The sequence below is a fragment of the Periplaneta americana genome, chromosome 1 (genome assembly GCF_040183065.1).
Source record: "Periplaneta americana isolate PAMFEO1 chromosome 1, P.americana_PAMFEO1_priV1, whole genome shotgun sequence".
Lineage (NCBI taxonomy): Eukaryota > Metazoa > Arthropoda > Insecta > Blattodea > Blattidae > Periplaneta > Periplaneta americana.
Genome location: NC_091117.1, coordinates 27,567,087 through 27,855,444, shown reverse-complemented (window position 1 = coordinate 27,855,444; position 288,358 = coordinate 27,567,087). Strand labels below are relative to the sequence as shown.

General features: G+C 35.7%; 3 protein-coding genes and 3 non-coding genes across 6 annotated transcripts; 4 read left to right on the top strand and 2 right to left on the bottom strand.

Moving 5' to 3' along the window:
• Positions 1–15,154: 15,154 nt before the first annotated feature.
• On the top strand, positions 15,155–38,033 carry LOC138693345 (D-3-phosphoglycerate dehydrogenase). The gene is made up of 9 exons (XM_069817295.1): positions 15,155–15,531; positions 27,840–27,991; positions 28,108–28,173; positions 28,562–28,715; positions 29,428–29,560; positions 31,036–31,142; positions 31,986–32,352; positions 35,083–35,295; positions 36,793–38,033. The coding sequence occupies exons 1-9, from the start codon at positions 15,397–15,399 to the stop codon at positions 37,059–37,061; spliced, it is 1,596 nt and encodes a 531-aa protein (XP_069673396.1). The 5' UTR covers positions 15,155–15,396; the 3' UTR covers positions 37,062–38,033.
• Positions 38,034–46,033: 8,000 nt separating this feature from the next.
• LOC138693279 (uncharacterized) lies at positions 46,034–65,726 on the bottom strand. The gene is made up of 7 exons (XM_069817174.1): positions 65,392–65,726; positions 60,756–60,858; positions 60,545–60,663; positions 58,400–58,484; positions 52,960–53,199; positions 51,347–51,428; positions 46,034–47,315 (listed from the first exon to the last, which is right to left on the bottom strand). Exons 1-6 carry the CDS (start codon positions 65,556–65,558, stop codon positions 51,369–51,371), a joined length of 774 nt encoding a protein of 257 aa, XP_069673275.1. The 5' UTR covers positions 65,559–65,726; the 3' UTR covers positions 46,034–47,315; positions 51,347–51,368.
• TRNAY-AUA (transfer RNA tyrosine (anticodon AUA)) lies at positions 53,685–53,756 on the top strand. The gene has a single exon. It is a non-coding gene; the product is annotated as a tRNA-Tyr (tRNA).
• Positions 65,727–116,419: 50,693 nt separating the features above from the next.
• TRNAY-AUA (transfer RNA tyrosine (anticodon AUA)) lies at positions 116,420–116,491 on the bottom strand. Its single transcript has one exon. It is a non-coding gene; the product is annotated as a tRNA-Tyr (tRNA).
• Positions 116,492–139,490: 22,999 nt separating this feature from the next.
• Positions 139,491–287,427, top strand: LOC138693215 (uncharacterized). The gene is made up of 4 exons (XM_069817049.1): positions 139,491–139,644; positions 255,912–256,161; positions 275,554–275,718; positions 282,111–287,427. Exons 1-4 carry the CDS (start codon positions 139,625–139,627, stop codon positions 282,453–282,455), a joined length of 780 nt encoding a protein of 259 aa, XP_069673150.1. The 5' UTR covers positions 139,491–139,624; the 3' UTR covers positions 282,456–287,427.
• TRNAT-CGU (transfer RNA threonine (anticodon CGU)) lies at positions 244,793–244,865 on the top strand. Its single transcript has one exon. It is a non-coding gene; the product is annotated as a tRNA-Thr (tRNA).
• Positions 287,428–288,358: the final 931 nt, after the last annotated feature.

Below are 288,358 nucleotides of genomic sequence, written 5' to 3'. Positions count from 1 at the left end.
CGAGTTTAAATTTAAGATATTTTAACCTGGAAGGACTTTAAAATATAAAATGTTTGTTATTATCAGCTGAAAATCCAAATATCTACTGGAATGAACTCAATGGCGCCACAGATACGATGTCGCAGATCTTGAAGATTCTTAGGTGATGGAAGTATCTAGAACATAATCTTTTATGTAATCACACAAGAAGAAGTCAGAGACATTCAAGTCGGGGGACCTCGGTGGCCACCGTGCAGAAAATGTCTTTGTCTCCAAAGCGCCCAATCCACCGTCCTACCAGTTGTTTGTTGAGATAATCAATAACATTATTGCTACAATGCAATAACGCAAAAATAACAAAAGACTGGAAAACCTAAACAAACTAAACCCATATTAACAGCTTCTATTCGCAGCTGCTGCCATCTATTGTTTTTCCGCCAATTATACATGCCACAATATTCAAAACATAAATTATTTGAATCGTCCTTTCTTATCACATTAGTATAAAGTTCTTAATGTAGGATAAACCGTTACGAAATTATAGCCGTTTGTAATCACGGAGGATTTCTGTGGACATACCATACTGTATACAGTATATTACATTTGTAATTTTGAACCAAATTAATTAGTATCAGAAAATATAAAGAAGTTCTTGCCTGTCAGCATCAGATTCACGGATGCCATAAAACGAAAAACTTTTTACAGTTTTTAATCTCATATAGCGCTTAACACTCATTATTGAGAGGTTGATAGAAATTTTCCAAAGGTATGCGTTTACAGATCGGAGCCTTGGTGTTTGTGTGCTTTCGGGGATATCAGGACGAGATCGGTCTGGAATCGGGGGGAAAAAATGTATAAAAAAAAAAAAAAAAAAAAAAATGCTAACGTACATAGATTTGTCGCAACTGTTTTATTACTTATCATGTAAAGGTAAAGTTATCTCCTGAAAAAAGGTGCATGGGGGCATTATATATATATATATATATATATATATATATAGAGCAATTCCACATGTAACTGACTGACAATCACAGTACACTTTGACAGCAAAATGTCTGCCTAAATTGTGTAATGGGTTGAAATTCGACTGTGCCACCGCAGGATTTTATAGAGGAAAGTGTACACTTAAGATATAGATAAAAATAAACGTCTTTAATGTAAATATTATACTATTTATTTACGTCCAAAGTGTGTGTAACTGACTGACATAAATGTCAACTCTCTCTTCGGGTTAACATGGTTCTCCACAGATTTCTCTGAAATGTCATTCCTGATACAATTTTGCAAAATATAGTTCGGAGAGGAAATTGTAATCTTCAGTTTAAGTTAAAAACTACCTCCAAACCACGATTAGTACTGGAGTTATGGCCGAAAAAGTGATGTGTTACAGACTGACCTCATTCTGTAACTGACTGACATGTCTGAATTTTAAAATAAAGTTACACTTACGGAACCGTAAATAGTACGAAATAATATGAAACTTGATAAGTAATTTAAACAAATAATATGTTTTCCAGAATACAAAAATTAGTTTGCTTAACCATGCATCTTAAATAACACAAAATAATGCAGATACAACTATTACATAGGATTACTTAATAACATATAGGCTATAGTTCTTTCTCTGTGATTAAATACGGTATATGCCAGCCATAGGCATTGGTGTTTAATTTTAGGACTATAAGAGTGTCACAGCAACCTTGACAGCGCTTATCACTCTATATGGCACCAACTCCCCAGCGTAAGACAGTATGTTACGTTATCCAAGCGCGTTCCTAACAGTCTCGCACTGACCTCCTTATCGATTACGATAAGGTGACGCAAATCACAGTTATATTTCCCATGCCTATAGCTGTTATATGTTATGTTCATAATAATAGATTAGAATGTTGAGTTCTACTTTTAGATTGAATTTGAACCATTGGAATTAAACACGTAGAAGCACTCCACGGCACTCGTTGACTCACTCATTTAGTCTAACAAGTATGCACTGCAGGAACACTGTCAATATGTCACTTATCTGAACAAACTTCAGTTTCTTTTCACACACGGTACCTGTGTATCTTTCGCACTGATTGTTCACAAGACAGTTATGCATATACTAAGACATAGGGATTTAACACTTTCACGTAATGAACTCCATGAGTTGCAGGAATAGGTGCAAGATGTTCAAATTATTTTTCGAGATACTTCTTTCCTTCGTCTATCTCAATCTGTGCTACCCCCTGAACAATAATTTGAATTTTTTTATTGCTCACAATGTTACAAAATTCTGTAACGCTTTGTATCTTCTTCCTCGATTTCGCAGCCATCCATGTCATCCTTTTTACTTGGCCTCCAATCACATCACGGCCCCTTTGCCATGATATGACTGAAAGAAGTTCCATTCTATGTTCAATCCAAATAATGCGAGCAAGCAATGTCACATTTCTCAATGTGTAGGCATACGTTTATTAAAATGACTCGCTGCTCCATCTGAAAATATTTTTACCAGCTCAATGTTCGGAAGGATCGCCAAAATTTCCGAAAACACTTTTCGTAGACACACATCCACTGCATATTTGTCTGTGCTACATAATCTGACACTAATGCAAAGGATTTCTTCTGAACTTCCCTGTCACCTTCCTGTCTAAACTAGGCAACAGCAGTAAATATTAAGACCTGCTTATTGCTCCAATGAGCTGCCTGAATCTCATTTTGCTATTTGCAGGTGTAATTACTGCACACTTAACACCAGTTCACGTGTAACTTCACCAAGGCCTTCCAAGTAACTAAGTACGCTGTGAGAATGAACAGGATAACAGCTGAGAGCGCGACATGTCAGTCACTCACAATGCCGCTGCGGAAAACGAAATCACTTTAGAAGAAAATGTTCTAATGCTTTTTTATTGGTCATGTAGTAATAACGCAGAATACCAAAGGAAATTTTAATCTGTCAATTATTGTGTTGTGTGGAAGAGTTTTTGTATGTTTCTTGTGACGGACTGACCATAACATACAGTACAAATTATTATAATGATTTTAAGTTATTTAGGATCTTAGGATACTTCAACTAATTTCATATTTACTTCAAGGAAAGACCAAAATATAGTATACAAAAAAAGACGGCTCGAAATAAAACAAATGTACATATTCAAATTGTAACACGAAACATAAGTAGCTTTACGTCTTTTTTTAAGTGTTTGGAATATGACAAGATCTACAGCAAGTTATAGACTAAAAGAAAGAGTTTATGAAACATTATCTTACGAAATAACGCAATTTAAAGTATAAAGAAACATATTCCATCTACAAAAACAGTCCTACATCAATTTCAAGAAGTTCACCTCAGTATGACATTTTCATGGAATTGCTCTATATATATATATATATATATATATATATATATATATATATATATATATAAACGCTTTCATAACCTCAGTTCTAGTATAAGATGGTCAACACCACGCTCCGATCAACTTTTACCTACGAGGAAAATCCGATACTCAATTTGACAGAGGGTGTGTGGACCCCTGGCCGTTTTGGAAATTTTGGGAACGACAATAATACAGCCCTCATTAGAACTTGAACCCTGGACCTTGTAGACCGAGCTACCAGGTTGCCTATTTAACTTCTGAAATATAGGTATAAGAAGAAATAGCATACCATTTAGAGAGTGTTGTTTAATTGTTGGCACTGTTATTATTCCATAGCTTTGATTATATTTCCCCCAAATAAATAACGGGCTATACCAGTCAGTCAGTCATCTGTGTGGGGAGAACACATTATTCAAGCTGATTTGTACGTAACAGTATCTGGCTAACAAACACGTTGGCATCGAGCCACAGCAAGTTGTGCTACTAACCGCTGTAATCTAAGATTGCGATCGTCATGGATGAGCGACTTATCTGCATGACGGTGTTCAAACTACGTCATGTAAGAAAAGGTTTGCAACATTTCAATGCACGCTAATAAGCAGCTGAAAAATAACTGGTCATAAGAGAAAACAAGTTTTGTCCTACGGAAAATAGTTCGGAATGGAAAGAAATTTAATTTTCGGGAGGGGGCACTATGACCCAGTACTGCGACCTTTTACGATCTATTGCGCTAACCCTCAACCTAGGCGCAGTCCCACACTCAACACCGGCTGACTATACTAAGGTTCGCTTCGTACCCAGATTTCGTCCCTATGCCAGCGTTCAGGGAATGCTATGGAATGGTGACGGAATGGAGAAATGTTGACGAATGATGTAGATGTCTAATATGGGGAAACGGGAGAACCCCGAGAAAAACCCTCAACTGCGATCTTGTCAGCCACAAGTGTCACTAGCCTATGGATTTTTCAATGAAAAATCCCGGGCCTACCGGGACTCGAACCTGGACCGCCTGCATGACAGGCTGAGGGTCTGATCACTTAGCCACCGCAGGTGACTTGAAAATATTTTACATCTTTTAGCTACAAGATAAATTATTTACAAGATTAAAGCCAAATTTTTATTTTAGTAAATTACACAGAGGAATATTTTGAGTTTCTTATATAATTTTTACTTTTGTATTGTTGTTGTTTAGTCAACTGTCCGAAGACAGGCCTGAACCTCATAAGTGATCGAAGAAGGCATCATTTATGAGGCAACTAGGGCAGGAGGTAATGGGGTAGGGTGGCCAGTTCCTTTCCCCCTCCATTGCATACATCGCCAACTAGAGTCGACGGCAATTCGGAAGGCGGTAGCCTGCTAGCGTTTGCGTCGAGAGAGACAGATAGAGAGAGCAAGGCAGCGTACAACATTGCCACATCGTACTTCACGAGCACGTGCAATACAAATAGCGCAGGAGAGAACTTAAATTATCAAAGGACAATAATGACCTTAGCCGTTAATTACTGTAAGCATGACACCAAACAAATCCTATTTTCTTCATTAACAATATTCTTTGCACGATTCTCAATCCCACACCACATGCTTCTGCAGTCGTTTCTTGTGCGTTGGCAACGCTGCAGCCAGCATCAAGATGGCCGGCAGCGTTCTGCTCATCAACGTTTTTAAAATAATTATTCGCCTTAAACACTATTTTCCGCGCCTGCCTGTGCAGTATTTGTCTTTTTACAGTCTCTTCTTTCATTTATTTATCTCACACGCACGCGCACACGCACACACAGAGTAAATGTTAGTAGTTCTTATTCAATGTATTCAAACACTCACACATGAACAAACGAACTCGAGAAGTAGCCTACTTGTTACTGACTGATTCCGATTGGTTCTACTGTAGAAGCTTGTGACGTCACATACCAGAAATGCTACGGCGCATATAGCAGCCGACCGCCTTCCGAAATGCCATCTAGTCTAGCTACATATTACACTAGTCAGACTTCAGATGCATACAAACAATTGTTCTTTCTCTGACACACAACGTCGAGTGAGCTGTACTGCCTGATAATAGATGCACATATCAGCCAGAACCAACAATTAGAGGATAAATTTTGCATTTTATAAATCGAATCTATCTATCTATCTATCTATCTATCTATCTATCTATCTATCTATCTATCTATCTATCTATCTATCTATCTATCTATCTATCTATCTATCTATCTATCTATCTATCTATCTATCTATCTATCTATCTATCCATCCATCCATCCATCCATCCATCCATCCATCCATCCATCCATCCATCCATCCATCCATCCATCCATCCATCCATCCATCCATCCATCCATCCATCCATCCATCCATCCATCCATCCATCCATCCATCCATCCATCCATCCATCCATCCATCCATCCATCCATCCATCCATCCATCCATCCATCCATCCATCCATCCATCCATCCATCCATCCATCCATCCATCCATCCATCCATCCATCCATCCATCCATCCATCTATCTATCTATCTATCTATCTATCTATCTATCTATCTATCTATCTATATATCTACCTATCTATCTACCTACCTACCTACCTACCTACCTACCTACCTACCTACCTATCTATCTATCTATCTATCTATCTATCTATCTATCTATCTATCTATCTATCTATCTATCTATCTATCTATCTATCTATCTATCTATCTATCTATCTATCTATCTATCTATCTATCTATCTATCTAACACTGTGATGCTGCAGCGATAGATTTCGAAATTTTCTGTTACAGAAAAATTTGCGAGTTCTCAAGCCTTTCACAGGAACAAAAGAGCTAACGTTGTTTATGAAAGAATCACAGGTATATAAGATCTGTAAGGAACTTCAATAAAAATAGAAACTCAAGTTCTTGTCGACTGGAATATAGACTTCGGCAATTAAAATAATAACAGTTTTTCTCACAGCTGTTCCTGGAACCACTAGGCAGAAATCTATATATGAACATACAGACACGAATTCCCCTTATTTTTGCATAATGTAAACATTTTTATTCTAAACATTTGATTTTGACGTGAATAATGATTGATTACATGATGAATTTTGTTGTTCAAGAGATGCATTAAAATGCACAGTCTTTGTAGAACGTAGCTAATGCTTGCCAGAAATGAGTTTTAGTGCTCACCCGTCTAAAATCAAATCAAATTTGGAAAAACTGGCTAGTTTTGTTCCAAACATACCAAGTAGTAATGCTCATACAAAGAGGGTGTTTTATCTCATGAACAGTAATGGGACATGTTCGAAACATGAGGACGACACATTTAATCAAATCAGAGCTGTGAACTGCAGTCGACTTCAACTATTACGCGAGAAAAAATCTGTCTGAAAATACATTTAGTTTAAGCTTAGCTGCCGAGAAGTGTAAAATAAAGATGTTTTTCAGTAATTGAACCGAATAATTTATCTATTTTATATGTGAAATTTTGTCGATTCCTTAGTCTCCCGCATTTTCTTAAAAAAAAAAAAAAAGTTGGCAACTCTAGATATAGCTAAAATACTTATAGGTCTACTTCTTTTGTCTACGAACTATTAAGAACCTTGGCCTCCTTAAACAACTATCTCTTCTTTGGAGTTTGTTGCTTTCCGCCTCCATCTTTCTACTCCAATATTTCGGAGGTCATTCTTGATGGCCTCTAGTCTCCTTAATTTTGGCCTTCCTACTTCTCTTTTCTTCAGATGTCAGGCTAAAAAGTTTCTTTACAGCTTTTCGTAGGTAAATTTTTACCATATATTCTACTTATTACGATCTTTTCCATTTTAATTTTGTTCAGCATGTTCATATTTTGACGTATAATCTCTATAATCGACCTACACTGATAGAAAAAATTAAATAATTTTGTGGAACGGAAATTCGATTTCGGTTGCCATGGAAATGCTTACGTCATATCCGATAAATGACAATTGAATGAGTCCATTCCTATATACGAAGAAAGTCCGCATTCATACATAACCTATTTGGAAGAGTTTTATTACGCTAAACTGGAGAATTCCCACGGTATCTTTGAACCGTGCCGTTACGTTTAGCACCAAATTTAAGTAAATACACAATCTCGCCAACATAAGAACACGATGTTGGTGTGTGGCGTCGTTGGAGGGAGAAATTTATTTCTTTTCTCTCTCTCTCTCTCTCTCTCTCTCTCTCTCTGCCTCCTTCGTTCTGAACATTACTGAGAGATAGCACCACTGTTAGCTACAAGGTATATTTGCGCAAATATATTGAAGTAGATTACGTGACTTAGATGAGAGTCTCGAGACAAAACAGTTTTGCTATATTTCTTTTTTTTATTAAATGTTAAGCACAGGAACGCCATTTCGTAATCTTATTTAAGAAACAAGCCAAACAAATTATCTTTGCATCAAAAACGGATGCTCCCTGGACCAAATTATCGTACTTTACAATTGTTTGAATGCAACAGAAGCCAGAAGTCTTGCACTTGACTAATGTAGTGAATTATTTAAGAATATAGTTGCGAATTTTACTACCACCATTTCGATTGTGTTTTGTTTGGCACGGCTCGGTACGGCCTGGTGACTAGTGGCCAAGGAGTAACGTCGACTATCGACATTGCTCTGCCGTGGGTATTATCCAGTTGTTCCTCTGCACGAGGGATTTCGAAATATTAAAAAAAAAATGTATATATAAAATGTTATTCAGTTGTGCTTTCAAATAGACGCGTGCACAATATATGTGTAACTATAGAAAGTTAAAACTAGCACTGCAATACTCACATATTTGTGTTTTTTTGTTGTTAATGGCGGGCACTTGCCTTTCCTCATTCAATCCTACGAAACCAGTTGTGCAGACCAATTTACCGACAGAGTCGTTGCCCAGAGTGTATTATATAGGAGGCTGATCTACGCTACACCCGTGATGAGATGAGATGACGATGAAGAATTGTTGGGATACGATATTCCAATTAACTGTTAATTCTCTGTGGCTGAAAAACAATTCTTTACTTGTCCTCTTAACAGTACATTCTGTTTTAATGCATTATTATTATTATTATTATTATTATTATTATTATTATTATTATTATTGTAGAATTTAATGTTATTTATGGCTTATTTCATTCCGTTCATTGGACACAAATTGTTATAGGAAATTGTATTTATTTATCCTAATTCCATTACCGTAAAGCAGAAGAGTTCATACTAAGGGATATGCTACTGGAGCTAAATGACAGTTGTGAGCAGTATGGAATGAAGATAAATGTAAATAAGACGAAGAGCATGGTCATAGGAAGAAAAGTAAAGAAGATAAACTTGCGAATTCTAAATGAGGCAGTAGAGCGAGTGGACAGCTTCAAATACTTGGGGTATACTACAAGCAGTGACATGAGCTGCAGCCAGGAAGTCAAAAAGAGGATAACAATAGCAAAGGAAGCTTTTAATAGAAAAAGGAGCATCTTCTGTGAATCTCTGGAAAAAGAACTAGGAAAAAGACTAGTGAAGTGCTTTGTGTAGAGTGTGGTATTGTCTGGGGTAGATATTATGACGAAGTGAAGGGAAGCGACTAGAAGCATTTGAAATGTGGATATGGAGAAGGATCATTAGAGTCCGGATGTTTGGTAAAATGTCTTTTTTACTGGGTGGACATAATTCATTATTTGCATAAATATAAATGTGATTTGGAGTAAATCAAAGTGATAGGGCCAATTTTTATTTTGCTTATTTTGCCTTTTTAAGGTGTTTCTTTCTTTTTTGTCATTTTAAAGCAATATTTCTTGTTTATTTGCAAATTTCTAATGAATTGTAATGTGTATGAAATTTAAATATTTCAAACAATGACTAACTTTACTAACAATAGCAAATAATAGTAATATGCGTTACAAGAGCGGTATGTTGAAGTTTTCATGTTCGAGGAAAAGTTTGAAAAAGCGAAACGTAGTTGAGCTTTTTTAATTTCCGAGAATTGAAAGAAAACATACCCCTCGTGTATCGTACATTATTTTGTGCGAAGATCGTTTATTACATACCTGAAAGAGGAATTTCTAATTAGTTGCAATGAAATCTCCATCTTGGTTTCTGTTCAATGACGACAAATTTGCAAAACAAAAATATCTATCTTCAGCATTGTTGCTTTAAAATGTTTTCTGTGTTTACTATACTCCAGCAGGCCGTGATATACGTCTGTATTTTTTTTTCCTCCAGTCTATAACTGCGAACTTAAAACAAACGGCTTACTTAATGTTACATGCATCACGAATGCAGTAACTTTAGTGGAGTTGTAGAGTTTACTTAATTTTTGCAAATATTTAAAAACAATAATTAACAGTGCAATTTAGGTGAAATTCCAGTGGTAAGTTTCCAATTTATAATTATTACTATATTGAACGCCTCTAAAAATAATATGTTAAAAGCCTAAAGCAATAAAATCAATATGTCACTTAAGCGGTAAGAAGAGGGAAATTGTTATGTGTGTTAGGTTGGGAATACTGAATGTGGAATTTTAGACTTACCGCGAATTGGTTTTGTGCGGAAACCAAGCAAATACGCACGATCTCGCACAAAAGTAATTTATTTCGGTGCTTAATCTGCTAATAAGCATGCTTTAATACTATTGGTGTAATATGAATAATGATCGACAGTCCACAGTCATGTCATGTCTTCACGGTACCAACTATCAGCTTTATACTTTTAAATATTAAGCCCGTTCTCATAGAAGTTATCACGTAGAATTTTCAATTGTTTGCATTTTCAAATCTTACTGTTACAATTGTGTGCTACGTGACAATTTATTATTGTAGGAGACAGAAATTTGAGTGAGGAATAGTCGGTTATTGTCGGGTGACAGAAGCTATAAGATCGGTTAGCTAGAATGCCTAAATTCAGTAAACCATTGCAAAGTAAACTTAAAGGCTGGTTCATAATAAACCGGGAACGAGAACCAGAATGAAAACGAGAAGCAGAGGACGTGAATATGAAAATTTTTTATTCACAATAAACCCAGAACGTAGACGACTATGCATATCGATATGCATGTCAATAACGATATGTAAAGTCGATATTACGCATTCTGATGTTATTTGTGTATAATAATTGACCAATGGCGTTCTCTCATGAGTACAAGGCAGCCAACATAAAAACAGGTTAACAAACTCCGAAATTTCAACTGAAACATTTCATTAGGTACGGTACTATAAATATGCCCATGCATCTTTATTATCACAACCTATTTTAAGTCTACCATAATGTAAAATAATTAGAGAAGAAACATTTGTAATAGAACAAAAATGAACACAACAGTAGTTATTGAATTGAAGCATGAATATGTAGTGTGTAATAGAACCAATAGAGTAATAAATTATGATTCACTCACGATCGGTGTTCAAAGATGTAGCTATTGAAAGCCACGTATTCTCCTTATTTTCTCATCTTTATACGAATCGCGTCGCTTTATCGTAAACGTGAGGATTTTCCTCAACACTCAATATTAGAATCTCATCAAATAAAACTTGCTCCATGATGCACAGCACAGAACAAAATAATGCATAGGTTATGTCACGGTCTTCTTGCTACAAAATATATGACGACAAAATAGCTTTTAGATGGCAATAGAATGAATGTAGTGGGCTGTGATCGGAAACGTGAACGCCAAAGTTGAAACTTGGCCAACTCTCCGTTCCCGATCCTGGGCTCCGACAAGCTTTTCGTTAATTGTGAATGCTTACATTTAAATGTACACATTTTAACAATTTTACCGTTTTCGTTTTCGTTCCGATTCTCGTTTCCGGTTTATTGTGAACCAGCCTTTATGCTTACGATAGTGAATTTGGTGCCCATGTGTTTTCAATCGATGGAACAGTTTTGTTATGTAAGGTTTGTGAAAAGACAGTTAATCACGAAGAAAAAGTATTTTATAAATCAACATGTGCCACCTACTAGTAAATATGTGTTATGTTGATATAATTTAAATTTATTGCTAAAATATATTATGCCTTTTTAAAATTTATAATGCCTTTTTCAAAGATTATTGTGCCTTATTTTACGTTTTTATTGCCCTTTCTGCCTGCCTATTTTAATTGTTATAAATGCCTAAACACCCGGGCTCTAATGATGATATTGTAATAAGAAGGCTGTGGGTAGTCCGTATATAGAAATGTGGTGGTGAACCATAGTCAGCAAGCATGATGTAGAAATAAAGTTATGAATATGAATTGGAGAAAACATCGGAAAATCCAACAGGTAATGGGCCTAAGCGGGACTCGAACCCCGCTCGAACGCAGTCTCGCATCACTAGTTCTGCCCGTTATCCCGAGACTATGCTGATGGCCTTCTACACTATCTTTCAGTTTAAAGAAAAAAAAAAGAAATACGCATTGCATGAAGATTCTTCTACTCGTATTTTTCCACCAGCCAGCATCAAGAAAGAAGAAAACAAGAAACTTAACAGATAAGTAATTAACAGATGCTAGACCGCCGTTATCTTGAAAATAGTCCGACTTTTACACTGTAGACATATACACATTGAGTAACAGATGGGACACATGTGACGTAAACAATGATTCTATACAGATTACGAGCGCTTCAAGTTCAAATCTTTCTTACGAGTCAATAAAAAATGACTGGGGATTTAAGAAAATCTCAGTTAATGTGTGAAGCGTCAATACTGAAAATAGAGTAATAAAATACAATATCTACTGTCTTTAACACAGTAGTGTGCATAGGGGTCGACTTTTAATTTTTTCAATGGGTGTTCACACTTTAACACTGATATAAATGAATGAAAGTAAATTCTTGACGTCTGCATAGCTTACTACTGGATATACAGCGTGTCCGACAAGTCCCACATCTTAGGCGATATCATAAAATTTGTGGTGTGCGGAGTTGTCTCGACGAAAACTTTTGTAATCGATGAATAAGACGCAGAGGACTTTGCCTTATGGAGTTATCTGAAGGCAAAGGTGTACGAAGTAAAGGTCCAGTCGATCAGTCCTAGGGAAAGGAGGAGTACACGAGACGGAATAAGCAGACCTGATTTTCGAATACGGATGAGCCAATGGGAACAGTAGACAAGCTCACAGATTGTATCGGGACAAGTACCCACGTAGGACATATCCGGCCATACCATTTTCCACGACTGTTCCAAAAGTTAAGGGAAGGTGGGCACGTGGTGCCAAATTACAATTTCATTTCCACACAACTATTTTTGCTTATAATTTTCGAATCAGTCATTTCCGGACCATGGTTCCTGATCTCAAATTGATACATGTGCCCTTCGCCATCATCCCTGAAAGTTTGTAACACCACCTCGGAAACACCCTGTATATACCTAACCCATATAGTCATTATTTCAATGATAATTGTGTGAAAAACCTTCTGGCACATTAAACAGAGAATGACGAAAGACGGACCGAGTGGAAAACCACTTATAAGTTACGTCTGTTTCCATGGTACCTTTGGTGACGTCAGAGTGAACTTTTCTCATGCCAAAATGTTACAATTTTTCTCTTTTTTACCTCGAACATAGACGTGTCACGAAAAAAAAAATCACAGACGTCGACTGTGTTGAAATCATCTGTGTATTAAATTAACAATATAAATTGAAAATAATTGAAAAATTACTTTCCAGTCTTTCTAAATGCACACTCATTTGACGAAATTAGTCAATAACTTTCTCAATAACTACTGTATAGTGAATTTACCTTTTTAATTGATTGCATTTATATTTTCATAACTTTCGCATACCTTAACAACCAATAGTTTTTTTTAACATTTTCTGTTTGTGAAGGTACTTTAGGTTTATCTACTTTAGTTTCTATAATCCGTAGTTATGGTAATGATTATTTTCAATCATATGCTATATTGCAATGTTAAAGTTTCTGATATATTTAATTTTTTTAATCCCTTTATGCTTGTTAGGTAACTCTTGATAAATAATTCAGTCATTAATATTTCTTTTATGTTTTTTATTTATATTTTCTATACCTGGTTTATTTTATTGGGGTAATTTGGGTTATTTATTTGGTGGAGATTTAATTTCCTTTGGTTTAATTTTATTAAACAACAACAATAACAATACCTAATTTTGACAAAAAAAAATTTTTTTTTCGTTTTTCGGTAGTTTAATATGTGTAAAATAATAATATGATTTTATTTCTTCTAATTGTCAGCTTTTAGTCCTATCTTCAGCAAAAATATTATAGTAATTCTTAATGCAAAAAATGTTATCAATGAAAATTTTTTTCTTGCCAACCATTCAGTAGAATTTTAAATTTATTTAGCCGGTTCTATACATAAAATGCCCTATTTTTTCTACATTTGTATCTTTTATCACTTCTGAGAAAATTGCACTCAAAACTGAGGAATTTAAATTGCAAGATATGGAAACTTTGACACCATTTTTCTGCACTTTCTTATTTTTTGTGACATTGGTTCACTTTTCTCAGAAAATATTGTACACAGAAGGCTGAAATTATTATACAATACCAATGTGATGGCATTTTACACAGTAGGTTAAAAAAAATTAAGTTTATTTCTATCTTCAGCAAAAATAAAAAAAATAATTTGCAGTCATTTTTAATGCAAAAAATGTTATCAATAATTTTTTTTTGCCAACCGCTCAGTGGAATTTTAAATTTATTTTTTTAGTAGATTATTTTACGACGCTTTGTCAACATCTCAGGTTATTTAGCGTCTGAATGAGATGAAGGTGATAATGCCGGTGAAATGAGTCCGGGGTCCAACATCTAAAGTTACCCAGCATTTGCTCATATTGGGTTGAGGAAAAACCCCGGAAAAAACCTCAACGAGGTAACTTGCCCCGACCGGGAATCGAACCCGAGCCACCTAGTTTCACGGCCAGACGCGCTAGCCTTTACTCCACAGATGTGGACTTTTAAATTTATTTAACCGGTTGTATGCATGAAGGTATGTTATTATATGCCCTATTTGTATCTTTTATAACTTATGAGAAAAGTGTACATAAAATTGAGGAATTTAACATTGTAAGATACGGAAGTAAAGACTCCCTTTAAGTACTGAAAAGGTCTTGGTAGCTCACTTGGAGTCCACACCTGTGGAGTAACGGTTAGCGCGTCTACCCGCGAAACCAGGTGGCCCGGGTTCGATTCATGGTCGGGACAAGTTACCTGGTTGAGGTTTTTTCCGGGGTTTTCCCTCAACCCAATATGAGCGAATGCTGGGTAACTTTCGGTGTTGGACCCCGGACTCATTTCACCGGCATTATCACCTTCATCTCATTCAGACGCTAAATAACCTTAGATGTTGATACAGGTCGTAAAATAACCTACTAAAAAAATAGCTCACTTGGCAGAGCAGTGATTTACGATAACAGTTGTGGACCCGATTTCGAATCCCGGTGATGGCGGGCTCGTACTTGCGGTGGACAAAGCCAAGGTTTCTGAGAGATTTTCACAGGTTCTCCCGTTTCGATTAAAACTTTTGAGAAAAAGTATAAGCCCAATTGATTAAAATTATAAGTTGATTTAAATTGAGCAATTTGAAAACAGTATGAGTATGGCGAAAGAAAGAAAAAGAAGACGAAATTATATTTGCTTCGAATAGCTGTTAGGAAATTCAATAATTTAATGGGTTAAATTATATCTGACTTCCTGACTTCGAGGCACATTTCGAAGTTGTTAACGAAGTTGTTTAGCACCAGTAAGTAGGGACCAGGGGCCATGACCTTATGGCCCTGCTTAAACCTGACAAAAGTTACGAGACTTGTGATGAGAAGCTGGATTGTTATCAGTTATTAGCAATGAGGGAGAGTACTGACATCAGACTTCCCCCGCGTGATTGGGAGGGAACCGTCATCGAAGGAAGGGGCACGTATTTCGCTGCTCAACATAAAAGGGGAAGCAGCGGTCTGCTCTGCCACACAACCGACTGTGAGAGAACCGAGTCAAGATCAAGGCAACAAAGCTAGTCTCAAGACACTTCTGTTTGTTGCAACCAACTCAAGGTTTTACAGACGCTTACGTTTCTGAAGTTGCCAGGATCGCTCTCTACTTCTAGTTCTTTCTTGGAATTGTGATATATAATACTCAAGATGTCCGTGTCGATAAGGAACGTTCTCATCAGCGACGCCGTGGACTCTGCTTGCGTGGAGCTGTTGCAAAGCCATGGCATCAATGTCACCTGCAAATATAAGATGCCGAAGGAACAGCTACTCCAGGAGATCAAGGTTAGTTACAGCGGAAACCAGCACTGGCGCCACTGTATATAGCCTCGCGTCTCGGAAGAAAATCACTTCATTCTTGTGTCTAGTACAAAGACCTAACCAAACTAAAAAGTAGACATTTTAATGTTTCCAAATGAGAAAAAAAATGTAAGAATATTATGTACAGTACATGTTACTGTAAGAACTTATTTATTCGAAGCAAATAATTTAAATTTATTCCGTTACTAACTAAAATATTGCAATACAACATATTGTGAAAAACCGTGGTCTGTTGCTCAGCATGCTGGCTAGCAGATTCGGAGGTCCCGGGTTCGATACAAAGACCTAACCAAACTAAAAAGTAGATATTTTAATGTTTCCAAATGAGAAAAAAAATGTAAGAATATTATGTACAGTACATGTTACTGTAAGAACTTATTTATTCGAAGCAAATAATTTAAATTTATTCCGTTACTAACTAAAATAATGCAATACAACATATTGTGAAAAGCCGTGGTCTGTTGCTCAGCATGCTGGCTAGCAGATTCGGAGGTCCCGGGTTCGATACAAAGACCTAACCAAACTAAAAAGTAGACATTTTAATGTTTCCAAATGAGAAAAAAATTGTAAGAATATTATGTACAGTACATGTTACTGTAAGAACTTATTTATTCGAAGCAAATAATTTAAATTTATTCCGTTACCAACTAAAATAATGCAATACAACCTATTGTGAAAAACCGTGGTCTGTTGATCTGCATGCTGGCTAGCAGATTCGGAGGTCCCGGGTTCGATACAAAGACCTAACCAAACTAAAAAGTAGACATTTTAATGTTTCCAAATGAGAAAAAAATTGGAAGAATATTATGTACAGTACATGTTACTGTAAGAACTTATTTGTTCGAAGCAAATAATTTAAATTTATTCAGTTACTAACTAAAATATTGCAACACATTGTGAAAAACCGTGGTCTTTTGGTCAGCATGCTGGCTAGCAGATTCGGAGGTCCCGGGTTCGATTCCCAGGCTCTACTCCCGGTGAATTTTTCTTGAAGAAGAAAAATTACCTGGGTGTCTAGAGTTTGGAAATTTGTATGAATGTGAGTGTGCCGGATTAATATTAATTAACCAATCATCAAAATATAAAATACATCAGGACTGTCGCTGTTCAGTAACCTGAACACACGTTTCAGCGTCACATTGTTGACAAGTAACTCAATCTGTTAGCACAACCATAAAGCATCTAATAGAGATGCTAGGCCTATAGATTTACCAACAACGAAATATATAAAGGCATTGTGAAAAGGCATTTTCATGTACTGAAGTAACACATTTTTATTACAAAAATTTCTTTGATTTTTCGTTGCAAATAATTGAATATTTATTTTGTACTTATAAACTATAGGTATGCTAACTGTATCAGTTAATATACTACGTAAATTTATAAATTCATTTTGGAGAATCAGATAAGTCAATTCTAATATTATTACTAAAAATGTTGAATGATAAGTCATAAAAATATAAAAATGATAAGACACATGATTGAATTCAATATTTTTTTAGTTATAATATTAATATACTACATGTTAATGAAAAGAAATTTTCGTGTATTCATGTAACAAAAGACATTCACGACATAAGCGCTGGCCTTCTGAGCTCGAGGTTGCGGGTTCGATCCCGACCCAAGTCGATGGCATTTAAGGGTGCTTAAATGTGACAGGCTTATGTCAGTAGATTTACTGGCATGTAAAAGAACTCCTGCGGGACGAAATTCCGGCACACCGGCGACGCTGATATAATCTCGGCAGTTGCGAGCGTCGTTAAATAAACCATATTTTTTCACGACATAATATAACATTTATTCCGTTACTAACTAAATGACGCAATAGAACAGATTTCTGAAGTGTAAATACATTTTCATTTATCAAAGATACAAAAGCTATTCTATTCTACACTTTTTATTGTTAATAATTTTTTGTTGCAAATAACTAAATATTTATTTCGTACGTATAAACGACCAGTATACTATCAAAATAATACATTAGAAGAAGTTTACCAAAGTTAAAAATAAAATTGGAGATACATTTTCATGTATATCGTGTAAGAAAAGACAATCACAGATTTACGATATATCTACCAGTACTTATGTTTACTGTTGAAAATTTCTTATATTTTTCGTTGTATATAATTTAATATTTATGCTTATTCCATTACTAAAATATATAAAATATACTCACTGTATTGAACAATACACTAAAATGAGTTACTAAACTTGAAATATATTTTCATATATCCAAGTGACAAAATTATATTCTTCACACTCTATTTTAAGTAGGTTATTTTTACGACGCTTTATCAACATCTTAAGTTATTTAGCGTCTGAATGAGATGAAGGTGATAATGCCGGTGAAATGAGTTCGGGATCCAGCACCGAAAGTTATCCAGCATTTGCTCATATTGGGTTGAGGGAAAACCCCGGGAAAAAACCTCAACCAGGTAACTTGTCCCGACCGGGAATCGAGCCCGGGCCACTGGTTTCGCGGCCAAACGCGTGCACACTCTATTGTATGGTATTGTAAAAAAAAATAGTATTTCATGCACATAATATATGACTAATAAATTTTAATGCATTTCTATACATTCTTACTGTTAGATGGTAAAATAGCGTAAGTTAGTTACTAAAATATGAATACAATTTTGTATATCTATGTGAGAAAAAAACATTTTGAACATATTTTTACATTTCTACAGCTAAATACAGTATGTCATAGACAAAAACGAAAATAACATTAATTTGATATGATGCAGTAGCTTTTTCTTTGTCCTGCATAATTTAATTAATGCATTGCCAAATTTTATATACAATACATTATACCTACTGTATGTTGCAACTAATTATTACGTTATTTAACATCCAAAACGAGGGGATTTCCTGGCGAAATAATGTTTACTAGGGCAAAACTTATTTTGTGCGAGATCGTGCGTATTTGCTTGGTTTCCGCACAAAACCAATCCGCGGTAAGTCTAAAATTCCACATTCAGTATTCCCAACCTAACACACATAACAATTTCCCTCTTCTTACCGCTTAAGTGACATATTGATTTTACTGCTTTAGGCTTCTAACATATTATTTTTAGAGACTTTCAATATAGTAATAATTATAAATTGGAAACTTACCACTTCAATTTCACCTAAATTGCAATGTTAATTATTGTTTTTAAATATTTGCAAAAATTAAGTAAACTCTACAACTCCACTAAAGTTGCTGGATTCGTGATGCAAGTAACATTAAGGAAGCCGTGAAAAAATCAACAAGATTCCAGAGCCGATGTTATTACTGCAATATGTTATATAAATAATATTGTTAAAATATTAAAATGAAAAAATAAATCATTACATAACCTTACCGTTTGTTTTAAGTTCGCATTTATGGACTAGGGGGGAAAAAAAGACAGACGTATATCACGGCTTGCTGGAGTATAGTAAACACAGAAAACATTTTAAAGCAACAATGTTAAAGATAGATATTTTTGTTTTACAAATTTGCCATCATTGAACAGAAACCAAGATGGAGATTTCATTGCAACTAATTAGAAATTCCTCTTTCAGGTATGTAATAAACGATCTTCGCACAAAATAATGTACGATACACGAGCGGTATGTTTTCTTTCAATTTCCGGAAATTAAAAAAACTCAACTACGTTTCGCTTTTTCAAACTTTTCCTCGAACATGAAAACTTCAACATAGCGCTCTTGTAACGCATATTACTATTGTGAAGTGCTTTTCTGAATTTAAGCATTCGCGCCAAATCCATAAGCGTTCACTGGCTACTACTTCTGCGAAAGGTATTTCACAAGAATCCCTTATGATAGTGTCCTTGACAGAAGGTGTGATCAGCGATTCTAGAACAAGTAAGCAACGAAATTTATAAAATACCAGCCATGGTACCTAGAGAATAAATAAGAAACGCGCTTTTATTTCATTTACGAGGGATAAGAATGACTGCACGACAGGATCATTTTCAGTATAGACTAACCCAAGTAAATGCAAGAGATGTGGACAATGGTACGGGCCCACTTTCTAGTTTCATGAACGTTTTAACCTACTTAAAAGGAAAAAATGATTCCTCCTTCCACAGCAGACACAGAGCTTTCTAAAGTGAGCAATTCTCGTACTTAACATTAGTCAAGATAATGATGGGTTATCTGAATTGCTTCAATTGCTTGTAACATGGAAGTTCAGCCAGTAGCGATTCGTAGATAGAAAAACGCATATCAGCAGGCTTCTTCTTCGATTTTTAACTAAGCGAAAGCAATACTGAATCGAAAGAGCTAGTAGCTACGCGTTGCAGTGTTTCGTATTCGAATGGCCGAGCTTCTATTCTCGAGGCCGCCTGTTACGAGAATTTTCATGCTTTTTTTCTCGAATATTCTGTCAGATGCATCAAATATTCATTATATGAGGTCTCGCCATCCTCATTGAATATTAACACGACTACTATGAAGTAGTCAATGTCTATTACCCATTAAATCGAGAAAAATTCGTTCCGGCACCGGGAATCGAACCCGGGACCTCTCAGCTCTGCGCGCTGAGGGCTCTTTCCAACTGAGCTATACCGGGACACGAACAGTATAATGAGAGGAGTTCGACCGGCACCGTGGATCGTGTCCCGGCATAACTCAGTTGGAAAGAGCCCTCAGCGCGCAGAGCTGAGAAGTCCCGGGTTCGATTCCCGGTGCCGGAACGAATTTTTCTCGATTTAATGGTGATAATTCTGTAAGATACTTGAATAGTACTTAAAATAATAAAAGTCGAAACTCTATCTTAATCATATCATCAACAATCATCATTATTCTAAATAAACGTTAGGGCCGACTACTCTTTTTTTTTTATAGTTTTCTGCCCAAAGGCAGGTCTTTCACTGCAAACCCAGCATTTTTCAATCTTTACTATTTTCCGCCTTCCTCTTAGTCTCCGCATATGATCTATATATCTTAATGTCTATCATCTGATATCTTCTTCTGCCCCGAAATCTTCTCCCGTTCACCGTTCCTTCCAGTGCATCCTTCACTAGGCAGTTTCTTCTCAGCGAGTGACCCAGCCAATTCCTTTCCCTCTTCCTGATCAGTTTCAGCATTATTCTTTCTTCATCCACTCTTTCTAGCACAGCTTTGTTTCTTATTCTGTCTGTCCACTTCACACACTCTATTCTTCTCCAGTCCACACCTGTGGAGTAACGGTTAGCGCGTCTAGCCGCGAAACCAGGTGGCCCGGGTTCGATTCCCGGTTGGGGAAAGTTACCTGGTTGAGGTTTTTTCCGGGGTTCCTCAACCCAATATGAGCAAATGCTGGGTAACTTTCGGTGTTGGACCCCGGACTCATTTCACCGGCATTACCACCTTCATCTCATTCAGAAGCTAAATAACCTAAGCTGTTGATAAAGCGTCGTAAAATAACCTACAACATTTCTTCTCTATATCCACATTTCAAATGCTTCTAAGCGTTTCTTTTTACTTCGTCGTAATGCTCTTGTTTCTGCTCTATACGATACTACACTCCACACAAAGCACTTCATTATTTTCTTCGTTAATTCCTTTTGCTACTGAAAGTTTCCTTCGTCTTGCTATCCTCCTTTTGACTACTTCCTGGTTGCAGCCGTAAAAGGATGCTGGCTAATGAAGTGTAAATTTATGAAAGTGAAATACCAAATGTACCATTTAGATGTACAGTAGTAACAAAAAAAACCGGACCGACCCTTGTAGCTGATTTCAGAGCCTTGTTCACTCCAGAGCACGATAGACTGATAACTAAGACTTTCGTGGTTCGAATCCTACCTGTGAAGGAAACTGGTTTTTGTTCCTTATTCAAATTTATTCCCAAACTTTTCGATTGCAGTGACATTTTACTGCTTAATTCACTTATTATTCCCAGAACATGAGTTTTACCAGCAATCGAGAAGTATTGGGAATAAATCTGAACAGGGAACAAAAAAAAAGTTTCCTTCCCAGGCAGGATTCGAACCACGAAAATCTTAGTTACCAATCTATCGTGCTCTGGAGTGAACAAGGCTCTGAAATCAGCTAAAAGGGTCGGTCCGGTTTTTCTTTGCCACTGCTGTACATTACTTCGCTGTCATTTCTGTCTGAAATATTACAACGCTGTGTAAAATACTCCTAATACCATTTTTCTGTCAAATTTTACATCACATAGATGAAACAGGTAGGCTAAATGCAACAAAATAGAACGTAACAAGCCATTCTGCCTAATACCTGTCAGGATGATGATGATGATGATGATGATGATGATGATGCAACAAAAGAAACCTTATTCTTTTGGGCACTCAAACTTCGCAAGTAGTGTAATCTTTTACGTCTTGTAAATGCTTTCACTATTTTTGTATACCTTACAGTATCTCAACTGACTGAATTGTTTATGCTTTTAAATTGAATTAATTTACTTACTATGTATTATATTTTATAGCTCAACCGATGAAAAATTGTTTAGGTTTGTAAATTGAATTATTTGCTTGCTATGCATTGTATATTGTTTGTAGAGCCACCAACGTAGCTCAGTCGGCAGACTCGCTAGCCTGCTGATCTGGAGCTGCGCTCGGGCTTGGGTTAGATTCCCGTTTGGGCTGATTACCTGATTAGTTTTTTTTTCCGAGGTTTTCCCCAATAAGACAAATGTCAGGTAATCTATGGCGAATCCTCGGCCTCACTTGATCTCGCTAAAATATTGTAATCTTGTAAAATTTAAACTTGTTGCACAATTTAAAGCTTCAATACTAATGTAAGATCTATGGAATACAGTAAATGAAATGAAATAATAAAAATCACCGCGGGTAACTACACTTCTCAAATTTTGTTAATATCTCATTTTCCTTTGAAATTTCAGTATGAAAAAGGGTAGAAACACAAGTAAGTTTAAAAATTATAGACTTCAACTTGCGATCGCAAGACGTGCTACGTTAACAAATAAGCGCAATTATAATTTTGACGTTGTCTTAGCTGATATTTTTGGAATCCTTTATTTAACGCCGCAGTATAAACGACGAGGTTATTACCGTCGGTGAAATTGGTGATAGCGAAATGGTATTTGGCGAAGTGAATCCGAGTATTTGTTTTGGGATTGTCCGATATTCGCCATAGTTAGGGACAACTCGGAAAAAACCAAATCGACCCAGTTGGATTCGAACCCACAACTTTGGTTCACGAGCCAAGCTTCTTATTCAGAGACTATTCCTATGGCAATTTAGTATTAAATGCAATGTATAAAAGTATCATTAAATTTTCTTATGTGTAGCATTTCTAATTTGGTTAATCTTAAATGTCTTCTTGTTTGAGATAACTGGTAGTCTGTTATGCGTTTTCAATTGATGAAATTTAATTTATTCAGCCTTTCTTCACAATGCACGCTAAGTACTTTAACTATGTAATAAGTTACGTAATGACGCTATGGATTTCGTTCCGTGTTGCACTTCTAACTCTTACAATGAATTTCAAGCAGATACAAAGGAACAAAAACTTCAAGGTTTCGCAAGCTGAAATGTTTGCAATATAGAAATTACATTTGCTTTTTTTATGTGTACAATTGCATACGCTACTTTACAGGTTTGTCTGAAGATTAATAGCTTTGTTTGTACTTACATTCTGTACATAAGATTTTCTCTCCTCACACTAGGACTAACACGTTTCACAGTAGCTTTTCTTGCGCAATGGAAAGATTAATGGAATGTTCCGTTGTGTGCAGAGCTTTGACGTCTGTATGTATTTACAAATCCGAACATAACCATCATTCCGATTGGTAAAGGTAAACAGAAGCTTTTTCTTTGGCGAATTTTGCGAAAGCCCACAACTTTCCTAATATAGTGAGAAACATGGTTTAAAGAAGGATATGTGTGAAATTTTTATCATTTTTGGAGAAAAGCCCCCCCCTTTTTTTTTTGCAAAAAATAATCAGTGACTTTTAACTTATACGTTGGTCAAATTTTATCAATATAATCGTCCTCAAAATTCATGCTTTAGTTATATTTCACAATTACAAATAGATTCAATCATCTTTAGTCATTTTTTCATACTTTTATTTTTACTGCATTTACGCACATTCAAATAGGATACTATAGGTTCAAACAAATTTCATGCTAAGAAGTTACTATCCAAACACTAGAACAAGATTTTTTTAACTGACTGGATTCATTTTTTAGATCACTCATACATTCAAAATTCAAAATTAAATTTATATTCATACCAAAGAAGTTGTAAAATTTGTTTCAGGACTGCAACTTAGGCTACATTTTGTGAAAGAAGATACATTTTGAAAAAACCCATTTTTTTATAAACTCAAAAACTATTAAACTGATATTAATTAAACTTGGGAGCATTAATAGCTGTATACAAAATATTAAAGTCTCTAGCTTAAAAATGTATGGAATAGAAATTCCACCTTTTTCGTCCCCTAACACAGGCGTTTCCAAGAAATCTTATATACTCTCATCTAATCCCACCCGAACTCAATTCTGGCTGTCATGTTCATGACCCTGAACAAAGCTCGGTAGCTGTCAAACCCTCATTAGTGGAAAAATTCGAGGTTATAACCGTCCCAATAGTCAACCAACCAGTATGACTGTCTTCACAGTCACGCAGCATGACTTTTTTTCATTTCTCAGTTGTTACTATGTGGTTGTAAGTTTGTGAAATGTAGTGTGCACTTTCAATTCGTAAAATTACTAGCACGTCTTTCTTTTTTCGGCCTTGGTTAGGTGGTAACGAATTTTGTGAACAAAGTGCTGAAGAGGATAGTTCAAATCCTGGTCCTTCGTCTCAAAGAACCTCGGACTACAGTATAACAATATAATGCATAAAGTTGCATTTTACCTATTGTTATCAGTGCGTAAAATGAGCCTTTAAAACAAAGGTGCGTAAAAAAGTAATAAATTTACGCACTGATATTTATTTTATGCAGAGCCAAAGAAATTAATGCAATATTCAGTGTACAAACTTCATTCAGTAAGAAATTAATGCCTTACCTCGATCTTTCATGACATAAATATTGCACGTAACACAAATAAGTAACAAATTTAACATTCGTATTTAATACATTTTAGCCCTTGTTATTCTGAAGTTACATGATATAGTACTCATTGCAACAATATGTAGCATTCAATTTTTTCTAACCGCTTTGTTAATTATGGCAGTTTTAGACGGCGATGACATCACGATCTTAAAATAACCTCTCCAACTTGAAATATTAATTTAGTATCAATATTGACTACAGTAGAAAAAACACAGTAAACTACACATTCGTAAATATTTTTTTCTACCCGCCTGTGTTAGCGAAACCCCTGATCACATATACAACAGATTGGTCATCCCCATGTTAAAAACAGTAGCATGTGGAAGAGAACAACCACGAGGATCGCCACTGTCGATTGATAACGACCGCTAGATGGAAATACAGTTGATACGCAATTCAAATTAAAATTATAAAGTGGTTTCTTCTGCAGTCGCTAGATGGCAGCATAGTGAAATTGATCAAAATTTTGCCTCGGCTTCACCTCGTTTCACAAACTTTACACTCCTGCAAAAAAGAGAATTTTTACGAACTTGTATAATAAATAACTATTCTATACACAATAGGTCGTCATTAACCATCCTCTTCATCTACACTACGTTTCAAAAACAGAACTTTTATGCCCATCTCGTTCTCTTTTTTATTAGGAATTTGAACCAACATCAGATAACAAGAGACACTTATTAGTCACGTGATCAGCAAGAGAAGGGATATATTATATTGAGTTTTTACGAAATAGAAAACTTTCCACTTCCTTGCTGGGAATCGAACCCGTGCCCACCGGATACGCTATAGAGGAGAATGTACAAAACAAGTCTTAAAAATAAATAATTGGTACGTCTCAGTAAAATCAGTTTTAATTCACCTTCATTCTTTTGTTCTTTGTCAATTCTCTGTAGGTCAATCGAAGATGCATTACTCTTGTTCACTTCTGTATATCAACCTGCTGTCTGTAGTTATAATGATTATGGGAGACATAAAAAACACTTAATCACACTCCTCGTTCTATCCACTTGGTAACCGGTTTTAACCAGATTCGTGTTGCATGTAGCAGCTGTAGTGACTGCAAAAGGATAAGAAACTATCTCGGCTAATGGTGCAGCCTACTCAATTGAACAGAATGATCTGTCATTGAGAAGGTTTCGTTATGTAACATCTCCGATATAACATTCTTCCGCACATACTACTCGTGCTGCAGACATTATTCAAGCCAGACTTTAACCGGGACATCCAGATTATGTATCCTCAACTATCATGAAAACACAATTGCACTGTCATTTTGTCTGTTGTCTGAATACGTTTTCCGTGAGCGTTATTATAAATGACCTTGTTCCTAAACAAAGAATATTCCAGTAAGTTGTACAGAGTGTCTGATTTATTCATTTTTGTTTAAGCAGCCCAAATATCAGTGCAATCGTGTGGGAGGTATTTTATGGTTTTGCAGGCGGAATCAGGGTTATATATTAGCGTCCATGCGAATGTCTTCGTATGATAATTTTATGTTAAACATGTGCAGTCAATCTGTTAATTATTTTTGTAGGCTTTCCAATGTTTCTTATAGTCGCGTTATCATTGGATAATGTTTTACTGAGTCATTTGCTCTTTTTATAGTCCCGATATTATATATTTTTTAATGCGTTAGTTATCTTCAGTTCCTCAGAATAATTTGTTTCGTTTCATTCAGAATAACTAACGGCCATAATAAAAAGTACCTTTAAAGAACAGACAGCGTAGAGTTTTAACACAATTTATTAATTTATTTAAAGAAATTTTGAGAAATTTAGCGACACTGCCATAACGTTAAAACCTGGATAGACCAAGAAAAACGTTAAGACAGACCATTATGGTCTTCGACATACCACATCGACGACAACCCGCATGGAATTGGACCATACTGACATATTCTGCTTATTGGAACATGCTAGATTCATCATAGCGAGAGAATAATTATTATCTCGCGGTCTTTCACGTTGCTGTCACGAGTTTCAGAGATTCGAAATATTATTACCGAAGGCAGGATTCGAGCTTTTATAGATATTTCTGTGGAACATTTTCGTTTATGTGATGTTTCGATCGATTACGTATTTCCGCTTTAAAGTAGTTTTAACTAGAACGTTCTGGAATCGGAGTTCGAAATTAAAGAGTACGAAAAGAAGAACCGGGGATCGAACCCTCGCAGGCAGTTCAAGTACTCATAGAACCCATTACTCTAGCTGAGAGCCATGAACTATCTTGAGAGATCCGCGTATTAGAAATTAACGTTTCTTTCCTCAAATGCATCGTATGAATCGATATATTAATCAGTCCACCCGTCTATGTTTATTTAATATTTTAACTGTTTTCCAATCGTTACTAAAACTAAAATACAAGCGCTGCGAATTAGAGAATTTCAACGACGAAAAGTGTCCACCCCTATCGTGTTGTGCGTGATGCCTAAAACAATTTATGAACAGCCTGAGTCAGACACCTTGTATTTATACAATTTTCCAAATTGTTATGTGTTGTACTTTTTTAAACACGTCTTTCTAAACTGTATAATGATGAAAGTATTAAACAGGAAATTAAATTTTATTTTAAACACGTGTTTATAGAAAATGCAAAGACTCTACCGAAATTATAGTCCTATGACTGATATTATAGTATGATCACCTACTGCATATGAGAAAAGCAAACACTGATCATTCAGATTTCACTCCCCCCCCCCAAAAAAAAAAAAAAGATATATACTTTTGTACTCGTCCTTAATACAGTAGTCAGTTAATAACCTTCGAATTTCTCTTTCAATTGTTTCTTATTTTAAAACTGTTTTCTTGTAACTTAAAATTTGTTAAATTAACGGTAACGTCATAACAATGATAAAATTGTTTAATAAAATTCCGCTCTTAAAAATATGGCGGTTCTGCGCTTTTGACATGTACACAATCTTGTTTATACAGATGTATTGTTACATTTAATACATGTGAAAATGATAATAAAATCCCGCTTTCTTTATGTTTTCAATTTACTTTTGGCACATATTAATTATTAGGCCTTTATGTTGCAAAAATGTACAATTTATTTCGAGTAAAGGAAAACGTTATGAAACCCTTAACCATTTCTTAAATATTTGCAGCCTTATATCACAATAACGCCTTTGTATGGCTCCAAATCTCTAATGCAATATTATTTTACATTTCTGCGTCTTGAATATACAACAAGCACTAAAAACTTAAGTTTACGATACGTACTTCAATGAGTGAATTCATTTATTTTATTACAGAACTACGATGGACTGATCGTTCGCTCTGACACGAAGGTGACAGCTGAAGTGTTCGCAGCGGCAACTTCCCTGCGTGTGGTTGGGCGTGCGGGGACAGGAGTTGATAATATTGACATTGATGCGGCCACGAGGAAGGGAGTCATTGTCCTCAAGTATGTACCAGTCATTTCCCCTTGATTTATTTCAACTTATAAATTAATGAAATGTAGACTATATATTACGTATTACATAGTAAAAATCTAATAAAAATGTAATTGTTATTTTACAGTACACCTGGAGGAAACTCTGTTAGTGCCTGCGAACTGACATGTGCTCTCATTTCTACGTTGGCAAGGTCAGTATAACCTACAGAAACATCATCATCATCATCATCATCATCATCATCATCAGCTGAAGGTGTAAAGATCGAAAAAGCGACATATCTAAACGTGTTTAATAAATAACTATAAATGTCATTGAATTCGAATTTGTAGAGGGAGTATATATAAATATGATAAATTAAAATGTATTTAAATACGATACGGTAATGCCGTGAATACATTTTAAAATTTGTATACAGAGGTTCATTAAAATAACGTTAACGATAATCACACCTGATTGGGGGACAGTTATTAAAGCTTCGTGAATTTTAAACATGCTAAAATATAAAATGACCCTTAATTTTCCCTACATTTTATAATCAACCTGCTACAAAACTTATGGTTTTAACTTTTTTTCTACAGGAATGTGGCGCAAGCTTGTCAGTCACTGAAAGAAGGTCGTTGGGACAGGAAACTCTACACTGGATCCGAACTGTCAGGAAAAACTCTGGCTGTTTTGGGTCTTGGCAGGATTGGACGTGAAGTGGCTACGAGAATGCAGTCATATGGCATGAAGGTGAGTTTTTTTGGCAACTGAATCCGAAAAATGAATTAAATATCTTACATCTAGTACAGAATAACGGTTTTGCGTACACGTAATCGTTTTTGAAATAATCATAATGCGTTTTCATACAGAATTTACTTACAGTAACTTTTTTTAAAAAGGAAAACTAGAAAATTCTGTGCAAAGAACAGAGCAAGATATGTATGATATTTGTCTTTAGCAGTATTGCCAACAAAAGTCTACATAGCAAAACATTAATTAAAACTTGTATAGCCTATTATTTCTCTGACACCAAGCGAGATGGCTCAGTGGTAAAACAGTTGCCTTAAATTTGGGAGGTCTCAGGTTCACACCCAGGGCCGACCAATATGATCATGAAATAACTATGAATATAGTTATTTGTAAGGTAGGAAACGAAGCGACAGATTTATTCCCATTTCTACTATAAAGATGAATTGTATCATTTTGCAAGACCTGAATTCGTAAGTATTGCATAAGGTAGACAATCTGCAAATATGGGCACTATATGGCAAAATCTGTGGAGGTTCACGCACTGTTCAATGTACTATTTCAAACAGATGGTCGACTATTGAAAACTATACAGTATATTGTCCAACAGAGATGATTTAATTGAATTTAATGATTTGATTTCCTTATGCATTATGACATGTCTTTTTTGTAAAGATTTTAGTTTTAATATGGCGTAACATATTCTCTTTTTCAGACAATTGGCTTCGATCCAATGGTCTCTGCTGAGGGTGCTAAGCAATTCAATGTGGAGAAGATGGAGCTTGACGAGATATGGCCTCTAGCCGATTACATCACCGTTCATACTCCACTGATCCCTCAGACAAGAAGTGAGTTACAATTTCAGCTTTCACGTTGAAATTATGTTAAAATAAAACGTGATAGTATGGAACTAAGTGACTTTCTAAAAATTCTATAGAAATGTTTAAATATTGAATTATATAAAATCATTCTGTCATAGTTTTCTCCCCAATGGCAGGTATTTCACTGCAAATCCAGCATTCTCCAATTTTTCATCTTTTCCGCCTTCCTCTTAGTCTGTGAATACAATCCATGTACGGTATCTTAATGTTGCCTATTATCAGATATCTTCTTCTGCCACAAAATTTTCTCTCGTTCACCATTCCTTCCAGTCCATCCTTCAGTAGGCAGTTTCTTCTCAGAGAGTGATCCAGCCAATTAATTTTTTCTCTTTCTGATCAGTTACAGCATCATTCTTTCTTCTCTCACTATTTTTAGCACAGCTTCGTTTCTTATTCTTTTTATTTTTATTTATTTATTTATTTTGCTAATAATTGTAACATAAAATATAATATATACAGAAAAAACTTTAGCTCGCCCCTGAAAGAGTAGAACTCGTGCTCAGGGGCGGATTCCTGAATTGAAATTAATAATTATACAATACAATTTGTCTTATGTCTACTATGCAATTATAATATATAAATTTAAATTTACAATTTTTCAATTTTTATAAAATCCATACATAACTTTTTTAATTTAATACTAGAACTATTAGAATTGACAAGATTAGGATATTTAAATATAAATTTGTTATATATTCTTGGGCCTAAATTACTGCTGTGATTAAATACTGTAACAGTGTTGTATTTTAGTTCAGACAATCTTAAAGAATTAATACCTTTTGTTTCATAACTATGAGAATACAATTCAATTATTTCGATTTTTATGTATGAATTTTATTAATACAATATAATAAATTGTCTTATGTTAAGTACATTAAAGTCGAAAAACAATTTTTGAGATGGAAAATCAATAGGTTTATGAAGACATATTTTAATGAATTTAAATACCATTATAGTCACAATCATGCCATGGTATGAAGGAAAAATTTCACAACCTCGAGCGGGATTCGAACCTCCGACTTCCTGTACTCCGGTCAGGCGCTCTACCACTGAGCTATCGAGTTCGTCTCACGCCAAAGGCTTGGAATTATCCTTTCATACTGGCGACTCTGTTATAGAGTACTGTCCATAGCGTCTTTAAATTCATTAATATGTCACATCAATGGACGTATATACGTCATCCAACATCGTAAGATGAAGATTACATATTTTTATAATTCTGTCAGTCCTTTTTCCATTCTTCTCCACATCTACATTTCAGATGCTTCTAATCGTATTTCTTCACTTCATCATAATGCCCATATTTCTGCCCCATACAATGCCACAATCTACGCAAAGCACTTCACTAGTTTCTTCCTTAGTTCTAAAATCACTGCTTTTAAATTCAGCATAATTTTTGCATACATTACCATGAGTTCACTTTTATGTTTCATCTGTTTCAGATCTAATAAATGAGACTACACTCAACAAATGCAAACGTGGAGTGAAGGTGATTAATGTTGCAAGGGGCGGCATTGTGGATGAAGCTGCACTGTTGGATGCCATCAAGGTAAAATATTTTAAGCATCCTAAATAATAACAATTTTACAAGTTAGCTTACCACTAGCCTGAGAGTAAAAGGAATGAATAACAATTTGTTTACGATTACCTACGTTTCTTTAATATAAATGCTTTTATTCACTGAACATGGCTTACTTCCTATTTATTTTATTTAATTTATTGGTCTGACCCAATATTTTGGGTTTGCCCTGCGACACAGAATAGCTCACAATAAAATTTAAAATGAAAAATTATATAAACAGGCTTCAGACAAAAGTGATTAAGACATAAGAAAAAAATAGAACCAAGTATAATTTAAATTGAATGTACGCCATAAATATGCTGATGAAATATCGCTACAGAAAATTTTATAATGGTGGTGACGATGGCATCTTGAAGATCTCTCGTCAGCTTGTATTTTTCCCTCCACTTTACAAAGACTTTCGGGATGGTGCCTCTCGCTCCGAAGAAGAGACCGGTAACTGTGATTTTTTCAATGTTGTATTTCGCTGATAGGACTGAATCGTGGGCTCGTAGATGTTCTTTTTCTCTTCGTTCACTTCAGATGGTTGAGTGGCTGAGATTTCAAATCTGATCGTAGGATCAATTAATTCGGTTGTCTGTTTATTCCTATTTATAGCTATGATATCGATCCTACGATTGCTCTCACCACCAGCAATACAATGAACTTCCTCGTGAACGTCTAGATTTTTGGATCGAAGTGCATCTGCGATCATAGAACGTATGATGTTGTGATGTTTTATACTGAGTACTTCTCCCTGTGGGCAACTCCCAAGCACATTTTAAGGGTTTCTATGTGAAATAAAGACGAAATTCTTACCTTCTGAATCAGGATGGTCGCTGTGGTGGAGCCGCTCTCGACGTGTTCGTGGAGGAGCCCCCAAAATCCGCCGTCACACTAGAACTTATCCGCCACCCCGCAGTGGTGGCCACGCCCCACTTGGGCGCCAGCACCAACGAAGCCCAGCAGAGAGTCGCTGTGGAGATCGCAGAGGAATTCGTCGCTCTTGCCGCCAATTGCCCAGCTGAAGCAAGAGCTCGCTACGCAGTCACAGGAGTGGTCAACGCCCCTGTCCTGGCCGCTGCCATGATCCAAGTCAATACACCCTGGATTGCACTGGCCAAGGAACTGGGAAAAGTGGCTGCCAAGATGATCCAGGGAGCGGTGCCTGGAACGAACATCTGCATCAAAACTTCAGGTGAGCACATTATTAAACGTGTCTATAGTTTCAACTTCTAGTGCCTTCTTCTAGACCTGAGTATTACTTTTCAAACATGGCCGATTTTTCTGATGATAACAACAGAAGTACAGTTTCAGTCTATAGGGAAGTAAAGCTGAGAATTCTCCATCCACTAAGTTTGTGACATGTAAGCTTAGGTTTGATTGTTGATGAACATTTAACATGGGATAAGCATATTTTGGCTGTCTGTGAGAAAATTGTTCCAATGTCTGGTATTTTGAAAAGGCTTAAAAGATCTTTGCCTGTATCTTGTCTCTTGAATGTATATTATGCTTTTATCCATTCTCATTTAATGTATATGTCATTTATTTGGGGACATAATAAGAAAACTGCTTTGAGACCTTTGCAAATTATTCAAAATAGAGCTTTAAGAAATTTATTGGGTTTTCATTATTTGACTCCAGTTAAATATCTATATCAATTTTCTTTCGTTCTACCAGTTGAATCAATTATCAAATTAGGTGCTGCCATTTCCATGTACAAAGTTATTAACAATTTAATACATAGTAATATTACATTTCAGTTTCATGAACATATACATACTTATTTAACAAGACAAAAAGACAATATATTTTTTTCTCAGCATAGCTCCGTAACTTATGGAACGAAAGGACTTAACCATTTTTTAACAACAACTTTTAACCAACTTCCTTTAGAATATAGAATTTTACCAAATTTCCGGTGTTTTAAGAATTGTTTAAAAATACATTTTTGGAAAGATTATTTATTTTAATCCTCAGTTGATTTATTTATTTCATGGTTTCAAACTTTTTCTTCTTTCTGCCCAAAACTTTATATTATCTTACTATTTGTTCTTATTTTGCTTCCTTTCTTTCATAAATTCTTGTGTTATTCCGGTTGTTTGTTTTTCACAGACTGTAGTTTCATGACGTTTTCAATTACATTGTAAAACATATGTATGTGTTTTTGTATAGCCCCTACATATGAGCTATACTCGTTGGGGCATACTCAATAACAAAAAAAAAAAAATCTTATAATTCATGGCGCAACAGCCCATGACGAACAAAATCCGACTAGCTGATTGATGCCCTCTGATTAGGGTTGCCAGATGTACGGTTTTACCCGGAACAATACGGTTTTAGCTCTTTATATTCCGCTTATGGTGCGAGTCTTGGACCGTATGCCAAATGTTCCGTTTTCAAATTCTAAATCCAGCGTGCAGTACGTACATCACATTTGCAGTGTGGTTGGTGGCGGTACAGTAGTATGTATGACAGTACCAGAAAAATTGGTGTATTTCATAGATTAAACTGGTGCATTGTGGCGTCGTGGTCTAAGGCATCCTGCCTATGACTCGCATTACGAAATGCGCGCTGGTTGGAGTCCTCATGGGAGAAGAAATTTTCTCATGAAATTTCGGCCAACGTATGGGACCGGTGTCCATCCAGCATTGTGATGCACTTGGGGAGCTACGACAGGTAGCGAAATCCGGTTGAGAATGCCAGCTATAACGGCTGGGGGGATCATCGTGCTAACCACACGATACCTCCATTCTGGTTGGATGATCGTCCACCTCTGCTTCGGCATGTGGGCGTGAGGCCAGCAGCCGGCTGGTCGGTCTAAGCCCTTCACGGGCTGTAGCGCCATTTAAAAAAAAATTGGTGCATAACACCCGAAAAATATTGTATTTGTAATAAAGTTTGTCGTATGCTCTTCTCCATTTACGGCGATTATCTTCAGTAATGGCTACAAACTGGAAGGATGAAAAGAATAGAATACTGTAAATGTTATAAAAAATTAACTTTTTGTATAATTCAACAATGATGAAAACTGTAGTGAATTTACAAGCAGATTTTGTTATATAAATAAATAGTTAAATACGGCATATTCAAGTGAGAAATACAGGCTAAATATAGGAATATATAAAATGAAAGAGTAAGTTCACAATATAATTATATGACGTAATAAATAATTAAAATATGTAATGCATAAATCATAATAAGATTAACTGTATTAATTAATATGTAATACATTGGCTGGATCACGGACTGAAACGAAACTGCCTACTGGAGGATGCACTGGAAGAAATGGTGAAAGGAGGGAAAGTTCAGGGCAGAAGAAAATATCAGATGATAGACGACATTAAGATATATGGATCATATGCGGAGACTAGAGGAAGGCAGAAAATAGGAAAGACTGGAGAATGCTGGGTTTGCAGTGAAAGACCTGCATTTGGGCAAAAAACTATGAATGAATTAATTCTCTTCTTATACACCCAATGTTTTTTTTCTAAGAAACCGAAGGTAGATGAAAGGTGTTCCTTATTTCTCATCTCAAAATCTGGCAACCCTACCTCCAATCCCAATGCCTCAGCAGAAGTGAATGATCATCGAAATTGTATGGGGGTAACGTGTGTTCAGCACCATGATCCCCCAGCTATTATAACTGGAGTAAGAAACTGGATTAAGCTATATATACATCCCGGAGAAACTGAGTAAAGTAGTAAAAGTTTGCTATGTTGAAACAGCAATTGATAAATAAATATTCTTTCACTGATTAACTTTAGAACACTTATTTACTGTGTCCTAGGCTTTGAACAATGAAGGATAACACTTCGAAACTAGTCAGCCAGGTAAAGAAGTTGTAAAGTTAATCGGTGATAATAAAAATGTATTAAAAGTGTATATAGAACAACGAAGAATCAAGACGCAATATTCTTTGTTTTAGGTGCTGGTATGGAAAGCAGGAAATTCCTGAGCACTTCAGTCCTGGTTGGGATGCTGACCGGACATACTAAAAATGGTCTGAATCTCATCAATGCGCCAGCTCTGGCTAAGGAAGCTGGTATTACAGTGTCACAGATCCACGACGGTCACAGTGATATACCCTCAGTCACTGTGACTGTCTCTCAAGGCAAAAGTGTGTCACACTCAGTGCAAGGTAAGAAACTATATTAAAAATACAACTTACAAAGTCAGCTATATAATAGTGACAATTATTATAATCGTTTTCACAAAAACTGAACTAACCTACTTTTGTACATAAACACGCCCCTTTCCTATAATGCATGTCTCTTAAAAATATCTTCTAGTGAAGCATGCTGGGAATATTACTTCATTGAAACAAGAAACCAGCCTATAAAATGCACTTCCCAATTCCCTAAATATTCACTAGGCGTGCATATTACATAGGTACTGAAAAAATAAATTTTACTAAGTATTGTTGCTAGAATTATATTTTTGCAATAAAAGTATCTATGAAAAAATGCCCATGAGTCTTACAGATCAGCATACTGTATTCTTTTATTTTTTCTTCAAGTCCTATGTTTTTCGCCAATACTATAGTAATATTTGTTATCCTATATTGGCATCGATTTAAAGAAATACCATACTTCACTGCATCTTAGTCAATCAAACAGAGATAAACTCTCAATCTCTCGTCAATATTACGCACAATTCATTTACTTATTCTTAAACTTACGAGACACTCTTTGAACTACATTTCAACTAGAATCCTTACTTCTTGAAACCAGAATTAAAGTGATTATTTGGCATCAGTTGAATACACAGTCTCATCTTATTGGCCACTAATTGCCAGCTTCCGAATATTCATACTGAATGGAAAGAACAATAACTACAAAAGAAAACCTGATTATATGGAGATATTTGTTAACTGTGAAAATAATTCCTGTTTATATACTAACATTTCTTAACTATGAATACAATTCTTGTTTACAAGCTGACATTCGATAACTATGAAAAGAGTTCCTCTTTATATGCTCACTTTTGATAATTATGAATACAGTTTCTGTTCATATGATAATATTCGATAACTATGAAAAGAGTTCCTCTTTATATGCTCATTTTCGATAATTGTGAACACAGTTCCTGTTCATATGATAATTAATATTCGATAACTATGAAAAGAGTTTCTCTTTATATGCCCACTTTCGATAAATATGAACATATTTCCTGTTCATATGATAATATTCAATACCGGTAACTATGAAAAGAGTTCCTCTTTATATGCTCACTTTCGATAATTATGAACACAGTTCCTGTTCACATGATAATATTCGATAACTATGAAAAGAGTTCCTCTTCATATGCCCACTTTCGATAAATATGAACATATTTCCTGTTCATATGATAATATTCAATAACTATGAAAAGAGTTCCTCTTTTATATGCTCACTTTTGATAATTATGAACACAGTTCCTGTTCATATAATATTCGATAACTATGAAAAGAGTTCCTCTTTTATATGCTCACTTTTGATAATTATGAACACAGTTCCTGTTCATATAATATTCGATAACTATGAAAAGAGTTACTCTTTATATGCTAATATTCGGTAACTATTAACACACTTTTGTTTACATCATAATCTTGTGTTTTGGTGCATGATTATATTAATTTTCAATTTTAACTTTACAGGAACTGTTAAAGCAGACGAGCTACCATACATGCTGAAAATTGATGATGCAAACTTCGGACCGGCTGGTCTGCTCTTAGGTAACAACATTCAGCTGTTCCAGTGCCAAGATTGTACAGCAAACCTCACGGCTATCATCACGCAGCTAGCCACTAGGGGAGCTAACATTGTAAACGTTGCAACAGCAACTGGCAAAAATGTGTGGGTGGCTGTCAGAACTGCTGACGAATTCACCGACAATATCTCTGTGCCAGGGGTCGTTGCATTTTAAATATTCCCAAAAAAATACGAGATGTTCTCTAAATGATAGTTCCATTGTTTTCAGACTGAATAAGACTTCGATAACATTCTTTATATACAATATAACCCAATACACGTCCAACTGCTCGGATTTATAATGAAAATCCTGATCTTATAAATTTTACCACTCTTAATTTACACTTTTAATACTATCAGTTACGACAGAGGGGAAAACAGTATTTTCTAGACTTTATACGCTCTTAAATGTATTAAATATGTAATACATAACTTTTGAGCAATTGTGCAGAGATTCAGTTCACACATTTTTCATTTCCCTTAAAAAATGTTCAAGAGTAAAATAAAATTTTAATTTGGAAGTTTTATCACATTAAAAATATATACAATTTTGAAACAATTTCGTAAAAAACAAAAAACCAAAAAAAATTTTGAAGATCATAGAACATTCTGTAAAATAAACATAATAGTATATTTTATATGGACAAAAGACAAAAACCAACCTCTGTCCCCTATTTAATATTTTTAAGTATAAGTTATTTTTTTAATGCATCTTACATGAGTAATAACATTAGAATAGTTGTAAGAAAACTTTCCATTATTTAACATGGAAGAATTTTGAAACGCTTGTAAGAAATATTATAAAATTATACATTTTTAGCTATACAGTATTGCTGCTACTTTGATAAACAGGATAAATGTTAAAGATTAGTGTCAATTGAAAAAAAAAAAAGGTGAAGCATTCACGCTTAAGAACCAGTGACCTCGACTGGTCTGAACAGACAACATGTCTAGTATTTTTATGTTTTATTTGTGCTGTCCTATTTATCATATTTTTTTTAGAATAGATATTTTGTTCTCATGGTAGTGTTAGATGTAATCAATAATATTAACATTAATTATTGTGTAGTTTTTCTACAAAATGTAATTGTATATTGATGTATTTTGTTTATAAAATAAATATACAGTAATAAATATATTAATTAAATACTGATTGCTTCATTCTTCAAGAGAGCAGACCTATAGCTTCCTTACTGGTACTACAACAATTACTGTATCATACACATTCTTTCGTCGTCTTCATCATCATCATTATCTTATAAGAATTAAGCCTTCAAGCCTTGTTCCAGTCTCATGAATTTGAATCCTTCCATTTCCTGACTTCCTTATTAAACAGACACCTCTAAATGCAGAATGTCCTATTTGACTCCCAGCTGGAAATGTGTGCATGAGATACACATGTGTGGGTGACCTAGGTTGCGCCAGAGTCTGTGAATATCCAGAGTACCACAATCCTTGGCGCTGAAAAATGTCGACAAATTAGCCATTGTTATTTCAGCGTCAGGAAATGTAATGTCATTGTGAAAAAAATGCAGCGCTGTTGTGTTCCAAACTGTTCACAGAGAAGTGAAAAAGGTGTCTGTTTTCTCTGTCACAGGGTGAATGATGAAATAAAGAAAATTGTGGATTACAAATAAAGGGCTCGGAAAGAAGTACAAGTGACAACATCTGAAAAATTGATTTTATACGATATAAGTACTCTATGTTATAAATATAAAAAAGAAGGATTCACTATCTAAGTGAGCATATATTTGTGAGATTTGTTTCTTGGTTAGGTAGGAAAAATGAACTATTACAATGTTTTCACACATCTGATGCCTATTATTGTAAACTAGCCATATCAATGTGCTTGGACCCCAGCCTCATTTCACTGGCATTATCACCTTTGTATTGTATTGTATTTATTAACGTTCCATGATATTCATACATGCTTACAGCTAGAATATGAAACAAGTCAAAAAACTTAATACTATTATAAAATCTTAATTTATAGTCACAGTCTAGATGAAATATATACAGACGAGATTTACAATATAGTCTACTAGTACAACATAAAGTTTTAGTATCAATTTCATGAAGCGTTATTGAATGTCATGAATTCACCTACAGAATAGATGGCGTGAGAAATTAGGTACTTCTTTAATTTGGCCCTAAATAATTTTATGTTTTGAGGTTCATTTTTTATATCGATAGGGAGACTATTAAAAATTTTTACTGCCATATAATGCACTCCTTTTTGATAGCACGATAGAGTTGCCGATGGAATATGAAAGTCATTTTTTTGACAAGTATTTATACTGTTGAATTAGTTACAAAGTTTTCACGATTACATAGGAGGAAGATTATTAATGAAAAGATATACTGACAAGCCATGGGCATTATTTGTAGTTTTTTTAAAATAGCCCTACACGATTCCCTAGATTTGGCACCTACTATTATCCTAATTACTCTTTTTTGTAATAGAAATATATTGTTATTATCTGTGGAATTTCCCCAGAATATTGTTCCAAAACTCATTACTGAGTGGAAGTATGCAAAGTATATTGTTTTTAAGGTATTGATATTTACTATCTTTTGCATAGATCTAATAGCAAAACAAGCACCTCATTCAGATGCTAAATAGCTTAAGATGTTGATAAAGCGTCGTAAAATAACCTACTAAAATAAAAAATCTACATCTATCACTAAACTGTTAGGAGGATTGTCAGACAACTCCACTAACCATATTCCATCTTCATCACTTAGGGGACACTTATGCATGCCATGGCAGGTCAGCATGCTGAAATGGCATTTCCTCCATTTTTGGTGGAACAGTTATACTGCTGTGACCCAGTCCCAAGAGCCTCGTTTGTTAAAAACAGATTGTACTACAGGAAGGTGAGGATGGGATTTGAGTAGGAGAGGTTATGAAATGCACTTCACTACCTGCAACCCATATCTTGATATGTAAATCAACTTTAATATCAATATTGTCTCTGTACATTGTATACAATGAGTTACAGTTCATAATTAAATTCAAAATTACTTTTCGAGACAAGTTCCATCACCACAAGCTAGGTAGAAATACAAACAGTAGTAAAGTAAAAATATACTTCTCAAATGACTAAAAGAATATACAAAGGATTTTGACAAGCTTGAACACACACAATGTTACACGTTGATGATGCCATGAATTTCGTTACACAAATATGAATGTTTCTTTGAACATTTCTATTTCGTAGTTCAAAGCTTTAATAGAATTTCTTAAGTCCGAAGAGCACTTTTATGTAACTTAACATGACATCATCAAGAAAGGCAGATCATACCTATATATTTAATAGTGTACATATATTTTTAATAGTATTAAAATTACCTTATGACTGACTACTGAGTGACAATATTATGAAAGAAGTCATCATACTCTTGCTATGGTTACATTTAAATTGGACAATCACAGTAGCTTTTGAATGATCTTGTTAACCCTTAAGTACTATGGACTGTCTGCTAGATGACTCCCTATTTTCCCCCCTTCTCTATTTATCTTCAAACAAATTCCTCCCTGCTTTGTTTACCTTTCAGTTCGGACGAGACCTGCATCACAAGAAGGTCACACGGGTTATCTAAATTTTTTCTCAAGTGATATTCAGTTCAGTTTGTTTGAAGCGGTCTCACGGATGTACTCTAGTAGTTGCGTGAATGAATTTCATATACATGTTTTTTATATTTTTTTTAATTTTTCGGATTGTTGTGTTGTATAACCAAATACCTTACTATAATAATACCGGGACAGCTATATACTAGCAGCATTGGTGTGAGTGCGAAATATCGCGGACCTGACATCTAGTGGAGAGGGATGGAATTACGTCCACATATACAAATATTAACATAGCGAGATTCGGACTATTGTTTAAAACGTGAGTTACTAATGTGGAATTATATATGAAACACTTAAGAAATGTTGAATAATATTTAATGTAAAATTATTATCTTATATCAAAGCTGCATATTACGAGAAATATTGCATTACTTTCCGTAATTAATTGTTACATAATTTTTCTTTGGTTTACCGAGACAAAATCAATCTGATATTAGAAATGAATTTACAGTAATGTTTTATATACGCATTGCTGACAACTGCAAAGATAAAATTGATAGTAATCTGATGCTTGTAATAATTAGTAAAGGCATGTGGAGAACAATAAAACTTAATTTGATAAAACCTTAAAATCCAATACATTTTAACTTCTATTTATTTATAGGTCTAAATAAAAAAAACTAATTTGTATTTTTCTATCAATACAAAGACGAAGGAATTAGGCCTACTAAAGAATGTTGTTGACTCACATTTTATGAACTGTCGGAAATCGAAACTACGATTTGGAGCAATTTGTAATGCTGCAATTGTCACAATTATAAACAGCACACATACACCCTGACATTTTAACACAGCACTAATTAATAAAACTATTAACTAGCCCAGCAACAATATACATTGTAGTTTATTACAGCTTGTTTCGCGAGTATCTCCACACCGGCAGGTAGGTAGCAGCACCAGCGTCATTCGCACGCAAAACTGCTAGCTGTCCAGTATTATTATAGTAAGGTATTTGGTATAACTGTCATCTCTACATGTAAACAAGACGGAAAAAGTAGGGCCTTCTAGACAATGTGGTTTCCAAGTTTGAGGAGAAAAACAAATATCCATGCTCTCAATGTGGAATTTCTATTTGCTTGGAATGCTCCAGAAAAATATGTGAGGTGTTTGCACGAAGCTTGAGTGGTCCTATGAAGTGTTATAAAAAGTGTTGTGCTATGTAATTAAAAAAAACTGGAGAGTGAAAAGTATGTTTTTCATACAGTAAACATTTTATATTTCAGCAAATTGAACAATAATTGAAAAAAATATTTCAGTGACATGTCGAAATGTAGTAAATATTAGCATTATATTGTGAATTCTTATTATTTTGACGATATAAAACATGAAATTCGTTTAATAAGTTTACAAATGAGAATGTTGGTAAAAGCAGCAAATCATTACTGCATTTTTTTATTTGTATTGTTTGTAACTGTTTCAAACTATTTCAATTTTCCAAACGGCTTGAATTTACATATTATAATATTCTGTAGTCATCTATCAATGTTCGGTATACTGCAGATGTTGTACATAATAAATTCTCATTTTATAAATATATAAAATAAACAGAGGTCTCACAGACCCCTCCATAGTAATTATGTGACAATAACTGTCCAAAGTATTTAAGGGTTAATATGTTAAATTCTCACATTTTCCTTCATTACTACCATCTACCTTTCACTCACAATATACGGAAATGACAGGAATTTAGCTAACCCATCTCCATTTCTAAAGGTCGAAATAAATGGCAACCATTTTGTTACAACTACATTACTCACAAACTTAACTTTACACCATCCAACACAGCAATACAGTTTAGTCTGTTTTTTTTTTAACAAAAGGGAAGCTCCAGCTACGTTTCCTCTAAATGAAGATGGAAAAACAATATAGGATATTTAAAAATACAGTAGAACTTCTATTATCCGTGGTAATGAAGAGGGTGAACTATTTTCATAAATTAAGTGAATAATATTTGTACTTTCGATATTTTCTCATTCAAGTTTGGTTGTCAACGAATGGTTTTTAAGGGGCAAGGAAACTTTGTAATGGCCGTCAGCAGAAAGATAGGAATAATAGAGGTCTCATATTGTAGATTTACATGCTTTATACACTTCAACCTTGATTTTTTATTAAATCGCGCATAACTGTAACACCAATCTCGTATTCTGATGCGAGATGAGTCACAGTTTCTCTTTTCCCAAGCTCCTCAATTATTTGCACTTTTTCCGATACTTAGCACAACACATTTTCTTTGATATTTTGGAGTACATTTTATACAGAAGTTGAGTAGACCATATTGTGTAAGTGAAAAAACATGTAATAACATGCTCTAGAAAAAATACGTACTAATATAACGTAAAGTAGTATTTCATTTGTTTCTGTAGAAAAAAAAACCCCGAGGGACAGCCGGATAATCTGTCAATCGGTTAATAGAGTGACGAATAACGAATAATTGGGGTTCTACTGTATCTTTTTCTGTTTAAAAAATGTTATGTTTTAAATTTTCACCCACAAAATGTGAAATATGTGACTGAATCTAATTCATTTTTCAATCTATTAAACATCCTGAAAGAATCAAACACACAAACACCATTATTAAATCCATCTTTGCAACTCAGCATCAATTAGGTCACATAAGTAACCTCACAAACTTTGATGAGACTAAATTAACATTTTTCACGAAAGAAAGGTAGTTACAGATGCTCATACACCCTAGTGAGAAGGTAAAATACCTTGGATCATCCTACTTAGCCAGGTCCAAGAATATCAACAGTATATTGTACGAAAGCTTGGAAACTGATGGAAAATTTCCTTCTGTATAAAAAAAACAGACTAATCAACGAAATATCAAGTATAAAGTAATTTTAACTCTATTACAGGAACATCTGTTAACTAAATACAAGGCTTTTATACAATCACAGACATGTCAAGGCACAATCTTGTGTTTTATCAGTCTGTTTTTTTTTTCTGTCTTGCTTTCATAAGCAAAAGGTGACACAGAGACACATGTGAGTAACCTCTTTATCATAAGGCAAGACAGAGGAAGAGATAAAGATATTGTTAGAGGGAAAATTATTCTTGCAATGAAAATTTAATGCAAGTTTTGAAAATGCCTGTTATAGTAAATCTCAAGATATAAACTTAAATAACTGTCAATAAAAAGTATTTACATCCAGGTACAAAAATCAGATCAGTCATAAATGAGACACGAATCTACTACAGTTTCAATAAATTTACAGCCACTATTGTCAATAACGCTAAATTAGAAAATCACACTGAAGTCAAAGTTCAAAAAGTTACCGAATTGTTACAGATTTAACTTAAGGTTTCAATTAATGTTTCTTCGCATAATTAAGTTTAAATTCAAAACACTGTCCACTCATGCTGAATATTTATTTTAACTTATGTGAATTTAAATTGAAGTCAATATTTCTCAGGCAATTATACTCGGAATATGAGAATTATTTACTGCATTGTCTATACCGAATGTATACAAAACAAACTGGTGTCAATTATTTTGGGGATGTATTCCTAACAAAACAATGAAAAACTTTCATAAAAAATATGGCTTTGAAAATGCTAAGTTTCAGAGTTAATAAAGAGTTTATCCTTACATTGAGTCTTGAAGAGTAGTCAACTCAAATTTGTTTCATGTTACAACTTTTTCTTTGGAAGAGGTCATCAGATCTGTTTTCCTTTGTGTGACTGTCATATTATTGGTCCTCATTTCTTACATCTAACAGGAGCCAAATATTAGCAGTTTCTCAAAAACGAATTGCACCATTTAATGGATGATGAACTTCTAGACTTATTTGCCGAATGTGGTACAATGTCATTAATCTGACCTACAGTTTTCTGATCATGTAAGCAAACTTTCTAATTCACAGGACAAATCAGAACCGAAGATATAACAAATTGACAAACTTTGAACTATTTCTTCTACTATTATTGAGGTGGGTAAAAAAAGTGTTGGAAAATATGATAATGTAGGTATTAATTACTGTCATAATTGACATTATCAGAGTTTCCCGTTAAACCTTATGTGCTTTTTACAATCATTACAGGGGGATGAAATTTTTAATTTTATAATACAGGTACAGCATATTTATGTCATGTCATGTTCACCATCTGTTTATATAAGTAACAACTAAAGAAGCCACACTTACACAAATAAATTATCGATCACTCTCGATTAGCAGTGGCATAGCGTCAATGTAAGCTAAAAAGCTTAGCTTCCCCAGTTAATAATAATTTCGTAATTAACCTGCAGTTTATGAACAAAATTATTTATTAATTTTAATAGAGTTTATATTTATGCGTTAAATATTGTGATGCGGCAGCTCAAGATGATTTGTGATGCAGCAGTAAACAAGAAGCCTGCACACACCAGCTTCCAAGCAGACTGGTTTCTTACACTCATTCTTCTATGTAACTCACCCCGCAGATTTTCCATCCCTTTCTAACTAAACTATCCTGGTCGCAAGGCTCGCAAGAAGCTAGCTTTTACATTGAAAATAATTTAGTTTCCGGGTTATCCCTTTCGTGAGTTGTGTTCAGTTGATGTGTTGGTGTGCATTGTGGGTGATATAATAAATAATGAGTGAAATAACAGTTCCTGACAGTTCTATTATCAAGACTGACTTACGAACAAAAGTGTGATTTAGAAAACAAATGACCGACTCCCTTGCTGTCAATGAAGGACACAACCAAAACACAGACGCATACTTACGTACTGTATCTATTGGCCATTAATATTGTGATTTCTCTAAATATGACAGGGAGTGAGCTAATGTTATACGTATACGTGTCTATTTGTTAGAGATATGTGTAAACCGTGAAATCATATTTTACTACGTACCATTTGAAGTGATGCCTTATTGGTTTTACTTACGAGGTTCCAACCAATCTTCGGACTGCTGACTTGACATTGACTACTATTTATTTTAAGACTATATTTTTGTAATACGTTTTTTCATATGTACATGAAAGACAACTTGAGTCAGCTTCCCCTGACCAAAATTTCATGCTACGCCACTGTTGATTAGCAGGGGTGAGGTATCTTTGAACAGCAGTGTACCTGTATGATGGTGCTCCAGCTCACTTTAGTCTGACAGTTATCCAAGAAGATGGATTAGTCGAGGAGGATCCATTCAATGGCCTGCCTGATCGCCAGATTTAAATAGATTTTTATCTCTTGGGACATTTGAAGTTCATAGTTTATGCAACTCCTGTACCTATTATTGTCATTCGTAAATGGATTTGGGCAAATATGAAACATTTTAGGTGTTTTCAACAGACTACACCAAAGCATGGAACACACAGGCTCAGGGAATGCATTAATGCAGGAGGAGGCCACTTTGAGCAAGTTTTGTAATAAGTTGCTTAGTACCACTTGTAGTATAAGCCTATCTGTTACCAACATAGTAGAGTAATTGAAACTAAGCACTTTAAGACAATATTTATATGAAAAATTTTCAATGTTTTGTTGTTAGTAATACCTCCCCAAAATATATTATGCAAATTTGTATGTTCTCTGTATTATACTTGGTTATAATCTTCTAACATTTATCTATGTGAAAAGAGTACAAATACAGATATGGTCCCTTTATAAAATTAATTTTTCTCTTGCAACCACAAGATATGAAATCCAAAAGTATAAAATTTATCATTATGATAATGAGTGCCTAACACTAAGAACATTTTAATTTCGGAGTAAGCACACAGGAAATGGTTGGATGTTGTTATGAAAATACAGACCTCATTCGCGAATTTACTATGAACAGTAAATGATGAATTAAAAATGTAACTAAAACAATATATTGTTTTAATTCTTCGAAATAATATCATATGGTGTATTTATTTGCATACACAATAAACTCATTATGTGTAATGATTTGGAAATGACACAACTGGCAACTGAGATTCTGATATTACTAATATTTGTGAATTACTTTCTTGCCCTGAAGTTCATCCATTATTAGTATTTAGAGTAGGCCTAATTATTATTTAATAATGAGACACTTTTTGTCTTCCTGCAAGTTCAATACACAATGTTAAAACTGTACATTATATTGTCAATCAGTCTTTCAATTTTACAAAATACAGCCAAATTATTATTTGATTATATAAAATATATAGTTAAAATAGTACCCAGATGAGCAAAATTTTCGTTACATATTTCAACACTTCCTGTAGACGATAAAAATAATATGTCTTTACTTTGAAGAGCATTTCAATTTAATTTATTCTTTGATCTATAGAAATATGAAAACTCATATTTTAGATTAAACTAGTTTGGCACTCGAAGTATGGTGGATTTTATTTATGTAGCAGAGACAGAAAATTTCTATACTGTTTAATCTGAAGAAGGTGGTCGCAACCACAGTAATACAAATTAAAATATTCAAGTAAATTGATTTCCATTAAAGTAACATAACCATTATTGAAAGATTACACATCACTGAGTTACGTATGACTTTTCTCTAAAAATATGTGTTCCAGGAAAATAGCAAGTTTTTCATTGCGAAAATATGGTGTGGAACTTTTACAGACAAAATGAATTTTTATGCATACAAATTCGTAACACGAAATTGCTTATGATTAACTAACACAATGGCTAAACCTCAATGTACATGAAACTAGCAAAGCAGTGAATGAACTATAAAGGAATATAATTACGAGGAATTAATTTTTTACACCCACAAAGTAACTGCTCCTCTTTTCTCCGTGTTAAAAACAATTTGCATAGGACCTGAGTTTTCTAGTCTTTCAAAGCAGGGTTGCTCCTCTTTGGGTTAACAAAAACAAGGTTGCATCCTGCAACAGAAGATAAATACAATAATTGTGACACTTGAAATGAGTACATGATTTTCCAAAGAAGCCCTATATTTATAAAAATGACGTAATTACAGATGCATTAAGGAGAGGTCCCTGTTATCGCATGCAAAATAATGGTAAAAATAGTCTATCTTCAAGTAGTCATAAATACTATTTATCAGAGCTCTTTCATTCTTTTAGTGATGTTGTTGTTGTTTTCTAATGCCAAGCGTTTGACAATAAAGTCATTTGACCTCTTGCACTCCAATATTTTTCAAAGATATTATCATGACCAGCCACTGAAGCACAGATTTTGAGGTGTTCCGAATCCATTTCTTGGTTTGAGTTGCACAATGGACAGTTAGGAGACTGATATATTCCAATTCTATGCAGGTGTTTGGCCAAACAATCATGGCCTGTTGCCAATCTAAATGCAGCTACAGACGATTTTCGTGGTAAATCGGGAATTAACTGTGGATTCTGATGCAGAGAGTTCCATTTTTTTCCCTTGGGATTGTGTTATCAAATTTTGTTTGTTGAAGTCTATGTATGTAGATTTAATAAATCTTTTCACAGAGTAATATGTAGATTTAGTAACAGGTCTGTAAGTAGCAGTGCTGCCCTTTTTTGCTAAAGCATCTGCATTCTCATTTCCCAGGATTCCACAATGGGGTGGTATCCATTGGAATACAATTCTTTTATTGAGTGATATTAATTGAGAGAGCATTTTATTTATTTCTGCTGTTTGAGATGAAGGTGTGTGTTTAGAGACTATTGATAGAATAGCTGCTTTGGAGTCTGACAATATAACTACATTCTTAAATTTATTGATGTGGCATAGAAGATTCAGACTTTCACTTATTGCAATGATTTCTCCATCAAAACTTGTTGTTCCATATCCAAGAGATCTATAAAGTGAGAAGAGACAGCACGTAACACCTGCACTGGCACCTTGTTCTCTGGAGATCAAGGATCCGTCGGTGTATAAATGAAGCTGAATGAATGTGTATAATGAATACTGAAATTGATCTGAATCCTATACATACAACCCAAGAACCAAAAACTCAACACACTAGAACAATACGAAATATACAAACACACTAAAACACACACACTACTTGACTCCATTTTTCAAGAATCAAACGCACCCACACAACAGGCAGAGAAGTTCGAGATGACGCTGAGATCTAGTAGGCTCTGAGTATGGTGTGATGAAGCACCGAAACAGCTGTAAGCCGCACAGGCTTACATAATTAACACGAGTAAGTCTGCTAGTTAATCAATTACTTAAATCTTTCCCTTAAAATAATTTTTGAATTGGGTTGTTAGTCCCTCTCTAATGTACTTTGCCCTGAAGGTTGACTATGTAAAACTTCATCTTCTAACAAGAATTTTTCCCACCACACCTGTTCTGAGGCTAATCTTCGAACTGTTCTCTCCACCTGCTACAGTGTCGTCCAATGCTTCTCCATCCCAAAGGTTCGTATAATATTGTTAGCTTGGGGAATCTCAAAGGCTCTATCCTTCATAGCTGCTCTTTCCACTTTCGTTGATATCTCCGTGTTTCTTCTATTATATACAGTCAACTCTGGATATAGTGAACATTCGGCTATAGTGAACCTAAATCGTTGGTCCCAACCCGCATACATTAAAAAGTACATTAATATTTCCGTTTATAGTGAACCCTCACTTCAGTTGTAGTGAACCCTAAAAATTGAAGTTACAAGAGTTGTATCCTGATAAATTCTTACTTGAAGTCAAACTTCTTGTATAAAATTGAAAGAATGTGTTGAAAACAACATTCTAAGTTTCTTACTCCTTTAGTCAAAGGACAAACGTAGGATTAGTATTCCTAGACAATGAGCTGTACTGTAGACCCAGGCAACACGTGACGAGCTTGACTCGCTCCACTGTCGAAGGGTTGCAATTCTGTCCTCAGGTACTCTACTGTTATTTCTAATTCTCCACCGTCAAAGGGTTGCATTTTGTTCTCAGAAACATTTCCATTATGACGGATAACATCGAAACAATGGAAAATGAAATTGCCTTCTTTTATTATGAGGGGACTGACATGTCTACAGCATAAATGGAGATAAGATTCCGATGGCTTTCAAACTCCATCAACCCCCTACCAGTTTCCATTAAGTAACCCGGGAAATTCTAAGGCTGAGTACACAATCACACCATAACAGCATTTGTTATTTCTACCTGATCAGTCTGTTTCTAGTGTTCGAACAGTGAATGTACTGTATAAAAATGTCGAAGCGTAAAGTGTTTTCTTTGGAAGATAAGGCGAATATTATAAGTGATATTGAACATGTTCTATCTGAAGCGGATGAGGATCGACAGCATAGTTTAAGTAAATCAACTGTGAGTAACAGTAGACAGTGTAATCCATTCCATAAAAATGAAATATTTTAATTACTGTATAGTATTTTATTTTTCATAGTTTCATTCATTCCTGTCATTTAAGGTTAGGGGAGAGATACTTCTGATTTAATGAACCTTGGATACAGTGAACGAAATAAGCAAGTCCGCAGAAGTTCACTATATCCGGAGTTGACTGTATTCTTCTTCCAGTTGTTCCCTTATGTCTACATTCCGGATTCAATCTTTTCTTGTTACACCCAATAGAGATCTTAAAAATATAATTTAGGATGGTTCTAGTCTTTATTTTTCTTCATTTCTTATTACCAAAGTCTCACAGGCATATTTCAAGGCCAGTTTGGCCACTATTTTGTGAATCATTGTTTGATATCTATTCCCACATTCCTGCCGAAATGTCTTTTAATGCGTCCATTGATTTTATTATAATATGCTCTTAAGTTTTCTTCCATTTCTCCACTTTTCCAGATATTTTTTAGCCTAAATATTTAAAGCCAGACACCGGTCAATTATTTGTCTTGCTATAACTATTTCGACTCGAAACTGTTTTTAATCCACAACATAGCCATTATTTTTGTTTTATCTCTAGAAATTCCATTTTGTATTCTTTTAATATTCCATGTAACTCAAACACTGATTTCTTCATTTTCCGCCAAAAATATCTGGTCATCTGCGAATATAATAGTAAGTATGCTGCTTTTATTTATGATAATTCCTTTTGGACTCCATTTTTTCCTCCATTCTTCTATTATTTTATTCAAATACAAATCAAATAATTTTGGTGAAAACCACAACCTGTGCTGACCTCCACAATCATCTCAGTATTACTGTACAATGAGTTAATTGAATTGATCAAATTTTATACTCTTCCAATATCTGCCATAACTTCTTGTGATCCACTCTGTCATATGCTTTAATGTAGTCTAAAAACACTAAACATGTTTTTAATTTGTACACAGCCTTTTTTTTTTCTTCTCTAAAATCTGCTTAACAGTAAAAATTACATAAATATACGATTTACTGTTTCTGAAACCATTTTGCTCTTCACCCAATATTGCTTCAGGTATGGGTTGGGGAAAATTCCTCTGTAGTTTCCACACTAATTTATTTTTTTCTTTCTTGCATATATTTATTACTTTTGCTATTCCTCATTTCTCTGGAACTTTCCCCTCACTCCAAACTGTGTTGAAAAGTTGCACTAATTATATTTTTAATCTCCTTCCTTCATACTTCCAAAGTTACATATTGATGTTGCCAACTCCTGGGGCTTTCCTATTTAGGCCTGTTCGAGTTGTATTAATGTTATTTGATTGTGTTCGTTGATACAGTCTGTGGATGTAATTGTTTCAACATTTCTGTCCACTAATAACTATGCATGATTTCTATTCATTTTTGTTCTGTAATTACTTGTATCCTTGCTTTGTCATTTTCTTTTTCTTCTTCTCTCAGTCCTCTAAAAACTCCAAATCCAAAGTGTTTGGTATCTGTTACATTTCTCTCTATTTGGTTTACAAACTGATCCTACCTAATATAATTTTCGTTACTTCTGTTTAACCAGATATTACGTAACTTGATTTCCCTATTTAGTTATTCATTCTTTTCTTTTCGCCCTGTTCTGTAAAGCTAGATATTAAATATAAACTTACCTTCACTATTTGCAACTTAAATTCAGATTCGATCGTAACTTGGCGAGCTGTGACATCCAGATAACACAAACATTACTCCATCCTGAAAGAATATGACACTTATATAAAGGGCAGAAAAGTAAATTAAATTATGATCAAGAAACTACACATTATATACTGTACATGAAACATACTACAGTATGCGTCAAAACAGATGTTATTCAAAATGGATACTACACTTTTATGTAAACATACACACTGCAGTTAAGTGAAGAGCTTTATAAATCGGAACATCAACCTACTTTTGTAAAACAAAATTCCATGTCCATCCATTCATTCATTGCCCTCCTGCCCATCTAACCACCCACCCATCTATATATGGGCTATTCCATATGAAATCGATCAGTAAAAAACTTCGCATTTTTTTTTATACTCTAATTTTTTCCCTATTTATACAAGGTGCTGAGGAGAGTGCATTAAAAAAAATATACTATCGAAAGTCAAACGGTTTTCGTATTGTTGAACGACAAATTTAGCGTATTTTATAAAAACAAGCCTCTTTCAGCACTCAGAACTCTGGAACCATTTACTGCAGAACATTGAACGAGAGCTCATTTTGAAGCTGACATTTGGTAGGTTATGTTAAGAAGTAATCCTTATTTTTATTGTATATAGAGAGACAGATAATCTGATTTTACTTACTTTTAGGCTTTTTGTTTATTTGTAAAAATGTAAAAATAATATTGAGAAAAAATCTTGCATTATTAAGAGGGATTCGCCATTGTTTGCTTAGTGGTATGGCAATAAGTTTCGAGGGTATTAAATAGATTATTTTCACACGCCTGGACTTGAATGACGCAGTACCACATGCACTGGCCGAGAGCTGAAGATAAGCAAGCGTTGGGCGTCATTTTACTCCTGTGTTTATGAAAACTTGTGATAAAGCTAGCCCAGCTATGCGCTACTAGACGAAACATCACGTGTTTGTCTCCTGGCCTTGCTTATCTTGGCTAGCTCCCGTCTCACAGTCAGCTGGTTAGTTCACGCGTGTACTATTTATTTTCTTTATTTGATATTTTCAATACTTTCTTATCAACCTGCCATCAGTAAAAAATATGTGTTTATTTGTACTATCAATGTGGAATCTAACTATATATTTTTAAAATATTTTTTCCTAAGCAAAGGTGTCTTAATGAGGAAAAAAATCTAAATTTCTCCATTTCCATAAAAAGTAAGAAAATCTGTTTATATGTCAATATAAACTTTAATTTCTCAACATCAAAATAAACCATGATTTTCATCATTGAGCAAAAGGTTTTCAGAGCTATAACAGTTTAAAGTTGCTAATTTTTAGGAAAATACGATAAATTTAAATATTTTTAATTTAAACACTATGAAGTTCTGATGCCTCAAACTTCGCACAAAGCATTGTATCATAGTTGTCTACGTACAAAAAAAAGTTTCATTGTATTTAGAAATTGTAAGGTCAATTTTCTCTATATTTTGGTCGATTTGAGATGGAATAGCTCATATGCATGATCCAACAAATCTGAAATGCTAATTTTAAATTGTTTGGTTACCTATTTAACAATTTTATAAAGAGATTTCTTCAAATCTAATGAAAAAACAATTACCTTAACTAGATTTGGCAAGTCCACCCAGAAATCGTAATTAGGAATCATTTCTCTTCCTTCAGCACCCCGAAGTAACTTTAAGGCAATAGCTCCACAAACGAAGTAGAGAAGTGTGAACGTAATGAAAATAATGACCAGCACGGAGCCTGTAGACAGTCCTCTGGTTGTGCTATCATACACGGTTTTAATTTTTTGTGGTATTACTGCAGGACATGCCCAGTAACTTTCAAGCTTCAATTGCTGCAAAAGAAAAAAAAAGTACATATAAAAAGAAATGTTACAACACTAATGATTTCAGTTCGTAGGCCATAAAACTGACCGCATCTGTGGCTAAAGAGCTTGCTGGTCTTCCATCTAGGTGGGTCCGATTCGATCTCAGGTCAGGTTATGATGGAATTTGTGGTGGACAAAGCGAAGTTACAGAGGGTTTTTTTTTAGGGTAAATTAATTTCTCAATTATTCTTCCAACACTTTCCACCTTCACTTCATTTCACTGATCATCTAAAATAGTTAAAATGAAGTCCTTGGGTCAGTAGAGGTTTCAGAAGCTGATTCCGCCGGATCCCGGCCAACTAGTCACTCATAACGAGTGCACCTCAGCACATGTGTGGACTTCAGTCCTACATTCATAGACATTTATGACGTAGTGCAGAGGGCGGCCACTAGAGGGAACCCAAGAGTTGGAACTTAAATTGAGACGATTCTGTCCGACACCGAGGTGGGTATCCGGTGTGGCTTAGTGGATAAAGCATCAGCCCATAGAGCTGAAAACCCGGGTTCAAATCCCGGCGCCGGAGAGAATTTTTCTCCATTCCATTACTCTTTCATCGTATGATGACGCAGAATATCTGCATGGAAATATCATATGTACTTTGGTACAGTAAAATAATATATATGGTATGCGTAAATCACTTCATGATTTAAGGCGGCGCTTATTCAGTCGGATCCTGGCCACTCATAATGAGTGCACCTCAGCACATGTGTGGACTTCAGTCCTACGTTCATAGACATTTATGACGTAGTGCAGAGGGCGGCCACTAGAGGGAACTCAAGACTTGGAACTTAAATTGAGACGATTCTGTCCGATGCCGAGGTGGGTATCCGGTGTGGCTTAGTGGATAAAGCATCAGCACATAGAGCTGAAAACCTGGGTTCAAATCCCGGAGCCGGACAGAATTTTTCTCCGTTCCATTACTCTTTCATCGTATGATGACGCAGAATATCTGCATGGAAATATCATATGTACTTCGGTACATTAAAATAAAATAATATACATGATATAGGAAGGCTTGGGGCTCTGAGGCTTTACCTGGTACCCGTTCAAAGATGGGACCTGGATTCATGAATGCCATCTAAGCCATCTGTCGAATTAGGACAAATCATCATATAGGATGTACAATGAGCTAAAGCAAGATTAAGTGAAAGGATCTGCCCTAGTTCCTTGAAAAGAAAAGCTTTAAAATTTAGAGGAAGAGATGGCTCTACAGTTGTATAAGTTGGGAGACATTGATGGAGTAGGAAAAAAAAAACACTGGAGTGTGAGGGGACAGGCAAAGTGCAAGGTTGGGAGACAGAATTTTACATTTTAATTTTTACATTTATCTGGGAGCAACAATAACAAATATAAATGATACTCAGGAGGAAATTAAACACAGAATAAATATGGGAAATGCCTTCGGTTGAGAAGTCATTTATTTTTTTTATTTTATTGGGTTATTTTACGACGCTGTATCAACATCTAGGTTATTTAGCGTCTGGATGATATGAAGGTGATAATGGCGGTGAAATGAGTCCGAGGTCCAGCACCGAAAGTTACCCAGCATTTGCTCGTATTGGGTTGAGGGAAAACCCCGGGAAAAACCTCAACCAGATAACTTGCCCCGACCAGGATTCGAACCCGGGCCACCTGGTTTCGCAGCCAGATGCGCTGACCGTTATTCCACGGGTGTGGACTTGAGAAGTTAGAATTTATAAAACAGTTATATTACTGGTTGTTCTTTATGGTTGTGAAACTTGGACTCTCACTTTGAGAGAGGAACATAGGTTAAGGGTGTTTGAGGATAAGGTGCTTAGGAAAATATTTGGGGCTAAGAGGGATGAAGTTCCAGGAGAATGGAGAAAGTTACACAACACAGAACTGCACGCATTGTATTCTTCACCTGACATAATTAGGAACATTAAATCCAGATGTTTGAGATGGGCAGGGCATGTAGCACGAATGGACGAATCCAGAAATGCATATAGTGTGTTTGTTGGGAGGCCGGAGGGAAAAAGACCTTTGGGGAGGCTGAGACGTAGATGGGAAGATAACATTAAAATGGATTTGAGAGAAGTGGGATATAATGGTAGAGATTGGATAAATCTTGCTCAGGATAGAGACCAATTCCAGACTTATGTGAGGGCAGCAATGAACGTCCGGGTTCCTTAAAAGCCAATAAGTAAGTAAGTAAATAAGTATTAGAGATTGGAATTTTTTGTTGAGTTCGAAGTGCAGAAAATGGTATTTTCAAGTGGAAAAATAGGTGTTTTTAAGTTTAATTATTCAGCATTTTAAAATACACAGCTTCAATAGCACAATGAATAACCTATATTTTAAAATACATTTCAGAAAAAAGATTGATATTTTCTGTTGATCGTTTGTCAGAAAAAATATTATTGTACGATATGGTAAGAAGTGTTCACAGTTGTATCTGCAAACATTTCAACGAAAACTGATTCAATATTATCGAATGTGCAGACCATAGACTTCGACTTTATATATGCTATGACTACAAATCATAGTACAAAAAAAAAAACTGAAAATTTGCACACAAATTTGCTTAAAATATCGCGTTTTTTCGCTAAAACATGGGAAATACGTGGCACTACATGGATTTCACGGATGCAAATCGGACATGAAAGGATTGAAACATGTATATTTATTGCAATTACATGTTGGGAGATATTTTTCTTAAAAATTGCGAAATTCGTGGTCGTAAAATATTCCATTCTCTAATTACAATATTTAAGTCTTCATATAATATTGCCAATATCTTAATTATTATCAGTTGAAGAAGAAAGAAATCTTTTTCCTTGAAATCTTACGGTTAATTCGTCTCTAAATAATATAATGGGAAGAAAAAAATCGTAAACTGACAGCTTATTAACTACTAAATTGTAATCATTTTTAACTACATAGATTCTGAGACATGATGATAAACAGCAATGGACGAATGATCAGTAGCGAAGAGTGACAAAAATTTTGGGTAAGCTTAGCTGAAGGCATGGTGATCTAAGCAGTGCTTTACGTTGCTAAAAGGTAAACGAAACGCGGAAACACTCCTGCTTTTAATTAACTAAATTCTAAATTGATCTTGTCCCTGCTTCGAAAATGTCTGGGAAAGCTCAGCTTACCTTGCCTACCCTAACGCTTCGCCACTGCAAATGATCAAAACTTAAGAAACTGAAGCAGTTACAGAAACCCTGTTTCACAGTCATTCTGCTCACAAATTTAATAATTTTACAGTGTTTGCTGTGCACAGGCTGGACAAAGACTAGTATATAGACGAGGTTGAGCATTACTCTCAATTTTTCTTTTTACTATTACACTTTTACTACGTCACACTACTTTCGACCAATAAAACGGTACGAAATGACGTCTTTCAACCAATCATAGCTGCTTATCGCACAATTTTATCGCGTCCCTAGCATTTGTTTAATTTTATCGTGTCCCTAGCATTTGTTTATTTCTATCACTACCTTAGCATTTGTTTCTTTGTTTGCCAACATTTCAAACTGCACTGGTCTGGACGTCAAAAAACAGAAAATTACAAACCACTCCAGTCGATGCACAGCACTTTCAAATATGACTCGCATTGGCATTCAAGAACAAAAATTAATAAAGATCACTGGTCATATATAAAGAGCACCATTCGGAAATCCTGATTAAGTTGAGGGATACACCATGTACATCAATGAGTTCACTTCTTTTACGCACACGTCCAATATAACATCAACTGAACCACCAACCACTAAAACATTCAAATTTGAAAATTGTACTTTCAATAATTGTTTCTTTTAAAATTATTCATGTTTATTTTTTATTTAATCATCGTTAATTAAAACGTTTGTTTATTTCATCATCCCTAATTAAAACTTTTCTAACACTTGTTTATATTATTTAGGTTATGTTTGTTACAGTTTCTGCTATATGATATTATGGATAGTCACGTATCAGAGATTGTTTAATACCAAGATTTATTGAAAATCATCTGTAAAATGACGTTGATTACTGGGATCCGGATGATTGAAGTGAAATGCAAATGTTTTAATAAAAATGAAACTGAATCAACAAAGCCTTCTCGACTAGTAACAGTCCACAGAGTTCAATGATGATTCCATAGTTGGCACAACTGATACCGGTAACAAGAAAACATAATCATAAAACACTACTGCCATCTAGCGTAATGTTGAGATGGTACAATAATATATTTGAAGACAGTTGTATTTTCGTAAGCCAATTAATATTTTATTGTATTGGAGTACTTTGTTACTTCTAATCTTTATATACTTTCTTCAAATCGTGTAATAGTCAATTAAATCCCACTCGAGTTTTGATTTTCTCTAGATAAATCAAAACCTCTAGTGAGATTACTGTTGATAATCTTTAGTTCAATCTTACAACCTTACAGTTAATATTGGATAGTTCATTTTATGATATTCGTCTGCTGTGGGGATCTAAGAATGTTCACAGTTTGAGGAGAAATTTCGACATGAGCTCATTAACAGTTTCCCTGTTGGAGCCGTATTTAACAGTGCGTAAGAATTTTATGACTCTAGGAAAGGAGTGGTAGGGAAAATAATTCACAAAACTTATGAAGACGAAATTGTGACTAATTACTGTATTTGTACAGCCTGTATTATCAGCAAAACGTAAAACTTTCTGAATTATTATTCCAAACTACATTCTTACAAGGCTTAGGACTAGCCTACCTGGGCACATGGTTAGTGTAGCAAAGTCTACAGCATGAAATAATACAGGACAGTTACAAGACACAGAGCCACACAATCATATCCTGTCAAAGGGACTTCCTTTTCCTTCTTAAGAACTGAACCTAGATCCAATGTTATAACCAGAAATGCTACAACTTGAATCACAACAAAAGCAGTTTCAAATTTATTGTTTATATTTTAGTACATTTTTATACATATTTGAGCATCAGTTTTTTATGCTGTTGTTGTTGTTTTCTAACGCCAGGTGTTAGACAATAAAGTCATTTGACCTCTTGCACTCCAATATTTTTCAAAGATATGGTCATGGTTAGCCACTGACGCACAGATTTTGAGGTATTCTGAATCCATTTCTTAATTTGAATTGCACAATGGGCAGTTAGGGGACTGATAAATTCAAAAGCCGTAATTATTAGGAAGCAGAAATTGATGTAAATGAACTGTAACTTACATGATCAACTCCAGTTGAATGTGCTTCGATTATACTCAGCGAACTTTGTTTTCTGTATACACAACTCAATTGAATGGCAGTAGTGCTGAAATTAATAAACAAAGATTCAATTATAAAAAAAATACCTAACTGGAGAATAAGTACCGTAGCTTTCAACTGTGTCATTACGATGATAACCTAATGCAACCAAATACACAATGTCGCCAACATATGAGGCGTTCAGAGCTAAAGTGGATCAAGTCACAAATTTTCATAACTAGAGTTTAATTCATTTTCTGATTATCTGAAGTTGGATCTTTTCCGAGCAGTAATGGATCAAGTCTTAATTCCAAGCATTCGCCGGTAGGTGACACCAGTCTCTTTTGACTCAAATTATTTGTTGACAACGTTCTGAGCCGTAGTGGATCAAGTCACCAAAGCGTTGCATCAATTAACATCACAATGGTTTATATTTTATAAATCTAGAATTTGAGAATGGAGCAATAAAATTATTGCTAGTGAAATTAGATAATCCACTACAGCGAGTTAACTTTAAGTCCTATTATCTCAAAACTACGTCTCATGGACTTGAGCCACTTAAGCTCTGAACGCCTCATATGAGTATGACTTTTCCTATGATGTTGTTACTAGGAGAAATTTGATTTTTTCTCTCTGCTGCTTTCGTTCTGAACATTACTGAGAGATAGTGCCACTGTTATCGACAAAGTTAGTTAGGGTTTGTTGAGGATACATATTAATCTAAACTAGACGCACTGGCACTGATAAGGTTTACTAATATTTTGAAATATGATCTTGTTAGCATTATACTGTCCTTTATTAATATTTTGAAATATAATTACATTAGCACTGCATACTGTTGTTTTTTTTATTAAAAATGAACATCGTGTTTGACTACGTTTTACTGTCTTCCAGCATGTAGGCTACTTGCATAAAGACTGCGAGTTAAAGGTTACATTGTTTAGTTAACGGAAGAATTAAGTAACATGAGGCCAAGAAATGTGTGAAGGTTGGAGTGGGTTTTATGACGGTATAGATGAGTGACATGAAGCCAAGGAATATGATAAGGTTAGGTTAGTTGAAGGGATAGTCAAGTGAAAGGAGGCCGAGGAATGTGTCAAGGTTAGGTTAGGTTAGGTTAGGTTAGGTTAGATTAGGTTAGTTGAGGGGATAGTCAAGTGACAGCAGACCAAGGAATGTGGTAAGGTTAGAGCGGGTATAATGAGGGGATAGACACGTGACAGAAAATCAAGGACTGCACAGTAATTTTAAGACAAAGACAATTTAGGTGAAATCTTATGGGAGCGTGGTTGCTCTGTCAGCTTTTTTAAATAATTTATGGTTTATTTAACGACGCTTGCCGGTGTACCGGAAGTTCGTCCCGCGGGAGTTCTTTTACATGCCAGTAAATCTACTGACATGAGCCTGTCGCATTTAAGGCACTTAAATGCCACCGACCTGGGCTGGGATCGAACCCACAACCTCGAGCATGCAAGGCCAGTACGATACCAACTGCACTACCCAAGTCGACGTTCCTATAGTGTAGTGATGTTGTGGAGATGGAGCAAAAAACCGAAATAAGCGCTTCTTCTAGTGCGGTGGAATACAATAGTCATGGGTTTTATTTAGGTGATAATGATACTATTACAGACAAGTCTTAGATGAAATTGGAAAATATTGCAACATATTGTATGTTGCCTTTCACTGATTTCAAATTAAGGTAAGTTAAAGTACCGGTAATAATTGTGTTAATTATTTCACTATATCTTATTATCCAAAATGTCCAACAAAATTATATATATAATAATGTTGCATTATATCCGCTGGATAATGATACTAATGTATAGAAATATATAATATAATTGGCGAGTTTTATATTTATATAATGTGTTTAAACTTATTTTCGCATTCAAGCGAATTTGGTAGAGGAAATGTGGTAGGTTATTACACGATGACAGACATATTTTATTCCGACATTATCGCGAAGATTTATTACTTTATTCAACACCAAAAGAAAATGACATTTAAAAAATGACACGCGAAATTTTAATAAAATAATCACCATAAAAACGTGGTTCTATATATCGGTAATGATCCCACTTCTGCACCCTTTCTTTTTTTTTTTCTAGGAATAAGGCTACTACTTACACATTTGCATGTATGTATCTGATTATTGGAGCTTCAGATACATCAGAGAAAAGGAAATTGGCCTCTTCAGATGTTCCAAGATTTTCATATTTTTTTGTTGTTTCATTATACAAGCAAATCTAAAAATAAAAGAAAAAAGAATTCAGTACTACGGATTTTTAAAAAGTTTAGTCATATAGCCTATTAATTTCTTGTTACATAATTCACTTACTGAGGATCCTGTTGAGCAATCAGCATCATTATTGTGGTCACCAAATGGAATAGTGGAACAAGGATGGAAATAGAACATTACATTTTTCCCTGTAGCATTCAACCTGAAAACATAAATCACACATTGTTTGTTGTTTAACCAACTGTCCGAAGACAGGTCTGAACCTCACAAGTGATACCAAAATCGCATCACTTATAAGCAAGCTTCGAGACTTTGGACCCGATACAATAAATTTACTGTGCATGCACTATAGGTTGTTGACTCGCTGCAGGTAGATAGAGATGTGTTGAGGTAACAACGTTGCTATTTAGAGTAGAGTATAGTAGTATGGGGAAACACACATATGTACATTCTGAAAGTAAATATACATTACACAATGATAATGTCAAAAGAATGTGAAAAGCATTTATTCTCCTGTCTTTTATAAACATTTGTGTTTAATTATACACAGTGTTAATGGTGGAAATAAGAATATAGCAATTTTAATTTTTTTCATTTATCCTATTGGTCGTCTTTAGGAAGTGCAGTTACAGTACCGAATTGCAATGTACCTACTACAAGATACATTCTCAGTGTCTCAAACGTAAATCTTTTTCGGTTATCTGCCAAAGTTTGTACTGTAGAAAGCTGCGCTCTAAGTCTCATGACGCGATAGGAGCAAAACGAAAGAACCTAACATCATTGCAGTCTCTAAGAGACAGTCCTTTATTCTCGGGTGACTCTCTGTCCACTAATTTGCTGTTTATATTACACAATGTTCCATATCCGTTATTTTTACATAAAATTGATTTCCACTTCTGTTTTACACGTTCAGTAATCGGTGTACTTGATGTCTCATTAATTCTGTATGTCATTTCCTCAGTTAATCTGAGGGCTTCCGGCATCTCTTGCTCTGACTTTTCTAACCGTGTAATAGTTTCAGACACAGTTTGAAAATAGGTTTGTATGAAAACCAAATTATTCATCAGAACCTTCAAATCCAGAGCGTTTTCCTTTGCGTATTTGTTGTCATTCATTCCAGTACCCCCACCCACTATACGCTTTACCACTATACTCAGTATGCCGTTATGCGGATTTCCCACTGAACTGCTCTATTGGGTCCGAAGTCTCGAAGCCTGCTTATAAGGCAACTAGGCCAGAGATAATGGGGTAGGGTGGCCAGTTCCTTTTCCCCTAATCATACATTATAAACATATGAGAAAATGTTACGACTGCCAAACTTTAAATGGACAGAAAAGAACCTCCCTTCTTCAATCCTTAAAACTCATAGTAGTTTCGTAGAAAAGGTAACACAGATTAAATCTAAATTGAGCATTCCTAACACAAGAGAAAATTTACTCATAAGAGAAAATCCATTGGAATTATTGCAACCTACCTTCAGTTTGGAATTAACAGAGGAAATAAGTAAATCAGACACACCAAAAGAAATGCAAAAACTTCTAGCACTGGAAACGGTCAATACTAGATACCCTACAGAAGAATGGCTACACATATATACTGATGGATCAACCACAGAAAACCTTACTGGAGCTGGAGTTACATGTACACATTTTTCCTTTTATCATTCTGTTGGCAGAGGCACAACAAATTATGATGGTGAAATAGAGGCTATACACATTGCTCTCCGACAATTATTAAATCTTCCCTTAAATAAATATAACAAGACAGTAATTCTTTCAGATTCTAAAGCTGCAATTCAGGGAATATGTTCAAATGCTACAAAGAAGTCAACAAAAATAAGGGAATGCTACAAAATGTTGACACAACTCCAAAAAGTTAATAAGATTGTCCGTCTCCAATGGATTCCAGCACACTGTGGAGTCATGGGGAATGAAACCGCAGACACACTTGCCAAGAAAGGCACAACAATAAAACAAAAATCTAAATTTAATTTCTCATATTCCTCAATAAAACGCTTGATCACTACAAAATTTTCTCATTCATACCTACAAGAAATAGAATCAAATGCTAAAGACAAAAAATGGACTACACTACTTTCCAACCCAGATATAATCCCCCAGAGACCAAGGAAAACAGCAGTTGCAGCCTTCAGACTATTGACAAATCATGACTGTCTAGCAAGTCATCTCTACAGAATAGGTATCTCAGCTTCACCCATATGTGTCCTGTGTAACGATCCAGCAGAAATGAATGAAGGCCACTTGAAGACCTGTGAAGCATTAAGATCAGAAGAAACTACAGTTCAAAAGTATTGGAAAGCACGACTGTTAATGGCTTCATTGCCAAATGCAAGGCACTAGACAACAACAACATTCTAAACCTTTATTTGAGAAGAAGGTAATTAATTCGTCCCAGAGAACTGCTATGGTTAGTAAAACAATGACACTCGAATTGCTTACAACCATGTTATAGCCACAAACATATATAAACATATTTCTTTTATGTTACGTTGCATCTTAGAACACAGGTCTAGTAGTAGTCATATAATTTATCATTCCTTAGCACTACCGTACCACATTGATTCAATTTAATAAAAAGAAAATGATTAAAATCCAATACATAAGTTACAAGATTTCACAAAATGCTAATAAATGCTATAAAAACAAAGAACACAGTATTGTCAATGGAACTCCATGTTTGTTAACCAACTCTCGCTGAAATTCAAAGGTAACAGTCTTAAACACTTATGGCACAAGGACAACAGGCCTATGAAACGAAAAAAACTGGCATGCTCGTGATTGTGTGAATGTTACTCAGACAGGAGAAATGTACTGGTACATGATGTGGCAAAAACGTAGGCCTCTAGGCCTAATAGAATTTGGATGATAGTCATATATAAATGTTGTCATTATTAACTAATGCTAAAATCTTGGCAAAAAAGCCATTAACTCTTTCTCTCCAGTATAGGAGAGTGATGTAGCAAAAAAAGTATAACCGTTGTAATGAAGGCATCATATTTTTATATTATGGCGGTTCTATTATATATATATATATATATATATATATATATACACAACCCGCCAGTTGTTTGGAGGACCATATAACGGGTCCATATAACCTTGCTGGGAGAAATGTCAGACAACTCCACCAACCAAATCCCCTCTTCACCACTTAGGAGACACTTATAGATGCCTGATGAAGCAGTTATATCATTGTGACTCGGTCCCCATTATATGTTTAACACATAAGACGTATTTGTATAATAATACACATAATTAAAAATAATTCAGTGATTATTATTTTAAAATATTTGAATTAAATCAATGATTTACTGTATATTATAAAAAGCAACGAATAAAATCATGATTTAAATCTAGATTTATTTAGTTGGGCCTACTGTTTCTACAGTCATGTAAAATACGATATATTTTAGTCACATATTAAAAATTTTAATAAAACCTGTTTTATTCTTTATCTGAAACAATTTAAGTGCCTAGTTGCCGTAATTCAACACTCTTTTAAATTAAGTAATTTGTGCCGAAAGATGAATTTTGATACCATGGTGCAAAGTATACTAACCTAATGTAATACTTTGCACCATTTAACTGAAAACAAATATAAAAAAAAATAAAAAATCTACAAATCTTTAACTTCACAGAGACTTTTCTTGAAAGGTATTTATGTATAAAATTAAGAAGCTGTAAAACAACAGACCTACTTAAACATTTCTTTTTACAAAACCTAAAATTGATGCAAAGTAATTCCGTGTGAAAATATCTAAGATATTTAAGAAAGAGAGCAGCCATTAAACAAAATATTGCAATAGGCTTAGCCAAACATAACACTAAAGACTTCACAATTATTTTAAAATATAAGATCTAATTTATCAGCCATTTCAAACTCATTAAATGCTTTGGTCATAAGCCAGTTTTTCAATAGGCCTACTTTCTAAAATCATAACTTTTTCCGTAGACCTATCTGAACATAAAGAAGGTATTCCAATTATATTCATGAAGTTTCATACATTCATACACCACTGTCAACAGATTAAATTGCACTTAAATTTGGGATAAATTCAGAACAGGAATACCTTTCCTTCCCTCTTACTTCAAAATTCCAACCTTGTGCACACAAAATAAATTATTGGCACTGAAAAGTGGCTTTCCGTAGGCATGATGATGAGCATTCGACAAACATAGACAAATCTGCTCTTTTTAGTATTTTAAGATACTTGCTGCCAGTGAGGTATCCGTATACTGAAATTTGTTATGCCTGTCTTCGTCTTCAGATGAAATGAATAAGCCGGCAGAAAGATGTTGGAGCAGAGAGCTTAGGGCTACACTTAAAATTAGGCCTATGTTTAAAAAAAATGTTTCGCTTTCTTAGCATGACGATTTATTCAGTAGCATTTAGTACCATAATTATATTGAAGAAGTGTCGATAGAAATCATAAGTTACCACAGAAACTAAAATATTTTTCATGTACTAGCTTGTACAATGAAGCCGACCAATGGTTGTATTTGTTAACCATTTGGTTTGGTAATTGTGAAATAGGTTATAATATTACGCACAAAAATCAGATTTTCGATTACAACTACTGGGGAATTTTGCTCCTACTTCTAAATACATTTTCATATTGCATGCCTCAATCAACATGCATAATTTCAGACTCACCACTGAATTTCTTTAGAGGCATTAACATAACCTCAATCAACATGCATAATTTCAGACTCACCACTGAATTTCTTCAAACAGAGGTGTCAAACGAATGCCTATGCCGTCGGGGAGGACACATTTACAACCATCTAGCTTTTTACATATAATGTTCTGAGCAGAGGAACCATATGACCAATAAGTAAAAATACAAAAGGAAATGAACACAAATTTCAAACTAGACGTCATTGCACAATTCTTCTCATTATCGCATGACTAACTGAACTGACCAATGTCACCACAAAACAAGACGAACTATGTTATGCACTTGTTTCCCATACTTGAGAAAGAAATTTCCCTTTCGATGTTTAATTTAAATGATACAAAATTATAAGTGATTTATTATTCCAAGTTTTATGAAAACAATCGAAAACGAAGCCCCAATTTTGCACACTGGCGACAGAATTCAAATTCCAGTAAATAAAGGGAATAGCACAAAAAGAAAGAAAGCATATGAAATGAAAATGAACTTCGAGCAAGGATACCACGATTATCTGATAGAATATAGGGCACGGTCGTCTAGGATAAGGTAATCTGTGGTCGGTAGCCCACTTGTCTGGAGCTAAGGGAAGTTCATGAATCACACGACAGATAGTGTAAGAGTTCTTATTCATCTCACGAACACATGAATTTCTCCTTCGAACATAAATTTCTCTTTGGCATTTCTTAAACGAAACTGGTTTTAATATGTAATATTTATATTTCAAAGTGATATATATTTTGACCTACATTAATGAATAAAAATGAAAGGATTTTGTGGAACGGAAATTACACAGGCCTCCGTGGAAATGCTTACGTAATATCCGATGAACTCAACAATGTGAACGAGTCCATTCTAGTACGCAAGGGAGGTCTGGACACGCCCACACTATTATATAAATATACTGTATTATACAGGGCTTTCATTTCAAAACTTCCCGGTCTAAATAACTAATTATTTAAATTGAATTCAATTTAACAAAAAAACACGTCAATTTAGATATTAAGGAGGAAGTCTGAAACCGGGCTTAATTGCATTTTAGATTTCACCCTACACCCAGCTACTCCCTTTAGAAATTTCAAATGGCAGTCCTATATTTTTATACTTATGAAAGAGCATTCAATTGTTTATACACCTCATTAATTTATTTCACATCTTTTGTTTTATATCGTTGCCTGACAATCTCGATTGTTGTTATTGTTGCGGTTTATTTTCCGACGATTTATGAACTGCTATGGTTGTCTAGCGTCTCGTGACAACGTTTTTTAGTCCTTTTAAGCATTCTGATTATTGTATTATGTCACTGTTCTATAAACAATTTTAGATAAGGGCGCAAATAGCCATAGTTGCTGACGCGCCCTTTTTAAACCCCACTAACTAACTGTCTAGCGTCTGAATGATATGAAGGTGATAATGCCGATGAAATGAATCCAGGGTCCAGCACCGAAAGTTACCCAGCATTTGCTACTAATGGATTGAAAGAAAGCCCGAAAAAAAACCTCAACCAGATAACTTGTCCCAACTAGGATTTGAACCCGGGCCTCCTTGTTTTACGGTCGGGCATGCTAACCGTTACTTCACAGCGGTGAACCCCTCTATACCTAAATCAATTTACTTTAAATGGATAGTTCTGTTATTGGAACTGCCTAGTTTTGAAATGAAAGGCTTGTGTAAATAGACAGACATATATATAGACAAATAAATAAATAAATAAATAAATAAATAAATAAATAAATAAATAAATAAATAAATAAATAAATAAATAAATAAATAAGTAAATAAATAAATAAATAAATAAATAAATAAATAAATAAATAATAGCTTAATTAAAAAGGAAAAACTACACAAATAAAAAAAGAAATGAGTACACAAATAAAAAGGAAATAAGTATATAAATAAATAAAATAACGACATAAATAAATAATAAAAATAAATAATAAATAAATAAATAAATAAGTAAATAAATAGCTTAATTAAAAAGGAAATAAGTACACAAATAAAAAAAAAGAAGTGAGTACACAAATAAAAATGGAAATAAGTACATAACTAAATAAGAAAATATCGACATAAATAAATAAATAAATAAATAAATAAATAAATAAATAGCTTAATTAAAAAGGAAATAAGTACACAAATAAAAAAAAGAAATGAGTACACAAATAAAAAAAAAGAAATGAGTACACAAATAAAAATGGAAATAAGTACATAACTAAATAAGAAAATAGCGACATAAATAAATAAATAAATAAATAAATAAATAAATAAATAAATAAATAGCTTAATTAAAAAGGAAATAAGTACACAAATAAAAACGGAAATAAGTACATAACTAAATAAGAAAATAGCGACATAAATAAATAAATAAATAAATAAATAAATAAATAGCTTAATTAAAAAGGAAATAAGTACACAAATAAAAAAAAAAGAAGTGAGTACACAAATAAAAATGGAAATAAGTACATAACTAAATAAGAAAATATCGACATAAATAAATAAATAAATAAATAAATAAATAAATAGCTTAATTAAAAAGGAAATAAGTACACAAATGAAAAAAAGAAATGAGTACACAAATAAAAATGGAAATAAGTACATAACTAAATAAGAAAATAGCGACATAAATAAATAAATAAATAAATAAATAAATAAATAAATAAATAAATAAATAGCTTAATTAAAAAGGAAATAAGTACACAAATAAAAAAAAGAAATGAGTACACAAATAAAAAAAAGAAATGAGTACACAAATAAAAATGGAAATAAGTACATAACTAAATAAGAAAATAGCGACATAAATAAATAAATAAATAAATAAATAAATAAATAAATAAATAAATAGCTTAATTAAAAAGGAAATAAGTACACAAATAAAAAAAATGAGTACACAAATAAAAATGGAAATAAGTACATAACTAAATAAGAAAATAGCGACATAAATAAATAAATAAATAAATAAATAAATAAATAAATAGCTTAATTAAAAAGGAAATAACTACACAAATAAAAAAAATGAGTACACAAATAAAAATGGAAATAAGTACATAAATAAATAAGAAAATATCGACATAAATAAATAAATAAATAAATAGCTTAATTAAAAAGAAAATAAGTACACAAATAAAAAAAAAGAAATGAGTACACAAATAAAAATGGAAATAAGTACATAAATAAATAAGAAAATATCGACATAAATAAATAAATAAATACATTTATATGCATAAATATATATTAGGAAGAAAGCTAGATATAACTCAACTGCTATATTACATTAATTGTAGATAGATTTTTGATATGTAGATCAGTGGTATTCAACCGGGGGTACGAGATTTCTTAAGGGGTACGTAAAATTTAAAATTAGCATATAGGCCTACGTTTCATGAATGATCAGAACTAATGAAAACCATTTCTGCCAGAGCGAATATCATTCTATTATTCTACTCAACAATGAAATTTTGCAATTCCGCTTGTTATGCTATAAAACTGGGTGATTTAATAATTGATAAATTGTTGAGTTTAATTATTAGTTTAGACAGAGTTATGTATAATTTGGATTAAGCATAACAACTTTGGGGGTACAAATTTGAGTGGAAAAGTATCTCCAGGAGTAGGCTACGAGGAGAAAAAAGATTGAATATCACTGAGGTAGTAGGTAGGGTTGCCAACTTTTTTTTTTTTTTTAAGGAAATACGGGAGACTATGGAATCGACAGAATTTTACATAGCAAATTGACAAATTGTTCGGTTCAGTTACTAAAACGAAACTTTATTCTACACTTTGGTAGCGAGGCCAAATTTAAGAGTACCTAGCCTATTTTGGGACATTTTATTTCGCTTAATATTTGAAGTCGACTGCAGTTTGCAGATCTGATTTAATTAGATGTGTCGTGCTTCTGTTTCGTCTGTCCAATTAATGTTCATGAGGTGAAATATCCTCTTTGTATGAGCTTCAATACCTGGAATGCTTAGAAAGAACTAGCCAATTTTTCTAAATTTATAGTTCGAATTTAAACAGGTGTGCACTGAAACCCCGCCTCAAGCATTACCGCCTGAAAAGACAGCATATTCCAATGCACTCCTTGAATAATGAAATACATAATATAAGTCATCATTCACGGCAAAATCAAATGTTTAGAATAAACATTTTTACGTTATGCAAATATAAGGGAGAAAAATTCTCGAAGAGAAGAATAATACGGGAACCGGGATACTGTTAAGAATTAGAGGCAAATACGAGAGATCCCGGGAAGTAAGGAAGGGTTGGCAACCCTAGTAGGAGGTAATGTATATCGCCGCGCTCTCATGGCTAACATGTCGGCATCATACAGTAAGTGCGGTGTGCTTTTAAAACATAATTTTGCCGACCGATTGTTGCTCTGTAGGTTTCACTCTAAGCGTCACGTTGTCACGTCTACTTCCACGATAAGAATAAGCACTAGTTTGTTATATTGTTAAATGGCTATTATTATTATTATTATTATTATTATTATTATTATTATTATTATTATTATTATTATTATTATTATTTCATATACGAGTACGTTGACATTCTTAACTCTTAATAATAATTTTTAATCACATATCTTAATGTTCGTCCTCAGCACAAGACATTGCAACCTCGGTTTTAGTCCACGTGGATTAGACAAGTAGGTGTCATTTAATAATGGAAGCAGCTTATTGGTTGCAATATTGAAACTGAGGCGGGTGATTGGAGCGGCGACATAAGAAACTGAAAACAATAATGCAATTAAATTTCAAAGACCTGCCGAATGTTATGCTCGAGGCCGCTCAAAGACCTGCCGAATGTTAACCATGAGAGCGCGGCGATAGATCAGATGGATAAGTAGATGGAAAAATAGAGAAGTATACAATTTAGGCCTATACATAGTAGAGAAATGGGCAAATATGTAGATATTTTAAATGGTTATTTTACGACGCTTTATCAACTGGTACGGTTATCTAGCGTCTGAGTAAGATGAAGGTGATAATGGTAGCGAAATGAGTCCAGAGTCAATTATCCAGCGTTTTCTCTTAATGATTTGAGGGAAAACCCTGGAAAAACCTCAACCACGTCACTTACCACAACCAGGATTTGAATCCGGGCCCGTTCGTCTCACGGTCAGGCAGGCTAACCGTTACTAAACAGCGGCGGACGATAGATAGATAGATAGATAGATAGATAGATAGATAGATAGATAGATAGATAGATAGATAGATTAATAGATAGATAGATAGATAGATAGATAGATAGATAGATTAATAGATAGATAGATAGATAGATAGATAGATAGATAGATAGATAGATTAATAGATAGATAGATAGATAGATAGATAGATAGATAGATAGATAGATAGATAGATAGATAGATAGATAGATAGATAGATAGATAGATAGATAGATAGATAGATTAATAGATAGATAGATAGATAGATAGATAGATAGATAGATAGATAGATAGATAGATAGATAGATTAATAGATAGATAGATAGATAGATAGATAGATAGATAGATAGATAGATAGATTAATAGATAGATAGATAGATAGATAGATAGATAGATAGATAGATAGATAGGTCTTTTTATAAATTCAAGGAAAAGTTTGAAAAACGAGCAGAGCGATTTTTTTAATTTCCGAGATTTTATAATGCACTTCACAAACATATTGTATTGTACAACATTTTTTGGACGGTCATATTTTTTTAAATTGCAAATAAAACATAGCCTATTTTGCATTGAAAATTTAGAGCAATATTATTCCAAAGCCTTCTCAAAACTGCACTGTAATGGTAACTAAGTAACAATAAGTGCACTGTAATGGATCTATTTCAGTATAGTTTTATGTTATGAAGAGTGGTTTCCCTAGCAACAAGTTTCTGTGTGGGAATTCTAATTTTCAAGGCCTAATAATAGCTGTAAATACAACAAAAACGATCGTGCAAAAAATATAAAACAATTCTTTCCCACTGATCATTTAAGGGGAGATGATGGTATTTTTTGGTGAAAAATGAGTAAATTTAAAAAAAAAAAATTTTTTTCTTTAAAATACTCTGTGATATGTGTCGAATGCATAGCATAACATTTTGTGGGTATTTGTGCCCTTATCGGATCTTGAGACGTCATTTTTAAACTTCCTGCGCTATGAATTGTTAAATCACACGCCCACTTTTATTGTTGTTTCCGGTAAATTAAATTAAAAAAAATATATATTTTTCTTTAAAATACTCTTAGATATGTATGGAATGCATTGCATAACATTTCGTGGATATTTGTGCCCTTATCGGATGTTGAGACGTCATTTTTAAACTTCCTGCGCTATGGATTGTTAAATCACACGCCCCCTTTTATCGGTTTCCAGTAACTTAATTTTTTTTTTTGCTACATTGCCAGACAAAACTGGATATAATTTTTGAACTATTAAAGATACATGCATGCAATTTAGAACACACATTCTTTAGACTATTAGGAAACCTTTCTCTGTAACAGAATTTTGTTAATTGATTTCATTTTAAAAATACGTCCGTTTGTTAGCAAAAAAGGAAATCAGAAAATTGTTATTACACTTTAATTGTTTATTTTACAAACGTAGGTACTAATATCAAAATTCTGTTACAGACAGTTTGTAGATTATGCTTTTGCAAATACATTACAAAAAACTGTTTGGATCTATATTTAAAAACTGTTTAGATATATCGTTTTCAGTAGAATTCTGCATTGGGTATATTTTTTTCAAATCTGAGCCCCCAAATAATTTTTTTTTCCAAAATATTTATATTTGGTTGAGTTGCTACAGCTATGAGCTCTCTACATACAAAAAATTAATATTTTACAACAAATAGGAAAAAAGTTAAAAAAAATACCATCCTTTCCCCTTAATTAGGGATCAATAATATTATAATTCTCGATGTTCCAGTCAACCCCAAGGTGCAAGGAGTCACAGCATCATCATCACTGTGTGAGGCAGAGTCGTGTTGCAATGTTCATCACAATTTTTGTACAATGCAATTGGCACGCTGAAGGACGAGCGAAAGGAAATGCTAGCTTAGCTTCTCTCACTCACTTTCATGTACAGTTAGAGAGTTTAAATGCACTTTCTGTCGCCGCTCGGTAATGCACGTTCGGAGCGCGTCGCACCGAACAAAATAGCACACTTGGAAAGGTCATAAGGATTTCACTCCAGAGAGTGGATCCGGCGGGGCGATTTGAGTGCGGAGCACGTAGCTTGCCCCTGAAAATTTCGCTCAATGCCTCCGTGCGAATACTAAGTTCTGCATTTCACAAGACATTTGAATAAAGGCAAACAGTTCTTTTTCAAGACCGTGTTTTATGACGTTCTCAAACTGTAAATGTAAAGAGTGCACTTTGAATGTCCTCTGCAGTTCATTCAAAGGCCCTTCGCCTTCTATTCTAGTTCAATAACACAAAGACAGCGCAATCACTTGCGATCATCATCATTAAGCTGCGGATTTATGCCTATATGCCTATTTTAGGTTACATATCCATTTTACGACATTGTGATATTATATGTGAATTTTATAGTGCCTATAATTGCCTATTTCACTAGTAAATGCCTATTTGCTTATAAATGCCTAAAAGTTGCCTAAATATCCGTATTATATATTATCAGTGGCGGCTCGTGGATATTGAATTCAGGGGGCTGCATACAAAAATAAACCATGCAAATTACCTTATTTAAAGACTAGTTCCATGCGCCTTGTCTTGTAGGTTGCAAACTTTTGAATCATCTTATTAAAATCCGATATGTCGTTTAACATAGTCTTTACAATGGAAAAAACAGCTAATGCGGTCAGTCTCCCTTCTCTCATCGTATTCCTAAGATAGGATTGCACTCTTTTCAAACACGAAAAGCAACGTTCTGGTTCGGAAATTGTCATTGGTATGGTGATGTCTATTGATATGCAGAGTCGGCCTCGGTAGCATAGTCGGTTGCGGGTTCGATCCCGGCCCAGGTCGATAGCATTTAAGTGTGTTTAAATGAGACAGGCTCATGTCAATAAAAGAATCCTGCGAGACAAAATTCCGGCACACCGGCGTCGCTGATATAACCCCTGCATTTACGAATGTCGTTAAATAAACCATAATTTAATTTTTTATATGCAGATTTGGAACTTAGAAATATCTAACTGGCGATGTTGTAGTTGGTTGTATAATATATCTACATGATACATCAATAAATGAAAAAAAACTGAGACAGAAATTGAATTCAGGATCTTCAAGAGCACGCACCAGGGCGCTTGCCTCATTTATTGTGACGTTAGATGTTTCAGATTTCATTATGGTTTGAAAACATTCTAGCAATGGCTCCTTCTTCTCATGAACAACATTTACTGTTCTTATTTTAAATCCATCTTGTTGTCCCAGCTGATGGAATTGTCTTTGAAACACATTAATCTAATACAGACTGAGTGGAGATCGAGAGAAGACAGCAGGGATACTGGATAAATCAGCGAGTCTTTGTATTTTGTTTAGCGGTTCTTTCCATTATGAGATTCAACTGATGGGCACTTAATTTCACATTTCTCCTGAATTGTTAAGGTTCTGAACTGAATAGACTGTAAATATTGTACAGAATTAAACATTGTTGCACTTGTCATACTCACAACATTAAAGAAAATGTATTTAAAACTGCGCGCTACTGACAAACTGCTGCAAATTTTGCAGCGCCTGGAAACTCTGGATTCACGGCGAGGGGCAGGAGGGGGAGGGGTAAAACTAACGCGCAAAGCATCCGAGACGAGACTGGCAGCTCCAGGGGAGGAAGTGGCTTCACCTATAGTCCTTGTCTCTGGCTTCACTCCGGCAGCACCAGGGGAGGAAGTGACTTCACTAACGATTGCGTGCATGTCAATGAGAGAGAGATTTAAAAAAATTCGAGCCGCTAAATAGAGACTGTATATTAAATGTATTTCACAACCTAAAACGAGACAAGAGTCACAAATGTCTGGGGATGCTGCAGCTCCGCAGCCCCTCTTCGAAAGCCGCCCCTGTATATTATATTTGAATTTACTGGCCATTCTATCGATTTTTTTGAATCTGTAATTTGTTTCCTTTTTATCCAGCAGAGGGAAGTGATATAGAACTATAGATAATTCTGTGTGTTACTGCCACCAGAGTGCGGAGAAATAGAATCATTTAAAATCAAACAATAAGAAAAAAAAATGTATTTCGAAAGCCGCATGATTCATTGTGGTAGCTGACTTGGGTAGCTGTTTTAAATTGTGTATCCGTTTTGTGAGTTTGTGAATTGAGTATGGAGTTGAGTATTCTGCTGTAATACTTGAAGTGTACAGTGGAGACATGTCAAAGCAAAAGTCATCAGAAGCACTGATTGGAAAATACATTACTGCGTTCCCACTGGTTTGGTCCCCAGCTGAGATTGGATCCCTGAAATATTGCCCCATCACTTCATGTGAAGTGGAAGGGAGTTTCTCCCAATTTAAGAACATTCTTATAGACAATAAACATCAGTTCTCATTACAACATTTGGACGAATATTTAGTTATTCACTGCCATAATCACATTCCTATAGAAACTGATGTATAATGCTATGCTATGGTCGTCTTAGCCATTAAGAATTATAAATTGCTAGCGCCTTTTTAAATGCCTATTTTAGAATTTTGAGTGCCTATTTTGCCTGCCTATTTCAACTGATTTTAGTGCCTAAAAATCCGCAGCTTCATCATCATCATCATCATCATCATCATCTCTTTTATCTTCTAGCAGGAGCATAGAGCATTCAGAAAGTATTTCCATCGGATCCTATTCTAAGCCAATTTGTTTACCTCCTTCAATGTTTTTCCTCTCTTCGTCATGTCCTTAATAACTGTTCATCTCCATGGCTCCTCTTTCTCTATTCCCTTTGAGATTCCAGTCTAAGGCGTATTTTCAATAGATTAATTATGCATGCACTATCCAATAATTCCATTTTCGTTTATTTCTAATTTATTAATAATTGTTTTAGTCTCAAATGATATTTGGGAAGTAGTTGGTGACTGTTAACGGTGTAAACAATGATCTTATACAGAAAGAACCGTAAGTAATGTCATTAATTTCAAGGGGTTGAGATATTTCAAGTAAAAAAGTTAAATAGTACAATTTTGCACTCTTTGCTTCCTTTTCGAGATAAAAACTGTTTTACACGAAATATTTCATAGCGTGTTTTGGGGAAGCCATTGACTGAATTCCCAATATCAAATCAATCAATCAATCAATCAATCAATCAATCAATCAATCAATCAATCAATCAATCAATCAATCAATCAATCAATCAATCAATCAATCAATCAATCAATCAAACTCCTGTATCTCCTCATGAGGAGCATAGGGCATTCACAAAGTGCCTCCATCGGACCCTATTTGTAGCCAACTTCTTCACTTCGCTCCATGTTTTCCCCTCCCTAGCAATTTCCTCCAAAACTGTTCTCTTCCACGTATTTTTTGGCCTTCCTCTTGTTCTACTACCCTGGGGGTTCCAATCCAAAGCCATTCTTTCTACTGCTCCATCTTCTTTCCTGATTGTGTTCCCTATCCAATTCCACTTTCGTCTTTTGATTTCTATTGTGATTTCTTTCTGATTTGTTATCTTCCATAGTTCTGAGTTTGTGATTATATCTGGCCATTTAATTTTTAAGGGTGCTATTCATAGACTTTTCGCAGCACACGCTACGAGCGTACTAAGCTAGCCCCGGCTATCCACTGGTTACTTGTACAGAATTCAAATCATATCCTATCGCTAACACTGGTTTATGAACACGAAAAACGCTGATCATCCACCGAAAGCCCGCGCTAAAAATGTCTATGAATACGGCCCTAAGATTCTTCGTAAACATCTATTAACAAATATTTGCAGTTTATTTTGTATAATTTTATTTGTTTTCCATGTCTCACAGCCATATAATAAGACTGATTTCACGTTACTGTTAAAGATTTTAATTTTTGTAGATCTAGATATAATATAAGATTTCCATATTGGGTACAACTGGACAAATGCACTATTTGCATTTTTTATTCGGAATTCCCAATATGCTCAGTCAATTTAAAAGACCAGGGTATTATGTTAATAAATGATATAAAGAATTTTAATGTTGTCCTTTAAATGTGCAGAAATTTGATCGGAACAAATGCCACTTTTCGTTCAAAAAAGGAATTTTAAAATGTTACATTCTTCGGATGAAATTTCAGCACATTTAAAGCACAAAACTAAAATTATTTCAATAATTTATTATCATAATACACTGCTCTCTTAAATGGAGTGAGAATATTGGGCATTAAATCAATGGCTTTCCCAAAACACGCTATGAAATGTTTAATGTAAAATAATTTTTATTTTGAAAAGGAAGCAAAAACGAGCAAAATTATATTAAACTTTTTGGTTTGAAATATCTCAAAGAATTACCCCCTGAAATTAATGACATTACTTACAGTTCATCTCTGTAAATAGCCTACTTACCTAGACGCACAACTAGCGCTGCTGTGCTGTACAAAATTGAATCCATTCACACATCGCCATTTTTGTGGGGAGTTGTGGTATTTAACAGGTGGCTGTGATAGTGATTGCGAGTATCCACCGTGTATGTGAAGAAACTATCATAATGATGCATTCTTGTAAGATTTATAACCGCACAGATCACTTTAGGAAAGGCTCCAGCATCACCGTTCAAGCGTAAATACCGATAATTAAATGCTTCTAATAGTTTAACGTTCAATTAATGTAGGCAACAAATAGGACTTCCATATTAAATGTTGAAAAATGTAAAATAAACAAACTCCGGATATTCAGTAGAGAAGTTTGAGTACACGTATTTAAAAATGGCGCAAAAGTAATTATTTTCTTCCTAACGACCTTGAAATTTCTCTCAAATGAGCCAATACTATGAAGTAAAAATAAATATTTTGACATATATTTGGTCATTCTTGTAGGTCCTACTCCTTAATTTCTCTTGTCACACGCTGATACATGGCTTTTCAGACGTTTCCACGTACTTTTATTTTAGTTCCTATAACAACTGATACGGCACTGCTAGATATATCACGGCTTTACGGACGCTTCCACGTACTTTTAATGTAGTTTCTGTAACAACCGTTGCCGCACTGCTAGATATAATATCACGGTTTTTTGGGCGCTTCCACGTACTTTTATTGTAGTTCCTATAACAACCGTTACGGCACTGCTAGATATAATATCATGGCTTTTCGGACGCTTCCACGTACTTTTATTTTAGTTCCTATAACAACCGATACGGCATTGCTAGATATAATATACGGCTTTTCGGACGCTTCCGCGTAATTTTAATGTAGTTCCTATAACAACCGATACGGCATTGCTAGATATAATATACGGCTTTTCGGACGCTTCCGCGTAATTTTAATGTAGTTCCTATAACAACCGTTACGGCACTGCTAGATATAATATCACGGCTTTTCGGACGCTTCAATGTACTTTTATTGTAGTTCCTATAACAACCGATACGGCACTGATAGATATAATATCACGGCTTTTCGGACGCTTCAATGTACTTTTATTGTAGTTCCTATAACAACCGATACGGCACTGATAGATATAATATCACGGCTTTTCGGACGCTTCAACGTACTTTTAATGTAGTTCCTATAACAATCGTTACGGCACTGCTAGATATATCAAGGCTTTTCGGACGCTTCAACGTACTTTTATTGTAGTTCCTATAACAACCGATACGGCACTGATAGATATAATATCATGGCTTTTCGGACGCTTCCACGTACTTTTAATGTAGTTCCTGTAACAACCGTTACCGCACTGCTAGATATAATATCACGGCTTTTCGGACGCTTCCACGTACTTTTATTGTAGCTCCTGTAGCAACCGTTACGGCAGTGCTAGATTTAATACCATGGCTTTTCGGACGATTCCACGTACTTTTATTTTATTTCCTATAACAACTGATATGGCACTGCTAGATATAATATCACGGCTTTTCCGACGCTTCCACGTACTTTTAATGTAGTTCCTGTAACAACCGTTACCGCACTGCTAGATATATCATGGCTTTTCGGACGCTTCCAAGTACCGGTACTTTCAAACGAGTTTGTCAACATACGCAATTGTAGGTAGTTTACTGGGACACTGAAAATCCTCGTGTGTTTCGTGAAGATAATACCTAGTTTCCTCAGAAGATCAATATGTGGGCTGGAATTTTTGGGGATGATATCGTTGGACCGATTTCATTGAAGAAAATCATTTTACAATAATTTAATACATGAACACAACTATTCCAAGAAAAAAAATATTCAATGGTATTTGTAGCTTTATAGAGCATTCCAAATTAAGAAAAAAGCATTGGTTTTATGGACCTTGCCCAGTACATTGTAGAATCTAATAAATTAAATAAATGACTCTTCTGAATACTTCATTATTTATTTGTAATATTCTTTTACCCTTAAAACTCGAGAATAATGATATTTTACAAACAAATTCAAATTAGTATAATTCTGAAAATATTGAGATTAGGACAAATGTTTATATGACATTTTTTGCTCAGAATGTCTGCGGAAATAAGCTCCGTAAGGGACGGTAAATTCTCGTGAATCACCCTGTATATATAACATATTATAATGCAAATGTAAATATGTTAACGTCTTTCCTTGTTATCTCCGATTTATTATCTAATTTCAAAATTGGTCTCTGATGAAAAATAAGAATTATTTCTACTGTTGAGGTCATGAAATTGCTGCGACGACACTGCTGCTAGTGCGCTCTGATTTCATAGAGACAAAACTGAATGTATTTAAACACCTGTGACAATGAAGTCACGTGGTGTGTAAATTTTCATTTCAACAAGTTTTACTGCACAACCAAGCTTAGCAAGATGCACCAGTCACATCATGTGATGTCGAGAGATTGTTTTGGGCATTTAAACTAATTTTGACGGATCAGAGGAGACGTTTCACAGTAGAGAACCTGGAGAAATCGTTGGTTGTTTACTGTCACAATAATTACGTGAATGGCAAAGAGAGTTAAAAGAAAGCTGGAAAGTTAAAAATGTACCAATTCAAATACTATATATGTGTAAAATGAGTACTTAATACATTTATAGAAAATATATTCAATACAAATGATGATGCCTTAGTGACAATTATAGCTTTAAATTATTCTTTCATTTATATAATTATTATTAAATAAAATAAACCTCTAAAGTGTAGACTATGTTTTTACTGCATATAGGGTAAAGGTTGCTAATATTGTGATACTAATAATATTATGATAATTCTTTTTGAGAATTTTTTACAATTTTGCTGAGCGAGAGGAAGATCGGTTTTTTGCGTCAGCGTTTTAAGGGAATGTTTGTGGACAAGTTTTTGCACAAAACCGGCCCTTCTCTCGCTCAGTAAAGCTGTAAAATATTCTCAAAAAGTACTACCATAATATTATTAGTATCACAATATTACCAACCTTTATCCTATTCGAATTTTTAGCACATATTTGAAAATTTTTTCTGTGCATAGTTGCATGCATATTTTCAGATTTTTACTGCATGAAGTTCCGTGGACTAGTGATAAATGTGAAAAAAAAGTTAAATATCCAGGACAGTATGAATCAGGAAATAAAAATTGAAAATTAACAAACTGAACTGAACACTAAATTAACCTACATTAAGAATCAATTAAAGTGAACCTAACTTAACGTAAATTATTAATAAGTTAAGGAAAATAAATAGCTTTGATTTCACTCACGAAAGATTGCTCCTGCATTATGGAAGATAAGGACCTCCTTTTCAAGTACACTGCTATCATAAAAGCCCCTCTTCTAACATCTGTTGGTCGATTTTTGAACGACTGAATACTTCTAGTTCTTCAGACAGGATGTAGATAGCGCTTGCTGTCAAGAAACAGAAAATGTAAAAATTAAACCCTCATGTCGAAAATTGGTCTTCCTGTAAAATGTACTCCGGGAAACCCAGGTCCCTTTTCCTGTGGAACAGTACTTATTATCTTTCCGAAAATGAGCACAGTTTCTCATTTCACATTCCTTTAGTGTTGTCAAGGTTCCGAGAAAAAGTGCGTACTGAATAGTGAATTACCTTAGGCCTATATCACCTTCAGAGGATGAGTCATATTTTCGGTGTCCTATAAATGTGAGACTGGACCTTGAAGAAAACAATCAGATTCAACGTTGAAACAATGACATCTTGTAAAATTATGCATGATAGAGGTCTAAATAGATTGATCTCTTTGGGTCTTCTTGTTATTTTTAGTCAACTGTCCAAAGACAGGTCTCAACCTCACAAGGGATACCAACAAGGCACCACTTATAAGGCAACTAGGCCAGGAGATAATGGGGTAGGGTGGCCAGTTCCTTTCCCTCTCTTTGGGTGTAACTAATATAATACAAACAAATATTATTTTCTTGCTTACACTTTATTTTATGTTGAAGGTAGGGTTACCAGATTTTGAGATGGAAAATAAGGAACACCTTTCATCCACATTCGGTTTCTTAGAAACAAAAAACATTGAGTGTGTAAGAAAATTAATTCATTCATAGTATTTGGCCAAAATGCAGGTCTTCCACTGAAATCCCAGCATTCTTCAATCTTTCCTATTTTCTGGCTTCCTTTTAGTCTCCGCATATGATCCATGTATCTTAATGTCGTCTATCATCTGATATTTTCTTCTGCCCCGAACATTTCTCCCTTTCATCATTTCTTCCTGCGCATCCTACAGTAGATACTTTCTTCTCAGTCAGTGACCCAGCCAATGTATTACATATTAATTAATGCAATTAATCTTATTATGATTTGTGCATTATATTAGGCCTATATTATAATTATTTATTACGTCATATAATTATACCGGAATCATAGCCGTTAGGTCTACTCTTTTAAGTAAATAACTAATAAAAAATGAAAAGTACGATAATTTTGAAGGAAGTGAGAGATCCAGTCAAGGCGCAGAGTTGACAATGCTGGTTGGTCTACACAACTGGCTTCATATGAGTGAACGACGAAAAGTTAAGTATCCACCATTAGTAATACGTTGCACATATCAATATGACATCACTGAGTTGTTTGACATAATATAATGAGTAATATGTTATTAACTTATTACAGGCGCCGGCTGGCGTCTAGGGGAGAGGGGGGGGGTTGCCTGCTCGACATCTGGGTACGCAGCGAACCTTAGTGTAGTCAGCCGGTGTGGGTTTGGGAATGCACCTAGCGTGAGGGTTAGCGCAATAGATCTTAACAGGTCGCAGTGCTGGGCCATAGTGCCCCCTCCCGTAAATTAAATTAAATTAAATTCAATCCAATTCAATCCAATTCAACTTATTACAGAGAGCTGGATTCATTAGAAATTTAATACCACAATTCGATACTTTAGAATCAGATTATGCTAAATTAACTATTTTTGTCTTATACTCTCTGCAATTATTAATCACCCCATTTATGTACCAATAATAATAATAATAATAATAATAATAATAATAATAATAATAATAATAATAATAATAATAATTTTTATTACATTAAAATCCATTCCTATCATCCATAGTGTTCTGCCCAAGGTTAGATCTTTCACTGCAAACCCAGCATTCTCCAATCTTTCCTATTTTCCTCCTTCCTCTTAGTCTCGGCATACGATCTATTTATCTCAATGTTGTCTATCAGCTGATATCTTCTACACCGAACTTTTATCCCGTTGACCATTCCTTCCAGTGCATCCTTCAGTAGGCACTTTCTTCTTAGCCAGTGACCCAACCAATTTCTTTTTCTCTTTATGCTCAGTTTCAGCATTGTTCTTTCTTCACCCACTCATTCCAACACAGCTTCATTTTTCAATCTGTCTGTACATTTCACACGCTCCATTCTTCTCCATATCCACGTTTCAAATGATTCTAATCGTTTCTCCTCACTTTGCCGTAATGTCCATTTTCTGTCCCCACACATTGTCACACTTCACATAAAGCACCTTACTATTCTCTTTTTCTTTTTCCAAAGATCCGCAGAATATGTTTTGACTTTCTGGCAGCAGCTCATGTTACTACTTACAGTACACCTAAGTACTCGTATTTGAAGTTGTTCACTTGTTCTACTGCCTCATTTCGAATTCGTATGTTTACCTTCATTATTTTTCTTGCGATAACCATGTTCTTCGTCTTGTTAGCAATTATTTTCATCCCATTACTGTTCACAGCTGTCATTTAGGTTCTGTAGCATCTTTTAACCCTTAGTATCATCTCAGTTTCTGTTAACAAGATAATATATTGTTTTAATTCGTTCGCCTTTCGAAAAAAGTCTAGCGGCGCGGCGTGAACTCCGGTTAACGTGTCAAGTTGCTAGGACGGCGTGGTTGCTCATCTGCATATGAATTATTTTTTCCCTACGTACAACAAGGGAGAAACAATACACGGAAACTACCTGGCCGAGTGCACGAAATACACGAGTGAAAGTGTCCAACTTTAAATGTGGAATGTGGTTCTAACACGACTACAGTATTTTGATACTCCACCCTCAATGTTTTGTCTCTCTCTCTCAAGGTAGGATTCAATTATGTAGGGAATGCAGCGGTCAGAGGGACAAAATGACGTAACGGAGACTGTGACTGGACATATGTGAAGGTCACTTTATTGATTTTATCCTGAAGCAATAATCAAGTAACTGTAGGTTCTAAATAAGAATTTGTCACGCGTTTATACAGATCGTATATAAAATTGGCCAATTAGTTCCTAATGCTGAAAAAGGAACCTTCCACAACATCAGACTGACACCACATTTGGATGTGAAAGGTAAAGGTATCTCTTTAGACGCCATCTTGTTTCTAGTACTGATTTAGAACGACTATAATCTCAAACTTTGTCACCATTTTATGTATATATTTTTTTAGTGTTGTGGGATTAAAAGATTAATCTAATCGATTAAGCGACCAATTTCTGTTGTAAGATTAATCGATCGAAAATATTTAATCGAATAATCGAGTAGATTAAAATTAATCGGTTGTAGTTGATATTAATAATTATTTTGTTAATACAAACTGATACTAAAAATTCCGACAATATTAATTTCTCTCTCTTTTTGTTTTTTTAAGATGTGCAATCAGATTTCTCGCCAAAGTCTTATCGTTCAATTGTCCACTACAGAATTGAAGAAATAAAGGTTGTATTGGGTAGTGTATAATACTAAGGGTTTGTTCGATCTTCAATTACGTCAACATTATGAATTAGACACAAAGAAGCCTGTGTGAGATATTGTTTATGTTTACTCTTACCGGTGACATTTTTTTTTCTATATCCGGTCAGAGGCCATTTTCCGAAAGATTTCTGTTGTTTCAGGTTTTCAGTTTTTCTGTTTACTAAACTAACACAAAACACAACACCCATGCCCGAGTCGGGACTCGAACCCACAACCCTTCGGACCAAGCCGTAAAGCCATTGCGTGCCTCTACGGCTTGCGCCATAAGGGTCGGCAGCTCTCTCGGAAATAGCTTACTTAAAAGCCCAAGAGTATTGTTATTTTCTAACTGTAAACCAGGTAGAGTAGGGAAAATCTTTGCACAAACACTTCACAAAAAGATGGAAATATGAGGACAGTGACCTAGTCTACCTTTTTTAAAAGCTGAAACACAATGCGAAACCCTTTATTAAGTTTTATGGTTTTCCAAGAAAACTTCCATCTTGTTGTCAGATCATCTTCCTAGCATAAGAAATACATACTTTTCTGGGATTCGTCCCCCTCATCTCTTATAAAATAGCCAAGTCTACACTGTGTGCAAGTGAGAGCGTAACTACCTTCTTCTCTTTTTAAAATCTGGTAATTCGATTATAATAGGGGCCAGTCTTCTGTTTCGACCGCTGTAGTTTGCAGTTACAGTTTCTGTACTGAGTTTGTATATGAAGATTGTGTGTTTAGTCTGGTAAAGAAAAAAAAATCAGTTTTCTGTGGTTTGTGAAAAGTGTAAACTCCATTATGTCATATGAGAATTTGAGAGGTAAACTCGGTGAAACGTTTGGATTTAAATTGAACGATCGCGGAGAAGTGCTTGACAGAAAAAAAGCTTTTTCGTGTTTAGTGATGCAGGAAACATTGTTACTAAACGTAGAGCGGCTCTTAATTCGGAGCATGTGAATGCACTCACATGTTTAAAATCATGGATGAAGCAGTATTAACTAGGTGAGTCTTCATACTTTTTATTATTTATGTTTGTCTCAAAAATTCCCGGAGAAATTGACACAATAAATTATAAGCCTCATAATAAATATGTTAGTAAGTAATTAAAATAGTTGTTCTGTAATATAACGATACAATATATACAGATATACAACATTTAATATTTATACTTATCACCGAACACAAGTTAAATTTAACAATAATTGTATATTACAGTTTATTAAAACATTTTTTTTCAACTCGATCAAAACTCGATTAATCGATTGAATTCAAATAGTTAATCGATTAAATATTTTGATCGATGGACAGCACTAATTTTTTTTATTAACAATTGACGGCTGTCACATGCTCTCGATGCGTAATAATAACCACAGCATCTTGTAAATTTCATTGCCCGACTAAAAAAATTAATTTAAATCTTACAAAACGCGAAACTTATAAGAAACGATATTACTTACTACCAGACGACCTAATAATTTTATAGGCATATAGGCCCTATGTGTATAATTGTTTTAACGTTTTCGTTTGCTCCCTGCGAAGCTGACTTGAGTATTTTAAAGAGAAAAACCACAGTTCAAGTCACACAGAGTTTGTGTGCACTCAGTGTTAGGTTCTGGCGTCTTGTCAGCCCATTTGAGATATGTGAATATAAAGAGAAATTGAGCAGGTGTCAGTTACAGCTCCTGGGTAGCTCAGCCGGTAGAGCGTTGGTGCTTTCAGCCAAAGGTCCCGGGTTCGATACCTGGCCTCGGAACAATTTTTCCCTTGAAATTATTCGAGTCAGCATACCTGAAAGCCAGATTTGCGTAATGTATTGTGTTCTGTTGTCCCGCGCCGTGGCGTCGCGGTCTAAGGCATCCTGCCTAGGACTCGCGTTACAGAATGCGCGCTGGTTCGAGTCCTCTTGGGGGAAGAAATTTGCTCATGAAATTTCGGCCAGTGTATGGGACCGGTGCCCACCCAGCATCGTGATGCACTTGGGGAGCTACGATAGGTAGCGAAATCCGGTTGCGAATGACAGCTATAACGGCTGGGGGGGATCACCATGCTAACCACACGATACATCCATTCTGGTTGGATGATCGTCTACCTCTGCTTCGACATGTGGGCGTGAGGCCAGCAGCCGGCTGGTCGGTCAAGGCCCTTCACGGGCTGTAACGCCAAGGATTATTATTATTATTATTATTATTATTGTGTTCTGTTACGCGGAGACTCGATGTAGTGCTGACCCCCACATCCCGGCGGTCTCTTCACGCGTCTAAGAAGATTAAAATTGCTGAAAAGGGGAAAGGTCATACTCTGACAACAAAGATTGCATCCCCCCCCCCCAAAAAAAAAACGTATGTTTTATAACATAGGATAACTCGTGACGCTTTTTCGTGCACCTGATGCTAATAGACGAAGCTATGAGGAACTGCCAGATGCTAATAGACAGACTGTTTGTTGAAGGCCTATCCAAAGATCATCCATCCTTTCTAAAGTTACAGTCAAATCGTCACGAGGAATCGATTGCTGAACCGAGTGACTCTAAAGGTGAAGGATATTTGCAGCTGTTATGTAACTTATTGCCAATGTGTGTTGCGACTGCAAATCTGCGGTTGTAAACAAACAAGAAGACGAAGACGCCCGCTCCGCAAGCTGCTTCTCTTAGCATCCGTTATGTAGGCCTATTATTACTCTTATGACGTTCTAAGGAGACAATCTACGATGTCATTAATTAATCAGATTCTATATTTTAAGATCGTATATGTACAGCGTATGAAGTCTCGCTGTGGGTCAATAACATTGTCTCTCCCTACAAATAGAAAGAACTAGGGTTCGATTCTCGGAAGTAAACTAGAAATTTTTCTCTTTACCATTTAGACCAAATGTGGTCCAGGGCTTTCAATAGGAGCGTAAGTTCCGAAAAACTAAGCAAGAAACCAATCCAATCGTGTCTCCGGATACAAGTGCCCCTAGAATCGACGTTGACTTCCTTTTAAAACCAGGATAACAGAGAGGGTTTGGAATTGAATGGGTTACGTCAGCTGCTTGTCTATGCGGATGACGTGAATATGTTAGGAGAAAATCCAGAAACGATTAGGGAAAACACGGGAATTTTAATGGAAGCAAGTAAAGATATAGGTTTGGAAATAAATCCCGAAAAGACAAAGTATATGATTATGTCTCGTGACGAGAATATTGTACGAAATGGAAATATAAAAATTGGAAATTTATCTTTTGAAGAGGTGGAGAAGTTCAAGTATCTTGGAGCAACAGTAACAAATATAAATGATACTCGGGAGGAAATTAAACACAGAATAAATATGGGAAATGCCTGTTATTATTCGGTTGAGAAACTTTTATCATCCAGCCTGCTGTCGAAAGATCTGAAAGTTAGAATTTATAAAACAGTTATATTACCCGTTGTTCTGTATGGTTGTGAAACTTGGACTCTCACTTTGAGATAGGAACAGAGATTAAGGGTGTTTGAGAATAAAGTGCTTAGGAAAATATTTGGGGCTAAGAGGGATGAAGTTACAGGAGAATGGAGAAAGTTACACAATACAGAACTGCACGCATTGTATTCTTCACCTGACGTAATTAGGAACATTAAATCCAGACGTTTGAGATGGGCAGGGCATGTAGCACGTATGGGCGAATCCAGAAATGCATATAGAGTGTTAGTTGGGAGGCCGGAGGGAAAAAGATATTTAAGGAGGCCGAGGCGTAGATGGAAAGATAATATTAAAATGGATTTGAGGGAGGTGGGCTATGATGATAGAGAATGGATTAATCTTGCTCAGGATAGGGACCAATGGCGGGCTTATGTGAGGGCGGCAATGAACGTCCGGGTTCCTTAAAAGCCAGTAAGTAAGTAAGTAAGTAAGTAAGTAAGTAAGTAAGTAAGTAAGTAAGTAAGTAAGTAAGTGGAGCTACTATCTTAACCGTGTCTTGAGCTGCGTCCACCACTAGGACTTCGACGTTTGTGTGTGTTTTTTTTCATGTTTTAAGGGTTATAACTACAGGGGGTTATAGGGTAAGGTTGCCTAATTCCGTGACATATTTAATAAAGTCTATATTTATGCCAAAATTATAATAAAAATTTTCAAATAACACCTAAATGACGTTATTTGAACCCTTAGTTACTGTTTTTACAACATTCAGTGTCAACAGTTTCTCAAGTTTGGTATATAATATATGATTCTTCATTGTTATACAGTGGCTCCTAAATCCGTGACAGGGATCCAAATTCCGTGATAGTGGTTTCCTAATTCCGTGATACTAAAAATCCTCATTAACTGCTCAAAAACAAACGTGTATTTGGAAAAACACATTAAAGCCATGGTATATTGTTTTAATATGGATTAAGCAAGAAATTACAACATAGAAAAACGGCTTAAGTGACAAATTTCATATAAAATACTTGTGTAACTAAAGGAATACATATTACATATTAATATATTATAAACAAAATAAACTGAATGTTAATAATAACAAAGTATGCAAGAGATCATGGTAATTGGTATGCCGATAGAAAGAAAAACTCTGCAAGTTTTTTAATAAGAAAAGTGCGCTCTTAGTTGTCATGATTTATCGCTAAGTGGCAATAGTTATGAATAGTGGCAAAATAGCGTTTACTAAACACGAGCAATCATGCAAGGGTGTCATCCGTTGTGACTGTGCAGCGACGATTTCGAGCGCAATTTCAACAGTATGAAAAATTTGTATGTGTAATTCCGTGATGAAGGGTGTCTGAGCACCGCTCCTTGGCAAGAACGTCCGAGACCCAATGAAGAAACAGTGAATAGTAACATTTGCCACAGAGATGGATCGGCTGCACAGGACGAGATGACGCGTTAATGAAGTGGCCTCCACGATCACCGGATTTAACTCCGCATGATTTTTTCTTGTTGGGGTTTGTGAATGATACTGTCTATGTGCTTCCGCTCCCTGCTGATCTCCAGGAATTTCGCCATCGGATTACGGCTGCCGTGGCTCTGGTCAACCGTGACATGCTGGAGTGTGTATGGGGTGAGATGGATTACCGCATGAATGTCTGCCGTATCAGCAAAGGTGGACAAATTGAACATCTGTGAGGTATGTAACAAAACTTGGAGAGTTTTTCTTTATTTTAGCGTAAAATACTTTGTTATCGGTTGTGTAGTTTAGCAGTTATGAAATTTTAAAGTGTTTCACGGACTTATGAATAACCCTGTATATTTAGTGGCCTATTGTTTTTAGTTTATTTGAAATTATCTCAGTATGTTTAATTATTGTTTATCCCTTTTATTGGCACAGTCAATCACGATCCCTAAATAAACATGAGGATCTGCATATACCTTAATAATTTTCTATGTTCTTTGCACGTAAACATTCACTATTATTGTGACATTTATTACAATTCTGTGCCGGGAGGGAAAAGGTCTTAAGTAAAAATTTTATACTTTTCAGGAGAGCAGTAGAAAGATTGAAATTGGTGTCAATTACAGAGTTTTTCAAATTAAGAGGTTTTCCTGGATATTATTTGTTGCTCATTTAACAATTTTCTTGATTATTTCCCTTTCAAGACTAGAACCCAAACTGAGAAGAAAGGACTATTTAAACATAAGACCTTTTTCATGTCAAAATAAATGAGAAATGTAAATTATTAGGAATGCAAAATAGGTCTTAAACAATATAGGACTGTTTACCTGGTGCTTAAAGTTTTGAAAGGAAAGTGCATCAGTATGTGATAAAATAGCTAAAATACAAGTTAGACCTTTTTAATAGGGAAGCAGGGAAACTAAACATGTGATTTTTGTAAGGAATAAAATATTAAATATTCTTAAGTCCTTTATTCTGTGTGTGCTCGATTCAAAAAATACTTAGGACGTTTGGTAACACTCTATAAATTCAGTCAGGAGTCATAATAATAATAATAATAATAATAATAATAATAATAATAATAATAATAATAATACTTACTTACAAATGGCTTTTAAGGAACCCGAAGATTCATTGCCGCCCTCACATAAGCCCGCCATCGGTCCCTATCCTGTGCAAGATTAATCCAGTCTCTATCATCATATCCCACGTCCCTCAAATCCATTTTAATATTATCCTCCCATCTACGTCTCGGCCTCCCTAAAGGTCTTTTTCCCTCCGGTCTCCTAACTAACACTCTATATGCATTTCTGGATTCGCCCATACGTGCTACAGGCCCTGCCCATCTCAAACGTCTGGATTTTAAGTTCCTAATTATGTCAGGTGAAGAATACAATGCGTGCAGTTCTGTGTTGTGTAACTTTCTCCATTCTTTATTTATATTGGCAGAGTTAAGGCCATAGGGCCTTCTCTTACACTCTACCAGGTCACAAAGTATACAAGCAGTTAAAATTTAACTAAAGGTTAAAGAACAGAATACTAACATATTAAAAAAAATAATAATAATAATAGCATAATAAAATCGACACTAAACAACATGAAAATAATACAATAATAGAAAAAATAAAGTAAAATACATTGGAATATAGTAAAAGCAACTCATTTAGTGTAAATGGTTAATATGGTAAACGCAAGGTAGAATATAACAAAATGGAATGTAATAAAATAATAATAAAAAGAAAAGAAATACGAATATTAAATAAAATTCACAATAAAATGGCTATGCTAATAAATTCATCGGCTGATAAAGAGAACAGAAAGGGGAAAAAGAAGGAAAGAAATATATAGCATATATTTTTACAAAACTGTCGCAGAGAAAAGGGCTTATAACTGAAAGAAATCTGAATTGAAAAAGTGCAATTTTAATTTATTTTTGAAACTAGACAATGCCCGACAGTCTCTGACATGTTGTGGTAGAGAGTTCCAGAGATGAGCTGCAGAGACGGTGAAAGATGAAGAGTAGAAGGATGTTCTGTGTTTAGGAATGGAGAGTGTGATAATGATGTTGTGAGCGAGTATCTATTTCGTGATATGAGGACAAATGTTGAAAACGAGAAGCTAAATAGCTAGGGTTAGAGGCTTGAAGAATATTGAAGAGTAAAGTGAGAGAGTGAATAGTTCTTCGCCCTTTGAGACGGGCCCAGGACAGCATATTTAGTGAAGGTGTGATACGGTCAGATCTACGGACGTTGCAAATAAATCGAACACATGCATTATGAACACTCTGTAGTCTGTCTGTCAGTCTCATGTTAAGGTCATTGTAGAGAATGTCACAGTCTTATTTGACTTCAACAGTTTTACCAGATTGTAGAGAATTGTTTCCGCTTTCAGAATATATAAAAATCTCATTTTCACAAAAAATTGACTTAAGACCTTTTTCCTCCCGGCCACAGAATTATTCCTCCCTTAATATTGTTATACAGGGACATCATTTTATTTTTACTTCAATTTTTATTGGACCTGAGTTTTTTAATGTACTTCACTCCCACCCCTTCTACTAATGGAGTTCAGCCGTCCTCCATACAGATCCAAGACCGCATATACAGTCATAGTACTCTTACGGTCATAGTAAACAGTACGTTCCAAAAATATATTTGCATTTTCCAGTGACGAAAGAGCTTTCAATATTGCATCATTTTCCATTTGCCTACGTCGCATCCCGGTTTCCCCCACCTGCTTCTATTCGCCTCTCTGTAAATGCTAGTGGCTGGGCTGTCTTAGCTCTTTTCTGAGAACATTAATTTCTGTTAGGAATTGGACGTCTATGTAATATTATACTCATACAATTGTTTAAAATAATTTAAATAAAAGGGCCTCGTTAAGTAATTAGCTGTCACGTGATTTCCTCCCTTTCTCCGTAACCACTTGGATGGACAGTAGATAGCATGTCTGAGTAATTTTATCTTTTCGGATCGGGCAGAAGTGAAGATTGAATTTACAGTACGTAAGGTCTCTTTTATAGAGTAGGTACAGAATTATTTCAACATGAGTTACTGATACGAAGTACGAAACTGGTAATTGGAATTACGTACAATAGTCTGTAGTGCGATAATATATATTAGAACTGAAGCCTGTATCGAAATGAATGGCCACCATTTTCAAAAATGTGTTTAAATATCCATATCATGATTATTTTTCAATTTAACTTCATTCTCTATATTGTACGCTAATGTGCTGTAGACAGTATAATATACACTGCATAATGAATACGTCCGCATGGAGAGCTCAGTTCGTGAGTAAAAACACTTATTGTTAATACGGTACTGTATTTTGATTAAACAAAAACCCAATGAAAATTATCAAAGTCAAAAGCGCGATATTCCCTACTTTAAGTAAATGGATGAACTACTTTTCTTCCCTCCTGTACCTAGTAAAGTGATATGTTTGTATTTTACATCAGTATCATCGAACTCCAGTCGTGGAAGGGGTTAGCAAACGGTGTTTACGGTTCTCAATCTTGATCCAAAGGTATAGCGAGGTTAATATTAAAAATGTTAGTAAAAATAAAATGATGTCCCTGTATAAGGAAATCTTAAGTGCATTACAAAGGTTTTTTGTTATTAATTACAAGTCCGTGGTCATATTCTCTATTAATTCTAGCTAGCAATCCCCTAACGGACGACACAAAGACATAATAAAACTTAATATTCATGTCAGGAGGCAATTCGATGTTAATAAACATGTGCATTATACGACTTTCAGACTCAACTGTGGTTGAAGGAAACAGTGTCACAGTGTTTCGCCATGAAATATTCATATTCCTCGAATTGATTACATATACCCCATATAGTTGCGGTTGCAGGTATTCAGCCCGGGGCAACATTACGGTACTTTAATATGCCTAGCGTTTCCCCAGAGTGACCTTGGTTACGGATGCAATTCCATAGTACGGGTTTCACTGTATAACCTTTCATCGAATGCATTGTCTGAACTTTATTTAGTCTCTACTGTAGTATGAACATTAAAACATATCTCAAGTGTAAAAATTCGATGTCATGAAGCTGACACATACTTTCTCATACATGCTTCATCTTACGCATTTCTGAATAAATTATGTTTTTATATAGAGTGTTTCAAAAGTGATGATACAAATTTAGGGATGAGAAATGAAAACTAAGAGGTTCCAGTAAACATGGGTCCGCAAATTAGTCTAACTGTTTACGTCATAATCAGTGTCGGTTCCTCGGGGGAGGGAAGGGAGGAACATCCTCCTCACATTTTCTTCTTTTGCAAGTAAATACCAAATAAAATATGTGCCTTGAAATTCGAGGAAGATTCGATAATTTTTAAGTTCACAGCTATAAGAAAAACTCGGTTGATCGAGTTTTAAACGACACGCGCTCATGTGCTGTAGAAAACTGTGAGAAAGATGCGAGATTGTCTGTGTAGAGGAAAGGCACACACACATAGACAACAGCGCACTAGCGGCCAGAGAAAGACGCAGAGTTTTAAAGCAAGTAAATGAACGGAGAGGGAGGAGATCCTCCTCTGAATCAGTCATGGGCGGGAAATAGAAACCGACTGGTCGTGCAGCAAGCTCGCTACCGCTGCCACCTAACGATGTTGCATTCAACCGGACTATAACACATCTAGGAGGAGACAACAAAAACAGTTTTAACGCAACGCTATGAAAGACACCATATAAACTGCTATTATAAATAAAAAATATTATTCATTGCACTTTATATAGGCTACTATTCATGGTTTGAAATTTCGTGGATATTTCAAAGTTAAAGTCGGGTTTATGTAAAACAAAGAGGAAGTAGTTTTACGTAGTTGGCCCCTGAAATTCACTTCTATTCATTGTTTACTAGACAGGGCAACAGCCAAGTTGTCAGTTTTGTACAAATATATTTGGAACTGAAAGTAGGTACTCCAAACTACATCATTTTTAACATAAAAAATTAATCGGCCACCGGCAGCTTTGAACAATAATGATAGTATGACTTTACAAGAACTGACATTCTTCAAAAGCATGTGATAGACTACTGAACTTATAAAATGTACATGTGGCAACACAGACCACGTGGGTGGGTGCAGTGTTCTCGCTTTCCTCAGATTATTTCCCATTCCCATTACCGTAAAACGGTTCCGGTTACGAGTTAGTAGCTAGTCTCTTCCAACACGTGTGATGCTGTAGTGTGCTCGAAAAATGCTACGAGGTTGTGAATTTCCTTGTAATTGTTAATTTGTGCAATTATTCAACAATTAATGGAAGTGAAATCATAATATATTTTGGATAATTTAGGAAACTCAGTTTGCAAGAACAGATTATTGCTATACAGAATGGAAGGCCAACCCCAACACTATGTGGTCTTACATGTATGCGTGTAGGCTAATTTGTAGCATGTTTCATTCAAGAAGGTGTCATTTAGTGCTGTTAATTTCTTTCCTCCTCTTAAGAAATATGTAGGAGCCGCCACTGGTCATAATACTTTTTTATGCTAGTTGGGCCTCCAGTGAACCGAGTGCCTGGATATTGTATTGCGGCAACATTCATGCTTCGTACGTATGCCGCACTATCTCCATCCCGTTTCTTTCTAAGTCTTTCCCGTATGAAGAGGTGGATACCAAAACCAACTAAGTCAAAAAAACTACTTTTTTCAGGAAAGCAATAAAATTGAAATAATTATTTTGGAGCTGATTATCTGAGTAATTTATGTTGTACCACATCCGTCATAACATAGATATGACATTACGAAATATTTTTGGCATTTACGTTTATATCTTACAATTTATAGGCGCGTGTTTTTTCAAAATTGCACTAAGTCATGACTTAGTCTGATTTGGAAAAAAAAAAGAATATTTCCCTATACTGGTTAATTCAAGTATGCAGTGTTAACTCAAGAAAATGTTGCACATATTTATTACTAAATACTGTAAAACGTTTTACGTGTTAGTTTTAACATGGAATATTAAATTTTCCATTTACAGAAATAAAGAAGTGAATTGCAAATGCTGTGTTAAGTAAAAAAAAAAATATTACACTGTAAATATTATGACAAATACTTTAACTTATTACATACCATTAGTTGCAACATAGATTATACACTTTACATTTACAGAAATTGAAAATGGTTGAATTGAATATTTCAATGTTCTATTTAAACTGAAATTTAAATCTAATTTATTTATTACTACACTAATTGAACTTAATATGTACATGTTAGTTTCAATACGAAATTTTACAATTTTTTTAATTTTTGTTTAAACAAATGGCTTTTCTTCGTCATACATACGAACTGTATTATCACTATCCCCTTCAGGTTCCTTCAGTGCTTGTTCATAAAACTGTTTGGCTTTACTATTTTCCTCGGGTATGTATTTCATCAGCTTAAGAACGTCATTCCTTTTTTCAAAGCTAATGGTATTTTTTAATGTTACATCAGGAATATTAGTAGCGAACTGCAACGTGCAAATACAATAGGAGGACTGAAATAAAACGCGCCAAATACTGCTAAGTCAGCTGTATCGATAGCCAGTGCGCAAGCGTAGGCCTACCGACTTAGTTGGGTTTGGAATAAAACAACAGTTGACTTAGTTGGATTTGGAAAACACCGTCAATTTTGACATTTAAAATCGACATGTCTTAATTGTATTTGACTTGTATTCTGTTATTAGAATTGTGTAACATGTATAGGAGAACACACTAAGCAGCATAGATAAAAATCACCAAAAATTGACTTACTTGGTTTTGGAATCCACCTCTTCATACCTAAACAGACGATATGGTGAACAGGGACAGGTAGAGGAGGACCTATACCTAGATCAACGGATTTAAATCCTTTGGATTTTTGTATATACGCAAAAAGTCTGGCTTACACAACAGATATCACCACAACTGAAGTATTGCAGCATCAGATTGTAGATGCCTTCCAGCAAATGAAGAATTACCCATGATTGCTCGAGTGCATTCGCGGTTCTTTGCGGAGAAGACTAAGCAGATGCATTCAAGTACATGGCCAGCATTTTGAACAACAAACTTCACTGTCTTTCAAGCAAAAAAGTTTCTTTTCTGTATGTTCAATCACATTTCTGTGGTGGTGAACCCAAAATTATGAATTTTCTGTTTCGTGATTCATAAATTAAATAAAATTGTCATTGTTTTTGTTGGAATTACTGTAGTGCTTAGTATCCAGAGGGCCTCAACCAGCACAAAATGGCATCTCGTGAACGGTTAATTTGTTTACTGGAACTTTACTGCTTCTCTTCGTTTCTACTTCTCATCCCTAAATTTTTACCACTACGTTTTAAACACCCTGTATAATTAATATTTGAGGAGAAAAATTCGCTCCGGCGCCGGGGATCGAAACCGGGTCCTTGGTTCTACGTACCAAGCGCTCTGACCACTGAGCTACTCCGAATTCAATCCACAGCACCGGATCGAACCATCCTTCTTCAATGTTTCCCTTTGTGGCCTGACTCCAAGTTAGGCATATACTTTGACGTTTTATATTCAAGTCAACTGCCATTATACAAGGGGCGCACTCAACTGAGTGAATGTTTGGCCGGGATTCCGCAGTTAAGTGCACAGTGATCTGTACAGAAATATGCACTGCTAGCTACGAGAATATTAAAGATGTTATTAATTTGTCCTACAGAATAATATTTGTAATATTGACAATTAATATTTGAGGAGTCCACACCTGTGGAATAACGGTCAGCGCGTCTGACTGCGAAACCAGGTGGCCCGGGTTCGAATCCCGGTCGGGACAAGTTACCTGGTTGAGGTTTTCCCTCAACCCAATACGAGCAAATGCTGGGTAACTTTCGGTGCTGGACCCCGGACTCATTTCACCGGCATTATCATCTTCATATCATTCAGACGCTAAATAACCTAGATGTTGATAGAGCGTCGTAAAATAACCCAATAAAAAAATAAAAAAAAAATATTGAGGAGAAAAATTCGCTCCAAACCAAGCGCTCTGACCACTGAGCTAAGCCTAACTCAATCCACAGGACCGGATCGAACCATCCTCCTTCAATGTTTCAATGTAGGGGCGAATTTTTCTCCTCAAATATTAATTGTCAATATTACAGATATTATTCTGTAGGACAAATTAATAACATCTTTAACACCCTGTATAATGTTACAGGTGCCATTGCAGTTTATATATATTTTTTTAATTGTCATTTACTTGCACACAACTTCTTATTCATTTCTTATAATTTTTATTAGGTTATTTCATGACGCTGCATCAACTACCAGACTATACAGTGTCAATGGAATTGGTGATATTTAGTCGGCTATTTAACAATCCTACATCAACTACCAAATTGTTTTGCGTCAATGGAATAATTAGTGATAGATAGAATGCCTATTTGTCGAGATGAGGACGAGGATTCGCTATGGAATTACTTGACATTCGCTTTACAGTTTGGATAAACTTTGGAAAATCGACAGGTTATTATGCTGCATATCTTTACGTAGAACTACGTGTGGATGCAATCATCTGTCGGAAGGTGAATAGCTTTACTATGCTCCATATCTTTACGTAGCACTACGTGTGGTTGCGATCACCTGTCGACAGATGCATGGTTTTACTTTGCTGCATATCTTTACGTAGAACTACGTGTGGATGCAATCATCTGTCGGAAGGTGAATAGCTTTACTATGCTGCATATCTTTACGTAGAACTACGTGTGGATGCAATCATCTGTCGGAAGGTGAATAGCTTTACTATGCTGCGTATCTTTACGTAGAACTACGTGTGGATGCAATCATCTGTCGGAAGGTGAATAGCTTTACTATGCTGCATATCTTTACGTAGAACTACGTGTGGATGCGTATTAACTATAGACTATACTTTTGACCTTATTTACAGACATTGAACCAGTCAGTTGTAAATGAATATGCAGAGAGAAGGATGTCAAACGATCCGGTTGTATTTATTTCCAGGAAATATTTTGGAGTGTCTTGAAGGATCTATGGAAATTACTATAAAATAAATAATATGCTCGGATTTGAACTTTGTAGCTCCTGAAATGATGAATTTGAGCAGTGACCTAGCCTGCAAGCGAAGCAAAGTATTTCAACAAGTGTAGAATTTTGGAGTTAGGAGAAAATCCACAAACGATTAGGAAAAACGCGGAAATTCTAGTTGAAGAAGTAAAGCGATAAGGTTGGAAGTAAATCCCGAAAAGTATAAGTAACTTATATGATTATATCTCGTGACCAGAATATTGTACGAAATGGAACTATAAAAATTGGAGATTTATCCTTGGAAGAGGTAGAAAAATTCAAATATCCTGGAGCAACAGTAACAAATATAAATGACACTCGGGAGGAAATTAAACGCAGAATAAATATGGGAAATGCGTGTTATTATTCGGTTAAGAAGCTTTTGCCATCCAGTCTTCTGTCAAAAAATCTGAAAGTTAGAATTTATAAAACAGTTATATTACCGGTTGTTCTGTATGGTTGTGAAACTTGGACTCTCACTTTGAGAGAAGAACAGAGGTTAGGAAAATATTTGGGACTAAGAGGGATGAAGTTACAGGAGAATGGAGAAAGTTACACAACGCAGAGCTGCACGCATTGTATACTTAACCTGACATAATTAGGAACATAAAATCCAGACGTTTGAGATGGGCAGGACATGTAGCACGTTTGGGCGAATCCAGAAAGGCATATAGAGTGTTAGTTGGGAGGCCGGAGGGAAAAAGACCTTTGGGGAGGCCGAGACGTAGGTGGGAAGATAATATTAAAATGGATTTGAGGGAGGTGGGATATGATGGTAGAGACTGGATTAATCTTGATCAAGATAGGGACCAATGGCGGGCTTATGTGGGGGCGGCAATGAACCTCCGGGTTCCTTAAAAGCCAGTAAGAAAGTAAGTAAGTTAAGTAAGTAAGTAAGTACATAGAATTTTGGATATAGTCTACAAAAAAGTCGAAATGAAATGGTTTGGCAATTTGATTTGTGAGCCACAGTGAACATTACACCACCGCCTTGTAAATGAACCTGTCTTGAACTTGAACATTTCGTCTCAGCATGTCAAGTGAAGCAACGAGTAATTAGGCCTACTAGAACAGCCAGTTTACTCTTTTTGCCGTCCTCAGCCTCAGTGATCTAGTTAACATTGAAAACCTGCACAGCGCGCCAAGTGAAGGTAGACCACTGCCACAACAGCGTAACGGTGTTCAAACTTGTCAGATACGTTGTAATGTAACAGCAGCCTGGAAAATTTATTTATATGTTATCCTCTGTTTTTCTGTGCAGAAGATCCACGTTCGAATCTCGGCGAGTCTAAGTCGAATTTTTGTTACACAAATACTAGGTTTCGTCTGGTTGCTCTTTGAATTTATTCATCTTACTTAGCCTACTTACAAATGGCTTTTAGAGAACCCGGAGGTTCATTGCCGCCCTCACATAAGCCCATCGGTCCCTATCCTGAGCAAGATTAATACAATCTCTATCATCATATTCACCTCCCTCAAATCCATTTTAATGTTATCTTCCCATCTACGTCTTGGCCTCCACAAAGGTCTTTTTCCCCTCAGGGCTCTCAACTAACACTCTATACGCATTTCTGGGTTCACCCATACGTTCTACATGCCCTGCCCATCTCAAACGTCTGGATTTAATGTTTGTAATTATGTCAGGTGAAGAATATAATGCGTGCAGTTCTGCATTGTGTAACTTTCTCCATTCTCCCGTAACTTCATCCCTCTTAGCCCCAAATATTTTCCTAAGCACATTATTCTCGAATACCCTTAACCTCTATTTCTCTCTCAAAGTGAGAGTACAACCATACAGAACAACCGGTAACATAACTGTTTTATAGATTCTAACTTTTAACCTTTTTGAGAGCAGACTGGATGGCAAAAGCTTCTCAACCGAATAATAACAGGCATTGCCTATATTTATTCTGCGTTTAATTTCCTCCCGAGTGTCATTTATATTTGTTACTGTTGCTCCAAAGTATTCGAATTCTTTCACCTTTTCAAAGGATAAATTTTCAATTTTTATATTTTCATTTTGTACTATGTTCTGGCTACGAGACATTATTATAAATACTTTGTCCTTTCGGGATTTACTTCCAAACCTATCTCTTTACTTCCTTCAAGTAAAATTCCCGTGTTTTCCTTAATAGTTTGTGGATTTTCTCCTAACATATTCACGTCATCCGCATACACAAGCAGCTGATGTAACCCGTTCAATCCAAACCTTCTCTGTTTTCCCAGACTTTTCTAATGGCATATTCTAAAGCAAAGTTAAAAAGTAAAGGTGATAGTGCATCGCCTTGCTTTAGCCCGTAGTGAATTCGAAAAGCATCAGACAGCAACTGATCGATATGGACTCTGCTGTAAGAATTTATTCATCACTGTTATTAACAGAAGAACCTTTCTTATTCTTTTTCTTATTCACCTCCACTTTACAGTTTCGACATTGTGGTTGTTTCAGCTTTATAAGTAACTGGATTGTTACTTAGTTCTAGCCTCATATTAACTATCCATTGGGTTGTAATAGGCATATTAGGCTACAGATCGGATAATCTTCACGAATTGCTTTCTTCAGTTGTTCAATGTTTTGCGGTTTTTTTGCGTATACCTTACCTTTTAGATACCCGCACAGTAAGAAATCACACGCACTTAAATCGGGGGATCGTGTAGGCCAGGAAATGTCTCCGTTTCTCGATATGACATGATTTCCAAACAAGTTTCGCATTTCCGTCATAGAGATGTGCAGTATGTGCTGTTGCACCGTATTCCTGAAACCAAGTTGATCTGTTCATACGAAAATTTCTTCTTCTCAATTAATCTCTTAAAAATTTTGAATCATTATCACATAAAGAGCTGCATTAACAGTTTGCGCATGACTATTGGCAGTTTTTTCTTTACCTGGATGTTTCTTCTTCAGTGCTTCTAAATAGCAAACCCAGGTTTTAATCGCATGTGAAGAGGACACAGGATCATGATGACGCAGCTGAAAGTGACGGAGAAATTCCGTACGAGCAGCTTCTGCGCATTGACCATTTACATCAGTAGTCATCAGCACAGTGCACTCTCGGGCTAGCGTCTCTTACCCGCAGGTTTCTTATAGCACCAGCGTGCACCCGTGGCTGCTGGCGTGTATGCTTTCTCCCGTACGATGGTGCATATTGCGATGCACTGCTTACCCGTAACCCATTTCAGCGAGTGCTGATGACCATTGGTTTAGATAATACGAGTACGTTTTTACAGCAAATCCTCGTTCCTCATCAGTCCAATGCTCCATGTTTAATAAATTGCAAAAATCGGGCTAAACAATGACAATGAAGCTAAGCCTACTAACATAATCCATGTATAGACTATTACCAACAACAAAATTAAAATCTCCCGTTTCTTTGACCCTCCTTGTATTATCCTAAAGGGAAGGGTGAATTTTTTTATTTTAGTAGGTTATTTTACGACGCTTTATCAGCATCTCAGGTTATTTAGCGTCTGACTGAAATAAAGGTGACATTGCCGGTGAAATGAATCCGGGGTCCAGCACCGAAAGTTACCCAGCATTTGCTCATACTGGGTTGAGGGAAAACCCCGGAAAAAACTTCAACCAGGTAACTTGCCCCGAGCTGGAATCGAACCCGGGGCACCTGATTTCGCGGCTAGACGCGCTAACCATTACTCCACACGTGTGGACGGGAAGGGTGAATCTTAAAGGCTGGTTCACAATAAACCGGAAACGGAAACAACAAAAACGAGAACGGAAATAATGTTAAAATGAATGTATTTAAATGTGGGCATTCACAATAGTTAATTGTGAAAATACATTTATTTTAACATTATTTCCGTTCTCGTTCTCGTTGTCGTTTTTGTTCCCGGTTTATTGTGAACCAGCCTTAACTCTACGCCCGTTTCTAACCTCCCGTTAAGCTCATTCTCACCCACATCTCTTGACTGTGCTAAGGTTCGCTGTGTTTCCAGGTTTCAAAGAGGAAACCCCACATGTCTGTAGATCTAGACCAACTCCCTTCGAACGTCGCAACCAGTGATCTCATATTGGGTTGAGGGAAAACCCAGGTAACTTGCCTCCACCGGGAATCGAACCCGGGCCACCTGGTTTCGCGGCTAGACTCGCTAACCGTTACTCCACAGGTGTGGACGGGAAGGGTGAATCCTAAAGGCTGGTTCACAATAAACCGGCAACAGAAACGACAACGAGAACGAGAACGAGAACGGAAATAATGTTAAAATAAATGTATTTAAATGTGAGCATTCACAATAGTTAATTGTGAATGCTTCCGTTCTCGTTCTCGTTGTCCTTTTTGTTCCCTGTTTATTGTGAACCAGCCTTAACTCTACGCCCGTTTCTAACCTCCCGTTAAGCGCATTCTCACCCACACCAGTTGACTGTGCTAAGGTTCGTTGAGTTTCCAGGCTTCAAGGAGGAAACCCCACATGTCTCTAGATCTAGACCAACTCCCTTCGAACGTCGCAATCAGTGATCTGCCATGACTGTCTACTCCTATTATATGTAAAAAAAAGTCTTTCGGACTTGAACAGCATTCTTATTAAAAGGAATGATGATACACAATAAGCCCGCTTGAGGTTGCTTGCTAGGCTTCCTGTTCCTACTCTGTATATGTAAAAAAATCTTTAGTGAGATTCTTTAATTCCCAAAATGATCAGGCATACGGTGTTTATACACAAGATCCAAAGCAACTCTTGTTTTTAATACTTTAACCATGTTACAGACGTGAAATGAGTAATGTAGTCATGTTATTAAATGTGTCTCATATATTGATTATCATTATTTACAAAACCAGACTAAAAGACAGCACAGAACAAGACCTCGACCTTTCGCAACACAATTTATAGTTTCAGAATATGTCAAAGTTCCTGAATTTGTGAGCAAAAACTATGAAGTGCTTATACTTATATGTATACGAGTCGTACATCATGTGGCCTTGTTCCGCAGGTTTCCAGACTTCGATACGCGATACCCACAGTATCGTCAGGCCGGAAGTGTCATTAAGGCAGTGCTAGGAAGGTCGTAGGCAAGAACTCCGTCCCGTCTCTCTCAAAGCGGTTGTTTTGTAGATCATTCCTTGCCGAAGAGAGGGCGGAAGGACATTCAGACACGTCACGTAATTAAGGTGCAGAGGAAGGGCACCTGCTATAACCTTGGCGTAACAGCGACTCAGTGACACATCCGGATCACTCTCGTTCAATGACACCTCGCTTTAAAATAATGTATTCGTATACTCACTCGTAACAGTTGAAATCGGATCCTCCGTTATTAATCTCTAAGGAAACCAGATTCATGCTTAATTTAATTATTATGATTTTATGAGTATAATTCTATTTTTAAGAATTTTTTATAACAATAATAATAATAATAATAATAATAATAATAATAATAATAATATTATTATTATTATTATTATTATTATTACTTACTTACTTATTTATGGCTTTTAAGGAACCCGGAAGTTCATTGCCGCCCTCACATAAGGCCGCCATTGGTCCCTATCCTGAGAAAGATTAATCCAGTACCTACCATCATATCCCACCTTCCTCAAAACCATTTTAATATTATCCTCCCATCTATGTCTCGAACTCCTCAAAGGTCTTATTCCCTCCGGCCTCCCAACTAATAATAATAATAATAATAATAATAATAATAATAATAATAATAATAACAATAATAATAATAATAATAATCATTTTGGCCTCAACAAACATTACCTCACTTCATTTGCTATGAACATTACTGCTGTTTCCATTGAAATTTTAAATCATCACATAATATAATAATATAATATATTTTATGCTCGACCATGCCGAAATGTAGTAATTATACACCTGGTAGCAGACCTTTAATGCATGTCATTAAAGTACACCTACTCATTAGAGGTCAGGTCTTTCAGCCAATGACGACTCAGGTTACAAATGTTCAGCCAATGACAGGTCAGCTTTCTACCGTTATAAAACCGCAAGTATCGATTATTATCGGATATGCAATCGGAAGAGAATTAGCGAAAAGTCACGGAGGCTGGAAATCCAATACTGTCGCAGAAGGTTATGTTCTGTTACTATAATAATTAGCGTTAATTGTAAATAATATTCAAATAAATTGAACTTGTCATCTCGTTTTTCAATGTCTAATTTAATTTCAATGTTATCTCTGTAGGTTCTTATGGCCTAGCAAGGTCAATGTGGACATCTGTTCCTCGGAAAAAATCAATACTTTCGCGTCTGCGCACATCTCACAACATACGGGACATTGCTCCAGGTCAGATACAATAAAATTAATAATATCAAGTTAGAAATATGGTCGAGCATAAAAAGTCGTATGAAACTCGCCTATAATGGCAATTAAGAAGCTCGTATGAAAATTATGAAACTCACTTGCGCTCGTTTCATAAATATCCATACTCACTTCTTAATTACTATCATTATAGGCTCGTTGCATAATGTACTAATATAGGCCTAATAGTACATTATGCAGCGAGCCTATAATGATAGTAATTAAGACGCAAGTATGTTTGTTTATGAAACGAGCGCAAGCGAGTTTCATAATTTTCATACGAGCGTCTTAATTACCGTTATAGGCAAGTTTCATACGACTTTTTATGCTCGACCATATTTCTAACTTTAAATTATTCAGAAGTATACATTTTATTTGTATCTGACAGAAGATCTGAAGTGACCTTGTTCATAGCTCTTGAATTGTGAGATGTGCGCAAACGCGAAAGTATTGATTTTTCCCGAGTAACAATAATGTCATTGACCTTGATGTAATGCAGAGAATGTATAACCTGGAAATTGATTTAGAATTGAAAAACGAGATAACAAATCGAATTTGTTTGAATACTATTTACAATTAACGCTAATTATTATAGTAAGAGAACATAACCTTCCGCGACAGTATTGGATTTCCAGCCTCCGCGATGTTTCCTTCGTCTTTCGATTGCATATCCGAGAATAATCGAAAACCTGAACTTTAATGAATAGGAGTACTTTAATGACATGCATTAAAGGACTGCTACCAGGTGTATAATTACTACATTTCGGCATGGTCGAGCATAAAAACATTTAAATAAAACAACAGCCTAAACACTACACGACTATATATTTCTTTTTTGAAGGAGGAAAAATTCGTCGGGAAGAGTACCTAAAAACGCTCATTGCATTTCCGCGTTGAATGGCTATACTTAAGCATTGACGCAAATGATATTGCAACGGCGATCACCAGTAATGGAGATCAAAATTTGGCCGATATGAGATACCAAATCTTTAGCGTCATGACTCCAAGGACCGAAGATCTCCACAGCAAAGGGGATAAAGATATAATTGTCTAAAAGATGTGGATATATTATTATATTATATTATACTGTATTTATTATATTTCAATTATGGTATTTATTGTCTTAAATGATTGACTATCTCAACTGTGTTTTAAGGCAACTTGCTAAACTCACTCACTCACTCACTCACTCACTCACTCACTCACTCACTCACTCACTCACTCACATTCATTAATTCATTCAGTGTTCTGCCCAAGGGCAGGTCTTTCACTTCAAACCCAGCTTTCTTCAATCTTTCTTATTTTCTGTCTTCCTCTTTGTCTCTGCATATGAACCATATATCTTAAAGTCGTCTATCATCTGATATCTTTTTCTATCCCGAACTCTTCTCCTGTTCACCATTCCTTTCAGTGCATCCTTCAGTAGGCAGTTTCTTCTCAGTCAATGACCAAAGCAATTACTTTTCCTCTTCCTGATCAGTTTCAGCATTATTCTTTCTTCACCCACTCTTTCCAACACAACTTCATTTATTATTCTCTCTGTCCACTTCACGAGCTCCATTATTCTCCATATCCACATTTCAAATGCTTGTATTCACTTCTCTTCACTTCGTCGTAACGTCCATGTTTCTGCCCCATACAATACCACACTCCATACAAAGCACTTCACTAATCTCTTTCTTAGTTCTTTTTCCAGAGGTCCGCAGAAGATGCTTCTTTTCCTATTAAAAACTTCGTTGGCCATTGCTATCCTCCTTTTGACTTCCTGGCAGCAGCTCATGTCATGTTACTGCTTATAGTACACCCCAAGTATTTGAAGCTGTCCACTTGCTGTACTGCCTCATTTAGAATTCACAAGTTTATTATTATTATTATTATTATTATTATTATTATTATTATTATTAATATTATTATTTCATTACATGGCATAATGACTTTACCCTCTTTGGTGATATCCGGATTTGGTGGCAACTCTGAAAAGACGGCCAAATTAGTCTTTTAGGAACAACTTTTACTTGATCTTCACTATATTCGTGAATCCGATGCTGACAGGTGGGCCATGCTGTCTCAGACCTGATAGAGCCCGGTCTCATTTTCAGACGAGTACCTGTGAAGCCTCAGGGATTGGATATCAGCATCGGAAACCCGCACTATCCCCAAGCCTTCACCACACCTATTTTTAACTGCTGCAGATGATAGATGAAATGAGGGGGAAGGTGGAGAGTGTTAGTGGAACGAGGGAGGGAAACGGGAGTAGCCCCTCTGTAACGTCTGCTTCATCCACCACAAATTCCATTGACGACCTGGTCGGGAATCGAGTCCGGATCGCCTGGATAGAGCTACAGACACAGTTGATCTAGTGTTTATTTTCTGGTCTCATATAAAAACATAGACTTTGCTCTGAAGTGTCTTCACGCTGGCTAAGAAACATGCGTTATTTATTAAATGCTAGTTACATTAAGAGACTGGGCTGAATGACCTTTTCCTTGGAACACACACAGATGTAACCTCAGAAAGGTTAAAGGTGGTACAGATGATGACACATTTATAAACTTATCGGCAGAATTTTAGCCTGCTCGAACGTTATAGCGACAGATGTTAATAAACATGTAATTTACGTCACTGGTTTAAGAGATTTTAACATAATTTCTGTCGTAGTTTGGACAGGAGTTTTATGCCACCCGGTAGGTTACCAGCAGATAGAACGAAAGTGAAAGTGAGTCTGGGACCACGAGGTAAGGCGCTTCGTGCAAGAGTGGCGTAGCTTGTCTTAATTAGACTTCGCGTTGCAGTCTGGTTTCTCCGCGTTGTGATTTCTGTGCAAAGGAATGCGCGGATGAGAACTGTAGAAATACGCACACACTTACATAACGTGACCTTGACAGAGAATTACTTTTTGTGGTACCATTGTAAACCTCTAATTGCAGAACTCTGTTCTATGCGACCGTGGATAGCCTATGTATAAAGGAGGTAGCTCTTGAAATATTCTTTCATGTTTCAAGTGTTTACTTTTGTCAAACCATTTTAACCTTAAGAGTAAACTTACCAAAATCAACAAGACGAAAGTCACTTCGGAAAATCATACTCGGTTGGTACTGCAAAGACGGTATAAAAAGTTGTCCCATTAGAGGCACCAAAATTCCCTTAGGGTGGCGGGACGTTAGGGGTCTCAATTCAAGGGCAGATCAGCACTGAGAGGTAAGCTTATTAAGAATGTCAGTCCTGCATTTTAGCCCTGATCACATATATAACAGACTGATAAGCATAAAGGACTTCAAAGGCAACAACTTTTGTCAATTTCACTGTGCTGCCATCTAGCAACTGCAAAAGAAGTTACGTTATGCAAATCAAGCTTTCAGGAGGTATAACTCCCTGTAAAGCTGATTTGAATAATTTCGAGGGAAAAATTGTTCTGATGCCGGGTATCGAACCCGGGACCTTGGGTTAAACGAAATTATTGAAGTCACGTTATAATCCTTATGGAATTGCATGGACCAAATGTACTGTACTTCCATCTAGCTGTTTTTACCAAAAATGCCTTTTCGACGGTTGGAGGTTCTAGTGGTTCTTATTTTATATTGCCATTTCATAAAGTGGGAATGGCCAATCTGATATATATATATATATATATATATATATATAAACCGTATTTATCCGTAAAATTCCCCCCTCCCCTCCAGATTTGTCATACATCTTTTTTAAAAAATATTTTTCTCGCACAATTTCCCCCTCTGATACAATGTGGATTACCTACGCCTACAATTTTTTTGTTAAAACTTTGGAAACTCTTATGCAGATTTCAAGTACAGCACAGCGGAATTCGTGGAAATCCCAAGATCGAATCCATCCCCTTCTACAAAGACCTAACGGTACCAGCAATCTCCGTCACCCGCGCATCTGTTGATTTTCAGTCAGTCAGTCAGTCAGTCAGTCAGTCAGTCAGTCAGTCAGTCAGTCAGTCAGTCAGTCAGTCAGTCAGTCAGAAAACGGTTAGGTATCATTGTGCGTAGGCTACAGTGTTATTCTGTCACAGCGTCAGTGTCTTTAATACTCAACTATGGGGAGAAAGTTGGCAGGGATGAGTTCGAAGTAGGTCACAAAGTCCCGGCAATGTAACCAAGACAGAGCATACAGGACGAAAAAAAAAAATCTCAAAACTTTAATAATTCGCTTAATTAATTATCAAAATTGTCACTGATTATAGTTATTTAGTACTAAAATTATTTAAGCTTATTACATTGAATTTTCAACAGTACATTATTTGTTTGATGTTATTTATGACCAGTTTACCCCTGTTAATTTTATAGCATCGCATAACTTCTCCCCCCCCCCTCGAATTTTCACTCCTAAATCTTGAAAAAAGGGGGGGGGTGCAAATTATGCGAGTAAATATGGTATATATGATCAGAGGTTTTGGTAGTCTTTTTCCTCAAGGAAATAGTCCTGGCTTGCAGCACGAAATTTTAATCGCGGGGCTATCTTGTAAAATAATTTTTGCCAACATAAATCGAAAGATAAAAATGGCAGGGGAATCTTAGAATCCCTATTTGCGTGGAACGTTTAAGTGGTTGGTAGTTGTGTGATCTCAAATAATAGTAGGTCACCGCTTCATAAGAAATATCTTAGCATAATCATGAAACAAAGAACTTAAACTTTTAATGGATATCGTAACTAGTGTACGAAAATAAATGCAACGTTATGTAGGTACTTAAACAGTAATTCGATGATATTTAAATTTAATTTATTTTTCCAATAATGATATCGGAGGTATTTAGGTAAAAGGGTGAAAAGACTTAATACTCATTATTTTAAATTTTATTTTTTACTATAATTGGTGTATTTAGTTAAAATTTACTTACGAAATATGAAATATTTGTTTTTAAAAATTATGTCCACATTCGTTCATATTAGGTGGTAATAATAATAATAATAATAATAATAATAATAATAATAATAATAATAATAATGTGTTAAATTTTAATATATGTTCTTTCTTTTGTGGCTTAAGTCCTTTTACCTAAACATCACCGATATATTGCTGGTTACATCGGTCCGCTGCCGCTAAGAGGCATTTATGTATTGCGGGTTACATCGGCTCCCGCTAAGAAGCAAGATGCGCTTGGAGTATTAAGTTATTTCATATAAAATTTAAAGTTTTGAAAACACAAATTCCGAATATTTTCATTATTATAATGTAAACATAGTACAGTAAATTGTTATATTAAATCAATATCATCATTGGTTTAACTGCAGTGATGGGTGAAATATTCGGTGATAAACATGTAGGTTATTGAATAATTTCGAGGGAAAAATTGTTCCGGGGCCGGGTATCGAACCCGGGATCTTTGGTTTAACGTACCAACGCTCTACCAACTGAGCTACCCGGGAATTCTACCAGACACCGATCCAATTTTTCCCTCTATATCCACAGACCTCAAAGTGGGCTGACATCCGTCAAGCAACCAACATTGAGTGCACACTAACTCTGTGCGACTTAAATTGTGGTTTTCTGTTAACGAACAGTGACGTGTATTATCCAAATCAAGCTTTCAATTTTTCCCTCGAAATTATTCAAATCAACTTTACAGGGAGTTATACCTGTAAGCTTGATTTGCATGTAGGTTATTGTTAAAAATATTCTGAAAATTGTGTATTTTGTGGTATAAATCATCGTAAAAACTAATGAATATACATATTTCAAGGTTTTGTTAAGTTATTAAATATTTTCGTTTAGAGTTTGTATTAAAACTGACTATGAAATAAACAAATATCGGTATTTTTAAATCTATGTTTTCTTAGGTTATATTTCCCAATTATTGCATCTGGCGCACCTTCCTTCCAAGCTTTTCCTTCCGCCCACAATAAAATAAAAAATAGTATTATAAATAATGTAGTTACAGTACATGCAAATACGGTAAAACCTGTTCAAGACGGAAGTGACATGGTCGCGATTTTTTTTCCGTTATGGACAGGTTTCCGTATTATTCAGGTGTGAAGTTAAAATGCAATATTTTATCATTTGTATAACTGAAAAACAAAATGGCATGCCTCAAACTGCAAGAAGTACAAAACATTTCGTTTATCACTACTGACATTAAATCAGCTTTCTGTCGCTTATTCCAGTAGTGCATCATATTGAAGAAAAATCTCATTTTCCGTTTAATGTTATCGTAACTCACTCATTAAATCATACTAAATTTAATATCTAACGCTATATTGTAATAGTGTACTGTATATCACTGCACATTATGTAATTTATTGGTCTAGGAGCCATCCATTAAAAGTCTTGAATTCTGACTTATCTATTTTTTTTTGGCAGTTCAAGGGTTTGTTTTGCAGAATAGGTCTAGAAATTGGCACGGTCTTTGAAAAGGCATGAAAAACTCACTCTCACAACAGTTCATTTATTTCCATATAACCAGCGGTTTTCTGTTTCCTTCTTATGGCACCATTAATGTCCGCAAGCCACTCACTCATGAGACGGTCTTTATTTTTCACTCACTCATAAGATGGTCTTTATTTTTCAAAGGGTTACACCTGAATTTTCCACAACTGAAATTCCACCCTCGCACTCTCTCAATTTTGCAAAGAAAACTTGTTTTTAATCTTAGTGACCTACATATTTCGTACATTTCTTGAAATTACATACTGCTTCAAAATATTGTTTACATTATAATAGTGTATCCAAAATATTATTTCCGTTTTGAACAGTATCAGATAGTTTGTTTCTGCGTTGGACAGTTTCCGTTTTATTCAGTATGAATTATACATAATACATATAAATTTCGTCAGGACCAATAAATTGTTCCGAAATAGACAGGATTCCGGATTATTCAGGTTCCGATTTGAACAGGTTTCACTGTATTTTAATAGGGGAAATAAATATACAGATAGCTCACAGGGCAAACAACTCCAAAGCTGGTAACTAGTTCTAATCAAGAGCATTAATATAATAATTAACATGGAGGCATGAGACAATTACTCTGCCTGCCATTATTAATTTCACTTTAACTTCAATCTCCCAATTAAAAAATTAAATTAATCGAAAATTCTTCCTACTATGTTTTCCTTTACGGTGAGACAAATATATTCTTATCTTACCACTTAAAATTCCATGACGTAAACTCGAAAAATGTGGAAATTATTAAAGAAACAAGTGTAAATGTTGAATCTAAGGCTGAAAGTCGTGTGCGATGTGTTGCGTCACGCGTTAATAGCAGTCCACCCACTCACCAAGTGTTTATTAAGAAACTTCCCAGCAGCGACAGACAGTAGGGATGGCGGCATATACCGCGTCTCCTTTTATGAATTGGATTGTTTTAATTTATAAGTACAGTAGAGCATCGATTATCCGAATACCGATCAACCGAAAGTGTTCTAGTCGGAAAATTTGAATTTGCGCGCGCGCCATATAGAAGTTTCGCTAGCGCTGCTTGCGAGATTTAGCGGCAAAAAGAAAAAAGTCTCAGCTCTGAAGCAAAAAAATAGGAAATAAATAAATAAGTTTGGGCTTCTTTTCCTAAACTGTAGGGTACTTTAATGGCCGTTTTGAACTTGTCAAACTAGGCTAGTCAGTTCTCTGTGTTATTTGTAAGACGTGTGATAGAAAATATATACGCTATGTACAGTTTTGTGTTTAATATCAGTGTTTCTTTGTTTCATACTGCTCCTAAATCTCTGGCACAATTTGTTTTCGTAAATGATCGGTTATCGGAAAAATCAATTATCCGAACAATACCCGTCCCCAATTGTTTCGGATAATCGATGCTCTACTGTATCTTATTTTTAAAGGTTTCATTAAAACTTTTACAGCATAAAGAAACTAATAATTATTTTGTTATTTAATATTTTGATATCAATCAAAATATTCCATTTTTTGTTGCTATGAAATTAAAAAACTAATTTCTTTAGATAAAACTTCCGCAGCTGTAAGAAACGCTTTAATAAGCTTCTCCAAGCGCTCTGTAATGATACCTCAGACATTTACTTGGATTAACTTTGAGTAGAATAATTATAAATAAGTAAGTTTGCTCAAAACAAAGAATTGAGGTGATCTCTGGAACAAGAACTTAAATATAAAATTTTGAATTTGAAATACAGAGCATCAGACATCTTAGATCAGGAACAACAGCTCTGCGTAGAACATTCAAATGTTTCTAGAGGGCGCTGTGTTTGAGGGAAATAATATTTTATAATGATAATAATAATAATAATAATAATAATAATAATAATTTATTTATTTAATCTGGCAGAGCAGGCCAGTAGGCCTTCTCTTCCGCCCAGCCAGACTCTAATTCTAATTGAATACAATTGCTTACATAGTTATTACATTAATATCTAGACCATAAAACATCATGAAAGTAAATAATGAAAGTTGGATAAGTAATGTTAGCGTGACAATAATAAACATTGGTAAGAAATAGTTATAATAATAATAATAATAATAATAATAATAATAATAATAATAATAATGAGATAATTTAGATATTTATCTGTGATATATATAAACATTAAACATTGAGAAACCTGAAACAGCTATTATTGTTAACAAGAATTGTTAGAAAAATATTTCGTTAGTCTATTCTTAAATTGGTTTGATGTCTGACAGTCCCTGACATTACTCGGTAGGGAATTCCAAAGTCGAGGAACAGCCACAGTGAAAGAAGATGAATATGAGGATGTTCGGTGGGAGGGAATGGATAATATTGAGGAGTGTTGTGATCGTGTGTCTAGGTTATGATGGGTGGATAAATTTTGAAAACGAGACGCAAGATAGACGGGAGTGGAGAAATGCAATATGTGAAAGAGAAGAGAAAGACAGTGGATTTTCCTACGATCTACTAGACGGAGCCAGGACAACATTTCGAGGGATGGTGTTACGTGATCAGCCCGGCGAATATTGCAGACGAAACGGATGCACATATTATGAACACGTTGTAGTCTCTGCGCCGAAGTAACGCTTAGGTCAGGAGGGAGATGTGTTATTAAGGATTGAACACAATATGATGGAAACGGAAAACGACGTAACGTACGTATCCTTCCAGAAATATCTCGTTGGAGATCCGAGTTCGAGTTCCTACGTGCAGACAGTATAAATGATTTAGACTATTTTTTTAACTCGACGATTAATACACTTGATAATTTATTGACTAATCATTATAAAAACCTCAAACGCTCTACTCGAGGACGAAATTCTCACCGCTTGTGTGGAAATCTGTCAGCTAATTTACAACTACAGCGAGATTAATATAAATTGAAAGCTTACACAAATGCAATGACTGAATGAGGCTTATTACAATTCCCTTTAAGTCTGTTTTGCTGCAAAGTGCTCAGAGCTCGCATCACGTTCTTCATCCTCGAGGCGAACACGAAAAATATGTGCAATACTCTCTGTGGTTGTAATAAAAGTGCTACATCAGATTGCACCCAAGTTGTGGCACCTGTGCCTTCTTTCAGACTGTATCTGTTTGAACATTTAACAATGTGTAAACACTTGTCGGGGCTACCACGGGTCTAGGGCGCGGTAAATAGATGATATTAGTTTTATGACTTGTAAATCTGTTGTAAGTTGTGCCAGAATGACCTTTTATTCGGATGATTACTTAAGGATTATTTTATGTATTTAACATTCGGTTACTGTTGTCTTTACTATTTATCTTTAAGGTGAGATCGGAGGCCCTATATTACCAATATTAAATTAATAATTTATTCATTCATTTAAATTTAAATATACAGAATAAAGAATATAATTACAAACAAGAGACATAGAAATAAAATAATACAATCACTATAAAAAAAGGAGATACAGTAGTATTAACAAAATTTGAGACCGAATGAGCAGCGCTCGTGTTCGGTCGCAGTTCAGATATATTATTAATAGGCCTAAAAGAGAATATAAAATAAAATAAAATAGGAAATAAAATTAAAATTACAGTTACAGAAATTATATAATACAATATTAATATAAGAGAAATATAGAAAAAAAAATAAAAAGAAATAGGAACTAAAATTTAAATTACAGTGGCAATGGAATTATATAATATAATATTAACACTAGAGAAGAATAATATCGCACGTGAAAAGTAGGACAATTTATATAGTTATAGTTATCTTTATGAAAGTGTTATTGCTGATTGTTTATTATCTTAAGAAAAATAAATAAATTATTTCGGAATATGTATAATAAGACTTTCCTGTGTTCAATTTTAACTTACCTTGTTAACATGTTTCGACCTATTTTGGGTCATCTTCAGAACTGGTCGTTATTGGTCTTGGCGCCTCTTGTTTACTGTGAGGGTGCGTTCGTAGTGTAGAGTCAAAGAGTGTATGTGTTTTGAAATTGAGTTGTGTGTTAAGAATATCGTTGGGGTGTGTTTTCGGGTGTCTGTATATTTCATATTGTTCTAGTGAGTTGAGTTTCTGGCTTTTTGGTTGGTTGTGCAGTATTTCCATGTCTGTGTTGATGTCTCTGTAGGTGTTTTTGGCATTTGTGATGTGTTCTGCATATGTGGAGGTGTTTTGTAATTTTGTTATGGCTGTGATGTGTTCTTTGAAACGTATTTGAAATGATCTGCCTGTCTGTCCTATGTAGAAGTTGTTGCAGGTGTTACAGGCATATCATTTCAAATACGTTACAAAGAACACATCACAGCCATAACAAAATTACAAAACACCTCCACATATGCAGAACACATCACAAATGCCAAAAACACCTACAGAGACATCAACACAGACATGGAAATACTGCACATCCAACCAAAAAGCCAGAAACTCAACACACTAGAACAATATGAAATATACAGACACACGAAAACACACCCCAACGATATTCTCAACACACAACTCAATTACAAAACACATACACTCTTTGACTCTACACTACAAACGGACCCTCACAGGAAACAAGAGGCGCCAAGACCAACAACGACCAGTTCTGAAGATGACCCAAAATAGGTCGAAACATGTTAACAAGGTACGTTAAAATTGAACACAGGAAAGACTTATCATACATATTCCGAAGTGATAAAATGTTAAAAGTTGTGTAATCGAGATGTAAAATAAATTATAGTTTATTTAACGACGCTAGCAACTGGAGAGGTTATATCAACGTCGCCGGTGTGCCGGAATTTTGTCCCGCATGAGTTCTTTTACATGCCACTAAATCTATGGACATGAGCCTGTCGCATTTAAACACAATTAAATTCCATCGACCTCGGCCGGGATCGAACCCGCAACCTCGAGCATAGAAGGCCAGCATTGTACAAAGTATGCTATCGAGGCTGACTTGTCTTAAGAATGCTGAGTTCTTGTTTAAAAAGAGTATTTTGTGAAAATAATAAATTAAGATTTTCTGTGTAACTACTTTTCAAGAAGAATGATATTACGTTAGAAGACATATTCATGCATAATAGAACTTTCATAAAAATGATCTGAAACTACAACTCAGCAATCAATTTAATACTGTAGATAATCTATAAAAATGTGATGTTTCTGATTGACTGAACGACTGACTGATAGAATCACTGAAGCACTATCTATTAGCTGACTGATATTAAATGAGCAACCGTGTGAACAACTGTCTGAATAAATTACTGACTGTAAGAAGGAATGTTCAATTAATTGAAAAGTTTACTGTTTCAATGAATGAATTAATTAATGAACGGTGTTCAAGTGACTGACCATCTACCTAACAAACGACGGACAGACTGGGCAACTGATCGACTGTTGGATTTGCTTTTTCACTACCAGACTGTCTTATTAACTGATCGCATGCGAGTATGTATTATTTGAATGGCTCTTCAATATTAATCGACCGTCTAACTGATTAATTATAGTCGCGAAGCTGTTATTCCCGGCGTGACTCCTCCTCTTTGCTTACGTCTTAGGAAGTCAAGGCTCTATAAAGTCTAGGTAGGTAGTATCGTTCGCCATTTTTGTTCTTTCGTTGCTGAGCTACCAGACGAGGGATCTATTTGCCACACCGTTAAACATTATCATGTCGTAGTTCCTATGATAAGTCCCGCGCCGTGGCGTCGCGGTCTAAGGCATCCTGACTAGGACTCGCGTTACGGAATGCGCGCTGGTTCGAGTCCTCATGGGGGAAGAAATTTTCTCATGAAATTTCAGCCAGTGTATGGGACAGGTGCCCACCCAGCATCGTGATGCACTTGGGGAGCAACGATAGGTAGCGAAATCCGGTTGCGAATGCCAGCTATAACTGCTGGGGGGATCATCCTGCTGACCACACGATACCTCCATTCTGGTTGCATGATCGTCCACCTCTGCTTCGACATGTGGGCGTGAGGCCAGCAGCCGGCTGGTCGGTCTAGGCCCTTCACGGGCTGTAGCGCCACGGATTATTATTATTATTATTATTATTATTATTATTATTATTATAGCTCCTATGATAATAAATCAAACGCACTGTAATTCAGCAAATAATTGAGCGGCAAATAACGTCTTCGTGTGCTTCCTGCAAACGCCAACGAAAGAGCCAAAATGGCGGGCGATTATATTAAGTATCTATCTAGCCTTAGGAAATGCTTAACATCTTCATCAGCGAATCACAAGATGCACACGTTTAAATGTAGCCGACCTGCAACGTGATTGGCTGCCGGAAATTAGAGCGACGGGACTATAGTCTATTGCACTGAAGCCGTTTTAATGTTAAAAGTCACTTTAAAGTAATTTAATTTCATCTACCCCTCGGTTTTTTATTTGAAATATTACGACATGAATTATAATGATGAAGGATGGGTGAAGAGGAGAAAAATTCTCTCCGGTACCGGGACTCGAACCCGGGTTTTCAGCTCTATGTGCTGACGCTCTATCCACTAAGCCACACCGGATTTCAGTTCCGATGCCGGATTGAATATCTCAGTTTAAGCTCCACCTCTCAGTTTCCCTTTAGTGGCCAACCCTCATGCACTGTCACAGATGTGTGATAGTGGCACAATGTCCAACACACTAAAGGCTGGTTCACAATAAACCGGGAACGAGAACCAGAATGAAAACGAGAAGCAGAAGACGTGAATATGTAAATTTTTGATTCACAATAAACCGAGAACGTAGACGATTATGCATATCGATATGTATGTTAATAACGATATGTAAAGTCGATATTATGCATTCTGATGTTATTTGTGTATAATTGACCAAAGGCGTTCTCTCATGAGTACAAGGCAGCCAACATAAACACAGGTTAACCAACTTCGAAATTTTAACTGAAACATTTCATTAGGTACGGAAATATAAATATGCCCATGCATCTTTATTATTACAACCTATTTTAAGTCTACCATAACGTAAAATAATTAGAGCAGAAACATTTGTAATAGAACAAAAATGAACGCAACAGTAGTTATTGAATTGAAGCATGAATATGTAGTGTGTAATACAACCAGTACAGTAATAAAATATGATTCACTTACGATCGGTGTTCAAAGATGCAGCTATTGAAAGCCACGTATTCTCCTCCATTTTCTCATCTTTATACGAGGCGCGTCGCTTTATCGTAAACGTGAGGATTTTCCTCAAAACTCAATATTAGAATCTCATCAAATAAAACTTGCTCCATGATGCACAGCACAGAACAAAATAATGCATAGGTATGTCACGGTCTTCTTGCTACAAAATATACGACGACAAAATATTTTTTAGATGGCAATAGAATGAATCTAGTGGGCTGTGATCGGAAACGTGAACGCCAAAGTTGAAACTTGGCCAACTCTCCGTTCCCGATCCCGGGCTCCGGCAAGCTTTTCGTTAATTGTGAATGCTCACATTTAAATGTCCACATTTTAACAATTTTACCGTTTTCGTTTTCGTTCCGATTCTCGTTTCCGGTTTATTGTGAACCAGCCTTAATGGGAAACTGAGAGGTGGAACTTAAACTGAGAGGATTCAATCCGGCATCGGAACTGAAATCCGGTGTGGCTTAGTGGATAAAGCGTCAGCACGTAGAGCTGAAAACCCGGATTCGAGTCCCGGTGCCGGAGAGAATTTTTCTTCGCTCTACCCATCCTTGATCATATTATGATAACGCAGAATTCCTGCATATAAATATCATATGTACTTTGGTACGTCATGATAATATGAATTCTAATGGTAGCCGTGATTTAAAATATGCACATCAGACATTGCTGGCAGTACTTTCCTATCTGTAGGCTTTTCCCGGAACTGATGGCTTTACTGAGGTTTACAATATTTAAGAACTTTTACTGCATGAAATTGACGAAGTTTAGTTTTATTTGTGTGCTGAAATGTTGTTGTCGAGTTATCCACGTTCAGCTGAGTCACTGAATGACAACATAAATATTATGCAGAAGTTGATTTCGAAAGTGGTTTACAGAAAATGGGAAGAAACTTATAGTTGACGTTCTAAAAGCAGATGCGATTGTTTCTCCATCTTCTTTTTCGTATCACAGAACAATACGAACCAGCCGGATCTGCATTTCTTTCAGAATTAAACACACATTCCAATGCGTTCTTTGCGGTACGGAATTTCCCTTTTGGTGCTTTCAATTCGCAATAGTTGTCAACCTTAACCTGAAATAGAACTGCATTAACGCAATATTAGCAATTGTAACTATGTTAAAAAGCAATTCAAAGTAAACTGGTAGTCATGTTACTCCACATAATGTATATGACCGATCTTGAATTGTTTACACTCACGAATTTGCGAATTCTACATTTTCAAACGTTCGACTGAGAAATGCTGCAATATTGTCTACAGTCGTTAACATTGGTGAGAATATTAACTTCACTAATTAAAAAATCCTGCCGACCGTGGTGTAAATAAGGGATAAAATACCTTCTTTACTCTGCGTGGGCTCAAATTTCTGTCAAAGTATGAACTTTTGTTCGTAATCAATATGATGTGCTAGGTAGTCAAGACCAGCCTCTTGGTCTAGAACAGGGATGTTATGCTTCTATTACGTGTTGTGCTTCAATTTTGTTCCAGCAACAGCACGCGTTCAAACCTTACTTCCCCTGCTACCTCCCTCTGACCTGCAGTCTTATGTTAGACGTGATATGGGAAGTAAAAATTTAACCCTCCTACTATCATGGGGTCGTATAAGACCCTAAGTGCACAGTCAAAGTCGTGTATTTTTTTTACTTACAACTTACTTTGTATTATTTTCATCAGTGTTTGTATTTATTTTTTGTATTTATATGTGCTATCTGGTAGGATGGAAGAGAAGGCCTTATAGCCTTAATCCTGTCAGATTAAATAAATAAATAAATAAATAAATAATAAATAAATAAATAAAATAAACAAATAAATAAATAAGTAAATACATAAATAAATAAATACAAATGGCTTTTAAGGAACTCGCAGGTTCATTGCCGCCCTCACATAAGCCCGCCATCGGTCCCTATCCTGTGCAAGATTAATCCAGTCTCTATCATCATATCCCATCTCCCTCAAATCCATTTTAATATTATCCTCCCATCTACGTCTGGGCCTCCCCAAAGATCTTTTTCGCTCCGATCTCCCAACTAACACTCTATATGCATTTCTGGGTTCGCCCATACGTGCTACATGCCCTGCCCATCTCAAACGTCTGGATTTAATGTTCCTAATTATGTCAGGTGAAGAATACAATGCGTGAAGTTCTGCGTTGTGTAACGTTCTGTATTCTCCTGTAACTTCATCCCTCTTAACCCCAAATATTTTCCTAAGCACCTTATTCCCAAATACCCTTAACCTCTGTTCCTCTCTGAAAGTGGAGTGATATCATTCTACCTGTGGTGTACCGTGAAAGACTCGTGTATGGAAGGAAACTAGAACTCTTCTACAGCTGAAGGGTTACATTGAGGATGACTTCACCTTTTTGGACAAGAATACTAAGCTGTGTCTTCGTGTGTGTCTATAAAGACACCAACTATGTGTTAATGCAGAAGGAAAACAATGTGAACAGGAAAAGAAGTGAAATCATTTAAGTAACTATCATAAAACATAAATGTAATGTAAGGTATAAAGTGAATTTTTTCGCCATCCGGTTTGATTGAGTCATGTTATTTACAAGAGTTCGACCGTTCTGGCTACAGCATATTATTTCATATGGAAGGAGGGGGAAGGTAAAATAAATCCACTAGGAGCAGTAATGCTAGCCTTCGGGCTTCTCTTCCGTAACAAAAATGAAGGAGGTGTTCTGATCAAACCATGTACAACACTTCTGCCTACTAATTAAGAATCGCAGGATCAACTTAAAGATTAATAATAGGCTGATTTTTCCCCAATGCCTCTTCTTCCCGGCGCCTATGACCTCAATAATTGTGGTCTAAGAGAAACAGGTTTGTTAAGAACTGCACTTCTTTCCTCAAGCAACTTCGGATGGCATTCGGTAGGATTAGGAATACTGTGTCTGATTCTACTACAATAATGCTCTTAAGAGAAATATTTCTCAAACGGCACTTGCCAATCCTCCAGTGGATGACACTAGTACTGTTCTGTACCCGCAAAGAATACTAATTAATGTATTTCAACAAGTTAACAGGATCCGCCGTGGGCTGAAGTACACACGTGCTTGTTCAAGAAGCACGCACCTTTAACCTTTCTCCAATGGGCTCGTCTTGGCTTCACTTGCAAATATCTCCTTACAACCATTTCTTTCATTTATTAAAATGAAATCCTGTTACAATTATCTCATTGTCTTCAGCAAACATTTTACATCCAATCAACACAGTACAGTAATATTAATAACTAATACTGCGCAATGTAATGCCATGCAATGTAACAGAATACAATATAATGGTCCACACCTGTGGAGTAACGGTTAGCGCGTCTGGCTGCGAAACCAGGTGGCCCGGGTTCGATTCCCGGTCGGGGCAAGTTGCCTGATTGAGGTTTTTTCCGGGGTTTTCCCTCAACCCAATATGAGCAAATGCCGGGTAACTTTCGGTGCTGGACCCCGGACTCATTTCACCAGCATTATCATCTTCATCTCATTCAGACGTTAAATAACCTAAGATGTTGATAAAGCGTCGTAAAATAACCTACTAAAAATAAAGATATAATGTAATGTAATGCAATGCCAGACAATGTAATGTAAATTAATACAATGTAATATAATGTTAATGTGATGCAAAGTAACTATAGAGTGTATGTACGTATGTATTTTTTATTTTAGTAAGTTATTTTACGACGCTTTATCAACAGCTCAGGTTATTTAGCATCTGAATGAGATGAAGGTGATAATGCCGGTGAAATGAGTCCAGGATTCAGCACCGAAAGTTATCCAGCATTTGCTCATATTGGGTTGAGGGAAAACCCCGGAGAAAACCTCAACCAGGTAACTTGCCCCGACCGGGAATCGAACCCGGGCCACCTGGTTTCGCGGCCAGACGTGCTAACCGTTACTCCACAGGTGTGTGTATGTATGTATGTATGTATGTATGTATGTATGTATGTATGTATGTATGTATGTATGTATGTATGTATGTATGTACGTATGTATGTATGTATGTGTGTATGTATGTATGTATGTATGTATGTATGTATGTATGTATGTATGTATGATCATCATATACTAGCTCATGGTATAAAATCCCATGTATGTACTTTTACTGAAATTAAACTGGTGCCGCTTCTGTTCCTCTCCTTTGAAATGACTATTAAAGCTGGAAATATAACATACTTGAATGCATTATAATTACACAAGGTTGCTATCGAGTTCCCTGGAAATTCCTGTCATGGTTCATAGGTTATAAGTCAGAAGACAAAGCCATAAACTTACTTCTTGTTCAATGAAATAGACAATATATTTCACGTTATACAAGAGGGTATTAAATGACAGAATATTCTTTATACAGACCAGACGTAAAGACATCTTGAAAATTTTATTTCACTCATACTAATTGAAAAATAAACTTCTGAATCAAATGATGAACAAATAGAACATTAACAATTTGTTTTATGCCTCAGACTGCAAATTTTATTCAACAGATCACTCCCTGAATACTGGATATGGAAAAATCCGTCCAATAGTTTAGTAGAAATGGCTGTACATAGAATAGTACTGAAATTATTCTATTTCATGTACATCATTCCTTGATAAATTTACTCGTAGACATTGAATATGAACAAAATCCCTCTAATACAGGATGCAAAACTGGGGAAGAGAGCGGTGGAAGCATGGAGAAAGAGTTCGTTCCCCCGTCTTCACAATCCTCCGGCCTTCAATGACGTATCCGTGACTTTTCGCAAGCACACTGAATACACGTCTCTTCTCCCCCTACCATGTCCAATGACGCCTGGGGTGAGAGCAAGGGATGAGTTAAGTGTTCCGGTTTGTGAGATCTGCCACAATTGTACCACAGTTTTGCATCTCTGGTCTAATACATAGTAGAAATCTCTGTACATTACTGATATTATCATATATGATGTACATCATTTCCTGATAAATTGACTCGTATATACTGAATATGAACAAAATCCGTCCAATAGTTTAGTAGAAATCTCTGTACATTACTGAAATTATCATATATGATGTACATCATTTCCTGATAAATTGACTCGTATATACTGAATATGAACAAAATCCGTCCAATAGTTTAGTAGAAATCTCTGTACATTACTGAAATTATCATATATGATGTACATCATTTCCTGATAAATTGACTCGTATATACTGAATATGAACAAAATCCGTCCAATAATTTAGTAGAAATCGCTGTACATTACTGAAATTATCATATATGATGTACATCATTTCCTGATAAATTGACTCGTATATACTGAATATGAACAAAATCCGTCCAATAGTTTAGTAGAAATCGCTGTACATTACTGAAATTATCATATATGATGTACAACATTTCGTGATAAATTGACTCATATATACTGAATATGAACAAAATCCGTCCAATAGTTTAGTAGAAATCTCTGTACATTACTGAAATTATCATATATGATGTACATCATTTCCTGATAAATTGACTCGTATATATTGAATATGAACAAAATCCGTCCAATAGTTTAGTAGAAATCTCTGTACATTACTGAAATTATCATATATGATGTACATCATTTCCTGATAAATTGACTCGTATATATTGAATATGAACAAAATCCGTCCAATAGTTTAGTAGAAATCGCTGTACATTACTGAAATTATCATATATGATGTACATCATTTCCTGATAAATTGACTCGTATATATTGAATATGAACAAAATCCGTCCAATAGTTCAGTAGAAATCGCTGTACATAAACGAACGAAGAGACGACATGACGAAAACATCTTCTCGGCATTAGTGTTGCTGTGTTTCTGTGAAAAGCTCTAAATATTTTTTGCAGTATTGCAATAAAATAATTTGCTTATACAAGTATAATAATAAGATAATAACAAGTCAGATATGCACTTTCTATTAAACCCCACTGGATGGTCGTTGCCTTTTCCAGTATTTGAACACTCTGACGCAAGCGAATGACCGCAGGCAAAATGCAACGAAGAGTGAAGGTGCGTTCAATATTCTCACTGCGCTATGACAGGGATTTTGTACGAATATCACACATAAGTTGTTTATTTTATAATTTTTTTTCGTAGTTAACAGTGAAGCCATTCCATGTAGTAGTGCAAGAAAACTTAAATATTAAATTGATTAAAGACTCAGGAGACTTGAACTTACAATTTATTTGAAGTTTTGATTTCTGAAATATTTCTAAAATATCATGTAAATTAGATGTTTGTTATCATTACAAGAACCCGAATATTTAGGCACTTGTAATATACAAAGTAGGCAGGCAAAAGAGGCAATAAAAATAAAAAAGGCGCTGTAAATTTAAGAAAGGACATATTTATATCTTATCACTTATTTTATGCTCGACCATGCCTGATATGTAGTAATTATACACCTGGTAGTAGCCCTTTAATGCACCTCATTAAAGTACACCTATTCATTATAGTTCAGTTGTTCAGCCTATGAGAAATCACCATTGTAGCATTATAAAACCACAAGTATCGATTATTCTCGGATATGCAATCGAAAGACAACTAGCGAAACGTCACGGAGGCTGGAAATCCAATACTGTCGCAGAAGGTCATGTTCTGTTACTATAATAATTAGCGTTAATTGTAAATAATATTCAAATAAATTCAATTTGTCATCTCGTTTTTCAATTCTAAATCAATTTCCAGGTTATATCAAGATTAATGTTCATGTTATTCTCTAGATTACATCAAGGTCAATGATATTCGTTCCTCGGAAAAAATCAATACTTTCGCGTCTGCGCACATCTCACAATTTAGAAGGTCAGTTCCGCTCTTCACTTAGATAACCATAACATGAATACTTATGAATAATTTCAAGTTAGAAATATGGTCACTTGCGCTCGTTTCATAAACAAACATACTCGTGTCTTAATTACTACCATTATAGGCTCGTTGCACAATGTACTATTATGTGATATGTAACACACTTTGCACACTTATCAACATAACTGAGGCGTGTTCTGCCTCAAACAGTAAGCTTGGAGCGCAAGTGATCTGTTTACATTTTCCGGCCATTTCTGAGCATGATTATGCAATAGATTCAATTAGGCGAGCGTCAGTGCTGTCAGAATTCTGAAGCCCAGTTTCCCTTCAGATTGCTAGAAAACTCCCGTTCAGGCATAAAAAATCCCTCCCTTTTATCAAAATTAAATATTCAAAACAGGTTGTAATAACAGAAGACGTCAATTTAGTAATTATAGCAAGTGCGAGAGACAGTGTTTATTCCAAGAGAGAAGTATTATCACATTCTAGTATATACAGTCACGAAGCTTGAGTTGTGAGAGTGCTAGGAACAACAGACTGTGCAGGTACTATTTCGCATTGTCTGTAATGAGACGATATTAGCGATCCTAGTGGTTAGCAACTACCTATGGATGCATATTTACTACGTATTGAGCTTCGTGACTGTATATACTAGATTGTGGTATTATCATAATAATTATAATAATATGGTATTTAATTCTGTGTACTTTAAAAATATTGTTACAAAGTAAGAAAATCTTTATAGTCTTTTGCCAATACGACATATCTTTGCAGAAAATAAAAACATCGATTTAATATACGTACTATATTGCAATGCAAATAAAAATAGGCGTGCTCACCAACATACAGCAATCGCCCCAGAAATGTCCATTTCCACAATATTCAACAATTGCAGTAGGGGAGAGTCGGGTAGTATCGGACATCGGGTAATATCGGACAGTGAGTTTCTTTCATCTACCACACGATGATAGTACCTGATTGACATGGTTATGTTTCTGTGATGTCGCATACAGAAACGTAGCCATGTCATTCAGGTACTAGCATATGGTGGTAGATGAAAGAAACGCACTGTCCGATATTACCCGATGTCCGATACTACCCGACTCTCCCCTAACTTTTAAGTACCAATATTTTATTTTAATTTCTGCTGCACTGATATGTTCAATAATTCATTTATACTGGTTCTAACCAGCACCTGAATGCAAGATGTGAAAGCTGTTCGCTCTAAAAGTTTTTAGTTCTGTCCCTTTAAATTTTAGAAAATTCACTCATTTTTTGTAACAAAACTGCCACCATCCCGCAAAGTATCTAAAATTCCTTTTTGCGTGATTTTTCCTGCCATTTGACAGCAATGGCTTTCATGTGCAATTGGTCCACCTCTACCACTCCACCTACCAGCAAAAGTCTTAACGGAGTGAAGACAGAAAATCATATGAAAGAGTTAAGAAAATCAATTTAAAATCAACTCAGACATTTAGTTACATATTATAGTTAGCACATCCGTTCATGAGTCATGGATTTAATTGCAGCAAATAATGCTTGATTTACTTTACACTAAAACCTCAATGGCAAGTCGATTAACTCAAACATTAATAATTTATAAGACCCCAAGTTAATAAAACCGATTTCCCTTCTTTATATCTTAGAAATACACTCCTAAAGTCTTTCCTTTATTTTTTGAAAAACCTGTGTATTAGACAATTGGTGAACACAATTTATTTAGCAGAATGTATCGTAAAATATGAGTTCTATTAGTTAGTGTCTAATATGTACATTCTTGAAGGCGAGACAGATTAGAACTTCAGCTGTTGAAGTTTGTGATACGAACCGACGAAGGGATACTGGTATCTACCGAATTATACACTTTTATGTCTGTTTTAGGTTAGGATATATTACATAATGTGTTTTGTTGTGCCATTTTCATTTTAATATGTGTGTTCTTTTAGAGAGTGGTTGGATATAATCATAGGTGAGGGGAGTGAAACTTACAAAGCAGACCTTGTTTTAGATACAAAGCACGTACGGTCAGAAGACCCGTGCATTGGATTTTAGAGAAAATTATGATAATATAACATCTGTATGTATATATAATAATACATTTAGCTTCCCTTATGAGAAGGTTGCCAGATTTGACAAAGCGTATTACATATAATTTGGAAACACACCTAAAAGGTAAAATGAAATACATTTGAAACGGTTAGGGAATCGAATACCGGTATACAAAATATCAGAAAAATTTACACCTAAGTAGCGTTTGTGCTCATTTACAATTAGGAAAGGGGGAAAAAAATATCATTAGATATAGCGCGAGAAAAATAATAATACGGATTTATTGGGATTGATATCTAAACCAATTAACAGCCATCGGTTAAGATAACTTGAAATTTTCATTATCACTCCCATACAAATGATTTCTCAATATCTGAACCGATCCGTTGAGGGCACTAATGGCTATTTTCTTCACAATGCTGTGTGTTAGCCCCAGGTTTACTCAATAAATCCATCTATCTATCTTAATATGTATATTGAGAAAAAAGCATATGCCATGTAAATGACACGAATTTTTAATTCCAGCGCTTTAAATTTTTAATTACCCTTATCTTGACGTAGTAGAGCAGGTATGCTCATTCTCTGACTCCCGATTACGTTCTGAAATCACAACCTTCCAATGTAGAGCGTGCTGTTCCTCGTTCGAAGCTCGACGGATGGCTGCAGAAGGCAGTTCAAGTACTTAGTAAACGCACGAACAGTGCGGGACAACGACACAGTCAAAACCTTCTGCAAGCAAACGATCATTCCTTACAGTGTGGGAGGAAGACTATTTTTGTTTTACGTTCGGTGAAAACGTAAAGTGTTTACTATGTTGTAAGGTACTGTCAGGAATACGACTGAGCAACATAAAACTACATTATAGGCTCTCCTACCCAGAACATGCCGAAGTGACAGAGAAGCTGTTTTCTGTAATATGTATTCATATACCAACGTTGTTATTATTATTATTATTATTATTATTATTATTATTATTATTAGACCTATTATTATTACTATTATTATTGTTATTGTGGTGATTTTATACCAGCAAAAATAGATATTTTGATAAAATAATTTTTCAGGGGTGCAACGTGCACTATAGCTTCAAGAATTGAAAGCACTTCATGAAAGGCAGAACATTGAAGAGAGTCGAACAATTCAGAGTCTATGTTTTGGAGCAAGTTAGCCTATGTAGTATGTTGGGAATTAGCTAAGGCACTAAAACCCTTCACGGATGGTGAACTTGTAAAGAGATGTATGGTGCCTGAACAAAATATAGATAATTATGTCTCTGTACTGCAACAGCTCAAATGTGAATTCACAGAACATAGATTTAGTGATTTTAGACGTATGGATAGTGATATTGGTCTTTTTGTTAATCCTTTCATAGTAAATTTAGTACAATCCGTGAGAGTGCAGTTCCAGGACGAGTTAATTGATTTACTAAGTAACGTAGAATTCAGAACTAAATGCAGAGAATATGACTTGATAAGCATAGGATTATTTAAAAAATGAACAAAACGAAATATCCCAAGATGAGCTTATTCGTTGCCACTACCTTCGCCTCGACATATGTGTGCGAACAATTATTTTCGAGAATGAAGGTTGCTAAATCCAAACATAAGTACCGATTAACAGATGAGCATCTTTAGCGCACTGCAGTAAATTTGTTGGAAATAGATTCCCGATTACTTGCAGAAAAGAACGCAGATGTTGAATAGACCGCAATGTAGACTATATGGTGAAATATGAAAATGATATTATCTATGATATTATTATATCATAACTATATTAAATATAATAAATAGCGTAATAACTGAATATTGCAGTGTATACTCTTTCTTTTTTCAAATTCAGTTTATTATCCGTATTTGAAAGAGTGTAAGAACTATGCCACGGGCGGCGGTGCTGCAATGTAGTTGCGGAGCCCAGTCCGTACCCTGTGTGTGTTATGCAGTGCAGCATCATCCGTGTAATCGGGGCTTTTACAATTTTGAGCATACCTGTAGCAGAGCCTATCATAAGCGAAGTGGATAGCAGTGACGTAGCGTCAATGTAAGCTAAAAAGCTTAGCTTCCCCAGTTAATAATAATTTCATAATAAACCTGCAGTTTATGGACAAAATTATTTATTAATTTTAATACAATTTATATTTACGCGTTAAATATAGTGATGCGGCAGCTCAGGATGATTTGTGATGCAGCAGTAAACAAGAAGCCTGGACACACCAGCTTCCAAGCAGACAGGTTTCTTCTGTGTAATCCACCCCGCAGATTTTCCATCCCTTTCTAACTAAGCTACCCTAATCGCAAGGCTCGCAAAGAAGCTAGCTTTAACATTTAAAATAAGTGGTTTCCGAGTTATCCCTTTTCGTCAGTTGTTTTCAGTTGAAGTGTTAGTGTGCATTGTGGCTGATATAATAAATAATGAGTGAAATAACAGTTCCTGACACTAATTTACTTGAATTTTTTTTAGGACAATTGTATTATCAAAACTGACTTACGAACACAAGTGTGATTTAAAAAACAAATGACCGACTCCCTTGTTGTCAATGAAGGACACAACCAAACGACAGACGCATACTTACGTAATGATACCAATATTGTGATTTCTCTAAGTATGACAGGGAGTGAGCTAATGTTATACGTATACGTGTCTATTTGTTAGAGATATGTGTAAACCGTGAAATCGTATTTTATTACGTCTCATTTGAGGTCATGCCTTATTGGTGTTACTTACAATGTTCCAACCAATCTTCGACTGCTGACTTGAAATTGACTACTATTTATTTTAAGACTGTATTTTTGTAATACGTTTTCTCATATTGCATGAAAGACAACTTGAGTTAGCTTCCCCTGCTCAAAATTTCATGCTACGCCACTGGTGGATAGTAGGACAAGAAGAAACAGTAGTAATTATAAAACTTTACAATCCTGTCTACAGAGTAACAACAGTAGGTCGCCGGATTTTAAATGTCCGGAAAATAACACGAAAATAAACTGGCGAATGTTGGAAGTTTGCGTAACCCGAAATATCATGTGTTACGATCTTCCAGTTTTACGCGTTTTCGTTAGAGGAAGGGAAGCCGGTTACATGAACAATGTCAAGTTCCGTTTAAAAATTCACGCCATCACGGCACAAAAGCATTAAGGAAATCGAATTCTCCGTCAATCGCGATGTGAAAGTGTGAGCAATGCACATTAACAGCTTTGCTAAATTGGTGAAATAAACTCAGTTCCACCCAGGTTACACAACTCGCGATTTTTTAGAGGAAGAGCAATTAACACGTCACTCCATTGCTGTGCCGTACGAAGTTTGATTGTCGCTCTTATTCGTGGGGCAAAGTTAGGATTTATATGTTTTGATCACTGGACGCTCACTGAGTTAATGTGGGACCGGAACGTAGATGAAAGTGTGAGGGGACACACCGGGGAGCGGAGAAAGTTACGAAATAAGGCCTTCATGATTAGTTACTTCTGTAAACATCTCTAAGCTTATTATTTTGGAATAATTAAGTAGCAGAGGTCATGAGGGGTTGAGCTAAGGTAAGGTAATTCTTCATTTAACATTCCGCTTTTAAGTTATAAAGAAAGACGCACTTTTAAGTGTACGAGTATATGAAAGGAATGGAATAAAGCCCAACTACTTGCACTACTACTACTACTACTACTACTACTACTACTACTAGTAGTAGTAGTAGTAGTATTTATTTATTTAACCTGGTAGAGATAAGGCCGTCAGGCCTTCTCTGCCTCTCTACCAGGGGATTACAACTATAATATGAACAATAAAATTACAATTAATATTAAATTTACAATTACAATAAAAATTAAAGTACGACAAGATTACCTGATTACTGAAAGCTAGACATTTTATCATAGAAGTAAAGAACAAAGAATATTTTTGTATTTACTGAATTACAAATTAAGCCTAGAATAACAAAATTCTATAGTGATGAAATTACCTGATATTGAAATATTTTGTGATAGATTAAGAGAACTATTTACAAGAAACCATGTCTGAACGAGTCTCAATTACTGACCAAGTGCCTAGTAAGTTTGCGTTTGAATTCAATTTTATTTCGACAGTCCCTGATGCTAGCAGGTAACGAATTCCAGAGTCTTGGCAGGGCTATTGTGAAAGAGGATGAGTATGAGGAGGTGCGATGGGATGGTATTGTTAGTATTGTTTCATGGCGAGAGCGTGTGTTCAGATTGTGGTGGGAAGAAAGGTAAGCGAAGCGTGACGACAGGTACGAAGGAATAGAAGAATTCAAGATTTCGAAGAGAAGGAAGGACTCTATTTAAATACTAAGTATAGAATTGTAACGCTGCCATAGACTATAACAGAATATGAAATGACAGTGTATAATACAGTAGTTTTCCTAGTAGCATCGGCGTAATTTAGTGGTCAGAGCACTTGGTACGTAGAACCAGAGAACCAAGGACCCGGGTTCGATCCCCGGCGCCGGAGCGAATTTTTATCCTAAAATATTAAGTGTGAATATTACAGATAAATTCTGTAGGACAAATTAATATATCTATAATATTCTCTTAGCTAGCAGTGCATAATAACTGCGGATTCCCGGCCAACAAGTCCGCTCCTAGTATAATGGCAGTTGACATTGGATACACGTCAACATATATGCCTAACTTGGAGTCAGGCTACAAAGGGAAACATTGAAGGAGGAAGGTTCGATTCGGTGCTGTGGATTGAATTCGGCGTAGCTCAGTGGTCAGAGTGCTTGGTGCGTAGAACCAAGCGAATTTTTTTAACTTATAACCGGTTAACTTATATCTTACTTAAACGTATCAAATAGTAAATTTTTATCATTTTACCACGTAACTACATACGACTAATTCCTTTTTACAATCGATTTCAGCAGCCGACCATTAACACGGGAGAACCGATAGAGCCGGTTAACTTATATCTTACTTAAACGTATCAAATTCTTAATGTTTACTACCACTCGAACCACGCTGCGTACGATGTCTAGAGGCTCATCATTTCTCTCAATGCCCAAATCCTAAAACAATACCGCCTAAGTGCGTGAACTGTCAACAACAACATCCAGATAACTACAGAGGCTGTGAACACTATTTACAATTGAAGGAAAAACTCTCACGTGGTGTTCAGTTAAGACAAGAAAAACGGACTCATGTTCCAAAATCTTCGCAACCATTACTTCAACGCACAGAAGATTCTCAACATCAAGTAAATCCTTCAATGTATCAACCATCTACGTCAAAATTTCAAGCAAATTCTCGATCTAAGACGTATGCAAATGCAGTGAAAGGATCCTTTGAGCAGAGTCACCGTCGCCCTATAAGTCAACCTGCTCCAGAATCTTCCACTTCATCTCTCTTAACCGATCTACTCTCTAAGGTTATTCCGCACATTATCACTTTATTGACTCCATTACTTTATCTCTTCTCTGTCATCTTACTTCCAGAATGGCAGCAAATAATAACATTTCTATTCATCAACTCACTACAATCAATTGGAATGCTGATGGTATTAGAATGAAACGATCTTCTCTGATTGCCTTTTTGTCAACACATAATATTATGATAGCCTGCATCACAGAAACTCACCTTCTTCCAAACGAAGTCTTCACTGTTTCAGGATATAAAATATATAGATATGATAGGAATGCTTCAACTGCATCTGGTGGTGTTGCCATTTTAATTAAGCGAAATATTACACATCATCATGTCCTTCTTCCTTATACATCTGATATAGAAACAGTCGGAATCAAAATTAAGTGTCAAAATAACCATGATTTTGTTTTATTTTGTGCTTATAAGTCCCCAAAATATCTGCTAAATACTGCATACCTTGCTCTTTTATTTCCCTCAGTCGGTTCAACACTTCTTGTGAGCGATCTAAACTGTAAACACACATCATGGGGATGCAGAGTAACGAACCCAAATGGACATCGTCTTTACAACTGCATTAACAACCTTGGTCTCCATATTCTCGCACCAACTGAACCAACACACTATCCATATAATCCCGCCAATCTTCCCGATATTCTTGACATCGGAATTCAAAATAATATGCATTTACCAACTTATATTGCATCATTAACAGCACTTGATTCAGATCATTGTCCAGTTTTGATTACTTTCCAATTGTCTCCTAATGTAACACCTAAAGTGCAACGCCTTATTAATGGTTTTGTTGATTGGGATAAATTTCAGTTGACTCTAGACTCAATGCTAGTCACAGAATATAATCCACTAACAGCAACAGATATTGACAATGATGTTCAACATTTTACGGACACAATATGCTCATGTGTAAATTATTCTACAATGTGCTCCAAGCGGCCATTAACGCGCTACTACTTACCATCTTCCATACTCCAATTAATTAAGGAAAAGCATCGTATTCATAGACAATGGCAACGAGAGAGGCAACAATGACAGCGGAAGAAGCTGAATCATCTCATACGATTAGTCAAGACAAATCTTGAACAACATCGCCTGCAGTCATATCAGTCTTACTTATAATCTCTATCTGAAGCTGATAATACTCTGTGGTACGCTATTAGCGTATTCTACGCGAGCCAACAGTCATCCCGACACTTCAGTTAGACTCTCAAATAGCCACAGACACAGAGTCGAAATGTAACTTGCTTGCATCTCATTATCAACATGTATTCACCCCAAACGAGAATAAAAATGAACAGATTACCTCTGAGTTAGAAAAAGAACTTATAGAAAATATTAATAAACCGACTGTGCCAGAGAAAATTTCCTATACTACTCCACAAGAATTGTCTCACTTCATTCAAAGGCTTCCAAATAAAAAATCTCCAGGCCATGATCTTATACCCAACATTGTACTAAAGAAGCTCACCAACAAAGCTCTTACTTACTTGACGATAATTTTCAATGCTGCCCTTTTAATTGGGTACTTTCCTCGAGCCTGGAAGCTTGCTGAAATCATTGTTTTTCATAAGCCTAACAAACCTAAGCAGTTGCCATCAAGTTACCGACCTATTAGCTTACTGCCCACGCTATCGAAATTGTTTGAGAAGGTTATTCATTATCGCATTTGTAAATTTACGTTCCAAAACAAGATAATACCAGATTTTCAGTTTGGCTTTCGTCCAAAACATTCTACAACACACCAACTGCAAAGAGTCACTGAATCCATTATAAAAGGCTTTGAAGAAAAACAGTACACTGCCACTGTGTTTCTGGATATTGCCCAAGCATTTTATACTGTTTGGCATGATGGTTTAATGCTAAAATTATATAGAATTGGTTTTCCTGACAATCTCACACGCACCGTGAAAAGTTTTTTTATCTGAGCGTCAGTTCTCAGTACGTATAGATGGCATTAAATCAGCGCTTCGTCCAGTTTTAGCGGAGTACCACAAGGATCTATACTGTCACCACTTCTCTTCAATATCTTCACATATGACATTCCATGTTTACAACCGTCACACATAGCTATGTATGCTGACGATACAGTTCTCTTTTATTCTCATAGTAACCTAAATACTGCAATCAGCACTCTTCAGACATCCTTACAGGAGCTGTCTAAATGGTTCTCTGACTGGAGATTACTACTCAACATTACCAAGACAGAAGCTAAAATCTTCTTTTTAAGGCCTATTCATAATCCACCTCCTTTGGTTCTTCTAAATGAACAAGTTACATGGCTCTCTAGTCAAGAAGCTGTCAAATATTTGGGAATACTATTAGACACGAAACTTACATGGAATGCCCATATAACTCGCATTGTTACACTAACCTCTTCTAGAATTCGAAAATTATACCCTTTGGTTAATAGACGTTCACAAATTGGATTGGAGTGTTCAATGCTACTCTACACCTCGCTTGTACGACCTCTTTTAACTTATGCAGCGCCAGTGTGGGGGACTGCAAATAAGACACACATGCATCGCCTACAAGTTCTCCAGAACAAGTTCCTGCGTACTGAAACAAATGCCCCCTGGTTTGTAAGAAATCAACAACTGCATCAAGAATTGGGAATTCTTCCACTAGAACAGTACATCCATTCAATGTCAAAATCTTTCTTCAACAAACTTCCTGGTGTTCCTGGAGCTGTGACATATAACATTGGAGCAAGATCTTGTCAGCCATCTCGACTTAAAAGGAAACTCCCTCAAGACATCCTTCTTAGTGATACTGACGACTCTTCATAAATTTAACACAGAAAATCATCATATTTTTGTTCACATAATTCACAAAAATGTTTAATTAATTAATTTAAATTAATTAGAGGAGCCTTTAGAGCCAACCTCAGCATGATATTCTGCATGTGATATTCGATCATTTAACAGTGGTCTGTATAGCAAGTTTGCTGGTCGACCAATATTAAACATAAAAAAAAAAAAATGTTTACTATCACGTAAGTACATGCGACTAATTGCTGTGTACAATCGATTTCCGCAGTCGACCATAACACGAGAGAACCCATAGAACTGCTTGTATCTTACACAAACTTATCATATTCTAAGGGTTCATCATAATACCACGTAACTACGTACTACTGATTGCTGTGTACAATCGAATTCAGCAGCCGACCACTAAGTCGAGAGAACCGATAGAACCGGTTCACTTACATCTTAATTGAACTTATCAATTTGTAAATGTTTGTCATATTTCAACGTAGCTACATTCGACTGATTCATGCGTAGAATCGATTTTAGCAGTCGATCATAGCACGGGAAAACCAATAGAACTGGTCAATATCTTACTTAAACGTATCAAATTATATTTTTTTTTATATTATCAAATAACTACATAGGTTGATTCCTGTGTACAATCGATTTCAGCAGCCGACCATTAATACGAGAAAACCGATAGAAGCGGTTAATTTATATCTTACTTAAACATATCAAGTTCTAAATGTTTATTACATACGACTGATTCCTGTGTGCAATCGATTTCAGAAGTCAACAATAATACGCGAGTACCAATAGAGTTGCTTATATCTTACAGAAAAACAACAAAGTCTAAACGTTTATCATATTGCCACGTAACTACATGCGACTGATTGCTGTGTACAGATGTCAAAGAAAAAGTGGCCGCAGTAGTGAACAGCGAATATTTTCGAAGTCCACTTCGGGTCACGGCGATGTTACACGATGCGTGTGCTTGTAGAAATAGATCCGGAGCTATGGAATTATTTCATATCTGCTTCTCGTAGACCAGCGGTAGAGTTGTCGCGTAATGATTCGAAGGTTGTTAGTTCGAGCCTTGTTGAAGTTTTCATTCTAATTTTTATTCGTTCTTTAACGTTATACAAAGTATTCAAGTTACCATTTATATTCTGTTATCGTTATTTATCGATATAAATAATATTCAAGTTATTTATGTTTTGCTATCGTTCTTTAGCGGTATAAATAATAATCAGGTTATTTATATTCAGTTGTTCTTTCGGGATATAAATACTCTGTATTTTATATAAGTATTTAAACTACTTTTCTTTGTAAAGTAGGTTATTTTATTTAAATAATTAATTATATATTATGTAATATCTCATATTAATTAAACAAACCGACATTTATCATTTATATTCTGTTATCGTATTTTAGTGATCCTGTATAAGTAATATTCATGTTATTTATATTCTGTTATCGTTCTTTGGCGATATAAATAATATTCAAGTTATCATTTATGTTCTGTTACTTTTTTAGTGACATAAAGAACATAAATTTAATACTAGGTTTGGAACAATACAGTTGTATAATACTGGTGTCAGTTTTCTCTTTTTATATAATTACATTATACTATCTTGAAACACAATAAAATGGAAAGGAGTGACGAGGAATTGAACCTGAGACGTTAACATCTAAATTCCGACGTTCTTCCGACTGAACTACGGTTCACAAGTATCGAAACATTTGCGGAAAAATTGGCCCAATCCCTCTCCAAGATTTCCTGATGATTTGTAGAAGCTCGTCCAGGATGCGGGGGGGCAAAGGCTAATTGGGATTTCCCGGCATTTGATCGGGTCAAAAATCCTGATAGAACTAATATTTAACCCTTGCGGTGAATTTCGGTGAAATCCGGAGCGCCCAATTAGTCATATCTACTCTCTTCATCTCCACGCTTAGACCCCCTGAGATCTATTAAGATTCGAAAAAGACAGTGGTGTGCGGAATGCAACGGGAATTTACCGCATTTATCTCTTCCAAGAAAAACTGTTTCAATATGGTCGAATGTGCTTTTCGCTTCGCAGGTGATGTTTTTTTTTTTGTAGTGGGTTATTTTACACGTTTTACCAACATCTATGGTTATCTACCATCTGAATGATATGAAGGTGATAATGCCAGCGAAATGAGTCCTGGGTTCAGTGCTGAAAATTACCATGCAATTGCTCTCAATGGATTGACGTAAACTCTCGGAAAAACCTCAACCAGGTAACTTGTCCCAATCCCAACCAGGATTTGAACCCATGCCCGCTCGTTTCACGGTCACGCAAGCTAACTGTTACTCCACAACGGTGGATGCTAGTGATGTTTCTAGTCGCCTATGGCTCCGATAATTTTTTCGTAAAATTGATAAGCAATGTTATCAAAGCAATAATTATGGCAGCTGAACGTTTCTTTCGCAAAGACGAGCTATTTTTTCTGAACCAAAAATACAACGCCAATGCGGTAATAATTACGTAGCCTAGCTAGCGCTTGACGACGATTGCTCCGAAATTTGATTTCTTCGATTTCAGTGATATTCCCTAAATCACATCATATTTCTCCTTCATTTCGCTGTAATAATCTGATATAATATCTTACTAAATCTGTATTTTCTTCTAGTGCATTCAAAAGACCGCCGTTATACTCCGTAAACCATGCATTTAAATTATTCTTAAAGAATGTAGTCGCGAATTTTACTAGCGAAATTTCGATTGTCTTTTGTTTTATTTATTTCGGTACGGCCAGGTCACTAGTGGCGAGTTCAGTCGGCGCTGCTGAGCGGTCCGCTTTAGCCAATTGTTCTGAGAGATGAAATGAAGAAGTGAAGTGTTGGAATGAAAGAGAGAAACAGAGTACCCCGAGAAAAACCCCTATGCAACGTCTGTTTTTCCATCATGTATTCCACGCAGACCGAACCCGGACCGTCTTAATGGAAGGCCAGCGCACTAGCACTGTAGTCACACATGCGGGACGAATGGGTGTTAGCGTCCAGCTTCCATGCACTTCCACACTTATTGCAACTTATCGCGCTGGATCCTTTGATTTCCCGCAGAAAAACCGACAAGTGGTGGAACGCAGCGCGTCTCGGTCCGTAATACTGGTGACAGACTACAGTCACTAATCGCGATTATCGACCTAATCGCGATCGGGTTTGTAGCGTGTCACCGTAATGATCGCGAACTAGATAATCGCGCTGAGGCACGGCCTAGTGGACGAAAGTAACATTTTAGTCATCTTTGGTTTCGAATCACCTTGATTTATATTATGTCGCTAAAGCTTCTACTGTGGAATTTTGTTACCCCTTCCATTGTATTATATGAAATAGAAACGAAAATGAATTTGGCTACTATTAGACGTAGTGGAGAAATTTAATGCAGATGTGAGAAGAGTAAAAAGAAATATATTAACGAATGACAGATGAATTATTCATATTTCATATATATAGAGAGCAATAGAAGGCTGCTAAAAGATGTTTCATTTCAATAAATAATGGATTACAAACTGGAACTGGTTTGTTTTTCAGATTTTCAATTTCAGTCTCCATAACGACGCTATCGTTGAGGTTAGGGTTCATTTAAAAAATATGTTTTATTATAAAATAATATAAATTTTTGGCATGATGATGTAAATTTTATAGGTTATAAAATCTCTTTTCAAAATAATATAAATAGTAATGATATAAATTGTATCAGTTTACATTGTAAAGAATGTAACAATTTTAACAAATAAATTACCATATCAAGCTGCAAGAAACAACAAAACAAAAGGAAAAAAGAACAATGAAGGAACATCAAAAGAAAGTATGAACTTCAGGTGTTGTCCAGGAGGGAAACAAACATATATAGGGACATCATTTTATTTTTACTTCAATTTTTATTGTACCTGAGTTTTTGAATGTACTTCACTCCCACCCTTCTACTAATGAAGTTCAACCGTCCTCCACACAGAATCAAGACCGCATATACAGTCATAGTAGTCTTACGGTCATAGTAAACAGTACGTTCCAAAAATGTGCTCGCGTTTTCCAGTGACGAAAGAGCTTTCAATATTGAATCATTTTCGCACAGGTACTGTCGTCCATTTGCCTACGTCGCATTCCGGTTTCCCCCACCTGCTTCTATTCGCCTCTCTGTAAAGGCTAGTGGCTGGGCTGTCTTAGCTCTTTTCTGAGAACATTAATTTCTTTTAGGAATTGGACGTCTACGTAATTTTATACCCATACAATTGTTTAAAATAACTTAAATAAAAGGGCCTCGTTGAGTAATTAACTGTCACTTGATTTCCTCCCTTTCTACGACTCTGCAACATAACCACTTGGACGGACTGTAGATAGCATGCCTAAGTAATTTTATCTTTTCGGATCGGGCAGAAGTGAAGATTGAAGTTACAGTATGTAAGATACTCTTTTATAGAGTAGGTATAGAATTATTTCAACATGAGTTACTTATATGAAGTACGAACCTGGTAATTGGAATTACGTACAATAGTCTATAGTGGGATAATATGCACATTAGAACTGAAACCTGTATCGGAATGAACGGCCACCATTTTCAAAAATGTGTTTAAATATCCATATTATGATTATTTTTCCAATTTAACTTCATTCTCTATATTGTACGCTAATGTGCTGTAGACAGTATAATATACAGTAGATAATGAATACGTCCGCATGTACAGCTCAGTTCGTGAGTAAAAACACTCATTGTTGATACTGTACTGTATTTTGATTAAACAAAAACCTAATGAAAATTATCAAACTCAAAAGCGCGATATTTCCTAGTTTACGTAAATGGATGAACTACTTTTCTTCCCTCCTATACCTAGTAAAGTGATTTGTTTGTATATTACGCCAGTATCATCGAACTCCATTCGTGGAAGGAGATTGCAAACGGTGTTTCGGTTTCTAAATCGTTGATCCAAAGGTATAGCCAGGTTAATATTAGAAATGTTAGTAAAAATAAAAATGATGTCCCTGTGCGTATGTACATAGAGAAAATTGTTTCGTCTATGGTAATTCAGCTGTTGACCAGACGGAACCAAGCGTGACCTAGTGTGTCACCACATTTTCGGTAATCGCGATCGGAGCTAATCGCGATTAGCGACTACAGACTGTCACCAGTATAACGCTCAGGTTACGCGCCGAAGTTACGAAGTAGGCCTGTCCAGATAGGAACGCAGTTCGGTTGCAAGTCTGGACGCGGCTTTACAGTACTTCAGCCAACTGCCTTGCCGACAGAATCGCACATCCAACCTTAAAATCTGATTGAGAATCTTACCTGACACAAAAACAGATTTCTCTTTACGACTTAAGCGTGGAGTAGGAGGAAGAAAGGGGTCAGGGGGTGGGGGGTTCCAGTTAAGGTAGGGAGGCTAATTGTGACGTCACGTGTGTATAAAACAGTCGCTCAACGCCCGGCGCCCTTCCAGTTCTAACCTTTACCTAGTCTTTAACAGCGTGTTCAGCTTCATTTGTAATAAGTTGTGAAATTTTATTATTAGGAACAACAACAATGCAGCTATACGTCATCACGTGAGTTTGAACTATTTATTATTTATTTATAGTTAATAGGCAATAGTAAAACAACATGACAACTTGCTGTGCTGTCAGTAAGTGCATGTGAAACGAAGAATGTGTAATCTACTTTTTTTTTGTCCACTATTGGGACGGAAAACAGTTACGAGATTTTGAGTCTGTGTCGATCTCTGTTCAACAGTAATTTACAAAGGTGTGTGAAACGGTTTAGGCATTTCTAATAATTGTAAAAGGCGCTTCTTAAGGTTGCTGTCGTCACAGAATTCCTGTGACTACGCGCAGACTGGTTTTGCAAAAGACTGCACTTCACTATTACTCAATCGAGTTCTGTAGGCACTGTGGCATCTCTCTAACCCAGACATTTGCGTATTCACTACTTTTACTTTCTTATCATGTTTTAGTACTGAGAAAATCGATTTCTACATTATATATCAATAGAATAAAACTTGTTTAGAACCCCAGCTATTCTAAGATTTTTTTTTGGTACGCGAACTCTTTGTTCCGCTATATATAAATGTATAATATTTTATTTTGGAGTATTGGACGGATTTTATTTTTATATAATATTTTCGAGTCAATTTATCTGGGAAGGACGCATACAAAATGTAATAATATTAGTTTATTTTGTAGTCATGCCAATATTTCACAAAGCACTGTTTACTTAAACGTTAATTTTTATACATCTTGATTACACAACTTTTAACACTAAAATTGAACACAGGAAAGTCTTACCATACATATTCCGAAGTTAATTTTTATTAATTTAAAGATTTGTAAACTTTCAGACTCCAGATAAAAATTAAAATTAAGAATAAAAATTATAGAAATTTAAGAAAAAACTAAACAATAATTATTTTTAATACAGTTCATAGTAATAACTAATATACAGATATTTTTTACGGGCAGTGACTAGATATGTCACTGAAGTCTCAAATGGATTTTAAACTATGATTATAGTCGCGACGCTGTTATTCCCGGCGTGAATCCTCCTCTTTGCTTACGTCTTAGGAAGTGAAGGCTCTATAAAGTCTAGGTAGGTAGTATCGTTCGCCATTTTTGTTCCTTCGTTGCCGAGCTACCATACGAGGAATATATTTGCCACACCGTTAAACATTTTCATGTCGTAGCTCCTATGATAATAAATCAAACGAATTGTAATTCAGCAAAAAATTGAGCGGCAAATAACGTCTTTGTGTGCTGTCTGCGAACGCCAACGAAAGAGCCAAAATGGCGAGCGATTATATTAAGTATTTATTGAGCCTTAAGAAATGAATAACGCCTTCCTCAGCGAATCACAAGACGCATGCGTTTAAATGTAGCCGACCTGCAACGCGATTGGCTGCCAGAAATTAGAGCGACGGGACTATAGTTTTACACACATTTTGTACGTTAACTGACCCATCTTGCAGTAGCAAGTCCACAGATCCTTAACGCATACCTGTTCTGTAAAACATTACTTCACGTATCACAACGTCCAGATGTTTGATGTTTTCGAAACATGTTACGGCGCATTTATTTTCCAGGTGACACGTTGTTATTATGGGCAAGTGTGGAGTGATGACCGGGTAAATGAGACTGTCCAGAGAAACCCAGCATTAGTGTAATCTTTCTTCTATTCTCGCCATAATTCAAATTCTAATTAGTGCATATGAGAAAGAAGTTAATAACGTATTTTAAACGGCGATAGGTGATTAATCAAATCCCTTTAATAACTGCATGAATCGTTTATGCTATTCGTGATTGCATACTTGGGATGTGAACTAATGATGTTTTGGAGTTGAAATACAATTTTGATATTTCTTTTCATTTCTGTCTTTATACTCCCCGCATTTAAATTTAATAAGTCACAGCCTTCTCGTTAATTATTTCATAATCGTTCCTTTCATTATATGAGACCTAGTCATGAGAAAACAATTCAATATGACGCCAATGAGTTCGAAATTATCATAAACAATATGTCATTACAGAGAACTAGATTCATTTGGAAATTAATAACACGGTTAAGCACTTCAGGATTATTAGACTATGTTAAATTAACTATTTATATCTTTATAGGCCTACTCCTCGAAATTATTAATCACTCCCATTTGTGTACGAATAATGAATCCATTATGATGTCACATTCATTTGTTTCTCCTTTACGTTTAGACACGGCTGGCTGGATTTGAAACTGTTTTGTTTTAAACATCATGATTTCAGCCATCCAAGACTTTCTGTAATTAATGACGTCACCGTATTAACAGAAAGTGTGACCAGATTTCTCGAATGTCAAACGCATAAACGGTTCACGTTAAAATAATATTCTTTTTTACAGATATATTCAGAAAGGTGATTGTTTAAAAGTAGAATTTTGAAAGAATTGACTATCCGTATGATTGTACTGTTTTGTAATAAAATAAATAACTAGATTCATAATATTTCTGTTTGCATCTATACTGACATCTATCAATCAATTCAAAAGGCTTCGTCCTGTCGCTTCAACTGCTTCTCTTTCCTCTGCTGTTTTTTTACGATTGCCGCATTTCATTCTACTAAGCATGTCTTCGATATATTTTCTTCTCGGTTCTCGTTTTTCTTTCTTGCCAAGCATCTCCCCTACAATATAATAACTAAAAACAATAGGTTTATTCCAGCACGGTTCAGAATCGATTCTGAACTGCTTGCTCATGCGCAATATCTCAAAGCGCGTTCCATCAAGGCTTGAATTGATTCTGAATCGATTCTGAACATCCGGTTTCCTGTTCCAACGTGCTTCGGAATGAGTGCAATTGGTTCTCGATTAAGACCAGGAACTGGGAATTTTGAACTGCTGACGCAAGCGCAGATGGCTTAATCTGAGGTTGAGGTTAAAATGCTTCAATACTAAGCAGGTTAAAATAAAAAAATTGTCGATCATGAGTGATTTGGAAGGTGATAGTGATGTAACTTATGACGAATTAACTTTGGAAGATGATTATAATTTTAATATGAGAAGAAACTGCGAAGGTCGTGAAAGAACAGTTCAAGAAATGTTCCAACAACGTAAAGTCCCGAACTAGTTCTGAGAGCGCATGCGTTGAAAAATGTTAGGTATTAGTTCGGAACGTGTTCTGAATTGCTTGTTGGAACAAATCTAATGTGTTATTTTATTGGTTGTTTTTCACAGGAATGTGGTTGTTCGACGTTGTTATCCACGATGTAGTTTAGTTTTTGAGGAGGAAGTTCAAATTTAATATAATTTAATATTAATTGTAATTATAATTGTAATTGTATTCTTAATATTGTAGTTGTAATCCCCTGGTAGAGGGGAAGAGAAGGCCTGATGGCCTTATCTCTACCAGGTTAAATAAATAAATAAATAAATAAATAAATAAATAAATAGAACCACTGCTTATTAAATTTTCTGTTGCATCCCTTCACTCCATACCCCAACTTTGAAATGTTGAATTTCAAATTGCATCTCTTACCTTCAGACATCATTTTAAAGGGAATGATAAATCCCATCCGTCTAAAAAATAATAAAAAAAAAAGAATAATAATAAAATCGGTCCATATGTTTCTGATATAGAGCCAAAAACATAACATTTAATAACAATAATAATAGGACTACAGCGGTGAAAAATGAATACAAGCCATTTATAATAAATAACAATAGAAACCGAAACAATAATTCACGGCCCACAGATAAATACCCAAAGATTCTACACACGAGATATGACCTAAAATATTAAAGCGTGTACAATGGACTTAAGGAATATAGAAAAAATCATAGTGTTTTTGATTAGGCTACCTAGAAAATCACTAAGCATGCATATTTTAGAAATATATCCTTAGAATAAAGAAACAAATTATTTTCTCAAAAGTTATTTTTTTAATTTTCAGCACCTATTGTTATACAAATTATTTTTTTATTAAAAAGTAATTAACATATAAAAAATCTGATATCCTAATTTCTTAACCATACTTTATAGAATATGCAGTAAAAATTTCATGTCCCTAGCATCAAAATTGTAAGAGGCTTTACACTTCGAACCTGACGAAATGTGCTGAAAAAAAGTGTGAGAAAACAGCTTGTAAAATCTGCATCGAATTGAAGTTCAAGGATGCAGACATTTACATATTACATAATTTTTATGCTTTCGAGCACCGCAGAGCATTGAAACTTGCTCAACATATAAATAAAACATTGCTGATTCATTTTTACAAGAAATCAAAATTGCGATTTTTGACTGAAAATGACCAAAATCACACCCGTCGTCCCCTTTAGCAGAAAAAAGCCTGACAATTCCATGACAATAGAAACTCCAGTTATACTAGGTAGATAACAGATTTGTTTCGTAGTAACACCACAGTCTAGTATAATATACAGTCACGAAGCTCAATATGTAGCAAATATCCATCAATAGATAGTTGCTAACTACTAGGATCGCTACTATCGCTTCATTACAGATAATGCGAAATAGTATCTGCACAGTCTATTGTTCCTGGTACCCTCATAAACTCAAGCTTCGTGATTATATATACTAGACTGTGGTAACACAGTAATAACACAGTATCTTAATAATAATAGTAATATCAACTAAACTGTAATTCATTAAATTATACGTTTCTGCTTTTATTTGAAAACGGATGGACGCATAGGGTTTAAACCCTTTAAAACTATGTGTCTGAAGATAGGGAGTACAATTTTAAATTCAAAAGTGGGATTGGGAAGAGGTGAAGAAGTGGAACAGAAAATTCAGTCTGGAGTGGTTTTGAAATCCCCTCTCGAAAAATAAATCGACTTGTTTTTACTTAAAATGTTAAATGTTATGTTTTATTTAACGACGCTCGCAACTGCCGAGGTTATAGCAGCGTCGCCAGTGTGCCGGAATTTTGTCCCGCAGGAGTATTTTACATGCTAGTAAATCTACAGACATTAGCACACTTAAATGCCATCGACCTGGCCCGGTATCGAACCCGCAACCTCGGCCATAGAAGGCTAGCACTATACCAACTGAGTCAACCAGGCCGACATTTTCCCTTCAAATCCTGTTCCTTGCACATCTGAAATTATTCAAGTTGGGAAGTTTTGAAGTGAACACACGATATAATGATTATCATAGTGGTGATGATGATTTATGACAACGCGATTATGATTCTGTTATAGATTATGTGATTTGAAAACTGTTTCATTAAAGTTTCAGCGCAACAGACAAAAAATATGGAAGCAAAATAATATTAAAAAAATTTCTTACGCATATTTTTACCGAAACTCATCTTTGTTAAAATACTTCTACGAAATTTCACGATTCATAGAAGTATTCGTTATCATACTCTATACAGGGTCATTCACGAGGATTTACCGCCAATTACGGAGTTTATTTCTGGAGACATTGTGAGCAAAAACTATCATATAAACATGTGTCCTATTATCAATATTTTCAGAATTACACTAATTTTAAGTTGTTAAAAAATACATTTTTTTCTCTGGTTTTAACAGTAAAAGAATGTTATCAATAGAGAATGAACTATCCATAAGTATAATTTCTTTAATTGACTAGTATTCTGAATCTAAAAATATGTTCTTAATTCCTTAGTTGCTTTATATAGTTTCTTCCCCCAATTTTTAACAAAAACTTACATTATTCTTACACACATATCACAACAATTGTTACAGATCACACGACTTCTAACAACTTAGCCCTAATTATTTACAGTTCAATTTTGCATCCTAATGTAGAGTCTTAAAGAGTTTACAAGACTGACGTGATTTGTAACAATTATTGTGACTATTTCGTTTATATCACGTCATTCCATTTTCAGCCAATGAAGTGTAATGAAATTTTGAATTCCAATAAATCACAGTCATACATAGCGATAATTTTTGCAGCTCTATTTATCATTGTCACTTTATCGCATGGTCGTTCTTTTGTTTAGTCAGTGTCGCCAACTGTTTCCACGTAAATCGATGAGCATGAATCTATTGTACTAAATAAAGTGCGAAATCCTACTTCCACATCTACATCTTCATCTTCTAATTCCATGTCCATTGTACCTAAAGAAAATGACACTCCTTCATAACAATTGTTAATTTAAATAACGTATTAATTAGGTTATTCGTAATTATACTATAAATATTTAAATTAAGTTATGATTTCAGCAGATAATGAAAACGTATTTCTGTTATAATAACAAGAGAAAACCGCAGTACATGTAATAATTATTATTTTTAAACCTGTATTTCGCTTTTGTCAATTGTCATTACTGAATAACATTCAATTTCTTTATTGCAGTAATCGTTTCATAACGTCTGAATATGTTAAATATTCATAAATATACAATTATTAACATTTTGTGACCGTATTAAAGATTTTATTAATTTGTGCAACAGAATAACATCTAATAGAATAAGTATATATAAATTTCAAACAATCAATGTCTTATGATTGAAATTTATATATGCTTATTCTATTATATTACTAGGCATATCTGAAAATATAAAACGAATTGTAAAAAAAAAAAAAAAAGAATAACATCTGTAATATTGACAATTAATATTTGAGGAGAAAAATTCGCTCCGGCGCCGGGGATCGAACCCCTCAGAGCTAGTAGTAACATATTTCTGTTAAGATCACTGTGCACTTTACTGCGGAATCCCGGCCAAACAGTCACTCAGCTGAGTGCGCCCCTTGTGTAATCGCAGTTGACTTGAACATAAAATGTCAACGTATATGCCTAACTTGGAATCAGGCGACAAAGGGAAACATTGGAGGAGGAGAGTTCGGTCCGGTGTTGCGGATTGAATTTGGCGTAGCTCAGTGGTCAGAGCGCTTGGTACGTAGAACCAAGGACCCGGGTTCGATCCCCGGCGTCGGAGCGAATTTTTCTCCTCAAATATTAATTTTGTGAACGAATTTTAGGGATATATTATTTACATTTTTATTTCATTCACAAAATAGTCCTAATAAATGTGTAAGAAAAAGGTAATTTTGTAGTTAAAAATTGAAAAAAAAAAATTCTATACGAAGCAACTATGGAATTTACAACACATTTTTTGCTTCAGAATACTACGCAATTAAAGAAATTATAGTTCTGAATAGTTCATTATATAATTGTAATATTCTTTTATGCTTAAAACTAAACAAAGAAGGTATTTTTAACAACTTCAAATTACTGTAACTACGAAAATATCGAGACTTACTTATACGACAAAATGTCTTCGGGAATATGCTTCGTAAGTGACGGTACCCTCTCGTGAATCACCCTGTATAGATGACGCTTACTACCTGGTAAGAACGGACGCTATGATGAATTCAGTCTAGCAGTTACATAATAATAACCAGGCCATCGCTCTGAATGTAAAATTGTGTTCCACATACCGACGACGTTAAATAACATCATGAAGATGTTACAGAAGAATATGTTACATCGAGATTTAAGCGTGGAACTCGTGAAATACGAAAGTCTGTTTGAATGGAATGTAAATTACGCATTATTTCTATTACATTTCCCTGGCTCTAGTGAAACGTGTAACTTTCCTGAGCGAATTTACATCCGGGTACAGCTGTTACTGTTCATATACAGCATTTAAGTCGGTAGAGCTGGTTCTGAATTTCTTGATACCTATAATTCTTTCGAAATAAATATGAAAAAACCTCTGTAACCCTCTTCCGGTTTATTAGCTTAAACGTGACACATCAGAACAGTAGTTCGATCCCCATTAGCCTACCAAATTCGTCATTAAATAATAACAGTTCGACCCACGAATAATATTATGTGTCTGGTGGAATTTTGAAGGTGTGATTCATTGGGACTTTGTTTCAAACGGACGTGTATTCAATGCGGATTCTTATTCTCAACAGCTAGAACGAGTTGATGTAGCTTTGAGAGAGATACCTGCATTAGTTAATCGGAATAGAATTCTTTTACGACAGGACAATGCAAGACCCCATACTGCTCGAACAATCACGGAAAAAAATCCAGGAATTGGAAGGAATCGAACTGCTACCACAGCCGCCATCTTTCGCCTCCAGACTACCATCTCTTTTGATACACGGCTCACTTCCTGCATGGAAAAAAAAGTTTCGAAAATGAAAGCCGTTGAAACGGGTATCACCGAATTCTTCGCATCAAAATTCCGAAACTCTCCTCGTCCCGGGATAACAAACCTACAGTCTGCCTGGGTAGCGTAGTCGGTATAGCACTGGCCTTCTATACTCGAAGTTGCGGGTTCGATCTCGGCCCAGGTCGATGGCATTTAAACGTGCTTAAATGCGACAGGCTCATGTCAGTAGATTTACTGGCATGTAAAAGAACTCCTGCGGGACAAAATTCCTGCACGCCGGCAACACTGATATAACCTCTGCAGTTGCGAGCGTCGTTAAATAAACCATAATTTTTTTAACAAACCTACATGAAAGGTGACTCAAGACCATAGAATCTAATGACCTTTACTTTGGAAATTAGATTAATTTATTGTCACAAGACACTGCAACTAAAATTCTGCTCCAAACAGATATGACTTATCAGAAGGGAAAGGAAGTTCATGCATTTGCATTTTGTTCTCTATCGTTGTGTGAATATGCTGAAAGATTATCTGCATGAATCACAAATTTCTGAATACAATGATATTACTTTTATTGTGCATAAAAGTGCATATTTTGCCTTTATTTATAAAAGCATCATATTTTAACATTTACGCAGGGAAACTGCGTATTATGTATGTTTATTTGTCTTTCCCCCATTTTTAAAAGTGTGTAACCTGGTAAACGCGACTAATTTATGTTTATGAATTTTGAACGTAACGATGTAGCCCTCATAGGGAGCCTCTCAAGTTAGCGATTGGTATTCCTTTACTACAGTCTTTAGCAGACTTCGATAGAACAATATCCAGTTTAACATCAGTTCCAGGAAATGTAGGAGATAAAGTGAACGAGAAAACAGCAAATATTCTTTCCAAAAATCCTGGCTATTATCAACTTAAAGAAATTCAAGATATTCTCGAAAGAAAACCACCCCAAAAACCAACAAAATTTTCTATAGAACAGCTCACAGCTTTTGTGCAAGACTCTCTTACTTCTTGTGACGCAGAACGAAGTTTTTCGCGCTACAAAGCTATGCTGAGAGACAACAGGCGAAGAATGACAACAGAAAACATACGTCACCGCTTAGTTGTGAACTGTAACAGCATAAATGGAGCATTCAGCAATGAGGCAAGCACTTCAAAATCCATAGACTAAACGTAAGTTACGTGTACCTTATTATTCTGTTAAAATAATATCAGACTGATAATGCATATTTTGTAACATATTTATCTATTTTTACAGCATACATATTCTTCACGTTTTTAGGGCATGAACTTCCTTTCCCTGCTTATCAGACAGTATCTGTATAAAGTACCCAAGTAAAGCAACATGCAGAGATACACATTTGTGTGTTTTAACGATTCATCATTATATCATCAATAGAGGATAAGAATCTTAATATAATTTAATTTCATTTTATTTTGTTTAGGAGTAGGTAATTCAATCTATACAGGGTGTTTAAAAAATACGGGGCATATTTTCAGGTATGTATTTCCCACATGTAGACAATCAAAATAGTTCATTACAACATGTGTCCGAAAATGCTTTATTTCCGAGTTATGGCCTTCACAACATTGAAATTCACCGGAACGTTTTTCTTTCCGCAGGTCGTTGCCGTCAAAGGAGACATTAAGGGGGCACTCTGACAGTTCATTCCGAGGCGAAGGTTACATTCAGTGTTGTGTAGGTACTTGGATCGAAGGTTTCCTGATCGATGGATAGGTAGAGGTGGCCCAATTGCTTGGCCTCCACGCTCACTTGATCTGAACCCTCTCGATTTCTACTTGTGGGGCCATTTAAAATCATTGGTGTATGCGTCTCCGGTGCCTGATTTGGAATCCCTTCGGAATCGAATTGTGGCATGTTCTGAGGACATACGCAATACTCCTGGAGTTTGGGATCGTGTTCGCAGGTCAATGAGACATCGATGTGAGGTCTGTATTCAAGCAGGAGGTGGACATTTTGAACATCTTCTGTAATGACAACGACCTGCGGAAAGAAAAACGTTCCGGTGAATTTCAATGTTGTGAAGGCCATAACTCGAAAATGAAGCATTTCCGGACACATGTTGTAATGAACTATTTTGATTGTCTACATGTGGGAAATACACACCTGAAATTATGCCCCGTATTTTTGAAACACCCTGTATATGTCTTCCAGTTCAAATGATTACTAAATTTCAAACCAAGAAATTCTGTGCCTATATATTCTTTGAAATCAATTCTTTTAATATAACATTGAAGAAAGCAGCACTATTAAATTCGGCTGCATGTTAACCCAGCTATACCGCTGTTAAATTCTGATGTGGTGTTTAAAATTAAACGTACTGAAATAAATGTTATTTACAGTACATTTATTAATGACAGGATTAGATGAAAGATAAATATTGAGAAATTCTTAATATATCCGTGCCGGGTTAAACCACAGACACCGTTATCCTGAATGTGGGTGTGGTGCTTTGTTTTCTTCGGCATTTCACGGCTAACCTGCTGACGACAGCTGCCACAACAGGCCACGCCCACTTTTCGCATATGTTTTTTACTGTAAAAACTATGTCATCACGCCAATTTATACATTTCAAAGCTACAATAATAGGCCTATAATGTGTGTAGGTAAACTTAACCTGCAAAATGTTAATTACCGGTACTTTAGAAGCTAATTAAATTATTTTAAGTGGACGCTTATGTGATTTTTAAAACTTACACAGTTTTCATCCAAAATTTATGAATTTTAAACTACATAAACATGTTTATAAGACTATCATCTGCTTAAAATTTAGTGTCATTATGAATAATAATTTTTAAATTATTATTTTTAAATATATTTTATATTAACATCACTAAAAAGGTTTCTTGCGACAAACTTTTTAAAAATTTTAGTTCATATTTGGCCAAAAGTTTTAAAAATAACAGTCATGGGAATAACATTTAATTCGCTTTTTGTGCTCAGTCTAAAAAGAGAGCCACAATAAATTTTTAAATTTCATGAATTTACCATGACAGAATATTTTAATCTAAGTGCAATATGAATAATATGAATATACCCCAAAGGAACTTAATACTGTATATTTCATATAAATGCTAATTAAATTTCATTTATCAATATTTAATTGACCTCTATGAGAAGTTTCAGACCAATGTAACACTAACTGTTGTGCAAGGAGCTTTTTTATTAAAGATTTTTTATTTTAATAGGTTATTTTACGACGCTTTATCAACATCTCAGGTTATTTAGCGTCAGAATGAGATGAAGGTGATAATGTCGGTGAAATGAGTCCGGGGTCCAGCACCGAAAGTTACCCAGCATTTGCTCATATTGGGTCAAGGGAAAACCCCGAAAAAACCTCAACAAAGTAACTTGCCCTGACCGGGAATCGAACCCGGGCCACCTGGTTTCGCGGCCAGACGCTCTAACCGTTACTCCACAGGTGTGGACTTTATTAAAGAAACTGCTTACAATTTTAAAGTCGAGGAAACAGAATTAAAAAGACATTTCTCTCAACTCACTCACGCAAAGTATGTTTAGCCACATTTGATTATAAGGGAAGGTACCATAGAACAGTGAAGATTTTTGATTAAACGGGGTTCGTCTGTATAGCCACAGGGAGGATTTTGTAATTTTTTGCAATTTATTTTTTCTCTATTACAATATATAAAAGTCATGTGACACAGTTTGAAGGGATGTCAAATACGAAATGAAACCATATTATGAAAGTGGAAGGTTCAAATGTCATTACGAACATAATAATAATAATAATAATAATAATAATAATAATAATAATAATAATAATAATAATAATAACAATATCCTTAAGTATAAAACGGATTTTTAAGAAGTTTTTTGTGAAATTATTACTAAAATAAAGGTTTGAAGAAAAAAAATCGACCATTGTAAGATGAGTCTTTTTATGCTAACGCATGAACAAATATTAAGAAGATATAGGCCTAATATGATATTCAATAATGTGCTATAACGGAAAAGCGTTTATTACATATAATAAGAAAATTCCACATTCTCATTTCATAACCACTGCACGTGGATTATGTCATTCAGAAGAATTCTGGGTTTCGCGGTTGTAACGGAAGTAACATGTAACATATTGTATTGTGCTTTAATGGGAGAATACCATGCAATTTCTGAAACATTTAATATCCATTGTCCGTGTCACGTTTCTATATTTTAACACACGCATTCAACAACTCATTAACGCAATAAAAATATTTTGTATCCTGTAGGATGGAAAGCTAAATATATTGCTTGTTATGAAAGAACTTTCTCATTCAAGAGACAATCGCAATGTTTCGAGAGGCCTGACTATATTTCAAGCAAATATTGGTCACATTGAACTAAATTATACCGATGACATCATTTTATTTTTACTTCAATTTTTATTGTACCTGAGTTTTTTAATGTACTTCACTCCCACCCCTTCTACTAGTAAACTTCCAACCGTTCACAGAGCCGAGGGCGCGTAAGCAGTACTGAGTTAGTGAGTATAGTACGTTCCAGAAATATGTTCGCGTTTTCCAGTGACGAATGAGCTTTCAATATTGAATCATATTTTCGCACAGGTACTGTCGTCCGTTTGCCTACGTCGCATCCCGGTTTCCCCCACCTGCTTCTGTTCGCTCCTCTGTAAAGTCTAGTAGCTGGGCTGTCTTAGCTCTTTCCTGAAAACATTATTTTCTGTTATGAATTGGACGTCTACGTAATATTATACAACTGTTTAAAATTACTTAAATAAAAGGGCCTCGTTAAGTAATTAACTGTCACGTGATTACCCCCCCCCCTTTCTACGACCCTGCGACAAAACCACTTGAACGGACAGTAGATAGCATTTCTGAGTAATTTTATCTTTTCGGATCGGGCAGAAGTGAAGATTGAATTTACAGTACGTAAGATATTCTTTTATAGAGTAGGTACAGAATTATTTCAACATGAGTTACTCGTACGAAGGACGAAAATGGTAATTGGAATTAGGTACAATAATCTATAGTGTGATAATATGCACAAAAGAACTGAAGCCTGTATCGAAATGAACGGCCACCATTTTAAAAAATGTGTTTAAATATGCATATTATGATTATTTTTCAATTTAACTTCATTCTCTATATTGTACGCTAATGTGCTGTAACAGTACAATATACATTGCATAATTAATACATCCAAATGGATAGCTCAATTCGTGAGTAAAAACACTTATTGTTAATACAGTACTGTATTTTGATTAAACAAAAACCTAATGAAAATTATCAAACTCAAAATTGCGACATTTCCTAGTTTACATAAATGGATGAACTACTTTTCTTCCCTCCTATACCTAGTAAAGTGATTTGTATTTTACGCCAGTATCATCGAACTCCAGTCGTGGAAGGGGTAGCAAACGGTGTTTCCTGTTTCAATCGTTAATAGAAAGGTATAGCCAGATTAATATTAAAAATGTCAGTAAAAATAAAATGATGTGCCTGTAATTTTGTGAATACCGATGTGTAAGAAGATGGACTTTGCAGTTACAAAATTATTTCAGAAGAAAATAAACACCGATCCGGTTTGTTGCGTAACGTTATGAATAAAATATACCTCTCATTTTACTTGTGATATCGAATAGGGGCGATATATTCAAACATTTAAGTTAAAGACGAAAAGTATTACTATAGCCATTAATAAGTTGTTAATTATTATGGTGGTGGTGGTGATGATGATGATGATGATGATGACGATGACGATAACGATGATAACGCAAATCTGAAATGAGCAAGCAATGTAGATTAATTGGTTATTTTACGACGCTTTATCACTACTGCTGTGGTTATCTAGCATCTGAATGAGATAAAGTTGATAATGTTACCGAAATAAATCCAGAGTTCAACGCTGAAACTTAGCCAGCATTTGCTCTTTCTTTTTTTTTAAGTTGGTTATTCACGACTCTATATCAATTACTAAATTATTTAGCGTCGATGGGATTGGTGATAGTAAGATAGTATTTGGCGAGATGAGGCCGAGGATTCGCCGTAGATTATCTGACATTAGTCTTACGGTTGGGGAAAACCTCGGAAAAACCCAACCAGGTAATCAGCCCAAGCGGGAATCGAACTCGCGCCAAACGCAACTCTGGTTCGTCAGGCAAGCACCTTAGACGACTGAGCTACGTCGGTGGCTAGCATTTGCTCTGAATGGAGTGAGGGAAAAGCTCGGAAAAACTTCAACCAGGTAACTTGTCCTAATCAGGATTTGAACCCGGGTCCGCTGGTTTCACAGTCAGGTATGCTAACCGTTATTCCACAACGGTGGACATTCTATATGGTATTATTCTTAACTTAAAGTTCAAGATTTGAAATTAAGCTACTTTAAGTTAAGGAAATTCGTCTGAGATCGCAACACACTACTATCCGTATAGTGGGTCGCAGATGTCTCGAAGGAAAGAAGTATGAAATGTACACTTGTTAGCTCTTATTGCTCGTAATAAAACAATATTTTTTCAGGCTCCATGTCGCAATTACAGCCACTAACTTAAAAGCGTTCACACGGTCACTGCGTTAGATTTGAAAGCAGGAAATACAGTGCACACACAGTGAGTGATGTTTTGTGTGCTATGACCTTCGTCAGTCACTAAGGCGGTTCAGATAGTCTACTTTACGTAGGCCTACTACGGCAAAGGTCTCAGTGAGATTTTTAATCATTGAACAGACCTTAATACTTAGCATGGGGGTAAGTGGAAACTACTGAGTGATAAATTTGTATTCACTCACTCACTCACTCACTCACTCACTCACTCACTCACTCACTCACTCACTCTTTCTGTGATCACTAGGGCTAGGATTCATATGTAGTAAAAGCTAATATTTTTAGTCGGTATAGTTCATAAACATGCAAGCCTTGCCTCCTCCCCCCCACTCCTTATACTTGCCATTCTTGTCATTCAGTACTGTCCTTTAATCCTTTTAACCACCACTTACAAAGCAACAGTGGGGGTTTAAAATCTGCATTGTCTAGTCATTGTGACTTTTCTTGCATTTCGAGTCTTGTCAACCAGGCTTAAAACCTTATTAACCGGCATCACATCGACTCAACTATACTCGGCGTCATTCTTAACTTTTACTATATATAAATCCTAGCTCTAGTGACCACTTCTATATACAAAGTCATGTTTTGCTGTTACTAACGATAAACGCAAAAAAATATTTACGGGCGAAGTAAGTACATGTCTCAGTTCATACTTATACAGAATGAACCGTAACTAATGTAAGTAATATCAGGGAGTTGTTCTTTGAGATATTTCAAACAAAAAATGCTTCTTCACAATTTTTTGCTTCCTTTTCGAGGTAAAAATTGTTTTGTATGAAACATCTCATAGCGTATTTTATGAAAGCCATTGATTGAATTCGCAATATCCTCAGTCAATTTAAGAGAGGAGTGTTCTATGGTAATAAATTATTGAAGTAATTTTAGTTTTGTCCTTTAAATGTGAAGAAATTTGATCCGAACAAATGTAACATTGAACAATTCCTTTGCAGAACGAAAAATTACATAACAAAATAGAGTAAACTGAGAATCAAATGAATTGGAATGAAGTATCACAAATCAACAATATAACTTATTTTAAATATACACTATGTAAAATATAGTATATTACTACTAATTATATATATTAATAGGCCTGCTAATTTAAATTACATATTCTAAGTATCTCCTATTTCTAATTTGAATTTATATATTATAATTTTTAAATTCAGATACCGGTACTTCAAAATCATGTCATAAATTTGTACTCCATAATTGAGGCTGTTTTCTTTTTCCAGCAATTGTAACGCATTTTACCATTTCAAATAAAATTACTTATTTCTACTTGAAAGTTTTTTGGAGGGAATTTAATAATGTATATTTCAAAATTTGTTCCAGTTGAATTTCATTTTCGACATCACAATGACTTCAAGTAGTCCCAACTATCCCAGCTTCAGTTCTAGTACGTACAAAACCTCCAACCAGACCGGAACAAGTAAAAGTAAACAAGCCCTAGCCTCTTCCCCATTTCCGCTATCAGCTAAACTGTATCTCCTCCATCGGGACCCGAACTTCGAAGTCTAGTGATAACGACATTATTTAAAATCTTCATTACGTGGCAGTTACGTTTTCTTAGATTTTGTGACTTATTATTTTTTTACCTACTGATGTCTTTTCTATTAGTTTCTAATTCCGAATTTGTATATGCATAGGTGCTTCTGGCATATATGTCGTTCCATAACGTCTGACAGGAGAAGTAAACATTATCGGCAGAGAAGGAGACTGCTATTCAACCAATGGCACGCTTGACTTGAAGTTGGGCGATATGAAATGTTGTACTCGCGTCCAACTTGAAGACAAGCATGGGAATAAGAACTCTATTATTGGTCGAATAGCAATTATACTTCTCTCCTCCTCTTCTGGCAATGTTTACTACTCCTGTCAGATATTATGGAACGAAGTATAGATGTTTTCTCATTACTTTCCTTCAATTTTGATTAGACTATTTAGTTCACGGCTTATATGCTTATTTCTTCGCCATATCTTACATAAAAACTACCGGTACGAAAATAATAATGATAATGGTTACTTACTTACTGGCTTTTAAGGAACCCGGAGGTTCATAGCCGCCCTCACATAAGCCCGCCATAGGTCCCTATCCTGAGCAAGATTAGTCCAGTCTCTATCATCATATCCCACCTCCCTCAAATCCATTTTAATATTATTCTCCCATCTACGTCTCGGCCTCCTCAAAGGTCTTTTTCCCTCCGGCCTCCCAACTAACACTCTATATGCATTTCTGGATTCGCCCATACGTGCTACATGCCCTTCTCATCTCATTCGTCTGGATTTAATGTTCCTAATTATGTCTGGTGAAGAATACAATGCGTGTAGTTCTGTGTTTTGTAACTTTCTCCATTCTCCTGTAACTTCATCCCTCTTAGCCCCACATATTTTCCTAAGGACCTTACTCTCAAACACTCTTAACCTATGTTCCTCTCTCAAAGTGAGAGTCCAAATTTCACAACCATAAAGAACAACCGGTAATATAATTGTTTTATAAATTCTAACTTTCAGATTTTTTGACAGCAGACTGAATGATAAAAGCTTCTCAATCGAATAATAACAGGCATTTCCCATATTTATTCTGTGTTTAATTTCCTCCCGAGTATCATTTATATTTGTTATTGTTGCTCCCAGGTATTTGAATTTTTCCACCTCTTCAAAGCATAAATTTCCAATTTTTATATTTCCATTTCGTACAATATTCTCGTCATGAGACATAATCACATACTTTGTCTTTTCGGGATTTACTTCCAAACCTCTCTCTTTACTGGCTTCAAGTAAAATTCCCGTGTTTTCCCTAATCGTTTGTGGATTTTCTCCTAACATATTCACGTCATCCGCATAGACAAGCAGCTGATGTAACCCGTTCAATTCCAAACCATCTCTGTTATCCTGGACTTTCCTAATGGCATACTCTAGAGCAAAGTTAAAAAGTAAAGGTGATAGTGCATCTCTTTGCTTTAGCCCGCAGTGAATTGGAAACGCATCTGACAGAAACTAACCTATACGTACTATGCTGTACGTTTCACTGAGACATATTTTAATTAATCGAACTAGTTTCTTGGGAATACCAAATTCAATAAGAATATATAAAACATAATGATAATGGTATTGATAATACATATAAAATAATAATAATAATAATAATAATAATAATAATAATAATAATAATAATAATAATAATAACAATAATAATAACAATAATACAAAGCCGATAACTTAGATTAAAAGAAGCTTATCAACGGAAGTTACCAGATATTTTATTCCTTCGTTTTCCAAATCAAATGTTCAATTTTATTCCGTTACCAATACCAAACAGATGTAACAGCTGTCCGCTTTCTGGCGTGTAACTACAGACTTGCACATGTCGTTATCCTCACTGACACCACTTTCCTCAGCCCTGTAATAAAAGTAACAGTATTTGGTCGCTTTCTGTTAGGAAGTATGTCAAAGTCGTAATTGCCAGCAAGGCAGAGAATAATCAAGATCAGTGGCTGGAAGAAAAACGCTGTCATTGATCTCCAAGGTGTTCCGGAGTGTTAATGATCAAGTCTGCTTCCTACATCGCAGACACCTGCTGGAGCCGCATCTGCTGCCTCACGCATTCCGAGCGGATGTGCAGCCGAATAAAGAAAGGTTTTTTGTCTTATAAATGTAGAGAATGAATGAAAATTAAATTAGAAGTTGTAGGGAATACACGTTTCAAGTAACAGCAATGAACAGCAAAAAATAGTTGTAGTGATTCATTCAACAACGCTTTCAACTCCACAAGTTATTCAGCGTCGAAATTAAACGCGGGCGAGAAATAGGTGACGAATTTTGCATGGAGCCTATGTCACTGACATTTCTTCTTCATCTTCTTCACCTATTTAGAAGTCACCTATCTTACCGACTTACAAGTCTATGTGGTGTAGAGAAAGAAGGATATTTTTCGCGAATCGACACTAGTAGGCACGGCCACACGCAACAAGATATATAGTAGCCAAAACAAAATAGTGGTGATGATGATGATGATGATGATCATAATAATAATAATAATAATAATAATAATAATAATAATAATAATAATAATAATAATAATAATTTTACTTGAAGCAAGTAAAGCGATCGGTTTGGAAGTAAATCCCGAAAAGACAAAGTATATGATTATGTCTCGTGACCAGAATATTGTACGAAATGGAAATATAAAAATTGGAGATTTATCCCTCGAAGAGGTGGAAAAATTCAAATATCTTGGAGCAACAGTAACAAATATAAATGACACTCGGGAGGAAATTAAACGCAGAATAAATATGGGAAATGCGTGTTATTATTCGGTTGAGAAGCTCTTATCATCCAGTCTGCTGTCCAAAAATCTGAAAGTTAGAATTTATAAAACAATTATATTACCGGTTCTTCTGCATGGTTGTGAAACTTGGACTCTCACTCTGAGAGAGGAACAGAGATTAAAGGTGTTTGAGAATAAGGTTCTTAGGAAAATATTTGGGGCTAAGCGGGATGAAGTTACAGGAGAATAGAGAAAGTTATACAACACAGAACTGCACGCATTGTATTCTTCACCTGACATAATTAGGAACTTAAAATCCAGACGTTTGGGATGGGCAGGGCATGTAGCACGTATAGGCGAATCCAGAAATGCATATAGAGTGTTAGTTGGGAGACCGGAGGGAAAAAGACCTTTAGGGAGGCCGAGATGTAGATGGGAGGATAATATTAAAATTGATTTGAGGGAGGTGGGGTATGATGATAAAGACTGGATTAATCTTGCACAGGATAGGGACCGATGGCGGGCTTATGTGAGGGCGGCAATGAACCTTCGGGTTCCTTAAAAGTAAGTAAGTAAGTAATAATAATAATAATAATAATAATAATAATAATAATAATAATAACTAATCCTGGAAGACATATGGTAGTGAACACATTTTCTTCGAATATTTAAATACTCTATACTAATATTAAATGCATTTCATCATTGCTCTATGCTATCTTCTTTGAATAGCCATTCTGTTTTAAAATGTATGTCAAATAATTAATTGAATTACGTAACAGGAAGATAAACTTACTTCGGCCATATACTTAAAAAAGTGGAGACATTTTGAAGGATAATACAAATTTTTAGTGTAGTTTGGGCGAAGGGGTTGGAAATTTTAAACTTTTAGCCGAGGAGGAATAATGATGCGGGTTGCAACCAGTAAACACCACGTGACGAGACAGACACAGTCTAATTCCTTTTACACAAAACATAAGGAGGAAATATGAGCGTGCCGTGACTAAAGATGTAATAGCGAACGTTATGATCATTATGTAACAGCATAATGGTTACCAAAGACCACGGCTCACCTATTATCTTCATCATTCTTTTTTATTATTTTCTCTACATTTATTCATTTATTACTTTTCTTTCTTCATTTATTTCTTCTGACCTCTTTCGCTGTAAATTATTTCGCTCTTAACGTCTTCCTTTTTCTCTCTGTCGCTGTTATTTTTTATTTTATTTCTATATTTATTCTCTTTTTCCCTGTTATCTCTTTCGCTCTTAACGTTTTTCATTTTTATCTTTTTCGCTTTTTTGCCTTATATTCTTTATGTTTCCTTTCTTTCGCTCTTATCCATTTTTCTTTTTTTCCTCTGTTGTTACTTATTTTGTTCTTAACTTTTTCATTTTTTCTCTCTTTCGCTGTTATTGTCTTTGTCGAATATCATCTTTCTTTTTTCTCTTCGTTATTATTTCTTCCGCTCTTATCTTTTTTTTCGCCCTTAGCTGTTTTATTTTTTTATCTCACATCGTTTTCTTTTCCTCTTAACTTCGTTATTTTCTCTCCTTTGCTGTTAATTTTTTAGTCTTAACTTTTTTCTTTCTCTTTTTCGCGATTATTTCTTTCGCACTTAACTTTTAATTTTTTCTCTCTCTTTTGTACTTAATTCATTCTTTTTTTTCTTTTTCGATGTTATTTCATTAGCTCTTATCTACTTTTCTCTTTTTATTCTTATATTGTTTTTAACTATTTCATTTCTTTTTTCTTTTGTTCGCTATTTTTTCTGCTCTTAGCTACTTTTTCTCTTTTTGTTGTTATTTCATTTCGCTCCTAACTTATTTTTGTTTTTTTCTTCTCTCTCTGACTATCTTTTTTCGCTCGTAACTTATTCTTACATATTTTTATCTCTTCCGCTCTTATTTATTTTGTTCTTAACTTATTCATTCTTTCTTTCTTTTGCTGTTATTTATACCGCTCTCAACATCTTCCCTTCTTTTTCATCTCTCTTTTACTGTTATTTCTTTAGCTCTTAACTTTTTCTCTTTTCTCTCTTTTGTTGTGATATTTTTCGTCCTTACTTCCCTCTATCTTCTTTGTCTCTTTCGCTAACTTCTCCTTTCACGTTTACAATAGTTTATTAATTTAATAGCATTTAATTTTAATTCCTGAATTCATACTTTCTTTCAACCTTAATTTATTTCTCGCCTTCTTTCATCCAATATTAATTTTTTGTTTCTTTTCTTAACTTTTTTCTTTATTCCCGAAATGTATTTCTTTATTCATTTGTTTTCTTAGTTTCTATCATTTTTACTTTATTTTTTAATTTTATTCGTCCTCTCACATTGAATTTTAGTTTATTCTTTCTTTAGACTATTATGCATTTTCTTATTTTTTCTTTCTGTCTTTCATTTATTCAATCTTTTTTTTTCTTTCTTTAAACTTTTTCGCTCTTCCATTTCCTTTTTATGTTTCTTTTATTCCTACTTTATTTCTTGAACTTTTTATGTACTTTCATATAGGCCTATCATCATCATCATCATCATCATCATCATCATCATCATCATCATCATCATCATCATCATCATCATCATCACCATCACCATCTTCTTCTACTTCCCCTACTTCCCCTCCTTGGCAACTTCTCTCTCACTTTATTTGTTATTTTTTATCGCTTTCACCTCATTTTATTGGTCCTAGCATATTTTTACAACTTGTTTTAATTTTATTGTACAATATGCATTTCCATACAAGAATATTGGAAGTATTAATACTACATAATTTTATAAGAATTTATTTTCTTGCCTTGTACATTTATTTTTAACACACAGCGTATTCCGAATCTCACTGGTCCGGTGGGATCAATGACGTCACGTTGCAACGAAAATAAGGAACAAAACTGCTGGAAGAATCGATGCTGTCATGGCGACCGTGTAAGTGGTTATCTGTGCTACGCTAGCAAAATTTTGCGAAATTTTCGCACTGCCATCTCGTTCAAAGAAAAGAGATCATAAACAACTTATTTCTTGAACCGGTAGTAGTACTGGTCCGTTGACATGTTCGCTCATAAGCCATTAACATATTGTTTTTACGTTGTGCTCATTACAAATAATGCAGCAGAACTAAAGCAGAACACACCGCCATGACACAACAGTGCACGATGTCATTTGTCTGCTAATTCCCGCCCTATACAAGAACCAATCAGACTCACTGATGGCGGCTGATGGAGACTGCCACCACCTCTGCAAGTTGATGGCACCGGTGCGACACCGGTGGAGCATCAATGACGTCATCGGTGGAATTCGGAACTCCGTGATGCCAAAGGATTGCTCACCGGTGAGATTCGGAATACGCTCACATTCTTCTTACTATGGCGTTTTTACCGTTACTAAGGTTTGTCACTTTTTTTTTTGTCTTAAAACCAATATTGAGATGTTACAACTAGATTGATGTATTAAGAGACTTCCGTTACAAGGAGTCGGCAAAACGCCAAAGCTCCATCTAAGACTTAGCCGTGAACTATACTGACATCGGACGAACATCAAGCTCGAGGTAGAATTAAACATACGACCGTAGTCACCACGAAGTGTAAAAGCTGCACCTAACTGCTGCATACATCTTATCTACGCATCTTTGCCTCCATGAGAATTATTATAGACAAATTACAAACTTTTTATAAAATATCAATGAAGTGAATGTATGAATGTTCTTGGCGAAGCAATCCTGCTGACCTCGTATTGTAAGGCGCGGAAGGTCAAAGGCTAAATCACCGGTGGGATCGAGGATTATGTCTGCCTGGGTCATCGCTGAAATTACGATAGGCAAGAGAGAAACATTGTGTTGCAACTTCTGAGCGCTTTCAGTGCCTTTTTACTGACTTCAGCCCATTCAGTAAATGACTGAATTGAGTGATTTTTCACTACAGTTTTGGCACGTAAACAGAATCCTGGATCTACATTTACTGTACTTAGTAAAAATCACTTACTTCTTAAGTCGTGGAATTACGATTAATTGGTAATAATTTTTATTTAAAAGAAACTATTATTCCAATGGCTAAGATCAAAAGGCTAAGTCACGTCGAGTTCAAAGGCCGATGACGTCAAGAGAAATTGTTGTTGAACATACTCGGTGTTTGGGGCAATATTCCCATGTCTCCCGTAGAAATTTAATTTATTTCTCCATTAACATATATTATGACAGTAGTGCTGATACATCAGATACAAAGCCGATGTGGGAAAGAAACCATATAATATGAGATATTATGCTTTTATAATTTTGTGTTCAAAAACAGGCTTTTGGATATTCCACCGTGTGTTGAAACTTAACAGTTCCAACGTTCCGAAACAGCATTACATATTCCATTTTGAGGGCAAATTAGTACAACCTGAAGGGTTGAATCCAGTTCGGAGTGGACAAGTATAACAGGCCAAACAGAATAAGTGACTCCTCAGGTCGTAATAAGTTTCCTTGAAAAGAGAATGTCAATGTAGTTCCGAAAATTTGGAGAGCTAAGTTCTAGCACAAAAGTCTGTTTCTGAGACCTTACAGGTTGTTTCTGAAGAGAAACGATGTAGTAAATGATGGCTCTTAAACTTTGGTCGTTGTCCGTGAAACTGTAACTTAGCTGTGTCTAGATTTGCGACCTTGTGGAATACCGGTCCGGTAGTTCTGGTAGAATACGAAAATACTGTATTATACGGTAGAAGTGGTCGTAGAATTGGTAGTATTGGTCAGAAAAGAAATCTGAAAGCATGTATAGGGTTACAGAATCATATAATAACCAACAAAATGCCTTTGTAAGCTACCCAGATAAGCCTGTAATCTCACTATGAGTGTTATAAATAGTGTGAATGGTAATTTGGGCGTGTGTGTAAGACATCAAATAGATATTTAGCTAGAAGTTCTAAACGTGTGGAAAGATTTTGTGTTACTTTTAATATTAAATTAATTCTCAGCATTTTAACCAACTACTGGGTAGCTATCTCAACTTAATTATAATTCTTTACATATTGCATATAGACTGAATTGAATTAAATCAGCTCATAAATTAAGTTATTACTTTATGTTATAGGTTTATCTCAATTTAAATAAACATGTACTAGTCGTTAAAACTTAACTGAAGAATATTGTTGGAGAATCTTTTAAGTGTATTGTAAATATTCATAATTTAAATATGTATGTAACTATTGTATTGATTAAGGCTGGCTGAGTGGAAGAGAAGACCTTATGGCCTTAACTATGCCAGCGAAAATAAAACATTCTATTCTATTCTAAGAAATCACCGATCTTTTTATATCAATAATAATTAGTGAACCTTTATTAGAAATAGATTTTTATGGACTACAATGTTTCTGGAATTCATAAAAATGCAGGTTATCTGACTGTATTTAAGAGTTTCTATAGTAAAATACATATTACAGCTTAAATTGTATGAACGAATCTTCAATTTTATTTAATCAGAAATCGGAGATTAACAGTCAAGATTTAAAATGCTAAAAATTATGCTTTGGGTAGTGGATTTGAGGGAGGTGGATATGATGATAGAGACTGGATTAATCTTGCACAGGATAGGGGCTGATGGCGGACTTATATGAGGACGGCAATGAACCTCCGGGTTCCTTCAAAGTCATTTATAAGTAAGTAGTTACAAAAGTGTTCGATTATGTAATTTTCATTTTTAGACTGCGTTTTATTTCATTTTCAATTCAGCTATGTAATATTTCGATTTAATGTTCAAATTAACTTTATTACAATTTTGAATTTATGATCCAATTGATTTACTTACATTTTGAAAATAATAACTTAAGTGTTGTGCTGTCACTATTACGATAATGATACGCAATATTTTCATTTGTCTTCCTGCTTGTTGATAGTTTTCTATTGTACGGTTCCCATACTTCAAACTTAAGATGCATTCTAAAAACCTTTACTTAACCACTTAGTAAAGTGCTACCGCCTAAAGAAACCCTTTACATTCGTGATCTGCAATGTACATTCACTTAGCTTCTATATTTTTACGAGTGGAAGTATTAAATAGTGTCTTTAATGACAAATTTACATGTTCAGGGCGAGAATCGAACCCAGAATTTCATTATTTGTAGTCATGAATGGTGACTACTAGACCACGAAGCCGTATGTGATAGAATATGATTATTATATCGTCATTTTAATAGAATTGATAAATATCATCGCCTGTTGCTTATGCAACTAGTAGAACCTTGGTGTATCTAAGGTTGCGTTGTATTCCACGAATGTTAATAAGAAAACGACCGTATTATACACAGCCATTTCGCATTTTATGGTGTTTAATACTTTCAACGAGGTTTACTTTAAGCTTATTTAACTTATATTACATGGGTACAAAATAAAGTCACAGTATGATGCCTACCCATCATATTGTCTTAACAATACAGAACAATATAGGGTACTAAACGGGATTAAAATCCATGACTAAACTTTTGCAATGTTAACGCTAATCACTCTGACACCAAATAATGAAGTCTATACGAGAAACAACGCTGTCAAATTTTAAGTTTAACAATTTCTCGAGGTAACGTATGTGACGATTTATTTTTTTCTCACAGAAGGATGAATACATGTATTGTCATAAAATTAATTGGCTTCAGTCTGCTAAGATGTACAAGCTGTAAAAAAATCACGAGGAATTTTCGGCATCTAACACTGTAATATATGAGCTGCGACAAAGAATCCCAAGTATCTTTTAACTGACTAACTATTATCTAATAAACTACTGCCTTTCACTAACTAAAACATTTCAAATATGCGCTTAGGTTGAAGAAAAGCTTGAGGTAGGGAATAAGTCTGAAATTCCAACCGCCTTTGTAACGGCATCGTATTCAGATTGAGTTATAAGCGCTGAGAACAGAGAGAGAGAGAGAGGGAGAGAGAGGGAAAGACGTAAAGAGGCGGATAGACATGGAGAGAAAGAGAGAGACAGGTAGAAGGGCGGCTGCTGGGGATCTTTTCAATCGAGGTCAAATCGAAAGTAGATAAAAAATAATATACATATAAAAAGAACAAGCAAGCACTCTCTCACGGCAGCAAGACCTCGAGGCGGATCTTGTGCTTGCTGGGACAACTGCTGTACAGCTCCGGGTTGTGCCAACTCCAGTCACTCCGCGTAGTGAGCGAGTGACAAGTGCAGGCGGTTAGAGCTCAAGAACGCCTTCGAAGAGCGCAAAAAATTAAGTATGGTCAACTGTTACACGCACAAAATTTAAATTAAGTAAGATTTAAGTCTCTCATGATGACAAAGTATTGAGGAATTCTGTGGCTCAAAGGCAAAAATAAATGTGATGTCATTTCTTGTGCAGTTCTTCAGGTGCGAGCACTTAAAGTTCAAACAACTGTATAAAATTATAAGAATTATAATTTATAATAACGGATTAGAGAGAAAAAGATAATAACGGATTAGAGAGAAAAACGGAGAGATACACGTCATCTTTAGAAAATAAATAAATAAATAAATAAATAAATAAATAAATAAATAAATAAATAAATAAATAAATAAATAAATAAATAAATAAAATAAAAAATACCAGGGACCTAATTTATTATTCCGCCATTGAACTATCAACTTTTCACTTTGCAGTTAGCACTTTTCACTGCAGTTTCTGTTTCACGATCACTTTTCAAAATTGGTTCGCAAGTCAAAAGTGAAAAGGAAAAGTAGAGGAACATTTTCAACATATATATTATTATTACTTCTATTCTACCATTACACTAATTTTGAAAAGTGCAAAAGTATTCTGCTGTAAAAATTTAAATTAAGTAAGATTTTAAGTCTCTCATGGTGACAAAGTATTGAGGAATTCTGTGGCTCAAAGGCAAAAATAAATGTGATGTCATTTCTTGTGCAGTTCTTAAGGAGCGATTATTAAAGTTCAAACAACTGTATAAAATCATAAGAATTATGTTTTATAATAACGGGTTAGAGAGAAAAAGAGAGAGATACATACGTCGTATTTAAAAATAAAAATAAATAAATAAGTAAATAAATAAATAAATAAATAAAAATAAAATGAAATAAAATAAAAAATACCAGGGACCTAATTTATTATTCCGCCATTGAACTTTTCAACTTTTCAACTTTTCACTTTGCAGTTAGCACTTTTTACTGAAGTTTCTGTTTCACGATAACTTTTCAAAATTGGTTCGAAAAGTCAAAAGTGAAAAGGAAAAATGGAGAAACATTTTCAACTATATATATTATTATTATTACTTCTATTCCACCATTACACTAATTTTGAAAAGTGCAAAGTCATATGCTGAAAAGTGAATGGGATTTTTTCAAAGATAACCAAGTCTCTTTGCCAGTAAGGTTAAACTCATTATATTCAGTATGTTTTTGCTTTGGATTCAAAATAATTTAGAGAAGAATTAATATGATAAGAAAGGAAAATTTACTATTAAGTGATTCAAGTGACGAAAAACCCCAAAAAATGGTATAAAAACAGGTTAAATTTCCATAACCTAAGTTTATCCTCTGACTGAGATTCTGGCTGATATGTACATCTATTATCAGGCAGTACATCTCACTTGACGATATGTGTCACAGGAAGAACAATAAAATGCATAAGATTTGCTGATGATATGGCTTTATTAGCAGAAGAGGATACGATGCTAAGGGATATGCTACTGGAGCTAAATGACAGCTGTGAGCAGTATGGGATGAAGATAAATGGGAAGAAGACGATGACCATGTTTATCGGAAGAAAAATAAAGAAGATAAACGTACGAATTCTAATCCAGGCAGTAGAGAAATGCCTTTGTGCATCATATATTCCACTTGAGATCTCCGGGCTTTCAAATGGGAACTCCTGCTTGAAAAGCCGATGTTCACAAATGGTGCTCTAACGGAGGATGTGTCTGCACTCCCAGAGTACGTCAATTTTAGAGCTACACAATGCACATAGAAATATCAACTTCAGTAAATTATTTAAGATTATAGTCACACCGGTTGGAACAGTGTCATATTTTGGTAAATCAAGTCAGTTTTAAGCACCACTTCTTTGTGGGCATGCAATTAGATCGTATGGAGAAAGTCTTGAGATAGTTGCATTGCCGAATTCAATTAGCTACGTAAAGAATATATCTGTCACTTTCTCGTTTTAAGAAACACAGAACAAGTATTGTTTTAGTGCAAAAAGGTGATGTTGACACATTGAATAGAATACTACAGGTTTTCAACAGCCCTGAAACCTTCAGAAGGATATTCTAGACATGCCTTCATACAATCTTTACTCGTATTTGTGCATGGTCTTTTCTTTTGTCCTATTAGACGAATTCTTGTTCTTGGTCACCATTTTGAAGTTAATTTATGCAAAATTATTTTTTATTATCATTATTACTTTCTAGTTGGTTATTTAACGACGCTACATCAACTACTAGGTTCTTTAGCGTCGAATAAATTGGTGATACCGAGATGGTATTTGGCGAGATGAGGCCGAGGATTCGCCACATATTACCTGACATTTGCCTTACAGTTGGGGACAACCTTGGAATGAAACCAAACAGGTAATCAGCCCAAGCGGGAATCGAACCCACTCCCGAGCGCAGCTCCGAATCTGCAGAAGAATACCCCTTCCGCATGAGCTACGCCGGGACTATTGTCATTATCATCATCGTCGTCGTCGTCGTCGGCATCATAATCATCATTACCATCACTGCACATATCTAATCCATTGGCCTCTTTACGGTATTCTACTGATATTTGAGGTCTCCCAAAGATCTGCAACCTTTTGATTGGCAACCCAGAAGTTTTCAATTCATTTGGCTAATTTTTTATATACAGCACTCATTAAACATTTCATCTCACTGGCCATGATTCTTTTTCTGTTGCGCTTTCGCCCAGTCTTCTCCGCCATATGACAGCATTGGTCTTACGAACATGTTGTAGCCTACGCTTTAATTCTTGTATGTTTCAGGATAATGTCGATGATGTTAGAGTAAAGGAGGTTAAATAATTTTTTGTGCAACTGAAGTTTTGTTCTCCAAGTGAATACACAAGTTAAATTCTACACGTCGGTGTGCAAAAAACAAAGTAATACCTACTAGTATCTGATGTGTTTATTTGTGTAGAAAATTATTTGCAATAAAGTTCCGAAGTTTAATTTTCATTTATTTCAAAACTCATTTTTATGACTTATCTTCCTTTACCCAAACACCATCGATAGATAAAGATTCTTAATCTATGGTATCACTGTGACTTTTGTGATGGGTCATCGTAACTTCCAAAAATGATTGAACACTTAATTTAAAAGTATAAACTGTTCAGAACTATGTTTTTACGAATAACGAAAATACAATAATGTATGCATATTGAAGAGCTTTCAGCACTAGTGAAAGGCCAAAGATAGCATTAAACTATTTTCCATGATTATTCTTCACATTTTGTTTTGTGAAAGTTATGAATTATTTTCAATTAATTATTATACATTATTAGTTTTACAATATGATATTATGCCTTCCCAATATTAGCATTATGATTAGGCCTACATTTTGTAATTGCTTATTAGAAAAGACAACTCTAATAGTTATTTTTGCCCGATCGTTTTTTTTAACAACCTTACCGATGTTGTTGGTAGGCCTTGTAAGTTAAACTTACAACACTCGTGCGGTAAGTAAATAAATCAAATCATATTTATTTATTTACTTAAACGTAACGAGCTATCAGTCTACGACACCGCAGATTGTGTAGTGACAACTTGCAAAATACAGTTCAGCGGCGGCCTCAGTTATGATTTCGTGAGAAAGGATTCATTTTGAAGACTTATTCCACTAAAAGCAAAACATTTTCAATTATTTGAAATAATGGATCTGTGTTGTATGCTTCTTTGTCAGTTTTACAGATATGTATATGATTACCTTTCATATGAAGCACTTTATTTACTGTACCATAGCGAATACAAGAAAAGTTTATAAATGAATCCTCTAGATTCAAAACCCCCTAAAGACCATTTTGTTCATAATTGAGTTATGCACACATATTTCTTGCTAAGAATGAATTATAATGATTTATATAGTTTGAATTCAAAAAGCCACTAAATTTAAAGCAAAAGATTTGTTAAAAGTCACTGTTAGATTGAAAATTCTCTCTATTTGGAACTAGTTACTGTCAAAATCCTTCAATTTGTTAAAGTGGTTATAGAGGATTTTGAATCTATAGGACTCATATATTTGCTATGTATTTATTTACTGCATTTACTCGCGTAATTTTCCTTCTTCTTTTTTAAATAAAATTCGTAACCGAAAATTTGAGGGAAGGGGGGAAATAACGCGATAACTACAAAAATATCGGGAGTGAAGTGGTGATATATAACAGCAGAAAACTTAAGTACGAAATAATATTGGTTTAATTGTGCCGTGTAAGTATTATACAGTACGATTATTTAGTCCTGACAGTCGCCGGAGATGTGCGAGTCAGGCGAGTCCATTTAGTTACGCCAAGGAGTGTTTGGGTTATTCACTCGCTTGCCTTAGGAGCGATCGGATGTCATGCGTTCGGTAGAGCGGTATGTTTCCGGTACAATTAAGCTGTACTGCATTCCTTTACCGACCGCTCGCCCTTATCTCTACTCCGGAACTCTCCCCACTCCACCTATTACTTCCCCTCTTTCGCGTCGCTGAGCTGTCTGGACTAAATCGGTCTGTACTTTCTACCCATTTTCACTTTACCACTACCACTATATACCTAACATGCGTGAAAAGAGGGCACTGGCAAATGACGGATGCTACACGTACTACTTGTTTCTTTATTTCTCTCAAAGTGCGAGACACGAGAACCGGTTGATGGGAGGGGGTGAATTTTGACCGTGAGTTTTCCAAGCGTATTTGTGCAATCCTTTCAATCCTGACTGATTGGTCAAAGGCTTTCCAAAGCTGTGATTTAAGAGGAGATTATGTTAGTAAAAATAAAATTCTGAAAATATGCCTTAATAATAATAATAATAATAATAATAATAATAATAATAATAATAATAATAATAATTTATTTTAGCTGGCAGAGTTAAGGCCGTAAGGCCTTCTCTTCCACTCAACCAGCAAAAAGTGTCTATACATATGCATGAACTTACAAAGAATTCAACAATTTGATTTAGTTGAGAGTTACATGTATACAAGAGTTATTTATGAATTAAACAACAAAATACTATGGACTATTAATTAAACACTGAAATAAACTGTGTAGCAGAATTAAGCTAAAATACATAGAATGTTAATATATTGTAAATTTATTTCAACTCAACAATAATAATTCCTTTCTACAATTCACATTAAACGCTCTCGGCAACAATGGGATTTGCTCTCCACACACGCAACACAGTATTCGTTAGTGCACTCCACAGACGACGACAATGACAATTCACTAGGACTATTACGAACAACAATGAACTGTTAATCTTAACTAATATTTACAAAGCACTATTTACAAATCAGAACTGTCAGTTCTCAGTTCACAGTTCTTCTAGCTCAGTCACTCGAATTCACAGTATCTCGAACCACAGACCTTCAGAGACAGTCCACTGTACTCGAACTCAGGTCCCTCCAACTGCGGTCCACTGCACTCGAACTCAGGCCTTCGGATGCTGACACAGTTGCGGACGCACACTCGAGTCGAACTGGTTTGCTTGCTCTGGCTTACTCACTGAACTAATCATGAATCACACTCTGTCTGAGTTCCCTCGCGCTTCTTCTTTTATAACCACAGCGACGTAGCCTGGAAAGTTCTAGTTATTTCGACGCGTGTGTCCGTTCTCGAATCATCTCGCACGCTGCTGCTCTTCGGACGGACTTCTCTAGAAGATTCGGGAGGGTCCGTCCCTCCCTCACTCCGCAAGTAGCAGCTGCGCGCGCACTCTCCCCACGTCGCGTTGATGTAATACACCCTATCTTCTCTCCACCGCGCGCCGTCCCTCAGTGCTCCATGGAGCCCGCGCGATCTGCTCTCTTGCGGGACGCTGGTCGTGAGTTCGAATCTCACGTCGCTGTCACAATATTTCAAATAATATTAGATAATAGAAAGAGATCATTATGAGACAATTTTGAAAATACAGCACTATAAGGATGATGTATAAAGAAAGAAGTAACAATGTAGTCAGTTATAGTTTAAATCAGTATGATTGGAGTGAAATGCTAATAGGGTTATCTTTTAAGCTGTTTGTAAAGGTGTTTATTGTCTTGCAGCCCCTAATACTTTGTGACAAGGAATTCCATTGACGCAAGGTGGATACTGTAAAAGATGATGAATAACAAGATGTTCTATGAAGAGGTATACTGAGCGTGCCACAGATAAGTGATCTGGTATTTACGTCGTGGTTAGAGTATAGATAAGAGAAACGAGACGAAAGGTAATTTGGTGTTAAGATGTGCAGAATTCGAAAGAGTAAAGACAAAGAGTGTAAAGTTCTGCGTTCTTTAAGTCGGAGCCACGAAAAACTTGCGAAGGACGGTGATATGTGATCATATCGTCGGATGTTGCACACGTATCTGACGCATATGTTCTGAGCTCGCTGCAACTTGACTGACAGTTCAGAACTTAGGTCACTTAACAAAACGTCACAATAATCGAAGTGCGGCATTACTAGGGTCTGTACTAGGGTAAGTTTTAGTTGCTGGGGCAAGAAGTTTCTCAAGCGACTTAAACAGTGAATGGAGGAGCAGATTTTTTTATCGTTTCTTTAACTTGAAAATTCCAACTTAGATTATTATCAAAAAAGAAGCCAAGATTTTTTACGACAGATGAATAATGGATCTAAGGGGAGAAAATACAGGGAGACAATGACGCGAATAAATACGGTATTTATTTATTTATTTATTCATTTATTCATTCATTCAAGCCCCTTTTTCACCTCTTACTTCTTTTACCTTATCTTCTGAAACTCTCTGTATAATTCAATCAACAAACTTTCCTGCAATGCTCACTAGTATAATGGTTGGCTTTTAAGCACTACTATGTTATTCCTTTCAATCCAAACAATCCTGTTGGAATCCATGCGGCGGATGTGGTCTTTCCACTCACATCTTCGCTGTGTACTTGATTTTCTATTGGTCTTCACATGCTTTTCTAGTGCTCTCATTTCCGATCCGCTGGTCCTGTTTCGTCTCCTGTTCTTCTGAAGCTACTCAACTCGGTTGTTAGCAATAATGCCTGGCCTTGCTTCTGTCAATATTGGCCTCACGATTGTTATACAATTCTTCTCTTAGATAATTACGCCTCCAATTAATGTCAATCAAAGAGCCGGATATCCTTGAAGATTTACAAGCATGAATTCGTAAAATTCAATTACAGGTACAGGATAAACAAAATTTCATTATGCAGCAACTTGATATTTTTCATATGGCGCCTATATTTTAATTGCATAGCCAGCCAACCGTTTTGTCAAACACTTAATAAAATCCGCAGATGGTACCATTATAAAAATTAAGTCCTTCTCAAAACCTGCGCTGCAATAGAAGCTTAGATCTGCAGTGTCACCAACTCGATTCTTGAGAATCTTATATAAAACAGTGCAGAAGAAGTCCCTAAATTAATACATCAAGTGCAGTAATATTACAAATGCTTACAATGTTCCCGTCATTTAATTTAAATTAACGAATGTTCATTGTAATGATAATTATTTCGAGTCCGCAGGTCGATAAATAATTCTCTCATGGCAACAAACGTAAGTCTAAAAGCGAAATTAAATTACGAGTGAAAAGTACTTTGCACGTGTTAGATTCGGCTATTCGGGTAACTGAATCTACTACATTAGTGCATTCAAATATTTTTCCCGTCAAAGCAGACATTGTAAATACGTACCAGCCTCCGAAAAATATGAAATTCAAGCGTAAACATTTGAAGCCCGGACCTTCCGAACACAACACCGAAACAATAACCCTTACTGCACCATAATCAGTATTTATTATTATTATTATTATTATTATTATTATTATTATTATTATTATTATCATCATCATCATCATCATCATTAAACCCTGTCTGAGATTTCGTATTCCTAAATACGACGTATATTTAAGGAAGGATAAAGTCAAAGAACACGTATTTATATGCAAATATGTGAGTCACTGTACTCATATAGACTGTGATATTGAGTTTGACAGGACAACAAAAAATTACAAATTACAACAGATCAATGGAAACTACAAAATAATGAAGTATTTTAAACAGGGGTTCTTGACATTTCCTTTTCGCCAAGATCCTAAGTCAGCTATTATGGTTATAGAGAAACATGCAACTTCTGACGTCTCGAGAAAAACACGTGGAATGTACAGAGCCAAAGCTCGACGTTGCAACCAAATCGCATTCCTCCTTCCTCTCACTCCTTCAACTGAAGGGCGGGCGGGTGGAAGGCAGGCAGATAAGCGGGGAAGATAAATTAGGGAATATATCTATATGAGAACGTTGCTTCCACTTTCTGGTAGTGCCAGAAAAGAGAGTAACGTATCTGGGTCCTATTGACTGAGGGATTCAGGGAATTGATGGAAGTTCAAAAATATACGTTAAGGGGCGGTAAAAAGTTGCTTCTTTCCTGCCATCACAATAGGCTATCAATACGCGTGACCCATCGATACGTTTTGAAGTTAAATAGTGCTAATTTAATCATGTTTGCATAAGTAAGTGTACAAAGTACTTATTTTTTCTACGATAGTGCGTTAAGTTGGATTTTACCCACTGTTATCAGTGCCTAAAGTGAGCCTTTAAAACACTAGTGCGTAAAAAAAGTAAGTAATCACTTTAGACACTTATTCATTTTACGCACTGTCAAAGAAAATGTAATATTTAATGTACAAACTTCACTCAGTAAGAAATTAATACATTACCTCGATCGTATTTCCACTCCCGCACAGCTCACGTATACCTTATTTTATTTCAAGGAGTGCAGTTCGGTGGCTCCTTTGAACACCCACTTACAGATTTATGACTTCCTACACAAACACCTCTGACAATTCCATCCTGTCCCCTAGTCCCAACATTGCACAGTTGTCACAATCCTGATGACCTTCGAAATTATGCAGTGAGACTGACGGGATTCTTGGAATTCGGAAAAGATGCGGCAACTCTGCCTCCACGTGGATTTGACGGGCACCTGTCAATTCTTCTGAACGAGAGTTGTGATTGGTTACTGACAGGAGGAGACAAGATTTCCGTCACAGTAAGGAAGACATTTATTTATGACAACCTATTAGTAGTGGGCAGTAGAAGGTCTGTCGGCAAAGTCCTTTCTATGAAACTGCACTCCATGAAAAAAAATAGAGTATACCAGGTTTCGCCTCATTTACACTTTCATGTTTTTGTTACTGTTGTTGTTGTTCCTGCACATTCCCTTCATCATTTTTCTATCACTATCCTCCTCACTATCGTCCGTTCTCTTTTTAAATTTTGTTAAATATGGTAGGTGTACCTACTATAAAGGGGAATGAAACTGGCCACCCTACCTCATTTCTCCTGGCCTAGTTATCTCATAAGTGGTGTCTTATTGGTATCACTTGTGAAGTTCAGACCTGTCTTCGGACAGTTGATTAAACAACAACCTACTATTTTTAGTAGGTTATTTTACGATGCTTGATCAACATTTTAGGTTATTTAGCGTCTGAATGAGATGAAGGTGATAATGCCGGTGAAATGAGTCCGGGGTCCAGCACCGAAAGTTACCCAGCATTTGCTCATATTGGGTTGAGGAAAAATCCCGAAAAAAACCTCAACCAGGTAACTTGGCCCGACCGGGAATCGAACCCGGGCCACTGATTTCGCTGCCAGACGTGCTAACCGTTACTCCACAGGTGTGGACACAACCTACTATAAATCTACAGTAAACAGATTGTTATTTACTTATAATCGACTACAACGAGCAACAACCAAACCAACAATGACACTCATTTCAATACTGCTAAGAGATTGTTACAGTAGTAATGCAGTGCTACCAAATGCATTCGAAACAATGTGGTTCTAACTTCTTAAAATAATAATTAGCTTACTCCATTTCGGAAAAAATTATTAATCAAATTAATCATTAAAAAATACAAAAGTAGGGACATTTTACCGTCCTGACAGAACCATACCGGGACGCGGGACATTTTCTCTGGAATCGGGACTGTCCCGAAAAAAGCGGGACGGGTGGCAATCCTCACAGGTCACACGAGATCTGCTCGAAATAGAATTTCGGTCCCTTTCGGTGAGCAGCCATAAGCTCAGTGCCGGATTTAGTTGGCTAGGGCGGCAATTTCAAGTGGGGGGGGGCGGCATTCTCTCTCTCTCTCTCTTCCTTTTTTTTCATTTTTGTTTTACAGTGAAATTTGTTTTTAAAACACTTGTTGGTAAATCTTTTCTTAAGTTTGTTCTTGAACACCTTGTAGAAGTCGGATATTGTTTTGTTATAGGATTGTCGCGGTCGCGGCGAGAGTAAAAGAAAAGTGTGCGGCTGTATAATTATATTGTAATACCGGTATCACGGTATCACCACAATCTAGTGTATACAGTCATGAAACTTGAGTTGTTGAAGTTGCTAGGAACAACAGACTGTGCAGGTACTATTTCGCATTGTCTGTAATGAGGCGATAGTAGCGATCCTAGTGGTTAGCAACTATCTATGGATGCATATTTATTACATATTGAGCTTCGTGATTGTATATGCTAGACTGTGGTATCACGTTATTATAGTACGGATCTGCTTAAATATAACTGCTAGTGTAAACAAGAATGCATTGCTGAAAATCAAATTGAATATGTGTTTATTATTTATCGCTATAAATAGTACTAACTACAACTCTCTGTTATACATTTCCAATATACGTCAACAATATTATAATAATCACTTTCCAGCATGTGCACTATATAATTAGATATGAAAGGTTTATTCCGCAAAGAGTTGGAGTAAGAAATACTCGTAATAATTATATCACCAACAAAACCAATGTTTAAAAATAAACCACAGCCTGCCTTTCACAAATCAGTTTTGTTTCAACAATGAATAAGTTTGTATATGTTTCTTTCCCTCGAGTCTGATGTGTTTCGTCAGATCCACTTGATGACATCATAAATGCTTTTTCTGTGAAGAAAATGCGAAGAAAAATCTTTATAATTTTCAAGTAAGAAGAATATACTTTGATTTTAGTAACAATGAATTGTAACATTTCATTTAATAGTAATATGCGATGCGTTACAAGAGCGGTATGTTGAAGTTTTCATGTTCGAGGAAAAGTTTGAAAAAGCGAAACGTATCGTACATTATTTTGTGCGAAGATCGTTTATTACATACCAGAAAAAGAGGAATTTGTAATTAGTTGCAATGAAATCTCCATCTTGGTTTCTGTTCAATGACGGCAAATTTGGAAAACAAATATATCTATCTTCAACATTGTTGCTTTAAAATGTTTTCTGTGTTTACTATACTCCAGCAGGCCGTGATATAAGTCTGTCTTTTTTTCCCCCAGTCCATAAATGCGAACTTAAAACAAACGGTAAGGTTATGTAATGATTTATTTTTTATTTTAATATTTTAACAATATTATTTATATAACATATTGCAGTAATAACATCGGCATCTGGAATCTTGTTGATTTTTTCACTGCTTCCTGAATGTTAGTTGCATCACGAATGCAGTAACTTTAGTGGACTTGTAGAGTTTACTTAATTTTTGCAAATATTTAAAAACAATAATTAACAGTGCAATTTAGGTGAAATTGCAGTGGTAAGTTTCCAATTTATAATTATTACTATGTTAAACGTCTCTAAAAATAATATGTTAAAAGCCTGAAGCAGTAAAATGAATGTCGCGCTTAAACGGTAAGAAGAGGGAAATTATGTGTGTTACGTTGGGAATACTGAATGTGGTATTTCACACTTACCGCGTATTGGTTCTGTGCTGAAAGCAAGCAAATACGCACGATCTCGCACAAAAGTAATTTAAACTAATCATGACCTGTACAATAGCTGCTCATAAACTGTTTGTGGCAGTTGGAGGGGGGGGGGCGGCAAATTTCAGCACTGTCTAGAGGCGGCACTATACCTAAATCCGGCACTGCGTAAGCTATGAGTTTTGTACGAAGGATAAGTCCCGCGCAACATGCAGAGTTACGCGATAGCTGTAATTCCTTTTACATAATTAGTCTGGAAACGCACGAGCGTGTGGGAAACGCTGGAGGTTCGTGCATACCGAACTTTCCCATTCCCGGCACCGGATGAGATTAATGCGACCCGCTTCTTGTCGCGGTGAAATTATTTACAGTACGGCAAGTGTGGAGGAATAGCTTAACAATTTATAGGAACCCTAAATTGTTTTAAGTCCTATCTCCATAAAAAACCACATTCCTCGACGTCGACTTTCACCTTAACACTTTGTTAAGCGGGCAATAACAAAACTTGACAACTGGTTCTCTAAGATTTATTGCTGACACTCCAAATTATAAACAGATCACATACATCACTATCAAAATACTCCATTTTAAATCACGACAGTGTTTGATATTTTAGCCATAAGTAAAACTTATGTTCACTACATCCTTTTTCTCGTCTGTACAGTGCGAGGTGAACTTGGGTAGGCCTATAAGACTAATAGGATTTTTTTTTTTTATTTTAGTAGGTTATTTTACGACGCTTTATCTACATCGTAGGTTTTCGCGTAGGCTTCCGCGGCTGGTGTACATGGTATATGGATAAGCTTCAGGGCTTCTACCGCGTTGCCTTGGTGTTATTGGCTGACGTTTCGACCGCTGTGTTGTGGTCATCTTCAGAGCAGTTGTTGGATAAGGAAATAGTCTGCCAGCTCGTATATATATAGTACTGTGTTGTGATCATCTTCAGAGCAGTTGTTGGATAAGGAAATAGTCTGCCAGCTCGTATATATAGTGCTGTGTTGTGGTCATCTTCAGAGCAGTTGTTGGATAAGGAAATAGTCTGCCAGCTCGTATATATATATATATATATATATATATATATATATATATATATATATACACTATATATATACGAGCTTGGATAAGGAAATAGTCTGCCAGCTCGTATATATATAGTATATATAAACTATATATATACGAGTTGGCAGACTATTTCCTTATCCAACAACTGTTCTGAAGATGACCACAACACCGCGGTCGAAACGTCAGCCATTAACACCAAGACAACGCGGTAGAAGCCCTGAAGCTTATCCACACATCTTAGGTTATTTAGCGTCTGAATGAGATGAAGGTGATAATGCCGGTGAAATGAGTCCGGGGTCCAGCACCGAAAGTTACCCTGCATTTGCTCATATTGGGTTGAGGGAAAACCCCGGAAAACCCTCAACCAGGTAACTTGTCCCGACTGGGAATCGAACCCGGGCCACCTGATTTCGTGGTCAGACGCGCTAACCGTTACTTCACAGGTGTGAACGACTAATATGATTTGGAATTTTTCTCCATACAGGCTGGAAGTGAAAGTCAATGCAGATAATATAAATTTGACAACAATTTTTCAGCCCGATGAAAACATATTGTACAAAATTATAGCTATAAATGTAAGTATAGTACAGTAGAACCACAGTCTAGTATATACAGTCGCGAAGCTCAATACGTAGTAAATATGCAAACATTAGATAGTTGCTCACCACTAGGATCGCTAATATTGCCTCATTACAGGCAATGCAAAATAGTACCGTCACAGTCTATTGTTTCTAGCACCCTCAGAACTCAAGCTTCGTGACTGTATATAGTAGACTGTGGTAGAACCTCGATTATCCTCCTCCCGATTTACCGTCTTTCTCGCTTAACCATCAGGCCGGCCGGTCCGCAAGGTCCCCCAATTTTTTTTATCAATTTTACAGCATTTTCACAACAACAATGACTTTACATATTGCATATGTGCTTGTTGTAGATACGTACTCTGTACATTGTATTGTACTAGATTTTTAAAACATACTTTTTTTTTAATTTTAGAATTTGGAAAAAAGTGATTTGTTGTGAACGCAGTGTGTTAAAAAAAATAACTGACTTTTTCAAACAACTATCATTTTACATGTGATTTGTGTAGTATGTACTGTGCTATAGATTATCTTGTAGTAGATTTTTAAGACATAGGCTACATAAAATAAAATTTGAAAAAAAGAAAGGATTTTTTTTTTGTTAAAAATGTCCCTTTTCTCGCTTAACCGTCTTTTCGATTATCCGTCAAGGCTCCGTTCCCATGACTGATGGTTAATCGATGTTATACTATAAAGAGTGTTTCAAGAGGATTTATCGTCACTTACGGAGCATATTTCCGAAGACATTTTGAGCAAAAAATGTCATATATTCGTACAAATTTCAGTATTTTCACGGTTAAACTAATTTGAAGTTTTTTGTAAATACCTTTTTTCTTTAGTTTTAAGGGTAAAAGAATATTACAAATAGAAAATGAACTATTCCGAAGTATCATTTCTTTAATTGGCTGCTTTTCTGAAGCTAAAAATATGTTGAATAATATCGAGGGAAAAATTGTTCCGGGGCCGGGTATCGAACCCGGGACCTTTGGATAAACGTACCAACGCTCTCCCACTGAGCTACCCGGGAACTCTACCCGACATCGATCCAATTTTTCCCTCTATATCCACAGACCTCAAAGTGGGCTGACAACAGTCAAGCAACCAACATTTGAGTGCACACTAACTCTGTGTGACTTTAAATTGTGGTTTTCTGTTACGTACAGTGACGTGTATTATGCAAATTAAGCTTTCAGGAATAACTCCCTGTAAAGTTAATTTGAATAATTTCGAGGGAAAAATTGTTCCGGGGCCGGGAGAGCGTTGGTACGTTTAACCAAAGGTCCCGGGTTCGATACCCGGCCCCGGAACAATTTTTCCCTCGAAATTATTCAAATTAACTTTACAGGGAGTTATTCCTGAAAGCTTAATTTGCGTAAAAATATGTTGTCAGTTGCTTTGTGCAGATTTTTTTTTTTTTTTTTTTTTTTTCAATTTTGAACTAAAAAATGACACCATTCTTACGCACTTATCACAAAAATTGTTACAAATCATACGATCTTAGGAACAGTTTAATTATGCTTCCTAATATAGAGCCTTGAATAATTTACAAGAGTGACGTGACTTGTAACAATTGTTGTGATAAATACGTAAGAAAATGTAATTTTGTAGTTAAAAATCGAAAAATAAATTCTGTACGAAGCAACTATGGAATTCACAACACATTTTTAGCTTTAAAATACTAGCCAATTAAAGAAAGAAATGATAATCCTGAATATTTCATTCTTTATCTGTAATATTCTTTTATCCTTAAAACTCAAGAATAATGGTATTTTATAAACAACTTCAAATTAGTGTAATTCTGAAAATAGTGTGAAACAAGTAAACAAATATAAATATAAACAAACAAACAGTGAGAAGAGTACATATAAGTATAGATCATCTCAGCAAGAATGATGGAATATAATTATGTAAAATGAAAGGAAGAGTAACAAATTTTATATTTGGATAGCCATCATCTTCTCTCCTGCTTCCCAATACTTCTCTACCAGAGTTGTGGAGGACAGATTGGGACAATCCATTAGATGGTCTGAGTCCATTACGACGTTCTAGTTGCAGAGCGGGCAGTTAGGATTCTGGAGTAAACCAATGCGGCATAGATGTTTACCCAAGCAATCATGTCCAGTTGCTAATCGGAATTGGGCAACTGCTTCTCTCCTTGGCCAATCTGGTACCGAAGTTACATTGTCTTTCCATTCAGAGGTGCTTATGTTATCTTGCAGAGATTTTTTATAAGTTTCCTTTACATTCTATCGTATGATGGTTGATGCTCGACTGTAGGGTACTTCACAAACATAGGGCAGGACTTTAGTGCCTTTTTTTTTTGCAAGAGAACCAGCTATTTCATTCCCGGGGATACCACAATGGGATTGTTATTATTATTATTATTATTATTATTATTATTATTATTATTATTTAATGTACTCAAATGTAACAACCATAAAGAATTTACCAGGAAATATGGACAATATTTAAGTTTCTTTGCTTAACAACGTTGTTCTTCTGGACTGACCTAAATTACAAAGTTTTTCTACTGTAAATGTTCGAAAAGCTGTGTTATTTGGGAGATGAAGGCATTTACATATGTAAATGATGTGAATACTTACTGAAGTATTAATACAGACCTCACACTGTCATATTTTATTATATTTCACAATGTTAGTATGGAATAAACATATTTTTAATTTCCTGACAAACTGTAAAAACTGACTTATAACGTTATTCTAGGCAGCCATTCAATTATTAAGGCTCATACTTACTTACTTACTTACTGGCTTTTAAGGAACCCGGAGGTTCATTGCCGCCCTCACATAAGCCCGCCATTGGTCCCTATCCTTAAGCAAGATTAATTCAGTCTCTACCATCATATCGCACCTCCCTCAAATCCATTTTAATATTATCTTCCCATCTACATCTCGGCCTCCCCAAAGATCTTTTCCCCTCTGGCCTCCCAACTAACACTCTATATGCATTTCTGGATTCGCCCATACGTGCTACATGCCCTGCCCATCTCAAACGTCTGGATTTAATGTTCCTAATTATGTCAGGTGAAGGACGCAATGCGTGCAGCTCTGCGATGTATAACTTTCTCCATTCTCCTGTAACTTCATCCCTCTTAGCCCCAAATATTTTCCTAAGCACCTTATTCTTAAACACCCTTAACCTATTTTCCTCTCTCAAAGTGAGAGTCCACGTTTCATAATCATAAAGAACAACTGGTAATATAACTGTTTTATAAATTCTAACTTTCAGATTTTTTGACAGCAGACTGGATGATAAAAGCTCCTCACCGAATGATAACAGGCATTTCCCATTTTTATTCTGCGTTTAATTTCCTCCCGAGTGTCATTTATATTTGTTACTGTTGCTCCAAGATAATTATTAAGGCTCATTCACAATGAAAATTAAACATAACGTAAGCGTTAACTTAAGAATGTAAACGTTACGGTAAAATCAAGAAGTCATACCATCATTCACGATGGGAACATAAACATAACAGCAAACATACTTGGTAACCATGGAAACATAACAACGACGCCATTTCCTCATATTCTGCAGTATACTTCAGCGCTCCACGATTGTGTTCATGCATAGGCATGAACGTTTGGAGTTTGCAAACTTCCATGTTAACGTCTTGCGGTAATGTTAATGTCAGTGTTTATGTGAATCATTGTGAATGATCCCATTTGGCAGCCTGGTCGCAAACTTCTGTGGTTATGTTACGGTTATGTTTAATTTTCATTGTGAATGGGCCTTTAGACAAAACTGTTGCTTTTATTATCTGCACAGGCGATGTAAGACTTCATGCAGTCGGTCACTCGTTTTGTCTTCGATATCTTATACCCAGAAAGAACAAGCGTTTCGTTCCGCTTCCTGCAACGAATGAGCGATCCAGATAATGGAATTAGAAGTGCAATTAGTGAAACTGAGTAGCTACATTACAGAGTTCGTTATGCTGTACTGATGTAACAAATGGGAGTAATCATAATGAGAATGGCTAGCTAAGACTTTCTCACCTCCCCAACTGTAAACAGCAAAGGAATCACACATATTGAAGAGGAACAAAAACGCCTTACACAACACGACCTAACGGGACGATGCGATACATGCAATTTCTTGCACCTTTCCTTTTAAAATATCAACAGGCTTCTGTTACAAAGATACGCTAAATGTTAACTGATGGCCTTTTCAATTAGTTTGAGCTCGGTGCACGATGTGCGGAGAATATCACAAAGTCACCAGACACTGACTGACCAGGTAGTTACGTATAAGGGTAGAAGATGGCCTGCATGTAATTAATCCATGTAGGCAGTAAAACAGACGGAGAGACTGGATGTGAAAGACAAATGAAGCTTTCTAAAATTCTCAAGAACGTCCAGCAATAGCATGTTGTCTCCTGACTGAAGGTTCCTGTCACACGCATAAAGAAATTCAAGAAACCAGAAAATGTTGATACTTTGTCTTTTACACAAGATGTCTGCCCTTGACCACTGAAAGCTGAGTCAGTGAAAGCACAGTCGTTAAGTTATGAAATATTCAAATTTAGAAGAATGTATTAAGTTTTATGAGGGTTAAAGTTACTACATTACTAAAATCTTGAAAGTATGGAATAACCAGAAGCAACAGCTTTCAACGTGCGATGCATTTTAATTTAGGAACATCTGTACCACGGAGGATAAGCGGCAATTAACGAACATTTCAGAGGACTGAAGCAGCTTTCATATTAACGCTGAGTTTCATTTATGAAGACTGTAAAATAAAAATCAATTTGGAAATCTACATTTTGTAAAAAGACTTACATTGTTTACAAAGTTAGGACTAAAACGTGTCGATGAGTTGGTCACATCATCTGAAAAAGTCACTTCATGCATTTTCTGATGTGGCAGGAAACATTAATGAATTGAGAGAAATGCAAAAAAATCGAACTTATTACATATTAACGATTGAACAAACTGTTCGTAGAATTAGGATGATCTCTATTAAGGTTGTCTATTCAGTTGTAGGAATAATAATAATAATAATAATAATAATAATAATAATAATAATAATAATAATAATAATAATAATAATAATAATCTATACTAATAATAAATCTGTAGCCGAAATTTTTCTGGTAATTTTCGATTTTCCAAAAATAATTGGTCCTAACATATATAATTAACCACCCTGAAACCGAAAATCGTTTTTTTGAAATTTTTGTTTGTATGTCTGTCTGTCTGTATGTTTGTTACCTTTTCACGCGATAATGGCTGAACGGATTTCGATGAAAATTGGAATATAAATTAAGTTCGTTGTAACTTAGATTTTAGGCTATATGGCATTCAAAATACATTATATAAAAGGTGGGTTATAAGGGGGCCTGAATTAAATAAATCGAAATATCTCGCTTATTATTGATTTTTGTGAAAAATGTTACATGACAAAGGTTTCTTTAAAAATAATTTGCGATAAGTTTTATTCCTTGAAAAATTTTGCTGGGACTGATATTTAATGAGATAAATGAGTTTCATAATTAAAATAACTGCCATCTAAGGCCGTATAATGAAATAAAAAACAAATGACTTCGTCTATAAGGGGCCTTGGACAGCAACAATCGAAAGCTATGAAAGATAGCCTACAGAGAATGTTTCTGTGTTTGTATGAAGTAATATAGGAAGCTAAATTAACCGATTCGTATAATTAATTATTATTATTTCAATTGAAAGTGTAGTTTCTCTGTATGGACATAATGCTATAATGTTATTACAGTAACTTCTGATATAATATAATATAATATAATATAATATAATATAATATAATATAATATAATATAATATAATATAATATAATATAATATGTAATATTATATTATATAATTTAAGTTATATAACAATTAAAAACATGTTAAAGGAATTGTCATTGTACTAAATGAGTGTCCCTGGACCGAAATGATCGCATTTTAATTATTTAAACACAATTTAAATTAAGTAACATATTAAACGATTTATCCTTCTATCAAACACGAACGTTCCCTGGATCAAATGTTCTATTTTAATTATGTAATTACTTTATAATTATTTCTAACGGGTGCAGCGGAGCGCATGGGTACGGCTAGTAATAATAATAATATAGAATATTTGCAGCATTAGAATTATATTTCAAATAACAAGTATCAGACACTGGGAACCGACTTCGGACTTATAAATGAAGAAGTATAATTTTTAATTTAGTGGTCTGACCCAATATTTTGGGTTTGCCCTGCGACATAGAATAGCTCACAATAAAATTTAAAATGAACAATTATATAAACAGGTTTCAGATAAAAGTGAATAAGACATAAGAAAAAAAAATAGAACCAAGTATAATTTAAATTGAATGCACACCATGAAGATGCTGACGAAATATCGCTAGAGAAAATTTTATTATGGTGGTGACGATGGCAACTTGAAGATCTCTCGTCAGCTTGTATTTTTCCCTCCACTTTACAAAGGCTTTCGGGATGGTGCCTCTCGCTCCGAAGAAGAGACCGGTAACTGTGATTTTTTCAATGTCGTATTTCGCCGATAGGTACTGAATCGTGGGCTCGTAGATTTTCTTTTTCTCTTCGTTCACTTCAGATGGTTGAGTGGCTGAGATTTCAAATCTGATGGTAGGATAAATTATTTCGGCTGTCTGTTTATTCCTATTTATAGCTATGATATCGATCCTACGATTGCTTCCACCATCAGCAATACAATGAACTTTCTCGTGAACGTCTAGATTTTTGGATCGAAGTGCATCTGCGATCATAGAACGTATGGTGTCGTGACGTTTTATTCTACAAAATCTAACAGTGATGCTGATTGATCACTAAGTAAATTTACATTTTCCAGAAGCAATACAGGAAAACCTCGCTCAGTCATATCTCTCTCTTCTCACCTCCTCTTTCTTTCTCTTTGTAGGGGAAGTGAGAACCAATCTGGAATTTTAAATTTTAATAATTATTTACGATCGAGGAAACTATTAAAAACCACTAGGAAAAAAAACGTAATCAAGTAACTGGCTGAAAGCGAGATTTGATATCAGTATGAAATTGCGCTAATGCCTATTCTAAGCTGGTAGTTTACAAAATGAATGGATGAATGATTCATCTGAGTAATCTACACACATGTTCGCCATGTACATCTATGGATTAAGGTCTTACGAATTGGTATCCAACATCGAATACCTGTATTTAAAATGTAAAGAATTTTGTCAGTAGGGGAGAAGTTCTGCAAATTGAAACTTGTCGATGGAATTGATGACATCAATGTAAGTCCGAGGATTCGCCAGCCACAGGATTGCCTGATGTTCGTCTTACACTTGCGTTCCTACTTGATGGTGATTTTTAATAGGTTATTTAATGACATTCGATTAGCTGCTAGGTTATTTCGCAAGATTACACATATGTTAAAAAATAAATTATTGCTTTTAATATTCATTTGATACATCTGTATCGACGGACGGTTCTGAAAACAACCCACCGCTCTGTATAAAGCATTTGCTCGCCATAGAAACAGACTGCTAGCGCTGTCTTCAGAAGAGTGCAAGAGTGGAAATTCTGAAGGCCTCTCTTCAGATTCTACACTATCATCTAATGTCTGAGCGCCAGCTCTGAAACCCCGGCAGGAATGCAGAGTGGAACCCGGTAGCCTGTACTATACATGCTGGGTGACGTCTCCCCGCTCCCCACTTCCTCATACGGCGCGGTGTTAGAGCTGGCGCCCAGACAGTATATGTCAACACAAATTTTTGTTTTTTGTTTTTTTTTTTCTTCGCTGTTATTTATACTTGCTTTAACATCTTTGGTCATATCGCGAGTTAATCTTTGGTTGAAATCCGAAGGCCTGTGTACTATTGTTGAGACTGGTTCTATTGTTGTGAACTAGATGGCGACTGTATATGTATTACTGATTTGTTATGAATATGATTTCGGTCATGAATGAGGCCGGTGATTTTCAGGGATGTTGTGGCCCGAATTTCCTGGCATTTGCCTTACGGTTGAGGAAAAATCCTGAAAAACCTCAACCAGGAAATTCAACCCGACCGGAAATCGAACCCGGGCCCTCTGCGTAAGAGACCAGCATGCTGACCCCTACACCACAGAGGTGGTCAAATTTTTGTGTTAATGTACAAATCGAATCATTATTTTGCTCGTTTCATTTCCCTTTATCTTTTATGTTTGTTAATTCTGGATCCCAGTGGTCAACCTCACTTGAGGACGGATGATTTGAAATAAATCTTAGTAGCAAATGACTTAATATTAGTATGAGCGTAGGTGTATATATTTTGAATATAAAACCTCCCGAGCGAGAGTCTACTGTTTCATCATTGAGCCAACGCTCTCGGTAATATACACCTTATGATGGTTCATATAATTATTAACAATTTATAGAGAGAAAATATAATAATACAATCAAAAATATATTTTAAAATTTTCTCTGAATAGGCGTTTTCGACAAATTTCGTGTCGAAAAAAATTAGTTTTAGCATTCTGTCTGTCCTTAAGCGATATCAATATACTCTGATTTTTTTTCTAAATTACTCTACGAATTTTATCCACGTTCAGTATCTACGAGAAAATTTACCCGGGAATGGCACACTGGCATTCAAAGACATTTAACCCAGAATTTTCTGATCGTGTAAGCGAACTTTCTAGCCACGGAACAAGTCACAACCAAAGATATAACAAATGGACAAACTTTGAAATAGTTCCGCTAGTTTTCAATAGCTGACACATTATTGGGATAGTTAAAAGAAATGTTGGGGAAAATGATGATGTAGATTAAGCATAAATAATTCTCGTAATATTGACAGTATCAGCGGTTTCTAGCAAAACCCAGCGGTGTTTTACAATCAGCAGATGGGGTGAAATTTTGAATTTTACAGTGCTGGTGTGTTTATTTACGATTGGCAACACAGACTATTATCTTTGCCATCTATTTACAAAAGTAATAACTGAAACAACCCCAGTTACACGAACAAATTATCGATCAGTATCGATTAGTAGGGGTCAGATATCTTTGAACGCCAGTGTACAGTAGTGGAAAAATCCGGACCGACCCTTGTAGCTGATTTCAGAGCCTTGTTCAATCCAGAGCACGATAGACTGGTAACTAAGATTTTCGTAGTTCGAATCCTGCCTGGGAAGGAAACTTTTTTGTTTCTTATTCAAATTTATTCCCAATACTTTTCGATTGCAGCGATATTTTACTACTTAATTAACTTATTATTCTCAGAACATGAATTTTACCAGCAATCGAAAAGTATTGGGAATAAATTTGAATAAGGAACAAACAAAAAAGTTTCCTTCCAGGCAGGATTCGAACCACGAAAGTCTTGGTTACCGTGCTCTGGAGTGAAGAAGGCTCTGAAATCAGCTACAAGAATCGGTCCGATTTTTTTTGCCACTACTGTATATGTGAAATAACAACTTTTAGAGAAAAGTAATGGAACTTCACTTGAAATAGAAAACATACAATGACAATGCACTACAAGTTTCAACATATTTTGATGTCGCTCGTGATTTTTCACTACATCATTGCTTCACAGTCGCCATACAAATTAACCTACTCAGAAATGCTTCTGTAACTTAAAAGGATAGTAAAATCACAGTCTACTATATACAGTCACGAAGCTTGAGTTTTGAGGGTGCTAGAAACAATAGACTGTGACGGTTCTATTTTGTATTGCCTGTAATGAGGCGATATTAGCGATCCTAGTGGTGAACAACTACCTAATGTTTGCATATTTACTACGTATTAAGCTTCGCGACTGTATATACTAGACTGTGGTAAAATAAAGAACTACATAAATTAACAGACTCTACTATTAGAGAAAGATCAAAGCTCATATTCAGAAACTACCGCAGAAATTACGCAGATAAATCACTGTCAGTGAGGAAACCTCCTGTTTCACACAAGGTTTACGATTTCAGTGTGTAGTTTCTCTCAAATATGTTTGCCTAGATTGAATAGAAATGGAACGAAGAGAACATTACGTCAAAGCTTGTTGGATGTGTGTGAACAATGTTACTGCTAAAGGGAATTGCATATCGAGATATTCTCCCTTGCCAATTATCAACTACGGAGTTAACTGTAACCTCTAGCCTTCAGTTTTTATAAAGTAACAATCTCATTCTGTGCACATAATGAAACCCGTTTTCCTTGAATGGAGCAAACGACATATTTTCCTGAGAAGAACGGCATAAACAGCTTTCAGACAAATTCATCATGCACTGGATGTTGATGCTGATGTATTTATTCGAATATTACAAACATGGATATTTATACTAATACATACACTCGGATATAATGTGTGGAGATTGATTCTGAAATATATTCTCGAAAACCACTTGCTTAGACATTGATAATGATATACGAACTTCAGTATGACATTTCTGTATATTAGTATTGATGTATGTACTCATATATCTTCCAGTAATACATTTCTGCAAATTGATAATAATTAGACTTCGAAGTTCAGGTCCCGATGGAAGAGATATAGGTTAACTGACATTGGAGTGTTAGACGAAGGTGGGGCAACAGACTAGGGCTTGTTTACTTTTTCCGGTCTGGTTGGAGGTTTCGTACGTACTAGACTGAAGCTGGAACAGATGGGACTACCTGAAGTCATTGCGATGTCGAGAACGAAATTCAATTGAAACGATTTTTTAAATATACATTATTAAATTCCTTCCACAAGAAAACCTTACAGTAGAAATAAGTGATTTTATTTCAAATAGCAAAATACGTCACAATTGTTCGCAAAAATATAGCCTTAATTATGGACTAAAATGTATAATGACATGATTTTGAAATACCGGTATCTATATTTAAAAATTATACCGTATACATCCAAATTAGAAATAGGAGATATTTGGAATACGTAATTTAAATTAGTATTAATATATTATATTTAAAACACAGTATATTTTAAATAAGTATATTTTTAATTTGTGATACCGGTACTTCATTTTACTTCATTTGATTCTCAGTTTGCTCTATTTTCTTATCAAGTTAACCTACAAAACTTTCATTTTGATTTCTTACTAATATTAAAATCTTACTAAATAGAATACTTCCCTTATTTACTAAATAGAATACTTCCCTTATTTCCATTTTAAGTATAACATTATCTTTATTTCTTGGTAATGAGTTTTACTCATACAGGGGTTAGGTTTATATTAAATAGAATATATTGTGTCCTAAATGTTTTATCTAAATATTGTTTCTTTTATAGTTATGTAATTGGTTTCAGACAAGCCTATTTCTGCGACCTATAATTACTGTGTTTATGTCGCTTCTTTTTATCTTGTAATTTATGTAGGCCTACAGTTACAAATGGTAATAATAATAATAATAATAATAATAATAATAATAATAATGTTCTGATATTATAATAATAAAGTATTATTATTATTATTATTATTATTATTATTATTATTATTATTAAAATTGTTACAAAATACCTTTGTAAATAGTATTGCCCTGTATAACAGAACTGAGAATAATATTACGTTTCTACACCCTAGAATGGATAATGCGATGTATTCCAACCAACATAATATTTACGTTTGTCCTTCACCTGGTTTCGTGGCCAGACGCGCTAACCGTTACTCCACAGGTGTGGACTGCAAAGGGAATCTTTTAACCAGATCACACATTACAATTAAAATAAAACCTCACGGAATTTACGAAAGCTTAAACATTTTCGATCATATTTTGTCAAAACTAACGTGCTCTTATACCTCTTTGCTTCTGACTCCTTAAATTGTTTTCATTTGTACGGGCGGTATAGAACGACTGACACGAAGAGACCGACACTGTAAATCACAACCCCATCTCTCGGTGTTGGAGGGAAGTTTCGAAGCAGTTCAGAGTCGTGAACCACTAAATGCTCATCCATGCCTTATACGGTACCTGTCAGATTATGTCTATTTTCTACTTTTCGCTCCAAAAACGGAGACAAACGGAGTGAGATAAATGCTCCACCGGCTTGGAGCTCACATAAATTCTTTCGTAGAACGCCAAGTCCCACTGTCCTCATTCTATTGATTTGATTTGCTTGATCTGCGTCTACTAATTTTGGGGCAAATCACGAATAACTGCAGTCACAGTGGACGGCAGACGAGCGGAGATAATGAAAGAGGGATTGTGGAGAGAAAAAACGGAATAGTCCAAGCTTATCTATACCCACTGATTTCGCGACCTTTATCTGCAAATTGAGCTATAGTCTTAATTTAATTCATAAATCTTCTCACTATTCGTGAGCTGCCACAAGAGACAAAGAGTACTTAACCATATAAATGTTTACAAGTTCAGTGAACCATTAATTTTGTTTTGACAATGAAACTCCTACAAGTACATAGCTGCAAATACATTTCTGATTGGTGGAAATATACCTAGTTTTAGAGAGGCAAGTGTTACAAAAAAGTAAAGAATGCTAATGAACTTGGTTTCATTTCGAATATAGGTGATGCTTCAGGAGAGCAATTCATCCTTTCAATGCAGCTAAAGTTACAGTCTGAATAATAGATGTAGGTATTCCAAGCCTCTTAAACACATCTTTCATGAAGAGAGTAGCGGTACCTCTTGCTCCAACCAGAAGTCCGATTACTTCAAGCTCTTCTAGCTGGTACTTTTGGAGGTAATATAGAATGGTAGTATTGTAGATATTCTTTTTTTCCTTATCCACTTCTGCTGGCTGTTCCTCATTCGTTTCGAAACGCACAGTGAGATCAATTATGAATCCAGATCTTGTAGATTCCTTGAAAGCTATTATATCTATGCGCCGTGTACTGCCAGTGACGGAGAGACCATGTACTTCTTCAAAGGTGTTGTAATCGGCATCTTTAAGGGCAGTGGCTATAATTGATCGTACTTGGTGGTGTCTAGCGTTTCGCAGACCTTCGCCGTGCGGACAGGATCCCAGGACGTGTGCAAGAGTTTCAACATCGTTGTGGCAATGCCTACAACGTCCTGAGAACAACTAACACAGCGACCCTTTGATCCACTACCAAGGATGTTAAACACAAGATCACGGAGAAAATTACGAAACTGTGGGCATAAATATTGTGCACTTAATTCATGAAAATCTTTTATGGTGCGGATTATCCGATTTCTTCGATTAACCGTTCAGTCCACCCTCTTCATTACCACGAATAATAGAGATTCTACTTTACTATCGTCTGTTTCTATCATTGTCGCTATGTCTCTTTGACAACATCGCGTCTCAAGCAACATTCAAGTGGCTGAGACAGCATTCAAGTGGCTTATCCCACTTCAGAGTTGTTTTGCGTTCACTATACCGAGGCGGATGCTTTGTGATTTAGAGTTCATCAGTCTGTGGCGATAAATGGAGAGACAAGTTGTAGCTCACAAGTAAAGGTTGGGAGCCTGTACAGCGTGTGGTTATTAATGGATGGATGTTGTTGACATTTATGTATTCACATGGAGCAATGAAGAGTCCTTTCATTACCTATTCCCACAACCTTTCGTACAAAGTTCGTTATACTAAATTCAGGCGGGATGATTTACCATGCAGCAAGTTAATGATTTATGTTTCAGCAACTCGACACTTTTCTTGTTTTATTTTGGGAACGTTATAGCTGTTGCTTTCGTATTATAAATATGGATCTGTCATTAACCGAATAGATTGCAAATCTAATTAGCTGGCTGGCCTGGATTTGAATCCCGATGAAACAAAGACGGAGTTGGGGATTATCTCGAGAAATTATTGTTCGATTTGTAATATTATAGCTACTATTCCTGTAAAATCGGAGTATAATAATATAACGCATCTTGCTTTTTCTGGTGTGACCCAGTTACCTTGTATTTATACAATAATTTGTAATATGTAGACTATTTGACTATGAGATTTGTAATCAATTTCGAATTTTGAAGAATATACATATACGAGTATTAGGCCTATTGTAAAATCTTTGTTATTGTATGTAATTTTTTCTTGCAATAAAAATCTCTTGTAGAAGAAAAATATAAGAAGAAAATAAAATAATGTATCGCATCATATCCGTGTTACATCCACAGGATTTCTAGGGATCTCTCCGTTTACCTTCTTCACCTTACGATGTTTCGACATAAAGGCGCCAAATAACTTATTGTGACGCTCTATGGTTACGGCGATAGAGTATTTACACAGTCTAGTATATACAGTCAAGAAGCTCAATACGTAGTAAATATGCGTCCATAGATAGTTGCTAACCACTAGGATCGCTACTATCGCTTCATTACAGACAATGCGAAATAGTACCTGCACAGCCTATTGTTCCTAGTAACTCTCACAACTCAAGCTTCGTGACTGTATATACTAAACTGTGGTATTTACGAGTAGCAGATGAAGTAAAATAAGATGCTATATTACGAGTTTTCTTCGCATTTAAAAATGAAATTTAGGTCTAGAAGTACGCTCTAGGTTACAGTCAAGGATTGTGTTAGAGTTGTAACATAATATTTACGAATAGCAGACAAAGTTGAGGTTATGGTCAAAATATATTTTATGTTACGATTTTTTCGTGCTTGTAAAATGAAATTTATGCCTAAATTTATACACGAGGTTATGGAGAAAGACGACAATAGACTTTCAATACAATATTTACGAATATTAGATTTAGTTCAGGTTAGTGCGTCTCTTATATCATGAGTTTCTTGTGCTCACAAAATGAAATTTACATCTAAAATTACACACAACGTTGTGGTCAATGACTACGATCGACTTCCAGCAAAATATTTACTAATACTACATGAAGGTGAGGCTATTGTTAAACATATTTCTTATGTTACGAATTTTTCGTCCTTAGAGCATGGAATTCACGTCTGAAAATAGACACGACATTGAGGTTATGATCAAAGAAGACGCATAGAAAAATTTCACTGTACACAAAATTAACATTGCACTTAATCAATTGCATATCACATATTACGTGTAAACTATACTGGGAAAGAAGCAAAGCAGCTTAGCGATAAAAAGAGAAGAAAACTAAGGCAAAACTCCAGTTGTTTTTCCATGAAAATGGTAAGACCGCAGGAACTGAGGAAGGGGAACCCGTGTCACTGGGTTTAAGTATCTGTAATAACCAAAGCTCGGAACTTGGGGACTTGTGTCGTGTGCATGAGTAAGGTTACAGGTACAACGTACACAAAGCTCACGCTGCAAGTGCTCAGGGACAGTCGTGTGTACTAAGAAAGTGGCCACAACTAATGACAGGAAGACGGACGAAGAAACTGTTATGTCGAAGCCAATGACATTCAGAGAATTAAAGGTAAACGGTCTGTTTGAGGAAATAGAAAATACGTGTTATTTCGAATGGGTATTATAAAAGTTTGAAAATACATTTTGTTTTAAATTTAAGATACAGAATTTCGTGGAGAATTCGGAAGAGATACATTATTTTTTGCGAGTTTATATTTTGTAAGTTGTGCCACACACAAATTAGAGGCTGGAAACGAAATTCATTGAAAGGCATTGCAGTCCCTCAAATTGTAGAAAAGTCTGTCCATAGCCATGGATCGAAACGTAGAGGGGCTTGCCCTAGTAGTGACACACTAATTGAAAACTATTTTCGAGAAAAATTTAGTATATACTTATCTTTCTCAGATACGAGATCAGCTAGCAACTGCTGAAAATCGAACAGAAAACAGTAACAGTGAAAACATTCAGTATTTTAAGTCTGCTACCGAAAAATCTTCGAATGTAGATAGTCATACACTGTAATAAAATGTACACAGCAGAACAGTAAATTTGATATATTTCTCATGTTTATTTTTATTATATATAAGCTATGAAATTACGTGTTTCAACCTACCATAATATTATCAATATGTTGTTGCAGCCAGAAACCACTTTTGTAGCAGACCTGACAGTACCTCCGTGCTGGAAGCGGGAGTTTGTTGACATTGTAGTCCGGTCGCTTAGTCACGTGCAAAGACACAAGTCCCCAAGTTCCGAGCTTTGGTAATAACCCATTACATCCCAAAAGTCATCCTTCTTGACTCACTTAAGACATTTGAGGTGGAGGGTAGCGGCCTCCGTCTAGAAACATCGTAAGGTGAAAGTAAACGGAATCCAGCGCTGTGGAGTAACTGTTAGCATGTCTGACCGTGAAACTATCGGTCACAGAGTTCAAATCATGCTTGGGACAAGTTACTTGCTTGAGGTTTTTACCGGGGTTTTTCTCAACATACTATAGCAAATGCTGCACTCATTTCACCGGCATTATCACCTTCATCTCACTCAGATGCTAGATAACCATCGCAGTTGATGAAGCATCGTAAAATAAACCGTTTTCAAGAAAGTAAACGGAAATAGTTTAGTTGATTCCTACACCTCTATTACGTCGAAACGTCGTAAGAGAAATGTTAACTTGGGGATTCACTAGAGTTGGTGACGACGCCTCTATGCCGAAATTTCGTGAGGTTAATGTAACCAGGTCCTTGACGTTGTACTCCGATGCCTATACAGAGTGTAAGAGGTATAAGTGCGTTCTTTTCACAGTCGTCGGGGACGGTCTACAGGAACAAAAAATGTCCATACAACATAGTGTCAAAACTGAATAGTTTTCCCGAAAAAAATATTTCTTCTCTTATTTTATTCGCGTTATACTGCTTATATCGTTAGTAAATTTACGAAAACAATTGTTTATTGTTTTTTTAGTTATTATTCAAGTTTATTGCTTATTGTTTATAAAATAACATTGACAGAAATACAATCTTAGTTCTTCCCTGAAGGAGTAAAAAACTCGTGCTCAGGGAGATATCGAAACACAAAGATAAACACAAAGATAATTTTTTGACACAAACTGGGTCAAGAAAAAAAATTTAGAGGAATAAATTAAATTTAAAAATACAATTTCAATTTTAACAATTTAAGTCATACAAATACATATACATATTAAATCAATACATATTCTTTAAAAATTAAATTCCTAACGCTATTTTTGAAATTCCTGATACTAAAATTTTCCAAATTTGGGTATTTATCAATTATTTTATTGTATAACCTTGGACCAAAGTAGGTACCATGGCTCAGAGCTGTGCTTGTGAAACACTTTGGTTCCTCTGGTCGTATAAAATCGGATCTTTTAGTTCCATATTTATGGTGATACAATTTGAATTTATTACAATTTTTATGTATGAAGATTAATAAGGCAATATAATAAATCTGTTTAATTTTCAAAACATTAAAATCAGTAAACAAAAGCTCGGATGAGTAATCAATTGGTTTATTAAGGCATATTTTAATGATTCTTTTCTGAATAAGTATTAGTGGAGTGAGATTAGAATTACAAGCATTTCCTCACCCTAAAATTCCATACTGGAGAATGGATTGAAATAAAGCTAAATAAATGAGACGTAAAATATTAATTGGTAAATATGACCGAAGTATAACAAAGATATAAATTGTTTTACGTAATCTATTGCATAAATGTGTAATATATTTGTTCCATCGTAAGTGTTGGTCGATCGTAATGCCTAAATACTTAACTTCTGAGGATTCGGTTAATATGGGACATTCACAATTTTGAGAAGAACAATCTGAATGATGAATTTTGAGCCTAAAGGAAGATTGAGGAGATTGAAGACCACTGGACCTTAGTGAAAATGGAACAACAGTTGTTTTGGATATGTTTAAGGAAAGAGCGTTTGAATCAAACCACTCTTTAATTACCTGTAATCCATTATTCGCATTAATATAAGTGCCTTCCCAAGATTGTTCACCAAAAAGAATTACGGTATCATCCGCATATGAATATATAACCCCATTATATTTGCATAAATCTGTTAATAACAAATCATTTATATAAATCAAGAATAAAATTGGACCAAGAACTGTGGCCTGAGGGACCCCTACTTTTATGTTTTGAGTAAAACTAAATTCATTATCAATTTTAGTTACTTGATTTCTGTTATTCAAATATGACTTAAATAAACTTAGAACATGACCATTAATGCCTAAGAAGTTTAATTTCTCTAATAAAGTATCATGGTTAACGGTATCAAATGCTTTTCGAATATCTAAAAATATACCCAAGCATTTATTCCCTCGGTCTAACTCACATATGATTTTGTTTGTAACACATGAAATAGTGTCATCTGTGCCAAGTTTATTTCTAAAACCGAATTGATTTGAAGAAAGTACGTTGTATTTGTCCAAATAATTTAATAGACGACTTTTTATGCATTTTTCTAAGAGTTTAGATATACATGAGAGTAAAGATATTGGTCGGTAATTGTTCATGCATTTTTTATTTTTTTTTACATATAGCAAAGAGTTAATATTAGTTTAACTAAATATTTGTGTTGTCTATTACGTTTTCGTGAAATTAAATAAAATTACATGCTTAAATTTGTTAATATTCTGGCGTGAGAGACGTGGCAACGTGTTCAGCAGGCAGTACTCTGCACAGACGTAAGACGAGTCAGCTGAGTTCAAGCTGCCTGTCCATAGGTCTACTGCCGAGCGGATGACAGTTCGGTACCAGGTATTCGATAAACAACTTACAATGTCATTCACAGTTTAGGAATATCATATGTTATTAAGTTATGGAGAAAATCGTCGTAACTCAGGTGAGGCAAGAAGGATGTACCGTCAATATTTTCCTAAAAGAAGGTTACATAATCGGCGAACTTTTGTAGCAGTTTCTCAACGATTATTAGAAACTAGGAGTCTCTTACCACGTTTCGAAAATCACACAAACAGAAATTTGTTTAAAAATGGTACTGCTGTATGGAAGCGGGAGGGATTAAAATGTTGCTTTTAAAAAAAGTGTGTGATTTTGTGCAGTAAACCATTATTCTTTATTTCCTTAGACGTACAATAAAAAATGGACCAATATTGCCAATATTATTAAATAAAATGGAAATTTACCATAAAGTTCTATTAATGAGACTGAAAATTTGTATTTGCTGTTCGTTTTATGTAAACAACGGTCCGCCCCTGCATTAGAACAGAGTATCTGTTTTGTACCGGTATGTCTGTATCCGCTTGAGCTGTAAGCCACTGTATACATGTAAACTCCCTCCTCCCCATCCAGCAACGTTGCCAAACGCCTAATATTGTAAACTTTAATAATTAGTTAAATATTGCAATTACAAAAAAATGTGAGGACATTTTTTCTTCTTTATGACATGAACAATCATCAGTTAAAATAATGACACTTATATCCTTTACACCCTGTATGTAGAAACATCGTAAGATGAAGAATAAACTTTGAGATCTATAATTTCGTAGAGGCCACTATTGTGTGCTCAGTTCACTTCTCCATAACCTTCAACCCATAAACCAACATCCTCACATTACCTCACAACAAAATGACTGAGTTGAGGGTCTCTGAGTTCAAGTTCAAGGATACCAATTAGACCATTTGGTGCAATCATAGCTTCCATATTTGTAAATCTGTTTGAAAACAATAGTAGTGTAATTTATTTCAGATCTGAGGTATGTTTAAAGTTCTAGATCTATCTCCGAAACTTACAGACCTACAATTGCATGCTTCTGAATGACATCCTTGAAAGAGCATTTATGGTATTATCACCGAGTGGTCCAGTCAGCAACCGATCACCAAACATTCGGTAACGGACTGGAAAAAGGCCGGAATTTACACGCACAAGTCAATCGCTATTTAGTAAACGCATTATTTCGTGTAGTGAAGATGTGTGTCTAGCATTTCTTTGTGCTTAAGTGAGTTTTGGACTGTTTAATTACTCCATTCCAACAAGTGCTTTCATGTACGATTCACAGCTTGTGTGTTGACGGAGTCGGTAGGCCTACTTGAATTTTGGAGACGGTTCAGAGTTAAGTTCTCCTGCATTAGGTTTCCTCACCCTTCCACAATTCGGTGAATAAATTTCGGAAAATGGAATTTGTTGTTGATTCTTTCCAAAAATTAGAAAACATCAACACATCTGAAGCTATAATTTGGCCGATAATTGTCAATTCGAAGGCAAGTGAATACTTTAAACATGTACAATTTTAAATGAAGATAAATATCATAAATCCTTCAATAACTGTCTATTTATAACCTAATGCGTAGTACAAGAAATTACATTAGGTTATACACATAAAACATTTGACTAACGCTTTCGCCAAGAAGGTGGCATCTTCAGGTCTAGTTAGCATATTATGAAGCTTTATATATAAAGACTGAGATGAAATTCAACATAATAAATATGATAGAATACATGACGTGTGAATAAATTACAATATTAAACTAACTGCGCAAACAGAAGGCAAAATGAAATAATGACTTGAAAACAGTAGTAATTCAACCTCTATAAAGTCTAGACAGTTATTGAAGGATTCATGATATATATCTTCATTTACATGTTAACTTGTCGGACTAACGTGCATTTTAAATTATGTACAATTTTACTAACTTTCATTACTAAATATGTCGGCAATGGTGCACGCAGCATTTAAAGCACAGTTTTTACGTTACGCGGAAACAGGATTTGTTGGTTCTAAATGTTTCTATCCATTTTTAATGTGAAGTCTCGGAGTTATGCTAACCTCACATCACGGGAGTCCCGTCACATGATTCATTAGTGTTTAGCGTTGAAAATGGTAAACAATACTTGAACCATAAGAGCGGTAATACGAGTATGTGCAAGAAATATATAATTATACTGTAAAACTTAAGCTTTGCTTTCATCTTTAACAGAGAATTATTAAGTTAATCGTTGGTGGTGCTACCTGATGATGCAGAAAGATGCTGCAGATGAGTTGCTAGGCAACAGGAATGACTGCCATAATCTTATCCACTTTCACCGTCCCTTTATTTTGTAGGTAATGTTCTACATATCTTCAAACATAAATGGCATAAGTGAACTATAACGTCTAAATACTCACAGATCATTTGAATCGTAACTTTTTTCATGGTCTCATTCCTGGAATGTGCAATAAATCAGAGTAATCGTACTATATCTTTCATTCCTATTTAACCCACGGCATTGATTAAGATATGGGACTGTGACAATAACTACGAACATTTTTTGCATGTTGCTAACGTATATGTAGGCCTATATGTGGCTGTTATAGTTCTAAGAGAAAATGTGTTACGTCTGGTTAGAAGAAAGGTAGGGAAGGGTCGTAGTTCATCCTAATAAAATAACTTGTCGAAAGAAAATAAAAATATGCGACCATATTGGGACACACCCCCAAAAATCAAGCTCGCCTCGATTTTTGTAGCACATTTCCACTTATGTCTCCTACGAACTCGAAGTGACAGGGGATTAAAGGAGGGGCATGTACTGTCGAAGAAAATCATATTCATTTTATTTTGAAATACCGGGTGGTCCATAAGTATCTATTCACTTTATGATGTAAAAAAATAATGCTTTTGATTTATTTCGGAGCTGCTGCCAGGAAGTCAAACGGAGGATAGCAATGGAAAAGGAAGCTCTTAATAGAAAAATGAGCATCTTCTGTGGATCTCTGGAAAAAATAACAAAAGAGACTAGTGAAGTGCTTTGTGTGGAGTATGGCTTTGTATGAAGCAGAAACAAGGGCATTACACGAAGTGAAGAGAAACGAATAGAAGGATATAGAGAAGAATGGAGCGTGTGAAATGGACACAGAGAATAAGAAAAGAAGCTATGTTGGAAAGAGTGGGTGAAGAAAGAATAATGCTAAACTGATCAGGAAGAGAAAAAGGAATTGATTGGGTTACTGGCTGAGAAGAAACAGTCTGCTGAAGGATGCACTGGAGAGAATGGTGAACGGGAAAAGAGTTCGGGGCAGAAGAAGATATCAGATGATAGACGACATTAAGATATGTGGATCATATGCGGAGACAAAAAAAGAAGACAGAAAATAGGAAGGATTGGAGAATGATGGATTTGCAATGAAAGACGTGCCCTTGGGCGGAACACTGTGAGTGAATGAATGAATGATGAATTTAAATTTCAAACAATACGTTATTTGCTATGGAAGGTCAAAACTGCCAGGTCTGTAAGAGAGAATGAAGATTATTAGGTAGTGGCTATCTTTGGTGTAATAGAAGATAATAATATAGGTTACACAAAACTCATTCAGAGGTGAATGGCATCCATGGTTCTTCGTCTGATGACATACCTTCTTCGTCTCACCCCGTAATTGCTAAATAGATACTGAGTGACCTGCAACTGTCTTCAAATGATTGGAGAGAAAGAAGATAAGCTACTATGTAAAGAAGGAGCATGTTAGCTCTGTATTCGCCTGGGCTGTGCGAGTTTTCTGTCTTATGGGTACGAGTCCCGTAACCTTGAAAACACTGGTGTAAAGAAGGAGTGGTCTTCAATATCACGTGAAGTGTGTTCCCCAAATCCTTGAGCTGGCCTTGAGTATTGTGTGAAAATGATCAAATATTCAAAGTCATAAGACAAACCATACAAATATGTGAAGATGTGAAGTCAAAAACTTTATTACGTCTCAAAGTGAACAAAAATACTTACAATTTAAACTAGATTTAAAAAGATAACTACTTACAAAAGAGAAATATTTACATACAAATAAATTAATTACTTACAATTCATAACTAATTTACATGTATTTAAATGTAGCTTTGCCAGGACACTGCATAATTACGTAAAAAACCAGAACTACGTATAACTGAGTTACGTATAACAGACGTTCTACTGTAGTGAGCTCCAATCTCAACCCCCCAACTTGGAGGTCCAGATGATTTCTGATTAGGGTTTTCTAAAGCTGCGGTTTTTTTACGGCTATCATCGCTGGCGATTGCCGCTTGAAGTTGCTAGCAGTTAAAATGAAAGCGCACGGTTTCTTTACAGCGCCAACGTAGATCGCTGGACGCGACGCAGAATGCTGGAGGTTGCTTGTGAAGCAAATTCAGGATGCACATCGCCGCAACATCTTCAATAATCGATACTTAGAGAAGGCCATGTATAAATATTGAATCGAGTTATGACAGCAAAACAAATGAGAATTGACAGCGATGTACGCTGATAAAGAAACCACTTCCCGACGATCATCGCCAGCGTTTATAATCGCCGGCGATGTGCGTCCGGCGATGATCGCCGTAAACAATCTGTAGCTTTAAGCTATGTTTTTAAGAGCCCATAAATTAACACGGGCTGCAGATTCGCGAAGGCGCCGTAGAACTAGATTGGTCCGCAGCGGACTGTGGAGAGAATGCGAATGCGCAACTTCGCATTGTTGGCTGCCCCGCTGGCATTGGTTACGAAAAATAACAGGCCTAATCCCTCGGCGAGTCGCACAGCTACACAATTTGCGCAACGCGCGCCGTCGGCTGTCTTTTTTGTTCCATCCAACTCCGCTTCCTTGAATGCGTTAACAAACGTTTTAGACACGTTCGCCGTTGAGCGGGATCGCCTATTGTGCAGTGCTGCGCGGCGGACCCCTGCACCGAACACAAGGGTCGCGCCTACGTTACGTAACTGATTGCGTCACGACCTCACTGTTGCAAATTAACCTACACTTTGCATATGGCGAGAATTATCCCACTTTGATTGCTGTAGGCAGAGCATCTTCTTTGCGCTTGACAACCCGCGACTTCTACACAATTTTATGACTCTTGTTTTGCACACATACATAGATGGTCAACATTATACTGTTCCAGTGAGTAGCGTGCGATTTATTCTCTTCTTAGAGTGGGGAGGGGGGAAGACTCGCTCCCCACTCCCATCCTAATCCATATCCTTCTATGGTTAACACAGAAAAACAGTAGTGGAAATTCTTGGGTGTATAATTACGCACTTGCAACATTCAATCAATCATTCCGGTGTCATAATAGCTGTCGCCGTCTTCCGGAACCAAACGCCACTCCTCTCTGTTCATCCATTGGCCTGTCTCTAATCCTCTAGCATCCATAGCCGCTAGTACGCTCTCCATCCAAATCTTCTTTAGTCGTCATTTTTTCTTTCATTCTGGTGGGATCCATTCCATAATTATTTTTGGTAATCGTTGTTCTGGCATTCTTCTGATATGGCCTTCCATAATTATTTTTGGTAATCGTTGTTCTGGCATTCTTCTGATATGGCCTTCCATAATTATTTTTGGTAATCGTTGTTCTGGCATTCTTCTGATATGGCCTTCCATAATTTTTGGTAATCTTTGTTCAGGCATTCTTCTGATATGGCCTTCCATAATTATTTTTGGTAATCGTTGTTCTGGCATTCTTCTGATATGGCCTTCCATAATTATTTTTGGTAATCGTTGTTCTGGCATTCTTCTGATATGGCCTTCCATAATTATTTTTTCGTAATCGTTGTTCTGGCATTCTTCTGATATGGCCTTCCATAATTTTTGGTAATCTTTGTTCTGGCATTCTTCTGATATGGTCTCCCATAATTATTTTTGGTAATCGTTGTTCTGGCATTCTTCTGATATCGCCTACCATAATTATTTTTGGTAATCGTTGTTCTGGCATTCTTCTGATATGGCCTTCCATAATTATTTTTGGTAATCGTTGTTCTGGCATTCTTCTGATATGGCCTTCCATAATTTTTGGTAATCTTTGTTCTGGCATTCTTCTGATATGGTCTCCCATAATTATTTTTGGTAATCGTTGTTCTGGCATTCTTCTGATATGGCCTTCCATAATTATTTTTGGTAATCGTTGTTCTGGCATTCTTCTGATATGGCCTTCCATAATTATTTTTGGTAATCGTTGTTCTGGCATTCTTCTGATATGGCCTTCCATAATTATTTTTGGTAATCGTTGTTCTGGCATTCTTCTGATATGGCCTTCCATAATTTTTGGTAATCTTTTGTTCTGGCATTCTTCTGATATGGCCTTCCATAATTATTTTTGGTAATCGTTGTTCTGGCATTCTTCTGATATGGCCTTCCATAATTATTTTTGGTAATCGTTGTTCTGGCATTCTTCTGATATGGCCTTCCATAATTATTTTTGGTAATCGTTGTTCTGGCATTCTTCTGATATGGCCTTCCATAATTATTTTTGGTAATCGTTGTTCTGGCATTCTTCTGATATGGCCTTCCATAATTTTTGGTAATCTTTTGTTCTGGCATTCTTCTGATATGGCCTTCCATAATTATTTTTGGTAATCGTTGTTCTGGCATTCTTCTGATATGGCCTTCCATAATTATTTTTGGTAATCGTTGTTCTGGCATTCTTCTGATATGGCCTTCCATAATTATTTTTGGTAATCGTTGTTCTGGCATTCTTCTGATATGGCCTTCCATAATTATTTTTTGGTAATCGTTGTTCTGGCATTCTTCTGATATGGCCTTCCCTAATTATTTTTGGTAATCGTTGTTCTGGCATTCTTCTGATATGGCCTCCCATAATTATTTTTGGTAATCGTTGTTCTGGCATTATTCTGATATGGCCTTCCATAATTATTTTTGGTAATCGTTGTTCTGGCATTCTTCTGATATGGCCTTCCATAATTATTTTTGGTAATCGTTGTTCTGGTTTTCTTCTGATATGGCCTTCCATAATTTTTGGTAATCTTTGTTCTGGCATTCTTCTGATATGGTCTCCCATAATTATTTTTGGTAATCGTTGTTCTGGCATTCTTCTGATATGGCCTTCCATAATTATTTTTGGTAATCGTTGTTCTGGCATTCTTCTGATATGGCCTTCCATAATTTTTGGTAATCTTTTGTTCTGGCATTCTTCTGATATGGTCTCCCATAATTATTTTTGGTAATCGTTGTTCTGGCATTCTTCTGATATGGCCTTCCATAATTATTTTTGGTAATCGTTGTTCTGGCATTCTTCTGATATGGCCTTTCCTAATTATTTTTGGTAATCGTTGTTCTGGCAGTCTTCTGATATGGCCTCCCATAATTATTTTTGGTAATCGTTGTTCTGGCATTCTTCTGATATGGCCTTCCATAATTATTTTTGGTAATCGTTGTTCTGGCATTCTTCTGATATGGCCTTCCATAATTTTTGGTAATCTTTTGTTCTGGCATTCTTCTGATATGGTCTCCCATAATTATTTTTGGTAATCGTTGTTCTGGCATTCTTCTGATATGGCCTTCCATAATTATTTTTGGTAATCGTTGTTCTGGCATTCTTCTGATATGGCCTTTCCTAATTATTTTTGGTAATCGTTGTTCTGGCAGTCTTCTGATATGGCCTCCCATAATTATTTTTGGTAATCGTTGTTCTTGCATTCTTCTGATATGGCCTTCCATAATTATTTTTGGTAATCGTTGTTCTGGCATTCTTCTGATATGGCCTTCCATTATTATTTTTGTTAATCGTTGTTCTGGCATTCTTCTGATATGGCCTTCCATAATTTTTGGTAATCTTTGTTCTGGCATTCTTCTGATATGGTCTCCCATAATTAATTTTGGTAATCGTTGTTCTGGCATTCTTCTGATATGGCCTTCCATAATTATTTTTGGTAATCGTTGTTCTGGCATTCTTTTGATATGGCCATATCACCACAATCTTTTCCTTTCTATTACAGGCCTATCCATAATATCTGGCTCGTCTTGCATTTCCATAATTTCTTTTAATCGTCTACTTCTTATTTTTTCCATTTTAGATTTCCCAGCTTATCTTCTTAGGACATCCACTTGTGTACTTAAAATACTTTTCGAATAGCTATTTATGCAATAAGTTGCGAAATGATAGCGTTTTAAGCACGAGAAGTGAAGATTGTCCACCGACCCTGAGGGGAGGTGGACAACACGAGTGCTTAAAACGCTAGTTTCGCACGTGTTTCGTACAAGATTTTTTTAGACAGTCGCTCGCGTATATACGAGTATTTACATTTTAAAAGAATAAAATTGTCGATTCGTTCTCTCGTAATGGCAATCTTCTGATGTTAATGACGAAAGAGTATTACATTCGTATGGAAAGAGATTTCACGGCCTTCGGATATGTAGTAGGCTATGGTGATTGTTTTGCTGGTTGTTAGGAAGTTGTTTAAGTGGAGTTCTGCTTGTCATGTAATTTTGGAATATACAATTATTAGAACAAGAGTGATAAATATAATTATGAAAATGAGTGATGCGGAAGTAAATTCCGACATAGAAAATGTAGCAGAAGCTGCGATGAGTATGCTGATCCCACGCAAAAGACACTATACGAAAGAACTTACGAGAAGTTCAATAACTGGTGTCAAGACAAAAATGTGTCCAATATTAGTCAAAAAGTGATTTTCGTCTACTTTTCGGAGATATCTTCAACATATAAATCTTTAACTTTACGGAGTAATTATTTTAAGTTTCGGAGCACAATTTATGTTCTTAAGAATATTAAATAATGTGTTGTGAATATTTGTATTAAATAAATAGTTGGAATTTATGTTTTTCATTATTTCTAATTGGGTTTTACGAAACATTGTTGACGGTAGTGTTGATCCACATTTAATCATTTTCTCTTAAGAGGCACGGTTTCATTTACGTAGTTATGTACGTTCACAGAACGATAGATTTTGGTGCACATAAGGAGGAGACGAAGCACGACAGAATAGCAACAGGGCTGAATCGCAGTCATCGAAGCAGAATTGAGTGGAGTTACTATGCAATAAGAGATAAACAGACAAAAACATGTTTTCGAGATATTCACCACTGAAGTAAATTTCATTATTTATTAAATTTAATATTCTATGAAAGAAGTATTGTAACATGCATACTATTAAAAAAATAGCACAAATAATCATTAAAAAGACTAACTGATTTTTAATAACAGAGCAGCTGTTGAGTTAATATTGCAAAGCAAAATAAATAAATTAATTTTATGCAATAAACGAATTTTGCTTATGAATAGCAGCAGAGTGCATATATCGCAATGTTTATTTTTCGGAGTTAAATAATCCAGCCAACAACAGATTTCTGCAAATATCTCATTTTTTTCAAAATGTCGGTTGGTCTATTGTTGCGTATCTCCATCCAATTGCTGGATAACTTTCGGCTTTGGATCTCGGACTCATTTCGTCATAATTAATTCACAAATCATCATCATTCATACCATAGCCCGCGTAAAGTTCACGATGGGGCGTATTGTACTTGTACAAGAGCGCGGCTGTTCGGCTACTCGGTCATTCACAGAATAGGAGTGGTAAACACAATAAGCCTTAAGGTACGGTCACACGTCGCTACTTTTGCTGCGCAACTTTTATACTGCAGCTGCAAAAGTTGCGTGTCGTGTTCACACGTAAGCCAAAAGTAGCGCGCTGCACGCTACTTTTCGTGCTGCGCAACCCGAGTGCTGCAAAAGTTGCAACTGGAGGTTGCGAGTCTGTTCACACACAAGGCGCTACTTTTGCAGCCGCAGTCATGCTGCAGGTTTCCATCTCCGTGTTGACTTCTCAATATACATTTTGTGGTTATGTTCGCATTATTAATAAACTCATGCGAAAGATTCCTTATCTATTATTTCCTTTTCTGTCCTAACTAATATTCAGAAATTGGCATTATTTTTACTATAAAGCTTTTAAAAACGCCTATATACTTAAATGATAACCAACAGCATATTCACGTAATCAATGTTGGCAACCCTCCTATTTGAAACTACGCTACAGAAAATTAAAAAAAGTGAATTATATCGTCAGCGAATATGCTCAGACTGTGTTGTGTATTTAAGGTATGTATATTAACGTTTTGGAGGAAAATCTACATTTTTTAACCAACCTTTTTAAGATATTTATCAGACAACATATGAAAGTAGACTAACATAACCATATATCAGAAACTTCAATTTCACTTTTTGATTCCTTAAAAAAAAATAGTTAATTAAAATTTATTCTATTTCTTCAAAATGCCATATATTTTCTAAAATTACTCAATTTTGACATTTCTTTCACTGAGTTATTGCTGTTTATGCGTACAATGCTCTGTACTAGGATTTTGCAGCTATCATTATTACAAAGAAAATTTTAGTAAAAAAAAAACGCCATTTCAAACGTTAATACATACCTTAATAACTGTTAGAAATAATTTATTTTCATCACATCTAACATTAAAATATATCCAAACAATAAAATTATCACTGGCACATTTAGGTGGTAACACTGGTCGCAACCGCAGCAAAAGTTTCAACAAAACCGATATCAAAAAAGTTGCGGCTGCAACCCTGAGAACCCTGTTCACACGTCGCTACTTTTAAGCTGCGCGCAGCATGGAAAAGTAGCGGGCAGCAGGTTCGGCAGCCGCTACTTTTCGGGTTGCACCGTTCTTCACACGTCGCAGTACGAGAGTTGCGCAGTTTTTTGTACTGCAGCGCTGCAAAAGTAGCGACGTGTGCCCGTACCTTTAGTTCTCCGCACAAGAGAGAGAGAGAGAGAGAGAGAAAGAAAGGGGAAGTGATTTGAGCCCTTCCACTGTGCGAGTGACTCCCTTTATAGTAAACTCGTCCTAGAGTACCGAAGAAAAAACATGGTAAAGCCACGGTTACGTCACAGTCTAGTATATACAATCACGAAGCTCAATGCGCAGTAAATATGCAAACATTAGACAGTTGCTCACCACTAGGATCGCTAATATCGCCTCATTACAGACAATGCGAATTAGTACCGGCACAGTCTATTGTTTCTAGCATCCTCAAAACTCTAGCTTCGTGACTGTATATAGTAGACTGTGGTTACGTTCAGGCGGCTTTAATTTGGTAAATGCTGGAAGTTGTGTGGAGAGGGAGATGTATGTCCGTGAGCCATCCCGACATATTTTATCTTAGCTCCTTAGTAACGGAAAGCCACAGGCAGGGTGAGTTGTCTTAGGTTAGAAGGCTAGCCAAATCGGGTCCAGCTCCCAAAAAACCAAGCCAAGTATCTCTTTTCAATGTAGTCCTGTTAGGCTAGCGAGATGTCGGAGAGAGCTTCCATGTAAAAGTGCCTTCCATGTAAAAGTGCGAGTAATGTAGAAACGTTGTTAAATAATGCTTTGCTGTCGAATTCGCGTTTCACGTAAAAATCACGACCCACGTGGTGAAAGTAGTGCGATCGCTGTCAGGATGACTGGGTAAACTGTGACGTAACCAGACAGGCGCCATCGTGGACTCGAAGCATTCGCTTTCAAAGTAACCATCTTCCCACTTAACGGGATGGAAACCCAACAGAATCAGAGATAATCCCGCACAACTAGTTTCAAAAACGTTAATTAACACATTTGCAACTGGTGGATTGTACGGTAAGTAAACACAACGTGTAACAAGAATATAGCTATTGCGTTGTTCCTGCATTTAAAATATCGTTACCGAGCGTGGTAGCTCAGTAAGAAAAAAGCTTGACTCACAGTGGATTCAAATTCCGGGGTCACCCGTCAGATGACAACATTAAGATAGGCTATAAGTATATATCTTTGGACCCTTAAATTCATTCTGCTTGACAAAACCTTAAGCAGAAAAACTAAAATACAGGCACTGGAGACCCGTGTTTACCCTGTACTACTTTATGGGTGCCAAACATGGTCGCTGACAGGGAAACACAGGACCAAACTACAAACGTGTCAAAGGAAAATGATGCGCGAAATTATAGGCGTATCACTGAAGGAGAAAATCCCAAATGCGACACTGTACCAACTAGCAGATACGCAGGACATCACACATGCAGACATTGCAATGGGGTGGACACGTGGCCAGGCTACCAGGCGACAGATGGACGTACCGAGCTACCATGTGGGACCCCCGTATAGGAAGGAGACTTCAAGGCAGACCTCGGCGCAGATGGGCAGACTTCTTCAGAAAACAGGCAGGTCAACAATGATCCAGAGAGGCAAGAGACAGAAAAAAGTGGAAACTACTCGAGAGACATTTGTGCATGGACAAGAAATTGTGAAAGGCAGTAAGAGAATCATTGTTAAGGAAATTCAAGTTCTTAGACTTAAATATCACGTCTAACGTGAACTAGCTCATCACGTTAGACAAATAGAGCTTTCCCTTATTTAAGGAGGCCTTTGCCCTTCATGGGACACAATAGACTATCTTTATCTTTATCTTTATAAGTATATCGATCGTATGCAGAAACGAAGAGAAAGATGAAAGAGGAAAGATTTGAAAATGCTGGATTTGCAGCGAAGGGCCTGTCTTTGGGCAAAAAAAATTATGAATGAATTTGCCAGACGGCGAACTTTAATGTAATTACAAAAATACCGCTCCTATTATCGCCTTCGAGGTCAAGAGGCGAAAATTGTTTGCGGTTTAGGGAGGGAAGTCTGCGAACACGTCAACAAAGACCCAATGATCAGGGCGACATCGTTTTGTAAGCAACTAGAAAAGCTACGAGCAAGACTACTATAGATGGCAGCACATCGAAAGTACACTTCTGAGGACTTCCCGGCAGATGACAGCAAAATAAATAATTATTCAATGTAGCAACAATGTATCATTCCCAATAGACAATCGTAATAAAAATAATAATAATAATAATAATAATAATAATAATAATAATATTATTATTATTATTATTATTATTATCATTATTATTATTATTATTATGTTCTTGCAGTTAAAGCGACTACAATAAAGCCGATGAAAATATGTGCAAAATTCAAAATTTATGAATGCGGAAACAAATGGAATGTAAAACATAAAGAATGAATTTTTACATTTTTTGACATTTCAATGAAGCGGTCTAAATTTCGTCCCCTAAGCTTTATAACACATTCAGTGAAAATTATTTTAATAATACAGTGAAATCAAAAAGAAATAGAACGAACGATCATCGAAAAATTATTTTATGCTCGACCATGCTGAAATGTAGTAATTATACACCTGGTAGGAGTACTTTAATGATTGTTAATGTAAATAATATTCAAATAAATTGAATTTGTCGTCTCGTTTTTCAATTGTAAATCAATTTCCAGGTTATATCAAAATTAGTTCATGTTATTCTCTACATCAAGGTCAATGACATTATTGTTCCTCGGAAAAAATCAATACTTTCGCGTCTGCGCACATCTCACACGAGCTATGCACAAGGTCACTTCCGATCTTGAGTCAGATACAAATAAAATGATACTTCTGAATAATTTCAAGTTAGAAATATGGTCGAGCATAAAAAGTCGTTAGTTCGCAGATCATCCACCGGAAGCCCGTGCTAAGAATGTTTATGAATATGGCCCTAATGATCGAACAGACGATCACAAAACGTGTTTTGTAAAGAATTCGCAGTTTGAAATGTTGGCAAACAAAGAAGCAAATGCTAGGGGAAGTGATAAAAAAACAAACAAATGCTAGGAAAATGATATAAATAAACACGTATTTGGAAAGTGATAAAATTGTACGAAAGCAGCTATGATTGGTTGAAAGACGTCCTTTCATACCTTTTATTGGTCAAAAGTATTATGACGCAGTAAAAGTGTAATAGTCAGTTTAATATACTTTTCCCCTGAGATATTGTTCTGTTCGCTGACAATCAATCACGGTTGAGAACGCTTATTAAACAAGCAGGTTGTGCCGAAACATTGATTTGTTACATTACACGACATGGTGCAATTATACGAAGTCGCACCTACTTGGTGGTCCATTATTATAATAATCCTTCAAACGTATTGCTTTCAAATTAATTATCTCCTGTGCAAACAATCTGGCTTCTCACTCCTCTGTGCATAATTCAACGGAGCGATTTTCCCTTCTAACCTACGCGAAATAAATTTATCCTGCAAGCTACAATGAGAATCTCTCGATAGAATAATGGCATGACGTCATGGAAGTTGACAATTAAGACGGTGGGCCTCAGATTTATGCAGAAGTTATTCAATGAAGGTGGGCATTACTATCGCGGCACAGGCGGGTTGAGTAAATCTGTATTCTTAGCGGTCTGACGTAAGAACACTTCTAACGTCCATTAGCTTTCGCAGCGATGGCTTTCCACTGCTATACTCAACACTTAAATCTGTCACACAGATGGCGTGTAAAACTGCTGATTGCATACGATTGTGTACATCCAAGTGACAGATATTTCAAACAAAGATTTTAAAATTGTTATTGTTGACATAAACTTTGAGGATTAGGAAATACAATGAAACGAGCCGTAAGATCTCTTGCTTTCAAGACTGATTATGTCACTTGTATTTGTACTTTTCCTGTAACATATATTTGCTGGGTTGCGGAAACGTATTATTGGTCCTACAACTAAGTAGGCTGCTATCTAAGAGTTGAAAGAACGCCTACAAACGTTAATGATTCGCTAAAGGGCTTTCTAAATTAAAGGTACGATTTTGCTTGTACCTATATCTGGGATCAGGCAATTAAATTAACCTTCAGTTAAGCTGAACCTAAATTTTTGTAGTGTAAATACTTATCCAATATAATTTCACCTTGATCTGAAATCAAATCTAACTGACGATTTTTCTCGGTTCAAGACGGTTGAACTTATTTTTTTGCACGATCGTGTTTTTTGTTGTATTTAAAGCTATTTTGTTAGGCCTTGAAAGTTAAAATTCCCACACAGAAACTTGTTGCTTGGGAGAACGTTCTTCATAATATAAAACTATACTGAAATATACCCATTACAGTGCACTTATTGTTACTTAGTTAAAGTAGTTTTGCGAACTCTTTGGAATTGATGAGTCCACTGCAAGAATGATGGATGTCATTTGGAATATATTTTGCAGGAGAAGCAATTGAAAGTTTGAAATGCTTAGCGCTCAAAGCTTAACTGAGATTTTCCGATCATTACTGGACAACGACTATCAGTGTTAATGCCATATAACTCTCTATGTACATTCTATATGTCTTAAGCTATGCATTGACAGTCTTGGTTCATTTTCGACAAGAAAGTGACATCCATCATTCTTGCAGTGGACTCTTCAATTATATTGCGATGTAAATATACTGTATTTGCAATTTTAAAAAATATGCAAAAAATGCTGTACAATACACGTTGTGAAGTGAATTACAAAATCTCGGTAATTGAAGAACTCGCTCTGCTCGCTTTTCAAGCTTTTCCTCGGTTTTGTAAAAACCACTTTCCAACTTTGTATTGTAATGTATGTATTTATTTACACAGCAAATGGGTAAATACCCGGTGGCAGTGGTAACTAATTACACTCCATAATGACAATTAATAATAAACACAATTAATAAAAATACAATAATAAAAACTAATACTGTAATAATTAATAGTAATAATAATAATAATAATAATAATAATAATAATAATAATAATAATAATAATAATAATAATAATAATGAGCATCCCAAATTAAATGAAGCACGATCAGTTAAAATAACATTTAAAGTAAATATAATTTGTATCTTAACCCGAAGTTCGAACTAAAACCTACAAGTATATGTTCATACATGTACAAGTACCTTTCAGCACATCAATCATTTCGCTGTCAACTCACTCACTGCACTGGAACTGCGACACATTTCACTGATACTATCCTGATTTCACTAACACTTCAGAAATATTTCGCTGTACAAATACTTTGCACTACCACTATAAACTATAAAACTTCACTGACACAAACACACTTCACTTACACAACACACTTCACACTTCACTGACACAACACACTTTTTCACTGACTATTACACTCTTACTACGTCATACTACTTTTGACCAATAAAACGGTACGAAAGGACGTATTTCAACCAATCATGGCTGCTTATCGCACAATTTTATCGCGTCCCTAGCATTTGTTTAATTTTATCGCGTCCCTAGCATTTGTTTCTTTGTTTATCAACATTTGAAACTGCGCTGGTCTGGACGTCAAAAATATATATAAAATTACAAACCACTCCAGTCGATGCGCAGCAGTTTCAAATATGACTCGCATTGACATTCAAGAACAAGAATTAATAAAAATCACTGATCATACCTATGCATGTTCTGAAATCCGATTTACAAATAAATGAAGAGCACAATCCGATTTACAAATAAATGAAGAACACCATTCGGAAATCCTGAATAAGTTGAATACACCATGTAGGCCTAAATCAACGAGTTCCACTTCTATTATGCACACGTCCAATATAACATCAATTGAACCACCAACCACATTCAAATTTGAAAATTGTACATTCAATAATTATTCCTTTTAAAATTATTCATTCGGAAATTCTGAATAAGCTGAATACACCATGTAGGCCTAAATCAACGAGTTCCACTTCTATTACGCACACGTCCAATATAACATCAATTGAACCACCAACCACATTCAAATTTGAAAATTGTACATTCAATAATTATTCCTTTTAAAATTATTCATGTTTATTTTTTGTCATCGTCGTTAATTAAAACTTTTCTAACACTTGTGTATATTAGTTAGGTTATGTTATAGCTTCTGCTCTGAGAGGATAAAAAGAACTTCTGCTATATGATATTATGGATAGTCATGTATCAGAGATTGTTTAATATTAAGATTTATTCAATAGTAATCATTACAGTGTCTGTATAAAGACACTACTGCCATCTAGCATGCATCTAGCGTAATATTTGTAATGTTGAGATGGTACAATAATACATTTGAAGACAGTTGTATTTTCGTAAGTCAATTAATATTTTTTTTGTATTGGAGTACTTAGTTACTTCTAATCTTTATATACTTTCTTCTAATCGTGTAATAGTCAATTAAATCTCACTCGAGTTTTGATTTTCTCTAGATAAATCAAAACGTCTAGTGAAATTACTGTTGATAAAACACTTTAAATAACAAAACATCAATTACACCCTTTAATTAGTGTATATAATATACTACCGTCTATTAGTAAAGTCCTAAAGTCTATTTTTAAATACATTTTTTGTTGTTGGTAAAGCCTTTAGTAAGTCTGCAGGTAAACATTCCAGTCCCTGATAGTACGATTGAGAAAAGAAAACTTTCCAGTGTCTGTCCTCTGTCTTCTTTCCCTCAATTTATATGAGTGGTCGTTCCTTGAAGAGTGGTCCTTTCTTGAAGTAATATAGGCCTACTATAATACAAGCAAATAATTCTTTATCGAAATAAAATAATAAGAATAAGTACCCTTGTTGCAAGTAAAATTACTAATGAAATATATTTTAATTGCATTCAGGGAAGTCGGTCGTTGTGGGTATGTGAATAGCAAGCGTGCTTCCCAACCAAACGATCCGACGTGGATAATGAAAGAAATTTACCTTCCGTCCATGGAACTGGGTGTTTGAACGTTGTCTTGTAAGACTGCATCGAATATTCTGTCTCGGACAGGACGATTTTGTATCGGACAGTTCGATGTGACGCATTCTTATGAAGTTGAATCATACTGCATCGGACGAATGACCGGAGACCAATGTCTGATGCAGTATGCTGCAGCCTCATAACAATGCGTGTAGTCGCTGTCACATCAATATATTCAGTATACTTCGGCCTTGAGTAGATAGTGCTCACTCAACTCAACCAATGAAACATATTAGAACAATAAGCAATATACAAGTACACAATAACATTTGCATAACATATACTTAATACACAATTCCAATTCAATACACATACATTATTTGATATTATAATGCATTAAAATTATTGATGGAAAAACACCGAGAATTCAACTTAGAAACACATATTGCTTTCATTGATTTAGAAAAAGCATTTGATAGGGTGAACAGAAATAAATTATTAAATGTATTAGCCACAGACCATGTTCCACAACAACTTATAGCAAACATATAGGCCTATAATATCTATAAAACAAATCTAATTGCAGTAAGGTGTGACAATAAATTATCGCATTGGACAGAAATTCATACCGGAGTAAGACAAGGCTGCGGCCTTTCACCGTTGCTATTTATTATTATTATTATTATTATATATATATATATATATATATATATATATATATATATATATATGAATCATATAATTAGAGAATGGAAACAATTGCCTCATGGATATATACAACTCAATAGACATTTACAACTAGATTCATTACTTTTTGCAGACGATTTAGCTCTGGTGGCATCTTCAGAAGATGAATTACAACGTTCAATTTTTAATTTTAACAAAATTGGTATTGAATATGATATGAAAATCAATAAAGAAAAAACTAAAATTATGGCCTTCTGCGGAAAATACCCTGTGCCTAGCACAATATGTTTAGATTCACAAATATTAGAAAGAGTAAATTATTTTACATATCTCGAATACACAATGTATATTATCTTATCTTTTTTCGATGAAGTAGACATTTCACAGAAAATTTCTAAATACACCAAAACAATGGGAATAATTAACAACATTATGAAACCTTCCCTAGTACAAAGGCATACTAGAATTCGCCTATACAAGACCTCGGCGAGACCTGTACTTTGTTACGGCAGTGAGGCATGGACATTGAGGAAGAAAGACGAAAGCAGAATAACGGCTAATGAAATGAAATTTATGAGATATACAGCGGGGTATACGAAATGGGATCACAAACGCAATGAAGATGTAATGGAAGAATTACAACTAGAACCTGTAATTAATCACGTAAAACATTATCAGAACAACTCGATAAATCATCTGCATCGCATGCATAGAGATAGAATCCCAAAAGTCATGCTCCACTATCGTCCAAACGGGAAGAGATCTCTCGGTCGCCCAAAGAAGCGCTGGATTGAAAATTCAACTGTGAGATCGTAACAGGCCATTTGGCCTAATACTTGAAGGGAAGAAGAAGAAGAAGCAGAAGAAGAAGAAGACGAAGACGAAGGAGATATTATAATACACGACATACAAATAACCTCTCACCACAATAAGAGCAGCACACCCCTAACACAGATGACAGCAATCGCCGGAAATCAAGACGAACTGGAATCGTAGTAGTTTGAAAGACACTGATGATGACACCACACTGGTGTTGAAACGGACCCGTCTGTCAGTAAGGTTATTACCTTTTTAAATACTTTTAACGTTTAATTTTAAGAGAATATAATTAGAGACAACACTGTAAAAATGAGTCGTTAATAGAGCAATGTGAACTTCAAATGCCAAAGAAACTGCGTATGAAACAGAAACAGCTTTATTTCCTCAAAAAACTTTGTCACAGAATCCCCAGAAATCTTAGCCCTACTTCTGTCAAGAAGTTGTCAGTTTACTGAAGTACAGCTGGTAAAATTATGACAAGGGACATTAAAGTATTTTGAGAAAGTGAAGTTTAAATTTTGTCAAAGCTATAACAAATTCTATCTCGGTGTTATTGAGATTTGAAGTTAGGATAAGCTATGCAAATACACTGGGAAATGGCAGGGCTGATGATTTTCAATAAGAGCTATACTGGGTGTTCATTTCAAAGTGTGTCATGACGTCACTGTTGATGAGTCAGCGATTTGAAGCGAGTTTCAGCTTTTATGTCAGAGAAGTTGCCTATTAATCAAGGCGTTCAATCTGAACTTGAGAACGTGTATGGTATAACTTGAACGTCGTAGCAACAGATGGCGGTCTGTACGGTCTGTGTGCTACCATAACCTCTTTCGAACTGTGTTTTGCGCGGCCAAGTCGTACGCAGGGTATTTGTTATCATCGGTTGCGTACCACAACATTCCACAACACAAATCAAATGACCGCCGAAGTTAATGTCAACAAATACGTAAGTAATCGTCTTAACCCTCTTCCCATATCTCGACAGTAAGAAAAAAACTCACCTCAGTACATGTTTCCAAACAGTTCACATTCCTGCCACTACCGGCGTTACCGTACGTATCGGTAAGTACTCAGAATGAACGCCGTACTTTCTAGGCAACTTCTCTGGCACATAGGTAATACATCTCCGCGGAAGTGTAGGAAGATTGAATTCTCTAGGCTCATCGACTAGCCACATGACGACATACAGCGAGCCATGACACACTTTGAACTGAACAACCAGTACATGGTTTTCCTACATTTTTCAATGTTTCAAAACTAAAAGATCACCAATCTGTAGTGTCAAGAAACGTAAGCTTCGCTACACGATAAGTTGCACTGAGACCAGCTGGAAATGAACAATTAAGCCTACAAAATTGAGTTTACTTGTTTACTGTGACTATTTCGTTTCATTAACAGGATATCGCTTAGCTACGACTGAGTTGGTAAGGCTGAGGTTATAATTTTTCTAAATGATAATAAAAAAGCTTGAATACTGTGCTTAATAGGAACAATGAGTCAGTACTTATGTTCCTTGCAAAAAATGTCCTCTCATCTTCAAATGTATTGACATAACCTTTTGAATCGCCCGATATTTACTCAACAAATATTCCTTATTTGAAGTCGTCTAAAATCTTGTGTCCTGTCTATTTGCAATCGTGTTTGCTGTCTAGTTGAAGCTATTTAAACAAGAATTAATACTAAATAGTTGTAAAGTCCTGTTCTGTGTGCGTTAGTTTTTGTTTTCCATCACTCTGCTATTCACACCAGGTTGAAGCCCAGCGGTTCTACTGTAGAAAGAAAATGAAATTAATTTTATCCATGATTGGTATCTAAACTGTTCTTTATTTCATCGTCCTAAATATTGACTTAATTAACAGCACTGAATTAAAAGTTTTTAATTCACTGCTGTAAATTAAAAATTTTTTCCATGACAACCAACACATTAGCAACAATAAAATCCACACATTTATTCATTTAAAACTTCTTCACAAACAACACATAACAAAAAAAAGATGTACAACTTAAAATGAAATTTAGATACCAGTAATGGCTAATATAATGTGTAGCACACGAGAGTGAATAGATTTTATGAGCTCGTGGAAACTCGCGTATAAAATCTAATTTTACTCTCTTATTATATTTTCCCCAGGTGGTATAGTTTGTGTCTGGAATATATTTTTCTAACTCGTCATTCGACATATGTCTTCTATTAAAAGATTTTCTTTCTTTTCTGGAAAGTAACATCTTTGCAAAGTAGAACAAGCTATTATTTTGCATTCGTGACGATCTGGGGAAGTCTATTTTCAGTATTTCCTTTCTGCTTTCTATTGTTCCTTCTTTCCATTTCTTCTTCCTTTCTGCATATTATCTTACATTCTTCCTCTCCATCTATATATATATATATATATATATATATATATATATATATATATATATATATGACTATCTACCCATCTATTTTATTTCATCCATCCACCAATCCATTAACCCATATATATATATATATATATACACTTATCAATACATACATCTTCGATCCATTTATCAATACATACAGTATAGGATCCATCGATTCATCCATCCATATACAGTCTACCAAACCATCTATACATACATCTATGGACTATTCATTCATCAATATATTATGCAATCAACAATCCATTCAGAAATGCATCCACCAATCCACTCATACATGCATCCATCCATCGACCCATAAATGATCTATAGAACTATCAATACATAGCCTACAACTATTGATAAATTTATACATATATATGCAACTATTAGTACTATTAGTACGTAAATCCATACATGCATTCATTGATCCTTTCTATGAATACATGAATCAATCTATCCATTCAACAATATATGTACATGCATTAGCTTATCCATCTTATGCGTCCATGCATCCATCCATTCATCCATCCATCTTTCCATACCCATCAATCCAGTTTAATCTATCTACTTACCCATCCATCCATCCATCCATTCACAACAATCTATCAATTCATCAATCCATTTCACTCCACTCCATTCCAATAAATCTCTCAGTCAACCAACCAACCAACCAACCAAACCATTCAAGCACGAACAGAACAAACCCAACCCAACCCAAGTTGATCGATCGATCGATCGATCGACCAACATTAATTCATACACACACACACACTAGAATCCACCAATTCATCCATCGATTTAATTTAATTTATTTAATCTGACAGGATTAAGGCCATAATGCCTTCTCTTGCATTCTACCACATAGCACATATAAATACAAAAAAGAAATACAGACACTGATGAAAATAATACAAATTAAATTAAAACCCTATAGAGGGTCAACAGGGTCAAAAGAACACTATAGAGCTCTCATCGAGCTAATACAAGAAAAAAAAAAGAAAGAAAAACAGAGATAGCAATATTTAACAAATACAACTATTCACTACAATTCTCAATAAATTTACCTATTCAATGCAAACTAACCATCACCAACATGATCATTATATTGGTATGCAAATGAGACTTTTTACTCCGGAATATGTTTGTTTGGTTACCTACATTGGTCATGAGTTAAAAGTTGGTCTTCTGAAATGAAGTTACGCTCATGTGTGAATTCAAATGCTACTTGTTCAGATTATTTGATTGGGTTTTTTTCATGGGTTTCCTCTAACGTGAGGCGAATGTCAAGTAATCCACGGCAAATCCTCAATCCCGTTTCGCCAAAATACCATCTCAGTAGGTATTCGAATTCCACCAACTCAGTTGACGCAGCGTCGTTAAGAGAACGATTAAAAGATGACTGTCCAGGTTCTTGACTTCTTGACCAAAAACAGCGGAACTGTCTTGTAAGCTTGGTGCGTGCAAGGTTACTGCTTTAGACAGCGATGAACAGCTTCACTCCGGTAGGCAGATCCAAGAGTTGAAGTCGGTTCAGCTGAATCTGCAGACACATTCGATGAGCGTTTAGGACATCAAACTGCAATTAAAAGGGATCGGGTTTCTAATTGGGTGAACAGACATTAGCCAACGGCATCGCGTGAGGCCGTGTGAACAAGAAGCGGAGCACGGGCAGATTGAGCACACACGGCTCGGTCTCAATTTCAACACACGCCGCGCCGTCTCATCATTATGCCGCCCGCTCCACGAGTAACAAACATCTCTCTTATCTTCGTACGTTACTCATTACCCCAACACATCTTTTGCAATGTCTCTTGTTCGAGCGCCTTTCCATTCCCGTCCAGAAATTCTCAACCTCAGAATCTATTGGCGTAAACTCCTCAAGAATCTCTGTTCTTCCTCGTTACGTCATGTATAGAGAAGATCTCCAGTAGCTCAATATTAGGGCGGACTAATCTTTCCAGGAAATCAGGTTTATTAGAGCAATATTTATGGAGGATCGGAATATGATGGATTCTTCTGTTACATTCGTTATGGCTAGGATATACTGTATAGATTTAAATGACTAGCAAGATACAAATTTCTCTCTAATGCTCACGAGAGTGAGACAGTGAACGTATGAGATACCTACAGCAAGACTCAACTCAGATGAGGTTGAGCTTTAAGTCTAATGATCGGACAAGGAGAACCCTATATAATGGATTGAAGTTAGTTGCATATAATGATGGGTTGGATTGGATTTGGTTTGGTTGATTTGGGTTTGGTTGAGTTTGAGGTTGAGCTTTAAATCTAATGATTAGAATCCGGACAAGGGAAACCCTAGACATCGAATTGAAGTTAGTTGCATACAGTGATGGGTTGGGTTTGGTTTGATTTGGTTTGGTTGATTTGAATTTGGTTAAGTTGGTTGGTTTGATTGATTGATTTTCCAATTAATAAAGTAGGAAATACATATATTAAAGAGTTTGTTGAAAAATATATCATAGGAAAGTTCTCCTAAAGTCAAACCTAAAAAAAGAAATATATATCGCATGAGACCTTCCTATGAATATATTCTCAATAAGACAAGAAAAGCTGTAGAAGATGAGAAAATAGATTTCACTTATGTAACCACAAAAATGCTAGTGGCCGTTACATGGCAAATGTTATAGTGTAAATATTTTTGTCCAATTGTCTAATTACTTGCTAACATGCAAATTGCTGAATACAACGAACCATATAAGCATTAACATCCCTGAATATACTGTGTGTCTTTTAAGGCCAAATGGTATCATGCATACATAAATCAAATTTTAACAGTGATGCTTTTCGATACGCTTAGAATGTATACTTCGTAATTCAGTGCAATTAACATTAAGAGAACAGTCTACGAATGTATGAAATGTGACACAGTACTTTAATTTGTAATTTCTGTATTTTAAGTTTTATTTTATAAGTATATGCAAAGCCAGCCAGCGTAGCTCAGACTGTAGCGAGTTTGCCTGCTGATCCGGAGTTGCGCACGGGAATGGGTTCCATTCACGCTTGGACTGATTACTCGGTTGGATTTTTCCGAGGTTTTCCCTAACCGTAAGGCGAATGTCAGGTAATCTATGGCGAATGCTCGGTCTTGTCTCCAAAAACATCATCTTGCTGTCAACATTTCCATTAACGCGAAATAATCCAATAGCTGATAGAGCGTCGTTAAATAAGTAAAAAATATTATACAATCATGTAAAGATACGGAATTAAAAAATAGGCCGAGTCTTAGTAGCAGTCCTCTATGTAGGCGACAAGCTTCGCAAGACTGTTCACATGTAGTAGGCCTATACATTTAAGCAATCCTGTTTACTGCACATGCGCAATGCGTTGTATCTGGAACTTAGTAAAATTACGTGGCCAAAATTTTGTTTCTGGGTCTGTACGAATATAACGTCGCAACTTGTGTCTATACTGTGTAAATTTATGAAACTAACGTTTTTGTACAAAATTACATTTCATGTAGCTACAAGAAGTATTATATTTGTAAATTTAAATACAGGATTACATTTTTCAGCCGACTATAGTTACGATCAGTATGTTTGTTGCAAGTGTACAGGTATTACACCTCCACCCATTCCTTCTTACTATAGATCAGAATAGTTTGTGCTGAGTTAACACAGAGAATCAGGACACCCTTGACTAGGCTGTGATGATTTTTATGGAAATGCTTGGCCTAGTTCTGTGAAAAGTTCCCTGGAAACTCAATCATCCCTCCGGTGAGTACCTAGGTACAACAGATCTTCAAGTGCCAGTGCAGACTGATTTCGATTGACCCTTCGAAAATGAAAGAAACGTTGCCATATGGACAACACACTTTTTGACGTAGGCCTACAATGCCTTGCATTTCGGTACACTTAAGAGGATCATCTCAGCGCTCGTGGTGTCACACTTTCACGCTACCTACGTTTGTTTACTGTGATTTGCGCCTACTTGGACTAGAACAGTGAACGATAGATCGTTTGAAATGTAAGGATGTGTACACGCCAAAAAGACATAATCGAAAAATCTTCAAAACTACAAAAATAGCGGCAATGTCAAAAAATCCTTTATTTTAACACTTTCACCATCTAAAAAAACTTAATATCTTGTGAACCACTCAACATATGCTAAATATTCTTAAGAAAGCTCTGACGATGCCGAATAACATGCAAAAATAAAATTAGTTAAGTAAAAACCTAATTTTCAAAACAATATTTCATAAAATTTTATCTTACAGTTTCACGGTGCAGACATTAATTGCAGCAAAAAAGCAAGAAAACTTCCGAAAATGGAAGAAGGAGGAAGACGAGGGTTCACAGAGGCCCAAAACCTTCGACTACAATCAACTACATTTCTTTTGTCTTTCCCTATATCAAGGAGCAAAACATTTTAAGACTCGCTAAAAAAAATCGCCAACATTAAACTTGATGAGATGTTTAATGTAAAATTTACGGTTCAGTTACAGTTTGAACCCCAGCGATTTTTACACAGAAACTAATCAAACTGATTTTGACGTAGTCTTAGATCACAGAATTGTGCGCAGCTATCGTATAGCATGTGATGAAAGTGTACTCGAAGAAGATGGAGAAAATAGATGATGACGATGGGGAGGAATAAGATGGATTATAGAAAAACAAGATGAGGATAAAGAAAAGGAAATAAGTTGAAACATATAGTGACGTAGAAAAAAAAGATGGGAAGAAAATATTGGAGTAAAGAGAAGAAGTAAGATTTATGGTGATGAAGGAGAAGGAAAAGAAAATAATGAAGAAAAAGAAGAAGATTATAGTGATGGAAAAGAAAATTATTTGATAGATGAGAAGATGATTGTGAAGGAGAAGATGATATTGATGAGGGAGGAAACGAAGTAGAGGATGGTGTTGGAAAAGTAGATGATATTGATGATGGCAGAGAAGAAGTAAAAAAAGGTGAAGGAGAAGTAGTCCGTAGTTGATAGTGATATTGGAGAAAATGATGATGAAGAATGAGAAATAATAAGAGAGAATGTGATTAAAAAGGTGATAAGTAGAAGATGAGGCTGTGATGGATAAGTAGATGTTTATGAATATGTAGATGATGACATTGTTGATGGATAATCGAAGAAATAAAAGAAGATGGTGATGAAGAAGAAACGGAAGAAAAAGTAGAAGATGATATTGACGATCGAGAAGATATAAGAGAAGAAAGAGATAATAATAACGGTAATGGAGAAAATGATGGAAGAGGGAAGAGGGATGGTGGAGGAGAAGATGATGGGGATAAAATGATGTTCATCATGAAAAGGAAAAATAGGCATATATAATATTAATACGGTGAAGAAGAAGAAAATTAAAAAAGAGAAGTAGAAGCAGATATTGACGATGAAGTAGTTGAAGATAGAAGAAAGAAACAGAAAGAGATATATGACGGGGAAAAAGTGATGACTAAGAAGTTTAAGTCGATATTGATGTTAGAGAAATAGAAGTTGATATTAATGATGCGGCAGAAATTATGATGGATGGGAAGAAATAGAAAATGATGATGGAGGACATGATGGATAATAAGTAAAAGAAGACAGTGAAGAAAGTGAAATGAAGAAGGAAATGACGCTGAAGTATTAGTATTAGTATTTATTTATTTAACCTGGTAGAGATAAGGCCGTCAGGCCTTCTCTGCCCCTCTACCAGGGGATTACAACTATAATATGAACAATAAAATTACAATTAACATTAAATTTACAATTACAATTACAATAAAAATTAAAGTACGACAAGATTACCTGATTAATGAAAGCTAGACATTTTATCATGGAAGTTAAGAACAAAGAATATTTTTGTATTTACTGAATTACAAATTAAACCTACAATAACAAAATTCTATAGTAATGAAATTACCTGATATTGAAATATTTTGTGATAGATTAAGAGAACTATTTACAAGAAACCATGTCTGAACGAGTCTCAATTACTGACCAAGTGCCTAGTAAGTTTGCGTTTGAATTCAATTTATTTCGACAGTCCCTGATGCTAGCAGGTAACGAATTCCAGAGTCTTGGCAGGGCTATTGTGAAAGAGGATGAGTATGAGGAGGTGCGATGGGATGGTATTGTTTCATGGCGAGAGAGTGTGTTCAGATTATGGTGGGAAGAAAGGTAAGTGAAGCGAGACGACACGTACGAAGGAATAGAAGAATTCAAGATTTCGAAGAGAAGGAGAAGTGAATGTAAATTTCTTTTCTTATCTAGTTTGAACCAACCTATTGTTTCCAGGGATGGGGTAATATGATCATATTTACGAACATTGCTTACAAAACGTACACACAAGTTATGAGCACGTTGAAGTTTCGTTTTGTTGTCGCTGGAAAGGTCAGTCAGTAAAATGTCAGCATAGTCAAAATAGGGAAATACAAGCGTCTGCACAAGGGACTTTTTTAACCAAGAGGGAAGATGAACATTTATCTTTTTTAGCAAATGGATAATAGAATATACTTTTCTGCAGGTTTCTGTGTGTACGTGAAGTATTGTGGTGAAGATGATAAAATGAGTCATGATGATGACAATGATGCTGGTGATGATGAACATGCATAATCGTAATGAAAGTCTGAAAATAATGGCCACGATCCTGGCGGTTCAAACTGTGAAAAACTAATACGCGAGATTTATAAAATATGATGAATATTTTAAGTTAAAACACTGTCCCTGGTGAAGAAACTCAAGAACATTTCTTTGTGAACAGGAAGTTTTCCATTAAGCATGTCAGAGAAGTCTGACATAAGACTAACGACAAATACATCATGCGGTAATCACAGAAATGTTAGATAGTTGAGACATTCTTAATTATCTTGGTCAAGGTTGAAAAGTTTTCGGGCAAAGCCTTGGGGAATTTAATGCCATCAAATTAAAAAATAATAACAATTAACTGCAACAATTTTGAATACCTTGACGGAATAACTACAACATTCTTCTTCCACGTTAAACAAGTCGGTTTCATTTAATTGACAATAACGGTGAAATTACGCACTTACAACCTTCCGCAATAAAAAAATTCTAAGACTGGGTTCTACACATATTCCCGTTACCAAAGAACGGTACTTCTATTGCGTTCATTTATATAAATGAAGATGTATAAAAAAAGAGCAGAGTTCAACTTTCTATTGGGTAGGTCAAGGACGTATGGAGACCGCTACCACATTTTCATACGGATCCCTGTCATTTGTAAACTGGTATGGTAGAACACTTTGAATATCTGAATTGTCGTGAAGGTGTTCAGCCTGAATATTAGAGTTGTAAATGTTACGAAAGGAATTTGTACATATAAGGTATTCGCCCAGTTTCCAGTTAGTGTGATCAAGGTTGCAGGGTTTCTCAAACCAGGGCGTCTGATGAAATGTTTGTCACTCGATGGGACAAATACCTCAAAGGATAACGTCTTTCACAGTCAACTTTGAAAACAAACGTACACAATTGCATTATAGCAAAGACCAGTCCTCATCCATGGTAAGAAGTAAGCTTTCTAGCTTAAAATTCATCGGATCGATGTTCGAGTCCTGATAACAGTGGAACATGATACTGAAGATGATGGAGAAGAAGATGGAGAATAAGTTGAATATAATGATAATGATGGTGGTGGAAAAGAAGATAGTGGAAGATGATATTGATGATGAAGAAACAGTTGATGGGAGTGTAGAAGTAATAGATATAGAAGTTGAAGAAGTAGAAGATGATAAAGTACATTGTATCGATGATGTGGTAGTATATATTGATGATCATGAGTATGAAGTAGAAGTTGATATTGATTATGACAGAGATCATGGTTGAGAAGAAGTGGAAGATGATGTAAAAGAAGATTGTATGTATGTATGTATGTATGTATGTATGTATGTATGTATGTATGTATGTATGTATGTATGTATGTATGTATGTATGTATGTATTTATTCACACTGCAAATGTGTATATACCCGGTGGCAGTGGTAACTAATTACACTCAATAATGACAATTAATAATAAACATAACTAATAAAAAACAATAATTAATAATAATAATAGTAAGTAATAATAATAATAAAAATAAAATAATAATAATAACAAGGAGCACCCTAAATTAAATGAAGCATGGTCACTTAAAATAACATTTAAAGTAAATCCAATTTGTATCTTAACCCTAAGTTCGAACTAAGACCCACGAGTGTGACAGGTTCATACCTGCACAAGTACCTTTCAGCACTACACTTATTTCGCTGTCAACTCACTCACTGCACTGATTCTACCTGATTTCACCAACACTTCTAACCATTTCACTGTTCAAATACTTTGCACAGCCACTCCACTGACACCAACATACTTCACTTACACAATAGACTTCACTGACACTACACACTTCACTGACACAACACACTTCCTCACTGATAGAACACTTCAAATAAGATCTCAATTACGCCCTTTAAGTAGTGTGTATAATATACTACCGTCTATTAGTAAAGTCCTTAAGCCTATTTTTAAATACATTTTTGGTTATTGGTAAAGCCTTTAGTAGGTCTGTAGGTAAAGCATTCCAGTCCCTGATAGTACGATTGAGAAAAGAAAACTTTCCAGTGTCCGTCCTCTGTCTTCTTTCCCTCAATTTATATGAGTGGTCGTTCCTTGAAGAGTAATTTGTCGGCTGCAACCTATTTTTTTTATTTTTTATTAAGGAGGAGTATAAGATTATATTAATGATAAAGTATATAACAGAGAAGAAGTAGAAGATGATGATGGAGAAAAAGATATATGTGAGAAGATACTGATGATGTTAAAGAAGAAGATATTTATGATGGCAAAGAAGCAATAGAAAATGATATCGGTAACAAAGAAGTAGATGATAATATGGATGAGAAAGAAGATTACATTGACGATGAAGTATTTGATAATAGAAAAGTAAATGATGATGGAGAAAGAGAAGACGATACATGAGAAGATATTGATGGTGAAGAATATGATATTATTATAAACTTTATCACTGCCGTGTCACAAAATACTTCTCAACTTTATGTTAATATAGCTACAATAGGATATTTCAATAGCTCGGAAGTCACAAAAGACAAGATAAGACAGTATAAAATCATATATTATTTAAGACCGAGGGAATTTCTTGTTATACGATAGGTGTGCAATATTTTTTTTACTTGGTTATTTAACGACGCTGTATCAACTACGAGGTTATTTAACGTACATGAAATTGATGATAGCCAGATGGTATTTGGCGAGACGAGGCCGAGGATTCGCCATAGATTATCTGACATTTACCTTACGGTTGGGGAAAACCTCGGAAAAAACCCAACTAGGTAAACAGCCCACGCGAGAATCGAACCCGCGCCCGAGCGCAACTCCGGATCGACAGGCAAGCGGCTTAGCCGACTGAGCTACGCCGGTGGCTCGTGTGTGCAATATTGATGACTTGCCGTATAGATATGATACGATATGATATGATATGATATGACATGATATATGATATGATATATGATATGACACATGATGTATGATATGATATGATATGACTTTTTTTAGAGGTTATTTTACGACGCTTTATCAATATCTTAGATTATTTAGCGTCTGAATAAGATGGTGATAATGCCAGTGAAATGAGTCCGGGGTCCAGCACCGAAAGTTACCTAGCATATATGATATAGGACGTGCTGGAGTAAGGGACAGATTTTTCAGGACATGGCCACCAAGGTCACCCGATATGACTGCATGTGAATTTTTTTTTTCTATGGGGGTACCTAAAGGACCGTGTGTTTGTACCGCCTTTGCCACGTGATTTAGAGGAACTAAAAATCAGAATTCGAGAAGCTGCCGCCACGGTCACAGAGGATATGTTGAAAAGGGTATGGGAAGAGTTTGATTATCGTTTGGACATCTGCCGAGTCACTTGTGGTTCACACATTGAATTTCTGCTAGGTGTAAACAGAACTTTGAGAGTTTGACTTTAAACTGACGTATGTTTGAAAGTGCTATCATTAGTAGTTTTGTGTAATAAAATATTGAAAGTGTTACCGGACTTTTGATATACCCTGTATATTATGATACTTATTAATCACACAGCACTTATAATGCCATGGGGTACCTTCACATTCCTTATTTATGATATAATACTCTCGTGTTAGTTGGATGATCGTTCACTTGTGCTGAGGCATATGGACGTGATGCCGGCAGTCTGCTGGTCGACCTTGAACCTTCATGGGATGTCGCGTAACGGAAGAACAAAGGATCATTTATCGGAATAATTCGCGATAGATGATGAAAAACTTCCTTATTTTGACGGTTTTAAAGAATGCGCTGCGATCGGCGGGGAGTTCGATTCCCGCTTGGGCTGATTACCTGGTTGGGCATTTCCCGAGATTTCCACCAACTTTAAGGTGAATGTCAGATAATCCCATAGAGAATCCTTGGCCTCATCTATCGAGATGTCATTTCGTTATCACAAATTCCATCGACGCTAAATAATCTATTATAGCGTCGTTAAAAAATTTGGTAAAAATTAAATAATGCGTGAGACATTTGAATAATTGTTGTCGATAACTTATGCGGTAATGGCAATGAACAGGCTTCGAGATTTTGGACCCGATACAATAAGTTTACTGTGCATGCACTATAGATTGTTGACTCGCTGCAGGTAGGTAGAGATATGTTGAGGTAACAACGTTGCTATTTAGAGTAGAGTATGGTAGTATGGGGAAACACAACACATCTGTACATTCTGAAAGTAAAGAAACATTACACAATGATAATGTCAAAAGAATGTGAAATGCATTTATTCTCCTGTCTTTTACAAGCATTTGTGTTTAATTATACACGGTGTTAATGGTCGAAATAACCATGTAGCAATTTTAATTTTTTCATTTATCCTGTTGGTCGTCTTTAGGAAGTGTAGTTATAGTACCGAATTGCAATGTACCTACTACAAGGTACATTCTCAGTGTCTCAAATGTAAATCTGTTTCTGTTATCTGCCAAAGTTTGTACTGTGGAAAGCTACGCTCTACGTCGCATGACGTGATAGGAGCAAAACGAAAAAACCTAACATCATTGCAGTCTCTAAGAGACAGTTCTTTATTCTCGGATGACTCTATGCCCACTAATTTTCTATTCCATATCCGTTATTTTTACATAAAATTGATTTCCACTTCTGTTTTACACGTTCAGTAACCGGTGTATTTGGTGTCTCATTAATTCTCTGCGTCATTTTCTAAATTAATTTGAGGGCTTCCGGCATCTCTTGCTCTGACTTTCCTAACCGTGTAATAGTTTCAGATACAGTTTGAAAATGGGTTTGTATGAAAACCAAATTGTTTATCAGAACCTTCAAATCACAGAAACCTGCAGAAAAGTATATTTTATTATCCATGTACTAAAAAGGATAAATGTTCATCTCCCCTCTTGCTTAAAAAAGTCCCTTGTGCAGACACTTGTATTTCCCTATTCTGACTATGCTGACATTTTACTGACTGACCTCTCCAGCGACAACAAAACGAAACTTCAACGTGCTCATAACTTGTGTGTACGTTTTGTAAGCAATGTTCGTAAATATGATCGTATTATCCCATCCCTGGAAGCAATAGGTTGGCTTAAACTAGATAAGAAAAGAAATTTACCATCACTTCTCTTTCTCTTCGAAATCTTGAATTCTTCTATTCCTTCGTACCTGTCGTCTCGCTTCGCTTACCTTTCTTCCCACCACAATCTGAACACACGCTCTCGCCATGAAACAATACTAACAATACCATTCCATCGCACCTCCTCATACTCATCCTCTTTCACAATAGCCCTGCCAAGACTCTGGAATTCGTTACCTGCTAGCATCAGGGACTGTCGAAATAAAATTGAATTCAAACGAAAACTTTCTAGGCACTTGGTCAGTAATTGATTTCTTGTAAATAGTTTCTTTAATCTATCACAAAATATTTCAATATTCAGTTTTCATCACTATACAATTTTGTTATTCTAGATTAAATTTGTAATTCAGTAAATATAAAATATTCTTTGTTTCTCTATGATAAATTATCTAGCTTTAATTATTCAGGTAATCTTTTCGTACTTTGATTTTTATTGTAATTGTAATTGTAAATTTAATACTAATTGTAATTTTATTTGTAATTGTAATTATAAATTTAATACTAATTGTAATTTTATTCTTCATATTATAGTTGCAATCTCCTGGTAGAGGGGCAGAGAAGGCCTGATGGCCTTATCTCTACCAGGTTAAATAAATAAATACTAAATAAATAAATACTAAATACTAAATAAATCCAGAGCATTCTTCTTTGCGTATTTGTTGGCATTCATTCTACAGTACTCTGTACGCTTTACCATTATACTCAGTAGACCGTTATGCGAATTTCCCACTGAACTGCTCTATCGGGTCCGAAGTCTCGAAGCTTAGCAATGAAGACGCTATTTTATCGCACCTCTCCGGCTCCGAGCTGTAGTGAAGGTGCAGGCAGGTATCCTTGATGATGCGAACGAGCAGCGTGTCGCAACATTGATCTGGGTTTTGGAGGGCGTGGTGAGCCGGTGTGGCAATTCTTGTTACACTTCGCAGGGAAAAACCTGATCAACCCAGTCATCGTGCTAGAAATTCGAAAGGAAACTGAAGAGAGGCGGAGAACTTCAAAATCGAAGTACTAGGAGCAGTCAAGGACGACGGCTTCAGATATCTCTGCAAGGGACGCGCCTGGATAACTGCACGTTGATTTCAAATTAGTCACTTCCGGGGAGCTACAAGCTGTCATACACGTGGCCAGTGCGTGGACAATTGCTACGAAACGCTCTGAAAGACGCAGATTCCAACTCTTGATGACCCAGTGTCACCTACAGGTGCCGCTTCCTAAAAGCTGTCCAAAATTACCAGTAAATTAATTCAAACATAAATCAGCATCGAAATTGCCTTAATAGACATCTGGTAACCGAATTCCAACGCTGATTTAGGTTTAAATTAATTTACTGGTAATTTTGGACAGCTTTTAGGAAGCGGCACATTGGGTCATCAAGAGTTTGGTGCCAATATAACTTTACATTGTCTTGAGAAAAAATGGTAGAGGATTCACATAATCGCGATGATTGCGTTAATAAAGCTTGGTTTTATTGTTTTTTATTTAACTGTTATTTTTATCATTGGAGATATGGATCGCTTATTCACTAGCAAGTAAATTACACAAAAGTCAACAGATGGCAGCATGCGTACACTTTGGTATGTGAAGCGTCTATCAGTGACTTATTGAACTTCGTGTTACGCAAAAATATTACATTTTCTCATCAATTTACCTCGAAAATGGTGCATTCAATTTCAATTAGTAAAGAATATGGTAAGGTATGGGTTACGGTTGTAGTATGGAGCAAGCTGACTCAACTTATGCCAATAACATGACCGAATTTTTTTAACGTGGACGAGAAATGGGCGGAAAATTTTCCTAGAGCCCACTACTAGGATTGTAAATTCAGAACACGAGATCCACAGATTTACTCATTTCCCTAAGGAAGTCATATTGAAGATTCTATTGTTCTTAAAAAGTCATCACCCACGGCAGGGTGTGAAACTGCGAACCTCGGATAAAAGCGTAACAGTGATAACCACCAGACCGCAGAGTACGATTAATACAAGGTGTTCGAGAATGGTGTTCAATAAAAAATATCAATTAATATATTTATTGTAGTGAGAAATTAGATTTACAGATGAGTAAACACAAATAACAAAGTTCATTTTTCATATTTACTCACTGGTAGAGGGGAGGATGGTATTATTTATTCAGATATTAAATAAATTTGAAGAGTGGTCGTTAGAATAGAGGGGGTTGGAAATGTATGAAGTTAGATGTAGGAATGTAATTTTGAGAACTGATTAGTTTAGTGTTACGTGGACAAGTGTGGTGTGAGTGTAGACGTTGGCTTGAAACGAGAGTAAATGACTGAATAGATCTGAAAATGGACAAAGAACAACAATATTGAACCTTGTTGTAGTGTTTGTCATAAATGTGTAGAGGAGGATAGAAAGCTGCTTTGGGTGTAGGAGAATTGTTAGATATTAGAGGAATTTGGAGGGTGGTCGTTAGAATAGATAGCGTCGGAAATGTGTTAAGTTAGGGGTAGGAATGTAATTTTAAGAACCGGATAGTTTAATATAATAATAATAATAATAATAATAATAATAATAATAATAATAATAATAATAATAATAATAATGATTTATTTTAGCTGGCAGAGTTAAGGCCGTAAGGCCTTCTCTTCCACTCAACCAGCAAAAAGTGTATATACATATGCATGAACTTACAAAGAATCCAACAATTTGATTTAGATGAGAGTTACATGTATACAAAAGTTATTTACAAATTAAACAACAAAATGCTATGAACTATTAATTAAACACTGAAATAAACTGTGTAGCAGAATTAAACTAAAATACATAGAATGTTAATATATTTCAAATAATATTAGATAATAGAAAGAAATTATTACGAGACAATTAAAATACAGCACAATCAGGATGATGTCTAAAGAAAAAAAGTAACAATGTAGTCAGTGATAGTTTAAATCAGTAAGATTGGAGTGAAATGCTAATAAGGTTATCTTTTAAGCTGTTCTTAAAGGTGTTTATTGTCTTGCAGCCCCTAATACTTTGTGACAAGGATTTCCATTGACGCGAGGTGGATATTGTAAAAGATGATGAATAACAAGATGTTCTATGAAGAGGTATACTTAGCGTGCCACAGATAAGTGATCTGGTATTTACGTCGTGGTTAGAGTATAGATAAGAGAATCGAGACGAAAGGTAATTTGGTGTTGAAGTGTGCAGAATTCGAAAGAGTAAAGACAAAGAGTGTAAAGTTCTACGTTCTTTAAGTCGGAGCCACGAGAGACTTGCGAAGGACGGTGATATGTGATCATACCGTCGGATGTTGCACACGTATCTGACGCACATATTCTGAGCTCGCTGTAACTTGACTGACAATTCAGAACTTAGGTCACTTAACAAAACGTCACAATAATCGAAGTGCGGCGTTACTAGGGTTTGCACTAGGGTGAGTTTTAGTTGCTGGGGCAAGAAGTTTCTCAAGCGACTCAAACAGTGAATGGAGGAACAGATTTTTTTTATCGTTTCTTTAACTTGAAAATTCCAACTTAGACTATTATCAAAAAAGAAGCCAAGATTTTTTACGACAGATGAATAAGGGATTAGCGTATTGTTAAGGGTAACAACTGAAAGATTACTGTTATTAAGGGAGTTAACTAAACGCTTATGTCCAATAATTATGGCTTGAGTCTTACTTGGATTAAGTGCGAGTCCGAAATTGGCCGCCCAAGTGGAGACAGTGGCTAGGTCACAATTTAACTTGTCAATCGATTCATTGATCGTATTGGGTCTGGAATGTATGTAAAGTTGTAGGTCGTCGGCATAGAGGTGATATCGGCAATACTGTAAGTTAGGAAGCTGTAAAGAATGATGGTGAGTCCCTAAATACAAAATTGTGAAGAGCCATCAACCACTTGGGATGTTTTTGCTTAATGACAATAAATCATATCCAATATCAAATATCTACTAACTGTAGCTTCTTGAAAGAAAAAAGGCGGAATCATGTGAGCCTGTGATCCTTCAACAAGCCACACCAACCATAAATCAAGTAATTTCCTTATAAATCCGTCGATTTTATCTGTGGCTGTGATTATGTTAAAATCTTGGTTTCCCAAACAATGTTTAGAAGTTCTTATGCTCGACCATGCCGAAATGTACTAATTATACACCTGGTAGTAGCCCTTTAATGCACCTCATTAAAGTACATCTATTCATTATAATTCAGTTGTTCAGCCAATGAGAAATCACCTTTGTACCATTATAAAACCGCAAGTATCGATAATTCTCGGATATGCAATCGAAAGACAATTAGCGAAAAGTCACGGAGGCTGGAAATCCAATACTGTCGCAGAAGGTTATGTTCTGTTACTATAATAATTAGCGTTAATTGTAAATAATATTCAAGTAAATTCAATTTGTCATCTCGTTTTTCAATTCTAAATCAATTTCCAGGTTATATCAAGACTAATGTTCATCTTATTCTCTAGGTTATATCAAGGTCAATGACATTCGTGCCTCGGAAAAATAAATACTTTCGCGTCTGTGCAATCTCACAATTCAGGTCAGTTCGCTCCTCACTTACATAACCATAACATGAATACTTATGAATAATTTCAAGTTAGAAATATGGTCGAGCATAAAAAGTCGTATGAAACTTGCCTATAATGGTAATTAAGACCCTCGTTTGAAAATTATGAAACTCGCTTGCGCTCGTTTCATAAGCAAACATACTCGCTTCTTAATTACTACCATTATAGGCTCGTTGCATAATGTACTATTAAGTATTCGAAAAATATAGGCTATATTGGCAAGGAAGATCAGACTAAGAAGTAAAAAAAAATCTGAAAATAGGTTGGCATATTCCGATTTCTTGTCTTGTAGGCACCAGTACATTAGAAGTTGGATGATATCTACTGGTTTTGAGTAAAATTGTCGTTGTTTTCGATTTTACAGAGTTTTGAAATTTTTGAATGGGATTTAACGCCGGTATTGTAATATGGGGGTAATTTCATGCGTTCTTGATGGCAACACTGGTTGGAAGGTTTGTTTGCTATACTTCTTTATCTTATGAGGCGAGTTGTAAACGCGTATTAAGATGAGTGGTTTCTTCCCATTAAGGGGAGAGGATGGTATTTTTTGGTGAAAAATAAGTAAATTAAAAAAAAAATCTTTAAAATACTCCGTGATATGTGTGGTATGCATAGCATAACATTTTATGGGTATTTGTGCCCTTACCGGATGTTGAGTCGCAATTTTTAAACTTCCTGCGTTATGGATTTTTAAATCACTTGCCCACTTTTATTGTTGTTTCCGGTAAATTAAATTTCCAAAAATTGTTTTCTTTAAAATACACTTTGATATGTGTGGAATGCATTGCATAACATTTTGTGGGTATTTGTGCCCTTATCGGATGTTGAGACGTCATTTTTAAACTTCCTGCGTTATGGATTTTTAAATCACACGCCCGCTTTTAATCAGTTTCCAGTAACGTCATTTTTTTTGCTACATTGCCAGACAAAAATGGATATAATTTCTGAACTATTAAAGATACATGCATGAAATTTAGAACACACATTCTTTAGACTATTAGGAAACTTTTCTCTGTAACAGAATTTTGTTAATTGATTTCATTTTAAAAATACTTCCGTTTGTTTGCAAGAAAGGAAATCATAAAATTGTTATTAAATTTTAATTGTTTCTTTTACAAACGTAGGGACTAATATCAAAATTCTGTTATAGACAGTCTGTAGAACATGCTTCTGCAAATATATTGCAAAAAACTGTTTGAATCTATCTTTAAAAACAGTTTAGATATATCGGTTGTAGTACAATCCTGCATTGGGTATAATTTTTTCAAATTTGGGCCCCCAAATAATTTTTTTTTTAATTTTTATTTGGTTGAGTTGCCACAGCTATGAGCTCTCTATATACAAAAAATTAATATTTTACACCAAATAGGAAAAAAGTTTTAAAAAATATCATCCTCTCCCCTTAAATATTTCTGTCTGGTTGGTGAAAAACAAACATTACTATTGTTGCATGTTTGAGTGCATAACTTCTTAATTTATTGTAGTTTGCTAGCTGTAAAGTTCATCAACAATAACAGCACTGATTTCTTAAGATCCACAGTCAGCTTTCAACTGCGAATTCCTTAAAGTGCGTTTAGGAAGTATAACCACAGTCTACTATATACAGTCACGAAGCTTGAGTTTTAAGGGTGCTAGAAACAATAGACTGTGACTGTACTATTTTGCATTGCCTGTAATGAGGCGCTATTAGCGATCCTAGTGGTGAGCAACTATCTATTGTTTGCATATTTACTACGTATTGAGCTTCGCGACTGTATATACTAGACTGTGGTGTAACTGTTTTTAGAATTCCGTACATATCGCGCCGAATAGTGTCAGACTTTTTGCAGTCGGTCTCACCAACATGTCTTTTAAGTTAACTTCTTGTGCACACCTCAAAAGACTGCCGTCATTCACATCTACAGCAAAGGGGCATACGTCATTTTGCACAATGGTGTATGATGCAACTTCTGCACCCTGTCAAACTAGACCGCCGTATATAACACAGAGCCGCTGTACGACATAAAAAATAAAGTCGTGTTCGTGAGACAGGTCCTGTTTTATCTTACAGGACAGCGCTGTAGCCCAGACGTATAAATCAGGCTATGTTAGCGGCCAATAAAGACAGTCACAAACAAACATTATATTCAATACATTTAAGAAAAATCTACATCTTATAGTCTAAAATAGTAAGTTACAAAATATCAACAAATAAGAGGGACAGTTTCAAGAATTTTAATGAGTGTTAAGAATAAGAGAAACTTTTTATATTATCCAACAGGACACGCGGTAGCGTAGGTTAAGGGGTTACGTTTCAAAGACGAAAGTGGCCGTTTCGATTCACGATATGGATTTTTTTCAATTGACCTAATCCTTCAGACTACACTGTGACTGAGCCTCTGTCACAGTGATGGACAGATTCCTGCATTGCGTGCATGCACTGGGCAAGACTGAAACGGTGTACATATTTCGTACACGCGGAACCGGTCCCCAGTCTCAACTGAAGCGGTACCATAACACTTGAGGATGGGTTAATGTTTAGTGAGTTGTTTCGATATTGCAGACAAAGCGAAATAAATGATGTTATAATTAGTAGCTTTAATAGTTTCAACGATGAAATTATTTTTACTTTAGAAATTTTTATTTACTATTATATATATATATATATATATATATATATATATATATATATAGGTTCAGTTGATATATCAACTGAACCTGAAAGAATAGAACACAAAGTTAAAAACTGCTTCTCTGAAAAATAAATTAATATAACAAATCCTTTTCTAGAAGAAAGATCACTAATAACGCATAACATATTCATGGTACACTATAGGAAAGGTTGGAAAATGCTGAGTTTGGAGTAAAAGACATGCCATTTGGCAGAATAATAATAATAATAATAATAATAATAATAATAATAATAGGCCTAATAATAATAATAATAATAGTTTTATTTTCCCTGGCAGAGTTAAGGCCATCTGGCCTTCTCTTCCACTCAACTAGGATCAAAGCTTATACAGAAAAATACATACCGGTATACAAGTATTAACTTAAAAAATAAATAATAATAATAATAATAATAATAATAATAATAATCTCTAATAACGCATAACATATTCATGGTACACTAAGGAAAGATTGGAAAATGCTGAGTTTGCAGTGAAAGACATGTCATTTGGCAGAATAATAATAATAATAATAATAATAATAATAATAATAATAATAATAATAATAATATTAATAATAGCAGTTTTATTTTCCCTAGCAGAGTTAAGGCCATCTGGCCTTCTCTTCCACTCAATCAGGATCAAAGCATATACAGAAAAATACATACCGGTATACAAGCATTAACTTAAAAATAGTAAGAATAATAAAAAATAAACAAAATAAAATTAAAAAAGAGAGATTGAATACATACGAATATACCCACAAACAGGAAAATACATTCTGGTATACAAGAATAGAGTGTGCGTATGTATGTATGTATGTATGTATGTATTTATGTATGTATGTATGTATGTATGTATGTATGTATGTATGTATGTATGTATGTATGTATGTATGTGTGTATGTATGTATGTATGTATGTATGTATGTGTGTGTGTATGTATGTACAGTAGTATTAAATAAACTTACTAGTATCGTTAGTTCATCATTACGAAGATCATTCAGAAGGGCTTCACGATCCACTGCGTAATATGGTGCTTTTTATAATGGCGCTCTAAATGAAATTTTCTAACATGGTAATAATTTTTCCAGAAACTGAACACTGCGCTCCAATTTCTATCTCCGAAAATAAATATTCACTCTCCCTCAGAGGACTCATTTGAGACCCTGAGCGTCACCCGTGCTAGTCATACCACCGTCTAGTATATACAGTCACGAAGCTTGAGTTGTTGAGGGTGCTAGGAACAATAGACTGTGCCGGTACTATTTCGCATGGTCTGTAATGAGGCGATATTAGCGACCCTAGTGGTTAGCAATTATCTATGGATGCATATTTACAACGTATTGAGCTTCGTGACTGTATATGCTAGACTGCGGTCATACTGTAACTGACTCACAAAAGCTCTGTTTACAAACAACATTGATTATTTATTTTAGTTCGCTTTTTAAGTACTACAATCGATATATGTCGATCACAGACTTAGCGAGAGAAGAAAGTGAAGAGCACCTAGAGGTTAGGCAATCTTCAGAACACTCAGAGAACACTCGGTGAGCACGGTGTAAAGGCACAGGAATGCCCAACTTTGTACCTACGTATATAACAGAAATGAGAAATAGGAGGTTTCCTTTGGAGACAAAGTGGGAAGCACGTAATCTTATGACTGACATCCCTACTGTTCCTAATGCCGAATGACAGCAGAGATGGAAGTTTTAATCTCTCACTACGTTGTGTACCTCCATCACTTGTAAAAGGGATAACCATAACCAGGGAACGGATTTATATGGACTAAAAATATATGAAATATGTAAATATATATGTAGTTATTTTTACCAAAATATGGAATTAAATATGGATTTTTACCAAAATATGGAATTAAATATGGACTTAAAATTATAAAAAAATGACTATGTACGTTAAATATTGGTACATTTTAATCAAACTAAACAAAAAATATAATGGACGTACCTTATCTTCCAATGTAGTTTCAACAAAACACAATTTTTATTGTCTGTTACCATAACAATAGGTTACAAACATTTCTTTCAAGTGCTGAAAAGTGAATCTTCTTCTATTGTCTCTGAGGATAGATTTATACTGACTAAAAGAGCGTTCGACGTCACAAGAAGTAACTGGTACATAATTCAATTTCACAATGTCTGCTGGGGATAAGTCCAAGTTAATCTTCACTGTTGATTCACCACTCATCACAGCAACAACCTTTTGTAGTTCTTCATATCCAGGGTTTTTTGAAAGTACAGTGTCCACCTTAGCTCTTACTGCATCTGCAACTTTACCTCTACCACGATTCAGTTGTTCCACAGTACTATTTATAATTTCAAAACTTTCAGATAGTGAAAGGTGCCTATTTTGGAGACTTTTGAGCGTTTTTATGATGCATGAAAATGTATGCTGAATGTGAGCTAAGTCATTCTTCACACTTATGTCACAGGTAACTGTTTTCGCAGTATCAATTGAGACTGCATCTTCAGAGTCCAATGCAAGGAGAACATTGTTAATAGAGTCTATATGTTCGGCATAATATTCAACTGCTTCTAGCCATGTACCCCATCTAGTTAAAATTGGCTTTGGTGGCAATGGAATTTCAGGGTACATTTCTTTCAACACGTTAACTCTACTGGGAGCTTTGAGAAATACTTTTTTCACTGATGAAATCAACAAATCTACTTTAGGGAAATTGTCTCTGACCACTTCTGCCACACGATGAAATGCATGCGCCACACAAGTAAAATGAGTCAATTTAGGATATACAACAGATAATGCTTGTCCAGCTTTGACCATATAAGGGGCAGCATCGCTAATAAAGAATAACACATTATCGTACATAATACCCTTTGGCCACAGGATACCCATAGCTTCGTTGAACAGTTTAACTATAGTTTTGTTATTGCACTTTTCTAGAACATCACAATGTAAAAGAATTCGTTCAGAATATTGTTCACTTAACAAACCGATAACTACATTACCAACAAGTCTACCTTCTTTGTCGGGAGTCTCATCAATGGAAACCCAAATTGAACTATCTTTAATTTCATCTCTTATCTTCTGTATTGTCTCATCGTAGATGGATGGAGCATACGTCTTCCTAAGTGTTGACTCATCCGGGATTGTATGTTGAGTATATTTTTCAAGGAATTCCCTGAAGACCTTATTCTTTAGTTTGTAGAGAGGAATATCAGCAGAGATGAGAGAACGGCACAGGTCGATGTTAAACTCAGATCTTACATTCGATGTTGTTGGTTGTGTTAAAAACAATTGTCTCTGCTTGGAATTTAGTTGTTTGTTGGCCTGATGTTTACTAGTTGTAATGTGTTGTTGCACCAGGAACTTTTGTGTAGATGATACTGCACACTGACACAAATTACAAAATAATATTTTATTGTCAGTTGATAAACCATCTTCTTTAAATTCTGAAATGTAACTTGTTAGTTTTGATTTTAAATTGACTGAATGACGTACTTTTGGCATATTTACCGTCTTTATAGTATGATTTACAAAACTGAACCTATGTGTATTCTGACTGGCATTTAACTGTTGAGCTGCACAACTGAAGTCTGTTAAAAATTTTAAATTAAATTAATAGAGTTTTGTAACTTACTTTCCCATTGTTGATAGGACTGCTAATTTTCAAATAACTCTGATGTTAAAGGGATTACTGAACATGTGTTTAAATCTCTATTGTTGAAATGTATTTTTAAAAGTTAATGGAATTTTGTTTTGTTTTATTGTTAAACCTAATATAATATGGACTGTTTTATATGAAATATGGAAAATATATGGAAATTAACGAAAATATGTACTAAACTCTAAAATATGGAAAAATATGGAAAATAAAAGTAGGATTTTTCAACCCTACACATTGTGAAACATAAAGATAATGCAAAATATAAATTATATTAGCTTTATAAGTAAATATGTATTTACATATAAATCCTTTCCCTGACCATAACTTTATTTACATTGTCCGGCAGAAAATTTTCATTCTTTTAAAATTAAAAGAAACTCCGGACTGATGATTCTTTTATGCGACTTTCTTTTTCACAAAATTAACCTATATCGCAACAAACACTGACCAGCACTGTATAGGCACTGGAGGTGGAGTAGATCATTTCAACATACTTTAAATTTTTTTTCTGAAAATTTTGCGTTGTTCTCTCAAAAATTATTATTTTCCTTGCAAGCTTCAGATCAATTGACCGGTTATAGCTCCTTTCATTACTCTTGTGAACATATGCATACATACATACGCTACATACATACATACATACATACATACATACATACATACAGGGACATCATTTTATTTTTACTTCAATTTTTATTGTACCTGAGTTTTTTAATGCACTTCACTCCCACCCCTTCTACTAATGAAGTTCAACCGTCCTTCACAGATCCAAGACCGCACATACAGTCATAGTAAACAGTACGTTCCAAAAATATGTTCGCGTTTTCCAGTGACGAAAGAGCTTTCAATATTGAATCATTTTCGCACATGTACTGTCGTCAATTTGCCTACGTCGTATCCCGGTTTCCCCCACCAGCTTTTATTCGCCAGCTAGTGGTGGGCTGTCTTAGCTCTTTTCTGAGAACATTAATTTCTGTTGGGAATTTGACATCTGCGTAATATTATACAATTGCTTAGATTAACTTAAATAAAAGGGCCTCGTTAAGTAATTAACTGTCACGTGATTTCCTCCTTTTCTACGACTCTACGACATAACCACTTGGACGGACAGTAGATAGTATGTCTGAGTAATTTTATCTTTTCAGATCGGACAGAAGTGAAGACTGAATTTACAGTACGTAAGGTACTCTTTTACAGAGGAAGTACAGAATTATTTCAACATGAGTTACTAGTACGAAAGACGAAACTGGTAATTATGATTAGGTACAGTAGTCTATAGTGCGTTAATATGCACATTAGAACTAAAGTCTGTATCGAAATGAACGGCCACCATTTTCAAAAATGTGTTTAAATATCCATATTACGATTATTTTTCAATTTAACTTCATTCTCTTTATTGTACGCTAATGTGCTGTAGACAGTATAATATACACTGCATAATGACTACGTCCACATGGACAGCTCAGTTCGTGAGTAAAAACACTCACTGTTAATACAGTACTGTATTTTGATTAAACAAAAACCTAATGAAAATGATCAAACTCAAAAGCGCGATATTTCCTAGTTTACCTAAATGGATGAACTACTTTTCTTCCCTCCTATACCTAGTAAAGCGATATGTTTGTATATTACGCCAGTATCATCAAACTCCAGTCGTGGAAGGGGGTAACAAACGGCGTTGATCCAACGGTATAGCCAGGTTAATATTAAAAATGTTAGTAAAAATAAAATGTTGTCACTGTAAACACACACACATACATACATACATACATACATACATACATACATACATACATACATACATACATACATACATACATACATACAGTACATACATACATTGTGGTTTATATTTATTTCTCCTTAGTATTCATTGTTTATTGTTAGTAAAATAACATGTACAAAAATAGACTTAATTGTTCCCTGAAGTAGTAAAACTTTAAGGTTCTCCAAAAAGAATAAATTCTGATAAAAACACCATATTCGTTTGCAATATTTGTAAGGAAATTGCTGCCACTTATCATTAATACATTGACTTTAATACTGATCTTCTCGCTGTGTGAAATGTTTTAAGCATTTTGTTAAGGTTTCCAGGATATTAATATAGCCACCAATATGAATGTCTGCTCCATTCAGACGATAGTTATTGACCTCACAGTCCACGATATTAAGAATATCTCACGAATGATTATATGATTTTTCATGTCGAGATCGCGATCGCTTAACATCTGAATCAATATTTGATACACTTTGACATATAATTTAAAGTCTGCCCGCACTTTCTAATTTTCCGTTTACAGAAACTTCCACTACTCTGAAGTATGATTTACTCACGATACGGTGTGAAATGAGCACAAAATGATGGTATACGTATACCCCGCCAATATATCCAAAATTGTCCTCGTAAGTAACATTATCAGCAATGACACTGACACAAAACTAAGTCTCTATTCTCGACATATTTTGTTCTGAAGGAAATGAAAAGATTTGTAATTTTATGGATAAGCCAAAAATGAAAAACAAACATAGACCTTCATTGGTAATGATTTAGTCTGAATGAAATGCAGTATTTTTAAATGCCATTTCAACAGAAAATATTAGTTTTATTAAAGATTAATACTGAGGAAGAAAAATTCGCTCCGGCGCCGGGGATCGAACCCGGGTCTTTGGTTCTACGTATCAAGCGCTCTGACCACTGAGCTACGCCGAATTCAATCCACAACACCGGATCGAACCTTTCTCCTTCAATGTTTCCCTTTGTAGCCTGACTCCAAGTTAGGCATATATGTTGACGTATATGTGGTCATAACGCTTGGTACGTAGAACCAAGGACCCGGGTTCGATTCCCGGCGCCGGAGCGAATTTTTCTCCTCAATATTAATTGTCAACATTACAGAGATTATTCTGTATGACAAATTAATAAATCCATAATATTCTCATAGCTAGCAGTGCAACATAACTGCGGAATCCCGGCCAAATAAGTCACTCAACTGAGTGCGCTCCTAGTATAATGGCAGTTGACACTAGAAATATACGTCAACATATATGCCTAACTTGGAGTCAGGCCACAAAGGGAAACACTGAAGGAGGAAGGCTCGATCAGGTGTTGTGGATTGAATGCGGCGTAGTTCAGTGGTCAGAGAGCTTGGTACGTAGAATCAAGGACCCGGGTTCGATTCCCGGCGCCGGAGCGAATTTTTCTCCTCAATATTAATTGTAAACATTACAGAGATTATTCTGTAGGACAAATTAATAAATTCATAATATTCTCATAGCTAGCAGTGCAACATAACTGCGGAATCCCGGCCAACAAGTCACTCAACTGAGTGCGCTCCTAGTATAATGGCAGTTGACACTAGAAATATACGTCAACATATATGCCTAACTTGGAGTCAGGCCACAAAGGGAAACACTGAAGGAAGAAGGCTCGAACCGGTGTTGTGGATTGAATTCGGCGTAGCTCAGTGGTCAGAGCGCTTGGTACGTAGAACCAAGGGCCCGGGTTCGATGCCCGGCGCCGGAGTTCTCCTCAATATTGTCAACATTATAGAGAATATTCTGTAGGACAAATTAATAAATTCATAATATTTATTAAAAATGCTTTCGGAAATTGTTTAACATGAAAACACTTCGTTCGCCTCAATTTTCACCAGTGATGGAACGTTGGGTTTTGAAAGTTTATTTCTTAATAATTAAGAATTTGACCCACTGTCACATATTCGTGTAGAAAGGGTAACCCTCTGTGTTGCGTCGGTTATGCCAAGATAATTTTATTCTCAGAACTGGGTCGCATTTCATATATCTGAACGTCCTTGGAAACAAAACCAGTGCGTATTTCAGGTACAATGAAAACATTCGAGTTTATCACTGCTGAAATAACCGAAATGTAACATCTATAACAAACGGCAAAGCTAGGCCATAGCGCGTTTGTGTGCTCTTCCAGAGTTGCACTCGGGCGTGAGTTCAATTCCCGCTAATTACCTGGTTGGGTTTTCCGAGATTTTCCTCAACTGTAATCTCGCTATTACAAATTCCATCGACGCTATCTGAGCTAGTAGTTGATACAGAGTCGTTAAATAAACAACTAAAAAAAAGAATGCATGCGATGCTGTCGGCCTCTATGAACAGCATGTAGCATTATTACATTTTTAATCTGTTTGTAATTTAACAACTTTCCAATTATCGTCTGTTTATTTTTCACCACTGAATTCTTAGATATTTATGGAACGAGAGTTGTGTCGTAACCAAACAGAATCCACTGAAGCATTGTGTACTACTTTCTACAGTATAATGAACGTTCAATATTCTATTTTCATAAATAAGTGACCAATGCGAGATGTAGAAAGTCGTAATTCACTTACAGCTAATATGATTACGAGATCACCAGCAACCTACCGATGACGAATGAGCTCGAAAGTTGACTAAAACATAGATCTAATGACGTAAATAATTTATCAGACAAATAGATGAACAAGAGAACTGTTTACGGCAATAAGTAAAATAAATGCAAGTAAATTAGTGAAGAATTTATGACAAAAGAAATGAGCACAGAAAGAATGGGCGAATAAATAATTTATTACGCAAATAAATAAATAAATAAATGAACATATAATATAATAAAATTAACGCGAACAAAATTAAAATAGATAAATAAGTAATTTACAAAAAAATTAAAACAGTGGGAATGGCAAACCAATAAATAAACCACGAAAAAGAAACAAAGGAGATAATAATGGATACATTAATAGATAAATAAGTTATCAAACATATAACTGAATACGAAAGTCATGTATGAAGTGATAAATAAATAAATTATCACATAAATAAATAAAGGCAAGAAAAATTGATGAATAAATAAAGAATTTATTACGCAAAATAATGAATAAATTAGTTATAAAACAAGTAAACGAATGAGAAATCAATTTATACAGTGTTAATTAAGTTGTCACACAAATACATCAACACAAGAGAAATAAATGAAGAAAGGAACACCTTATCACAGAAAAAAACGAATAAAAATAATGGACAAAGAAGTTATTAAACAAATAACGAACGAGAAGGAAAATTAAAATGACTATTACACTTTTACTACGTCATACTACTTTTGACCAATAAAACGGTACGAAAAGACGTGTTTCAACCAATCATGGCTGTTTATCGCTACAATTTTATCACTTCCCTAGCACTTGTTTTTTCACTTTCCTAGCATGTTTGTTTTTATCACGTCCCTAGCATTTGTTTCTTTGTTTGCCAACATTTCAAACTACAAATTCTTTACGATACCATAAAACATGCTTTGCGATCGTTATTTGTTTCCCGCATAGATAGTCAACTGAAAATGGCGGTTCCGTTCAAACGTTTTGGTGAAGCTAACATTAATGAAATAGAATTTCAGTAAATCAATCAATATTTTATTGTATTAGAGTACTTTATTTCTTGTCATCATTATATACTTTCTACTAACCATGTAATAGTCAATTAAATCGAGTTTTGATTTTCTCTAGATAAATCAAACCTCTAAAGAGATTACTCCTGATAAATAAGCTATCAAAAAATAAATCAACACGAGAAAATGAATGAAGAGATAAATGAACGAGAAAATAATTAATAAATTGGTTCTGAAATAAATAAACGAATGAGCAGAGAATAGATAAATATACACATTTATCGAAGATATAAACAGACAAAAATAGCTAAACAATTAAAAAATACGGTAAATGAACGAGAAAAGAATGGCTAATTTACAAAACAAACAAGTGAACATAATAGTACATTATGCAACGAGCCTATAATGAAGGTAATTAAGAAGTGAGTATGGATATTTATGAAACGAGCGCAAGCGAGTTTCATAATTTTCATACGAGCTTCTTAATTACCATTATAGGCGAGTTTCATACGACTTTTTATGCTCGGCCATATTTCTAACTTGATAATATTAATTTTATTGTATCTGACCTGGAGCAATGTCCCGTATGTTGTGAGATGTGCGCAGACGCGAAAGTATTGATTTTTTCCGAGGAACAGATGTCCACATTGACCTTGCTAGGCCATAAGAACCTACAGAGATAACATTAAAATTAAATTAGACATTGAAAAACGAGATGACAAATTGAATTTGTTTGAATATTATTTACAATTAACGCTAATTATTATAGTAACAGAACATAACCTTCTGCGACAGTATTGGATTTCCAGCCTCCGTGACTTTTCGCTAATTCTCTTTCGATTGCATATCCGAGAATAATCGATACTTGCGGTTTTATAACGGTAGAAAGCTGACCTGTCATTGGCTGAACAGTTGTAACCTGAGTCGTCATTGGCTGAAAGACCTGACCTTTAATGAGTAAGTGTACTTTAATGACATGCATTAAAGGTCTCCTACCAGGTGTATAATTACTACATTTCGGCATGGTCGAGCAGAAAAATAATTATAGGTAAGCAAAATAAACAAACGAAAAATAAATAAATAAATAAATAGCCTATGTAAAAATGCAAGTAAACGAGTTACAGTTCATACGCACAAAATATTAATAATAATGAATAAGTAATAACTAATAAAAGGACTAAAGGAAATAAGTGAAAAATTGTGTGCAGTTAAGTTGACCGAAGCGTACGAGAAGGCTATGGCGAGCTAGTTCAATTTTTAGTGGGAGTAATATTCGTGGGTTCCATTGCCATCTACATTACATTGAAGTGACAAATATAATTACTACTTTTTCCACAAATTAAACAAATAGTCTTTCCCTCATGAAGTGTACATTCCTGATGGTAGTAATTTCCAGGCGAAGAAGTCATTTTTTACTGCGAACATTACAGAGGTATTATTTGGAGTTAAGGCTGGTTCACAATAAACCGGCAACGGAAACGACTACGAGAACAGGAACGGAAATAATGTTAAAATAAATATATTTAAATGTGGGCATTCACAATAGTTAATTGTAAATGCTCATATTTAAATACATTTATTTTAACAATATTCCGTTCTCGTTCTCGTTGTCGTTTCCGTTCCAGGTTTATTGTGAACCAGCCTTTACCTGTCATCCTACATTCCGCGAACGCCACAGACTATCACAAGCAGTGTTTACGTTTGAATCCTACCTTCCCCTGCCGAGCGGACTGGTGTGGGGTGAATGAAAGTAGTGACGTCATCTCTCATTGAGAGACAATCGGCCACCCATGCACATAACATGTAGCTAGGATGTGCGGAATAAATACAGAAATAAATAATGAAATAACAAAAAGTTAAGTAGGAACATATCAATCAATCAATCAATCAATCAATCAATCAATCAATCAATCAATCAATCAATGAAAAACAGTAACAAAATTAAAGCAACAAAATTTTGAAGAAAAAATGAGTACCGTATATGATATTACTCATCAGTCATCATATATTTGAATTATAAATTTGCTCTATCCACAGCTTTCCTTATACAGCAAAAACATACAGTCCACACAGTCCACAGCAGAAATTTTGGACCTAAAATATATAATGAATTAATTAGAGCTTACCCTGAGCTAAATACACTTAACACACATAGAATTAAGAAACAAATCAGATTAATTATTTAATTGTTTAAGTTAATTGAGTTGAGTTGATACTCTTAATATTTATGTACTTTTGTATTTTATATTTGTATATAGACCCTATTATTACATGCTGTATTATTTTACCATTTATTAATGTTATTGTGCTCAATGAACTCTCTTAATTTTGTGATATATTTTGTATAACTGATCTGAACTGCGCCCGAGCACGAGCTTCTGCTCTTTCGGGCTGCAATGCCTAATGTAGCTCAAGTGTAAAGTATTAAATAAATAAATTACTTAATTAATGAACATAGTGATGTTTATAACCTATTTTAACGAGCTCTTCTAAGCGAAATAGTAATATACGTTACAAGAGCGGTATGTTGACGTTTTCATGGTCGAGGAAAAGATTGAAAAAGCGAAACGTAGTTGAGCTTTTTTAATTTCCGAGAACATGAAAACAAACATACCGCTCGTGTATCGTACATTATTTTGTTCGAAGATAGTTTATTACATACCTGAAAGACGAATTTCTAATTAGTTGCAATGAAATCTCCATGTTGGTTTCTGTATAATGACGGCAACTTCGGAAAACCAAAATATCTTTCTTCAACATTGTTGCTATAAAATGTTTTCTGTGTTTACTATACTCCAGCAGGCCCTGATCTACGTCTGTCTTTTTTTTTCCCCCCAGTCTATACTGTCAATGCGAACTTAAAACAAACGGTAGGGTTATGTAATGATTTATTTTTCATTTTAATATTTTAACAATATTATTTATATAACATATTGCAGTAATAACATCGGCATCTGGAATCTTGTTGATTTTTCACGGCTTCCTTAATGTTACTTGTATCAGGAATGCAATAATTTTCGTGGAGTAGTAGACTTTACTTAATTTTGGAAATATTTAAAAACAATAATTAACATTGCAATTTAGGTGAAATTGCAGTGGTAAGTTTCCAATTTATAATTATTACTATGTTAAACGTCTCTAAAAATAATATGTTAAAAGCCTAAAGCAGTAAAATGAATGTCGCGCTTAAGCGGTAAGAAGAGGGAAATTGTTATGTGTGTTACGTTGGGAATACTGAATGTGGTATTTCACACTTACCGCGTATTGGTTCTGTGCGGAAAACAAGCAAATACGCACGATCTCGCACAAAGTATATTTGCATCAAGTTAAGATCATTCTACTACAAAATGAATTCCTTCAATACTCTACTTCTTAACTCCATACAGTCATTTAATGGATTCTTTACCGAACCTGACGCCTTTACGTATAATCTGAGGCAAGATGTGAAAGCGGCTGTCACAGTGTGACGAGGAAGCCGGGCAGCGCTCCTCGTGAAGACGAGGCACAGCGGCCGAGTGTCACGATCAACTCATTCACGATTATTTATGCACTTTCCAACGTGCTCGCCGTGCCATTTCCTTCTTAGTGTTAACCTCGTCACTGTCCTTATAAATATGTTGACAACCTCAGTTTTCCAACCAGCTTCCTGCAGTTTGAATATTTTCCTCTTAGCACTCTGGAATTTTTAAGGATAGGCCTATTAGCCTGTTTACTGTGAAAGTACTGCACAGAACTTTTCTGAAGATGTACAGGGACATCACTTTATTTTTACCAACATTTTTAACATTAACCTGGCTATACTCGGAAACACTGTTTCCCCTTTCCATTACAGGAGTTTGATGTTACTAGTGCAATATGTAAACAAATCATCTTACTAGGTATAGGAGGAGAGAAATGTTGTGTATCCATTTATGTTGTAGGGAAATACGATATTACGATTTTCAGTTTGATCATTACTTCTACGGAATTTATCAAAATACAGTAGAGTAGTAACATTAAAAAAAAAAAAAAAAAAAAAAAAAAAACTCAACTTTTCAGGCGGCTATGTTTGTTATGTAATGTCTACTTTATTTAGCATATTAATTATTGATGTTATCATACAATATAGAGAGTGCATTTAAATTGAGGGGGTCATAAGTAAAGGGCTGTAAGTGCCCTTAAGTTACTTTTGAGAAAATGGGGTTTAAATATTTAAGCTTTCGTAAAATCGGTGAAATTTTTAATTAAAAATTTAATGTGTGATGCGATTAAAATATCCCTTTGCCACTAAAATTTTAGATACTTTTGCTTACACTGGATGCACTTAACTCATGTTATTACAAATGTCACTAGCATTCCTTTGCTTTTAGCCACCTCAATTCAAAAAAAGCTAATCCGAATTTTTAAAAAAGTTGCTGAAAATGGTTGCCGTTCATTACAATGCAGGCTTCAATTCAGTACGCACATTATTAAAAACATTTTGAAGCATATTCTCTGAAATTGAATTTATCGTTTCTTGAATATAATTTTTTAGTACGATATTATTAATATAGGTTCTTTCTTCTATAGAAAACGCAATCATATTTATGAAACACACTATACACTGCAGTGTTTACTTCACTACTTGAAGACTTCGAATGCAACAGCGGCCGTAAGTTTGTGTGTCTGACGGGAGCAAGGACATTAGTGAAGGGTTGAGAGTGAAGTACATTCAGAAATGCAGGTACAATAAAAATGCAAGTAAAAATAAAATGATGTCCCTGGTATGATTTCTTATCGCAATGAATAAATGAGTAATGAAAAGAAAGTAAACAAGACAGACGGGAGAAGGAAACAAAAAAGAATAAAAGGAATCAGGAAAAACAGTAATTTACGCTACAAGAGAATAAAGTAGGATTTTATTTATGAGTAGAATATGTAGCATCAGAAGCGCAAGCCAAGGGTGATGATTTCAACGAGTGCATGAAATCTGTTTATTCTCGCGTGCCATACAATAATAATTTATCTAATACGATGTTTAATAAACTGTTATAATAAATCTGTCGTCGATTTGCAAAAGGGGACATGTCCGAAATAACAGAGTATTGTAAAAGCGCAAAAAGTATAACTAAGTTAAGGGGACACTCAACTATATTTTGGAACTTTTTTCCTATTTGACCAATCTTTTTCAAATTTGGAGAAAAAGTTTAATATACACATCGAAAGTAACATGCAAAATCTCAGCTCATTAGATCCAATACTTTTCAAAATAAAAAATATTTCAATTTTTAATCAATCATTAATTGAAATATCACTTTTAATTATCATTTTTTATTTTTTGGCTTTGTGCATTTGACTGTGACTTCTCAATGAATAGGGGAAGGATTCTGCGTATTGATTTAGTTCTGTCACGTAAATTAGTGTAGAAATTTAATTTTTCATTTCTATGACACTTTTTCTGGAATTTTAAGTTGAGTGTCCCCTTAACAAATTAAAATATCCATATATTTATTTCTAATTAGATCACTATGTATACATACATTCAGGATCCACGAACATTTTAATTCTTTACGTCTGTTATGGTTTTTTTTTGTTTGCGATTTTCCAACACTTTGTTATTTTAGACGTGTCCCCGTTTGCAAATCGACGACAGAAATATTATAATAATTTGAAGGGTTGGCGGGAAGAACGATGAGGGTCCAAATAACAAATTTAGAGAAAAATGAATTTTAAATTTTAAAACAATCTGCTTTAATTCTTATCCGTAATGTAATTACTTTAACTTTTTTATTGCACCTGAAGATTTTGTAATAACCATGCAATCACAATCTAGCATATACAGTCACGAAGTTAAGTTTATGAGGGTACTAGAAACAATAGACTGTGCAGGTACTATTTCGCATTGTCTGTAATAAGGCGATAGTAGCTATCCCAGTGGTTAGCAACTATCTATGGATGCATATTTACTACGTATTGAGCTTCGTGACTGTATATATTAGACTGTGATATAAGCCTCTATTAGTTCTCAACGTAATCCAATAGATGGCACCTCTAACTAAAAATTTCATTTTATGGACCCTCATCGTTCTTTTTTTATTATTTTTATTTTATTGGATTATTTTACGACGCTGTATCAACATCTAGGTTATTTAGCGTCTGAATGAAATGAAGGTGATAATGCCGGTGAAATGAGTCCGGGGTCCAGCACCGAAAGTTACCCAGCATTTGCTCATATTGGGTTAAGGGAAAACCCCGGAAAAAACCTCAACCAGGTAACTTGTTCCGACCAGGATTTGAACCCGGGCCACCTGGCACCTGGTTTCGCGGCCAGACGCGCTTACCGTTACTCCACAGGTGTGGACTCATCGTTCTTCCCGTCAACCCTTCATTTATTAAATATTAGGCCGTGTCTCAAAGCTCAAGTCCGTACTACACACTAGTGACTAGCAACTAGGTGACTTGTAAACTACACACTAGGTAGCTTTGGAAATGTATGCTTGAAACAAGACCTTCTCCATAGACTATTTTTCTAAAAACTATGACGTCACGGTTCAGCACTGAATTAAGAAGGCAGTGTCCTAATGCAGTTTCATTACGAGTTATGCGGAAAAGATAAGGGCTTAATATTACAATAATGTTTAACACATTGTACAGAAGGTACTAACAATGTCAGTGTTCAAAGTTAATGTGTTATTCTACATTATATTTACATTATTTCACTTCCAAAGCATTTTCAGATTTCATAACCCCAATTGCTGATGAGGTATCCATGTTTGTTTAGTGAACAAGTCATCAATCAAGCAAGCATTTTCGTTTACTAGAGTCGACGGCATTTCGGAAGGCAGTCAGCTGCTACATGCGCCGTAGCATTTCTGGTATGTGACGTCACAAGCTTGTACAGTAGAACCAATGGGGATCAGTCTATAAGAAGTACTTCCCGAGTTCGTTTGTTCACGTGTGAGTGTTTCAATTCATTGAATAAGTAAAACTAACATTTACTGTGTGTGTGTGTGTGTGTGTGTGTGTGTGTAAGATAAATAAATGGAAGAAGAGACTATAAAAAGACAAGTATTGCACAGGCAGGCGCGGAAAATAGTGTTTAAGGTGTATAATTATTTTAAAAACGTTGACGAGCAGAACGCTGCCGGCCATCTTGATGCTGACTGCAACGTTGCCAACGCACAAGAAATGACTGCAGAAGCGTGCGTTGTGGAATTGAGAACCATGCAAAGAATACTGTTAGTGAAGGAAGGAGGGTTTGTTTGGTGTCATGCTTGCAGTAATCAAAGGCTAAGGTCATTATTGTCTTTTGATAATTTAAATTATCTCCTGCGCTATTTGTATTGCATGTGAGCGTGAAGTACGATGTGGCAATGTTGTACGCTGCCTTGCTCTCTCTATCTCTCTCTCCCGACACAAACGCTAGTAGACTACCGCCTTCCGAATTGCCGTCAACTCTAGCTACTACGGACTTGAATGCTATGCACTCTGTAGCTTTGGATCATAACTTCTGACGTCACATCCGGCTATTTAGTCAACAATCTGTTCACTTCAGCTGAAAATACTGGTGTTCATTTCAAAGTGTGTCATGAGGTCACTGTTGGGAATCAGCGATATGAAGCGAGTTTCAGCTTTTATGTCAGAGAAGTTGCCTATTAATCAAGGCGTTCAATCTGAACTTGAGAATGTGTACTGTATAACTTGAACGTCGTAGCAACAGATGGAGATCTGGACGGTCTGTGTGCTACCATAACCTCTTTCGAACTGTGTTTTGCTCGGGCAAGTCGTACGCAGGTATTTTTTATCATCGGTTGCGTACGGCAACATTCCACAACACAAATCAAATGCTCCGTGTCCATGTTGACAGTCGAAGTTAATGTCAACAAATACTGTACGTAAGTAATCGTCTTAACCCTCTTCCCATATCCCGACAGTAAGAAAAAAACTCACCCCAGTACGTGTTTCCAAACAGTTCACATTCCTGCCACTACTGGAGGTACCGTACGTATCGGTAAGTACTCTCCAGAATGAACGCCATACTTTCTAGGCAACTTCTCTGGCACATAGGTAATACGCCTCTGCGGAAGTGTAGGAAGACTGAATTGTTTAGGCTCATCGACTAGCCACATGACGTCATACAGCGAGCCATGACACACTTTGAACTGAACACGCAGTATAAGAATTCTTTAAGAATCTTTATAATTTGATCAATAAAACCACTAATATCGCGCTCAAATTTTCAAATATTAAGCTTCACAGCCAAACCACCAGCAGTGTACAGTTTGTTCTCTGCTTCCCTGTCGTAACATGCGCCGTGCACTTCTATTATTTTGTTGTTCTATGAAAAAAACACATCATTCTCAGTCAGGTTTGAACCCGCAAACATAACAGCGACCAGGGTAACCACTGAAATATTGTAGACGACTCAGAAGATAAAATAAAAATATAAACTGTCAAAATTATACTCAGTAACTCACAGACATAAATGTGTTCTACAGAGCGTTCGCCTACGGGTGGGGCCAGGAAAGCGGCCTGTCTGCGGTGTTGCTTGCGGGAATAGTCTATCCATAAGCTTCCGCTTTCTATACTATACTCTGTAGAGTTTTAATTTTAAAAGTTTAGCAGCAGTAAAGACTGATGTTTTTGAAACACTACCTTCCTGTGAAACACGTCTTAGAGATTTATTAGGAGAGCGTGTAAATGATACACTGATTTCATCAATTTTTTCTCCCGTCAATACTCTTCGTTTTCGCTTAGGAATTGTAGCATTTATCGACCCTGTTGTCCTTAATTTGTTAACAAGACGTCTAACAGTTTCTCTATCCTGAATATTTCACTTCAAATTGCCTACGCACCTCTCTACATGACTCTGTTTTCACATATGCAACATACATGAAAACTCTCTGTTCAAGAGAGAATTTTGCGTTTTGCATTGTTAACAAATTTTACACACACGCTGAATATTTAAGCAACTGAGTCAAGAAACTGCATTGTACGTGTTAAATACTGCAACATCTGGCTCACAACTGATAACTTGTCGATCTTGATGTCCTTGATTGTCGAGCGTGTCTCAACAACTACGCGCACAAAGCGGCGTATCAGTACATGCCGCTTTCCTGGCCTCACCCGCAGGCGAACGCTCTGTATGTTACAGTAAGTGAGACTTTGTATACAGATAGGCCTGTACTTATATGTCATTAAAGTGTGTTGTTTGTTTATTTCCAGATTCCTTGTTGCCGTGGCGACGATCGCGGCGGTTACTACGGCAGCGCCTGCAAACGACCACGCTAATGAGTACGACTATGAAGAGGACGTAGAACCGGCGCCGGCGCCAGTTGCACCCCCAGCGGCAAGGGGGAGGTTATCGCTCCTAAACACACGCGGACAGCGGGGTCCATCGCCCCTTATTGGCAGCCGAGGGGCAGCCGCCAAGCAGCCGTCCACGCCGAAGCCTGTGGAGCAGCCCGCGGAGCCGGTACGTGCAACACGTGGACGGCACTTAGTCCACAAACGAAATACAGAATCTCATGCAAATAACATAAACCTTAACATTTATTTTAACTTTTTTATCGATTATTCAACGACGCAATATAAATTATTCGGTAATTTAGCATTGATTATTACACTTTTATTACGTCATACTACTTTTGACCAAAAAAAGGATATCAGACGTCTCCAAAAGCGTACTCGCGAGTAAGCCCCTGAACGGAACCGAAGCCAGTACGTGATGAGCGCGCTCCGCCTCACCCATCCCCACCTGTACTGTAGTCAATGTTTATGCGCAAACGAAGAGCAGTGGCGGACTGCCATTATCATTGTGCTGGTCGGAGTGTTCCACCGTTTCACAATGTCTTCTAATCATGGACGTAGTACATTCAAGGATGAATAGGAAGAGAAATTTTTTTGTGTTAGTGGTGAGAATGTGAAATGCTTAATGTGTTCGAAAATTTTTAACGATGTGTTAAAATTCAACATGCGACGACACAACTCGACTCTTCACAAAGAATATCATAAAATTACAGGCATGTTGGACATGTGAAAATAATTTATTTTGGGGCTATCTGTATAACTGTTGGTTATACATAATAATCTGTATATTACAATACGTTTACACTCAGTTCGGCTTGACAAACATATAGTTTTTCGTTTAATTTCAGGTGAAATGCGTAGGCCTACAAATATTGATAAATATAAAACAAGAAAATACAAACCCTTATCATACACGTGTCCTCAGTCTTAAACAAAAAAAAAGCTTCTTTATAGCTATGTTCTAGCTTTGAATATTGGAAAATCAATGAAGTCCTTTACAGAAGCATCATTGTAAAATAGTGCATACAGGACGTTACAAAAATACTGTGTCCAAAACAAAGTCAAAGTTTAAGAAAATTAAATTGTTTTCAATTACAGTTCAGAGAAGGAATTTCAAGATTGTAAATGTAATTGAATCTGAAGTCGAAACCACAATTAACCAGTTTGTAGCTTACTCACTTGCATTGGACGAAAGCACAGAAGAAATGACAAAGCTCACGTAGCCATTTTCATCCGAGGAGTTAATGAACATTTTACTGTGTCTGAATGTCTTCTAAATGTAATTACAAAATACAATTGGAGAAGATCTTTTCCAGGCACTGAAAAGCACCATAGAACAGAAGAGGTTGAATTTGCAACGGCTTGTGTCAATAGCAACAGACGGGGCTCCAGCTTCATAGTATGTCAAAATAATATACAAACGTATGATATTTCTTAGTTGTAAACATAAGCAGACCGTTGCCGCGATCCCCCACTGACTGCTCCCATCTGTTGAGGTACGAGTCTCTTCCCCTTCTCTAGCCTTACAGCACACTGTGTTCGGCGGGCAGCATCGAGAGCACGAATGACGATACGCTTTTTGGAGACCTCTGAAGGGTATGAAAGGACGTGTTTCAACCAATCATGGCTGCTTATCGCAAAATTTTATCGCTTCCCTAGCATTTGTTAATTTTATCGCTTCCCTAGCATTTGTTTGTTTTTATCACTATTCTATAGCTCGACCAACAACAAAAAGACCTTCAATGTTTCCAACACTCACGTGGCCATGGAGGGGGAGACGTCAACACTATGAGAGCAGTTCGCTAGGCCGGGTTACACTAGTCAGCAGACTCCAATTGTGAATCCGATTCAAAGCTGTGTCTGTAGCGGAGCTTTCACTTTTCAAAGGCCTGCCGCACACACTTGGTTTTCCTTCCATTATTATAAATTACAATCCGTTTTAACTAGCCTATATACAATATGTCAAAATGGAATATTAATTGATCGAAAAGTTAAAGAATGGACGCGAACACGACTGTTGTTTCGAATAGTTTAAAACGTACTCGCTGCGAGACGTCGATCAGGGAGCGCATCTACAACACAACTGATCCCCACTATGACAACATGCGCACGAACGAACACTGGTTTATGGCGCAGGTTTTTATGTCAGTGGTCGGGCTATAGCATTTGTTTCTTTGTTTGCCAACATTTCAAACTATAAATTCTTTACGGTACTATGAAACATGCTTTGTGATCCTAATTTGTTTCCCGCATAGATAGTTGACTGAAAATGGCGCTCCGTTCAAACATTTTCATGAAGGTAACATTAGTGAAATAGAATTTTAGTAAGTCAATTAATATCTACTTTATTATATTAGAGTACTTTATTTCTTCTAGGCTAATCTTTATATACTTTCTCCTGTTTTTATCACCTTCCTATCATTTGTTTCTTTATTTGCCAATCTTTCAAACTGCAAATTCTTTACGGTACTATAAAATAAGCTTTGCGATCGTCATTTGTTTACAGCATAGACAGTCAACTGAAAATGGCGGCTCCGTTCAAACGTTTTGGTGAAGCTAACATTAGAAAAATAGAATTTCAGTAAGTCAATTAATATTTTATTGTATTTCTTGTAATATTTATATACTTTTTTCTAATCGTGTAACAGTCAATTAAATCCCACTCGAGTTTTGATTCTCTCTAGATAAATCAAAACCTTTAGTGAGATTCCTGTTGATAAAATTGATGATAAGGAAATGGTATTTGGCGATGTAGACTAAGTCCGAGAATTCATCCATCTTATAGTTGGGGTAAACCTGCATGATTAGAACCAACACCCACGCACAGAATCAAAGACGAGACCCGCTCCTTGACTCTAGAAAACGTCAGGCCTCCTTATGTTTTAGAGTTCTAACAGCAATAATTTCTTAATTGGTTTATTTTACCAGGCTTTATCAACTATGATAGTTATCTAACGTCTGACTGAAATGAAGGTGATATTTTCGGCGAAATGAGCCCAGCGTCCAGCGCCAAAAGTTATCTAGCATTTGCTCTTAATGAGGTGAGGGAAACCCAAAAAAAAAAAAAAAAAAAAAATCGGAGTTTGGCTGTGCCGGGTACATGGCCGCGGATTTTACGTGAATGTATCTGGCTTAAATCGACAGATCTCTTAGATGTCGAAGAGATCTTTCGTTTGGTACCAAAATCAGCGTCCTAGGACATCGAAGTCTCAACATTATGTCAACGTGAAAGTTTAGTTATGGTGAGTACCTGTATACAGCAATGTGAAGGTAGGAGAGTAGTGGGTACAGTAAGACACAAAATATTAAGACATATGTATGCAAGTGATAATTCAAGTATTTTTAAAATCAAGTGCAACAAAAATATACACTAAAACATGGAGTATAATAATACATAAACAAAAATTTTAACAGATAAAGGACATAATATACAATACGTGTTTGTCAAAAAAATGCAAATGTCTCACTTTTCTCATTCAGGAGGGTACAGTGAGACACCACAGTGTCTATTAAAGTACATTGAAATGATTTAAATTTATTTCAAAAGAAAACAAAAACTTGCTGTCTCTTTATCTTGACATGTTCCGTAGGCTTATTTAGAATCATTTTGATGTCTGACTTCGAAACTATTGAAACATCTGGAACATTTGGAAAAGTGAATTTTCTATGACATTTCAAACTTTTGCGAAAAAATAAAATGAATTTTTGGTGACAACAAAGCTTATAATTATAAGAATTTAATGTAATTCTTTATTATTTTTTAACATTTTCTTAAATTTTGTGAATAATTTTTTATTTATGAAACCATTCAAATATAATGTATCCATTATTTTAAGCTACAGTTCCTAAATTGTTATTAGTATGTTCATTTTTAATGTTAGTTACCGGTAAATGTAATATAATTACAGTTTGTTTTTGCAAATCATTGGTACATGAGGACAGTGAGATGTCTCAGTGTACCCTTCAATGGCATGTCTCACTGTTCCCTTTACGCATAGTTCATTTAAATATGACGCCATCGCTTCAAAATTAAAACAAGAAAGACGAAACTTTGCAAAACATAATCTCAAATACCATAGTATTAGGTAACAAAACATTCATATTTCTATTTAATTTGTATATCCAATATAACCTTCATTAAACACAAGCCAAAATCTCACTTCTAGAGTGAAAAATTACCAATTATTTTTTCAACACTCACCTTTATAACTAGAATCAAATCGAGTATGAAAATACTGTTACTTTACGCAAACAACATACAACTCCACTGTTACCAACATCTCAATATCAAAATTTACCATCTAATAAAAAAATGTCGCACTGTTCTCCCTGTCTTACTGTACCCACTTCTCCCCTACACCATTTCTTGTTTCATGACATTAAACATACTCGTATAACAAAAGAATTCACGTATATAGGAAACGTATTTGCAAAATATAGAACGTCCACCGCTGTGGAGTAACAGTTAGTATGCCTGACCGTGACGGACGGGTCGGGTTCAAATTCTGGTTGGGACAAGTTACCTGATTGATGTTTTATCCAGAATTTTCCCTCAACCGATTGATAGCTAATACTGGGTAACTTTCGGTACTGGGCGCTGTACTCATTTCGCTGGAATTATCACCTTCATTTCACTCAAACGCTAGATAACCATAGCTGTTGATAAAGCGTCGTAAAAGAACTCAATTAAAAAAATAGACAAATATGAAACTGATCTAAATGTCTTAGGAAAGTATAATAAAATTAATTGGGCTATGAGAAGACATTTCGACAAGCAGACGATACTGCATATAAATTAAGATTGTACAATATTCTGTTAAGTGCAGCACTACGCTATGAAAGTTGAGTCTGAATTTGAATCAAAATGAAATTCACAGAAACTGGAAGTAGCTCAGATGAGTTTTTTGAGGTCACAACTGGGCATAAAGAGACTGGACCTTTAAAGAAATAGAGCTATTAGAAGAATTACATCAGTGGAAGAACCATAGGGATGATCTTAGATTACAGTCACAGGCACAGGCTCTAAAACTGGAAAATTCATGATGATGATAATGACAAAAGATTCATTTAGATTATTTAGAGTTATAAAGCATTATAGTGGGTTTCATTCCGAGCAAGAAGTTGAAAATAAAACACCCTAACCTCTTTACTAGAGGAAATAAGTGTTCACTCTCTCATCCTATTTGCACTGTGTTATTTTCGTCATGTTACATAACCCGGAAGGGGCGATGCTTATAAAATTTTCGTTTAAATTTTGACAAAATTGAGGACGGAATGCGGCAAGAGATCGAATTCTTCTATGTAAATGAAGATGATGATTATTATGATAATGATTAATATGATGACATTGATAAAATGTGGCTATCGCTGTTCCTTTTATGGACTTCGACCACAACACAAGCCAGAATAATTTAAACTGCAGATAGGAGTTTATAAATGACCTCGCGAGACTACTTATTAAGATATTATAAAAGAAAAAAAAAAGTAACATATCTAAATCACATGCATAGAGTAGTCATAAAGTAATTATAGAAATGAACGCTACGATCAAGTACAATTTCAGAAAAAAAGTGACCAGTCAGTTTACAATGCCTTTTGACATTTTCTGACAGCCACATATTAATTTACAGTCACTGATAAATGTATCGCACTGTAAGATACCACTCCCCTCTATCTCTCCATAGGTCTTCTCCTAATTGTCTTCTTTCCATAGTTTCCAGAATGCCCTTTTTCCATGTTGTCATAGGTCTTCCTCTTTTTCTTCTTCTTGATGGGGTCCAATCATATGCCAACCTTGGTAATCTTTCCGTATTCATTCGCATCATATGCACATACTATATTAGTTGTTTTGTGAAAATATCCTCTACAATATTATTCTTAACTTGCATTTTCGTTTATATCGTTTCTAATTTTATCTCTTCTTGAAATGCCTGCTGATCGTCTCCAATAATCCATTTCTAAGGCCAAAAATTTATTTTTGAATGCGTTTTGCAATTGCCAAGTTTCTGCCCCATATAAAGTCGTACTTCTCACATTTGATTTATAAATTTTATGTTTAGTTTCAATTCTGATTTTATTATCCCATAATACTTGATTAGGGCGGCCGGGTAGCTCAGTTGGTAGAGCAGCTGGCTACGGACTGGAAGGTCCGGGGTTCGATCCCAGGTGGTGACAGGATTTTTTCTCGTTGCCAAACTTTCAGAACGGCCCCGAGGTTCACTCAGCCTCCTATAAAATTGAGTGCCGGGTCTTTCCCGGGGGTAAAAGGCGGTCAGAGCGTGGTGCCGACCACACCACCTCATTCTAGTGCCGAGGTCATGGAAAGCATAGGGCTCTACCTCCATGCCCCCCAAATGCCTTCATGGCATGTTACGGGGATACCTTTACCTTTTATAATACTTGATTAAGAGTTGATATTGCATATATTGCCTACATATTTTTAAAATCTTAAATTAATGCTTAAGGAACAAAATAGGCAATTCCCTAAAATTCCAGGCATACTTATTACGGCTAAAAAGTAACACTTGTTCCTACAGTAATGCAACATATTAAGGTAGGTGTCCCTGATATGGTCATGCTAAGGTTTGAGAATTTTTCTAGCCGCCATTTTGAAAAAAAATTAAACCACTTTTTTCTTACTCGTTCTCAGTCTAATGGACTTTCTTAAAACAATTTCCTTTCCCCATAAAAATAGTTTTAATTGTCCAAAAAGTCCCAAGTTCCAAAAGACTACCTAGTGGCCATATCAGGAACATGTGCACAAGATATGGCCATCCTTGTTCCATGTTCTACAAATCGTGATTGTTTTCAGTTCGATAGCGCAGTTGTGTTAAAATTAAATAATTTTGGTATAAAATGAATAAACATGACACTTAATAAACTTTTTTATAATTCAAAAATGTAGTCAAAACAGGTTTTTCCATAAAAAATTAAGTTGTTTTTCTTAAAATACAAAATTTTTGCGTAAGCTATAAGGCATTTAAATTTGTCAGGTGAAAAATAAAAGTGAAATGAACTTGATATGGCCATGGTGCATTTGATATGGCCATATCAGGAGCAGGTAAGCTTTCACAAAAATCGTTTGATTATGAACAACTCGTAAAAGATACGCCATCAACGACAACACCAATCAACAGAACATTAAAAACTGAATGGAGTACTATGGTTTTCATGAAACAAGTCTTTGAAAAACATGCATAAAACAAAGGAGACTTACCAGAGAAAAATAATAAGAGGTCACATGAAAACCGCAAAACAGACAACTGACGCCATATTGTTCAACCTGACTGGATGGAAAACGATCAAGTGACATACCAGGATGCCCTTTCACTGGATGTTGCTGCAATTTAACGGATTTTTTGGTTAACTAACTCACAATAGGGGGGTGGCCATATCAGGAACATGGCCATAACAGGAGCACCCACCTTACATTGACAATGGACAAACATCCACCCTGCAGGAAGGTTCGAAACCGCGACTAAGGTTTGCACTCAGCATTCAAGTTAGCGTTTAACATTTGTTTACGACGGGTCGACATAACTTATCACTAGACTTTCCCTTTGCATTATGAGCGTATAATGAATGAAGAAGATGTAAATTTTTTCAAGTTTTACGCTTTAAGCTAATGACTTAAATAACCTCAGGTTCTTGCATTCGAAGGGTAAGCACGACTTTCAAAGTGAAAGAAAATGACATTTGTGAATACGTTGAGATTATCTCATGGCCTACTTTAATGCAGTCGCAGAGTGAATCAATCGATTTAATAACATCAGACAGCGTCTTTCGCAAATCCTCCCGTCCCGCAAATGTCGGATGCCATGCTCGACTCTCATCGTGGTGCGCAGACCCACTTATTTCGTCAGTAATGGGCAGCGGAGAGCACAATCTGTCAGGAGCAAGGACGTGAGCGGTTTGAAGGATGTTTATGTCCACAGCAAAGAAAGGCTCAAGGTGTTCCTGTACGAAATGTCACGGGTTCAGGTGAAATACAGGAACCCAGACAGAGACAGGGATTCAATTTCACAGTACCTCTCCGGTCCCATTTTCTTAAGTATTTCGAGTCAAAAGTTTGTAAGGCTTTGTTAAGTCTTCCAAAGGACTATTCGTGTCCTTTCAAGGATTCGGAAGAAATGATCACAGCGAATATGTACGATTTCAGATACGAAATGTTTCATGTTCAAAATGGGATGTTACTAAAATGTAAAATTTTGTAGTTTTTCTGAATATGTACGATTTCAGATACGAAATGTTTCATGTTCAAAATGGGATGTTACTAAAATGTAAAATTTTGTAGTTTTTCTGAATCCCTAGCAAATAATAATTTTAACAATTGAGGAGCGTTTTTGCAAAAGTCGATAGCTGCAGAAATCAAGATTTTACAGAAATGACACTAAGTGACAGGATCTATCGAGTTTTGAAAAAACCAGGAAGGTTTGGTAGTCTCTACATACGGTATGAATCAAGGTTTGGTAAATCTGATTTCATTGATCGATTCCGGAGGTAGAAAACATACGATATCCATATGTAACTCACTTTCGAGAATTTCTGCATCTATCGACTTTTGCAAAAACGCTCCTCAATTACTGCCATCAATACCATCATTATTATCGCCACATTTTCATTCTTTTTAGTTGGTTATTTGACGACGCTGTATCAACTACGAGGTTATTTAGCGTCGATGAAATTGGTGATAGCCAGATGGTATTTGGCGAGATGAGGCCGAGAATTCGCCATAGCTTACCTGGCATTTACCTTACGGTTGGGGAAAACCTCGGAAAACCCAACCAGGTAATCAGCCCAAGCGGGGATCGAACCCGTGCCCGAGCGCAACTTCAGACCGGCGGCAAGCGCCTTAACCGACTGAGCCACGCCGGTGGCTTGCTACATTTTCATATCATTATCACTATATTCATATCATTTTCACATTAAGTTACCGGTACTGTAAATTTTCTGATCTTCAGTACTTAACAATATTCACGTTCTTGTTGTATTTTAACATCATATTCTGATTATCTTCATTTTCGAGTTCACATTTTTATCATCAACTATGGCTTTATCTCCAAATCGTCGTCGTCACCACCACCACCACCACCACCACCACCATCATCACCACCACCACCACCACCACCACCATCATCATCATCATCATCATCATCATCATCATCATCATCATCATCGTCATCATCTTAATTACCGAGCATGCGCAGTAAGTATGTTAAAACTGGAACTTAGAAAATTCAGGCTGACCAAATTTTGTTGCTGGGTCTGTATTCCTATATTCTCCCATGTTATTCTCTCCAACTTACCACCACCACCACCATTTTAATTTTGTCGTCAAAATTATATACTTTCTCCATCTTATCATCATTTTAATCACAAATTTGCTGTCTTAAAAATATATTATATTCTACCAAGATCAGTATCTCCATCTTATCATCATAATCATTATCATTCTTAATGTTATCATCATAATCATAGCCTAGAACAGAATTTTACAACCAGATGTCGCGGCACACTAGAGTCCAAAGGGAATTTCGACGTGAGTGCGGTGATGTTCTGGTATAGAACATTTTGTAGAAACAGGTTCTGTGTTAAAAAAAAAAAAAAAAAAAAAAAAACATGCAGACGAAACCCAGCACGAGAAGCAGCTATCTCTTGGCTTGGCCCCCCCCCCCCAAACTCCCCAGATCTAACCCCTCCTGACGCCTTCGTGTGGAGTATTTAAAGACATTTTCTATTCACAGAAACATTGATAGTGTGCCGCGAATGATCCATTGGTGTGCCGGTAGAAAATGAAAATAGTGAAGGTTCCGTAACAGCAATTGGAAAAGTAAAAGTGAAAAGAGTGGTAAAAGAGTGAGTTCACAAGAGTCAACTTTCATAAAAACTGTGGGTGTTTCACAAAAACGGATTTCATTTTTTGCGGAGAGCGTGAAAAAGTCATTCAACATTACTCTTCGTCATGTAAAGCGCCAAAACAGGGGAACCCTATGTAATTACAACGATGTTCTTCATGCCATTATTACAATCATGAGTTTCGCAGCATTATCACATCGTCCTCGCACCGAAATCGTCGTTACATTCTTCACATCTTCAGTGTAGAAATGTTAAGCTGCCGCCGGGTTCACAGCTTCCTCGTGCTCCAGACACCTGAGCTATGTTGCAGAACTATTAAGCAGCAAACGTAAGGTGCAGACTTAAGATTTATATTCTGCAGACGTTTCGAAACGCTCAGTTGTGTACTGCCGGCCGCACCCATACCCGTTCAATAGAGAACTAGTAGCCTCCTAAATTAAGGAGTGGTGTGCATGTTCAGCCGAAAACACGGGAACTGACTTCTTTGAGTGTCTGTGTAATAGATATCCCTGTCGCCCTCGGTGGTCTCGTGCTTGCCACGGTGACCTTTGGATCCCAAGTTCGTGGGTTGAAATCAGGCAGGATTTTAAAGAGCGATGAAATCATTAGCATCCCTTCGGAAGCAAAGTGAACCGTGACGTAGATATACGACACGTAAAATAATCCTGTCTCCGATAGAGGGCTCAGGGAAAAATCTGTGGTTGTTTATTGCCCACGTTCAAATGTGATGCTGAATAACGTCTGCAGTTGAAAGCATCGTTAAATTAATAATAATAATAATAATAATAATAATAATAATAATAATAATAATAATAATAATAATAATAATAATGCATCTTGATTACACAACTTTTAACACTGTATCACTTCGGAATATGTATGGTAAGACAAATGCTAACCACACCCACAGAGACATCAACACACACATGGAAATACTACACATCCAACAAAAAGCCAGAAACTAAACACACTAGAACAATATGAAATATACAGACACACAAAAACACACCCCAACGAAATTCTCAACACACAACTCAACTTCAAAACACACACACTCTTTGACTCTACACTATACCACAGGAACACACCCTCACAGGAAACAGAACAAGTGGCGCCAAGACCAACAACGACCAGTTCTGAAGATGACCCATAAATAGGTCGAAACATGTAAACGAGGTACGTTGAAATTTAGCACAGGAAAGTCTTAACATACATATTCCGAAGATCATAATAATAATAATAATAATAATAATAATAATAATAATAATAATAAATATAAGCAACTTCCTTGTGAAATGAAAGAGTGGGAGTGTATTTTTTTTTTTTCCAACAGGATTCTGCGACAGCATAGAGAGCTGTATGCATGAAATTCATACAGCATTCGAGGATAGAATTTTGTAAGTAGGAATGTGTAGTGGATTGCATTCCCAAGCTTAACCCTCAGTTATTTATTTTTAGCCAGGTTATTTAACGACGCTGTATTAACTACGGTACTAAGTTGAATAATTTCAAAGGAAAAATAGTTTCGGGGCCGGGCATCGAACCTGGGACCTCTGACTGAGCGCGCTAACACTCTACCGACTGAGCCACCCAGGAACTCTACCAGACTCCGGCCCAATTATTCTCTTTATATCCACTTATTTAAAGTTTGTATGACTGCAACCTGTGTATATTTATTGTGTGGCTTTACTTTGTATATAGTGTATTCTTTTCTGTTTATTTCTATATTGTATTTGTATTCCTGGTGTTGTGGAAGAGAAGGCCTGATGACCTTAACTACACCACAATGAATGAATGAATGAATAAGTAAGTAAATAAATAAATAAATAAATAAATAAATAAATAAATAAATATTTCAAGTGAGTTGACAAGACATCAGAGACTCAACTTTAAGTGCACACTTTCTGTCTGACTTAAATTTAGGGTTTTCTGTTAACGAACAGTAACGCGTATTATACAAATCTGGCTTTCAGGAGTAGTTCCTTGTCAACCACTTAAAAGAAACACTTTCGATCGACGCTAAATAACCTAGTAGTTGATATACAGTCATTAAATAACCAATTTAAAAAATAAATAAATAAATAAAAACACTGTCGGCACTTCATGTTATTTTTCCATATCATTACAAAACTCATTTCATATCATTCATTTTCGTAACATTTATGAAGTTATATGGAAGTTTCAAGACTTTATTAAAGAGAACACTACTTATTACATTAACGAATAATATGGCAATTTGTGTGTGACCGAAATAATGTAAAGTCCTAAGAAAGGCCACAAAAATGAAAGTAGGGATAAGGAGAGAGAGAGTGGGGGAGGTGACGGAGGAGTTATTTTAAGGAGTAACATACACTAAACCCGAAATATAAAAACAAGAAACACAACACACGTGTTAAAAACATACATGTAGCCTACTATACGGGAAGACAACGCTAGTGCCACGGAGTTCTTCGGATCTGACGTCATCAGATCGTAATCGTGCTGACACACCATTATACTCGCATCACGATTATACGGATTAAAGGCCTGGACTATGAAGAAATTTCATATGCAGAAGAAAATACATTCTTTAGAAGCAATTTTTGAGGGCAGTAGGAGGCTTCAGATTACTAGACAAAAAGAGAAATGTAAATATAAGGAAACAATTAACAATAGAGTCCACATCTATGATCGCGAAACCAGGTAACCCGGGTTCGATTCCCGGTCGGGGCAAATTACCTGGTTAAGTTTTTTTCTGGAGTTTTCCCTCAACCCAATATGAGCAAATGCTGGGTAGCTTTCGGTGCTGGAGCCCGGACTCACTTCACGGGCATTATCACCATCTCATTCAGACGCTAAATAACCTAAGCTGTTGATAAAGCGTCGTAAAATAACCTACTAAAGCCACCGGCGCGGCTCAGCCTGCCGGTCTGAAGTTGCGCTCGGGCGCGGGTTCGATCCCCGCTTGGGCTGATTACCTGGTTGGGTTTTTTCCGAGGTTTTCCCCAACCGTAAGATGAATGCCAGGTAATCTATGGCGAATCCTCGGCCTCATCTCGCTATCACCAATCTCATAGACGCTAAATAGCCTCGTAGTTGATAAAGCGTCGTTAAATAACCAACTAAAAAGAACCTACAGTACTAAAATAAATAACAATAGATAAACTAAACAAAAATCGAGCAATTCAGAACATAGCCTACACAGTATGTACAGTACTACGGGTGAACAGCAACAGGTTGGCAAGGACAATTGTACACTGCACACCAGCTGGAAACAAACATTTGGAAAGATTGTTGAGAAGATTTAAGGCTCATTCACAATGAAAATTAAACATAACGTAAGCGTTAACTTAACGTTACAGTAAAATCAAGAAGTCATACAATCATTCACGATGGGAGCATAAACATAACAGCAAACATACTTGGTAACCATGGAAACATAACAACGACGCCATTTCCTCATATTCTGTCGTATACTTCAGCGCTCCACGATTGTGTTCTGTTTGCAAATCACGTAAGCATAAGCATAAAAGTTTGGAGTTTGCAAACTTTCATGTTAACGTCTTACGTTAATGTTTATGTCAATGCTTATGTGAATCACTATGAATGATCCTATTTGGTAGCCTGGGCGCAAACTTCTGTGTTTATGTTACGGTTATGTTTAATTTTCATTGTGAATGGGCCTTCACAGACGAATGAATTAGTGGTACAAGTTTTGAAACGAAACGGATCGAGAAGGAACCCACTTTGACGCTGATGATGATAATGATGATGATGATGATTACTAATTCTGGTTACTTTTCTCGCGGTCCAAGCATATACGTTGGAAGACCTCGTTCCTTTTCTTGCCAATTCCTTTCCCATTCATTTGAATAACTCATTACTCGAGGCTTTCTCCACGAGTCGTGTGAAACAATGGACTGGGGAGTCTCCTCGTTTTCAAAGGTCACGGATCACTGCACAGAACAATGAGACAAGCCAAGCTCATTCCTTTTAATAACTCCGTAATTCTAGTCAGATTTGCTCGTTTTCAATATGGGTATTTCCATCTCGCATTCAATTTATAGCATTACTCGTACTTTCTTACAAGTTAATAGGCCTGCAGAACCCGTAAGTATGGGAAATACGACGTCAGCCTCACTCAACTTCTATTGGGGAGTCGGTCTGGGTAGCGTAGTCAGTATAGCGCTGGCCTTCTGTGCTCAAGGATCCCGGCCCAGGTCGATGGCATTTAAGTGTACTTAAATGCGACAGGCTCATGTCAGTACATTTACTGACATGTAAAAGAATTCCTGCGGGACAAAATTCTGGCACACCGCCGACGCTGATATAACCTCGGTAGTTGCGAGCATCGTTAAATAAACCATAATTAGCTAATTTAAACTATTGGGGATGAGCGACTTCTACGTAGAGCTGTTGACATTCTTAGCATGTGGAAGCCCATCAGTGGCGGTAATGTAATTTTCAAAAAGGATTGTAATAAAGTCATTGTATTTATAATGCGTTATGTCGTTTCAAGGTTTACGATTATGCTAGATTTTCTGTCGGTAGTTTCTTTGAGATTTCTTTGCACCTAGCCCGCTTTAGATTTTCCAAAACTTTCCTCCTATCATCGCCTACGGAAACATAAATTTGTAGCATTTAAGTATTGAACCTTGAAAGTTAATATACTTACTTCCTTACTTACAAATGGCTTTAAGGAAATCGGAGGTTCATTGCCTCCCTCACATAAGCCCGCCATCGATCCCTATCTTGTGCAAGATTAATCCAGTCTCTATCATCATATCCCACCTCCCTCCAATCCATTTTAATATTAACCTCCCATCTACGTCTCGGCCTCCCCAAAGGTCTTTTTCACTCCGACCTCCCAACTAGCACTCTATATGCATTTCTACATTCGCCCATACGTGCTACATGCCTTACCCATCTCAAACGTCTGGATTTAATGTTAATATAAATGTCACTATTCACATCAATAGTCTACAAAATGAACACAACGAGTGATGTCCTTAATTTAACAGTGTATAAATAAATAATCAATATACAGTTCGTAATAATTAACTTATACGAAAGTTTGTCTATTCCATAATCCTTAATATCAGCTTTGTTGAAATGTCGTTTAATGTTGAAATGACGAGTAGAAATATATTGGATGGGACACAGTAAACAAGCAATTCTTTCGCATTCAATAACAAAATAATCATATTCCCATTTCCTTTGGATGTAGTATTTCTTCACGGGTTTACATTTTTCCATGTTCCAGTTCTCTTGAAACTGCAGTACGCGTATTGTGTACCTGCCGCCGCGAGGATGAATGTTGATATAGCCGAGCGCAACTAGAAAGCTATGACCACACTGGTAGAAAAGGTGGGTGGGGTAGAAGGGGTACGAAGGCAGTCGTTCTGAGGAGCTGCAGTTCTCCAGGTCTGAGTTAAAACTTCAATAACTATTACGAAACAGCAAGAGATAAGAAGTTTAGCACTGAATGAATAATATCACATAATAAAGCATCATGGATTAATATCGGGCTACCGCCTACACCAGGCATGTCAATTGATGCCCACAGGAGCAAGCAAGCGCTTTAGAGCTCAGGAGAGCCTGAGCGCTTTACAGCGGAAAGGAAAGAGACAGACGAAAGAGGTGGTATATGCCGCTTGGTCGAGCTATATTCAGGGATGGCCAGCACTGATTCAATAGATAAAGGGAAGAGAACTTATTAAAACTGTATCCGTGTTAATTTTTAGATTTGCCTGAGAAGTATAAGTGCATTATAAGAATGTAAGTTTTAATTTTAATGCTCATTTTTCACAAGTTTAATTGTTTTATTCAAAAGAAATATTTTCTCAACTTTTTAAAAAATAGAATATGAATTTTTCAGATATAGGCCTATTTATTTAGTAGCCTTACAGAATGTTTTCGTAAATCTAATATACTGTATATACGTATTACTGAAGATAGTGTATTGAAAATTTTGAAAATATTCGCATGGAAATTGTTTGTAAGGAAATGAATTAACAAAGCAACTACTGTTACATCATAAGCAAAAGATACGTGTCCATGTGTTGTAAAAATGTCAGCTCTATAGCTTCAACAGATTTCGGGAAAATAATTTAATATTCTGATGATAGGAAGTTGCTCACCAATATCACCTTAAAAGCATAAAGCGATAAGAGTTTTGTTATGTAATATTAGTTACACTTAAAACAGATACAGTACCTAGGTAACTTTGCTTTGTACTGTAATATTGTTTTGATTAGTTTATTGATTACTGTTTTAGAACTAAAGATAACATCAATATCAATTCCAACTTATCATGTCAACGACATAAAATTTCACGTTCCGTTTGAAGTTTGTGCACCACTGTTTTCTTACTCCAACAGGTTGTTTATTCATATACACAACCCTTCCTCTTTCCATACTTAGCGCTTGCTGCCCGTGCACGACGTCAAGGTAAAAAAAATGCGCTTGCTTTGACATCACTGGCCTACACCATCGGAAATAAACAATAAGTTATATTTTATAAACAAATGTATCCGAGACCGAAAGTCCTAAATATCAGTTGACATGATTTATAATATCAAAAGAAAAATTATGGAAAAGATAAACGAAAACCAGATCACGAACAAATCAAATTTTGAGACAGAACTGAACTGGATAGGACATACTCTAAAAAGGGTTCAATGGAGAAAGAAGCACTAGAGTGGAATTCACAAGGAAAAAAAAAAAACGGAGGAGACCAAAAAGATCCTGGAAAGGACAGTGGAAGTAGAATTAATAGAGGTAGGCAAAATAATACAATTATGGAAAGAGGAGAAACCCAGGAGAGGGAACGAAGTTCTATGCAGATGTCTTATTGATTTCCTGTCTTCCCGAAGTAACTAAAGACCTTCTAATACTATCACCTACAAAATGCACGAAGATATCTCTAATAAGTAATAACATAATATCACGGAAGTGCAATCCATTGCGGAAAGTGAGAAAAAAAATAAAATAAGAAGAAAAAGAGAACCCTCTAAAAACTAAAAAGTAACGAGTTCTTTTTCTAAAAGTATCTATGAAGTATCGAAGGTAGCGAAATATCGAAAGTTTCGAGGATCCAACAATAGAAACAAACGAACACAAAAAGAAATAACAGAAAATATATAAATGTTAGAAACAATTAACAGTAACTCACATTTTAGTTGCAGTAGAAAAGTTACTTCCTTTCTTAATTGAACGTAATATTTATGACAGTTGACTGTAAGTCCTCAGGCGAATTTTTGGATGGAACAAAACTCTTCCTGCAAAATAAAGAAATAGATAATAAGCAAAAATATAAATAAGTAATAAACAGGCCCGCCAATTATTTTTAAACAAGTAGGCCCTACTTAGGTACTAAACAAGCAAGTAACAAAACACAGTAAATATGTCTTGCAGTAAATTACAAATACAAAATAAATAATATGGGGCACGAAAGTCCGTTTGGAGTAATGATTTATTTTGTACCAACAATCGAAGAGGAAATAAACACTGTTGTTCGTACCTTAGAAATCATTCCAACTATAGGAGGGGTAAGGACAATAAGCTCACCGGAACCTGCAGTCCTAGCCTTCGAGCTCCTGTCATTGTTAACTTTTCCTCCGCTAACAAGCAAACATTCTCATAGTGGGAGGTAAAAAAGTTATTTTTTTTCTTCCACCATATTAACTTTGACGCGTCGCCCCAGATGACTCCATTTTCTTCTGTAGTTCCGTCTAATAATCTAATAATAGCTTGGGCTATTCAACGACATTAAACATTTCAATTACCTTAGTGAAGGGAGGGAGGAAAGAAAAGTCGTGGGGTGACAACATACCCCAGGTGAACAGTAATGATGTCCAAAGTACGGTGAGCAATTCAGAGTTAATAACGTAAAACAAGTGCTTGTACAATTTTGGCTACTCGAGCGCAATTACGAGGACCGTGAAGAAAGTAAGTTTTCTTGTGGCCGTTTACAGAAAGAAAACATAATTTCAAGGATATATTTATTGGAACAGATACAGCAATTTTTCAGTTATTTTTCAACATATTCCCTACAGGAATTGAGATATTTGTCATATCTTGGGGTCAACAGAGAGATGCAGATTTCTGTCACACACTGGTTCCGATCCTAGGCGGAAATATCTACGACACAGGGATACAAAAGTTTATGTAAGCTTACAGTACTTTGCAATGAGGCACTTGGTTCGATACACTATGAAATTATGAAGACGTTTCTCTGCCACCACGTTTGAATGGGGTGAGATACAATGTCTTCATACGAGACATTCTTCCAGAACTGTTAGAGAATGTACCACTTATCGTGCGTCGTCAGATGTGGATGCAATTAGACGGAGCACCTGCATACTTTTCTCTTCAAATACGTTCCATACTAAATGACATATCCCGGGCGTCGGATCGGAAGTGGACGTTCAATTGATTGGCCATCCCCGCTCCCATGACCTGACGCCTCTTGATTTCTTCTTCTGGGGCCATATCAAAAGCCTCGTGTACGAGACACTAGCTCCCGACCAAGAAACACTTCTCGCCAGGATACTTGCAGCATTTGATGAGGTTCGTGAGATGCGTGATGTACTTGGTAGAGTGCGCCAGAATTTCCTACGACGATGTTTTACCTGTACTGAATATGGTGGTCGCAATTTAACAACTTTTGTAAAAAAAAAAAGAGTGTTGAGTAAACATTATCTGCTTAACTTAAATGTGTGATTGTCCATTATGTAGTTCCTGACATTGTTGGGGTAAGGGGTTGTTGGACAATAACTTCTTTTAGGTCCAAATTACATTAATTCTTACTTAACAAATCAATTGCTGATTAATATTTATTACATATAATGAAACTAACATCTGTCCATTCTTATTATTATCATTAATTTCTCTAGATAGATTTACAAAACCTCTAATGGCAATTACATTAATATTCTCATTATAGAAATATATTTTAGTTTTATATATATATTTTTTTTTTCTCCCTGTAACATAGTTCTAGTAAGCTTATATTAAATTAATTTTCATCATTTTACTAGCTATCTCAAATCTCAAATTAATTATAATTGATTGAATTAAATTAGCTCATAAATTAAGTTACTACTTTACCTTATAGGTTTATCTAAATTTAAATAAATATGTAGTCTACTAGTCGTTAAAACTTAACTGAAGAATATTGCTGGAGAACCTTTTAAGTGTAGTGTAAATATTCGTAATTTAAATAAGTATTGTATTGATTAAGGCTGGTTGAGTGGAAGAGAAGGCCTTATGGTCTTAACTTTGCCAGCGAAAATAAAACATTATTATTATTACTCCCAGGCTTGCACTGACCCAGGATTACTTCCTAGACCATAAGTTCCTATTCTAAAGTTGTTGTATTTCGACCCCTCTATAAGTTCCTTACTTTTGTGCGCAACCTTTTCAATCACCCTCTATATTTACCCAAAAATACTGATCGTAAGCTTAATTCATACACCATATGAAATGTCTTGAAATAGTACAGTATTGGTAGTTTATCAATCTCGTATATTTCGATATCCTAGCATCACGTGGTTTCTATTATTTCTAAAGTTACAAAGCTAAGATAAGATCTACTCTATCTAAGGTTTTCAACTCTAGAGCCAGCAGTAGGGACCTCTTCTTCCTTTCCCCAATTCCACATATCCTTACAGGAGATCATGTATGATTTTCTCTTCTTATAGAAGATGTTTTCCTTTCACAGGAGGAGCCTGAAGACTTCGAAGAAGATGTAGAGGAAGGAGCGGAAGAAGCTCCTGCAACCACAACGACCGAGGCACCCAAGAAGTCCCTGGTTCGAGGAGGAGTCAGACCCTTCAGAAGCAATGAAGACCTTCTGGCGGCCTTGAAGAGAAGGCGAGAGCAACAGGTTTGTCTGGGTGTGGTCACTTCCTGACGAGAGGTCACAAAGGATCCCAAGGTTGTTTTGTAACACACGGAAATCGTATCGTCACCGGCGCTTACTGTCTTTTCCATTCTCTTGTAGCTAATCAATATATTCTACCAGTTACTTTGTGCTCTTACGTAACCTGACAGGCTCCCTCATCTGTCACTCCGATATCTATTCTAAAGGATCGACATGGGATCATGTTAGTGGTTACAAAACAATCGACTGAACTTGTCAGAAGATTCGGGACATTTTGGTCAGAAATTTTTTTAACTGTTATCCGTATTTCGCTGTTGTACTGACAATATAAATTTTACTTCAAATACTTTTCAAAGAGGCAACCAAAATACCTGAATTGGTAGAGGAACTGGCTACACACTGGAAAACCCCGGGTAGGATTTTTCTCCTTGACAAAACTTCCAAAGCGGCCTTGGTGCTATTGCAAAAGGGTTTTTATTATTATTTTTTTTTATTGTTAAACTAGTTTTGTTATGAATATTTTGTTTTCATTAATATGAAATAGGTTGATCTTAAGATGCTATTCATCAAAATATTTCGTATTCGAGAAAAAAGTAATAAATGACATCTTTCAGAAAAGCCCAGCGGTTGGGGCTATTCTGAAACTACATTATTTTTAAATACAGAATGCTTGTAGATGCAACTAGAGGCTATTTTGAAATTGTTTTCTCATAGATTATTTTATTCTGATTAATTTGATACACAACAAATCAATTTGCAGTAATAATGAAATCAAAAGAAATGTCATTTCTACATAAAGTTTTCTCATAAACTTTTATTTACAAATATTAAGACAAAACTTGGAGTTAAACAGATGCATTGGTACTTACAACAAAATTATAGATAAACATAGTAGCTCTTAACTTTTTCTTCAACAAACTATACTTCTTTACGTCACTGCAAATTAGGCACTTCAATGTCAAAAGCAAATTTAATTTGTCCTACTTGCAGTGCAAACTCTTGATCAGGTAATATTTTGATGTCATCTCTATAAACTGAAACAATATCATCAGCTTAAGGGAAGTAACACATATCTGGAACAAAGGTCTAGTTGTTGCATGTTGTTGAAAAGGAAGTAACTGCGAACAGGTTACAATAGGTTACATTAAATTGTTTTAAGTCTTACTACAGTTTGTTTAGGTTATGTTACTTGTTCAAGTAGCCAAATCTTCCGTTTCAGAAAAGCCCCATACCATATTTCAGAAACGCCCCCACAAAACATAATTTTTGTCCATGGATTATAACAAAGCTAATATATATAATACTTACATTATTCTTCACACAGACATATTTTGCTTATTCACTTTACAAAAAACAAATATATATTTATATTTACGACACACACACACACACTTAAAAAGGTTAATCAGTTAGAATAATGAGAATTTCAACCGTCAACTTCCAAGCTAATTGTTGGGAGCATTCACTTCAAATTTCAACACCAACTCTTTTCTGATCCAGCCTCTATCATATTAGCCAACTGAAACATGTAATAAATATGTTCCATAGAAGTTACATCCCATGTAGATTAAAGAGAACGAAAAATTGGAGCTATTTTACGGTATCGATTTTTTCTCGGGGATGGAAGGCAATCGGAGTGTAGTGCTGACCACACCACCTTACTCTACTGCTCAGGCATAGAACTCTTCCTTCATGTCCCCCATGCGTCTTCATAATATCTAAAGGCGATACGTTTACTATCTTATTTTCAAAAATAATATACACAGAATTAAATCAACTGTCACAGGTACAGTTGAACTTGGTTATAGGGTCATCCAGGGGACTAAAAATTAAGACGCAGTAAAAGAATGTGTCGTTATAAGAAAAAAAATAAATACAGTAAATAAAATTCAAAGAAGAAATACGTACGCTCATATTATTACGTATTTTACTATAATTTAATTTGTAATTTTAAATAGGCCTGCAGTGAAACTTTTTATAATACTTTAAAACGCTCTTGTTATTTTATGATTCTGAAAAATCCTGGAGCGAATTGCAGAAAATTGTAAAAAAAAAAAAAAAAAAAAAAAAAAATACGCAATGAAATACTATAATGAGCAGGAATTAAAATACATACAATACTGACAATAATCCTAAATCTGGGAAAGTGGAAAGGGACTTGTTAACCTAGCTCCAGTCGACCCCTCCCGCACCATTTTGATAGCTTATCGCTACTCCGCAATTTACATCCACCCCCATCTTTTCTCTACTCCGCAATTTACATCCACCCCATCTTTTCTCTACTCCGCAATTTACGTGCACCTGTCATCAGTTTGCTCCGCAATTTACATAGGTAGGTAATTAAAGGCCAATATAATCTTATTCTGAAATCTACAAACTCTGTTCTGTACTGAAGGTTAAGGCTGATAAACACAAACTTACCGATCATTTTGTTAGTCAAATGAAAATATTTGTAAACTATCAATAGTTGCTAACTATATGAAAATGTAAAAATATGAAACAAATGTGGAAATTCTTTTAAAATACGAAGACTTTGTTGAAATATTTTGTAATATGACTTTTTTCCAATTGATTTAGATTTCCCATTGGCTAAAACGTAAAAGATTTCTGGTTCCCACTTACTTCTTCATAGTTTAGAACAGGAGTCGTCATCTCAGTGCACTATGGTGCAGGCACAGTTTGCTCGCTAGCTCAGTTCTATCCCTTAGACATCAACTGTGCAATAGGAGCTGGTGGGAAAGAATCAGGTGATGGCAGTGGCGTCCGTTCACTTGTTCAACCCTTTTAATCAGTTTCTAATAATTATAATGAAAATAAAGATGGAAGAAGCATGTACTTAATTTATTTTAAGAGGAATTGTGTAATAAGTGAATCACTTTTCAGTTTAAGACAAGAAACAAGTTGTATTTTTTCCGTTATGTGTTGCAACGGTTTTGAAAGTAAATAGTTCTTTTTTTATATTAAAGCAATTGAGAACTTACAGACCTATAATGCATTTTCACTGTTACAAAATATTAAACAAATCGAATCCATAATAATATTTAAATCATGTCATCCTATTCCTTTGTTCAAGTGTCGTCAATAAAATAAAATTAATTATCCTTTTTTTTATCTGACACTATATATCACAAAACCAATTATTTGTTATTATGTATAACATATGAAACATATTATCGTTTCTGTTACAAGACTGAAGTAGGCCTAAATCATTTTATTACAATGTAAATAACAAATGATAAAAATTATTTTCGCTGATCATTAGCATTGGTTTTCCTGGATTTTTTAATTCGTTTTTCCCTCACTAACTGGTTTATGTTAGGTGTCAACGCTCGTGTAGAACACAATCGAAGAAGACATTGTAAATCATGGTCAGAAAGTTGGCTTCTGTGATGAGATGAGTTGGCTTGGCTCGACACACTGCACACTACTACCTCCTCAGCCAGCGTCTTGGCGCTCCGAACTAGTATGCAGGCCATTTGACGATGGCTGGTTTAGAATATCAAAATTCATATTTTTACAGCTCCAATTATAACATTATACTGTGGCAGTATGATTTGAGAACGCCGGGTTAGCGAGCACTATGGAGATATTTTAAATATTGTATCAACAATTATGGGCGCGACAAAACTATCAATGGAAACTGCAAATGTTTTCACTTGATTTCGAATCAGACATTGCCAATTTACTAGCTACACACGTCACCGCTAGGCAAACGTGCTGCCGATTTAATTGCCACATTTCTAACCAAATTTGGTTACGGCCGATACATATTCATAAAGCAGGTGAACGAGTTTTTTAAATGTGTTTCGTGGGAGGAGGCGTGTTGTTCCAGTCGGCGCCGCAGAATACCTCGACGAGCGAGGTGACGGCATTTTGAAACGCACGTGGAGTTCTGAGTATCACATTCCAACAGAACTGGATAATTGCAGATGTCCGTTGGACAGCGCGTGTGCTTCCCCGCCAAGCGGTCAGCGCAGCGGTTCGATTCCGACATGAGAGATTTACCTCCACAGGCTGAGTGTTTGCTCCTTGTAGTGGCATTGTGAATGACGGAGTATTTGAAGTTCAAAATCATAAATATTTTTAGTCATTATTATCTGTAAAGGAATGAGGAAAAAACTGAAATTTAATCAGTTGTTTATGTCTTCACTTATACATTCAATCACTTACCCACCCATTCAGCCAGTGACTTCCTCAGCAACTCGCTCAGTCACTCAATCAGTCGCTCATCCAGTCACAGTCACTCATCCAATCAGTCTCTTATTCAATCAGGCGGTCAGTAACTCCTTCAGACAGTCAGTTAGTCACTCAGTAATTCATTCAATCAGTCAGCCAGTCACTCATTTTATCAGTCAGTCACCTATGCAATCATCAAACTCTCATTCAATCAGGCGATCAATCACTCATTCAACCAGTCAGTAATTCATTCAGTCACTTAGCCAGTCACTCATTCTATCCGCCAGTCACCTATGCAATCAGTCAATCTCTCATTCAATTAGGCGATCAGTCACTCAATCACACAGTCAATCAGTAACTCAATCAAGCAATCAGTCACTCATTCAATCACATAGTCAATCAGTAACACAATCAAGCGAATAGTCACCCATTCAATCACATAGTCAATCAGTAACTCAATCAAGCGATCACTCACTCGTTCAATCACATAGTCAATCAGTAACTCAATCAAGCGATCAGTCACCCATTCAATCACATAGTCAATCAGTAACTCAATCAAGCGATCAGTCACCCATTCAATCACATAGTCAATCAGTAACTCAATCAAGCGATCAGTCACCCATTCAATCACATAGTCAATCAGTAACTCAATCAAGCGAATACTCACTCGTTCAATCACATAGTCAATCAGTAACTCAATCAAGCGATCACTCACTCGTTCAATCACATAGTCAATCAGTAACTCAATCAAGAGATCAGTCATTCATTCAATCACATAGTCAATCAGTAACTCAATCAAGCGATCAATCACTCATTCAATCACATAGTGAATCAGTAACTCAATCAGGTGATCAGTCACTCATTCAATCACATAGTGAATCAGTAACTCAATCAAGCGATCACTCACTCATTCAATCACATAGTCAATCAGTAACTCAATCAAGCCAATACTCACTCATTCAATCACATAGTCAATCAGTAACTCAATCAAGCGTTCACTCATTCATTCAATCACATAGTCAATCAGTAACTCAATCAAGCGATCAGTCACTCATTCAATCACATAGTCAATCAGTAACTCAATCAAGCGATCAGTCACTCATTCAATCACATGGTCAATCAGTAACTCAATCAAGCGATCAGTCACTCATTCAATCACATAGTCAATCAGTAACTCAATCAGGAGATCAGTCACTCATTCAATCAGTCAGTAACTCATTCAATCAATTAGACACTCATACTATCAGTCAGTCACATATGGAAGCATCAATCTCCCATTCAATCAGGCGACCAGTCACCCATTCAATCACATAGTCAATCAGTAACTCAATCAAGCGATCACTCACTCATTCAATCACATAGTCAATCAGTAACTCAATCAAGCGATCAGTCACTCATTCAATCACATAGTCAATCAGTAACTCAATCAAGCGATCAGTCACTCATTCAATCACATAGTCAATCAGTAACTCAATCAGGAGATCAGTCACTCATTCAATCAGTCAGTAACTCATTCAATCAATCAGTGAGTCACTCATACTATCAGTCAGTCACCTATGCAAGCATCAATCTCTCATTCAATTAGGTGACCAGTCACCCATTCAATCTCATAGTCAATCAGTAACTCAATCATGCGATCAGTCACTCATTCAATCAGTCAGTAACTCAATCAATCAGTCAGTCAGAGACTCATACTATCAGTCAGTCACCTATGCAAGCATCAATCTCTCATTCAATCAGGCGATCAGTCACTTAATCACATAATCAATCAGTAACTCAATGAGGCGATCAGTCACTCATTCAGACAACCAGTCTGTAACTCATTCAGTCATTCACTCATACTATCAGTCAGTGACCTATGCAAGCATCAATCTCTCATTCAATCAGGCGGTCAGTCACTCATTCAATCACATAGTCAATCAGTAACTCAAAAAGGCGATCAGTCACTCATTCAGACAATCAATCAGTAACTCATTCAATCAGTCAGCCAGTCACTCATACTATCAGTCAGTCACTTATGAAATCAATCAATCTCTCTCATTCAATCAGGCGATCAATCTCTCATTCAGTCAGGCGATCAATCACTCATTCTTTCAATCGGTCACTCACACTCAAATATATAGGCTATTTAATCATGCGAAAGTACAGCAGTAAATCAGGATCCCTGAAGTCCCCTGGGAGTGATAGGTTCAAGTATAGTAAAGTGTTGCGTGTTTCAGCTGCACGGAGGCTCTCCCAAGGTGGTGCAGGTGTACCCCACGCCCTCTTCCACGCTGCCCGCCGAAGACAAGGCATCGCGCAGCAGCAGCCAGCAGAGCGTCAGCAACGGCAACGGCAGCAGCAGCAACGGCAGACGGCGCTTCAGCAACAAGTCGACGGCGGCCGCGGCGGCGGGCTCCTCGTCGGACCCCGTAGTGGCCGCGCAGCCCGACTCGGCGCGCCGCTCCCCCAGCAGCAGGAGGTTCAACAGCAGGGGCAAGGCCCCCGCGCCCGTCAGCGAGAGCGCCGAGGTCGACGAGGAGGCGACGCCCAAGCCCAAGAACACCTTCAGAAGGCGACTCTGAGGCCGCACGGTTGAGATACTTTCCTGCGACAGTATGTAAACCAACTACAACCCCCAGTATTCTGTTACCTGCGTCCGTCGTGAAATGTCTCCATTTCCTGCTTGTGCTGGACTATACACAAAGCCCTGAAGCACTTTACAACGCTAAAACGACAACATGATTTTTGGTGTTTTGATGGACAAATATAATATATTTTGTATTTTGTGATGTCTTCTGTGATTGGTCGGCCAGGATTTGATTACCAACGGAAGAAATATGAGTCCCAATCAGAGGCGTATTCAGTGAGAGGTTTGAAATTCAAGTTGATCAATAATTTAAAGAAGATTCTTCGCTTCTGTACTCAAATACTTAAATCTACAAAAATCTAAATCAGATATAAAATATGAGGGGGGAAACATATTATTTCATTTATGAGTAAAAAAAAAATGGAGCCTAAAATTTATTGTCGGCGTGCTTTCGTTGGATACGTCACTGGTACCTGTTATCGTTTTACTCCCTTCCTGCACTTCACTCTTCATGCTACTGTCAATATACGTCCTGTCATTGCACACCCTGCGCTCCTACCAACACCCAAGAGTCAGTATAGTATAGTGGGATAGCCAGAATAATATTAGGCCTACTGATAATAATTCTATGTGATGTTTCCAACAAGCACAAAGTACACGTATGTGCGACTATTGGAACATTTATATAGTCTAGCCTTGCACTTACTATGCATTCGCGTGAAACAGGCTGAGCTATATTGTCTAGAGAGAAATTAAAATCCTCAAGAGACGAAAAACATGCAACATTTAAATAGCGTACACTCAGTAAATTATTTAAGAATGAACGACAACGCTGGAAGGTTTGCCACGATAATATAACTAAGTTCTTGAACTTCCTCTTTCTTAAGTCTGCAGGAACTGTCAGAGCAGTTTATTTTTTTACGATCCAAGTACATCAGCCCCAATCGGTAATCAAACGTTGGTAGGACTATAGATCGGAGGTTGTGGATACACAGTCGGCTAAGGACGACAAAATCCCTTAGCATCGCTGTCTTTGGAGGGCTAGTAAAGCTTGGATGCTAGTTTTCTATAGTTAGGCAAAGTAAAGTTACTCTCTACTTGAATGGGAGGGCTTCAGCCTAAATTCACCGGCCACTTCTTGCCCAAGTCAAAATTTAATTCTGCTAGTTGCCATTTTCGCGTATTATACTGATAATGAATTCTACCATGCGATTTTCTCCAACTCGTAAATAAGACCTTTAGTACTGGTAAATAGCAGAGTCCAGAAAAATCCAACGTATCTTCTGATGACAGTAATCAATCTCGGACTTGAGATAAAGGAAATATAAATCTAAAGGAAAGTTCAGTGAATAGAAAACATAGAGAACGATTTCCTGACATAAGAATATTAGCGAAAATAAAATTATTATAATTTAATATCTTATTAATACTTGTTAGAAACTTTGTCTACAAGTACTGATAAGACAAATACGTGTTACCGCACGAATATTCATCGCATTTTATCCAATTTCGTTTTCCACAATCTTCGAAGATAGCATTGAATTCTTCTTAATAATTCTGTTAACATAATTATTTTACATATTTTTAATTCCAATACAATTTTTCAAGATTTCAATTTTACAACACAGTTTGATTACTATGAAATTTAGGCACACCGTTAGTCGGATGTTAAGAGTTTTGTTTTCTGTTTTCCGTGTCGGAGTCCCTGGCTGAAATTCCGGAAAAATTTGTGGCGCACTAAGACGGTGTTAAGTTAGGTTAGGTTTATTTTATACTCCCGTTTTCCTCCACTATTTTTACCAATTTCTAATTAAAATGTTAATACCAAAACTATATTAGAAACTTCAGTTAACTTCGTTAAATACGTATTAGTACATATTATTCTACTTATTTTTGATACGACTTTTTGTACTCGAGGTCCGGGATCCAGTCCCGGAAAATCTGTGAGGAATATGTAATGAACAATAGGGCGTTATAGCACATTTCTAGCAGACAGATCAGTCATTTGAGCTGAATAAAAATTAAAATAAAGTAGAATAACTAAAATCAATAGGCCTACTGTATTAAAAGAGAATTTTCAATTTATGGATAATGTGGTAAATAAACCTAAAATAAAAAGCAGGAGGGAATAAAGAAGGCTGTGAAATCAGAAAGGAACACACAAATAATGTACATTTTAAAATTTTGTATGGACAATACAAATTTATCATAATTTTGTGATATTTGAAATAAATAAAATTCATGTTGTCTGAAGCTCGTATGCTTAGTCAGGCAGCAAAGGAGAATGTAAGAATAAAACGGAGACAGTACAGAAAGGTATCAAAGCAGGTAAGTGCAAGAAGGATCTGAAGGACATTTTGCAGAAACGCAGTGTAAACAACGCTGAAATACAGAATACTATTCAAATGTGATCTGGGATGTATTGTAAATAAAATCTTTTATGGAAGTTTCTAAGGAAAACAGAATTTACATTTTGTTCTGAATTGCAATGAAGAGCTTGCCGAGGACCGCTCGGTTATCACGGAGAGAAATCATCATGGACACTATCACAGAATTTGTTTCCAGTGGTACATTTCCAGCTATGTTAAATATTTTAATACATACTGAATGTGTTATTTAATCATAGGTGGGAACTTCAGTGTCTCCGTACAGTTTAAATTCCTTGAAACAAACAAGAGGAAAAATATCATTTAATATAAACGTCATCTATGGAGAAAAGATTAGTCGTTTGGAAGCATTAGTTATTATTTTTACTACCCATTTTTGATACGACTTTTTGTACCCGAGGTGTGGGATCCAGTTCCGAAAAATCTGTGAGGAATATGAATGAACAATAGGGCGTTATGCACTTTTTTCTTATAGTACAGTTCTAGCAGTCTGATTGCGCATGCGTTTTTTCACTCAATACCCACTCTTGTCGCAACCCTACTCCAGTGTAAAATATTATCACGTAAGGAGCAGATTTTTATGACCTAAAAGTTAATATTGCATCATAATATAGTTCAAGATCAATAAACATTTCCTCTACCTCAGGCAGAATTCTATTTGCCACTGGATAATTTGTTACGGTATTGTGAACCTTGACTTTGAAATCTATTCACTAATTCCTTAAAAATGAATGTAAACAAAACGAAGATTACAGTACCCTCCCCGCACGTAACAAAATCTGTGAAGGGCGGTTTATACAGAAAACGATTCTTTCATTTGAAATATCATGTATTTAGCAAAGACTCTTAGAACTGCAAAGCAGTGTAAACCAGACGCTTACATATTCTAAGACACAACTAATTATGTACAGTAGTGGCAAAAAAAACCGGACCGACGGAAAAATCAAAGTCCCCGAAATGAGCCACTGCGCATGCCACGCCCGCATTCACAAGATAGCGAGTAATCTATTGAAATTGTTGTAGTTTCGACTGCTGACGTAGCCCATTTCGAAAGTCATTAGAAAATAAGCTGGTAAAATTCATGTTCTGGGAATAATAAGTTAATTAAGTAGTAAAATATCGCTGCAATCGAAAAGTATTGGGAATAAATTTGAATAAGGAACAAAGTAAAGTTTCCTTCCCCAGGATTCGAACCACGAAAGTCTTAGTTACCGGTCTATCGTGCTGTCACTGTGAACACGGCTTTGAAATCAGCTACAATGGTAGGTCCGGTTTTTTTTTTTTGCCACTACTGTACTCAGTGTCGTGGCCATTGTCAAGATCCTTATAGTGGTCCATGTCACAGTCCTTACCGTAACCCTTATGGTGGTGCTTGTCGTGGTCCATGTCGTGACCCTTATCGCAGTTCTTGTCGTAGTCCTTATCGTAGTTATTATTGCCTTTATCGTGGTCTTTATTGTCTTTGTCATGATCCTGTATTTGTCATTGAAAAATAAGATTGCTTTCCCATTTGACAATTGATTTTCGTACCACACTGTAGTAAACTAGTCTTCACCTCAAGGTCTTAGAAAACAGTACTGCAGTCTGACTGATTATAGAATTACTCAGGAGAGAAGTCAGCGCTCTCACTCGCACGTTTCCTTTCTCGGGACGTCTTCCTAAATAGCCCGGACTATACTTCCGTTTGTTCTGTAACAATAGGCTACACCACTTCTCCGCCCAATAAGAATATATGCAGCAGGTGAAGATACCTAAATTGATAGTTATATATTTGACTCTCGACTCATGGAGAACTGGATCTCACATAAGTGTAGGATTTGAATCCCGATGACTGTAAAAAACACCCTTGCAGACAAACAACTACGCTAATCCTTAGTTACACTTATATGAAAGTGAAGACTGATTAAGAAACTCTGTTCAGCAGTGGCTAAAGTGAAGAAACTCTCCCCTAAACTTTTACTTCCATTTTTCGACATCATCTTCTGCAAAATTGATAGAATTTTTCTACTGGAATAGCGAAAGACAGAATGAAAGAAATGATCAAGCGGCTTGAAGGTGACAGAAATATTTTCTCACAGCCCCTGAATTTCTAGTAAGCATGCGGGATTGCGTAATTTATAGTACACATTTTTCTTCGTGTTTGTCTTTCTCCAGCACTTGTCTGATCATAAAATAATTTGAAAACACACGAAGATAAAAGTCACAAAACGTTTCCCCACTAATTTCATTGTGTTCTGAATAAAGACCTAAAGATTGCTTCCAAACGTCAGATCTATTCTCCATAAAGCAGTGTTCAAACCGGCATATTAAAATCACAGAAAAAAAGTACATTTCTCCCCGCTACGCCGGTCACCAGACACGTTGTTAAGACCACAGATTTCAATTATGTAAGCCAACTACTGCAGTACAGTGATGTATTGTATCTGTATACCTACTACATATAGCAACATTGTACCAGACAGACCTGTAATTTCAAAGTGAAAGAACAGATTATCAATTCGTACAGTATACTGTCTCTATCGCCTGCTTTGTAAGTGTATATGTTTTATAAGTGTGTATATAAAAGCCATTCTCACTCTAGTGTGCTGTTTCATTCCCTTTCATTTCTCCTAACTTAACCCCCACTTGCAACATTGTAAAAGAACGTAAAGAGATTTTTACTTTCCGGCGGCCATTGACATGCGCTGCCAAAGGAGAACCAATGTTGCCAACGTCAATGATTTATCACCAAATCTGGTGTTTTACGTCAACAGTCACGAAAAATCATAATGCGACATTTATAGGTGGAAAACCTGAGGTTTCCGAGTCTCCACAGCTCTTTGTGCTAGAAAAGACAATCCTTAATTTTGTTTCTCTATTTCATTCGCTCTTTCAATTCCTTTTTCTCTGTATCCTTTCCTATCTCTTTCCTATTCAATTCTCTCTCTTCCTTTCCCATTCCCCGTCTTTCTCACTATTTCTCTTTAACACCCTCCCTCTCTTTCTCTTCTTTCTCCTCTCTCCCCTACTCCCGCCGTCTCTTTTTCTTCTTCTTGCTCTCCTCCTTACTCCCTTGATTAAGGCTAGTTGAGTGGAAGAGAAGGCCTTATGGCCTTATCTCTGCAAGCGAAAATAAAACATTCTATTCTATTCCCTTGTCCTCTTTCTCTTCTTCTTTCTCTCCTCCTTTCTCCCATGCTCTTTATCTTCTTTCTCTCCTCCTTTTTCCCTTGCTCTTTCTCTTCTTTCTCTCCTCCTTTCTCACTTGCTCTTTCTCTTCTTTCTCTCCTCCTTTCTCCCTTGCTCTCTTTCTATCCTCCTTTCTCCCTTGCTCTCTTTCTCTTCTTCTTTCTCTTTCTCCATTGCTCTCTTTCTCTCCTCCTTTCTCCCTTGCTCTCTTTCCCTTCTTCTTTCTCTCCTCCTTTCTCCCTTGTCCTCTTTCTATTCTTCTTTCTCCCTTGCTCTCTTTCTCTCCTCCTTTCTCCCTTGTCTTTCTATTCTCCTTCCTCCCTTGCTCTCTTTCTCTCCTCCT

Bases quoted from the DNA above. Each gene is read 5' to 3' on its own strand.
- LOC138693345 (XM_069817295.1), top strand. From the start codon at position 15,397: ATGTCCGTGTCGATAAGGAACGTTCTCATCAGCGACGCCGTGGACTCT. The intron at 15,532-27,839 runs GTTAGTTACAGC...ATTTTATTACAG, and splicing joins AGCTACTCCAGGAGATCAAG to AACTACGATGGACTGATCGT. The intron at 28,174-28,561 runs GTCAGTATAACC...TTTTTTCTACAG, and splicing joins CTCATTTCTACGTTGGCAAG to GAATGTGGCGCAAGCTTGTC.
- LOC138693279 (XM_069817174.1), bottom strand. From the start codon at position 65,558: ATGACGTCTAGTTTGAAATTTGTGTTCATTTCCTTTTGTATTTTTACT. The intron at 60,664-60,755 runs GTAAGTGAATTA...TTTTATTTTTAG, and splicing joins ATTGCTCAACAGGATCCTCA to ATTTGCTTGTATAATGAAAC. The intron at 58,485-60,544 runs GTAAGTAGTAGC...TATTAATTTCAG, and splicing joins AGATACATACATGCAAATGT to CACTACTGCCATTCAATTGA.
- LOC138693215 (XM_069817049.1), top strand. From the start codon at position 139,625: ATGCAGCTATACGTCATCAC. The intron at 256,162-275,553 runs GTACGTGCAACA...TTCCTTTCACAG, and splicing joins TGGAGCAGCCCGCGGAGCCG to GAGGAGCCTGAAGACTTCGA. The intron at 275,719-282,110 runs GTTTGTCTGGGT...TGCGTGTTTCAG, and splicing joins AGAGAAGGCGAGAGCAACAG to CTGCACGGAGGCTCTCCCAA.